The 237,058-nt window shown below is 41.7% G+C and overlaps 1 protein-coding gene and 2 long non-coding RNA genes across 8 annotated transcripts; 2 read left to right on the top strand and 1 right to left on the bottom strand.

Annotated features, from left to right (window-relative positions):
• Positions 1 to 11,098: 11,098 nt before the first annotated feature.
• DCLK1 (doublecortin like kinase 1) lies at positions 11,099 to 211,390 on the bottom strand. 6 transcript variants are annotated; one of them, XM_081909355.1, is made up of 18 exons: positions 211,018 to 211,388; positions 202,740 to 203,129; positions 191,755 to 192,101; positions 112,695 to 112,794; positions 88,597 to 88,713; positions 80,924 to 81,018; positions 56,834 to 56,918; positions 54,820 to 54,928; positions 49,948 to 50,005; positions 48,657 to 48,776; positions 43,056 to 43,202; positions 37,521 to 37,654; positions 36,964 to 37,041; positions 36,306 to 36,402; positions 34,875 to 34,955; positions 33,858 to 33,971; positions 23,547 to 23,620; positions 11,099 to 12,251 (listed from the first exon to the last, which is right to left on the bottom strand). In XM_081909355.1, the coding sequence occupies exons 2-18, from the start codon at positions 203,113 to 203,115 to the stop codon at positions 12,194 to 12,196; spliced, it is 2,190 nt and encodes a 729-aa protein (XP_081765481.1). In that variant the 5' UTR covers positions 203,116 to 203,129; positions 211,018 to 211,388; the 3' UTR covers positions 11,099 to 12,193. The 6 variants fall into 6 exon arrangements, with proteins under 6 accessions (XP_081765481.1, XP_081765479.1, XP_081765480.1 ...); XM_081909353.1 differs by lacking the exon at positions 23,547 to 23,620 and having other exon boundaries at positions 211,018 to 211,087; positions 211,279 to 211,293; XM_081909354.1 differs by lacking the exon at positions 23,547 to 23,620 and having other exon boundaries at positions 54,820 to 54,925; positions 211,018 to 211,389.
• Positions 138,685 to 147,025, top strand: LOC309369014. The gene is made up of 3 exons (XR_014168010.1): positions 138,685 to 138,854; positions 139,290 to 139,335; positions 146,961 to 147,025. It is a non-coding gene; the product is annotated as an uncharacterized lncRNA (long non-coding RNA).
• On the top strand, positions 156,919 to 175,864 carry LOC309369016. Its single transcript, XR_014168012.1, has 4 exons — positions 156,919 to 157,599; positions 173,530 to 173,585; positions 175,368 to 175,439; positions 175,559 to 175,864. It is a non-coding gene; the product is annotated as an uncharacterized lncRNA (long non-coding RNA).
• Positions 211,391 to 237,058: the final 25,668 nt, after the last annotated feature.

Raw genomic sequence — 237,058 nt, 5'->3', positions numbered from 1 at the left:
CAGAATGGAAAAGTCTATTAGGTCCATAATAAAATAAAAAATAAGTTAGAGAGACTGTTATCTTGAACCTTGGACTGTCTTCCATTTTCTCTCTCCCCCCCTGAGAACATAACCAGATATCAGTGTTGATAGTTAGTGATAAATTACCCTTTGGGGGGTTATTCTGCCACTCTCACATCACATTGCAGTGGAAATGAATTACCTTTTAAAACCACTCATTCATTCAACAGATTTTGCTTCTCAGATTCTGATATGAAAATGGTACTCACACAGGGATATTATGCAGCCTTGATTTAATTAAGAGTTGCAACATATAAATGACTTTTATACCACAGTAAAAGCGGGGAAAGACCTACAATCACAATTGTTCATCCTCCAAGTGGAGAGTGTGTTTCTCCGTCCCTGGACACAAACGCCACTGCAGAGAAATTAATCACACATTTCTGAAAGACAAAAAACAAAAGACAAGAAACTGACCTGTTGCTTCCTGTGTTCTTGGAATGGTAATATTGAAACCCTCTTCAGTATCAAGAAAAAGAAAAAAAAAAAGAGATTATGGATGTGCCCATCTATTGCAAGATGGCTCGTGATGGATAGCTCAGTCAGTAGAGCATGAGTCTCTTAATTATCAGGACCATGTCTTCAAGTACAAGAAAGTCGAGTCCGATTAAACAACAGGAAAAGCTTTCTGAGTATAGAAGTTCTTTGACTCCCTTGGAAGGTGGTGGACCCTCCTTCCTGTGGAGGTTTTGAAGCAGAGGTTAGACGACCATCTATTATGGATGATTTAGTTGACATTCCTGCATTGCAGGAGGCTGGACAACATGAGCCTTGGGGACTCATAATGCTATGATTCTGTTAGTCCTCTTTTTAAAAGGGATGTCTGGTTTAAAGAGATCAATGATGAGAACCTGGACGATGGACTGAGCAAGCAAACAAGTCACCTACTCACAGTCTGCCCCATTTTGATGTGATATATATTTATTTCAGTTTAAATTATTGTCAATTAATGTGTAATCACAGCTTAGCAAACATGCAAATTTAATGCACTACTGCAATGTGCTCTATGTGGGGCTACCTTTGAAGGTGACCCAGAAACTGCAATTAATCCATAATGCGGCAGCAAGACTGGTGACTGGGAGCGGCCGCCAAGATCATACAACACTGGTCCTGAAAGACTTTCATTGGCTCCCAGTATGTTTCCAAGCACAATTCAAAGTGTTGGTGCTAAGTGTTTAAAGCCCTAAATGGGCTCTGCCCAGTATACCTGAAGAATAGTCTCCACCCCCAATGTTTGATCATGTTTTTAATATTCAATTGGGAGCCTCCCAGAGTGGCTGGGGAAACCCAGCCAGATGGGCTGGGGAACAAACAATAAATTATTATTATTAATATTATTATTACTACTACTATTATTATTACAGTGGTACCTCTGGTTAGGGATTTAATTCATTTTCAGGTGACGTGCACACCCTAAAAAACACGCGGCACAATAGAGTGCTTCTGCGCATGCATGAGCGGCGAAACCATTTGCTGTGGCCGTAACCCGAAGATTCCGTAACCTGGAGGTTATGCAACACAAGGTACCACTGTATTATTATTATTATTATTATTATTATTATTATTATTATTATTATTATGTGTCTTTTCCTTATTTTAGTAATGTGCAAATGCACATGACATGAGAGCTTCCTCTGCACATTTGTACAGTGGTACCTCCGGTTGTACACGGGATCCGTTCCGGAGCTCCAGTCGGATCCCGAGGAATTTGCAACCAGAGGTGCTGTTTTTGTGCATGTGCGTGGCGTGTTTCTGTGCCTGCACATGGTGCATAGAGTGCTTCTGTGCATGCACATGGTGCATAGAGTGCTTCTGTGCATGCATGAGGCACGTAGAGCACTTCTGCGCATGTGCACGCAGTGAAACCCGGAAAAATACTTCCGGGTTTGCTACGTTCGCAACCAGAGGTGTGCGTATCCAGAGGTAACACTGTATATGTACTGGCCCATTTCATGCAGCTTTCCTGCACAGAAGGAAGAATCATAGGAGTCACACCCTCATGTTCCGTGTTAGGAGACAGGATCAGTAGTAGCTCCACCAGCTTATGGAGGACCTTGCCAAGGTTGCAAACAGGATCAAGTCTTTTGGCCCCCAACCTCTTAAGACAACTCCTTACGACAAGCTAATTGAACTATTTAGCACATCAGTGCTGAAATGGAAAACAGAAAAACACCTGGATACAATCCTCCCCTCTGCTTTGGAATGGCTTGCACATTGGAAATCTAATGGGTGGTGAGGATGTGGCCTCAGTTCTAACACATGTGCAACATAACATTTGGCGTGTGCATGTGTCCATGTCCCACATTACACTGGAGGTGTGTTGGGCGCATGAACATAGGTGTGCTGCTCCGCTACATGTACAGTACTGTCCAACTTCAGTCCATGAACTGGCCCTTTTGAATCAGAAAACCAGTTGTGCCAATGACATAGCTGTGGCTGATACTTATTTGATTCCCATCTGCGGACGGCAGCCCAGTAACACAAAGGGAGCAATGCTTCCCAAAACATGTGTTCCAAAGTTCAAGCATTCTTCAGATGCATTCACATTTTCTCAATAAATGGGTCTTCAAAGCTTTCCATTGTCAGTTTTATGTAAGAGCCAAGCCATTTGTTGTTATTATTTTTAAAAAATTGCTTTTGCAGTGCTACATCACCCACACTGTTTCTCTGCTGTTGTATTTGCAGAGCATAAATGTCAGAAAGACCAAGCTGATTTGCCTCAAATTTCATGAAAAGAACCACTCTGGGCTGAGGCATTGCATGCCAGACATTTGCCTGTGGCACATTTTTACACTATTAAAAAGAACCCCGGCAACCTTTGAGAATAGGAGTTTATAATGGAAATACCAAGAGGACCTGAGCAGCAATAAATTTGAAGGAAAGCCCCAGCAGGCCATCTAAAGAAAATACAACAGAGAAACATACTGCAGGCCAGCAAAAACAACAGTGCTTTAATGTACTTGACCTGTGGTCATACAGTAGCATTGTGACCATCCTGATCCAATTTTTCTTTAACCACAGAAGCTTCTTGCTTTCCTTTAAATGGATTTCCAACCTAACTTTCATCTGCCGGAGTCTTTCATAACAAGAGTCTTTTACTGAATACGGAACCACCATGTGTTTTTTTTCAGTAGCTTTATTGATTTGGCTTTGCATGTTGTATTATGTGCCACATTGAAATTAGATGGCTACTCGCAGCGCAGTAACATTGCCGATGATTTGAGTCTTACTTTCCCCTCTAACAGTCTGAAGCAAATTTATGTATTGGTTAATCAGTAACAAATTTCTGCTACAATGTCAAGGAAAGGGGGGGGGAATAATTAAATATGAAGCCTGGACAGTCTTCATCTACACAGATGATATACACAATGCATGTAATGATATACTGTAGCTTTTTCCTAAATAGTAGCAATACCCAACCAAAAAAAAAAAATTGTTTTTCAGGATTCTCTTGAAAAATACAATGTTATCAGGTTACCAGGCTACAATCGTATGCATATTTACTTGTGAGGAACCCCAGAGAACATTATGAACCTCACTTCAGTGTAAACATGCTCATCTTCAGGCTGCCACCTATGCCACCATGTGTTTTAAGTACTTAAAAAAAAGATAAAGATATCTGGAGTCACTTGTGGTATTAATCAGATTTATAACTACAGACTTACACTGCATTAATGATGCATATTATTTGTGAAAAATCATAACTAAAAATAAGATCAATTTGGTTATAGAAATCCTCAAACACCACGACGCAAGTTAATTTTGAACTTGAAAGATTCCAAGAACGTTCCAAACAAAACAAAATGAAATGAAACAAAGAAAGTACGTAGAAACATTGGCTAAAAGAGCAAAGCAGTTTGAAAACACCAAGTCTGATTGGCATGCCTTGTGCTTTTGTGTTAACCCTCTGAGTACAGGTAAGCAATGTTTATTTGTTTTTATTTTAAAAAAAGAGCTAGCAAATTTGTATTTGGTAAATGGATTGCTGATTTATATCAGTAATATTCAACCTGATTTGGGACAACTCAGAATGCAATGGACATTGAGAGCCCTTATTGTAGGAAGGGCTTTTCTTTTTTACTCGGCCCAGTATACTTGAAGGAGCATCTCCACCCCCATTGTTCAGTGCTGAGGGCCTTCTGGCAGTTCCCTCACTGCGAGAAGTGAAGTTACAGGGAACCAGGAAGATGGCCTTCTCGGTAGTGGCGCCCGCCCTGTGGAACGCCCTCCCATCAGATGTCAAGGAAATAAACAACTATCTGACTTTTAGAAGACATCCGAAGGCAGCCCTGTTTAGGGAAGTTTTTAATGTTTGAAGTTTTATTCTGTTTTTAATGTTCTGTTGAAAGCCACCCAGAGTGCCTGGGGAAACCCAGCCAGATGGGCAGGGTAAAAATAATAAATTATTATTATTAAATTACTTTGGTTATGATATTGTGTCATGTAACAATGTGTGTAAAGTTGACATGTTACACACATTCAGCTCAGACCTGTTTTCCTTGATATTTTATTTAGCCACCAACATGACTTGCTATTTAGAGCTGTGCTAGGAATGTGAAGTCGAGTGCCGCTCATTGTTAGCTTCAGTATAACACACACATTTCTCTTGATCACTCAACATTCAGCACATTGTTGGTTGTGTGAATGGCCTCCATTGAAAAATATTGCATTTGAAGCTATATGAAACCTCTGTCACATATGCAATTAATCACCTGGGTTTGTTTCCTGAGTAAGTAAACTGAACTTGGGTCACACTAAAATCAGCTGGACAGATTAGTCATGATTTGAGCTAATCTACATTGATTTCTGTGAGAGCAAAGGTCAGCTAGCTTCATCAGGATCCAACCTTGAAGTTTCTGTGATCAAGTAAGAAACATGGATATAGGACTTCAGAAAGTAAATCTCAAGTGGCAACATGGTTTCTAGTTAATCCAATATATTAACTAAAATCCCTTATCAATTAATTGTTGTTGAATTTCGTCATGTTATGAACAGACTGTACAAAAATGCTAAAGTTAAAATGGCGACTTACATACTTGTGTAACAAAACCCAGACATCAGACATGAAAACTTTTCAACTGATTTACAGCACAAATTTCATACTTCAGGTAATCATTTGCACTTTAAAAATTCAGTTTTGGTGTTGAACATTTCAGCAGCCTGCATTGAGAACGTTAGAACCACTTGATTTAGGGATTTTGAAAATTCAAAGCACATCCTATTAGGATCGAGGAATGACTTCTAAAAGGTTTTAGAGAGTTGGTGCTGATAAAACATAAGCCAACAATCAAACATTTGTGGGGGTTTGGCAGTGGACATGAGGGGGATGGGACTTTATGCATCTAATTGGTATAATATGGCACAAGGATGAAAGAGATTCAGACATCTTTTTTTAATGCTATTCCTGGATTCCAAAATAAAAACAGAGGTGATGGAAAGACTCTGTATGGATTTCACATGATACAGCACAACTGTAATGTGAAGCATTTTTAGGCCTGGCTTTCTCTCTGCGCACTTCCTCTAATCAAGATGAATGAATCTCTTTGCTTTCAAAGTGTCATCCTCCTCCCAAAAGTCAAGAATTGTATGTTATTAATGGACACTTTAAGTCACATGATTGCATTTATTATATCAGGAAGAATATTATGTGACTTGTCATAACAACACTCATGGAGCACTGTGGACTAAACCTACTGCCCATAAATCAGTATGACCTTCAATCATCAATCTGCATAAAGTCTAATTTGTTTCATAGGGTTGGTCACCCAAGTTATAATTGATTTCCTAAATCTTGTTGACCGGTCTAAATAGCAGGTAGTGATAAAATGCTGGTGGGTAGATCCCTTTGTATTATAACTATGGCAGTCAACTAATTTTTAACCAATCATATGCATTTAAATATATTTGCATAAATATTGAAATACTGAAGGAAGTGTAAGATAACTTACAAAAGCTATCATTCAGAAAAAGACCATCTTTGATACTTTAATTTCTTCAATTCCCATTCAATTACTTCTTTTTTATTCCGTGCTCCAAATTGTTGTTACACAAATGCACCTGAGCAAAAATAGCCTTGAAAATAAGGAATTTTGAATTTAATTTGCAGCCCCACCAATTTAAACCTGCTTTTGGCAGTCAAAATCCCCCCCCCTCCTTCGCCGGATCAAAGACTTAGTAGCACAACCCTATATTTGCCTGCTCAGAGGTAAGGCCGAGAGTTAAATAGTACTTATTCCTGGGGTAGTGGATACAGTCTATATTCACATCTCTGTGAGTCCCACGACACAATGGGCTTTACCTCTGAGTAGACATGAACATTAAAGCATCACTGCCATAAGAACATAAGAACAAATTTTGCGTTGAAGTGTATAACCACAGCATGTTCTTAAAGAAAAGCTTAGTAAATAATGACAATCCTGCAGGAAGCAAAGATGTGTGCTAATGCTGTCATTTAGGGTTTTGTAAGCTCTATTTACCTTCCAGACCAGTGGCATAGCAAGCCCAGGTGGTACCTGGTGCAGAATTTTTTTTGTCACCCCCCCCCCCACATTGACAGCTTGGGGTAGGCTTGTGAGTCGCAGGTGGGCGCCAAATGTCCGCCCCTTCCTACACCTCTGCGCCACCATACCCACTCATACCCATACCGACTCCCAAGTACGCCGAGTCGCCAGAGGAAGGGGGGGGAGCTATGCCACTTTGCAGGGGTGCTGGCAAAGCTGCGTCCTTGCAGGAGCCACGGCTCCGGTCCATCCCCCTCCCTCCTTCCCCGGTTTGCTGTAAAGCAGCAAAGCGGGAGCTGCTTACAACAAGCCAGGGAGGGAGGGAGGCTGGGAGGGGGGCCCCTGGCTCGCCGTAAGTGGCTCCTGTTGGCGGAGGAGGGATCCCACCACCGTCCGTCCGGCGCTTCAGCGGCACCGGTGGCAAATCACTACATACAGCGCATGTGCAGCGGTGCTATGCATAGTGCATATGTGCGACACCGTGCATGGGTTGTACGTAGCAGTTTGCCACCCGAGAGCCATACGGACGGTAGTGTGATCCTCTGCTTGCGGCTGCAGCAGCGACAGAGGCATCCCACCGCTGTCTGTATGGCACTTGGGCAGCAAACCACTATGTACAGTGCATGCATTCAACACCGCACATGCGCTGTATGTAGCGGTTTGCTGCCAGAACTGCTCAAACACCATACAGTCGGTGGCTGGATCCTCTGCTCACGGCTGCAGCCGCAAACAGAGGATCCTCCACATGCAGCTGTGGCGGTGCGATAGCTGCTTGTGCCGCCGCGCCTGGGCCGGCAGGGCAAGCACCCCATGGGGTGCCTTCTTGTCACCCTCTCAGACATGGAACCCGGGGCGACCCGCTCCCCCGCCCCCCACTTTGTGACGCCACTGTTACAGACACCCTAAGGTATGGAAGTAACAGTGAACAGAAAAATTGCAAAGCTTCATAGCTGGCAGGTTGCTCTTCATTTCCCCATCTCACTGATGTTATGATGGCCCAAGTTGAATATGGATATCGGAAAAGCTACTGATGCTGTACGGATGAACTTTCCCCACTAGTAGGCAACATTCCCAAATGGTCTCTGATTAAGTCATACTCAGATAAATGGACTTAAGTTAGTCACAACTAATTTATCTAATTTACTCTGAGCATGACTTGGGCTGTATACACACCACACATTTAAAGCACTTCAAACAGTCAGGGTGTTTTCCAAAGTATTCTGGGAGCTGCAGTTTGTTAAGGGTGCTGAAAATTGTTAGGAGACCCCTATTCACTCCCATAGTTGCCATTCCCAGAGTGCCTTGTGAAGAGTGATTGCTAAATCCCTCTGAGAACTGTGGCTCTGGGAAGGGACTGGGGTCACCTCTCAGCACCCTCAGAACATAAAAGAGCCTGCTGGATCAGGCCAATGGACCATCTTGTCCAGCATCCTGTTCTCACAATGCCTGTAGGAAACCAGCAAGCAGGATTGGAGCACAAGAGCATTTCCTCCTCCTGTGGTTTCCTTAACAAGCAACAGTTTCCAGAATTCTTAGGAGGAAGCCATGATTGGTCAAAGTGGCATCACAGTGCTTTACAAGTATGGTGTGAATGCGGCCTTAGTTGGATACAACTTGTGTTTGGCAGAACTGGGATACTGAGACCATCAGCTTCAAAGATGAAACTCATCGCCAACACTGACGTTGCAATTTAAGAAGGATCCTTTTCCTGTTTCCATCTCACCACTCTAGATTAAAACAAGGCTTTTGTCTCATTTGAATAAAAGCATATGCTGATATCTCAATGCAAAACATAAAAGGGACAGTACCAGAACACAGATCCTGCCCCCGCTTCTGTGTTTGAAACCAGCCTCCTTTAAGTGGGGAGCAAAGAGGAAAGGCCAATGAAATTGACAAGTGTGTACACTACCCTGAAATTATGATATTTTTTTCTTGGACCAATTATTTGCTGGTGAGTGAGGAAAGTTTCAAGCTTTTCATAGCTGCTGGTTTCTCATTTCTCACAAGAACTTGCATAAAGTGCACACTGCATACGGAATTCTCCTATTTTAGAAAAGGTTTCGCCATCTCTTTTTTAATAGCTATATAGAAAGAACCCTGATGATAATTATTTGCAAGATTGTGCAAGAAGGTTAATAAGCTGGTGCTGGATGCACTTTAAACATGCATTTAGGTACTTGCATGTACCTGGCTTTAGTTTATAATAGCTTGTAAAGAGGTAATGTGACATGGAAATCCCAATCAATCCATTATGGGCTTACGCACCACTTTTTAAACTGCTACACATCCTCATTATGTGCAACGTAATAGTGCAGCATCAGTTGTTTTATGGATCTTTGTGTTACGCCATCCCTGTTTAATCTCAGATTCACCTTTTATAGCCAGTTGCTATGAGCCACTGTGGCAATCTAAAACAGGGGTCGGCAACCTAAGGCCCATGGGCCACAAGCAGCCCATGGGGGTTGTTTAACCGGCCCATGGACCCCTGCTGCCCACTTGGCCGGCTCCTGTGCTAAACTGTGCTAAACTGGCACGGAGTAGAGCGGGGACCACCTTCCACGACGCAGGAAGCTCCTGCAGCCAATGGGAAGCTGTGCACGCCTCCTCCGCACTGGAAGGAGTACCGGAAACAGCGTTTGCACATGTGTATGTGCATGCACGCACCCTCCGGCCCACCGCAGCGTCTGCGGGACCGTGAACTGGCCCAAGCCACAAAAACTTTGCTGACCACAGGATCTGCTACAGTGGACCATCACAAGAGTCCATCAGATAGGCTTGTGGGCAGTTCTACCCTGTATCATCCTCTTTACACTTGCCTCCTCCGTGAGGATTTCCAGATGCTCACAAGGAGCAGAATTTCCTTTGCCTTGCCTTAGGGCTCAGAGGAGTCATGGAGACTGGCACAAAGCTGCGCCATTCTTTACAGTAGGACTGGGGATTACCAGTATAGTGTAGGGTTGCCATATTTCAAAAAGTGAAAAGCAGGACAGGAATTTTTAAGGATTTTTCTGGACATTTTTTCGATTTCCGCCCAGACACTTCTTCTGATTGCAGTATTCTGAATATGTCTGGGAAATTCCGGAAGTATGGCAACCCTATTATAGTGGCGGCTGAGGAGCTTTGAATTGGCTCAACAGTGTGGATTGTTGCAGCCAAATATGGTGAGTGGGATTGTGCTGTCCACCCATCAAAATTATGGGGGAAATTCTACTTGTTGAAAACACACGAAGCCCAGTTAAAATAATAATTTTAAAAATACAGAGCTCCAAAAAGATGAGAGCATTCTAGATGGCTGGTTTGTAGCTGTCCAAATGAGTAATCACCTCCCACCAAAAGTTCTGTAGTTTGTTCAGTGCTTGATAATGTGAACAAGTGTAATAAAGACGTAATATAAGCAAGACATCAGAGTGGCTTTTTCCATACATTATCGAAACAATAATGCTTTTGCTATAACGACTGCCCTATGGGGAAAATGTATAAACTACAGAACTTGGGGCTGGTCCTGGCACAAAGGTGAGCCATGCATTGAGGAAGGAGATGAACCTCAGTCCATTCACAAAAATAATAGTGAATGAATACTGAGCTTATATGCCTTTGTGATTGGCCCTGCTTATTGGCCCTTCATTGGTATTGTTGGATGTCTAGCATTGGCACTTATTCTGAAAAGCACTGCATCTTATTAGAGGTCATGCAATGGAGGACCAGGCAAGTACTGTCCTGAGGCTAAATTATATACCGGTACCCTACCAGGAACATAACCTATGTGCTCAGGCCATGAATAAATTGCTATCAGTGATGATACTAAGAAGCAACTTGGCAGAGATGGCTCCAGTTGGTTTTATATCAATTATGCTTTTATAATGAACAAAATGTGTTCACTTAAGTACCTTTTATTCCACTGGTTGAAATCCTTTCTCCATTTAAGCTGCTTAAATGACATTACCTTTGTCAGTATTTAAATAGCCCAAGTGAACAGGATTGCTGATCTCCCCATCTCAGGTGTTTTATATCTCAAAGCAAAATTTCTATAACCTCTAGATATGAATTTTACCATCCTGCATTTCTTCTAAAGCCTCCTGAATAACACTTTGAGAATCATGCCTTAAAAACCAAGGGTTTTTTTAATTCAACTAGGGTGACTGGTGAATGAACAGAGACCATTTTTACAAACATTATTACATTTTGGAACCAACGTTATTTTAAAAACCAAATGATTCTTGTAGGTTAATTATGTTTTCAAAGCACTGATGAAACATTTACTTTTGGATTTTTTGTCCCATTTGCTGTCTGTCTCTCTCTCACACACTCGCAGACTAAATTCTGGTAAATATATTTGTACAAAGACATTAGGTGAGTAAGTGCTAGCCACTTTATTTTTAAAACAAAGGTTATTTATGTTTGGAATTTCAAATCTCTTCTTTAATTTACATTGTCTGTAGAATAATTTCCTCTGTTAAACATCCCCCCCATCCAGTCATTGTAAATAGCACCCCTCACCATATAAATAACACCACAATAACGCCCAGAGGAACAATCCATGGCATGAAAAAAACCAAAACTGATTGTGTTTATTGCCTGCTCCCAAACATGCCTTCTGCATGTACCTGTGTCTTTAAAAAGAATGTACAGAAAGGAGGACTTTGTGCACAGCAGAGTACGGATGATGGGGAATTCATTCCACTATAGACTCCCATGAAACTGTGTTGCAGCCAGCAACCAGAGAACTACAAACAGCACCCTAAACAGATTGTTCTTAGACAGCTCTACTGCCTGTGACATTATTTCAACAAGTAATCATGGCAGAACACACCTAGAAATGGTTAGAATTTCTAGGTTCAATGTGCTAAAAGGAGGGTGCTTTGTTCAGCAAAACATGAGAACAAACAAAACTATCATTGATCTCTCCAACAAGTCAGATGCCCAGTGGTTTGCTTTGTAAAGGTCCCAGTAGCTGCTGGGTGACTATTTGTACCCCTGGCATAAGAGCATAAAAACCAGACTCTACAAAAATCACAATGCAGATCCTGTAATTACGTAGCACTTTGGCTAAACCACCAATTTGAGTGCTGCAGGAAAATGTGTTGATGATAAAGCCCTCTTTGGGGCAAGTCAAGATTATTTAAGATTATGCACTCAGAGGGTTAACATATGCTTAAGTCATATATTGTAGCTTGACTGATGAAAACATTCATTGCTTCTATCCCCTTTGAAAATTATATATATATATATTTATATATATATGTATTAGAAAAAAAGCAAAATAGTCTTAACCCTTTGAGGATCATATTTAGCAGCAAGTCACAATCTAGACAGAGAACAAAGATGATTTCAGTCATTTAGGAAATTATTATTACAAAGATACTGTAAGCACCCTTTCTGTGGTTCCTTCTTTAAGCAACTGATACAGACAAAAAAAGAAGGAGAAGAAATCAAATGAAACAGTTGCACACAGGTTTGGAGGATTTTTGTTTGTTTGTTTTCAGAATCTCAAAGGGTTAAGCCAAGACTTTCAGCAAAAGTGTTTTATTAAAAGGGTGAATTAGGTGAGCGAACAGTCTCAGATGAACTGGGTGAATAGTCTTCCGATTCGGAGTTGAGATCAGGTGGTGCTTGTTGTGCCTTGCAGCGCCCCCTCACATCCGGGTTGCGTCTTCGTCGGAAAACCTGCCCCTCCTTATCAAGAGCGGTGGTCTGGCAGGGGCATAAAATGAGAATAAATGAAATTAGGCTGTGTATGAAATGCCATATCTGGCTACCATATGTTCTCCATCCCACCCTTTCTTTTCCCCAGGACTGGGCCTAAAATCAGTCCGGGTCAAATCAAAAACTCTTCCTCCATCCACCCTTCTGTTTCAGCCAGTTTTTGCTGGATTTAACTCATAACACAGATAAATTCACACAAAAGGGCATGACCCAAACTATTAAGAGGCAGCGTGACATCGTCAAGCATATACAGTGTGTGTGTGTGTGTGTGTGTGTGCACATGCCATATGTTAAACTTCTGGATGCTATTAATTTCTTGGAGTAAAGGGTTCAGGTTTCAAGGAGAATGCAGACTGACCCTACAATTATTCCCTTTCCAAAGTAAGCCTCTATCCTGACAGGAAAGGTTAAAAGGTGATTTGATTTGTACAAAGGGGGCAAATATTTGCCAACATTAAAAAACAGTGAAGGTGTCAAAAAAAAACCCCAGTCAAACCCAACCCTACATTCTTACAAAACTGTGAGACTAAAGTCAAAGAAAGGGAGAGGAAAGCCAACTTCTAAACAGAATAACCACACACTCATTAGCAAGAAGAGATGTTATTTTACACGTCCAGGGAGCTGGTGTTACCTATATTTATAGTATGTACATCTGTGTCTATATTGCATATTCCCAAATATATCTATATGCAAAGCTGGATTTCCCCTAAACTATGAAGGGCAGAATAGTCAGTGCTCTGCCCAGTTGTTGTTAATCCTTAGATCAGCCTTTCTCAACCTGTGGGTCCCCAGATGTTGTTGAACTACAACTCCCATCACTCTAGCCAGCAAGGCCAGAGCTCAGGGATGATGGGAGTTGTAGTCCAACAACATCTGGGGACCCACAGGTTGAGAACCGCTGGCTTAGATGAAAACGAGAACAACACAACCAGAAGAAGTATGAGGTGTACATGGAGACAGAACCTAGCCTGGGGAGAACCATCCTGCAGATTGGTTTAATCTATTGCTAAAGAGAGAAACAATGTTCACAAAGTGACAAAGTGGTTTGTTTCTTTGGCAACAGGGAAGGCTGCAAGAGAAGTGTCAAGCCAACCCTGAAAGCCATGCACATTTATTGCCACCAGCTCCGCAAATACATTTTGGGTGTATTTATCCAACTCAACAGTTCCTCTAGCACAAATACTTTTGGCTCCCTCTCCCCAACCCTCCCCCCCCCATATGTCTGGGGCTTCCTCCAACTACCCAGAAGAGATTTAGGTGGCACACAGGGAGAGGAAGTTGTGCAGCCCAAAGTGCTTGAGCTGGTGGAACTGTTTTCTTGGATGCCACCCACTGCTCCTGGGATTTCCAAGTTGGCATTAATTTTCAAATTTAACACAAAACATCAAATATGGTGCTTAATTTTCAGAGAGCCTCTAAGTTTTGTTGATTTGGGAGGAACTGTCTACGGTGAATTGACTGCACATGCCAAAAGGATAAAAACTTGGCCTCTAAACTGCAGATATATCCCCTTGGGAGCACGGGAGGCTAAAAACTACCGGATTGTCTAGAAACCAAATGAATGCAAGTGTTAAGTAGGAAATGTTGGAACGACTTCTCTTTATCATGATGGGCTCTTTTAAAAAATAATGCAATCAAGAGGTTATTCTACTTCAAAGGATGTATCATTTTCTCTTGGGACGTGCATAACTGTTTTTCTTCTGGAAAATTTACCAGTTAACTGTAATCCTGGTTAGAGAACGGAGATATATTTATAGACTGGGCATTTCTGAGAACAAGATGAAAACTAAATCCATCAGGTTAGGGCAGAATAGCATTATAGCAATCCATGCTCTAAAATAATGCAATCAGGGCTTGAAAATGATGTAATAAAGGCAGAAGACCGAGAGGGTTTCTATAGCAAATGGATTCAGTTAGGCTGAATTGTTCCACTAATAGTTTCATAGTTAGAATCTTTAGAGCAGTAATACAAAGTGGAGGAAAAATCATATTTGGGTTTTAAACAACAGCAATAATTTTAAATAAGAATGCTAAAATTCAATTGCGATGGTTTGCCAAAGGTTCTTTGTTTACTGCTGATCCTTTGGTAAAGGTCTGACCAGTTTTCAAGGCCCCGTGAGATGCTTGGCCTTAAAACCAACTTTATTATTATATTTTAATATGAAGCAGAAGACAATCCAGATCATATTCACGTTACAAATATAGCATTTACAGTATATAGTTCTCCGAAAGCAATGGAGGGAATGGCATATATTACCATTCAATGACATACAGATTTGCATTTTAAAGTATTTTTTATGCTCCAAAGGCGTTTATTTAAAGGTTTGACCCACATCACATAATTTTTATATTAATCCCAGACTCAAGATGAAATTCTTCCCTTGGTATTCAAGTTTGATTTAAAATATGAAGGCTGCAATTTAGCCTCCAGCGGCGTTCTGCAAGTCTTACTAAAGTCAGTTGCCCTGATCTAGGTAGGGCCATGCAGAAAAACAGATGCAGACTTCTGCAGATGTATCTAGCTGTCTGTCGAAGTTAGGAAGTTGTCTTATACTGAATTATAGCATTCATTCATCTAGCTCATCTAGTCTACACTCCAGTGTTCGATCCTAACCCTGCCTATCGCTGCCAGGAAGTGAACCTGGGACTTACTGGAATACAACGCATGCGCTCTGCAACTGAGCTATGGCCCTTTCCTATAGTATAGCACAAATAGGCGCTCTGCTTGTAGCCTTCAAACAGCTACATCCACCCAAACCACACCACCTCTCAGAGGTCACGTGCATTATGCACACAAGTTTAAATGTGCCTAAGTTGTGGGCTTGCTGTATATAAGCGTTTGGAACAATACAATAAACCTCAGGCGTTCATGAGCACACTATGATGGGAATGACATTTCTCAGCTGGAGGGAAGTAGCATTCTGAGTTCCAAGGGAAAAGTCTATATTGGTAGCAACCTAGTAAAATTGCATGATTCTTACAGAGGATAGATAGGCAGCTACCTACTGCGTATTTGATTAGCAAATTGTCTTTAACAGGTCGGTGCTAATGAACTCTGAAGCATCCTTCAGGAAGCACCAAGGTCTGCAACACCACTCAGACATTATGCTGCCATGGTAGACTTTGCCATAACCAACGTCATTCTGAAAGTTTTCATTGGAGCCCACAACTTGGCCTACTGCCCTGGCTCTGGAAGACACACCCTCCACCCCCAATTGTAGCAACTGTGAAATACTTGGCACATTTTAGCTGTTGCGTAATGATTTCTCTTGGGGACGCGGGTGGCGCTGTGGGTAAAACCTCAGTGCCTAGGACTTGCTGATTGCAAGGTCAGCGGTTCGAATCCCCACGGCGGGGTGAGTTCCTGTCGTTCGGTTCCAGCTCCTGCCCACCTAGCAGTTCAAAAGCACCCCTAAGTGCAAGTAGATAAATAGGTACCGCTTTATAGCGGGAAGGTAAACAGCGTTTCCGTGTGCTGCGCTGGTGCTGGCTCGCCAGAGCAGCTTCGCCACGCTGGCCACGTGACCCAGAAGTGTCTCCGGACAGCCTTGGCTCCCGGCCTCTTGAGCGAGATGAGCGCGCAACCCTAGAGTCAGACACGACTGGCCCGTATGGGCAGGGGTACCTTTACCTTTACCTTTAATGATTTGTCTACTAGCTCAGTAATCACTGGAGGGAAAATACTCACTTTTTATGGGCATGGTGACTCCCCCCCCCACCTTTCCGTTGCTTTTGTTTTACTGCTAGCCATGCACATACAAACATATTCGTTTCATTAATAAAAGAATACGTGCGTATGTTTTCCCTCTTAGTGCATGCATTATTCATATTAGCTACAGGGCTGCAGTGAGGGCAGTGCCAGCGAGATATGCAGCTGTTCGTGCATTAATCTAAGAAAGGTTCCCCCGCCACTTCTCTCCCTCTTTTATTCTGTAGGATGCCTTTACAGTTTGCTTGCCATTTTGGATATGTTCTGTTCACTTTGCTGAACTAGGCCTATATTATGTACTGTTGCAACATTTGCTCAGAATACTTTAAAAGCTCCCACAATCACACCATTCTATTCCACTTCCATTAGCACCCAATGGACAATGCTTAACAGTAAAGGTAAAGGAACCCCTGACCATTAGGTCCAGTCGTGACCGACTCTGGGGTTGTGGCGCTCATCTCACTTTATTGGCCGAGGGAGCCGGCATACAGCTTCCAGGTCATGTGGCCAGCATGACTAAGCCACTTCTGGCGAACCAGAAACGGAAACGCCGTTTACCTTCCCGCCGGAGTGGTTCCTATTTATCTACTTGCACTTTGACGTGCTTTCGAACTGCTAGGTGGGCAGGAGCTGGGACAGAGCAACGGGAGCTCACCCTGTCGCGGGGATTTGAACCGCCGACCTTCTCATCGGCAAGTCCTAGGCTCTGTGGTTTAACCCACAGTGCCACCCGAGTAGCATCTCCAAATTGCCTGGCATTTAATAACCTATCAGCACTGCTGGAATCTTTAAAAGGAGGAACATCAGAGCCCGTCTGACCTGTGTGAAGAGCAAGTAGCTCTCCCAAGAGATGCCTTGTGGGTGGCAATGAGAGAATGGGGAAAGGCAGGTTTAATTCCTAGCATCTTTAGGTAGGGCTGGGAAGTGTAGACAATACTGAGCTAGATGGATCAATGATCTGACTCAGCATAAGGCACATTCCCCACATTCCTAGTGGTCCTTTTCTGTGGTTGTCCTCCAACTATAGACTATTCTCTCACCAACACTGCCATCTTTTTTGGCTCCAGAAGATTTGTTTCTTTCTTCAGGCATTTGGACATGATGGCCTGGCTATGGGTGAATATTAAGTACTCATTCTTTTTTGAAATGGTGGCAGGTCTTTTATGCTTTCGGATTATTATTCTAAAAACATACTGCGGTATTTTTGCATTATATTCTTTTAGTTGATATTGCTTCCCCACCCCCTTCCACTTTTTGCACTCCACCCAATACCGGATGGCAGGGTTGAGCGGCTATGCTGCTTACCTGACCTCCTGGCAAGTGCGTCATTCCTGATTCGTGAGAGGGAGAGTGGGAGGAACAAGGTAATAGGGAGGTTGATGCTGTACAAAGATGACAGCTGGAGCACCGTAATGCCTCTGTCACTGCCCGCCACCTTGCCCCTTCCACTCTTCCTTCTGGTAAGCAGCAGCGACCCATCTTCTGGGAGGTCAGGTAAGGGCTGCCATCTCACTCCATTGTCCACTACTGACTCCGTCTTAAGACTGTTACATAAAGCAGACTTTGGAACACCATAGAGAGTCTCTTCTCCCTCTCTATAACTCAGTTTGGCAAACCATTCTGTCCAAAAAAGAGTTATGAAGAACTCAAAATGTTGTTCACTGCTTTGTGATATTTTAGTAAGTTCTACAGTGGTACCTCAGGTTACATACACTTCCGGTTACATACGCTTCAGGTTACAGACTCCGCTAACCCAGAAATAGTACCTCGGGTTAAGAACTTTGCTTCAGGATGAGAACAGAAATCGTGCTCCGGCGGCGCAGCGGTAGTGGGAGGCCCCATTAGCTAAAGTGGTGCTTCAGGTTAAGAACAGTTTCAGGTTAAGAACAGACCTCCGGGACAAATTAAGTACGTAACCAGAGGTACCACTGTATTATTATTAACTTTATTATTAATATATCCCACCTTTTCCTCTAACAGGACCAGTGCTATTTTTCTAGAAAAAGAGGTGCCAGAACTCACTATGAACTCTTCCCTCATTCTCTTCGAATGGCAATGGTGCCCATCTGAGAGGTGCCAGAACTAAGTTCCAGTGAGTTCTGACTGAAAAAAAGGCCTGAACAGGACTCAAGGAACCCCTAAATTCTGAGTCATCTAGGCCCTTCTCTTGGTCCTGCCATCTTCACAGGCACACTTGGTGGGGATGTAGGAGAGGGCCTTCTCGGTGGCTGCTCCCAGACTCTGGAACTACCTCCATGGAGAAGCTAGACTGACTCCCTCCTTGTTGTCCTTCCACCAGCAAGTGAAAACTTTATCGTTTCAACATGCTTTTGGGAATGGACAGCTTTTAATGAAAGAGCTGGTGCCGTGCTGTTTTTATTGTAATTATTTGTATGGCTTTAATAGATTTTATAGGTTTTACATTGTTTTACTCCTAACAATGCTTAATTGTTTTTAAATTATTGTTTTCCCTATGCTTTTAGCACTTTTATATGTAAGCTGCCTTGAGTCCCATCAGGGGAAAACACGGCAGTATAAATAAATACATAATCATTAATATTACATTCTCTTGCTGATAAAATCACTTCGACTTGGCCAAACCTGCCCACTGCTGCCTTAGCAGATTGTGAGCCAGAACTGTCAGAAGTTCCAGCTTGACCCAATTGCATTGGATCACTTTTGCCTTGGATCATATGAAGATGCGGCAATATCCTGTAATATTTGAATAAGGCAGTCGTCAGGTTTCTCCTCAACAGCCCCTCAGAGCAGGAATGACCTGGCAAACTTTAGAAAGTCTAAATACACAATGTCTACTGGAGAACTCTTATCCATATGCTTGTTGACACTCTCAAAGAACTCCAAAAGATTAGGTAGGGCTTATCCTTGTGGGAAACAGTTCCTCTTCAGCTAGACTTGTTCTTCTATATGCTTGATTATTAAAATATATATATATATCCACTAGTTCTCCTGAAACAGATATTAAGCTATAATTGGCTTCTATTTTCCTGGATCTCCCCCGGATCCCTGTTTAAAAATTGTTACTACTTTGGCCACTTTCAAGTTCTCACATACAGAAGTTGATCTTATGGGATAAGTTACATATTTTTGTCTGAAGGCCAGCAAATTCCCCTTGGAAACTTGCTCTATGTGGGGATGCCCTAGTAGAGAACTCAGAAGCTCCTGTTGGTCTAATATTTAATTCCAGCTGCATAGGAGCATATACTACTATTTCCACATACGAAGCTGCCTTATATTGAGTCAAGGCCATTGGTCCATCTGGCTCAGGAATGTCTAAACTCACTGGCTGTGGCTCTCGAGGATTCCAGACAGGGAGTTCCCCCCAAGTCCTACCTGCAGAATGAACCTAGGACCTCCTGCATGCAGAGCATCTGCCTGAACTGACTAATTAGCTTCAGAGCTCAATTAAAGGTGCTGTATCCTTAAGCTCTTGACAACCTGGGACCTGCATAATTACAGGACTGTCTTTCTTCATATGCACTCCCCAGCTAATTAACATTAGGTGACCTGCTCCACATTTCATCACTCTGCCAGGCCAAGTTGATCTCAGCAATATCCCACCCACCCCCTTTTTTTTGCAATGCAATGCAGCTGAAGTCATGGAATACCTTTGCTGAAACACATCCCTGTAGGACCTTCTTATTTAGGAAGGATATGGGGAACGGTTGTTATTATTATTTTATTGTATCCCACCCTCCCCCGCTTCCCCCCAAAAGGAGCCCAGTTGAGCTAGGCACTTAACTACAGAAATTTGGGTTGTAGTGGTGGCCTCTTGTGCCTTCAAACCATACCGTGGAATGGATAGGAGTTGTAGCACCAAAACATCGGGAGGGCAGCAAGCTGGGGAAAGCTGGTATAAATGATAAGCTTTCCTGAGTCAACTTAGCACCAACCCCATCGCCATTATTCACACGTGATGGGGGAACTCCAAAATACTGTTTAATGTTCAATTATGTTTTTGTAAATGCTGGAAGCTGTCCAGAGTGGCTGGGGCATCCTAGTTGGATGGGCAGGGTACAGATTATTATTATTATTATTATTAGTAGTAGTAGTAGTAGTAGTAGTAGTAGTAATTTGAACAAGTTGTTTTTGGATTTCACAGGCCACATGCTATCCACTCAACAACACTGGCTCCCATGAAAAGAATCTGCCGTAATTACCATTTGCAGTCTCAACGAAGGATTCATTATGAATTAATCAATGCAACTGCCATTGTCATTACAGGATGGCGATAGCTTTCTATACATTGCTTCCCATATTACGTTCATGAGACTTTAAGCAAGGTCAGTGAGCAGGACATACTGCAAGCTATCCAATCTTAAAGGGAAAAGTCGCGGCTAGCCTGCAGTTGCCTCTCTTATTCTTGTCCACCAAAATCAAATCACTAGAAGGTGGCTATCGGAACCAGGTCAAAGTGTTTTTTAAAATTCAGATGTTAAATATGTTAAGAGTAAGGTTGTTCAAGGCTGGCTAAATATTGATATAACTTGCTCAGTGAGGTGTGGGAAATACAATGGAAATGTGAAGGGTTACAAAAACCCTGTCAGTTCTTTCTCTCAAGAGGACAATGTTTTCCCTTCGTTGTCTCTCTTATTTTTCTTCGTGTTTAAGCTTTCTTACTTTTATCTTTCTGCATCCTGAAAAGGGCAATTGGGTGTCCCAGCAGAAAATCATTTCCACGCCTGATAAAGTGTTACAAACACATGGTATGGCTCTCCCAACATTGAATCAGTTTAGACTGACATACCATGTTTAAATTCTCTCCACATTGAAAAACAACAAGAACCCTCTCTACCCGTAGAAATCAAGCACACGGGGGCAGGAGGAGGACATTAGCCCGGGGTAGCAAATGTAGCGCTCTCCATGTATTATGGAATACAAATCCCATTATCCCTTGGCTGGGGGGGGGGTGTGCTAGTCCACAACATCTATGAAGAGTAGGGAATTTTTAATTCCTCCACCTGTATTCTGGTGTAATCCCAAGAGAGCATTTCTAGATGTGCAATTTAGCTTTGATTTTGATCTTCCAAGCAGTAGATGTGTATACATTCTGGTGCATATATCTAATTCCCCCTGGCACAGAGAACCATTTAAACAGGGGGAGTCACTCAAAATAAATGGGGAGAGGCCCTTCAGGCAGGAAATATTTTGCAGCCAAAGCGGGTCACTGGACTGTAATGTGGGTTATGTTTGGGACTTAAGGGGTCCTTATAGCAGGATGTCAACAACATTTTTTTAATATTAACTATCAAGCACTTTGCCCATTTTACAGATGGACAATGTTTTGTTTGCACTACTTGAAAAGCAGCTATCACAGTCGTATGCTGTAATCTTACCATGCCCTGTTTAACATATATTCACTGGTGTTTAATATATATTTGTATATGCCCTGTTTAATATATATTTGTATGCAGAATGTGTATTTGCCTTTGTGTATTTGCACAGTTATGTCTTCCAGAATCCTAGGGGTAAAATGTTGCATTAATTATCAATATAGCTCCTACCTTCTTAAGTACTAGAATCTTTCCAAAATTTTATCCACTCTTAAAATGAGCTTATACCGATGCCTTATTAAGTCTTCATTTACTCTTTGACTTCATGCGAAAATTCAACCATGTTGTCCTTCATACTATAAAGCAGAGGTAAATCTGTCCATATAATACAAAGACATTTTGATGCTTATATTAGGATGTCATAGCAGTAGCCTGCATAGACAATGCTGGTATATACCCAATAATTTTATCTGGTATTAGCAGCAGTTCCTTGTAAACATGTGAACATTTGTTAGTCTTGGGTCATCAGGAAAATGCGCATTATTTGTTTCAAACATTGTCCATCGGAAAGGTTAAAATACTGATCAAAGGCTTAGAATACTTAAACAAATATGCCATTTTAAACATCAGTGGAATGGCTTTCAGTAAGAAAGACCACTGTGCATCTCCTCTACTGCAAAGTACCCACTCTGATGATTATTTAAGAAACAACATCTGTATGTGTGTATATATATATATATATATATATGCAGGTTTTGGTGTCCTCGGGTGTCTTCCCGTGTAAAAGTTGGGGTGTCTAGGCGACGTTTCGACGAGGTCTTACTCGTCATCTTCAGGCTGGTGCTTTCGGCTTCTTGTTACTGGAACAGAGCAGGATCTCAGTGTTTGAGTTCCTATAAATACTGTTGAGGGGGTGTGGTGTATAGCCTCCAATGTTCTGGGCAGAGAGGAAGTTCCCAGGCTAGTGTGCCTTTTCTTCTTTTGTTCCTTAATTACTTGAGGGATATCTTGAGTGATTTCTTGAGTGATATCCTGAGTACCACTTAGGTGGGTCATTAGGTGTGGATTAGTTGCTAAAGTCTTTGTGTCTTGACCTCTTGAACTTTGTGAGAGAATACTATTTCTTCTGGCCCGGTCTGCTGTACTTTGATCCATGCATTTTAGTTAAATTCTAGAAAGGGGGATACTGAATGTATTGTAAATGCTTGCGATGACTGCTGCCACCATTATGATAATGAAGGTAAAATATCACACACACACACACACACACACACACACACACGTGTGTAATATACAGTTTTGAAATCCTAATCTTTTGAGGTAAAATGCATTTGACAATTCTCTGGCAATCCACCGCTGCATCTTAAAAAAAATAAAAATAATAATAATAATCACAAGCAGACCTGAGGAATATAAATATTAAAATCTAATAAACAGCCGCTGGATAGATGAAGAAGTGATTAATTTAGGAAAGGCATAGCATCTGTTTCTGTAGCAAGATTAGACGTTTTAAAAAGAAAACACATCGCAAGTAACTACCCCGTTCTCCATAGACATAATCACAATCCTATCAACTTTGTACATCACAGGATAGTACCGAAGAGGAGGGGGATCCATGCAATATACTCTTTTTTTTAATCTGTTGTTTAAAAAAAAGTATAACAAAATGTGCATACTTTAAAACACAAGCTTACCAGCACATATACAATGCATTTTATTTCGTTGAACTGGGGGGAAAGCTTCTAAATACTATGTTATGTCAATGCATTGTTGAATCTATAAGGCAAAGGTAGTGGTTGGGGGTGGGTGGGATTTAAAATGACAGTATATAATTTCACATCTCATAGAGAAAAGGAATATAAATCTATACACGTAGGTACTGGTGTCCTGTTGCCATATCGTGGGTCTAAAACAGAAAGGAGCACAGGACAGTAGATGCCTTAAAACCATAAATGTGAAAGAAAACATCGCTTGAGCATATCCATTTTATTTTATTTTTTCTGTATACACTGTCCTTTTAACTATAGGGATAACTTGAATACTGAGCATGTGCAATGAAGAAAAAGCTTGCAATGTCAGTGTGAATAATGGGGTGAGGAAGGGGAATGAGGGGTGTGGCATCTCAATCAAAGGTTAAAATGAAACTGATAAAAGCAGCATATGGACTGGATAACGAATTAAAAATAAAATATAAAATGTTTATCCACTGAAGGAACTGGTTAATGGAGACTGCCAGCACGTTGCCATGGAAACACTGACTGTTGGAGCTGTACCATCTCATACCTTATCCAATACATTCCTGGTTGTTGGTAGTAGTCCAAAGAACCTGATCTCTTGATGGTAAAACCGTGGTCCAGCTGAGCAGAGAAAAACGGGGCAACTCAGTGGGTCGACATTGTGCTAGAGCATTAAGACCTCCAGACCAACACTGTCCCTTACTTAGTGCATATTTAATGTTCACTTTCACAAGATAGTACTCTAACATCCTTTTAAAAAATAAAAATCTATGCACTGGAAATGGGAAAATAAGAAAATGAAAAAAGAAATAAATGAAAGAAAAAAAGAAAAAAATTAGCCCTAAAAAATCTACCTGGCTGACTTAAGACTCTCGTTTAAAGTGAGATAGGAGAATGCATTTATTTCAACTTCTGACAATTAGTCTGTTTATATAGCAACAAAATTAGGCTGCCCCTTGGGTTTCACATACGTATATATCCCTCTCCCCACCCCCTGTTTGATGGCAAAGGGTGTGTGGTGTTGCTGCTTTTTTAAAAATAATAATAATAGCAAATCGTAGCCATTCCTAGCACCAGAAGAAACCAGACTACACAATGATCAAGTTATGCTTCTTCATATTTGTCGAAATGTGCAAAGATGAAAGAAACACATTTTGACATTCCCATCAATCTTTGTATGTCAGGTTTTTTGTTTGTTTTTTTAAAAAAAGATCTTGTAGACAAGGGATACTCAGGAGTCCTGAATAACTGTATATTCCTGTACCATACACATGAGGCAAAAGGAGTAAATAAATGGTTGCACTGTAAAATCTTTACTAACTTGTACTGAAATCCAAGTTGTAAGCTTAATTTAATATTTTTGTAGGGCGAAGTATATTGGTACATGTGTAGGGGGTGGGGGGGAAGCACATGTTCCATTTATTTCTTCAGTTGTACGGAGGCTGGGTTAGCAAAAAAAAAAATAGAGGTGTTATTTTTCTAACTTTTCCACAGCGAATTGATACGTAAGTGGGTCACTACTTAACAGGTAATTAAATGTTGTTTTAGTCCTTCAGAGAGAGAGAGATAAAGGCACACTGTGCAGTTTAATACTGGAGAATGCTATAATGCTAGAATTGTTACATGGAAATCTATTAAATCTATATTTATTTTTGTTTCCCTCATTAGACGTATAATGTGGTGACATAATGCTGAATGTTTAGAATTCATATTACAAGAGGCAGTTTGAAACATTTCCAGATTCTTACTTATTGAAGCACACACCCTGACTCTGAATCCACACAAGGCATAAATTAATATGTTGCTTTGTTTATTTTGTTTCATTAACCCGTGCTTAGTCTTATGCAAAATATTTTAAAACATCCAAAATGATTGAACATTTCCTGCTGAAAATATGAGCCCCTTATTATGCGTGCGTTATATCCTAGACTGATCTATGATTGCCACCTACTGGCACACTTATGTGATGCACTTGCCATACACAATAGCCAACCTTCCAGGGGGTTTCAAATCAAAATATTGCATTACTATTTGAATTTCTGAATTATTGTAATGGGGAGACACATTTGACCACACATCTCTTTCTCTCACTCACACACCCCTTTTCTCTGTTTGCTAAATACAGTGCTGCTGTTACTTTAAATAAAATAGGCTAAAGGAACAGATTGCAAATAGGACCTGGAGGAAAGCTGAAAACCAAATAATATTTGAGGAGTGACACCTAAACAACAGCTTGTTCTCCATGCTGACCCCGGCTTCTAATGAGTGGTGCACCTACAAGCTGCCTCCACCCCCCCCCCATTTTATCTCTCTCAGCTGAACCCATGGAAATAGATTTGCACAGAGAAATTTAAGGCAAATGGCCAGTGAACAGCTGGAAACAGAAGGAAGTCCTGCAGACCCATCCACAATTAGAGACATTGGGATTTCTAAGCCAGCCTTTGCTCTTCTGGAGACTTCCAGGTGTTTTGGACTACAATATCCATGAGCTTGACTGGTTGCCAAAGGCTGTTTTAAGCTGCCAAACTATCTACTTGCTCTCAAGTAATCATCTCGGAGGGAGTGCACCTGGGTAAAGCTGGTAAGAGGGTTTAACCTTCCAAGATTACTTGCAGGCCTCAGAAGAAGCCATGAAAAATGAAGAGGAAGGCAGAGATAAAAGGAACGGGTGGGGGTTCTCTACCTTGTCTCCCTGATGAGCCGGGGCTTCCTTGGTCTGCCATAAAGACAGAGGAAGTGGAGCCAACACTCCAGAAAGAAGCAGGAAGCCAATGCCCAAAGCTCTGAAGAGTTTGGGACGCTCTGCCAAACCCTGATGAAAATCAAAAGCGGAAAGTATCTGCACTAAATACCACCACCATGCAGACACAACTGCTTAAGTTCTTGCAAACAGCCTGCTAGGGCCAGTCTCTCAATTCTGCCTGCACTTTACCCCAAGGGTAAAATAATAATAATTATTATTAATTTATTAATTATAGCTTGCGTTGGGGAAGGGGGAAGATCTAATCTCTTGAAAACTGGGGTGGGGTGGGGCGATCCCTGGCTCCTCCTCCTCCTCCTCCGATAGAAGTTTGTAAAACTAGGCTGACAGTGCCTTTTGTCATTGATGACTATGCCCTCGTGAATCCTGGCAACACATGATGCTGTCAGCATAGCTTTACTTACTTCTGTCCTAGTAGGAGAAGGGAGCCACCCACCACATGTGGCATCAACCTAATCCAAAAAATGAGGGTCCCACACCTTTTGCAGAGCACATTGCAGGCACTGGTCCATTTAGCAATTTTTGGGTGGTGAAAAGAAACACTCAAAGGGCCCCCCTGATTATCAGGGTAAAGGCTTGTACTCTTTGCCCCTCACTATTATGCACATCATCATTCTCTGCACAATTCTCTAGATGGGATTGTTTTTTTGGGAATAGAGGTGGAAGCTGCAGTTTCATTTCACTGCAGTTCTCAGGAAAATACTTCAACATTTCAGTGCAGAGTTCTAATAAACACATTTTTGTCTGCTCATTTGACTAATGTACACTTTGCGCAAGCAATTTCTCCCAATATAATGCATGCTTGGACATTATTTTCACTAATATATTCATTTTTATCCACACTTTCCCCCTATTCATGCATTTTTTTTTGGAAACATTCTTTGGCTGGATAACCAGATTGCATAATCGGGATAAGTGTGAATTTCATAGGACGGCTGTGTTTTGGTTCTCACATTGTTTTGCATAGAATATGTGGATATGCTTGATTCAGCTTTAAATGTAAACTGAGTCCGATTCCTCCCCTATCCCTAGCTGGGATGGGCTGGGTGGACTGCTGAGGCTGGCTTTCATGTGTACACTGGCTTAAGGGCCCGCAGGCTGATGTACACGTTAGAAAGCTCCAAAATAAATGGTTCTTGAAACACATTGATTTCATTTTGAGAATGAAGGATTGTAAGCTTTAATGGGTGAATTAATCAACTCCAGCTTGTTTGGCTAATTAACTAGAGAGGGTTAATTTGAATCAGCAGGGGCTCAGGGGATGTGTGTGCTCATTTTGGAGACCATGTTGGTTTTGGCAATAGGAAAGAAATATTAAAGGTAGCCTTTCTTTCCAAGAATGAATAAGTCTTAGTCCTTGCTTGTAACATTGTATGTTACTTTGGGCTACAATATCTCAGAAAAGAAAGAAAGAGAGCAACCTTTGAGGTTTCTGTAACATGTAAACTATTTAAATGTGATGAATTAATCAGTTAAAAGACAAATAATTAGTCCACTAAAATTTCTTCACTTGCTGACAGCTGCACTAACAACTCATTAAGGCTGCAGACACGCCTCACTTAGACACAAGAACCTTTACTGAAGCTACTAAGTTGTTTCTGCAGTGGTATATTTTAAGACTGACTCGTAGCTTAAGATGAGGGAAGAGGGTGACACAGCAGCAAAACAAGCTAATGCTCTTCTAGGCTGCATCAACAGAAGTATAGTGTCACTGTCAAGGGAAGGAATAGCAATAGAACCACTCTACTCTGCCTTGGTCAGACCACACCTGGAGTACTGTGTCCACAATTTAAGAAGGATGTTAACAAGATGGAACATGTGCAGAGGAGGGCAACCAGGATGATTAAGGGTCTGGAAACCAAGCCTTATGAGGAATGGTTGAAGGAGCTGGGTATGTTTAGCCTTGAAAAGAGACTGAGAAGAGAGATGATAGCCATCTTCAAATATCTCAAGGGCTGTCACATGGAAGAGGGAACAAGCTTGTTTTCTCCTGCTCTGGAGGCTAGGACCCAAACCAATGGTTTCACGTACAAGAAAGGAGAGTCCAACTAAACAACAGGAATAACTTTCTGAGAGCAGAAGCTCTCTGACAGTGGAACGGACTCTCTCAGAAGTTGGTGGACTCTCCTTCCTTGGGGGTTTTGACAAAGAGGTTGGATGGCCATCTGCCATGGATGCTTTAGCTAGGATTCCTGCATTGTAGGGTCCCTTCCAACTCTACAATTCTATGATGCTATAGCATCCGAGCCTTCTCCTAAACATACTTGCCTCAAGCCACACAGAACTCTCACAAGAGCCAGTGATAGGCATCAACTTGGATAGCTTTAAACCACGGAGAAGGATCATTGACTACTACCCATGATAGATAGGCACTGTCTTTGGTATCAGAGGTGGCAGTTCTCTCAATATCAGTGCAAGAAATCACAGCTGTTTGCCCTTAGGTTCTGCTTGTGGGCTTCCCATGGGCTTCTGGTTGACCACAGTGAGAAGAGGATGCTGAACGACATGGACCTTTGGTCTGATCCTGCAGGTTCTTCTGATGCTCTTAGAGCTCTACACACTAAGAGGCTTCCTCATTCATGTCATACTAACTGATGTACCATGGGAGTATGTGTATGTGTAAAAACATTCATAGAGTAAGAGAAGGAAATGTCCAATTTATGAAGATCTGCACATATCAGAGGCTGCCAGGGAACTAAGAATTCTTGGATCTTTGCACTGTTGCCTTGTGTGGCGAGCCACCACATGTGCAAACAGGTTGAAGGGTTCTCTGAGGAAGCTCCTGGAGGTGACTAGGCCCACCCTGTCCATTGGCTTTCCCTAACCCTCTAATCATTTCAGGTCTGGCTGGAAATTTGTGGCTAGCTGAAGTACAAGGTATGGTTCCTGGGGCTTCCAATTCTTGGCATCTCTGGGCCTAGAACTGGCAGAACTTCCTCGGTGTTTCCACCATTGTTTCTTGCAATGGGATTTAAATATATCTAATGTAGTAGGTCCTATGGAACAAGCCTGTGTATCTTTACTGAGAAGGAAATACCCCCAAGTTCAAATAAGTGTACATAGGATTGCAGCCTTAGTCAAACAACAGGTTTTTTTTGAGAGGGGTGGTTCATAGTAGCATGATGCAACTTAAATATGGAAAGACAAATTCATGCAGTTTGCAGCTCATGCTCTGCAGAGAGTTCGGCCTTTCCAATTGGCCACTGTCAAAATGTCATTTACATTTTATTTGGTGTTCCTGGTAATACATTTGAAGCCCTAATCCCCTCATACTTCCAATTTTACTGAATCAGTCTGCAATCAGAGTAATTTTCCAGGCAGGACGCCATTTTTTTCATCCTACTTTCACCTTTCTCCCTCTTGCAAAGCTCAAGCTGAGATTTGCTTCCACGGCTAAACCTAGGAGCTTTGTTAAACTAAGCAGAATGTTATCATTAGCCTATTTTCTTCTGCTTACTCAAGGATGACAACACACACACACAACTGTGTCTCCACACACATACACACACGACTCAACATGTTAGCACTCATAACTTTAACTCAAATTGAATTATACTTGGCCAGTACATTAAATTGTGTGTTTATCTATTTAAAAATTAAAAATCACTTGTGTGTATTAATTTGCAAATGGAAAAATGTTGCTAGTCAAATCTGTGGGGCAACACCATTTTACCACAACTTCTTCAAGACATCTGTATTCAGTTAAGCCATAATTGTCGGCTCTCCTCAGTGAACGGAGACTCTGGCAGGCAGCAGTGAAGCCACTAGTTTGAAACACTCAAAGAAAACAGTGACAAGTTGATAGAAAGCCTATTTATAGTCCTGAAGCAATTACTTGTATTTTTAAAAGCATTTTTCAGGCTTAGGAGGGTAAACAACATAGAGAAGAAAGGAGCATTCATTGACATAGCTTACTCTCTTGTGTAGCTATAAAATCACAACTACAACCCGCAGAGAGAATACTATATGTTTGTTTTACGTAACGCTATCAATAACAAAAGATTAGCACTGCCATGGCTGCAGGTCTCTTGTACAAAATTCATACTTCTCAGGTCTGAAAGACACTATTTGGCAACATATTTTATTTATAGGAGATTTTCTAACCAGACCTTCATCATATGATCCCAGGGCTGGCTACAACACACCAAATTAGGAAAACACTACAGTAAAACCAATTCAACACAACTTACGGAAGCAGACAAAAGTGCAGCATCATTTAAAAATGCATTGTAAAACTACCACTGATACCAAACATTTATTTGCATGAAAAAGCTAAGTGCCCTACATATTAACACCGCAAGTTATCATCAGAGTTCATCACCCTTTTTTTCTTTCAAAGTTTCAAATGGCAAATGGTAAAGATTGGGAACCTGTGGTCCTTCAGAGTTTGCTGGACTCCAGCTCCCACCAGTCCCAGCCATTGATCATGGATGATGGGAGCTGTAATCCAGTTACATCTGGATGCCCCCTGGTTCATTAACCCTGGCGTATGGGTACAAGAGATACGTGACTACCACCACTTTGCAAGAAATGTCAATTACCTCTCATTTTCAATGTGTTACCCTCACTGGGCAAAATGCTTCTTGTTCATCAATTGAGAGGCACGATCAAAATGTGTCTTTACCAAAGCCACAAGGAAAGGCAAATTTAAACACTGTAACTAATATCCTTCGTCGTGAACACCTGTTCACTTCTAGCTTATTCATTCTGGTTTACTGCAAGCAGTGCTAGCTGATGCCCATTGGGACTGATAGGGTTGAAGGCAGGAAGACCAACAGTAGGAGGTGCCAAAGCCAATATCAAATCCTACTGATTCTAGTTTTGTCTTCATCATCTACCTCCTTGCTGAGCTCTCCAAGGGCAACTCTTGAATCCGACAGCCTGGGCCGCACCCTTGACTGCATGAGTAAGAAGAAAAGGCTGGACCAGCCTCAACTGGCTTCAAGAGGAGCCCTCCTTTCAATAAGAGCAGAGGTGGGTTCTGTGCTACATATGCATCCAGCGCACAAGGATGATCCAATGTAAGCTACAGCCCTTCCCTGTAATCATATTCAGTTGCTGCTGAGCTTCACAAACCTTCCTGGTTTCCCCATTTAAAAGCCATCTAAGTCTGTGACATCACCACTTTCTGTATGCTTCACTGCAGCCACTGCCTGTAAGGCTAAACTGGACACACACGTACACAAACCTTGTAAGCATTTGCATGCTGTATTCATCCACTCATGTTTACTGTACGTTCAAACTATTTTAACAAAAAAGGGAGCCAATTAACTTAAGATTTCTTAACACTAAATTCTGGCACTTGTAGAGTATCTAAGCTAAGAATTATACCAAATGCTATCTTATAATTGATTTAAAGCTTATCTGCCACTGCCTTTTAATTTGAGCAGCTGGCCTTGCAAAAACTGGATTTAGGCAGCATGCCTGTACTTAGTTTCCTGGGAGGAAAGGTGACCTCAATGGGACTTACTTTTGAGTTGCAGGCAACTCTGATTTTATTGCTGCTGAGACTGTGCCCTGGAACGTGTGGGTTTATTAGCATTATCTTGCCGGTTAGCTTTTAGAGGTGCCTCACACCACAGAAATCAAATCTCTCTATATTCAGAAGAGAGCATTCCATGAAGGACCCCTATATTATGAAATACCCTCCCAGAAGAGGCAAAGCACACAGTGTGCTGTGAAAACCTTTCTTATTCTGCAAGCATTTATGGAATGTTGATTGTACCAGGTCACTTTTAACACTCTACTGTTTTATTTATGGTGTGTGTTATTCCGTATTTTATTTTGTTGCAAATTCTTTAGAGGTCTACTATCACAGGGGGAATAATAAATATTTTTAAAGAAGCAAACAAGCACACATTTATATATGCATGGTGGAAATTTGTTCTCTGCGTTTTTGGAAAAGTTAGATGAAGTGGCAGGACTTGTGTGCACATTCATGATAAATCACAGTGGTGAATTACTAGCAGGAAAACGCCAGTCTCCAGTACTAAACAGGCAGGGTGCCAATATTCAGTTAATATAGCGCTAAAAACCAAAACAAAGATCCGCATGTCATTCTATTTCTATGCCGTTTTCGGTGAGAAGCTGCATTGCAGTGTCTTTCCTCAATTAAAATATCAGAACTACTTAAAGCAATCAGTTTCCAGTGCAATTGGTGCAAATTAAACAAAAAATAAACATAAGCATAATAAAGGCGGCGAAGGATGGGTGAAAAAGGAGCTGGCAAAGCATTTTGAAAGAGCTTTTGAAAAGCTATGAAATCCCTCGTGTAGAGGACCTGAGCAAGTGCTTCTCATGTACAAGCGTGCTGGCAGCCCAATTGAAAAGGTTTTCAGCTGGGCAGTTGAGAACATACCTGACATTTCATATGACGAATGCACATAATGGGATGTTTTAGTTGTGGGAAACAGCTACTGTCGCTTTGGTTTTAATGGAACATTTTAAAAAAGCAAACGCTGACTGTATTTTTAGCCAATGAGATGAATAAAAACAGTGACCAAACCTAAGGAAAGCATGAGGGAAAGATTACCTTCCATTTTTGAGGCAGGGATTATTTATTCAATTTTTACAGCTAAAGAAATAAAATCATTGGTGGGGTGGTAGGCGATGAGGGGAAGGACAAACACTTGCAAAACCGAATAACTCTGGAGCAAGCATCCAGAAAAGATGGGCTGAGTCAATTTAATTCATGCCGACTTAAAATCCACCCCAAAAGGGCCAAGCCAAAAAAACTCCCCAAAACCATGAAAGTGGGAGAGCTACACAAAAAGGAGCTCCACTGTACTTTATCCAAGCTGGGAACAAATGTCAATTAATCTGATATGGTCAATGGTTATTATGTTCGATGCATCATTCCGATGGCTCTTTCTGGAGCATGATAAGTAGGCACATTTATGAAAGGAAGCTTAAAAAGCACAAGCAGACGTAAAGAAAGAAGATGGGCATGTTAAAAAACAAACAAACCCAGTGACCGCTCAGTGATATTAATTTATGGAAACCCAATGACTTCTGTGCATGTTTGTGGGAAATAGATACAGTAAATGATAACTCTGTTAGCTACTGTTGGCCTTTCTGTATTTATGGTTGGAAGAAGAGGAAGCGAGGAAGCCTGGTACACTTTCATCTGTGCTATTATGTGCAACTGAGATTTTAACAGGGCCTCTGCAGAGAATTGCAAAAAACCAAAACAAAAAACCATGTGTGCTACCAGAAGCTTTGTACGGAGTTCTGTTTAAATCTCCAGCCAGTTTGATTCCTGTCTGGAGGGAACTTCTAGCCAGCTTGTGTCCAAAGAGTGATATGTATACTGAATAAAATCTATGGGCACATAGATTTGTATCTTATAATGAAAATGGAAGTTTCATCTCTTGGGTGTCTTTAAAAAAAATGAGAGATTCATTTAGGTTATTAAAATGCTCCTATAATTCTATCAGACTGTGATGGAAAAATTAGGGCCTAGTCCTAAAACCATATTAGGCATTCCAATATCAGTATCTTGAGTTGTGGGGTGGGGACATTGTACGGCTGCCAATCATGCACATAGAATGCTCCATGGGACAGCTGTATACATGCCACAGCATGTAGGGCGTTAGGAGCCAATGCAGTGGGCTGCATATTGCTAATCCGTGCAGTATTTCAGTGCCAGTCGGTGTAGGCAAAAATTGCTACTCCAGAAGCAGTTGTATTTCTTAACACTTAATGATTTCTATGTGCCTGGTGTAAGGAATTCCTGCTTCGAATCGGGGTTTTTTGCCTTTGCTACAGGTAAATATTATAACAGTCCAATCCAGGAAACAATTTTAAAGTAAATGATCACAAGCTTAAATGCCACATTTGTGAATGCACATTGGATTTTCTCCATTAAGGGACTGATTTTCAGAAATATATAGGATAGTGTGTGCTGCCTAATACCCTTGGGTGATGATATGGCTCTCAAGATGAAGAAATTGGAAGATGATGGGATAATTGAAGTTTTATTTTATACTGACTTAAAGGCATAACTATCTGCTGAGTTTTGGGTGCCATCTCCTCAGCACAGACCCAATATACAGACGCTGAGGGAGAAAAGTTAAGGATTGTATTGCAGATGCTTACTGCTATAACGGAAACTCCAGCAGCTGTGCTGTTGGGCTTGGGGCCTGTGTTGAAATGCTTTTTGATCTTTCCAGCTACAGACAACTGATGCTCATTTTCTGGAAGGCCATCATCCTGCAAAGCAAAAACAAGCATTTGTGAATTATGATCTACGAGGAGCTAAATGACAATTCAGGAGACATTTTCTAGACCACTACCATATTGTTTTTAACAATAGATTAATTTTTACGACCTATTAGTTTTTAACTGTTTTATTTGGGAATCTGCAATTTACAAGATCTAAAAGTGCTTGGAGGCAGCTGATTAACTTTCTAATATCATGAAGTTATGTGCTGAAGGTTGCCAATTGTTACACCCTTCTAGTTTTGTACACTATTCATGAATTACCCAGTTGGCTAATTCAACATGCCTGAAGTTGACACAATAACAGTCTACATAGACTAGAGTTGGCCTAGGAGTAAGGCCTTAAAAGACCAACTTGCTGGGTACTTCTGTGCACTAGTAAGATAGTTCTGAAGAATCCCCCAAAAGAATAATTTCAGGGTATGTGTAATTAATAAACAGGATACAAAGACAGATTGCTCATGGTGGATTGCCACAGTCACTCTTACAAATGCGTTGTATTTTTTTCGTCATCCACAAGTCAGTAATATTCATCCTTCCCCCTCAATGTGCTGTATGAAACATAGACTCATATTCTCGTAAATAATGGCTGAAGTCTTTAAAAAAGCCCTTTAAAATAGATTTGCCCCACTCTTTCAGGTATTTTACATCAACAACTGACCAGCATCTTAATACTTAAAGCTTTGTGCTTTAAGTAAAAGGTAAAGGACCCCTGGATGGTTAAGTCCAGTCAAAGGCGAAAGTTGCTTTCGAACTGCTAGGTTGGCAGCTACTTGTGGCATGTGTCATATTTCTAAAACAGCAATTCAAAAGACTTCACAAGCAAATTATTATTTTTTTTTAAAAAAAGATAGCAATGTTAAAATAAAGCTGATAGCCTTTAGATTTACTTACATTAACCCATGGGTGTTCAAGGACTTGCAATGCCGAAAATCGCTGGTCTATATCTACCTGTAGCATCATAGTAATAAGTTCCTGTGAAATGGAAAGTTCCATAGTTTAACTATATGCTGTATGAAGAAGCATTCCTTTTACCTGTCCTGTATATTTCAATATTCAGCTTTGTTGGGTGTGCACAGGTTCTAGTGCTAGGAAACAGGGGAGGAAATTTTCTCCATGCCACGCATAATGCTATAAACTACTATCATGCTACCTCTCGCTTGCCTTTTCTCTAAACAAAAACATTGCAAATACTGAAACCTTTCTTCATAAGGGAGTCTGTCTTTTCCCTCAGTCATTTTGGTTGGCCTTTTCTGAATGTTTTCCAAGTTTACGATACCCTTTTTGAGGTGAGGTGACCAGCACTGTACACAGTATTCCAAATGCGGCTGCACCATAGATTTGTATATCGTGTCCTCCCTAAAAGAGGGCACATGTTACAGTGAGACCTGGAGACTGACCCCTTGTGTTGTGGGTGGGTTTGATTTGGTTAGCCACAACACCCGATTGGTAGGTCCATCGATGTTGGGTTCAATCTGACCAATAGGGCGCAGTTCAAATGGATTGAGGGACCCATATACATGAACATGACCCAGAGCTTCCTCTTTCGGCTCGTGCATTCGGAACACCCGCCCACCTCTCCCTATTTTTAGGGCATTGTGCTTTGACCTTGCTATGCTGTCGTGTGTCGTCTGTCGTTGGGACAGGGGCACAGCAGGAATTTCTCCACTTGGCTGATTGGCTGTTGCTGTTTGGGTTTCACCTGCCGTGTAGCAAATAGTCACAACTTGTAAGGTTGCGGATAGGCTCTGGTTCAGGTGATAGGGATGGGGGAGCGGTCTCGCCTTCCCTACGTGAAGGGTGTTCCATTAAAGGAATCCAGGGACTCAACTGGTTTGGTCAACCCCTGAGAGGGGGTTGTGTCCGTACCTGAGTCCAGGGGGGGCATCTGGGTGGTGAACAGAGTCTGTACCCGGCTTTTCACCTTCCCAGGTGTTCACCCTTGGCTGACCTATGCTGGGGCCCTGGGTCAGCGCTGCCTGCAAGAGTGCAGGGAGCTAGTCGAACCAGAGCCTATACAACCACTCACCTTTGGTAATCAATAAAGTTGTGGCCTAAATTCTGCCAAAAACCAAAACTAAAATTTGAGTCATGTGTGAATTTATTTAGGGGGGAGGTCTCTGGGTCTGAACACGCAAAACAGCATTATGATATCGGCAGTTTTGTTTTTCATTCCTTTCTGCAGCACATTGGGTTAGCATCTTCATCTGCACTAGTTAAAACTTTTTGATCTGCACCAGTTGAAACTTTACAATAGGCTCCCTGAGAAGGCTTGTAAAGAGAGCTGTCAGTAAGATATGAAAAGAGCAAAGCAGCACAATTTACCTTTGCAGAGTCAGAAACATTATCCCAGTAGGGAGATGGAAAGTCTACTTGTCCCATCAAAATCTGATCAAAAAGGACTTCCTGATCTTCTCCACTTCTACACAGTAAGGAAACAAAAGTGTTAAGTTTCCACCACATGGAAAAAGATAAAGTAAATACATGAAACAGCAAGACTCTGCTCTTAAAGCCCAGTGCTTGAGGAAAAATGTGTTTCTCCCATTTTGCAGAGTCTACCAAACAGCATGTATTCAAAATGTGAAAGAAAGAAAGCTCCTAAGAAACAGTTGCCTTTGTTAATTCATCAGACTATATCTGAAAATTGCAAGGCTCTGCACTTCTACTTTTAGTAAACATATATTTGATATACATTTTATACCATTCTAAAAGGGCACAGCATAATATTTAAATTCTGGGAAGAACATCATTTTTATTTCGTTTGTTTTTTACCAGCAATGAATTGCATAAATAAAAATAAACCAATGATATCATCATCTCACCTACCATGATACTGTTTAGGTAAATTACATTGCCTCACACAGCAGGGGAGGAGAAGGGTGGGGAGAGCAGCTAGCATTGTACCCAGAGAGAAAAAACACTTGGGTTTCCAATAGCACAGAAGTGCATTGTTAAAAGGGGAATAGAACAGCATTGCCCATACCCACGGAATGGAGGAAAACCACACAGCAGGATGTAAGTAATCACACCAGCTGCCCAGATGTCCACCTTCAGGCCATATCTACAAGTGACAAGAGATTATGATTAATATTATAAAGAATGTGTGATCAATAGTGCAAAATAAAAGCAAAGAGAAAATGATACCATGGCAAAGACCATCATTAAATTACATGGCGTTGTCTTAGTAATAGCTATATTTCACGTGGCATTTTAGAAAATGAAGTGCAAGAATTAAATCTAAAATATTAAAATTCCAGTACAGTGTGATTTATATTCAAATGGACATCCACTATTCAAGAGAAGAATATGGATCTCTTTCACTAGATGATAGTCGCTCTGCACACCAGGCACTAACTGAAACAGGATATAAAATGAAGGAAGAGAGATTGTAAACAGCAGTAATCAGCAACTATCATTACTACTATCTTAGAAACTTGATAAATGTTTGATTGTTGCCTTGGCCCTAACCTGTCAATGTTCTTCTCAAGATTTAATTTACAAATTACTAATACATACCAAATATGTTACAAACCATCTTACCCAGTTTCTGCAATGATTTCTGGAGCTACATAAGTAGGTGTCCCACAGACGGTGTAAAGAGGTCCATCAACGATAGTGGCCAGTCCAAAATCTCCCAGCTTCAGTGACTTGCTCCCATCTTGGTGCTCATAAACCTAAACAAACAGTCTTCCGATTCAGTGTGTTCCCTCTAGCAAGAATCTCCCTTTCCCTTAACAGTCAGTCTTCTATTCCATTGTGCTTGTGGCAGTGAAGGCCCTTGTCCCCCGTCCCCAAGCGTGCCTGAACACAGCAGATGTGCGGAAGTGAGAGCCAGAGGTGAACAGAGAGTGATAAAGGGGTTGGTGTGAACTTAGCTTTCACTTAATAAACATGAAACAGTAGCCAGAAGCTTTAAATTGAACAAACAGCACAGTATCCTTACTGTAGCAATGTAAAACAGGTTGCTAGAGTTGCTATAGAGACAATCTATTGCCACGCAGGTGGTACAGTCCTCCAGTATTCATAATTAATATTAATTTAATAAGAGCAGTTTAGTTCACTCTATGAGGCAGAAGGATTTTTGAAGGTCACTTCCAGCTTGGCCATCACTTTTCTATCAAATATTGTCCATGGCTAAGAATGAGGTATAGGCCAAGCAGGTTTCTCCCTACTACTTATGGATATCTGCTTTTGGCTGAGTATTGGATTTCATGCCATTAGGCACCTCCAGATCCATGATTCTACATTTCAATGGCCATTGACCACAGAGGGAAAATGTATGAGATTTGTTTTTATTAATAAAATTGCCTCCTGTCTCAAATTTTCTACAATACCTCTTTACCCTTTAGATTGTGAGCTAGGCAGCCACCAAAGCCTATTACAAATTGCGTGGCAAAGAGAATGTTTTTCTTATTTGTGAAATGCAAACTACGTGTAAATTGCATGGCAATAGAAACACACCATAGCATCAAATACATATTCTGAGAATATGTTTTGCATTCAGAGGCCTATTCCACCCCCTTCAACTGGGTTTCAGTGAGCTCATGAAACTGGAATTTTGTCTTCGAAAAGGAGCAGCAAACAGAAATTCTCAGCACACACTGGCTGTGACAAAGCCAGAAAGAATATGGGTAGGGAAAGAGGATATTTAAAAATGGAACTGCTCTATTATTAAAAATGTGAGTTGCTAGGCACATCTGGTTTATGAATCTTTAAGAAAGTGTTTGCTGAAGTGGCAGCAATAAATTATATTTCAATGACATTTTTAATTAGGGATTGTGCACTAGGCTTTATAAAGACTTTGTGACTAGGGCATAGAATGCAGAGCTACCTCAGTGTCTGAATTTACGCTAGGCAGAATACAACATTTATTTTTAATAAACAACCCCAGGCATATTTTTCAGTGTTTCTATTGTGGGGCAGGGCTGGGGAAGTTATTTTGCAAAGTGTTCAGGAACTTAAAACATTAAGTTTGTTGAATGTCTATTAAAAGAACCAATTTATCATTTCACCAGGATTTTTTTAACTAAAAAAAAATCCAGGGATGCGGTTTTTTAAAAATATATATATATATAACTTCTCCCTGGAGCTTTTTACAAGTAGGGGTTTATTTTCTTTTTTAAAACCCAACCCTTCAGTTCATTTCTGAAAACAAGTAAACAAGCAGTGGGCACGGGGACATGCTCCCTCTGCCCTGGTAAGTAAGATTAAAGACAAAAATAAGGCTTCAATGTAAAGCGGTAATATTTTAATTGTCTGCCCTGCGAAGAGCAAAGAATGTAGATGATCATTTAAAGCTCATCTTACTAAGAAAGTAAGCTCTTTACAAGTTCTATTTTCCTTTAAGCCCTGAAGGGCAATTAAAGAGATGTGGATTAGTGCAAATTACCCACTATGTAGTGCTTTCACTGTTTTAACTAAGCAATAAAACTGTGTAATTGTACAACACTAATTGAATCCAGCCACACATAATTGTGTGCTACCATATGTATCCCATTACTCTAAAGACTGTCCATATTTCCTAAGCTGCTCTTGTGATCACTGCAGATGGCAACAGTCAGAGAAGTTGTTCTCCTGGGCTTATTATATGGCTATAAAGCTATCCCATGATTTGACAAAATAATCATGTTAAATAGGAGCAATTATGAAAAAATGCTCCAATTAAAATGGAAAAGGCATGCCTTCCAGATGAAGGGAATGTAGAGGTGAAGTATTACAGCCTTTTCATATGACTAAGGCTTTTAGCTTGGCTTGCTAAAATGGTAAAAGAGCCAGTTGATTAATAGCACATGTATTGGAACTGGATATGAATACCGTGCATGGTAAAATCAGCAAAATAGGTGTGGCATAATTTAGTAACCCTTTTACACCCACATGTGTCAACCTCTGCCTTTATCCAAATCAAAATCATCCATATTACAAGTGAGCAAGATGTTCAGGCATTGTGTTGTTATGATTTTGGAGTGTTAAGATGGGTGCCAGACCCTTCTAACTCCTGGATCCACCAAGTGTTAGAATAGGCTAAACGGGATGCGGGTGGCGCTGTGGGTTAAACCACAGAGCCTAGGACTTGCTGATCAGAAGGTCGGCAGTTCGAATCCCCGGGACGGGGTGAGCTCCCGTTGCTCGGTCCCTGCTCCTGCCAGCCTAGCAGTTCGAAAGCATCTCAAAGTGCAAGTAGATAAATGGGTACCACTCCAATGGAAAGGTAAACAGCATTTCCGTGCGCTGCTCTGGTTCACCAGAAGCAGCTTAATCATGCTGGCCACATGACCCGGAGGCTGTACGCCGGCTCCCTTGGCCAATAAAGCAAGATGAGCGTCACAACCCCAGAGTCGGTCATGACTGGACCTAATGGTCAGGGGTCCCTTTACCTTTAAAGGCCAGGCTAGCCTCCTGGTGAGGTGATAACCTTGGTAATTTGCCATTAAGAAGGATTAAGGGGCTCAGTCCAAGATGTTAAATGGGTGATGCCACCTCCCTCAGCAGAAAAGGCAGAGTTTAAAGTAGAGATTTGGGGAGTGATGTGACCTAGATGTAAAGCAACAAGCTGGAGAGTGTGAGGGCAATGTTTGAGAAGCAATACCATCTTGGGGTGTTTATTCTGTGAATCGCAATAGGACCGAACTGGTGTGTAGCTCAGATTAAGCTATTTTCCCCAAAACCCAGTCAGAAAAACAGCTTAGCTTCATCTAAGCCAAACTGATGGGTGCCAAGGACAGAATGTTCAGCCAACAATTTTGCCCATGTTTGGTACCTACCCCAATTCAGTGAAATGGGAGGGGACACACCGCCAGGCCAAAGATCAAGATGTTACTATTAATATAGTACACATTTTTTGTATGAAGTAAAGGCTTGGGATGAGATTTCATGGACATACCAGTATGTGTGAACTAGTCCTATATCTAGATATAGATATCTAAATGTGTGATCCTAAGAGAACTTCTATGGAAGTTAAGTCTTAAATCAGTGTACCCTATTTCTATGCAATGTGCTTAGGACTAGCGTGTGTCCAAGGATATTATTTTAGCTAGTATCCATATTGCATCTGGATAGCACAATTCAGTTAGTGCAAAAAAAGCATACTAGCATTTGGTATGCAATACTAAAAACAATATGCCCCAGGCATCTTGAAGCTGCAAAGGCAATCTTGCCAGTGATAGCTGCTTAGAAATAATCACATCTCAACAAACTCCCATGTGCTTTTGTGCAGTTTAAACTGATGAAAGCAACATACACAGACATGTCCTTTGAGTGCAATTGTCTTAGTAGGAAAATGTATTGACTAGTAATCAGTGTGGAATGTGCACAATAGCGCAGGACTATTGTGAGTGCTCTGGACTGCAAAATACACGAAAACATGGTTATAAAAAAAATACCTAGCATAATTGCTCATGGTAGGTCAGTAAATGCTATTTTAAGAGGGAAAACAACCAAGAGGGCGAGGGAGAACTTCAGTCTACTGCTGTCAAACTTGAGAAAAGTTTGAATACAAAAGCATTGTAAGCGTTTCCCCATGAGACCATCTCTGGCGTTCTCAGAAACAAGAGTCTAATGAATCTTGACATGTGATTGCACTAGCTTACATACACAGCAGTGCACCAATACTAACATTCAGACTTCAATATGGCAAAGAATACACTGCATTGTTGAAAAGTGGTGTGTGTGTGTATGTAATATTAGTTCCACAGTGCAACTGAGCCTAACGGCAATTATTCACAAGGAACAGGCCAGCAGGGTGAGTGGATGGTTGGGTTCTATTTGTTGTTAACGTTGAACCCAATACTATTATGCTGGGCCCTACAAAATCAGGACAGATCTGTGTATAAAGATCAGCCACCCACACATTTGATTTGGCTCTCAGCCTCTCTCCTAAACAGTAACACACTTTCCTATCAGCCCAGGTAAACAAGAAAGGCAGCAGCAGCAAAATTATACAAAAGATAATTGTCACACTGGGGCGCTGTGGGTTAAACCACAGAGCCTAGGACTTGCCAATCAGAAGGTCGGTGGTTCGAATGAGCTCCCATTGCTTGGTCCCTGCTCCTGCCAACCTAGCAGTTCGAAAGTACGTCAAAGTGCAAGTAGATAAATGGGTACCACTCCAATGGGAAGGTAAACAGCATTTCCGTGCGCTGCTCTGGTTCACCAGAAGCAGCTTAGTCATGCTGGCCACATGACCCGGAAGCTGTACGCCGGCTCCCTCGGCCAATAAAGTGAGATGAGCGCCGCAACCCCAGAGTTGGCCACGACTGGACCTCTCAGAGTGGTTTAGCAATCAATCCCTCTTTGTGGCGAACTTTGGCAACTGAAACTCTTTGAAGGGAATAGGAATCTCCAAACATCGCACAGAACCCTAGAGCAGATTGGGGTGGGTGGGTGCAAGGGGCTTCAAAGGGAAGGGTGAAACAGCAAACCCTGGCAATTTCCCCTTTCTCCTGAAGAAGACTCTGCTGGATCAAAGATCAGCAGACTGGGACACAACTGGATACAACTCATAGATTCTATAGAAGCAGCAATACTTTTCTCAGGTCTCCTCACCAAAGGGTTCTAGTTTGCAGGAAGGTCCTAACATAGCTTTTGGTATGAGGGTAGAAGAGAGACAAAGCTGGTAGAAGCAAGATGAAGTTGGTTTGCAGCCTGGTATACTTGGGTTCAGAGCATAGCTGATGGTTGGGGAATAAGAAATAGGCTTGTTGGGGTGGGTTCTGAGGTACAATGGACCAACTGGGGGCAGTACCAAGGCTACCAGAGCAGTTGATGAGTTGCAAATGATTAAACATCTGAAGGCAGCCCTATTTAGGGAAGCTTTTAATGTTTAATAGCTCAATTCACCAATAGCATGATCCTAGCAATATTGCATATAGCTCAATCCCTGTATCTCTAAAATAGAAGTAAACCATTTGTGTCCCACAAGTAAAGCATGAATCTTCTGTAGACAGTGCAATATTTGCTAGACTTGAAATGCTTCTTAGGGTGAGCATTTTTATCTAGAGATACGTATTTCATTGAAGCTGTGAGGCAGGCTACCAACATCAGCCATATGAACAGAAATCTCCAGAAGGTTGAACTTACCAGCAGATTCTCAGGTTTGATATCCCTGTGGACGATGTTCAAGCTATGAAGATATTTAATGGCACTGGCCAGATTGTACAGCATCCCACTAGCGTCCCGCTCTGTATATTTGTTTGTGGAAGTAATGGCATCAAAAAGGTCTCCGCCCTGGAATAAAACAATTGTCATGTTTGAACAGCATTCCGCTAAGGACAAAGAGGATTCCAGAAACATACTGTAATGGAAAGCATAATCATATTCTTTGAGAACAGCACAGAGGACCCATATAAAAAGAGAGGTCTAATATCCGTGGTGGAAATTTTGTCTATTAGTCTGCACATGATGGAAGAATTCAGTCTGACTGTAGCAGTAGGTCATTGTCAAGATCCTGGGACTCACCTCCCCCCCCCCCCGGCTGTAGATAAGCAGGACAAAGTGAAAAGAGTCCCTTACCATTTAAAGAGTCTTTAATGATTGCAGCAAAAGAACAACGCATCCATTCTCGGAAGGAAGGTGTTCCCAATTAAGGATTCCACCAAGCCCAAAAAAGCGGCTTTCTGGGTAGAACTCATGGTGCAAAATTGCATGAAATCAGGATGCCCAAAATGGCCAGCATCCTCTTGTGAGAAAACAAGAAGGTGGCATCCCAAAAGATGGCACCCCAGTTTTTGCCTTTGGAGGGTATCACAAAAATGTGAAATGAAGAGTTTTCACCCTAACATGCATCACTTTACACTTACACTGAATTGCATTTGCCATTTTACTACTAATTCACTCACTTTGCAGGAGGTCCTTTTAGTGCTTTTTGCAATCCCTTTTTGTTTTAATGACCGTGAACAATTTAGTATCATCAGCAAACCTGCCCACCTCACTGCTCCCCCCCTAACTCTAGATTGTTTATGAATGTAAGAAAAGCTTCACTGGATCAGGTTTTGAGTCCACATATTCCCATGTCCTGCTTTTAACCTTCCTATTCCCATTACATATCTATATTTGTTTTATATTGATTTAACTGCTGTGGTTTACCCAGAGAACCCTGGGAATTGTAGTTCGGTGAGGCTGTTGAGAATACTCCAGCAGAGGTCATTAGCAGCCTCACAGCACTACATTTCCTAGAACTCCCTCAAGAGAGAGAATACTATGAAACAAACTTGTAGTGGGGAAGAGAGAGGCCCCCTTATTGAGCACGAAAAGGCTTCATTTCATGACAGGCATATAATAAATAAATTAGACCCTTGTCATACAGGCTGTACAAATTTAGAATGCATTTTTGTTCCTTTGAGGCACATCTCATATGTCTACATTAATATCCTGGTTTAATCCATGGTGTGCATCACAGTCTAAGTCCCCCCCCCCCCCCGTTGGCCTTCTCCTTTCTCTCCCTACCCCCCAAACAACAAAATCCTGCCTCTGCCTTGGAAAACACCCTAATCTGCTGTTTGTATGCAGAGGAAAGTCTGGATAGCTGCCTGCAGTTAACCAAGATAGGTGCTCATAGCACTTCCGTAGGTTCTCTTCCTATTTGCAGAGCTGTGGGGATGGCTTTCTGCCAAAGTAATAAATAAAGGGACTGAGTTGTGTCAGCTTACACAAGGAAAATACATTTTCACTTCTGCACTCGAGGAAAGATTAAAACAAAGGAATAGTAATAGTAGTTCAGGGAGCTAAGGTGTTAAACTCTTTCCTAAAACAAGAATGTTGAGTTGTTTTAAAATAAGTCTTATTTAATGTTGGAAATCTAGAACAAAACCCAATTTTTAATCAACACTTGCAATCTTAAATTACCAGTGCTTTAATGGTTTCATTCCATCTTATTTATGAGATCCTATCAAATAAGATACATCTTGTGGGTGTTTCACAATGAAGGGATATCGCATACAAATGACTTCACCAAAACTCCCCAAAACTGCTTTAAAAAACCCACCAACAACCTCATGAAAACATTTTTTTTTACAGATTATTTCTTCATTTGAAGAAAATTTTGTGAAAAATGACAAACATTTATTTTATAATAAAACTACCATCATTTGATTATCAGCTGTCAGGAAGTACCACAGGGAAGTGGAACAGCACACACTTTGTATCCAAATGGTCAAATGTTCAAACACCAATAAAAAAATACCTATCTCTCTAAGGCCTTATTTAGAGCGTCACTGCTATTTGCAGCAGAAAATACTGCGCAAGTTGGCTCAAGAGCAAACTTTATGTTCACTGATGGTGGGAAATTTAAACCCCTCACCACTTTCTATTCTGGCCTCAGATAACCCAAACTCAGTGGCAAGTTAGCAAGGAAAGAGAGACTGTCATGGAACCTAATGCTCATAGTTTCTCTTTGGTTTTCGTCTGATGTCCATTACGAAATACAGTTGACTCGCAACTTTTATGCATTTAACTTGCATGAATTCAGCTTTATGCACTTGGCCAAAAAAGGGGGCAGGTGTCTGGGGAAAACTGTGGCAAGAATTGGAAGAATTTGAGGACACCCCTGCTTGTATGGTTGTAAGAAGAATTTAAGATTTGTACAGCGCACCTGAAGGAGGTCCCCATTTCAATTCTGCACACATTGTGCAGTCCAGGTGTCAGTATATGATAGATTTCCTTAAGGTACCTAAGGGATAATGTTGGTTGGGGCAAATGGTTAACACTATGGATAACCTTTGGGGCATGTGGAGTCGCCATGGTGATTTGTCCCCTGCCAAAAGCAGCTTGCTCTCAAACAGTCCTTCAAATTACATCTGTAGCTGGAGAGCAAAAGTCCACCCACTCAGGAGACCCTCATGCTCCAAGAGAATGACTCATAGGATGGGCTTTGCCCCTCACTAGCAACAGTAATTTCCCCAAGAGTAATTCTTCAAAGAGGAGGGAGGATTTTGTGTGTGGAGGAAAGAACATTTATTTTGAACACGTGCAAAATATCTCAGTTTGCAAATATTTGAATGAAATACAAATATGTAATGTTTAAACTGAATGGGCGATCATCCCCCTTTTGGATAAAGACCTTAAATAATTAGCTTTACAGTCAACTTTCTTGGACAGCACAGAATTCCACCTTTTCCTTCACGTAAGGGATCATGCCAATTTCTGCTTTACTAACTGACATAACAGGTCGCCTGCTGCCATCAAGGCACTGTAGAAGATGGACCCAGGATCCTTAATGTTTTATCATCCCCCCTTCTGCATTTTCCTGGAATCAAGACAGACTAACAGAAGCATCTGAATGTATTTTTTAAAAGAAAAAAAAAGGAAAATTCAACCCTTATCACCTATGAACATAAGGCACTGAAATCCCAAAGTACAGTAACCAATTATTTATTTACTAGCTAGCAACATAAATGCTGTAACATTCCTTTTCTCATGTGAAATTGAAATTAGATCCTTGAACAGCAGGAGGAAACCCTATAATAAATCATGCTTGTTAAAATAGCTAAACCAGTGCTGGGCTTGAATAATAATTTGGTCTCACTATGTGCAATGGCAGCTCGCCAGCGACCACGTCCTTTCTCCTTTCCACCAGCGCTGCTTGCAACATGCTTTTATTTGTATTTATGAAGTGCTTTCCTCACACTCAAGGCCTTTTACGCAGCAGCGAGTGACGTGCCTGCCATGAAATGAAAACGTGTCTGCAGCAGCCACCACTTATATCAAACTTGTGGCTGCCAATTAATGCAAAATGGTAGTAGCCAGAAACTGGCGCTCCACCACATCAAGCCTTTTCCTCCCAAATATCTTTCCCATCTGTGAACTTGATTTAAACTTGGGTCTTCAAAAGCCAATCCACAGCAGATGGTTACACAATTGTAAAGGGCATGCTGTGCAAGGGATAAGGCCAGCCGTTGTTGAATCAACAGCTCACATCTTCCCAAATGCGCTTGCTTCAGTACTTAGAGAATAAATCACAGCAAGGTTTGTTCAACTGTCAAACTTAATGAATAAGAGAAGGTGTCACACCTTATTTAGAATGAACTTGTCACACACAGTTTGCGACAGCTCTCACAATATCTTATTGTAGCAAAGATCCTATTACATGGAGAAATTTCAGTTTCGTTTGCAGCCATGAAAACCTGCTACACCTAACCCCACACAAATTATTCAGTTACGAATCCAGCTTTTTCTACAGCAGGTAAGTGGGAGAACTTTGCAGGCAAAACCCCTGGCATTTACAGCCTTGGGTAGCAAGTTCGGGAAAGATCCCTGCATAATTCAGGGTCATCCAAAGACGATCAAGAGTGAGAATGTGAGAATACAAAGGAGCCACTTCTTCAGAGGGTGCACGGTTAAACTATGGAATTCATTATCCCAAGGTTCTTATAACCAACTTAGACTGCTTTAAAAGAGGATTAACCTTACCCTCCATAAATTTGTCTACTGTTGGCTACTGATCATGATGTCTGTATGCTACCTCCAGGATCAGAGGATCCATGACTCTAAATACCAGACACTGGGGAGCAACAATGGGAAGGGGTTAATGCACTCATGTCCTGCTTGTGGGCTTCCCATAAGCATCTGCTGGGTCACTGTGAAAACAGGATTCTGGTTCAGGTAGATCTTTAGTATCTCTCTAGAACAGCATAACTCTTATGAGACTTTGCTTTGCTTCCAGTTGACAATCCTGGGCTTGATAGACCAGAGATCTCTTGAGAACAGCCCCAAATCAGACCTAAGATCTATCTAGCTCAGCAACTTGTTTCTTGTCGTATTTATTTATTTGACTCATATATTCATCCCATCATGATCACCAAAGCTCAGTAACAAGGCTGGTTGACACACCTCCAAAGGGAAGGAGTTGCACAAGTGGGATGCCACCACAGAGGAAGCCATGTGTCAAGTTACCACACAAAGGGCTGCATCCAGAGGGCCTCCTCTGCAGATCACAAATTTCAGGAGCTGAGCAGATGTCTCTATGAAATCCATAATCAGAGCATGAAGGCCACAGACCTCCCCTGTCAATGCTGCCCTGCAACTAATATTGATTAGCTTACTGCTTTTGAACATGCAGGTTCTCCATTTTCATCATGATGGATAGCCACTTGCCTTACTCTCCATAAATGGTCTAACCCCCTTTTAAAGCCAGGGGAAAGAAGTTTCATATGATTTTCCCATGCATGTCCATAAGAAGTGGGTTAGCTCTCTGTTCTTCCACCCCACCTCATCCAGATCAATCAATAATATGGAAGCAGGGATTCACTCACTGATCCCTATCAGAATCTGATCACCACGCTTGGATATCCCTATCTATCTGTGGCATATGTCCTGCAAGTAAGGCTAACTCACGAATCCACCAGAAGTAACAAGGTTGGAAACCTGGTTTATCATGTTTATACAGTGAAAACTATCTATATATTTCAAAAACCTTAGAACAGAATAGCAAAAAAGACAAAAACCAAAACAGTATGTTGCTGTCTAGAGAGCACCTCTAGTTCATTCCTCCATTCTGCCTGCCTGTCTCTACAGGGCTAAACTCTTCTATAGATTCTTCCCTTTAACAGCTGCTGTGTTCAGGGGGTAAATAAAGTCATAAACCCTTCCTGTGCATCAGCAGCTATCCAGCCCTTTAATTTGAAGCCTAGTGAATGGTTGGTAATCTGTGAAATAGCAGGTGATCTTTCTCTCCTATATACATACCTTTACAAGCTCCATGACAAGGTACAACTCAGTGGGCATATCCATTTCCTCAATCAGAAGAACAATATTGGGATGCTTGACCCTTCTTAAAATGGCCACTTCATTCTGGATCATATGCTCCTGCCACAAAACAAAAGAAAACCACATGTAGAAAGACAACAGAAGAAATCCATCCATCTGCTTCAGTTCCCCACATTGTGTTTCATGCAGAATGTGTGGGATAAATATCAGCCTTATAAAACCAGAATGCTTAGCTCAACTTAATGCATGAAGGGGTTAAGACCATAGAGTAATCAATCCTCCCAGACTTAGTTAGGTCACACTCCCTCACATAGAAAGGGTTACAAAAAGCCTTTGTTCACTTCCCCCCTACCCACCATGAAACCAACCACAAAGGAAATCTGGGCTGATTGCTCCAAGTCATCTTGTGTTTCTATACAAATAATTTAGAAACATTTACCAATTTTGAAACTAAGTTTTTCTGTCTGTGTTTTCTTGCTGTGTCTTGTCCCTTGGCACACCCCTTAATCTGTTCTGGGGGTCCCCTGGACAGGACAGGACAACCATCGGCAGGATCAGAAGAGGGGGAAAGTTTCACTAACCAAGTGGAAATCCTTACAATGACAGGACATTAGTTGGATGCCACCCACAATAAATATAAAAGAAAACACATTTTTTATTATTTTTATATAGATTATTGTTGTTGTTATTTGTACTGTGTATGTTCAATTGTCGGGGAGCTTATTTGGTTGTAAGCATTGACAATTTCAATTTTAAAAGAGGCAAAAATGAATAAATACATGAAAGTAAAACACAAAACCATAATATATAGATAAAATAGAAACAGAAGGCAAGTGCCAATAAGACTACCAATATGGCACCAGGCAAGATTCTCTGTTCCATAATTGGATGCCACAACGGAAAAAGCCCTCTCCCTGGCAGGTTACCCAAATCACTTCATTCAGTGGGGACACCTGGAGCAGGGCTACTAAAAAAGGGGATACAGTGGTACCTCGGGTTACATACGCTTCAAGTTACAGACTCCGCTAACCCAGAAATAGTACCTCAGGTTAAGAACTTTGCTTCAGGATGAGAACAGAAATCGTGCTCTGGCGGCGTGGCAGCAGCGGGAGGCCCCATTAGCTAAAGTGGTGTTTCAGGTTAAGAACAGTTTCAGGTTAAGAACAGACCTCCGGAACGAATTAAGTACTTAACCTGAGGTACCACTGTACTAAAGTTAGAGTAGGTGAACATGGAAGAAAGAGATACAATGGGGAGCTTCTGTACTTACTTTTCCTCTACATTTACTTTTTTTGATGATTTTCAGAGCATATTCTCTACCAGTTGACCTAGAGAGAGACAGAAAGAGAAAGCAACAGAGAATAGGAAGATGAAATAATGGTTTCTGTTTTCAGTTCAAACTGCCTTCAACAAGTAAAGTACCAACTACTGCTCCTTTTTGTTTCCATTGAAAGCAGTGGAGAAAGAATACAGGAAGGAAGGGTTAAGCTCCATCTCCCAGAGGCTGCTCTCCATCACCAGATCTCTTGCATCACATCTAACTTGGCCCTAAGGCTCTGCTGCAATAGTATTGGCTCTATTTTATTGGGGTGGTTATGTGTGTGCTCATTTCTGTGATACTATGTTTATTGGAAAACACTTTTCCTCTCTCCAGATAAAATAAAAGAAAGGAAAGGAAATTATGAAGGACCTAAAATGCACGAGGTGCTCACTGGAAGGACAGATCCTGAAGCTTAAGCTTCAATACTTTGGCCACCTTATGAGAAGAGAAGACTCCCTGGAAAAGACCCTGATGTTGGGAAAGATGGAGGGCACAAGGAGAAGGGGACGACAGAGGACGAGATGGTTGGACAGTGTTCTTGAAGCTACCAGCATGAGTTTGACCAAACTGCGGGAGGCAGTGGAAGACAGGAGTGCCTGGCGTGCTCTGGTCCATGGGGTCACGAAGAGCCGGACATGACTAAGCAACTAAACAACAACAACAACAAAAATGCATGAGACACATATGCATATGGAGCAGTGAGCAAAGAAGGAATGACCACTGGGAGGCATGCAGAGAAATGAAATGCGGTGGTGCATCTGCAGCAGCACAACCAGATGCCAATTCTATGATTCTTTGGCTCTCCCACAATGGTCTCTATAGCCACAGATATGCTGCAAGCTTCCAACAGTTTTGCTTCACCCCCAAATGCACACTCCTTCACCGTCTCCCGAGACAGATGGATGCCAAGTATCCTTTATGAAAGCAATGTATTCCCATACGTGGGAAACCAAGTATCCCCCTGAATGTAGAGTTTACATTCTCATGTTTTGTTTTGCTGCAAAAGGGCAGATGAATAGGACAGATTATTAATATTAGCAGAGACAGATTATAGAGACAGCATGTAAAGAATGATAAACGATGTAGTCATATTATTTTGAAGTAACAGCCATATGGTGCTTTTTAGATTTAACAAAAATGGTTTTATACAGCACAAATACAGAAGCTCATATAGGGGGCTTACACTATTCACCATTCCTTCAGACCTGCCTTTCCAGAGTACCACCTGCAGTTGACGTTTGACTGATGGTGACACCAGCACTGCAGCCCAGTTAACGCCACACGAGAAGCCCAAAGTTGGCCTAGCAGGCTGCCAGAAAGCAATTCCCAGTCTCTGATTTCTAATTTGTTCCTCCTAAATCCTGCTGTTGCTACTCAGAAGTGAAGCTAAAGTTTGGCTTAGTGTGTCTTCCAAACCAGGGCTTGTGGTCAAGCTCCCTCTCTGTCTCCATGGGACATGTGTGGTGCCCTCTCTCCCTGTCTGCCTTAGCTGATTGGTGAGGACATAATGGGCGCCAGGGAAATTCTCCTCCCTCTCTACTCCCTGTCTGCCTGCCGTGGCCTCCCCAAATCTGTTCCTGAGGGTTGGGGGAACGTCTAGAACAGATTTAGGAGGCATGCAGGGAGAAGATGGGGGGAGGAGAAGTTCTTGCACTAGTGAGCCTATTTAATTGGACACTGTCCTTTTAATCCAGCAGGTTTTCCCCCCACCTCAGTACCCAATGTTTTATTTATTATCAGTTGACTTTCATTGAATTTATTGTTTCATACATTAGTGAGATTTTTAAACTGCTTTAAGGCACTAGAAGGGCAAGGCCAAAATTTCCACATAAACAAACAAACAAACAAACAAACAAACAAACAAACAAACAAACTATTAAGCTTGCAAAGCAACCCAAAAAGGGAAATATGATGAGCGAATGTTATAAAGCTACCATTTGATTGCTGTTAGAAGCCACCTTTAGGTTTGACAAGGTGAAGCAGAACGGTTTAATTGAATAAGAAACATACAGTATTCTGCCATCTAACAGGAGTGAAATGAAAACTTCAAAGTTGAAAACCTCAAAGATGAAATTATAGATTTAAAGTGAAGGCTTGGCAACAAACGAACAGATGTACTTTGCCCTATTCAGGTTGTTCAAAAACTGAAGCTGTTAGAAAATGGCTCATGTGTGTGTAATTAGCCATCCTTCAGTTTTCCCCACTAGAGGGCTTCTTAGCAGAGCTACGAGAAATAAAGAAGCATCAATAAGCCATCTTTATATGCACAAACTTATTCTGAAGAGTTTCACATAAATATACGATAAAGGCTTTATTGCTTCAAGAAACATTTAAGGCCTATGAACCAAACACTGTGGTTGCCCCCCGTTCACACAAAAAACAACTTATTGAGCTTGGCTGAGCATAACTTAACTACATGCTGGAAAGATTAGCTCTTATTATGAAGCGAATTTATATGTGATCAATCCAACAAGCTTGCGACAGCTTGACTGCTTTTAGGTTTGACTCACCTTTTACAACAGAATAGAATAATAATAATAATACTGAGAGTTATAAACTTTTAGCTTAACATGTTTTATCACCAACAGTGATGGAAAACCTAGGAAATGCTAGGAACACCTCACAGAATCAGATATTCAATAAATAAAGCACAACTTGTGTACCATTTACAGTGAAAAATACAAGAAAGACTACAGCAATATCAAGGTTGTAAAAAACAGATAAAGTTCCCTGAATAAGTTAGCTTCCCTTTTCCTTTTTTTTTTAAAAAAAAGACTCTAGCTATAAGAAATAAGAGGCAAGCAGTATTACATGCTCACTAAGCAGGAATATAGTTAAATACCTTTAAAAATATTATGCTATCTGAATTTATGTACTGCCAATTCTTCTATGATTCCATTCCCTCTTACGTCCCTCACCACAAATATTTGACTCTAGGCCTTATAATATTTATTACTAAACTAACCTAAGAGATTCCAAGCATGGTTGCTTTTTACCAAAGCACAAAACACACAATTTTGCATTTCAGAGCAGGTGCATGACAAAAAACAAAGAGACTTTTCTCCAAATCAGGCATAGGTATTTGTTTAATCGGAAAGAAAAAAATAAATACAAAAGAGCCCTGATTGTATTTAAATCAGATTTAACGATTTCAAATAAAGTTTCTCTCTTTTTCATTTGGAATTATCTTGCTTGAACCCAAAGTTTTGCATTGCAATCTGTAGTCTCTATTGACTTGCATAAGAGGAAAGGAATGCTGTCCTCTTAAAAAATGCCTGGTGGCAAGACAAAACCCACCTTATGCTAAAAACCTTTGCTGGGGCTTTCTCCAGCTTTTATAATTTTAAAATCAAATTAACTAAATGCAGATTAACAAAATACAAACGAAGGTTTTACAAAAGAAATAAATTGAGAATCTTTTTAAAATCTGCCCCCAAAAGAGATTTTCCAGTGTACATCCTTTGTGTATCTTCAACCTATTGATTACTGTGATTATTCAACATCAACTTCGTTGGACTGGTCATGTTGTGAGGATGCATGATTAACATCTTCCAAAGCAACTACTCTATTCCGAACTTAAAAATGGAAAGCGTAATGCTGGTGGTCAACAAAAGAGGTTTAAAGACACTCTCAAGGCAAACCTAAAAAATGTAGTATAAACACCAACAATTGGGAAACACTTGCCTGCAAGTGCTCCAGTTGGAGAACAGCCTTTACCAAAGGTGTCATGGGCTTTGAAGACACTTGAACTCAGGACGCAAGGGAGAAATGTGCTAAGAGGAAGGCACACCTGGCAAATCCACACTGTGATCAGCTCCTGCCCAGAAACCAATGTCCCCACTGTGGAAGGACGTGTGGATCCAGAATTGGCCTCCACAGTCACTTATGGACTCATTGTTAAAACCGTGTTTATGGAAGACAATATTACTTGGCTACGAGTGATAAGAAGAAGAAGAAGAAGAAGAAGAAGAAGAAGAAGAAGAAGAAGAAGAAGAAGAAGCTGGGCTAGGACTATGATGAATCAAGATCAATCTCCTCCATGAAGCTCACTGGGTGACCTTGGGTCAGTCACTTGCTCTCAGTCTACCTTACAGGACCATTGTGAGGATAAAAATGGGAGGGTTTATCATGTATGTTGCCTTGAGTTCCTCTTCTGCAGCTGCCTTAGTGATGCCTATGGGAGCTGTCCACGGTCCTGTTCCCATCCTTTCTGCTTCAACTGGGCATTGCCTGCTTCCCCTATGAATTTCTGTGGGCCTCCTTCATAGGCATTCGTGTACAATGAATGTGGAACTGGATACTGCTATCCTACAAAGTGGCCACCAGGCAGAGTCAACAGTGCTGGGCTAGATGTACAAAAAAAGGAAGTATCATAAGTTTTTGTGATATGTGCACAGAACACTCTTTTAGGTTTTGGCCGGAAAGAAGAATTGAGGCCTGTGGCTCCAGATCTAAATAATGAAAAACTCTCACCTGAGTTGTCAGAAGAGAAATGCAGGCATTTGTTTTCCAATTGCAAAGGAAATGATTTCTAATGTGTTATTTTAGTACAATGGGAAAAGTTTCACAATCTCCTAGAAGGAGTGTGTTGAGCACAGTCAAGGAAAAAGCCGCAGGGATGGGATAAATCAAAGTATTAAATTTATAGATTGTGCCTGCAAAACACTTATTTCCAGGCATAGCTGGCGTAATTTTCCCATTGTGTACACATGGATCTGAGACATTCCTTTGTTCCATATGTGCTGGAAATGAAGATGTGATCGAAGAGAAGCCTGACATTAGTGAGTGCTTTAACAGTAATAGGTAGGAAATCTTTCTCACCTTTCTATACACTCCTTTACAATGGCAAAATTTCCATCTCCTATAGTCCGGCCAACTTTATATCTCTCTGCTATAGAGGCTGGAACCTGGAAGCCTTCTTCCAACACTTCTGAAAAGAATCAGTACATTTTTATTGGTAGAGAAGGTAACACAGATATGACACATAATACATATTTTACCTTATGGTTTAAGACAACTGGAAACCATTCAGAATCAGCATTCTCATTTGCTCATCAGAGAAACCGTGCCATTGATATTGCATACACTCAACACGTTTCACCAGGCTAAGTATGAAAACTTGTAGGCACCAGACCCAGTTTTACACATTTACAAACAATTCTCTGGCATGTATGAACCTTTTTAAAAAAATTATACAAAACAGATGTTTCAGTGATCTGCTCAAAAATAGTTCAATCTCAGGTGGAGACTGCATTAGTTCAACACATCACAATTAAATCTATCTACAAAAGAAGTCTAACACTCGAGCACTTCTTTTATTACATCCTGTAATCGGAGACCGCCATAAACTCACTCATGTGATAAGTGCTATTTTCTCCTCTGTATTAAATATTTAGTTTTAAAATAAGTGTTCTCAATAATGTCACCAACATATACAACCTGGGCACCAGATGCTTTAAAATCACAGTAAGTCAAAACAGTGAAGGAAAGGGTTTTCTAGTTATTGTATTTTAGTAGCCATTAGAGTGCCATTACTCTTCAAACAGTACTCAAAAGCACAGTTTGCAAGTGTCTAATAACGTTTTAAAAAGCTAGAGCCATAAACCTTCACTTACATGTAAAGTGTTTGGACCAGTTAAATACTGGCAATAGTTACGTATTTCAAATACTACCACTTCAGTTTCTAGCAACTACCAGAAAGAAAGAAAGAAAGAAAGAAAGAAAGAAAGAAAGAAAGAAAGAAAGAAAGAAAGAAAGAAAGAAAGAAAGAAGGAAGGAAGGAAAAGCACTTAAATATATGCATCTTAAAGCAATGACAGCAGAGCTGATTCCAGGTTTGAAGCAGCCCTTGGCAGTGCCTGTTTGTGAGTCCCCTCCTCCAGCAATGGACCTTGGTGAGTTTACCTGGCACTGGTGGCCATTTTAAGTTATCACAACGCCTCAGAGCAACACTACATCAGGGACATTATGGGAAATGGAAAAGGCGGCTAAACATAAAAGGGAGTGCAGGGCAGGCATCAGCAATGGGCTTTGCCAGGGAGCTGGGCACCAGCAGCTGCTCAAGGATGCTGAGGGCTGACACTGGCCCTGAATGAAAGTGTGACCAGCTTGCATAGCAAACATTCCCTTTTCTATTTTGGCTTACAACTTACAACTTTGATGCATGTGTTTTATCCATAATAAATTTACAATAAGTAACAAAATAAGGGATGTGGGTGGCGCTGTGGGTTAAACCACATAGCCTAGGGCTTGCCAATCAGAAGGTCAGCAGTTTGAATCCCTGTGACGGGGTGAGCTCCCGTTGCTCTATGATTCCATGATTCTATTAAGCAGAGGCTTGACAACCATATGTCAGGAGTGTTCTGATGGTGTTTCCTGTTTGGCAGGGGGTTGGACTCGATGGCCCTTGGGGTCTCTTCCAACTCTATGATTCTATGCTCAGTCCCAGCTCCTGCCCACCTAGCAGTTCGAAAGCACATCAAAGTACAAGTAGATAAATAGGTACTGCTCCGGAAGGAAGGTAAACGGCGTTTCCGTGCGCTGCTCTGGTTCGCCAGAAGCAGCTTAGTCATGCTGGCCACTTGACCTGGAAGCTGTATGCGGGCTCCCTTGGCCAATAAAGCGAGATGAGCGCCGCAAACCCAGAGTTGGCCACGACTGGACCTAAAGGTCAGGGGTCCCTTTACCTTTAAGTAACAAAATAACTGATAAAACAAAGTAATCAGCTAGTATAAAATGCTGACAATGACTGTAAGATGGGAGGCATATTTTGTGTGCTGGTGTGGCATATTAACACACAGACACACAAACACACACACACACACAAACACATTACCTTCACCAGGTCCATCATTTTCATCCATGGAGCTGCAGACTTTGGTAGATGCTAGTGAGGTAGAGGAGCCACTGTGCTGAGAGCTCTAGAAATATAGAATTGGGTTCAAGGGGAGACACATGGGTGGGAAAGGATTGTTAAATTGTGGTTTCATTGAAGCTAGCTAATACGACGAAATATCTATGCTCTCTACCTGCAAAAATGATTTTTTTCAAAAAAAAAATGTACCTTTTGTATCATGTTCTTTGAAGGGACAATCTGTTTCATTATTCACTGCTGAGCTTCTAAAAAAAAAAAGCCTTCTACTCAGAAAGCCTAGCCTAACTTCTAAAACGCGTACATTCTTTCATTAACTATGTTGGAAACTACTGAAAGCTCCTCTCCCCCTTCCCATCCCCTTCAAATAATTTAGAATATTTCTGCTAATATAATCACTCTTCCTTGCCATTTGCCTCATGCCACACCTGTAGCTCATTAGAAGTATCTGCACGGGGAAGCTCCTCAGTGGTCTAGGCAAATTTTGCTCAAACGAGAAACGCAACAGAATTTTGTATTAATTTTTGGAAACCCCCTATTTCTAGACTAATTTGACCATGTTGAATTTTTTTAAAAAAACCTGCTCTTCCCAAACTGCTATCTCAAGAAGAAGCCCAGGATGTGAGGTGGCATCTGAGCTGTGGTCTTGAACACACGCTTTCTGTTTCCATGGCTGTACAGAAGCTTGAAAGAAACTAGGGGTGTCAGGTACCTATTAAATCAATAGAATACATATCAAAAGCACCCCACAATATTAAGTCAAAAAATTATGCTGCAGTCCATATAGCACTATCAAAAGATAATGCTTTGAAACTGTCTTGTTTTGTTAAATGTTTGGATGACTGGCATTCTAGAAACACAGAGGAACCTTTTAAATATTCCATGTGACTTACAAAGTGTTGTCTCGGCTGAAAGCATATGGCTAGCAGTAATTCTTTCAAAAAATGTTATATTCATGTTATATTCATGGGTTTCTGGGAAATTGTTTGCTTCTAATGAAAGAGTGGACGCAGTGGGAAGCTGTTTTGTTGGGGAGGCTTGGGAGCCAAAGGACCATCAAAAGAGAGCTACCAAGCCTTCATGGGGAGTGTCTAGAAATAGGGAAAGGGTGGGGTGTTTTAACTGTGCTTCACTCAGAGGTCACATTCCAGAAGGGGTGATTGGTCCTGTGCCCTGAGCCATTTATGCAGCCAGCCAATGAGAGGAGAACTGATGATGCAAAAGTCTTCAGTATTTTAGACAAGGATTCAAAGCCTAGGCATGGGGTGGACAACAGACCAAAGTAAACGAGAACTTGCTGAGATTCCTGAGCCCCATCCCCTGTTGCTATCCTTGGATGATTATATACAGATTTGCAATTTATGCAGCAAGGGCATATTTAGATTTGTGAAATGCTAAATGTGCTGGTTGGGGAGTGGGGAGACTTACCTCAAAGTATCAAAGTGCAAAGAGGATGGAAAACCTACAGCAAAGCTCCATGACCCCATTCAGGAAAGATAACAAGTACCACAAAACAGTCTCTCAGTTGAAAAACATGAAGTGAAATCTTTGCCAGTATTTATTTTTTGTTGCTATTGCTCCCATATTTTTAAAAAAGATACTGCAATCCAATGCTCTAATTACATAGTGATCTCTAGTTGGGGGAAAAAATGTAATACAGCCGCAGCAATAATTTATTTAGGTCACCACTTTTTAAAAAAAAATGGATCTCATGTATTTTAATTGGTAGTTTTAATTGGAAGATTTCAGCAGATAAGCACCTCTCCAACATTTTGAATACCATTTCAGAAGGATTTAACCCAATGCTCTGCATTCTGAGTAAAACATTAACATCTAAGCAATATTTTGTCTTGGACTTTTAAATAATGGAATTTAATTATAAAGCTTATTATAAAGCTGCCTTGGTTCCAAAGCTGTGGGATTCTTATTTGCATAGGTGAGTGCATTAATAACATGCAGAATGAGAATCAATTAAATTTAAGAAAATATTTGAGTTTTTGAAGCCGGTGCCTATTACAGAAGAGGCAGGAGTTTTGTGAATAGTAGGGAGGAGCAGCCAATTAATGCTGCAAATTGGGGTGATTTGGGGATTGCCCCTCCTCTGAAATGAAGCATGATGTCAATAAACCTTTCCCACCCCACCCCGGTTTGGACTGGGGCACTCCCCTCTAAACTCTGTGTTACCTGGGAACTTTGTTTTTCTGCCTTTCTGTGATCTACCCAGTTCTGTTTTCTTATATAGTATCCTTGTTCCTCCATCTAAGGGCTTTGCAAAAAGTGAGACTGTCTAAAATGTTATATGTGGCACACCAAAGAGATTTGGATTATTTTGCTTGTTAGAGCACATCAATGGAGGTGTGGGGTGTTTTTGTTTGGTTGTTGTTTTACCAAAAAAGTCATTACATGTTTGTTTGTTTTTTTAAATCCTATGTTGCTCTGCTTTAACAACACCAAAAAATGTTCCTTTCAGATAACTTAGGTCTTAGGGCCTATCAGAGATCTGTAAGGGCCTATCAGGAGATTGGCAAACCCTACTGGAGAACACAAACTAACACCATGAACAAAAGTCAGTATGAAGCTGCAGTTCTTTAGCAAGAATACACACCACTCAGTTACCTTTTAATTATTTTACCACTTCCCCTTCATAAAGGACTATGTTGGAAAGTCAATGCTTTCCCCCCCTCTCCAACAAAAATCCCTTTTATTTATTTGTCTGCAATTTGGCAGGCTTAATCTACTCTGGAGAGCCTCCTGTGCCTGAAAAAAAATTCATCCACTTCAGTGAAAAGAGCTTAAAATTGTAGCCATTTTTAAATTCTTGATTATATAGTCCATGGAGAACACAAAGGTTCATTTTACACAGAATGACTTGTAACACAGATTGAAGTGGACAAGGGTACACAGCAACTCAGAAATAGATCATAATTTTTATAAACTCACAGAAAGATACAAGGTGAATGTTAGAGCCCGAGCACATCCATAGTAAACGACACACTTTGTTTTAACCATTTCTATTCTTACTACCAATATTACTGGTAGTGGTATTGACGCTATTACTACACTCTTACATATCCATAAAACAGTCCTCAAGTTTTTGAAAGCAACAGTAATATACTAAATTAATAAAGGAAGATATGATATTAATATACTATATTAATAAAGATTTTATTGTTATATTATTAGACATGTTTATGCATTTTCTAATTTGTTACTTGCCTTAATTTTTTTTAAAAAATATTTCAATGATTGCCTTACTCGTCTAATTTGAAGGCTACAGACATGAAAGTTATAAATAAGCAGGAAATCCCAAATCACCCTAATTATCTGAGAATATATTTTATTCTCTTTTTTGCCCCTGGTATTTTAACATTACAAAGAATCTTTGCTATGGAAGCATGATGGCTCTTATTAACATGATATTTTAGCACATCCTATATTACTATTTCGGGGGGCAGGATTCAATAAATTAACTGAATACTGTCAAACACTTTCTCTTAGTTGTCAAATTTTAAACACACTGCACTTAATACACAGAAAACCTGGATTACATCTCGCAATTTAAATTGGGAAATATGATTTTCTGTCCAGCATGTAATTAATGTGTTTTTAATATATTTTAATATATCATTAACTGAAGCACAATATCCTGTCTTACATAATAATGCTTTATTGAATGGCGACTAATTGATCAAGGGCATTCAGTCTAGCAAGAGGTATCAGCTAATGGAAGAAGAGGGATGAAATTTCGGCTGATTCCCTTCCTCCTCCAGAACAGATTTTCCAGGGAGTGTTGGGGCCTCTTCTTCCATTAGCAGATGCCTCATTCAGAGCAAAAACATAAGGAGTACCAAATTCATCAGATTATTTTATATATTCCGTATAGCAGCCCTTTCACTTTTTAATATTTGCACAATAAGACTTAATGACGAATAACCCATGTATTTTCCTTACGCACAAAAACAAACAAGCTATAGGTTATTGGTGTACACAAAGTGATCCACATTTCATTTCCTGACAGCATAAGGCAGATAATGCCAGCTAAAATCCAACAGATATAGTTCAAGATTAGTTAAGGCAACTAGTTGGAATGCATGGTAGTATTTATTGTTTGGTGCTGCAAGACAACCTTTAACAGGAAACTCCTGCAATTTTTATCCTAGCAGGCCTTTCTCCCATATAAATGGTTGAAATTTGGCTTGCACGCCACTCAAAAGTTGAGTTGAAACTGCTATCGAAAGGGAAAGGAACAAAAATAAGCAATACAGACAAAAGATACATTTTAACAATATGATGCTAATCTCCCAAGTCATCATTCAGCCAGATATGACCGTATTTCAAAAATGTTTTGATGACTTCTTACAGAGAAGTCTGGTATTTCTTTTCAAAAAAACACTCCTTTGAATAAGACACCAAATATACCAGTATTTGCAATATCTTACCTTCTTGTTGTTCCCAAGTAATGGACTAATATTTGTGACCACATTGGAAAGATAAGTGGAAGTATTTATGCCTATTATTTCATATCTATGTACAGTTAATCTGCATCCAAAAACCTCAATAATATTTAGAATCAATTTAACAATTTGTGTAAAAGATTGCATTTTGTGGGTTCATGAGATAGCATCACCTGCATTTTATATCATTAACTGTGCAAATACCATGGATATCATGACTTGATTGTACACATACAGCCAAAATTTAAGTTGAAGACATAAAAAGTAGTGAAGACAAAAGACACCCTTGCCTCATTCCTCTAATTTCAATGATTTTGATAAATATTATTAGAAAAGGGTAATAGTTATGTTTTCTGCTTTCAGGTGACTTTTTAAAATTTAATTCAACTCAGAATCCCACAGCCTAGTTTTGTTTATGTAACCCTGAGTTATTTTCCCTGAACTTTCTCAGCTTTTCCCCCAAAATAGGAATTTCTTGCGTCATCAACATGTCAGTCAAATTTCTTCTACTGATACAATCATTTACATGAGCTGCTTAGTCTTAATGTTTAGAGCCTCTGCTTAATTACAGGCATTCATTATTACTTCTACTTCTCTTTGGACTACTTGTTCGACCAATAAGTCTTTCATTAAAATGCTGTTTTGTGTATAAAAATCTTTAAATAACTTGGAAACATCACACACAATGTTAGGATTCCATCCAAGCTGAAGGAGCTAAAAAATACATGGTCATCCAAAATTCTGCACAGATTTCTGCTTTTGAGAGTTGCATTCTAGAGGCACGCACCCTTCTTCCAGACTGGCTTGACAAGATGCTGCCAACATGGCCATTCTTAGGGCCAAAGTGGATGTTATCTTGGTATTGGCGAAATACCAAAGAATGTGGTGATAGCACAGGGAATATTTGCAGGTTGAGCAGGAAACTTGGCCCTATCTGTGAACATGGATTCTTCTGCTATTCCCCCATCTCCAACACCACCCCTCTTTTGTCCAACCAGGTTGTCTTTAGTTTTAGCAACTGACTGGGGAAAATATATTTGAAAAATGAGAGGGGAGGCACTTATAGGTGAATGTACAGGTTGGGGAAGGAGTTAAGCACTTTCTCCCACATTCTAATTTCTCCTGAAAAATACAAATCCCATCCTTCCATCATGTTATGGCTTATAATCAGTTTGCCTATCAGGATATATAAAGAGGAATCTTCATGAAATCTGTTGACTGCTGCTGGTTGTGTCACTTTGAGTAGCTTTTCTTGCTTGAGCACACCAAGTGAGGATTTCCTTTTTCTTTTTCTCCTTTTGGATTTTATGCCTTGAATAGAAAGCCCCACATTATATTGCAAACTGCTTCTCACAGAGAAAGAGAGAAAGAGGGAGAATATTTCTCTCTATTGGGATTTTTAGGTGTGTCTGTTTGCGGATAGGTCATTACGGACCCCAAAGCTTAGGAGATGCTGAACATCTAAAAAGATTTCAGTCAATGACTATTTTGGTCGAAATGCTTAAGAATCCTAAGTGATGCAGCTGCACTGTGGACCCTCTGGCTCAGCACAGCTGTAGATCACATTAGGATCACTACAAAGAGAGAATTCCATACCAAAGAACCTCTATGGAACCTAAAGCGTTTAATATAAATGGCCTGTCTTAATTTTAATTCAGTCTGCACCATGTGAAATGTCATCACCCCTAAACAAATTTTAAGAGGGAACTCTTGCCTCAGTTTCTGGCCACCTGGCTGTTTTTATGGCACACCTACATTAAAAGAAAGTGGCTGCATAAAAGCAGGATTGGGTCTTTAGTGTAATAAGCACTTCACATCCAGCTCAGGTTCGTATAACAGATGGTCAACATACCACCATTTCTCTATGATGGGAAAGGGAAGATCAGTGCTATAAAGTTTCAACCACATCTTACTGGAAGATTTGTTCGGCAGCTCATTTGTAAACATTTAAAATGGGGACGCCCAGTGACATTCTTCAAATTCAGGGAGCAAAGTATCACAATGAATACAAATGCTCAAAGCATGTGTATTATTTCATTCTGAAGATTTCCCCCTTCTACATATATTTGGGCTTTACTTGGACTTTTTAGGGAGGCATTTACAGTGGTTCCTTAGCATCAGGAAGCCAAGGAAGAAAAGTTGTAAAAATGTCTATCTAGGAATCTGCCTTTTGCAGATTTCTCCATGATTTTTTTTTAAGCAGGGCAGTAAAAATTAATGCTAGATGATCTTTTCCAGTCTTTAAGCCATTTTATTTGTACTTACGCAACCCAAAAAGTTATATTACAATCAAAGCTGCAGAGGAAAGATACATGTAATTGTATCTCCTCTTTATTTTTCTTCTTTACCTGTTAAAATGTGTAGTAACAGCTCCAAAAGGGCAGCTGAAATCAGGAAAAGAGGGATAAAACTCACCTATGCCTCCATGCTGCTGGGTGAGATAAACTGATTCAGTTTGCATTTAAAGGCGAACCAACCTAATTTGCAGTTTGCAAAACAATATGCAAACCAAAACACAACCATCCTTCAAAATTTGAACTTCTCTGAATTTTGCATATTGTGTGAGTTTATCACCCAACCTCTCCCCTCTACACTCTCCCCCTACCTCTGGATACCGTATTATCTTACAGTGAACGTAACCAAAATACTTTATAATCTGAAAAACAAACAAAAAGAGACATTGCACGTTCTTTGGTAATTCATTAAAATCTTTAATCAATTTTTTTAAAAGCAATTCTCCAGCCAGAGTGTATGTACAAAAATGCATATACCAGGGTAATGTGCATTTATTATTGGAAATAACTTATCAAAGTGTTGGTGCTGACCTCTAAAGCCCTAAACAGCCTCAGCCCAGTAACCCTGAAGGAGGGTCTTCATCCCCATTGTTCAGCCCGGACACTGAGGTCCTCCTCTGAGGGTCTTTTGGCAGTTCCCTCACTGCGAGAAGTGAAGTTACAGGGAACTAAGCAGAGGACCTTCTCAGTAGTGGTGTCCTCCCTGTGGAATGCCCTCCCATCAGTTTTCAGGGAGATAAAGAACTAAACAACTATAGAAGACATCTATAGTCCTGTATTGGGAAGTTTTTAATGTCTGATGTTTTGTTATGTTTTAAAATGTGCTGTAAGCTGCCTAGAGTGGCTGTGGAAACCCAGCCAGATGGGCAAGATATAAACAATAAAATTATTGTTATGCTTTCATTAAAGTTATAATTAGGCAAAATTGCTTTGCAAAAGTGTGTATATTAGGCAAACTAGCATACAAAAATATGCATATTAGCAGAAATTTACCCTAAAATGCTAACGAGTCCTTATGACTTGTTTGTTGCTTTAAAATGCACACTGATGTGGGCATGTGGAGAACTGAACTTAAGATGGGGGGGGATGAGAAACTGAGAGAAATTGAAATTGCTAGATTTGCCAATCCCAACCTGTGTGTTCTTTGAAGTTAAAAATCATCATTATAATGAGACTCCTGTTTCACATCTCTTTTCCTCCCTCTTCAACATTTTAAGATGCATGCAAATGACTAATGAGCTAAACTTTATTCTCATATATTGTCAGTGAGCCCCAGCAGCTATTGGTGGAGTTTCTTTGAACATTCTAAATTCTCAGGATGAAAAGGATCATCAACAGAATGCTAATAACAGTGGCGTTTTTGTGAAGGCAGTGGAATACCACTGAGGATGGCGGGGGGGGGACTTCATGAAGGCATGGGGACAAGAAAACTGTTAAAGAGAGACAGAATGGGCAAGGGAAATGTAGACTAGGGAGCAATGAAGCTGAAGAAGTGGAGGGGCTGAATTTTATATTGAATTAAAAACTAGGCAAAGATTTGGTTGAAAGTCTCTAACGCAGTTTTATTTTGACAAAAGCACCCAGTACAAGAATGAGCATGAAATAGTTGCTATCCTATTACCAAACCTGGTCTGCACAAAGCAGAGACAATTCTAACTAGCAAGGGTTGATGATCGGCTGCTAGGTTTTCACTGGAAAAAATAGTAAGTGCATGCAACTCAAGTTATTCTGAAGAAGCATGTTGCCCATCACTACGAAATGCCTTTTTCAGATTTCAGTCTTTTTAGACTCAACAAGCATGTAAAAGGTAACATAAAAAGAGAGCTTCTAAAGGCAAGCCGATAAGAGGGCTAGAACATTTAAGTGTATACCAAACCAATTTCTCATTCCATACTTCCAAGTCCATACATCGTCACCTCTAAAAAATAGGTAGTTATGGCTTGGTGAATTTCCTGTCCAGGTAATCCATTAGAATTTTTCTCTTCTCTTAGCACCCACAATTTACATTTTTGAAAAGCCACTGCCTGCATTTATGTTTAGAACAACCCATTAAGCTCTATGGTTCCCGCAGTTCAGTGACACCCCCCCCCATGTGTATGTTATAGCAGAGATTCTTTGTCTGGTTTCCCCATTTTCAAAAGAAGCTCACTGAATATTTAGAATAGATTTTCCCATTTATTTATTACATGACTTACAGCTTAAAATCCAGCAAAGGCAATCTGTATGGCAAGGTCAAATACAAAAACACACATACAATGCACTGCATTGATGGTACAAAATGAAGGCAGTTTACTTGATTTATTAGAAAACGAAAACTATTTTCTGCTGCAGCTACTTTAAAAAACGTTTCACTGGTTTTGCTGATTATCAGTTACTTTGGAGAAAACAGAGGAAAAACAAACGAAACCAGAAAAGTATTTTCAAGAAAATAGTATAAAATTGTAAACTTATTTTATCAACTAGCATTTACAATACAGCAGTTTTCTTTCATTGGACAATATAAACCAAATAGAGATTATTATACAAGGTAAAGAACAATTATCCCTATATAATATCACAACACACCAGATGAGATGAGTACAAAATTGGTTCAGTACTTGCTTGTCCATACCTTGCTGCACAGCGATTATTTAAACAAATGCAAACAAAAATGCACAAATACATACACCAAAAGGCATACAAATATGCACATGCACACTGTGTGTGTCTGTGTGCATGTGCAGAAAGAAAGAATACAATCCTGGATCACAAAGGGCTAGTTCTCATTAGTAAAGCCTTCCACATGATCATACACACAGGTATGCAACCACACTGAAAAAAAGAAATCATGAACCAGCTGTACACGTGGTAAACTGGCAGCCAACTCCTCAATTTCAGCAGCTGGGTGGGGGGGAAGTACAGCTTAGATCATAAAGTTCATTATGTGCAATGCATGGTTCAGACTAATCTTTCTCCATGTAGTCAGATACCTGCTTTTATTACTGTACATAAATCTGGCATATTTGGCATATGGACCATACCACAGAAAACACCAGTGTCGTGCACCCACTTTTTCTCATATGAGGCTGGATCTACAAGTGACAAAGGTCTCTGGAAAGTACAGGCTTTGTATTGTAAACTGGGAGTCATCGTTAAGATTCAGTATTACATGCACACATATATACAAGGCTTATTTATATTTCCATTCATCTCTGTATTTGGTTTACAACTGTATATGCCATACCATACCAATAACAGAGGGTTGAAGTAATTTAAACTTTGAGATGCAACTTTTGACATTGTGATGTGGAATATAAGCTCGCAGATCTATAATTCAATTATGTAGAATGTGATTTTAATTACAATGTGAACACTGCTGCCTTAGTATTGCTACTTGCTCATCCGTTGGTGGAAGAGGATCTCTGGATGTGACTCCAATGTTCTCTCATACATACAAGCCCTTGGACGATTAACTTAAACAAGGAAAAACAGTTGCCTGGCATTTCAAAGCTTCTTTCCACATGCAGGAATGGAACAATAGATCTTCAGCTATTTATTTCCCAAAGCCAAAAGCCTATCACCTATTTTAACTATTCATTTTAAACACAGATTTTTTTTAAAACAACAACAACACAGGAGTAAAGGCTTTCAAAAATTATTTGACTTAACTTTAATGTTTGAACTCCCTGTTCCCCATAAAACCTAAACTGAGAGATAGAGGAAACTTTGGGAAAACTAGCAAAACAAACCTCCAGTGTCTGTGAAATATCCAGCTTAATTAATTGTTAGCTTGTTACATTAACACACTTAACAATCTTGTGGTTTTGTAAAACAAACTACCAGATTCTGGTCACTGGAACTGCAGCATGTGGACAGGACAGCCTTCCCTCCTCAGCCATAATCTTGGTAAAAACTGTGCCCCACATCCTGCAGGGCAAATAATATAATTGTTTCTGCATTTGCATTTTGGAATTTCTACCCACAGAAAACTGGACTTACAGGACTACTGTTAAATGGTAATACTTTCCAGGCACTGAGGAATTTTCATTTCACAAGTGAATAGAATCTCCCATGAACAATACTCAAATTACAATGTTACATCCCTTAGAAGAGTTCATACAGGAAAGCCTGCTATGGTACGCACCATCTAATAATTTTAAGAACATGTATCTGCCTCCACAGCCCAAACAAAGCTATGCAATATAAGGCTTGTGGCAATATTTTACAGTAATAGGAGAAACAATATTGAAATATTTCAAACACCCAAGCCCCAAAAGAAAACCCCCAAACTTATGTCATTACATTTCCTTCCTTCTAGATAAGTGGTGCCAACACATTAGGAACCTATTTTGATCTCCCATGAAATAAAGTACTAGAATATAACTGGAAAAGGAAACATACCCAACTAATCTTATTCCCTTTGCCTGTTTCAGGTACAATATCTAATGGTTTGGAAAGTAGCTGACATTATAGGTTTCTTTTGAAATGAACGGACTCTAATAACCTCCCCCTGTAAATATCAATATGTATCCCAGGTTTTCAGGGTTGAATAACTCCAATAGCACAAAGAAAGCACATGTAGTACATCTTTCCCCCATAATCACGTACTTAACATGTGATAGTGTTGTACTGTCCTTTGCATTGTGACATACTAAAACACAACTCACAGGGTTTTAACCACTGAAGTTGTTGCACTAATGCAAAATCTTCCACTTGCTCAATGGAACTTCCCCTCCCCCTGTCCATGAGCCCCCAATCTGCCCCAGGGGGGAACCGCCAGAAAAGATTTGCGAGGGAGCTACGGGGAGAAGAGGGAAGAGAAATTCCATTGCACAATTCTAAGAGCTCACACTGATGGAACAACTTTGGTGCACACAACCCATAATACCATACATCAGCATTGTCTGGTCATTTTTGTTGCATGTTTGAATAAAAAACCACTTAAGATATTTAAATGAAAAGACAGAAGCATGGCCCTTAAAACCTGAGCTTGCCTTCCTGTGTGTAGTACTAATACATTTCCTTATGGTGCCCAGTGTTTGTTAAGCTGATGCTGACTATGTTTCTATAGGAATGAAAAAAAGCCAACATTAAATCATAAATTATTATGTGAAATGTTAACGGTAGATGTCTCATTAAAAAAGTTACCCAATGTGTAAGCTACAGTATCTAGAAGTAACAATCATTAAATTAAAAGCAAGCAATCAGTGTTGCAAGACCATAATGATTTGCAATAAAAGCACTGAGTTCTTGCTCTCAAAACAAGGCAGTAGAGCATAAACAGTGTTGTAAATATCTGCTTAAGGACCAATTCAGAAGAAATTTCTCCTAAGAAATTTCAGGATCCCCTACTAAAAGAGAGATAACACACAAGCTCAAGGGAACTCTTGTACTTCTCACATTCTAATCAATGAGGCTTACATAGGAAAAACATCCCACTGGATCATGCCCATCAACATAATTAGTTTAACACATACATACATTCACACATACATAATTTCGCTGCTCTGAGTTCAGCATATTCATTTTTTTAACAAGTCCCCATAAAAAGGAAAATGAGAAATTAGACCCAAATACTTCAATCACCATAGAGATTTCTATTTTTAACTGAGGGGGGGGGGGAAAGCTCTGTGCTCACTTTTGTTAAGTGTCTTAAGCCTGCAAAACATGTTCCTATATTTACACCTAACAAACAGGCAAAAAGTCCAAAGCAAAAACAAAAACACATTTCCTAGGGAAAAACCTAAATTTGCAAAAGTGTTTGTGTAGTGTAAATGATATTATAAGCTGCTTAATCTCAAGGGTGGACTTATAGAAGATTGAGTGGAACTCTGTTTGGGTGCCCAAAATGCCACTCCTGAGGGTCAATGGACACCCCTGGAATGGTGTGGAATGGGGTCAGGGGTTTGGAGCAGGGCAAGGAAATGAAAGGAATTCAACAGGGCTCCCTTGCGCAGGATTCAACAAGTGGACGTTCCAAGCTATGACAACTCTTTCTTCTTCTTCAAAATTTGTCAACTTCATCAGTTTATACAGCACACATTTTTTTATAACGAGGGCAAATTTATTACAGAGCTACGAAAGCTCAAAAAGGGCAAGCAGTATGAGCAAAGTGCATCTGGACTGCACTTTATTTTCATAACAATTTCTACCAGTTGCCGACAGCTCTACAGGCAAGGGCTCCTTTTCCAATAAAAAATGGAAACATCAAGTGTTGAGCAGTAGTAAAGATATGGGCTTATATCCAGTGCTACTGTGAGTGGAAAGGATGTGCATGGAAGTTCTTCTACTGATATCTGCTCCTCCAGCAACCCTCATACCCACACCATAGGCATTTATTTACTGAGGGTTTCTTCACCCTCAGGAGAAACTTTTCAGTGAGGAAGGAAGATGTATGTAGCAGTGAGAAGATGCTCAGGCTGCCCCTTGCATACGTATCCCTTCTGCTCTCTATCATGGTGAGTGTTTTGGAAAATAATAGCACCTTTGGACATTATATTTACCCTATCCAAGTTTCATCTCAAAATGTTTACACAATTTGTTATAACCTAGTCTAAGAGCCCTTGTACAGAAATCAAGTCGCACAAGCACATAACACCATTAAAGTTAATATATTATATATGTATATAGGGACAAACGCCGGTGTTTTAATATTAAAATACGCAAAACGCTTTTGTGCAATTCACTAATGTCGGTTAGCAGCTAACTACATTCTCAGGAAAGTGTTAAACCTTCACCCAATCACAAACCATTATGCACTGTTCCATTTTCTGGGTTTTTTTTACACAGAGTCTCCTACTGAATCCAAATCATCCGAAGAGAGAGGGCGATACAGGTCCTGTAAGATGAAGTGCAGTATAGATTTGTTTACTGTGCTTGATTTGCTGCACTGCAACTTTACTTCTTAATTTTTTAAACTAGCGCCAGAGACGAAGACCGAAATAAATAAATAAATATAAATAAATAAAATTCAGCATTCCTGTGATTTAAAACAGGCTTAAAAACAAACTACAGCAGTAATATATATATATATATATATATATATATATATATATATATATATGAGAGATAATTTATATTCTGACATTTTACCCTTTGATAATTTTGACATCTACTTAGTGATGGTTTCTTTAAAGCATGACAGTATGCTAAGAATCCTGATAATGCCATAAAGAATGCCTTTACATTCCTATTGTTTGTTTCATCTCGCAGTATGTGAGAGAACGGAAGCAGTTTGGTAGAATGGCAGCATAAGGGGGGCGGGGAATAGCTGTGCTTTTACTGACGGTCGCCAAGCAACCAGTTCATATGAGCAAAGAGAAACAGAGCATGTGTATAAGTGAGCCTGTGTGCGTGTTAAGACTATCTCCATTCGTTTTCTACTTCTACTGCTAGGATCCTCTGACTGATCAAATAATCTACAAATGCCAGAGATGTGGGAGTATAATAGATGGCCTCGTTCAATCTACACAGCACAACACATGTCTCACAGATATACAGTACAGAAAAATAAAGAGAAAATGTTCAGGAAGAAGAAAGGGATAGAATGATAGCAGCTTTGTTTCAAGGTGAATTACATGGAGGCGTTTGTTTAGTGGAGATGGAGATAATACAGTGTTAATATGACTTGCCATGCCTCCCATGCATCATTGTAGATTGAACAACACTAGAGTGTGATAAAAGGCAATGCGCCAGTGGCATGGGAATGGGCACAAAGGAAGACTCCACAGGAAAAGGATGAGAGAAAAATTAACACAACAGGTGCAATACTGTAGAAGGACACATGAGGAAGCCTTAGACCAACTCTCGCCAACCTGGTGTCCTCCAGTTGTTGGACAACAGCCCCAGCTGCCAGAACGATGGGAGTTGCAGCCCAACAACACCAGGTTGGAAAAGGCTCCCTTAGACCAAGGGCTCACCAAGTCAAACATCCTGTTTCCACTGGTGGCCTGTTAAGGGACATTGCCAGTCTTACAATAAACAAGCACACATGGAATTTTAAACACAGACAGAAACAAATATAAAATGGTATAAAACTGATTCTGACTCCATCGATGAGGTTATATACAGGGGTAGCCAATATGTTGCTGGGCTGTAATTCCCATCAATCCTGCCTACTAGCAATGGTGTCTGGGGTTGATGGGATTTGGAGTTCAACAACAACTGGAGAGCACAGTGGCATAACACAGTTTGCTGGTGCCCAGGATGGGGCAAGTTTTGTGCTGCCCTGGTAGACTGGGCAGCCTGGCAGGGCTGGGCCATCACCGAGGAAGCTGCCTCTGCAGATCACTCATGCACCAGAGCCCAGGGGAGGAGAGGCACGGTAATGTTGTTACTGCAGCTCCTCCTCTCCGCAGCTTCCGCCTCCAGGTCCGGAATTGGTGCTGGGCCAATGCCAAGCAAGTGGCTTCCACAATTCCCTAGTGTGTGTTACACCCTCCCCCTCCCCCTTCAACTTGGCTGGCATGTGGGCGTCCTTTCAATGGCCAGGAAGAGAAGGAGCTGCCGCCACCCCAGCCCCGAAAGTCTGGGCTGAGCACAGTGTACCTCCCTGCAGCTCTGGCCTAAATAAGGGAGCTTGTTGGGGGCACCTTGCTGTGCCCCCTCAAAACTGTGTGCCCAGGGCCACGGTCCTTCTGCCCCCCTTCTGCCTCTGAGAGAGCACCAGATTGGCTATCCCTGGGAGATATATAAAGGAATGACTAACAACTTACCCAAGGAAATGGTCTGTGCTTATCTTCTTTCACTTTCTTTCCTATTTTCCTCTCACACCCTTTTATCATTTGATATCTTAATTTTTTTAGCCTGCACCAACTCTCCAGACAATGTTTTAAAACTATCATCCATAAAATTCTACTGCAAACTGCCACAGGCGATTAAAGAAGCAGATATGGGAAGGGTAAATAGAGGACAAAAGAAACTCCATACAAGATAACAGAGAATAAAAGGCCAAATCATGAAATAAGCTGAAGGTGCTGCCTCATGACATCAACATGAAGAAAGCTTTAGACAACCAGAGGAAAGAGCTAAGGTAATAAATCCCAGGGGGATGTGGACAAGTCCTGTAATCTTGTCATCTTGTCATATTCTTCCCTATGTCCCAAAGACTTATATCGTTTTGATTGTTCCGGCAACAAATACTGGAGAGGGGAAATATTTTGGTGTAACAGCTGAAAATTTTCCTCAGAAATCTCTTTTATAACTTCCTCAGCCTTTCTGCCGTTTGGCTTTGTGAGCCTAACTTTATACATTTATTATTGAATGTAAGCCGCTCAGAGAACTTTATGTTATAGTGTGGGAGCTTCTAATGCTCAGGTTCACATAGCAACTTATCGGAGAGCAAGTCCTAGGCTCTGTGGTTTAACCCACAGCGCCACCCGCATCCCATAGTGCCACCTGCGTCCCACTCAGCATTTTCCCCGATTAAGCAGTCTATAAATTTGTCTTAGGGATGCGGGTGGCGCTGTGGGTTAAACCACAGAGCCTAGGACTTGCCGATCAGAAGGTCGGTGGTTCGAATCTCCGCGACGGGATGAGCTCCCGTTGCTCGGTCCCTGCTCCTGTCAACCTAGCAGTTTGAAAGCACATCAAAGTGCAAGTAGATAAATAGGTACCACTCCGGCGGGAAGGTAAACGGCGTTTCCATGCGCTGCTCTGGTTTTGCCAGAAGCAGCTTAGTCATGCTGGCCACATGACCCGGAAGCTGTATGCCGGCTCCCTTGGCCAATAAAGCAAGATGAGCGGCGTAACCCCAGAGTCGGCCACAACTGGACCTAATGGTCAGGGGTCCCTTTACCTTTAAATTTATCTTAATTAATAACTTGGCACTCTGTTGCACTGCCCCACACTTCAAACTAACTTCTGTGCCATAAGTTGATACCACACAAATAACTTATCTGGAAGGGATTGTTTCTCTACACAGCAGGTGCAAGTAAACTTAATTTATTTTAAGACTGAGCTTTGGAGTGGAATTTAGACAACAACAGAGGAGATGATAATGGAGGCTGCACAACACAGTAACAGTACTCCATTGTTATCTGCACTCCATCTGTACTCAGGGTCATCTTAAATTGGAGGAATTCATGGATATCCAAGCTATATATAGGCCCCAGATCCCTCTTGAAGCTGGTCCAACCACCAGTTCATAATATACTTAGAATGGGTTCTTAAATCTAGTTGTGCTGGAGCCATCTCCTTCCTGATTCACTGAATTAACATAATGCAAGCCCAGACCAAGCAGAAGGAGTTGTCCTCACCACAGCTCTTCCAGACATCAGCACCAAGAAGCCACCACATGAGCTTCTCATGTTACCTTGTAGTACAGGAAGAAGCTGAACTGCTGTGGCTTGCTGCCATGGTGATGAGGTCAAGTGACTCCACGATGTCAAGTGCCTCACCCACAAATCACTGCAAACTTCATTTACCAGCAAGCACTTCCTAAACCCTAGGTCAGAGGGAGATGAGGGAGCAGACAGGGAGGAGGAAGCTAAAAAGGCAACAGGGCTTAGTGAGCAGGAAGAGGCTGGGACAGAGAACAGTCCAGGCTCAGAGGCAGAAGAGGATGCTGGAGAGGAGGGGAGGCAGGAGGCAATGATGAGGCAGGCTGTTGAAGACACCGGGGAGCCTCCCCCTCCTGCTGCGACCTCTTCCCCTCCCCCTAGTCTCCCCAAGCACACAGAGAAATGAAGAGCAATGATTAGTCTGCTGGGGAAGGACCCAGGGGAGGAGCCTTAGAGACCTGTGGGGAGGCAAGGACCTTCAGTCCTTGCAACTGCCTCGTTGGGACAAGGCATACTGGGAAGAACTGCTGTGATCACTAGGCCTGCACTGTTTTGGTTTCTTGAGTGAAGAGTTAACTTCACTGACACTGGTGTTTTTTTTGCCCTGCACTCTTCTAGAGCAAATCTCATGCCTAAAGAATTTTACTGTAATGCTTAATAAAGGATGACAGAATGAAACAGAATGAAAAAAGAATGGAAGGCAAGTATGCTGACAATGGAATATTACAAATCTTTAAAAAATAATTTCAAATTGTTGCTAATGCCTCATACACTGAATTGTATTTTATTCATCGTTACAATACATTCATATTAGCCACACACATAAAGTACCAAGGGCCCAATCCAATACCACCACACCCAGTGCTTCATCAGAAAAACAAAAGCTGTGTTCAGATGACAACAGTATAACATCAGTGGGAGTGGAATTGCACTTACAAGCCCCAGCCCTTCACACTGATCATGCCTTCTGAACAGAGCTGACATACATACAACCTGCATAAACACAAGCTCTGTTCAGGATCAATGTTTGGACACCAGAGATCAGATGCACTGGGAGCGATCTCCTTAAATTATATTTATGCACACTGAATTGTCATTTGAAGAGAGATAGAAATGTGTGCCAAGTTTGTATCTGCTCTGGTACTATTGCCTACATTAAATGGTTTAAAATAGGTGCAACATTGATGTGCACTTATCTAAAGATCTCTATTGTTAACAGCATTTTATTAGGTGCCTGGAGGTCACATCAATAAAAGAGATCCATCCAGTAAAACAGGGTGGGGATACTTTATTCTGTCAAGGACCACATTCCCCCAGGTGTAGTCAGCTAGCTCTGGACAGGGCCAGAGCCAAAAGTTGGCAGGCACCCACTTTTCTGTCACTCTTTCTGATACCACCTTTCCCCATTTCCCCCTCCTTGCCGCTCACGTGAAATTAGGCTGAGAGTCTTATGCAATAAAAGGGCAAATCAATGTGCCTGAATTATATCAAGCAGCCCTTCTGGAAGTTCATAGGAAAAGAGAGAGAGCTCTAAAATTTAACTAGTTATCCTTTCCTTAGGCCAATCAGACATGGATATCATTTATAGGAATAAAACCAGTGTGGGGATGTAGGTGCTTTTGTTTTGGTTATGGGTGGTACTCACTGGTCACCTCTTTTTTTTTTTTTTTTTTTTTTGCTACCCATGGCAGCCATTTTGTATTTGCACCCATGACATTTTTGTCAATATATAACTACCGGCACCTCATTTCCACCACAAAAAGTGAAAAGAACTATAGATCTGTGAGGATATAAGCAGGCTTTATTCATTCTAACAATAATTATGCCATTAATGATGAAAGTGCTTTACAAAGTAAGAACAAAAAGACAAGATCCTGCTCTGAAGACCATGCCACCTAAAATTCAACACAAAAGGGGGGGGCAGAAGATGTGAAGAAAGAAAAGTTTAAAAGTGTATAACTTTGTGTTAATTACAGATAGGTAGCCGTGTTGGTCTGCCATAGTCAAAACAAAAAAAATTCCTTCCAGTAGCACCTTAAAGACCAACTAAGTTAGTTCTTGGTATGAGCTTTCGTGTGCATGCACACTTGTAACTTGAAGTGTGCATGCACACGAAAGCTCATACCAATAACTAACTTAGTTGGTCTTTAAGGTGCTACTGGAAGGAATTTTTTTTGTTTTAACTTTGTGTTAAGTTCAGCTACTCATACTCAGGGTTTAGTTTCAGTATTGAATGAGGACTACGAGATCATGCTCTTTGGGACTGAAAGGAATATAGAAAGGGAGATAGAAAGGACAAACGTTTATGACAAGAAGTTTCAGATTTACCTCCACCTATCTGCCCAGCCACCAAATGTATCAAAGAGTTCCACCATCCATGTCCTGAAGCCAAAAAGGCCAGTTCAAATTTAAGGAAGGCGGTTAAAAAACCCCCACACTATCACAAAATGTTTATGTGAGCAGATGGGGGAAAGAACAAAAAGTTAGTTGAAGTCATTTCTGCTTTTATAATGGTACTTTATTGAACTCATTCTGATTCATTCTCTCTGATTCACTCTGATGTTTCTTTACGCTCCCCAGACTGTACAGAGAAGAAAGAGATAAAAGGGTGCTTCCATTTATGAGCTGGTCCAAAGATACTGCAAAGAGATTTACCCCTCCCGTTCACGAATAGCTAATTAATCAGTAATTGTCTTTAATTTTAGAGTGACAGCACCTTCCATCTTCTTTGAAGGAAGGAGTGCATCAAATATAAACATGTTGAAGAGGCAGGTCTAAAAGGAACAACATAATTATTATACTAACTGTATCATTCACCTCAAAATCATGGTAAATTTATTAAGTACTTCATCAAAAGCTAGAGTCTAGGAGATAAGTTGAAGCCAGTTCCCTGACTGAAAAGCCACAAACTACGATTGCAAACATTGAAGTCTATAAGATTATGGCCTCAATCAGATGTAATGGCTTAGTGATGTGTGAATCAGCCACAGACATCAGCTCCACTCCTCTCCTCTCCTCCTCTTGGCATCCCAATGAGGTGGAGATAAGAACATAAGAGGCGGCTTGCTGGATCCAACCAAAAGCTTATCTAGCCTAGCATTCTGTTCTCGCATTCTGTTCTCCTTTTGGAGGTCTACATGCAGGACATGAGATCAACAGCACATCACTTTGTGATTCCCGGCAGTTGCTAATTCAGAGGTATATTGCCTTTGATACTCAAGGTGATATAGCCATTATGACTAGTAGCCTCCATGAATTATCCTCTATGAATCTATCTTACCCTCCTTTAAATCTATCCAAGTTGGTGGCCAATACTACCTCTTGGGGTGAAAAATTCCATTCTTTAACTATGTGCTGCGTACTGCCTTTTGCCTGTCCTTAAACTGTTTTTTAATCAACCAGTTTAGCATTACGTTTGATTGTGGACAAGTTGTGGTTAGACTTAACTATCGTTAGGGAAGCAAACCAACATGAAACCATGTTCCCTAATTAACAAATTCTGCATTGCAAAGGGCAGGGGTGTCAACTTGAATAAAATATAATGGGGCCCAGGTAAGCCCTGCCCCACATAATCAATCACGTGACACAGTGCGCACACACCATTTGAATGGGAATGCTCATCAACTTTGTGCAGGCCCAGACCCACGGCCCCTAAGAGTTGGCTCCTATGGCAAGGGGTTGGACTAGATGACCCTCTTGGTCTCTTTCCAACTCTATGGTTCTATGATTCTATGATCCCACTTGCCTCTAGTCCATGGGTAGGCAAACTAAAGCCCAGATCCAGCCCAATCGCCTTCTAAATCTGGCCTGTGGACGGTCTGGGAATCAACATGTTTTTACATGAGTAGAATGTGTCCTTTTATTTAAAATGCATCTCTGGGTTATTTTTGGGGCCTGCCTGGTGTTTTTACATGAGTAGAATGTGTGCTTTTATTTAAAATGCACCTCTGGGTTATTTGTGGGGCATAGGAATTTCTTCATCCCCACCAATATAGTCCGTCCCTCCAAAAGGTCTGAGGGACAGTGGACCGGCCCCCTGCTGAAAAAGTTTGCTGACCCCTGCTCTAGTCTATACTGTAGTTGAGTGCTGGTATCAGGCTCTTAATGGGGCTTTTTTTAATCCGAGGGTGCCCATTTTCTTTATCCTTACCACAGCTACCACTTCCATTCATTTGCCTCTTCTCCTGGCCCAATTCACATCACTTCCCAGAGGGGAAAAAACAAGATATATCCTGCTGCTGCTCCTTATTCCTCCCCCAGCATATTTGTTCAACATTGATAGTAGGCAGCAAGAAGACAGCCAAGGAACACGTTCAGGAGGTTCCAAGGACTGGAACTGACGTCCCCTACTGATGAACAGGCCTCAACAGGTGCCTGATTAAACCCCGATGCCTTCTCCAGTAGTTGCTAATCATAGCTATATCATTCTCTCACAACCAACCTGTAAGCTAAGCTATTTATTATATTTATTTCTCACCTTTTTGTCTAGGGAGCTCAAGGTGACCCACACAGCATTGCCAAGTGATGTCCCATCTAGATATTGACCAGACACAATCCTACTTAGCTTTGGCAAGATTTCTACATCATGTGCCTTCAAGACCATGCCCTGGATTATTAAATTAGTTCAGCCAAAACACAGAGAAATGATGGGCCTAACCATATTAGTAAACAGAAATGAGAGACATGAGTGTGCTGTCTTAAGGAAGACTTTTTTTAGGTTTCAGAGAAGTAAAGGAGATACCTCTTCCAACTAGTTAGCGTCAATCGTTGAGATGCCCACAACTTTGACCTGCCCTATAATAATCAATATAATCAAAGGTGTTTTGTACTAATATGTTACAAGCATGAAAATAACTGCTACAATGATTTCAGAATGTTTATTGGTTTATGCACATTGACATAGGAGACTAGATAGATTTTTCTAAAGTCTAATAATGGTGATGTTCTCATGATGAACACGGGAATGAGTAAAAGCAAGCCTTGGGCTCAAATGGTCTCCCTCTTCTTTGTGACCAGGATAAAGGCTATGACCAGTGGTTCCCAATTAGCTAATTGCTGAGGACCCCCTATTTTTCAAAAGCCAAGCCACGGACCACCTACTTTTGAAAGTTTTGATAACTCTATGGTAGTTACCTCTGCAAAGCAATTTTTTGAACAAAATGTGGGGTAGCCCCTAATAAGCAAAGGATTTTAGGTATACTAAAAACAAGAAAGACCATAAATTTGTGTTTATTACCATGCAAAAATGACAAAAAATTAGTTGGAGGCAGGCAAGGGATGAGGCCACAGACCCTCTGGGTGCGTTCAGCGGACCCCCAACTGGGAACCACTGGCTTTGACAGTAATAACTTTCTGTTTCTCTTGAACTTGGTTTCTCACTGAGTATGAAAGTTAGATTGTAGTTTATACTACATATGGTTAAGTTAAACAAGCCAGCTTCATAACCTATGGTTTGAGGATGGCTAATTTTGAATCTGAGAATTAGTGATTTAGGATAGTATTCAGCTTAGTCCTATTTAGAGTAGATGCCTGAAATTAATGAACCCAAGTTAGTTGTGTCCAGGAACATCAATGGATCTACTCTGAGCAGAGCAAGCACTGAATATCACCCTTAACAATGATCCTCACTTTGTATGCAAAGACAGACCAAGTTTAAGGGAGATGCTGCCAATTTCCCTCCTGACCAGATGAAAGGAAGTGAGGGAAGGGGAGAGCATGTAAGTCCAAGGCTCACTTGGCCTTGTTCCATTTCAGGCATGGTGTGCTAAACCATTGTTTAGTGTGTTGTGCAAATGCAACCAGAGTGTGCAGGTGTATTTTTTCGAATACTTTTTGTGCATTGATAAATTGTTCTTTCATTATTCTTCACTACTCTTGGCTTGAGGGGGACATACTTTTGTCTCTTTTTGCACCATAGGGTTCATTGTTTTGAATGAAGGGTGGAAAGGGCATTATTCTTTCAACAGAGAAACGCTTTGCAATATATCATTAAAAATGTAACATCACAAAAGGAGTACATTTCCTTAGAGAGAGCTCTTTCACAAATGCCAAGAAGGGCAGTTGTTTCAGTTCAACTGTTGTTCCAGTTTATACAACGGCTTCTAAACAAGAACTGTAGACAAGCTATTTTGACCAGGCATGCTACACCTATAAGAACAGTGGTTTTCAAACAGTCATCCCAGAGCCCTGGAGTTTCTTCTAAGCTTATCAGGGGTGGAGTAATGGACTGCCAAATGCCCAAAAGACAGATTGTCCTTCATTACCCTGCAAAATTCAGCTACAAGAAACTGTTGGGTGGTTTCCAGGTTGAATTCAGTTCACGTGGGACAGCAGAGAGGCCCAACAGATTTGGCCAGAACACTGCAGAAACATGTTTTTCTGCAATGTCCCATGGATCTGTGATCTACCTGCAGGGGTTCCTGGGATGCTTACAAAATTTCACCTCCCCAATTTTCTCTCTAGGGTTCCAGGTCTTGGGTGTGTTTCTGATACCAATGCATTAGTTATCTGCGATTACTTTGGATTAGATTTCTGGACCTTGTAAAGACAACTACACATGTACAGCTCTTGCCCCAGCTTTCAGTTCCTTCCATTTTCCCCACAATACTGTTTTTTCTTACTGTTATGCTATGCACATGAACAATTGTACAAATTGAAACAATACTCTCAGAGTTCTAGGCAAACATTCATATATATGAGAGCATATGCTCAAAAATATTGCACCCAGTGTTTCAATGCACACAATTGTTTCTGCTTATCAGTGCAGGGTGGGGGAACAGTATTAATGGGAACAAATGAGAGGCTCCAAAATGAGCAAATACATCAGGTCCTGAGACAATTAATGAAATTTTCCAGAGAATGGGATATGGAAATAGGGCAGAGCAGAAGGCCAAGCAAAGCATTGGGTTGGGGTGGGGAATTCCCTATCCCAAGGGATTTCTCAGCAGATCCCTAAATGAATAAAGTTTGAAAACCACTGCAACAGATTAAGCTATTTAGTATCAAGGTATTCTCTTGGACACTCTTAATAACCGCAAGTTTCCTTACCCTCTGTTTCCGCAGGCTTCCTGGGCTGGTGGGAGAAGGGCTTGGAGACTTCCCAGAGCGGGGAGTAGAAAGCTGGCTACCAGGAGTTCCATTAACTAGAAGGACAAACAAATAGATTAGATATGTGCATCGTTGGAACAAAAAACTATGCAACGTGCAACAAACATGATTCATATTAACCACTTATTTCTTATATTATAAGCATTAAATAAAGTAGCTCTCAAGCAAACACACTCCACATTACGATTCAATACTAGCCTGCCTTACATTGTGCTTAGATGAGTGATCAACTAATTGGTATTCATTGTGTGGCCTCAACACCGATGAAATTAAAATTATTGTACTCAACTGTGGAGTGCTTGTACATGCAAAAAGATGCAGAGCCATATGCTTTCCCCACCCTGCTGCTGCCTGCATAAAATCTCTTCCACTCCTTGCTTTATATATGTTTCTTAATCTATTAGAAATTTAAGATCACTGCTATATTATAGACAATATCAAAACAGTGTTGGTACTGATAGGTCACTACCTTGCAGAAGTGTCTACATAGCACCTTTGACCCAAGCTTTATGGGTTCTGCCACTTCTAACAATGTTGCCCAATACACCTCAGTTACTCTCCTCTAAATATGAATGGCTCTTTTAAACGGTGGAAACACTTGTTACGAGTAGCCTTTTCTATTTCCATAAAATCTGCTGTAAAACAAAGAGCAAAAACCTGGCAGAGACAGAAGGCACAGCACAGAGCACCTAAGCAAAGGATGCCAACCATGTAGTGAAAAATCACATAGACAGAAAGAGAAATGCTACGGAATAAAATGTCTCCTCAGACATACCACTGCTAGGTTACAATCCATATTCATCAGCAACAGGAAAGGGGGTGGGTAGCGGCAACTACCAGGCATCCGAACTCTCCACCTTGTATTAATATTTACATGTCAGGATAGTAATAAGGCATTTAACTTACCTTCTATGAGTTCTAACATGGACACAGACTTAGTGTTTAATCAGATAATGCCAAGCAGGAAAACGTTTGCCTTTGTACTACACCCAAGCAGCAGCAGAAATGGGAAGCGCTGGGATTAGTTAAGGATAGCCAAAGCTGCTCACAGCGAGAGCTGAATGAGATGCAGGATTCATAAGCCGAAGCCTTTTCTGCGTAAGGCTGACGTCTTCTGAGCAGCAGTGGGAGGTGCAGGTGCTGTCTTAGGGGCTACATCAAAGGTGTCAATGAAGCACAATGCCGCGACTTCAGAATGCTGAGCAACTGCAGCCCCCACTCTGATCGGCGAAGCCCCAAAGCCTTAACCATCTTACATGCTGCACACTGAATCATAATGAGGTACCTTTGGGGGCAATATACTAAATGACTCATGCGAAAATCACAATGACAATAACTCTTGTAAAGCCACAGCTGACTGGCAGTCTCGCAACTGCTAAACCCATCAGAGAAAACTGGATTTTTAGAGGTTTGTGGGGTGGAGAAGGCATTCCCGCCCCCATCTGCCATATATTCAGAGTGATAAACACCGGTCCCGAGATGCTAGTGCGCGATACATTATTTCTTCAGCTGAGACAAGAAAAGGGATTGGCATGGTAACTAATGGTTACAAATTCTGCTATATGTTAGCGCTCATCCTTGAAAGCCTATTTCTTCCCATGCATTGGCTGTGGTGTGGGAAAGGCATGTAGTTAACAGACAATGTCAGCTAGAATGATGAGGAAAGGTTTAACCTGTGCTTTGGGAAGTCTCTTGGTTTTCACAAGCATGAAAACAGGATTTTGAGTGAATGGATGCCAAGGACAAAGGATTGTGAATCAGCACTCATTCATCAGTGGTATTAAATGGAGTGGAGGAGTACACCTACACGTGGATTTTTAAGAGGCAGGCTAGTCTTGTAAAGGATGAAAGATAGAAGCTTTCCAGCCAGCAAAACATTACTACCAAGATTATAGAAACCCTGGGCTTGTACATAATTTCTCTTTCTTTAAGTTCATCTGGTGCCACACATACATGTTACACATAGAAAACCTCTAACACTCCTTTGAGGATCCTGAATGAGACTACAATATGCCTTTGAAGACAGTTACAGTATCATGCCACCCAGGGTGCAGCATAAGACCAATTCATACAGGTTCTTTCTCCATCATCTCCAGTTTCAAATATTCTCAGGTAGCAAGACTGGGAAACATCTTAGTGCCCAGAGAGTGCCACCAAATAACAGTTTGGGGCTAGGTGAACTAAAGGTACCCATGTAGTATACTACGGATTATATGGTGGATTCCCTTCCTTTCTCACCCAGCCTGATATCGCCACTTTACTAAAAAGCAATGGAATGAGGTATTGGAAAATGAGTTTTATGGTTATCATTCCATCAGGAAAACCAGCACAGAGACCAATCCCTCACCTCCAGTTTTCAAGGACCTGTAAGCTAAGGAAAGCCATATTTATTAGGTAATGCCAACACTCTCAGTGGTGCTCTGAGACAACTAAGAACTAGTACATGTCTTTTTCAATAAGTATTTTAGCACTGCATCCTACAGAACCTTATAGTTCCATAGTAGTTTGTAGGTGCAAAATGCACACAGATTTTGCATTCTGACAATGTTTTTGCGTTCAGTTTCCTTCACAGATATTCCACTTGGGTTAAAAGGGGTGTGTGTGTGTTGGAAACAGGCATCAGCAATGGTCAGCCTTCAGGCGAAACACCCCGCCGACTCCTCCACTGTCAGATACTGATTGCCACTCCAGTTTCCAAACTGCAGGCAAAGAGAAGTGTAGAGAAAGTGGCATTTGTTGGAACTGAATTTGTTGGTAGTACATTTTCCCCAGCCTGGTGTCCCTAGATGTCATGGACTACAACTCCCAACAATCCAAGCCAGCATGGCACGATATGAAGGCTGCCTTGCGGAGGCACCTGAGGCCACATATCTACACTGACTTCTCAGTGTAGTTATTTGGGATAGGTAGTTACTAGCCTGGAGACAAAGCCTTCTTGCTTGCCTTACCAGTTATGCTGAAGTCTTACTCACTGAGGATGACAGTTAATACTTAAAGCCAAAATAAAATCCTTTGTATTGATTTATGCTCATTCTGGGTCTCTGACATTTTCAGACCAAAGAGCAACTTAAATGGAGGATGTAGGAACATGACAGTCTGCTTACTAAATTTCCTTGTATTGTAGGGTTTTAATTTAAAGTTGTAACCATTTATGTCACAACACACTAAGTTGGAAACTATGGCTCTAAAACAGTGACACCTCAACCTTCACAGCAGGGCCCAACAATACATATTTAAAAGCACATATTTATGTCCTAGGATAATCTGCCAGTTTTCTTAGAAAAAAGCAGCGGCAGCACATTGTACTAAAATTATATTGCTTTTTAACAACTGCTAGTTAGAGGGGAGAACACTTTGTACTTCTGCTAAAACATGCCTGTTCAGTTGCTGTTGCTTATTTACTAAAATGGGTTGCCAGACACAATAGAGACAAAAGGTGGGGGCCAAGGTGCTAAGGGGAATAAAGTGAAATGTGTTTAAGCAAAATAATAATAATAATAATTCAAGAATTGTTTTTTTTTAAAGTATAATAATGAAAGCGAAGTGCACAACAAGTGTTTACCACACCTATCAGCCAATCACCCATTCCCACCACCCTTCTGAATAATACCCCTCCCCACCCTCTCACTATATGTAAGGGTCTGGTGACTTCTATTTCAGTGTATCTGAAGAAGTGTGCATGCACACAAAAGCTCATACCAAGAACAAATTTAGTTGGTCTCTAAGGTGCTACTGGAAGGATTTTTTATTTTTATTTTGCACAACAACCAGTACCTTAAATGACACAGACGACATCCTTGTACCTAGCTATGTATGCCAAGAGTATTCTGCAACATGTTTTGTTTTGTGTGTGATGTTACAGCAAAAGAACCACAAGACAGCTTGTGTAGCTCACAGCTAAGCCTATGTTCTGAGCTGATCAGGACCAATCTAGACATTCAGATTTTGTAACATGGCAGACAGGTTATGCATAGGCAGATTTAAGGGTGTGTGAATGGTTTGGTCACACTGTGCTCTGAGCCTCGGGGGCACCACAGGAGATGTCGCAACTATGATTTAGAATGGAGCGTGAGAAGTGGGGCGGGGGCTCTGAACTTGGCATTGCACAGGGTGCCATTGAAATCTGAGACCCCCCCCCCAAGGTCCACCACTAGGTTATGAGAATGTACCATCTAAGAATACAGGTGATGGTGGAGGATGAATGTTTGAATGGTCCCCAACCGTAAAGTGCTCCTGATTTTAGAAAGCCAATATCTGGGCTCAGATCCATATAAAAATTGGGGAACCTGAGATGTCTCCATAGCCAGGGGTTGGTACAAAGTAGAGGATGTATGATGAGCTCGATGGACACACTGGTCTGACTCAGCCAGGAAGCTTCCTCTGCCGCAGATCAGACTAAATACCCATCTAATGCAGTATTGTTTACTGTCACTGGGAGTTGCCCTCAGAAATCTTAGAAAAGGTGTTCACCATCACCTGCTAAGTCACCCTTTTAACTGGATATTATTATTTATTAAATTTGTTGTCACTTTTAACCCAGAGTGACTTTCAACAAACTAACCAAACAAAACCCGCACAGGTACATTTAAACCAAGGGGATAAAAAGGTAAAGGTACCCCTGCCCGTACGGGCCAGTCTTGACAGACTCTAGGGTTGCGTGCTCATCTCGCTCTAGAGGCCGTGAGCCGGCGCCGTCCGAAGACACTTCCGGGTCACGTGGCCAGCGTGACGAAGCTGCTCCGGCGAACCGGCACCAGAGCAGCACACGGAACGCCGTTTACCTTCCCGCTATAAAGCGGTACCTATTTATCTACCTGCACTTAGGGGTGCTTCAAACTGCTAGGTGGGCAGGAGCTGGGACCGAACGACGGGAGCTCACCCCGCCGCAGGGATTCGAACCGCTGACCATGCGATCGGCAAGTCCTAGGCACTGAGGTTTTACCCACAGCGCCACCTGCGTCCCTTTTAAACCAAGGGGATAGGGAATACATTAAAAACATCCTGGCCACTTCTAAAAGGCCACAGATAGTTAAAGGGCAAAAGAGATGGTGGTGGTGATAATGTCTAGAACTGCAAAGCATGCATTCTTCCACTGAATAACGGTCTCTTCTTGGGGGACAGGCATCTGACAAACTCCCTCAGTAGAGATGGAAGTGGGCAACATGACTGATGCTGAGGAGATACAGCCTTGATCATTCCCTGTATAAATCAGATGTGAATTCAGGGATTCTTTATGAGTGGTAGCATATATCATGAATCTGCAGTGAGGATTCTTGATGTTGGGGTTCCTGAAGCAACTTATTCCCAGTTCTGGGTATAAATTAAACAAAACTGGAAACAAAACTGTACTTTATTTAACTTTATCCCACTCAGTGAGGGGTAATCCCTTCACTAGCAAAGGCACAATACCATAGTGCAAGAAATATATGGGTCCAGGTACAGCTCATGACAAAATTCAATTAAAAGCACCGGGATTGATTAGTTTAAGTCATTGGTTTCACTGGGACTTGGCCATGATGATTTTTTGTGGGATCAAGGACAGAATGTGGAAACTGGTGAAAACAAACCACTATCAGGAGAAACAGCTGGAGATTCTGTTTTACAGATCAGCCAATCCACTGCAGCAGAAGGAAATCAACTGAACAAACTAATAATAGTTTTATAGCCCTGTTTAAAATCTATGCTATACACTTGTTGTTGTTTAGTCGTTTAGTCATGTCCGACTCTTCGTGACCCCATGGACCAGAGCACGCCAGGCACTCCTGTCTTCCACTGCCTCCCACAGTTTGGTCAAAGCTATACACTTAACCATATTTAAATTTAATCATCCACCCACATTAAAAATATGAAAACTATTGCAATCAGTTCAATGTATTCCATGACAACTCGCATCTTGCAATCATATAAACTAATGGCTATATGTTGTTATATACTGTAATAAATATTTCACAGTGATTACTTTTAAGACAATGCAGGATACCATTTAAAAATAAATCCATTTGGTTCTGGCCTTACCATGGAGCTATCACACAAAGCAGTTGCTTTGCACAAAATTTCTTTCATTTATCCCCTCCCTCTTTATACCATTAAAAATGGTCTCTAGTCCAGAGCCAGAAGGGAGAGAAGAGTACACCATTTATTTATGGTATTTATATATCACCCAATTAATTATGTCCTCAAGACACAGTACAGATTTTGACATGGTTCAGTTTTGACTGACGTGAAAATGTCCAAAAACAGCAGTGGTGAAAATTATTCTTGACATCTCTAGGACAGCTACAAGTATTGTATCAAGTGTCAGGGGACTACATCCCAGCCTATTCAAATATACAAGGAAGGTGTGGAAAGCTTTGTGATTTGTAGACCATTTGGCAACAAAACTGTAGTCAAGTAAATCGCTCAGCTTCCCAAGGAACTGCAGCCTATTGAACCTTGACTAATGAATTTGGCTCTACCTAGTGCCATTTTTTAAAAAGAAAAATAGGTGCCGGAGCTCACCATGAACTTCTCCCTTGTTCTCTTAGAATGGCAATGGTGCCCCACCTGCAGGAAGACTTATACTAGGCTAAGGGAAGAGTCTGAATGGGAAGTTGATCTTAAGGCAATGGTGCACAGTTAACTCACTGTCCCAACCTATATACAAACACAAGCAGTGTATAAGGAGAAAATGGGGAAAACAGAGGGCTTTTTCTCTAGACCTGTGTTTTGAGAAATGTGTTTAGGATGGCATGAAAATAAATGTATGCTTTTAAAAGAATAATCACAACTTAAATGTGAGGAGTGCCAGTTCTATGAAGATGTATATTTTGTTCATTTCTGTTTTCATGGTTACACACAGTTTTAAGACTGGCATGGCCAATAATCAAATTTATAAGAACATAAGAAAAGCTTTTTGGATCATGCGAGTGGCCCATTTAGTCCAGCATCCTGTCAGTGCATAAAACTGACAGGTAAACAACAATAATTGTAACAAGCCCAGAAATCAACAACAGAAATGACAGTCCATACAGCAGCAACAAAAATATATTATACTATGTAATATTCTGAATATGCAAGGAAATTACCTTCCCACACCAAAACCAGTCATATGTTAACAAAAATAGAGACACTGGCCTGGTCTGAGTGATGTTTTATGGCCTACATAGCCAGCAATGGGCATCAGGACCAAGTGCTTCCTTTCTGTCTTGCATTAAACCTGAGTTCTCAGTTACGTCCAGATCAGGGAACTCTAGTTAAATGCAGTTAAATACAAACAACCATTATAAAAACAATTCAGAAGTAAAACCTACATAACCAAAATAATTTATTACGACTGAATAAAAAGTACATATAAATGAACACTGATATGAAATCTTTAACAGGCTCTGATATTTTAAGTTACATTATTCCAGTTTTTAATATCAGTTAAATCTGAGTTCCCCACTTCAGATGTAACAAGAAACTGTGGTTTAATACAACCCAGAAATGAAGCGGTGTTCAAGGTGAGAAGGAGCACTGCCAATTCCCAGCTTTATGAACCACAGTTTATGAAGCCTGGAGCAACTATGCTAAGCAGGCCCTTGAAAGTTTGCCTTCAATAGTGTATTTATGTAAAGTTACACAGATTCCTTTACCTGAGCTGGTGGATGCTGGAGATTTGCTGCGTCTAGACGGACCAGGACTCTTGGTAGTGCTCCTACGTGGTGTTGAAGCTATTTTGGTATAGGAAGTGGATTTCACTACCCGACATTCTGAAAGACAAAGAAACACCATTCAATTAGCAAATTGTGGGCAGAACGTGCATGATTATTTGCCTTTAAATTCCTTCATAAAGAAATATACACAAGTATCCTAGTCTCCAGTGAATAATTAACTGTTAAATCAAGAATAGACAACAGGATGACCTCCACATGTTCATGAACTCCAACTCCCTTCATTCCTGAACACTGGCTATATTGGCTGGGTCTGATAGGAGTTGTAGTCCAGCAACTACTGGAGGGCAACACGATGGCTACCCATGTTAAACAATGACTCCTTGTACATCATATCATGGTGCAGCTTGCTTTTAAAATATACTCCCCCATTGCCAACTCTCTGCATTGTAATCTTGTGTCAGTGGATGATACTAAATGTCTGTCATACCTAGATAATGTTGGGAATCTGAGGTGAGATACTCATGCAGTGGAAGTTGTCCCCAGTTCCAGTCACTACACAGAGGCAGCTTAAGGTCCAAAAGGGCCTTATCTTCTGCTGCAGAAGATAAGGCTCAATAAAACAATTCCTGATATTGTTACATCCAACTTGTAGACTTTTGCAGATATAAACATGCAAGTACAAAGTATCTCTGTTGTTCTGGCAATTCAAGATAGAACACAGACAGACTGACTCACTTCACAAGACTGACCCCGACACACACAGCACAAGACCCCAGACAGATGAGCTGACATGCCTTCATCACTTATATAGTCGGCACTGGGCCATTACCATAACAACTCGATCGGCTGACACTACACCTGTTGGCTTTGCTCATCCATGGAGTGACTTATGCTCATGAAGAAAATCATTTCCCTATGATGCCACTTTTAACAGTCATGGATTCCCCCAAAGAATTCATGGAACTGTGGTTTGTTAAAGGTGCTGAGACTTGTTAGGAGACCCCTCTTCCACTCAGAGAGCTACAATTCCCAGCAGTCAGTTCTGATTTTTGAGAAAGTGTTTAGGCCACATAAGATGATGCAGGTTCCTATCTGCAAATCAGTCATGAGTGGCTTGAAGAAAAGTGAAACAGGTTTGCTGCCCTTACATAATTCTCTGGTGAACTGCAGCTTACAGCAAAGCACACAGAATTTATCACGGGCAGAAGGAAACACTCTAGTTCTACCTAAGAGAAATCAGGAAAATCAATGTGTCTATGAAACTGCCATCCCATGCGAGACTAAGATGTTCAGGTTAGAATTTACGTATGCATACACAGCTCTGTGTTATGCCTGAAAATGGCTCTTGGACTGAGAATTTGAGAAATGAAGTGTCCATTAAGGCCAACATATTGCAGTCATGGTGAAAATTAAAAATAAATCAGCAGACAAATCAGGTAAAACAGCAAGAAGAAAAAGAAATGTGGGTATTTGGCAAGATGGTATTTAAATTAAACGTTGTGTACTGCCAAGGGAACCTTAGGTTTGAAGGGTGGGTTTTAATATACTGATGATGATGATGATGATGATGATGATGATGATATGGAAATATATATGTATGCTAGCCTTCAGTGGAGGATCTACCGGTCTGGGCTTACTAGGCACTCTGGTTGAAGTTTCACGAGTTCAATTTTTGAAAGCTCAACTCCATCTTGGAGGGCATCTCCAGCTTAACCTCTGAAGGTTGCTGCTATGACTTATCATCTCCAACTGACCAGCATTCTCTGCTTTGATCAGGACACCTCCTGGGTGAGAAAACCATCAAAGCTATCCACTCCTGGTGCTGAATCAAGGACCGCTTTATCTGTGACCTGTGCTCTGACTGACTGAAAGAGTGCCAGCCATTGCTCAGTCCAACATGGGTAGGAACCCCTTAAATATGGGCTGTGGTATGAAGCCCTGTCTCCATCACACCACGGATTCCTTCACCTCAGGGTCCATCATCCATCAACAATCATAACCCCCCCTGCAGTACCTATGCTATATTACTCATGAGGAGACCAGAAGACTGCCTATAAGTAATTAAAGCAGCTAAAGAGCTCCTTTATTTTCCAGTCTGCTTTGTCCATTTGTGATACTCATATACGCTTCACCTAGATAAATCAGCACACAACGATCATGATCAGACCAAGATAGAGCTTTATTCCTGTCCGCAATTGAAGGCAACTGTATTATGACTTGATTGTGCAAAACTGTATTTAAGTTGCACCTCAGCTCATGGAGAAATGGAGTTCCTTTTATGTATCAAAAGCACTAAATTCCCTACTGATTAGGACACCCAGGCCTGTGTTCTAGAATCTAGATAATAAACAGATGCTGACCTAAAATAATTGTGTGGCTTCCTGTCTCACCTACCAGAGGCGAACTCTTCTCTGCTCCTGTGGGGTGTACTTTGACACCACGCATGTGGTAGCTAGATCTCAAAGGCTCCAGAATGCCTTTGTTTTGCTAAGTGGCTTGTTAAACAAAATTACCTATAAAATTATGAGCAGATGGTGCATCACTCCAGTGCATACTTGATGCATCTGCAAAAAGGATAAGTAGTTCTGTTCGAAAGGTATAACTTTGCTTGTAGAAGGGTCCTAACATTCCTCTGTTTGAGATACTGTTAATAAGGTGGATGGAAAGAAGTAGGTTTCTGCAGTTGTGAATATATTTCAATTAGCATGTTATATTAGTAGCAAAGCTATCTGTGGCCAAAAACTAGAAAAACGCACAATTGCATATTGGACAAATAAACACTATGAGTCACAGAAATCAAGCAAACTATAGCTGAACAGCTCCAAAAAGTGTTTGGAAAGCTGACTTCCCTTTTTTAACTTTCTGACCAGTTATCTGTCAGTTTGCATTTTTTGGTGAAGAAAGTATTGCTCTGATGTGTAGAGATCTTTCCTATTCTAATTTATTCAAGAGGGTTCTGGAAGCTTCTTTGTGTGATGTAAGCTAGTGCAAGCTGGAAGTTTCCAGCCCACAAATTAAGTTTCTATTCTGCCTAGAAAACAGGCAGGAGGTTCCTGATGTTTGGGTTATTCCTTCAGAGAAGCTGAACAGCTGGTTTGGACTGGTTCTGTTATCTTTTCCCCTTAAGCTCATGCTGACTATAATAACAGGCCAGAAGGAGCCTGAGTTTCACTTTCTATCTTTCTTTCCTTCTGGTGTGGTGTTCTGTACAAAGTATACTTAGTGTTCAGGTTTTAGTCTTATTATAAGTTATTGTAAGTTTAGGTTAAGTCAGCTACAACTGGATTTCTTATGGGCAGTGCCAATTTGTGACCATTATGCTCATTTACCTTCAGTAACAGTAGTAAACTCTGCTGGAAGGAGTTTTGCTCTGGATCAATATTGAGTAGAATTCTTAACATTATTTACTATATATTTTTGATAGTTGTTTGTCTGTTCACTATGCATCTGAACACCATGTGCATTTGGATATCATGACCAATTTTTGCATGATGGCTCCTGAAATCAAGGAACAGGTTTTCATCTACGTTTATTTAGATACAGTGGCAATTTTTTTGATGAAGGTGGTGGACTGACCCTTTCAAAGCTGCACTGATTTCCTTGAGCTCCCAAGCAATGTTGGGCATGAAAATGGTAGCAGACAATCAAGGTCAAGACTGGATAAACATTAAATAAGATATATGCTTAGATCCAATTTCTTGAGACTGCATAGCAAGTACAGTTATTATTGTGGGGAATTATAAGCAGTGTTGTCAGGTGGTCTGTTTGGGAATCTGAACCTCAAGCAATACTTCAGATAGCAGTTGTACCAGAGGAAAAGAAACTCTAACCTTAACTTCCTGCAGTCACCAACCAATCAGTTGGCCCTCACACATAAAATACGTTAAAAGGATGCAGGGTCCCCTCCTCTTCTCCTGAACCATCTTTTTTCAATAAATCACAGTTTCCAGTCTACTGCCCACCTGCCCCAGCAGCATTGCTGACAACGATGCATATGGACAAATTGAAGAGAGAAGGAAGTCTCCACCCTCACACTCTGATAAGGTGCACAGTGGTCAGGAATAGGGGAATGAGTAGAACACCCTTCTGCTCCGGATTGGAGCAACAATAGTTGAGCAAAGTTTAGACTGAAGGGGACAGGAAGGTTCATAGTACTTGAAGAGCAAGATTTAATTACATGCTAGCGAAATTTAAAATACAAAGGACTTACAGAAAAACTTGAAGTAATACAGATGCTAAATAATAATCAGTCTATTGATCCAACCGCATGAAATAAAAAACAAATGAATCAGGCTGCAAAACAGTAGTTTCCTGCATTATCTCATAATGCTGACCTTGTAAAGGACCCAAGTTCAAACGTGTTAGATCACTGAAGGCTTTTCCCTATAAAATAAAGGTGATAAAAAATACATAGCAAAGGCAGCAGACAGAAAATATGCCAATATGGTGCCAGTGCTAGCAAAAAATAATGAAAACAGAAGAAAAAGAAGAATGCACTTCAACACTGCAAGGTTTTTGAAAAACCTTTAAAATGTAGAGTAATTTCTAAAATGCTTAAAATCCAACTAACCTTGCTCTCTGCATTGCCCTCATCTGAAATCTTTCAGCCCTGTAGTATCTCTCTAACAGACTATATAATGTAAAGTAAGCAGAATCAAACTATGGTGGAGGAAGTTAGAAGTGAACAGCCCTAGCAGATTTAGATCCCCCGCCTTTCTAGAAGTGTTATCTGAGTTACCAGTGGAACCAAATGCTTATTTGTAAACCAGATCATACCTTGTCACAGAACATTTGCTCTGCTAAAGCCTAATCCTCAACCATCTTTTTTCTTTCCTTTTTCTGTTTTGTGAAGTTGTTTGTGTGGCAGGGATTAATTTTTGGAATCTCCCCAAGGTTATTAAAAACCTATTTCTGAAAGATGGAGACTTTCTCTTGGTTCTGAAAATGTCTGTAGTACAAAGATAAGCCATACAGAGGATCAAAAATGTCTCTGGTTGCTGGAAAGTCATTTTATTCAAAGTATTGGGATGCCATCTCTGATATTGTTGAGATGGCATCAATATCAATTTTGCAGCATTTGCAGACCCTGAAGGGCAATAAAAATAAACTATTATGGCAACAACTTTTTACTTTTTAATTGTGAAGAGTAATTGGTTGGGAACAAAAGAGATCCCCACCATTCTAGGTTTTTTGTTTGTTTTTTAAGCATGCTTTTAATTAAAATATGGTTTCTTAGCAAACTGTTGTTTAATTCTTTGTAATAAGGCTGTCAGCTTTTGACATAAAATATTCTTGGACATGAGAAGGAACCTGGAAGTCAAGGATGCCGGGTCAAAATTTGGAGTTCAGAACACTTCCAGGCTAGAATCCAACGTTAAAGTTCTTTACCCACCCATATTGTCCTGCTTTAAAACAACAACAACAACAACAACCACCACCACCTAAAGGGTGGGGGCGCTGGCCTTGTTCCTTGCTTTTCTGGGCATTGATCCACAAGCAAGAAAAAAAATCAGACTGGTTTGCACTCCCCCCTCCCCCCGCCTCAACTGCTGACGCCATACTATTGCTGTCCTTACTACCAACCTTCCAAAAGCAACATAAGACTTGAAAGAACACATTTTATTGACCTGCAAGAGGAACGGAAGCCATAAATGACTCACAGCCCAATTCTGTTCCTTTATTTCTGCAAACATTGCATTGAAGTTGGACTGCTGAGAGTAGAGAGGAAGCAGGGTCACTGCCACTTCACGTACATGAACCCTGTGTGCCATTTCCATGGGGGTTATCACTCAAATCAGGCCGACTCTGCTTCACTTGTCTCTCAAAGGATGCTGGCTTACCCCCATTTAGCCAAACATAACAACATTATGAGCCTGAATTCAGCAGTGTTTGTTTATTACTATGGGCTTCAAATTATCTATCAGTGCTAGTGGAAGTGGTCAACTCATGCACACATCTGCTCTGCTCATACTTGCTTCATTTTGTGGGTTCATTTTCTCTCCCCCCCCCCCCAATAATGTAAGCCAGTAAGGTGAGGGAGAAAGCAGCAATTGCTACTTTACCTTGGCTGGACAGGGAGCCAGAAGTTCAGGCAAACAGAGCAAGAAAAAACCTAGGCAAGGCAGGGATTCAAGGACGACAAGGCTATCCATGGCTGCTAGCCAAAATAGCTATAGTCTACCTGGTGTTTCTGGGTGCTCTGGCTTCCATCACAGTGTCCTGTTGTGCTAGAAGCAGTTTAGTTATGCTGGCCACATAACCTGGAAAGCTGCATGCGGACAAATGCCAGCTCCCTTGGCCTGAAAGCGAGATGAGCACCGCACCCCACAGTCACCTTTCACTGGACTTAACCATCCAGGGGTCTTTTACTTTTAAAAAACCCAAAAGCCTTTAGTCTACCTTCATTGTTAGAGACATCATTTCCCTGAATATCAGTTGCTGGGAATTGCAGATGGGGAGAGTGCTGTTGCACTCATGTCCAGCGTGCAGACTTCCCACATGCAGCTGGTCGGCCACTATGAGAACAGAACACTGAACCTAGCTATGCCAGTTACACCAGGCTTGTCCTATGTTGTTCTTAAGGATTTGAGTTTCAAACAGCACCCTGGAGAGCTGCGTAGAACTTGAGTGTTCTTTCAGCACCAGGCAGACTGAGTCTTAAATACAGTGGTACCTCTGGTTGTGAACGGGATCCATTCTGGAGGCCCGTTCACAACCTGAAAGGAATGCAGCCAGTGCCTGCACGTCTGCGGGCCGTGATTTGCCACTTTTGCGCATGCGCATGACATCATTTTGCATGTCTCCACATGCATGAGCAGTACTTCCGGTACTTCCGGGTTGCCAGGGGACGCAACCTGAAAATACTCAACCTGAAGCAAACGTGACATGAGGTATGACTGTACAAGCGCAGTACCATTTTAGGGGGCTAGTTTTGTGTCTGTAGTTAAAGAGGCCTAGTTTTGACATTACTGACTCTGGAGGATATGGGGAGACTGTAATTCTGCTAGGGATGGAGATCTCCATGTCGGAGGAGGGCAATGTGACCTTCTTGGGCTGAAAAGGTACTGGCAGAACGGGTTCCTTGCACACATGCATTTCTGGAGCTGGCTCTGCAGACCTCTATCCCAGTGCAGTCCCTCTTATGAATCCCTGGTCTCACCCCCCCCCCAAAAAAGATGGGGAGGCATGACAGCTACTGAAGTAATCACAAGCAGCGCCCAGTTTAGGTTAGTGATGTCATTGGCCCACATCTGCAAGTTGCACTGCTACTCACTCCCCAACAGGGCACCTAAAAGGTAAAGGTACCCTTGACTGTTAGGTCCAGTCATGACCGACTCTGGGGTTGCGGTGCTCATCTCACTTTATTGGCCGAGGGAGCCGGTGTACAGCTTCCGGGTCATGTGGCCACCATGACTAAGCCACTTCTGGTGAACCAGAGCAGCGCATGGAAATGCCATTTACCTTCCCGCTGCAGCGGTACCTATTTATCTCTTGCACTTTGAGGTGCTTTTGAACTGCTAGGTTGGCAGAAGCAGGGACTGAGCAACGGGAGCTCACCCCGTCATGGGGATTCGAACTGCCAACCTTCTGATCAGCAAGCCCAAGAGGCTCAGTGGTTTAACCCACAGTGCCACCCGCGTCCCACACAGGGCACCTGCACAAATGCTATATGTATTCTTCCTTAATAAGTGCCAGGTCACACTGCACAGCAGCAGTGGCTATTTACGTATTATGGGTAAGCAAACACACACAAACAGTTATCAAATTCAGGAACAAAGGCTGGACATGATTCCTGATAACATGAGAACTACAACTATTTTATATACTGTGTTCGTGAAGGATCATGACTGCACAGCTCTATTGCATGTTAGTATGCGTAACAATGTGGATTTGTGCTATGGCAGGGAGCCATGCTACACACACAAGCCCACAGAGCCTCTGGGAAGGTGAACATCATAGCACTCAGCAAATAACATTCTGTGAATAGCTCAGTCAGTCGAGCATGAGACTCTCAATCTCAGGGTCATGGGTCCAAGCCAAATGATTCCTGCATTTCAGGGGGTTGGACTAGATGATCCTCAGGATTCCCTTCCAACTCTATGATGCTAGGATCTTGTGGATAGCAGTGCACAGTACTTGACAACAGGTGCTCCCTGCCCCACAGGGCTCCTGCAGTAACAGGCATTTCTTTCCTGAAGCTACGGCATAGCAGCAGGGAATCATGAGCAATCGTATATTATTATGCTATATATACGAAGTGCAACAATTAGTCATCGCACTAAAACATTTTTAGTCAGAAAGAACCTTACGTCCCAGTGTCTGCTTAATAGCTGCATGCTTCATACTTTAAGGATGATGAGAGGGGAAATGGCATGTCAAAATCCTAAACATACTCGTTAGGGTAAGTAATGAGGGTAAAGAGTGCTTTCTATTGGATTATTTCAAATAGTTGTGCCTGATGTGTGTAGCCCATTTATTTCCAGGGGAGTTTTCAGGAGAAGCTACTAATTTATTTCAGGAGAAGCTATTTATTTCCATGGGAGTTTTCAGGAGAAGCTACTAAAGCAGATTTCAACAAACCACTCTTCAGTGCCAGACAGAAGAAGCATTAGGTGAAAGCTTGTTCGTATATCCCATCTGTGCTAATCAGCTAGAGCAAGCAGAAAAGTCCATGTTAAAACAAGGCTGAGGGAATGAATGGTGGAGATTGAGTCTCTCATTTGATCTGCAACCCTTGAAGGAACTGATAAATGTTAGAATAGAAAGTGTTTTTGCTATCACAAGGAACTAATTTCAAATAAAGATTTTTTTATTTTATTTTTTAACAAAGAGGGACTGAGAAAATGAAACAGAGAGGAAGGATACTTCTCTTCTTTGCTTGCATGGGCTTCGTATTTCAGGCCACCAGTTTAACGAATAAAGTTTCTTTGTAAAACTGTTTGTATTGCAAACAGTCAGTGAACTATTGTTACTTTAAGCAACAGTAGGGTCTGCATAGTTGTGTTCACAATGCAGAACACCTTCTAATGCAGGAAGAGTCATAAGTTACAATATCAGCCATGATACTGAATGAGAAGATTCGCTTTAAAACGGATAATGTCTTTCTGTAAGAAAAACTGGAGCTAAGCTTCAGGGGGGAAAGTTGGCAAAAGTCAGTGTTCCCTTTGAAGCTGGCGACCTTCCACAAAATGAGTCATTGCCATCAGCAAAGCATGTTATGCCTGGCAGAGTAGTTCACAAATTTACTAGCTACGCAAGATGTCTTTTTGTGAATTAAATGGATACTTTTGCAGCAAGAAGTGATGCTTGACCAAGAAAACTCTTGGCTCAACCCTTTTATTGCACTTTAAAGCTTAAAAAAAATCATAGGAATTATACTTAGGTTTCTATACGTTATATTAAAAGAGAGCAAGACCGTACTTTGGAAATATGAGTATGGATTTATGTTAGGTGAACTAATGAAAATTGTGATATTCCCCATCCTTTTTGCTATTCCAATGCCCTTGCCACAAGCATTATTCTAGAGCTGAAACTAATTTGGGGGAATTCATTTCAAGCTTAATGCCCCCATGCCCACCTAGCATATTTAGTTACTCATATTGTTTGATGGATATTATATGCTTTTGAACAGTTGCAGAATAATAAATAAGACAATGTCCCAAAATTCTACCAAGCTTAATTTCCCCTCTTCCTCCAAATAACAAAGGAAATTATGGGTTGTATCCAATTAAATTCTACCCAAAGTAGATCCACTGACATTAATACACCTAAATGAGTCACGTTCCTTTATTTCAGTGGGTCTACTCTGAGCATAACTAGCATTGGATATATCTAGCTAGCTAGTGATATATCTGTTTTGCTACAGAATAACACTCCTTATTTTCCTTCTGTTTCTTTTTCCTTTCTATTTGTCCTTTAGTCATTGTTCGTTCTTAAGCATTTCATTTTTGATTCCTTTTCATTAGTGTGGCTTATTGGTATTGGATTAAATAATACAAATTGCCTTTGCCTACTTTATTTTTCTTTTGTCACAACTTTGGCAGAAGTAACAGTGTGAATCTGGAAAATGAAACCGTTAATTTGTGAGGATGGGAAGGTGTCCAGAAAGTTCATATCAGGTGAGCTTGGGGACAGTATGACAGCTCTTGGGGGAGCGTACACCCTACAGAGCCAAAGACGCCTAAAATTTTGCTGGCCATTTCATGCCTGCCTCTTCAAGAAGAAAAAGTTCTCTACATCCATAAATTCCAATTCTGATTTAACCTTGATGGTGCCAGGTGGGCCCTGCGGCTGGCAACCAGTTTCCCTTTCAGCTTTCTAATTCTTCAGTAAGTAGATTCAGGTAGCCATTTTTAACCCACTATGCAGGAATGGTCCATCGGTCCAAGGTGTTGCACTGCCTGAGGTGAAGGACAAGATGGTGCCCACTTCCCATTCCACATACTGCACTGGAAGTTGAATCTCACATCAACAGTGGTGGTGGAAGAGCAACCTCCATTGCACCTGAGGCAGAAAACTAGTTTAGGAAGTTAGGACAGGCCGCATAATGTGCACAATTCTGTCCTCCAACAGAGAGGAAGAGCCTGGGGGATTAGGAAGAAAAGTCCAGAGGTTGCTACCCTTAGCATCTGATGCCTGAGGCAGTTGCTTCACGTTGCCTAACGGTAGGGTCAGCTCTGCCAGTATAAGGTGACTTTATTCAGTCCATTTGTATGCCGGTCTTCCAAAATGGTTCAATAAATAGTGATGGTGACTTCACCAGCATGAGCCCGGAATACTCACATTAGATGTCTTCTTTTGAAATGGCATACCTTATAATTTGCATTGAGTGGTAATAATTTCCTTTTCAGTATATGGTTCTTTTAAGTAGTTGTGGTTAAGTATCTCACTAAAAGGGGATAGATGTGATGTGCATGTATTCAATTGTATATGTATTGCTGTTTATTGTAACTATTATTACTATTAAAATTAAAATTTGTATACTACCCTTCATCCATACATCTCGGGGTGGTTCACAGCATAAAAATGCAAGATTAAAAAAATACAATAAAAACAAGAACAAAACAAAACAAAACAATAACCACCCTGCCATACTGTTAAAAGGCCATAGATTGTTTAATCAACCAAAGGCCTGGTTGAAGAGGAACGTTTTCGCCTGGTGCCTAAAGGTGTGTGATGAAGGCGCCAGGAAAACCTTCCCATGTGAGAGCATTCCACAAATGAGGAGCCACTGCAGAGAAGGCTCATTCTTGTGTTGCCACCCGCTGGACCTCTCATGGAGGAGACATGTGAAGAAGAGCCTCGGAAGATGATCACAGGGTCCAGGTAGGTTCATATGGAGAGAGGTACTCCTTGAGGTATTGCAGTCCTGTGCCATTTAAGGCTTTATAGATCAAAACCAGCACTTGGAATTGGGCTTGGATACTAATTGTCATCCAGTGCAATTGGGTCAGGATTGGTGTAATATGCTTAAAACGTCTTGCCCCAATGAGCAACCTGGCCGTCTAATTCTACACCAGCTGAAGTTTCTGAACTGTCTTCAGAGGCAGCCCTATGTATAACGCATTGCAGTAATCTAACCTAGAGGTTACCAGGGCATAGACAACAGTAGTTAGGCTGTCCCTGTCCAGATCAGGGCGCAGCTGGGCTACCGGTGGAAGTTGATGGAAGGCACTCCGCACAACTGAGGCCACCTGAAGCCTCAAGTGACAGCAAAGGATCTGACTTCTCAAACAGAAATGGAAACAAGAACAGTTCTAATGGCATAATGCAATTATGCAACTACTTAACTCCAAAAGCAAAATTGATTTGTTTGTATTAATTAATTAATTAATTAATGTTCAAAATGCAGCCAAATCTAGGGACAGCCACTGCTAAATGATTATAGAAGACATACATCTTTTTAAGAGTGTACAAGTTGTCTTTGTCTTGCTGCCAACAAATAGCCAGCGGGAAATCCCAGCCAGAAAGCTTCCACAGCTAATAACAGGCAGCCTAAAAAGTAAGACATCACCACAATCCACAGTTTCCTCTAATCACTGCTTTAATATGATGGAAGATTGCTGCTTTGTTATCAGATGATGTTTTCATTTATTCGTTTTAATTACTTCATACCATAACTATCTCAAATTTTGCTGCAATGCAGGAGGAAATGAAGGAAAGGAACAAAGCTATAAAACAGACTGCATATACATCTGTTTCCAGATGGGACTCATTGTGCTTCGGCACATAGTAAAAGTGGAGAAAGGCTTCTTCTGCAAATGAGTGACAAAAAAAAATTGGGGGGGTGGGGGGTGGGAAGCAGCAGGTCTTAAAAAAAAATCCATATTGTGAATACAAGGAGTTTGATTTATCTTCATTACATGCTGAGAATTTTTCAATCCAAAATCCTCGTACGAGATGAGCTGCATGTACAGTGACGGAGGGCGGGGGGGGGGGGGGGAAAGGAACTTGACAAATCAATGCAATCCAAAGCTCCCCCCCAACCTCCAGCCCCCCCCATGGGAAGGGAAGCCACAGGCCAAAAGGGTAAAATAATCTCCTTGTACCCCCATGGCTGCAATCTTACATTTTGCTGCCAGGTTCTCAGAATCAATCACAACATCCACAGGAGCAAAGGAGAGGCTTGGGTGCACAAAATGGATAGAGCAGGCGGTTGGGTTTTTGTTTTGCTTTGAAAGGAAGGACTTCACTTCGCCATAAAGATGACATAACTCCATTTTCTCCTTAGTATGGAGGTTTGTGTTGATGTTGGAAATGTGTCCAGACTTCATCATGCTATACCCACTCCCAGCAGCATTTCGAAGAAGAAGAAGAGGAGGAGGAGGAGGAGAAGGGGTTTGGATTTGATATCCCGCTTTATCACTACCCGAAGGAGTCTCAAAGTGGCTAACATTCTCCTTTCCCTTCCTCCCCCACAACAAACACTCTGTGAGGTGAGTGGGGCTGAGAGACTTCAGAGAAGTGTGACTAGCCCAAGGTCACCCAGCAGCTGCATGTGGAGGAGCGGGGAAGCGAACCCGGTTCACCAGATTACGAGACTACCGCTCTTAACCACTACACCACACTGTTTTAGAGTAATTCAGTAGAGCATGCCTGCAGCTCATTCGCCCAACATTACAAATGAACAGACATAGTCAAGCTTCTGAAGATCTCGAAGTGTTTCAGAACTCTGGATCATAGTTAAACTGCTGTGACTTAAGATAACAGAAGTTATTTTTCTAAGGCCCCTAGACTAGCAGTTTTTCACTTGGTTGCTATGGGAGACAAAAAGCTTGAAGATTAGCAACTGAATTAAAAGTGTTATAGTATCCAACCTTGTCTCCCCCACCCCTTTGCTGAGTCCAGCACAAAGAAAGCAAAAATGAAGTAAAAAATGTGTGTGAATTTAACCCAAGAACCCCCAATATAGCACCCATGGGTGCACCTGCACCTGCAAATGTCTTCACTGGTGCTCACAAGGCCCCTTTCCCTCTGTGAAAATAGCAATGAAAGAAGCAGTCTATTGAAGCCAATAGGACAGTGATATGTGTGGCGCCCATGGCAGTTTCTCCAGTTTAAAAATGGAAGGGTCCCAGTAGGCAGACAGAGAAGCCTGGAGGGTCACATGTTGGAGCCTAGGCTTCAGGTGCACCAATTAGGACACAAAACGCTCTATATACCTCTTTCAGAATTTCAATCTTAAGTGGCAAAAAAGTGGTTTCTTCCTTTTCCTGATGCCCTACGAGCAACGGGATAGTGCACACTTCAAAATCTAGAACAAGAAACATTCCAACCAAGGCTGCAAGCCAAGATCTTAGCCGAGGTAGGCAATGTTCAATTAACAAAATTGCTCTGCATGAAAAAAAAAAAGAATAGCAATGAGTTTATTTAATTCTAGCTTCATTAAGGAGAAAGGAGGCAAAAATCAATATAATTCTGATTTAAGAAGCATTTTTTTCTCTTGCAGAGTAGCACACATAAATTCTCAGGTGCAAGTCCTTGTCTTTTCTTAACTGCAGAAGAGTCATTCCTATTTAAGAGCATAAAACCTTTAAAAATATTCAGTGCTTTTGTTAATGGGAGCAGGGACTAGATTAGTACCGTAAAGGTTAACCTTTCCAATAAAATAAGCTGCAATACATAGTTTTCATTCTTCATTTTATTCACTTTTGAAACTGGGGTGGCTAACCTGCAACTCCAGATGTTGTTAACCCCTGTCCACATCACCATCTCTTTTCAGAAATGATGGAGTAAAAGAACAGGGACATAAGACCTTAACAGGAGCCTTCTGGGTCAGGCCAAGGACCTATCTAGCTGAGCACTGTGTGCTCACAGTCACTGCCATTCAGATGCATTTTGTCTCTGACAGAGCACAGCCATAATGGCTAATAGCCATTGATAGCCCTCTCCTCCACTAATTTTTCTAATCCTCCTTAACAATACCTTTTAAGTTGGTGCCATCACTGCTTCTTGTGAGAGCAGATAGTTTAGCTATGCATGTAGGAACAATTACTTTCCTTAGTCCTGAATCTTCCACAAGTTCTAGTGTTATGCGAGAGGGATGAAATCTTTACTTTCTTCACCTTCTTCACCTCCTGCATATTTTTATACACCTCTATTATGTCTCCTCTTACTTGCCTTTTCTCTAAACTAAAAAGTCCCAAAAGTTGTAACCTTTCCTCATAGCGGAGTTGCTCCTTCCCCTTGATTATTCCGGCTGCCCTTTTCTGAACATTTTCTGGCCCTAAAATATCCTTTTATGAGGTGAAGCAACCAGAACTGTTGTCCAAATGTGGTCACACTATAGATTAGTATAATGGCATTATGACATCTAGAACACAATTTAGTTTAAAAGCATTCAAACCATCACCTCAATCCATCAAGACAGGTGACATGCAAAAGTAGGCTTGATCATTCATATCGCCACTTAGGTCAGGAACTGAGTGCAAAAAATGTTTCTGGAGTGGGATATGCACATTTAGCTTGACAGCACTGGCGTCATGCACAGCATCAAACAAATAGTCAAGGAGGAAGTCCAAGGTCCTACTCAGCTGACAGAACAGGAGCAGGGCTGGCTAACCACATTTTGAAGTAAAGTGAAGGAATACACATTACCATCTAGAATAAGACTGTTATAGCCAGTGTCTAAAATTACGTAACTGCAGCACTCTTAGATGGTCTAATTTTTGACAATGATAGTCTGTGCCCAGAATGAGGGACTCCATTCTGGTCTTAGAAAGACAACAGGAGAAGCCTCTGTCAGATGAAGAATGTTCTATAAAACTATCTATGCAGCACAGGATCATCACCCTCTGGTATGCATTTTGTCTCCAAATTTGATCCTTGACTTTTTGGTCAATTGCTAACCTGGAAGATCATGCCCTTAGACTCCTGATAGGGAAGGAGCTGACAGGAATTGCCTTCAGATGCACATTTATTTATTTTTTGATTTAAAAGTTAAACATGCATAACAACAGAACTATTACTGAAGAATGTTTAATCTTGTTGTATTGTTAGAATGTGGTGACATTATTATTGACAAGCACTGGGTTCTGCAAACATTCAGTGCGTTTTTTGTGCAGAGTGCCGGATGTTGTCATTCAAGTTCATCCAGTAAACTTTGGGGTTTAATCTGCTGCAGACTGAAGCTGGGGCATTTAAGTTATCCAGTTAAGAATGATTACAGATTATCTGTTTAGTTTATTGCTAAACTGTAGTTAGTTAAAAATGGAAGCGGAAGCTTCCAACCCCTTTGCAGCTGCACCAGAGGAGGGAAGGGATGAGGGATAGCTGACGACTCTCAGGCTCATTCACATAACTCTAAACCACAGTTTACTGTTACATTTGAATGAGGCCAGTGTGTGTGGTTACAGCTTTTCAGTTTTGAAAACCCTCTTGCAGATGAAACCCAAGTTTCTTTCGGAAACAGCATTTTGAGGCCAGGGTGAGCAAAGGGTTCCTCTAGCGGCAGATTTCTGAAAAACATGTGTTTCTATTTCTAAATGTTATCACTGACTTTGAGCCAAATAAATATACAGCAATCAAAATGACTATAAAATTAAATTAGAGCCACATTAATTCTTGCCTAGGGAAACCAACTTGTCAAGATATTACAGAGAAATGAAGTTGGTATAAAGTAGCCATAAAAGGTGGTTTCCCCTTAAATTCTATTGCCGATTAGTCAGCTACTAAAAGGAGTATCTGTTGTATCTGCTTCACCTTCCCCAACTATAAAGAACAGCTTTATGTATTATATATCTATACATTAGGATAATGCCTATTCTGTTCTGGCATAGGGAATCTTTTTCCCAGCTCAAGGGCCACATTCTGTCCTACACAAAATTCTGGGAGTCACATGTCAGTGGTGGGTGGAGCAAAAAATGAGTCTCTTATCTTACTGCATTCTGACCAACAAAAGTCAGATGTGCAACACATTTCATCCTCCATCTAGGCCTGAGGAATGGGAAGTGGCCTGAGGAGAGTCCTGAGGACTGGAGAGAGAAGCATGGACCCATGAACCAAAGCTTGATACATGAGCCTGAACCAGACTCATGCCCTTACCAGACCTGGGATGGTTGGCATACTAAGTACGAGCAGAAAAGAATACAACCAGTTGTACTCCTAGCAAAAGCCAATTAAATAGTGTGGTGCCCTTGGCCTCATCTCAACCCAAAAGTGTTGACCCCCAAAAGGAGGTCATCTCTCTTTCAGCTGGCCTTATAAAGTCTTTGGGCTGGTCAAGGCACCACCCACCCAGCTCTTGGAACAGCCTCCTCTAAGCTACAGGTCTTATGAGTCAATGACTCAGCAACAAAGAGCTGAGAACAACTCCCCCAGTCCTGCAAGCAGCTACGTCTACAAGTCCAACTGGGAAAGACTCATAGAGATACAGGGGCAGTCTCTTTTATAAAAATTATATAAGTGTCCCTGCTTGGTCTTGTCCTCCATACTGAGATGTGTTAGTATTTTCTTGACAACAGGAGTTCAGGACTAAGGCAGGACTCCTTAACAAATTCCATCTAACAAATTATTATTATTATTATTATCTATTTTAATAGTGTTGCATGCCACCCTAATCTCTGAGCAGGGCGAGATTCCAGGGATTCCTGGTGTAGACCCAGGGTTCGGTTTCCGTGGAATGAGGGAGAGCGGAGACTGTGGTGTCTTTATTGTATATGGCTTATCTACACATATATACAACCTGAGCCTACGAAGAAATCAGGCATGGCTCTGCCGCATAGGCTTCAGTCTGCAGCCTGTGTCCAGCTTCTACCTGTCACACACCAACTCTGCCTTTTTCTTTCTAAGTACCGACAAGTTGAGGGAGTTGGGCCCACCCATTTGCCATCTGGCACAGAGCCATACTTAGAGGGTCATTACCTCAACAAGAAGCTAGTCTGGCTATTCCACAAATTGAATCCATGCTGGATCCAGAAATTAGAAATGGGCTCAGCCATATAGCCTACCGCCGCCCCCCAACTCATAGCAATAGTTTTGGCAATGTTTTTCACTGTTTTACTGATCTTTTAAAACTAATTAATGTTGTTAGCTGCTTCAGGCATGATTCACAGACAGATGGAATATGAATTATTTTCTAAATACTGTCTTCAGGATATTTTTAAGAAACAAAAAACAAACCTGAAGTGTTTGCGGTTTTGCAAAATAGTAACAAGCGTGTCCTCAACCAAGCCAGCTCAGGCCGCCTTCAGAATCAGGTACATCATGTTTCCCCCTAGTGTGGTTTCCAGCTCATGAAATTAAGTACTGTTCTTATTACCAGCGCAGTGAGAGATTAGTCATCCTGGCAAAAGGTCAAGACAAAGATGGCATCCCAAGTGCCATTTCAAAACTAAAATGAGTACAATAAATCAAAATGAAGCATCGGGGTGGGGTGGAGTCGATGTGTTCAATTGGTAGTATGAAATTTTAATATGGTTGTGGTTTGTAAGTTATCCCAAGAATAACAGTCTTTCAATCCTGCCTCACAGTAAAGATCTTTTTCATTCTGTTATGCACAGATGTACAGTATGATGCACACTGAAAGAGGCTTGCTGGGCGGGCATGAGGATGGCATCATTGGCAAAGGTTAAAAATATAAGTATCCAAAACACAAAGCAACTGCCAATTGCCTGCAGCAAGAGCCCAAAGAAACAGCAAAACTATTGGGTAGCCATTCCAATTCACTTTGTTTTAAGGAAGATGCAAGGCCTCATAATTCAACTTGCTTCACACCAAAATCTCATCAGTGTGAACCACATAGGTAACTATGCAGTCCTTAAGAAGGACTTGGGTGATTCAGAAAAGCCTTCCAGACTGAAAAGCTCTTAAGAATTACGGTGAGAGAAGATGACAGGGTGGGATCAGAAATATATTCAGCACAGTTACATCATGAACTGCAATAAATCCACATTGTCTAGTTATTAAAAGTGCATGATTTGGCAGAGCATGGTGCAAAAATATAAGCCACAAGTGACATGACTGAAATGCAGTAGAGTAGACAGTGATAACAGGGGTGACCTTGTTTGTTTTGCAACCCGAGGTGAAATGGGAAGGTGCCATTTCCCTCCCCAACCAAGCACCCCCACTTCTGCTGCCTTTGGAATGCCCCCCTCTCGCCAAACCTGGAGAGAGCTGGGGTGCTCCACAAGGCTCCTACTCGTCTTCTGCCCCGGGGCCTATCTAGCCTAGCTCTCCTCTTACTCAGTAGCCAATCAGATGTATATGGAAAGTCCTCCAGTAGGGCATGAAGGCATTCTTTTCCTTTGAGATTCCCACCAGCTGGTTTTCAGAGGCATACTGCCTCCAGCCTTGAAGATGGTATACATCTATCACGAGCAGTCATTGATGGCCTTGTCCTCCGTCAAGGATCTAATAAGGAGGTTCGAGATTTTAAACTCAGTTTAATCCCAGTTTTCTTCAGGCCACCTGGCATGTAAATGGGTACCTGACTTAGTGAGCTGGGGAGGGATGGGAAATCAGATACAGCTGCATAGCCTCCACCTTGGGCATCTTGAATTAAAAAGGAGAGGTTCAGTCTTTCAAGTAACTTATTTTTACACCACACTTGAAGAAAGCCCATCCATTCAAAGGCTGTAGAGTACAGAACAGGTTTAGGAACAAGGCGGAGATGCACAGCAAGCTGTTCCCTAGAGTCTCTCAAAAGTAACTCAAGTGCCAATGTGGTGAGAGCATTCTGTCACAGGTTCCAGCTGTCTCATGTGGCCACTTCCATGTGGAAACATTTCCAGTAACCTGCCACACAGCAGCTGCAATGTAAGAATTGTCCTTCAGCTTCCCTTTTCAAAGTAAGGAGTGGGGGAGAGACTCTATAAGGTCAAACAATTGGAGTGATTGGAGTGATTCAGCAGCTTTCTTTGTCTCCCCAACCCAAGCATCCCCAAACTCGGCCCTCCAGCCTTTTTGGGACTACAACTCCCATCATCCCTAGCTAACAGTGGTCAGGGATGATGGGAATTGTAGTCCCAAAACAGCTAGAGGGCCGAGTTTAGGGGTGCCTACCCCAACCTCTTCTAAGTGCTCAAGACTCCTAAACTTCTTATCCTGACAGAATAGGCAATAATGCTTTAAAAAAATCACCCTATTATTTTACCAAGTATGGACACCAAGAAAATGAATTGCTTTCCAATTATCCCCCACTTTTTTTTTGTCTCCTAACAAGCCTCCAGTAGGTTTTCCTAGGACCAACTGCCACCTCTCTCATGTTAGCTGAAAGTCCACAGATATCATTGAAGTTTTCTCTTTCTGCACAAAAGAGGTATTATACCTCTTAACAAACTCACTAAGTTCTAAGATATTGTTTTAATCACCACCCTATGACCTCATCCTCTTAGCACCATGGTAACAGGAAAAAATTACCAGTAATTAGTCAGCCTTAGATTATTCAAAGCATAATATCTGCTTTAAGAGTATCATGCAGTAAGTAGTTCCATGTAGGAAGGCTTTAGCTCATGGGCGGAGTGCAGATGTTGCCAGACTACAGCTTCCATAATCTCTGACCATTGGCTAAACTTTTTGGGGCTGATGGGATTAGGAGCCCAACAACGCCTTGGGGGCCACTGGTTCCAAATCACTGCTCTAGATGGTTGCTGGAGACTCTTATTCTCCAGTTGTGACATGTCCCTGTATTTCTTAAGACTTATTCTTAGCTGAACAGGGTACTAACTAAAGGGGTCCCTCAGTCCCCAGTTTCAGAGGTGGACGTGATTTTGGAGCCATGTAACTTGAACCCTCCAGTACATTGTGTCAAGCTTTCCACCCTCTGAGCATTTTGCAGCAACATTAACATGTGCTTTCCTAACTTACTGATCTCCCTTTGTAGCCACTGGTATTCCTAGGCTCTAGGTACCCAGGGTGAAATCCACAGGTTTCCTTTTAACAGAGAAATCCAAGAGACTGTTGAGTGTTAGTGCTGTGGTCTGTGTCTATGGCAGAGCATTCAAGTTGGAATGAGACCCTTGTCCAACCCCCTACAACGCATTGTCTGTGGCCTCTGCAGTTCACGGCATTGTTTTCGCCTGATTTCTGTCTTTATCTGTTTTTACATTGCTTTGTTTAATTTTGAAACTGCAATTGTATTTTAATTGTTTTAAATCTGTGATCCAGAGGACATTGCTGATTGAGCATGATACAAATGTCAATAAATAAATAAATAAACTAAAGACAGGAAAAGCACAGCCATGCCACAAAACAGGGTAAAGATTTATCAGTAGTTTGATTGTACGCCATTGCATTGGAACACAATGCCATATCTTAGTTCAGAAAACAAAATCCTCTAGGTTCCACTCTTCCCTCCCTAAACCAATTCCATTAGTCCCTGGCTTTATGAAATGTTCATCAATTTATTTCAGGTTATTACACTATTTCAGAACTAATCAGTTTTGAGGCATTTTTCCAATGAGGTTTTCTTCTCTCCTCTCAGCTAGCATACTGTGACTTTTTTTTAATAAGATTTTTCCCCCTTTTAAAAAAGAACGTAATGAATATTAAGGGTGAATATATTATCCTCAAATGCCCCCAAGAAAGTTTGGCACTTTCTGAAAGCTAATGAATTATGGATTTTGAATAATTAGGTTCTATTTAGAAGAGAGGCCACCATTGTAACAAGATGTATGTGGACACTTTCAGGAAGAATAATATGTGCTTATCCAGAGCTTCTGGTACATAAAATGTATGTCTAAGTAAGTAGTATGCTGAGCCACTTGCTTTGACATGACACACAAACACAAAAGGGGAGCCTCTTATTCAGGACAAAATTTCATTCATTTAATGGATTGTCCTATACACCCACATTCAAACCAAAGAATGAAGCTGAGAGATGAGCCATTCATTTTCACAATAGAGTTCATAAACTCATGACAAGGACAAGATGGAATTTCAGTGAATGGGATCACTGAGACATGTCCCCATATGCAACTTGTTTGAACCCTGTTTTTCCTCCAATGAAATCTGACAGCTCTTAATCATGGGGAGCATAATAAAGCAAAATATGATTAAGAAAAGACACAGAAAATGCCCATAGCTCAGGAATAAAGCAAAAGGTTCCAGGTTCAGTCCCTGGCATATCTAAGGTATGGCTGAAAAGGACCCCAGTCTGATACCCTTGAAAGTCACTGCCAGGGAAGAGGCACTTGCCGCCCCTGTTGGCTATTTGCAGTTTAGTAGAGCTGCGGGAGGCAGTGGAGGACAGAAGTGCCTGGCGTGCTCTGGTCCATGAGGTCACGAAGAGTCGGACATGACTAAACAACAAAAAGTGCTGCAGAGAGCTTGCTGGGGAGACCATGCATTAAAAAGGGACTAAAAAATAACTTAAACAAGGTTTTAATAACAAAAACAAAAGCTTTTACACTAAATACATCAACAAACAAACCAGACCCAACCACCAACCCATCCCTCAGGGTAATGGGAGAGCTAGGTGCTGCTCCTTATATACTACACCCAATTGCTGACACAGCTTAATCAATACAACTCAGCAGCACCTGCTATGTTTCACAGCTATAAAGCTGGGTCCCATTATTTTGCTCTGACCCTTGCTCTGGCCCCTTAAAGACATGCACATCGGGTGGAACAATGATGAACCTTTACATTTAAAGAAGCCATTCAACAGCCCCTCTCACACTGTTGCACTATAAATCCCATCATTCCCAACCATTGGCTGTGCTGCGTTGGGCAGATGGCATTGGGAGTCAATCATCCCATGGAGAGCCCAGGTTCGCCAGCACTGATGTAGACGACACAGAAAAATAAAATTTATGTTCTTGTTGAGCAACAATAGTGTATTAAAAACTAAATTGTAACAACTGTTATAATACAGAAATCAGAAAAAGGAAACCTCCAACCATGCAAATTTCCAACAAAGCAAAAGGCAATGAATAAAGAGTTCTTGGAACCTAAATGTTTCATTATGCCACTTTTGGGAGATTTTGATCGTGACTTAAAAGACTTTCCAAGCGACGACAAAATTGTAGTGCCAGAGTGTGTAGTGTATAAGCTCACAAAGGGGAAAGGGTTGACTGCTCTGACCCTGTTGCTATATGTGGAGAGGAGCCTAATTTGCCTGTCTGCTTAACTGTTTATCTTGATGCTTTGTCACTGAGATACTTCTCCAGCTGTTTTGTGTTTATGCCCACGAATAGATATTTTCGTTTTGGATAGGTATCGTTATAGGTTGGGTAGGTCCCATCCAGGCCTCCAATCCTGTATCTGTGAGACAAAACCTGTGGAATGAGCCAAACCAATACTGCCATTTACATGTCTAAAGAGGTTGCACTGTTGCAGCAGAAACAAATGGATGGGCCTTTTCCTACCTCACCTGGCTGGATGCCACTTAATTCTAGGAGGGACGACAACAGGCCAAGGGGGACTGTGTGTGTGAGAGGGGGGGGTGCGGGTGCCAGAAGCTGGAGACACAGAGGCTTACTTTGCTTTGTGCTGGACCCAAAGCTGTGGCTTGGGGCTTCCCTTGACACCTAGTGGGGAGGCCAGATCTGTTGGAGTGTTAATGCTGAGAGCCTCTCCAGCCTAAGTTCAGGTTGTATATATGTGTAAACAATACTATATGTCCTTGAGACACCACAGTTTCCATTGACCTTCATTCCAAGGAAACCAGACTTTGGTTAAGGGCTGGAACCCCTGGAATCTCTCGCCACTCAGAGACTGGGGGCATGTGCAGCAGTACTGACTCATAAAGATGTAGGCTTCCCATAGGCATCTGCCTGGCCAATGTGAGAAAATGGATGCTGCGCTAGATAAGCTTTTGGTCTGATCCAGCACTGGAAATCTTATAAGATTCCAGTGTTTAGCTAACTTCCAGTGATGCTGTGAGGAAATGTTTTTCAGTCTAATACCTTCCCGCAGAATCTTTCAGAGCAGGAATTAACCACCCTCAGCACATCCCACCACCAAATTTCTATATGAGCTGCTACCCTTGATGTGTCTTGAGATGGGGAGGGGGAGTATTGAGCAGTGACTCATGCCTAAGCTTATTCAGCATCAGCCTCTTCCTGGTTCATCATGTTCTCATTTGTTACACTCCACTCAGAACACAAGTTTTTGACACCTGAGATTATGACAGAACTCTTCAGACCTACTCCTTGAGGACAGGCACAATCTGAGAGATTTCCCAGATGCCCCACCACAGAAATTTCTCCACTGTGAAAGTGTCTTCTCCTGATGTGGGGAGAAGAACAAGCCAGCTGGCAGTGTCTGCCTCTCAGAGCCCAGCCAAAAAGCTGCTTAACACATTGGCCAGTGTTCCATAAATCACAACAGATGGGAACAGTTACCATTTCCCCTTTCTCTGCCTCACCATCAAGACATATACTGTTCAAGGTTACAGAAACCTGACAGTTAAGCGTGACATTTCTAGCCTTAATAGGTTATAGTTTGCAAAAGGAAAGGATTTTGAAAACATGAAGTGACTGTTTTTGTATCAAACTCTGAGTTAACAGTTTCATTTAGCCCACTTGGCCCAGGTAATAAAAACCATTCACAAATGCACAACTTGGAAATTTAAAACATTTCTTAATTTAAAAAAAATATAGATAGTGATACATCTATGAAAAATGTTGTTTTCTTACCGCTTTCATCTAGCAAGAAGTCATCCTGATAACGAAACTTTTCAGGGCCACATGCAATGAATATGTCATCTTCGCCAAAAAAATCCTGAAGGCACATCACCTGCAATAAGAAAAAAGAAGAACAAAATTGACATCAGCTATCTCACAAATGAGAACATCTAGTAAAATGGTTTAAATGCAGAAGAGATTTCATTGCAGGAGTACTCCAAATCACTGGCTAGGGAAACTTTTTAAAATACAAAAGATTTTTATGGAAAACACTGGTATACTTTACCATGTTGCATGAAAATTTTGCTGTATAACTTTCATGTTTTGGCAATCTGTATACAGTATCTCTGGTAGGTTTCAGTTTACTTTGCTTTGCTGTTGGCAAAGATTATTGTGATAATTTTAACAAGATTTATTAGATAACCTTAGGGACGCGGGTGGCGCTGTGGGTAAAACCTCAGTGCCTAGGACTTGCCAATCTCATGGTCGGCGGTTCGAATCCCCGTGGTGGGGTGCGCTCCCGTCGTTCGGTCCCAGCGCCTGCCAACCTAGCAGTTCGAAAGCACCCCCGGGTGCAAGCAGATAAATAGGGACCGCTTACCAGCGGGAAGGTAAACGGCGTTCCGTGTGCTGCGCTGGCTCGCCAGATGCAGCTTGTCACGCTGGCCACGTGACCCGGAAGTGTCTGTGGACAGCACTGGCTCCCGGCCTATAGAGTGAGATGAGCGCACAACCCTAGAGTCTGTCAAGACTGGCCCGTATGGGCATGGGTACCTTTACCTTTATTAGATAACCAGTAACTGGAGTTATGGGAAGCTTGTAGGACCCAAGCAAACAAACAGAAACAAATTCTGTGATCTGAGCACTGGGATTTCCAAACCTGCTGTTTTTAGAAACAAGCTACCACTGCCACCTGACCAGCTTCTCCTCAAAATCTGCAGCTGAATAACTGTAATGTCCTTTTTGTGTGGCTACCTTTCCTGATTGACAAACCTCAGCTTGTGAAAAATGCAGCTACCTGGATGTTAACGTGAGACCGAAAGTCAGACTGTTTAACACTGTTACACTATTACTCCAGGCCATGGGTCAGCAACCTTTTTCAGCTGTGGGCCGGCCCACCATCCCTCAGACCATGTGGTGGGCGGGACTATTTTTTTTGAGGGAGGGGGAATGAAATAATTCCTATGCCCCACAAATAACCCAGGCAGGGCCCACAAATCACACAGAGATGCATTTTAAATGAAAGGACACATTCTACTCATGTAAAAACACACTGATTCCCGGACCGTCCATGGGCCAGATTGAGAAGGCAACTGGGCTGCATCCAGCCCTTGGACCTTAGATTGCCTACCCCTGCTCCAGGCACAATTCAGAATGCTGGTGCTGACCTTTGAAATTATTATTATTTGAATAAGGGACCTGGATACTACATAAGTCACATGCTCCTACCATAATGCCCAGTGTGGAAATATAATTTCCTAAGGCACAACCTTGCCCATCTAAAATGGAAACAAATGGCTTGGTGAGTGCAGTTATATGCAACAATGTCTGTTGTGATGGCTCCCCCCCACCAATTGCTTAGTTTCTTTCCCTCTTTTTCTAATACTAATACTATTTCACAACTGCCAGGTACGTAGAAGACAAGATCTCCTTTAGGCTTTTGATTCTGCTTTGACAGTTTGCCACAACAGATTAGAAATATGCTTCTGCTGAAACTAAAAATAACAAGAACACCTGAGTATGAAATGCAGATAAGATGTGCCATATGCAAACATGGAACAACCACAACCAGCAATTGTTTTATTTGATGTAGGAACTGCTCAATATTTCAAAAATGTAAGCACTGTACAGTGCAACAATGCTAAATAATATAATTACAATAAAAATACAATGTAAAAAAACAGTAAAAGAGTAGTAGGTAAAGTCAGTGAACACAGAGCTTCAGGTTAGGGCCCCGGGTTAACACACAAATAATAATGGCCTTTAATTTTATTGATTTATCATATTTATTATATTTATCTTTTCCCTGAAGAGCTTAAGGTGCCATATATAGTCTCCACCCCCTTATTAATCTCACAAAAAACCCACTGTGGTAGGTTTAGCTGAGAATGAGTGACTAGCCCAGGGCCATGCAGAAGGCTGGAACAGACTATATCCTGTCCTTGCGGTTATTTAGCCTGATCTGATAATCAAAAACGAAACCTTAGTTATTCAGAAGTATTTCCCCCTCATTTTAACTACTTCAACTTCAATATTTCTCACTGATTATGAACAGGCAGAAGATTGGAATGGGTAAAAGGCTATACTAGGTCAGATTATTGTTACTGAAGCCCAGATTTGGGGGGAAAAAATCTCTGTACAAAAAGCACCATGCGAACAGAATAACAAGTAGTAACCTGTTTCCACATCTTTCCCTGACATCCAATTTAAATGCTAAAGCAAGAATATTAAAGAATATCTCTCTATATGAGTGGTGTGCAAGTCAACAATGATGATTTAAACACTGTTCAGTAGCATGCATTAAACTACATGGTGGAGGACAAACAGACACAGCGTCCAGAAACACAGTATTTTACAGTCAACGTAAGAGGAAAAAGAGCTAGTTTAATCCGGAATGTTAATGACTGCCTAAATGTCCTGATGTCCCATAAGACTTAATTTAACACTGTGTGTGTGTGTGTGTGTGTGTGTGTTGGGGGGAGGGGTAATAAGTAAATCAATCTCACAGCAAAGCTTGCAAATCTGTTATCTGGACTCAGTGTGAGTCCCCAATCCTCTTGAGCAGATTTGGAGGGTGTGCAGAAGGATGCAGGGAAAAGGGGAGGAGGAGTTCCTTTACACAAGTCTGTTGTGTGAGTGGAACAGTAGCACTGGATAATAATGCAGAATCAACAAGAGCAGCCGTCACATCTACCAGTAGTATAGGAACGCTTCTTCTGCCTGTTACCACTGGTGCTGAACAACTTTTGACTGGCAGCTTCAAGCCGCCTCCTGCTCTCTCTTCTTAATGGTCCCTTATTATCTTCCTCTTCCTCCGACAACAGAAACCCCAATCTCAGCAGAGGTCTTGGAGGAACAGGAGGCTGCGTAGCCTGCCTGCTATTTCAGGGCAGGCCTGTCATCTCCCCCAATTCCACAAACTTCTCTGGTCTGTGCCAGAATGCATGTTAGGCCACATACATCAATAGTTTTGACTTCACTTATAGTGACTGTTAAGTTGTGGGTGAACATATCAGACGACACAGCGATTCTTCAGACAGCTCTTGTTTATTCACAGGCCAGAACAGAACTGAACTGAAGGGTTCAGCCAACCTGCTTAAATAGAGCTCAACTACAATGCAACAGTAACCACTTTCTGTAACTATCCAATCACTGAATGTCACTTTCAATTCCTTATTTGCATATGCAGACCTGATGAAAACTATCTACAGTATCCCCCTGCTGGCCCAGGGTGAGAACTTCAGTATATAACAATGACTCTCTTCTTTTCATGGAAATGACTGATAAAAAGTTCCACAACTTCCTCTGATCTAGATCTCCTACTACATCTTCTACTATATTCTTGAACATTTGCCAGCCTCTTAAAAGACCTAGGACAGAAACATCACCTACACTTGGATTAACTTCAATATATATTTCGTAGCAATTTGTTTAATTCAGCCATAAGCAATATCATTTCATTGTGGAGCATCATCCTGCAGAAAAGCCCTGGTGGCAACTGGGGTTTTTTTTTTTACATATCCAGAATGGTTTCTTATTCCTGAAGCTTTTCATTGAATATGACTCAAGGCAGCCAGATGTATTGACAGTGTCTTCAAAATGGAATGTGTGTTGTTTTTGAAACATTTCAAATGCACTTTTTAAAAACAATAGCTGGTTTAACTTTGATGGCAACAACCTTAAGATGAGCTGTGTAACGATAAAAGTGATTAGCAAAATATTAACACTTGAAAAATTACAGAGTCAAGGGTTTGAATCATTCCCTCAAATTCAGCTAATTACACATCCCTCTCTTTATTGTCTTTGGCTCGAAGTCTTTCACTCACACCTATTTTGTTAATCTGTCATTACGCACACTGCATTCTATGGGGATTACAGAACATTTACAAGAATAAAATTAATGTGCCACAGACAAATATGTATGTCCTCTTTTCGTTTCCGGTCCGAGTTATGAGACAGGGATTTAATCAAAGGCATTAAAAGTTATCTGCTGTTTATACTTTTTTTGTTTTTGTTAAAAAAATAATAATTCTGCAGAGAACTCATCCTTTTTTGTTGTTGGCAGGACATCTCCATGGTGACAGCTGCATCATCAAGCTAGGAGAGGTCTTTCATCAAAGCAAAGGTTTTGCATTTATAAAGGAGGGGAGGAAATGAGATTGTATTTACAAGAGTGCACTCTGCAAACGAACGGGAGGCTCCACGCAGTTAAAAAATGACAGAAGCCCCATTGCACTTGTGGGCTCAATCAGATCCATGTGTCACTTCTGGGCTTAACCTCGCAGAAACAGCACACAGTTGTGTAGCATGCACAATTCCGCTGCAGCATGAGGCAGACTCCAAAGGCACACTGTGAAGTGCGCTGGGCGGAGGGCAAACAAAATGGGGAATATAATGACGAGCATCTAAAAGGCTTCCCTTGCTTCAGCTCAGCCTTCATAGCAGAGTGATCCCAGGCCAGGGTGCAACTGCACCAGGATTGTTAAAAACAAAAAGCAAGGGCAGATTAAAGGACACAGACAATAAGCACCAAACCAAATGGGTACAGTGGCCTAGTTGCAATAATATATGTACCCTAAAAGGCATCTGAAGACCAGGTGTGTTCATGTGCGTTGCTGTATTTGTGCACTGTGTATTCATCTTGTTTATTGGTCTATGACTGCTTTTTATTAATATTTTGGAAGGGGTCCTAACATTTGCTACCTCTCTGAAAAACGCGCATGATAGCCAAGCACTTTGGAAATGGAGAGGAAAATCTGTTCAGAAAGAGAACAAAACAGTTGCTACTGTAATTGGCTTCCTCCCCTCCCTAAAATGATGCCTATTAATGTAAATAGCACCATGCCAAATTATTAAAAAGAATGTAATTGTTGCATCAAAAAGTATTTACCAGCTATGCAAGGGAGGGGGGGTGTTAAGGGAGGAAACCCCCAAATTCCCCAGAAAATTTCAGCTCCAACAAACCACCATTCTTCTTATTTTAATGTAATGTTACATACAAATTAAATTTGTATTTGAGTTCTGTGGATGAATTCAAGAGTTTGCAAATTCAGAGTTTGCTTGGTTCTTACGTTGGCTCATTGGCCTGTTCTTCAAGAAAAGGCAGGGCTACATAGCTGAACAGAAAATGCAAAGAAGTCGTCGTCTTGCTTTGTTTTAGAACAGGAAATGCATAACACGGGAGAATCAGAAGGTTTACAGAATCAAGAGTGGGAGTCAGAGAGGTCTATGCAGTGCTTATGCATCACTTATGCAACAGGAGTTTCCCTTCCTTACCTCACTTTCCCTGTGTGTTCCCAAAATCTGCTCCAGATGGTCCCCCAATCCTCTGGGGCAGATTTTGAAATTCTATGGCACAAGCAGGAGCCTGTTTCTCAAGCAGAACGGCAGTGTTGGGTACAATCTGGTGGTTCAGAAGCAGGACAATTATCTCTCTGCACAAGATACATATTGCAATCAAGTCTTCTCTTGTTTCCCTTTATTGCTGTTTTTTCTTCCTTTCTCCATCCTCCCTCTGTACCTTAGTTTGCAAGTGTCCCAAGGCAATTGCACCAACTCACCACACTCTTGGATAGTTTTTGTTTCATTTTAAAGTTCCTATGCTAGGTTTCCATCATTAATTTTTATTTATACATCCATGGTGCAAGCTTCTTGGGACCAGCACTGGTCCGTTTTGCATGTCTAGATTTTTCTTTGCCAGTATTACAAAGAGCAATGTGTTGCTGATGCTGGATGAGAGCCAATACTTGCCTGGGACCACCTATTGAGTTTACGTCTGAGAGAAGATCTGAGCCAATGATTTCCTAGTGTACAGCTCACATTCCTAACCGCATCTTAAGCAATGTCATACTGCCAAATTCATTGTTTCGTTCGGCTAATTGTTTTGGCATGAGAAAAGACTAGATGTCATGTATCTAGGGATAACAGAGGCCTAAAAGATCACACAGGAGGGAGGATCATGCTAACGTCCCACTTCTCTGAAGGATGGATAAGTTATTTCTAGCACGTTCCAGCAAACTGTGTGTGCAATGACGATGCCCTGGGAAATATCACACAGGCACAAATACTCCGTATGGGATCAGTCCACCTCATGAATGGAATTCTAATGTTTTCTCAGCTGTGATGTCTTGACTAACACAAATGATTTTGGGAGGTAGCCACAGAGCTAAGGCCTCATCTGCACTATATATTTAAAGCTGTATCATACCACTTTAAACAGTCATGGCTTTCCCCCAAAGAATCCTGGGAAGTGTAGTCCGTTAAGGGTGTCCAGCGTGGTTTCACAATCAATCCCTTTTCCTAAGGAACTCTGCGAATTGTAGCTGTGTGAGGGGAACAGCAGTCTCCTATCACTTCTCAATACCCTTAACAAACTACACTTCCTATGATCCTTTGGGGGAAGCTGTTTAAAGTGGTATGATACTGCTTTAATTGTATAGTGCAGATGGTGGTCTAAGGGTTTTTAGGATATTAATTTATGCTTTAGTATATCCATACAGCAGAGACCTTTCTTTTCTCGTTCTCCTCTACCCTCAATAAATATTTTGCTAAGCCTAGGAGATACTGTTGACCCACAGCCCCTCTTCATTTCAACAGAATTGTACAAATTCTAGTGCAAACAGCAATAAAATAAATAAAGGCCTGCTGAGGCACTTTGAGGATTGCCCCCACAAAAGATACTTCCTTTTATAATCCCACAAACATTTGCTTAGGCTCTTTCTATCATCATTAAAGGGAAAGGCAAATAACCATCATAAAAATCTTACAATTAAACCGCTAAATGCTTCCTCCCAATTGCGAGCCATTTGGTCATGTCCATCACAAAGTTCCTCTGCATGATGGGGAAACTGAAACCAGGCTAAACACTATAAAGTATGCTCATTTTATTGCAATCCAATACCCAAGCAACCTGGCAATTCATCAGCATATGGCTGTGTGACTGAGATTTCACACACCTAAACAATAAAAGGGGAAGGAAGAACACAATACCGCACTGCTATGAGATGGTATTTCAATGCAATCTGTTCTTAAGAAGGGATTAGTTATAAGAGAGCAAAGCATCCTAGGCTGGGCTCGACTAATGTTTCTGAATAGGTGACATCAATAGTCTCTTGCATTTAGAAGGGCTTTCCTCTGCCAGATTTGCACTTTGCTTTGCTTTGAAGTACAGTGCAAGACTGCCATTTGGTGGCCAGACATTCAAAGTGATAAGGTATAGTAGTCTACTCAGGACATCAAATGTATCAGTAACTCTTAATAAAACAACTTCTATTCACAGAATTGTGATGAACTAACAAAATACTTAAGCTAATATTTCAAAATAACCCTCATCCATAAGGTTTACATAAGACCCGCTTATTTGATGCCCTGTAATAGTCTAGAAGTTCAAAAACATAATTACATCCACTCTCATTTGAAAAGTGTGAGAACATCACACTAATTTCTGAGAACCACGGTCTTTTGCTTTTTTTTGTTTTGTAATGGCATTCCTAGAAACTTCCATTTTTTAAAAAAACAGTATTTAATCATTACAGCAACAAACACTACATCTTTTTGATGTACGCTATGGCTCAGTTTGCGCATAATGCTAAGCCAAATCATGGCTTAGCATAAGCACATGTTTGTGCATGTTTGCCCAAAAGGAGATGGTAGCCATTTTGTTTGTTCTCCAGGATCCTGATCCTGTCACAGGACTGTGAACAACACTATAGTTTTGTTAGCATGTCATCCAAACACAGGGTTGTGGTTGTCTCCACCAGAAAACCATGACTTGTAAACAAAGAACAAACCTTGATTAGAGCTCATGGTTTGTATGGAGGAAGACAAACCATGAGCCCAGGTTTAGATGACACACTAACCCAAACCATGGCTTAGTATTGAGTAGTGTGGCAGCATCAACACAGTGCCCACACTGTCCTCTCCAGGAACCCATGCATTTACATTAAGGCATGATTTGGCTTAGCATTGCACACAAATTGGAGTCACATCAGTTAAGAGGCTCCATTTTGGAAGCAGATTCTTTTCTGTTTTTTTACAAATGTTTATTGTAATCCAGATAGCTTGAGACAGTAGCCATTTTTCAGTTGTTAAAAGCATGTATGGGGGCAGCATTGGAGCAACAGGCTGTATCCAGAAAGAGACATGTTTCAAAGTCTGAAGTAGAGTGGTACCTCGGGTTAAATACTTAATTCGTTCCGGAGGTCCGTACTTAACCTGAAACTGTTCTTAACCTGAAGCACCACTTTAGCTAATGGGGCCTCCTGCTGCTGCCGCGCCGCCGGAGCACGATTTCTGTTCTCATCCTGAAGCAAAGTTCTTAAACCTGAAGCATTATTTCTGGGTTAGCAGAGTCTGTAACCTGAAGCGTATGTAACCTGAAGCGTATGTAACCGAGGTACCACTGTAATCAGACAAAAAGAAGGAGAATGAGAAGGAGGAGGCGGCGGGTAGAAGAAGAAGAGAACTGCTGTCACAATTCCACTGAACTTGCATGTGTCATCTGCACTTCATGGTGGATGTGTGTATTTTAGTTTTATTCCTCCTTATAGCAGAAACGCACTGAAATATTCAGCAAGGTGGGCTCTGCAACATTTAATGGCAACTGATTATCCAAAAGCTAGATTTCGGGCAAAAGCAGTTTTAAACATGGACAGCACTAGGGTAGAAAACTCATGTGATATCTTAGATGCATGCAAATGCATTTTGAACGAAAATTAATCTTCTTCCCCTGGAATAAAATGTTAATTGCATAATATGAACCTCACTGCAAAAGCCAGGATCTGACATTTTAATATTAGTTAATTTTTAGGGAGAATATTATATTGCTAACACTTTTGTAAATTTCATCTCTTTAAAGCTCAGGCAATAATGAAGAGTCTAACACACTGTCTGGAATTCTAACCATTCCAAAGTCTCCCTGTCCAAGTTCAGAATCAGAATGCAACAATACCATACAGAAACGTGGGTGCATTAACAGAAATAGGGCAAAAAAACGGAACACAGATGTCAAGTTTCAACAAGTCATTCCACACCATCTACAGCTGGAACTAGTACAAAAGCAACACACATGTGGTGATAATGTAAGCATTTGATGGAATGATAAGGGCAGTAAAAGCAGCTTAAAGTGTAAACCCCTGAACCTTAAGACACCTTCTTCAAATTCCAAAAGTGAATGTATAATAATAATTCAGGCCTTTTGTAGTTTAGGAAAATGAAAACGGAGACATCTGCAATCTTGGGAAGGGTGAGGAAGGGAGAGGTCAGACATACTCCTTTACTGCTCTGTTCCCTGATCTAAACTGAGGCTGTGCTGCCCCCTTGTCAAGGGAAAAAGCATAAAAGCAGGCAAATGCACACTGCAAAATCTGACAGGGATTTCTCCAATGTCATGTTCCACCTATATTTTCCTCAAGGCACCAAGAGTCATTTTACTCTATAAAATTTAGCAAGCAAAATCAGGTTTGCACACAATTGTACATCTCCCTCTTCCTTGATAGTAATAAGCAAATTTATTTAAAACACACCATTTGAAGGCTCTGTTTACTATAAGTGCTGGAGTAGTTTGTCCCCACCCCCACCCCCAAAATGCACCCCAATGACAGCTTCAATAGTTGTTTTAGTTTTATAATGGATTCTGGATTCAATGGTGTCTCTATCCACCAATATTAAATGGATCTGCGAAAGGCTCTTGGTTGAGGTGCCAATAAATACTATGGGAGATGATGAGGGTGGCAGACAAGACCCATTCAGGAGCAATGCAGTAATACCAGAGGCATCTCAGCTCTAATGAGTCCACCGGGCACCACTGAAGATGTGCAGTGGCACCCTGAGTATTCTGATTGCAAGAAAGCAGATAATAAATCTTGAGAAAGAAATACATTATGGCTTTCCAAATTTGACATTATTAGTTTTATTAATACTGCTTGCATTCATCATCTTTGAAACTGTGAAGAGTGATAAGGTCCTGCTAACCTACAAGAGGGGGAGAAAAGGAGAGCTTCAGCGGTGCGAGTTACAAATGAAACATGTCTGCAACTGATACTTGCTGTAATTACTTACAAAGCTTGAAGGCTGTTTTAGGAACAAGTTTGGTCAGACAGAAGCAATTTTTTTTTTATTTCTCTGTTTTAAAAATGGAAGGGGATACTACCACAAATTAACAGAAGTTGAGTTTCAGTGATTCATTAATGTTCTCCCTATTGCTATAATGATGGATACAGGGTCAACCTGCACAATTTTAAAGAATTTGTCATTGCCTGGGCATGTTGTACTCAAGAATACAAGAGGGATAAGAAAAATAAAATAATGGGGAGGGGGGAGGGGGAGAAAATAAATAAATATCTATGTTGAATGTAATGTTAAATTGCTAAAAGATGTTTATTTATTTTTGAACACATCATTGTAGTATTGTTGCACTGTAAGAACTAAATAAAATAAAATAAAAGGCACATCCACAAAAAGAGGAGAGAGAGAGAGAGAGAGAAAATAACGGGAGGCTTAACATGGTGTCAACCTTGACCCAGAATTAAATTCAGTGGTGTTTTCAGCTTCATTTTTATGGATTATTGTTTGAACGAGCCAAAATGAAAAGCATTACATGAGACTGCATCATGATCCAGAGATCATGAAATGCAATGGTACCACTCTATTCTTCTTTGGTCAGACATCACCTGAAGTACTTACTGTGCCCAGTTCTGGATATCACAGTTTAAAGAGCATATCAGTAAACTGGGGCATGTCCAAAAAAATAATAATGGCAAGAGTGGGAAAGGACCTGAAGATCAGGTCCTCTGGGGAAAGTTTCAATCAACTGAGCATTTTTAGCCTAGAGAAGAGATGATATGATGGCCATCTTCAAATTTTTGTTGCATAGATAGATTCTGTTTTATGCTGTTCCTAAGGGTAAGGCCTAAGGGACGCGGGTGGCGCTGTGGATTAAACCACAGAGCCTAGGACTTGCCGATCAGAAGGTCGGTGGTTCGAATCCCCACGATGGAGTGAGCTCCTGTTGCACGGTCCCTGCTCCTGCCCACCTAGCAGTTTGAAAGCACATCCAAGTGCAAGTAGATAAATAGGTACCGCTCCAGCGGGAAGGTAAACGGTGTTTCCGTGCGCTGCTCTGGTTCGCCAAAAGCGGCTTAGTCATGCTGGCCACATGACCCGGAAGCTGAACGCCGGCTCCCTCGGCCAGTAAAGCGAGATGAGCGCCGCAACCCCAGAGTTGGCCACGACTGGACCTAATGGTCAGGGGTCCCTTTACCTTTACTAAGGGTAAGGCCAGACTCAACAAGTTCAAATTAGAAGAAAGGGGATTTCAACAAAGCACTAGGAAGAACTTCCTGCTGCCATGAGCTGTGAAATTTAGAAGGCGTGTCAAGGTGTTGGCAGTCTGACCAGAAGTGATGTCATGAGGACTGAGTGCTGAGGAAATAGCATCAAAAGCCTGATAGGCGACAAAGATGATGTGTGGGTCTCAGTCACCAAGAAAGAGAAAGGTAAACAGGAGCTGATAAACCGACATACGGGAAAGGAAATGGGAGTGAACGAGGCAACAGCAGAGAGAATGAGGGTGAATGGAAGACTGTTAGAGATTATGGTGAAAGAAAGTAGTCCAGGAGCCTGGCATGAAGGACAGAGTGAACATGGGGGAAGCTGTAATGGAGGGCAGAAAGGGAGTATGACTCTGTATGAAGCAGAAGAGGAGGAGGAACAAGCAAACAACCAAGTAGCAACAGCCAGAACCTGGTAAAGTAACAAGGTAAAGGTAAATGACCCTGGATGGTTAAGTCCTGTCAAAGGAGACTATGCGGTGCGGTGCTCATCTCGCTTTTCAGGTAGGGGGAGCCGGCGTTTGTCCATAGACAACTTTCCTGGTCATGTGACTAAACCACTTCTGGTGCAATGGAGCACTGTGACAGAAGCCAGAGCGCACAGAAACGCTGTTTACCTTCCTGCCACAGTGGCACCAATTTATCTACTTGCACTTGTATGCTTTCAAACTGCTAGGTCGGCAGAAGCTGGGACAGAGCAACAGGAGCTGACTCTGTCGTGCATATGAGACATTGTGGAGCTCTGAAGGCACTTGGGACTTGCACGGAAATAAGGTAGAATTATAAACCTGCTTTGCTCTTATTTTCCTTTGGCCAGGGTAATGGAGAAAACTCTCCAAAGGTTAGCTCGACATTAATGCAACTCTTTGGAGATTTGTTCATCAGTATCTGTCAGGAAAGCACAAGTTTGGCACAAATACTGCAAAAAAATAATAAAAAAATAAACCCTATGACTGAACGTTTTCCTCTGTCACAGTATTCCACATATTACCTGTTTGGTGTTACAGTTTTGAAACTTTGTTAATTGCCAGGAAGAGAATAAGTGTGTATTGGGCGAGTGTCTGGCTGTACCTATATTCAATGCTGTCTTATGTAGCAAGGATAGGTGAATCTGTCAAATCTCAGTTTCTTATTTTTTCAGTCGTAAGTTCAGTTCTTCACATTTACATTAGTGTGATGTTCCCCGCCCCCAGTCATCCTGAAGATTCATCAGCATTCTAGTGTGAATTTCTCCTAATATATAAGTCTCTGGATGCATGTGGGCCTAATAGACACATTTTTGCAAAGCAACTTTCTCTGATATAATGCATTTTGTGTTATTTTCACTAACGCATGCATTTTTAGACACCTTTTGCTTTGGCATGTACATTTTGTAGCCATTACTAGGCTAAAGGACTATACTGCAAAATTCAAAGAAGCATGAAATTTGAAGTGTGGCTGTGTTTTAAACTCATATATTGTTTCAGAAAGCAGAGATTTTGTTCGTGTGCCTTTAAATGCAAACCCAATCTAATTTTATCCCTCATCCTTAGTAAGGTGTCATGGTAAGCTTCAAAAGATAAGACAGGCACTGCCTCTGTGATATGATCTCATCGGCTCTTAGATGGTTTCCGAATCCCTTCCTTTAATCACAGTGTTATCAGTGCTCAAGTGGGAAGGCATACATTTCTTGATGTGAATTTATTTTATGCCTAAAGAAGTCAATTTCATTTAGGACAGCTAATATTTTGTTTTCTGCAAATCTGTTGTCACACAATTCCATGGAGAAATCTCAGCAGTGGTTATTTCAGGAGGCGGAGGCACGCCTATGAATGGCATTTCTGGCAAGTTGTAATATTCTATTTGCACACACGGTGGAGCTGCAAGCCAACAAAACAAAACCTGCTTTTAGACAGCTACATGCAAGCAGAGAAATATTTTATCTCTCAAATGGAATACTTCTGCAAATGGGCAGTGCATTCCATTAAAATGCCCTCATACACCATTATTATTCATCTTTGACAGCAATGATGCAAGAATTCCAAGAATATTAACATCTACCAATACAATACATACCATCCACCATACATTTCAGGAAGTTGTCCTTTATGTGTTTGGACACTTGTTAGAATACTGTAATCAAATGTTGCACGATGGCTCCTGAGATGAAGCAGCAGGTTTTTGCCTATGTTTGGATATGACTGGATGCCATTTTGAATCAAGAAGCTGGACTGAACCTTTCAAAATTGCACAGATTTTAACCATGGATTTCAAAACTACATGGATTTTTGTTGTTTCAGCAATGCCAGTACAAGGTAGCTAGTAAAATATATCTTTATCTAGATTGAGATTGATACAGATAGATAGATAGATGATAGATAAATGATAGATAGATATAAAGATATAAATTCATTCACTAGCAAATAGAAAGGGATATAATCTGCAAGCATTTTACTGTCAAGGAACGGCCCAAGAGTCCTCTAACTTTATCCTCCAGGGGAGAGCTAAACCTTTCTGTCAGCAATCTGCAGACTGCTGCTGATAACTGCTGAAACTATTTACGGTTTGCTATTAAACAATGTACTGACAGATTTTTGTATGAGGGCACACATAACTTCAGACGTGAGATGATGTTCAGAGTTGGCAACCGGAAATGGGTGAAATTCAAGCAAACTCCACAAACCAAGAGAGTCAACTACTGTTGCATTTCTGCTTTCACTCTATGCTTCAGTCTTGTGTTGGGATTCCCAACGTGGCACCTGTGGGCACCATGGCACCCTCAGACATACTCCACAGCACATGCAAAGGCCTCTTGCCCCTCCATATTGGTTGATGGTTATTTTTTTTGGTTGCTTGATTGGGAGATAGTTGCCTGTTTGGAAGGGAGGGTTGCCTGCCTCTTTTATCTGTTTTCATCAGTTTTGGGAGGTGTAAGTGTAGGTTGTTGGTTGGAGAAGATTCTGAGCATCCCTTTTCTTCTGCAAAACCTGTGTCTTGAGGTATTTCCTAAACTTCTAATTGCATCCCTGCGCCCAGAAAGATTATGGATCCCTTACATATTATAATAATAATGCCTAATCAAAACTAGGCTCCAATTTTACTTATAAGAAAGATGACTGCTTTGCAATTCCAGCGACACTACACGGTGAATATGCAATGTATTTAGCACAGGAGTGCACAACCCCAATTACTAGAAGCCTACTTTGATGTTTTTTCACTAATTCAAGAAGGCTGTTGCTATGTTAATCACATATAAGTGCTGCCTTCCAGTTAACCCCTTTCTCTGTTATCAACCTTTATCTCTGTCCACTCCACCATATGCTCTCTTGCTCCTCTCTGCATCGTAACAGCTCTCTCTGAAGCCCTGTTTTCTCTTTCCTCCAAGTGCACACTCTCTTCTCCATGAGCACTCCCACCTCTATTTGCCACCCTCTTTTTTGTTTCCTCACCCGCTCTTCTTTCCACAGCCTCACCTCTTTATCCCCCTTTGTCAACTCTGCATCCCACAATAACTTTTGGAGCATTTTGTGCTTATATGCTGCTCCTGTTTTGACCGCTCTTCTCAAAAACTGTTGTTGCTGTTGGGTTTCTTTTTAAAAAAATAAATAAATAGTAACATTGGTGCTTTAGGGTTGCTGCTGTTAATAAGGCAGATGCAACATATATTGCTTTTTAATATTGCATGTTGTTTTCTATCTTGAGTTCATTTTGAGGAATTAAAGGGCAGGATATCATTAAAGATAAATAAAGGACAGTGGTACCTCGGGTTAAGTACTTAATTCGTTCCAGAGGTCCGTTCTTAACCTGAAACTGTTCTTAACCTGAAGCACCACTTTAGCTAATGGGGGCTCCTGCTGCCGCTGCACCACCAGAGCACGATTTCTGTTCTCATCCTGAAGCAAAGTTCTTAACCCAAGGTAATATTTCTGGGTTAGCAGAGTATGTAACCTGAAGCGTATGTAACCTGAAGCATATGTAATCCGAGGTGCCACTGTGGTACGGCAAGGCGGTACTCCATATAGATGGGGTGTGATGCTTAGAGTTGCTCTGAATGGATGCCAAATCTTAAACAACAACAACATGGAACTGCTTGTGATCACTCCTCTACAACTATCTCCTCCTCCCACATGGACAAACTGACCAACCTATCTGGAACATCTCATCCCTTGCTTTTTCCTGTAAGACTAGATGCAGTCCTTAACAGTAGTCAGCTGGTTTACCACACCTATCAGCCAATCACCCATTCCCACCACCCTTCTGAGTAATACCCCTCCCCACCCTCTCACTATATAGAAGGGTCTGGTGAATTCTGTTTCAGTGTATCTGAAGAAGTGTGCATGCACACGAAAGCTCATACCGATAACAGACTTAGTTGGTCTCTAAGGTGCTACTGGAAGGAATTTTTTTATTTTGTTTCGACTATCTGGAACAGTGTAGTGTAGTGTTTAGAATGTCTGACTAGGACATGCGAGAGCAGGGTTCAAATTCCCACTTGGCTATGAAGCTCATTGAGCGACCTTGGGCTAGTCATTGCCTCTTAGCCTAACCTACCTCACAGAGTTGCTGTGGGGATTAAATGAGAAGAGGGTGAACCACGTATCCCACCTTGAGCCCCTTGGAGAAAAAGGTAGGCTGTAAATGCAACCAATCCATCAGCAATGAACTGCCTCACTTCTCCAGTTGGCAAGCCATTTCTCTCTCCACAAATCCCTTCTCCAAATCTATTATCTTCTTTAGCAGTGCCTTTTCTGGACCATCTGCCACTTTGTCTGCAACTGTGCTGCTTCCTGAGCCTCCCTCATCCCATCTTTTACTGCTTCTTTATCAATCCTTGTTGTTCCTATCAAGTCAGGCAAACCTCATGTGGCCTAAAGCCCAGTGGCAGGGAGACTGTTAGTCCTATAGCCTTACAGTTGAGGCCAACACACACTTGCTGCTGAATATCTAGTGTTTATTCACTACATTTCTATCCCTCTGCCCAAAGCTCTTAAAAAAGCTCGCAAAAATAGCAGATAAACCTTAGCAAATGCAGTTCCTTCAATCAATAAAACCTATGCATGGCTTTATGTTATATAAAAATGGACTGGTTTGGGTTATGGCTTTAGAGAAGTTCTGTTTTTCTGGTTTTCAGTCCAGGTTTCTATTGTTTGATGGGCTTAAAGCAAAACATTTAGATGTGGGGAAACCCAATTCAAATGGCTGCTCAGCTATGAAGTCCACTGAAGCAGTGTGGGGCAGAGAGGCTTGTGTACATCTCCCTCTTTCAGCCTAATTCCCCCTTATCAAGACTCCTACAAGGCTAAATATTTGGTGTGGGCTCCGTAGAGGAAGGATATTATAGGAATATAAAACTGTTATCTTCTGATATAGATATCTCTGTTTAAACTGCGGCTTAGGAATAACAATGCCATATATGCTACCTCAAAGCCCCAACAATATTGTGTATTAGACAGAGATGCATTATTTGCATTTTAATACATTTTTATTTGCATTGTGATTTTAAAGTGTTGTAGCGTGCGTGGTGCATGCACTAGAAGGGTGGGAAAGAAATGTTTATGTGCATAAAAACACACACAAATAAATTAAGCTAACAGCTAAAATAAGAGAAACTAATGATAATTTTTTTTTTAGAAGAATGGAAGCCTTTTTCGGATTATTTGAAGAAATATGATAATCCTCAAGCAGGTTTTGAACTATGAGCAGCAGAACAATTAAAGATTATTGCGTTATGACTATGTTAAGAAAGAAGGAGGGCAGAGTGTAGCAAAGGGGGGATAAGAAAAACATCATGGAAAATGGGAAGTTGGTAATATCAAAGCATGTTTTTAAATATGTATTGGAATTTTATGTGCAACTTTTGGAAACTTAATAAAAATGTGGGGTTTTGGGTTTTTTTTTAAACCCAAATAAATTAAAGAACCGGCCATCTCTAACCAATTGGGGGAAAGATGAATTCTTCATGTACTTGTATGCCCATAAAACATTTAGTGCTGTAATTATTAATGTGTTCCAGCTTTCCATAACCAGATGCCCTCCAGATGTTGTTGGACGGCAACTTTTGTCATTGCTGATCACTGGCCATGCTAATTGTAGACCAAACAACATCTGAAGGGCAACAGGTTGAAGAAGACTGGCATATTGGATTATATTGATCAGGCCCTATTCAGTATCCTGCTCCATAGTTGCCTTCAGAATGCCTGGAAGAGACAGCTGTTTCTTGATTACATGGGAAGGAAATGTTTATGAGGGGTATGGAGTTATTTTGCACCCTCTTTCAAGTTGTAGAGAGAGCACACACCCCAGGCAGATTGAGAACAGGCTTCAATTGGCCTGAAAGTTTAGGTAGGTCTGATGTTGACAAAAAAAGAAGAAAAAGGGAGGAGAAGAAGAAGAAGAAGAAGAAGAAGAAGAAGAAGAAGAAGAAGAAGAAGAAGAAGAAGGGAGGCTTAGAACTTTTATTTATAATAAAAGGTTTGTTGTTTAATGGCAAAGGGCTGTAGACTAGTCTGAATGCTTCTTCTGTCAACAGTTGCCAAGGCTCCAGATCTCAACACGAACTGAAGAAATAACTATTTACTTAGCACAAGGTTCAGCTGGGACTGAGAACTGGGAAATGTATGGGCAACAAGATATTATGCATCTAATCAGTTAGAAAGGCTGCAATCAGATTTCCCAAAATAAGGCCCAGCTCAATGAGAAGCTGGAAAGGAAGCCAGCAAAATCAACTCAAGATTCTCCTTCTAATAAGTATTGCCTGCTGAATCAGCCAGAACAAGGTTCTTCAGATACCTGTTCCCAAAATATGTAAGAGAACAGAACAAGCCCTTGTTTTTCTGTGGTGGAGTGTCTATTTGACAGCTATCATCATCAACTTAGATTTATTAATTGCCTTCTAAACCTCTGTTTCAATGTGATTTCCAGTGTGGCTTGCAAACCAACCTACCCCAACTCCAAAACAGACAATAATCAAATATAAATTTACTACACATTTGAAGATATTTGAAAGCCTAAATAAAGTACAAGCCACACCCATCTCCCATCCTCCTTGCAAACTGATGCTGCTTTATCCATGACAAGTCTGTTGTTATTGTTGTTGTTGTTTAGTCGTTTAGTCATGTCCGACTCTTCGTGACCCCATGGACCAGAGCACGCCAGGCATTCCTGTCTTCCACTGCCTCCTGCAGTTTGGTCAAATTCATGTTTGCAGCTTCGAGAACACTGTCCAACCATCTCACCCTCTGTCGTCCCCTTCTCCTTGTGCCCTCAGTCTTTCCCAACATCAGGGTCTTTTCCAGGGAGTATTCTCTTCTCGTGAGGTGGCCAAAGTACTGGAGCCTCAACTTCACGATCTGTCCTTCCAGTGAGCACTCAGGGCTGATTTCCTTCAGAATGGAGAGGTTTGATCTTCTTGCAGTCCATGGGACTCTCAAGAGTCTCCTCCAGCGCCATAATTCAAAAGCATCAATTCTTCGGCAATCAGCCTTCTTTATGGTCCAGCTCTCACTTCCATACATCACTACTGGGAAAACCATAGCTTTAACTATACGGACCTTTGTTGACAAGGTGTTGTCTCTGCTTTTTAAGATGCTGTCTAGGTTTGTCATTGCTTTTCTCCCAAGAAGCAGGCGTCTTTTAATTTTGTGACTGTTGTCACCATCTGCAGTGATCATGGAGCCCGAGAAAGTAAAATCCCTCACTGCCTCCATTTCTTCCCTTTATATTTGCCTTCCCCTTCTATGACAAGTCTATGTTTGCTTAATTCTTTCTCCTATACTGGAGAGCCAAAAGGCACAGCAATTGGTTGCTTTCTTGCTACTGTGTTAAACTGCAGTATCTTTACAAATAGCTGTTTCCATGGAGATGGCAAACGAATATTACCCATGCTGCAATGAGCTACTGATTTCATCTTTAACCATTAGCTGTCAAGCCACAGCTCATTCATTATTCATTTGCTGTAAGGAAATGGCTAAAACCCAGAACACTGGAGCAGATTAAAATCTGTTCATGCAGGCTTGCAAGGGATGGGGGGGGGGGACACACCACAAGTTAACTACTACGCAAGAGTCACCGAGTCTGAGTAATCCTTCTTTTTGAAGATTTTTCTAAGCCTCTTGTGCATCATCCGTTCAGTTTAAGGAAAGCACACACAATGTTAAGTTGAACTGATCTGGATGAATACATAGGCTGATTCTAAAAGAGCCTGTTTCTGAATGTCAATGTTCTTATGCCACAATTAAAATTGGATGCATTTTAAAGGGTTTGGCACAATACAGGAACACAGTATATTTCTGACCTGTGAACAAGCCTGTAAGTATGTATCTTCACTTTGACTTCTTATTTCCAATATAAAATGACAGGTGCTTTGGGACATGCTACAGATTTGGAAACAGAAAATCAGCAGCAAAACATGTATTAAAAATGAATATGTCTACAAGTATTATCAAAACGGAAATGAATACATCCATTGATTTGTTTGTTTGTTTTAATTTTTTTTTTGGTAAAATTCCACTTCAGTTCTCTTCAGCCAAGTGAATAACTTCTGCCTCTCAGGTAAATCACCAGTTTTTAAGGCTTCAGAGTTTCCTGATACAGGTTTTAGGAAACATCTCAGTCTTGGGTTATGATATGTGTGTGTTGTGCAAGAGAAGTCTTGTTTTGACTAAACTGACAGATTCTCATTTACCACTCATGTGTAGGTGGTGATAAGTTTAGTAAAGTGTCCAATTCCCTCCCCCCTGTTGGGATTTATAGTGCTTTCTTTTGGGAGTTACCATAGCCCTGGAAACTTTCACATCACCAAAGGGAACAGAAGGAACTTTATCAAAATGTTTTTGCATTTGGAAGAACCTATAAAAGTGGGAAGGGCAGCATGGGTCCAATGAAGCAGTGGCCCTTGGGGCTTTGAAAGTCTCCCTTCCTCTCTCACTATGACAATGAACTTCTGCAATGGAGAGCCTTTGCATTTGTGAAGGCTCCTTGCACAGCTGAGAGCCCTGATCTTGCAAGGTTCTGAACGACTTGGGAGGGAGCCACAGGGAATGCATAAAGCTCTCTGCTGCAGATGTTAACTCTAATCATGTGATCTTAGGATGAAGGGCAGTATCTAAATTTAATAAATAATCATGATGAGCCAGGAGAGTCATATGACCTTGGGGTGGAGCTAAATGTACAGGTTCACAGCCCATGTTGCCTCTTCCCATTTTCAAATGCCTGAATGGAGCTTTCTTCTCATTTGAAATAAATGTGTGCTCAGCCTTTATTTCTGCTAGGCTACACAGCCAGACACACACCATCGCCATCACTAAATGAGATCATATTATGTACCTTCATTTGAATTATTGCCAATTAAGAAATGATCTGTGACACGCTTAATTGGTTCAATGCCGAGGTGGAAGGTTTTTGTCAGGTAATGAGGAGAAGAGGAATTATATAAGGTGACAACACAGTGGAGAATCATCTTGCCCTTCTCAGAAGCAGAAGCAATTTTATAGATTAAATTAAATATTTCACGTATTTTGTACTTTTGTGGGAATTATTAGGGATGATACATAGCCTAAACACAGCCATTTATTCTTTAACTGAAGGATTTAAAGCCTTATAACCCAATGTCTCAGAGAGGAAGGAAAGAGTGGGAGGTTTTTTTGTTTGTGAATTACAATTCTTTGCCAGCTCCCAGCTCCCTAGCCATCACAACACCTGTGATGCAATTATTGGCAAGTGAGATATTTATGCACCCTTGCCTTCCTTACGATTCAGCGCTTGATGCTGCACCTCATGCCCCTCTTGGTTATTAAAGGGAAGTAGCTATTACCTTTTCATTCATCGTGATGACTGTTAAAGATGCAACAGCCAGCTTTGAATGAAGAGATGTGCAGCTGTTCCCAACAAAACCAATCTTTTGACATCTCCCATTTTAAACCTTTTCATGACAGAGATGCAACTGAAGAAAAATTTCAGCTCAAAATGCCACTTGGAGAAAATTTAAGTCAGCTTTCCAAAGGCAATATAAAGCCTTATGATACAATGATTACACTAGTTCAAGTACAGTTAGCTATTCTGCTCATGCAGGACCTCTGCCCATTAACCCCAAAGCACTAGGCTTAATAAAAATGGCAAGGAGCACAATGGGGAATACAGCCAGGACATATTGAAATTTCACTGCTACAATGGGTTCAGCTGCCCAAAGCTTTTCTATGCAATACCTACAAGCAGAGGCCAGGGGTCCCCCTTCTTCCTCCTAGCTGTGGAATTAAGCTTAGCTTCTTTCCAAATTCACTCCTCAAAGGACACACACATGCCCTTTGAATTCAGGACCAAATTATCTTCTACTTTCTTATTTAAAGTACCTTGAAGCTGAATTTGATTAAACATTTGGTACTTACAACAAAACTGTTTCAAGGGTGGGGAAGAGGTGGCTTCATGGTGGTTGCAAGACCAGCTATTGAGCACACTTTCGGTGCCAATAGGATGGAAAGATGGAAATCAATTCAGGATTAAAAGACTATACTGATCAAAATAAGGTGAGTGCATTTCTACACTTGCCACTCAAATTATGAATATCTGAGCATGCCCTTGAGTACATTGTATTCTTTATATTTAATATTCAAAAAATCAAAGTCTTTCCACATGTACTTTCTCTGCCACTGCACTAAATGTAATGTACTGGATCTCACTGCTTCAGTCGACTACCCTCTGTGTAGAATGTCTTTATACCAACCTTTACTTACCTGGTGTCCTCCTGAAGCTTTGAATTATAGCTCTCATCATCCCTCACCATTGACTGTGCTGGCTGGGAATGATGGGGAGTTGCAGTCCAAGACTTCTGAAGGCCTACCAGGTTGGTGAAGGCTATATGATACCATCACTTCTTACACTATGGAATAGCTTATGTATAAGATAGCTTGGAAACAGTCCTGGAATTTGTTGAATAGAGATGAATGTATGTGAGTTCTTACTACTCTGACCAGGTGAGTGACAAGCGAGACATACTGCCTTGTGCTCATGATGCCCTTCTATACATGATAAACTGCCTGTTCTCAAAACCATCAGTGGTCACCATCCTGAAACATCTCTTACCAGAGAAGTGAATAAAAGGTTAGAGTAATGCCAAAAACTGTTGACATTTTTTCAGTACTTCTTGTGAGCTCTGGGTGTTCGAACAGGAAGCTTTTCTTTTTTAAAAAATAAATAAATCATTTTTTATTAATTTTCCAATAAAAAACCATCCAATTAATATATCCAATCATAATCGGCTGGGGTCCGATCATATGGGAGTCAGCCGTTTCCCACTGCCAGAAGCAGGAAGCGCTTTTCAAAACATTCTACACAATCAATATCTTTCACCATAGTAGAAATGTAGGATAAGGTTTGGAGTTCACTGGTAATTATCAAAAATTTCTAAGTATAACATAATGTTATGCACAGGGGATTCGTGGGAAGAAAATGGTGTGTGAAGGGTAGTCTATTATATGATTGTGAGAAAAATGAAGTACCTTAACGCCTTGGAGAAGAAATGGAAGGACTTTCAGAGTATGTAAACTGCTGCATACCCTAACCTGCCAAGTTTTTTAAAAAAGGCTATTGCATATTGCTGTTTAGGATTCTATTAGACAGGAAATGCCACGGATGTCCTGAACAGTGTGTCAGCAACTAAGAGTTTCCCAGATTGCCCCCTCCCTTACACCACCAAGTGAAAGAAGCAACTGTGGTTATGCATACAGAAGGTGGGCTGGGAATCAACCAAGTGCAGCTGACAGCACTCAGCACAATCCCTGCAGAGTATGGCTCAGCAAGGGAGACATTAACAGCAGAGTGCATCCTGTCACTGGCAAGACTTTGCCAGTTCTTCAGCCGCAGCAAAGCAAAATTTGCCAAAGCATTGCTTGTACAGGTCTTGCACGCAGGGTTCCTTGTGATTAAGGCCGGTTTAAAGAACTGAGGACAGAGAGAAACTTTTTAAATTATGGACTAAGTCACACATTTGGGCCCCATGAGAGCCAAGGGTGGTGTGCGGCATCATAAAAATGCAATAATCACAGAACATTAATTGAAACCTTTTCAAAATTACATTTCTGAAAACCTTAACATACTGACACTGCCGATCCCTAGGGCATTCACATCCCAATGCCCTGTGTAAATAAATATATCCCATTTGTGAGATTTGCCCTATTTCTGGATTACTTTGTGAATAGCTTCCCCACAAAACCCATGCAGAAATTGGCAGTTAAATTAGCATTCTCCCTCAAAATTAGTGGTGGGAAGAAATTCAACTCAGTTCACATTTAAAGGTCAACTTATCTGATTCACACTTCTACATGGCAAGAGCTGAATCCCTAGTGTTTTCTCTCTTCAGTCACAAGACCAGCACATCAATATTATTTCATCCTTATGTCATGAGTCCCACAGTGCTGCTGGTCTTGGGCTGATAGAAAAGGAAGAATAAACATATATTGGGGGGGGGGCTAAATTGTGGGAGCCTGGGTTGGAGGAGGTGGGGGGATCTTCTATTTCCACCAGTTGTTGTGGAAGGGGAAGCAGAGCTTTGATCAGTTGGGATGGGAGGCTGACCAGGAGATGGTCGAGACTGAACAGGATGGTCTTGTCACCTAGAATCAGACGCTGCCTTCATTGATGGGAGCAGAGCCACCTGCACCAAAGGAGTGAGGACTTGCAATCTCAATATTCCCACAAAGCTATGACGTCTCGTGAATGAGCGTACAACGCCTTATCTTTAAAAGTTTGGTGGGAGATGTGCTGAAACAGGCTGGGGCATCTTCACAACTTCCATCCAGTTCTGAACTTCTTGCCCTATTCCTGAATCGTAACTCCTGAGTGCTGTGTCTGCTGTTGCTGAGCCTGTATGGTTACTTGTGGTGAATAAAGATCTGTTCTTTGCTTCCAAATAAGAAGAGCCTCTATCTGCATGTGCTGGGAGGGAGCTAGGACATTAAGTTTTAAACATATACATCCAGCCAGGGCTGGATTTAGGTTTGATGAGGCCCTAAGCTACTGAAGGTAATGGGGCCCTTTATATGTCCAGCTGTCCTTTGTCAACAACAAACTGTTGCTGTTTTTTGTGTTGAATATATGATATATGGTAATTTATGGACGTAATAGGTATCTAAAGCCATTTGTACATAACAAAATGTGTATTTTATCAAAGTAATTGTTGAACTGAAATAAAATTATGAAGAAGTATATTAAAAACACTGTTGCTATATGTAAGTTTTATTTTATTTGTTTCTTATATTTTGGAAATATATATCCATTTTTTTCTTTACATTTTTTTGGAACCCCCAAGAGAGTGGGGTCCTATGACATAGCTTGTTTAGCTTATACGTAAATCCGGCACTGCATCCACTGCATAAACACTGTTGGGTGAAACAAGGAAAGGCCAAGATAGGTCCTGTCAAGAAGATGTCTAACATTACCAAACTATACAGACTAATAATAAAAAAAAATTAAATGATGGTATTTGGTGGCGGGAGGAAATTTCGAGATTATGAGAATCCACTGCTTCGGACCAAAACTCCAAATGTAGTATTAATAGCTGGCCAAAAGCACAACTCAACAGAGGCAGTGTTCATTTTTTTCAAACTGCAGAGCAACAACCCACCCTACATCATTTCCCAGAAGCTAACAGGTTGTAAATGTAAGAGCATCTGAAGGACAAGTGGCGGATTCTGTCTATCCAGAGATGTCAGAATTGAATCTGAACAAAACATACTGCCTGTTATTGGCCGATATCACACCAGGAGCAGAACCACTGAGTGAAGTGGATTCTCGTGATGGGCCCATTCCTACAAGGTCACCACATGAATTTACTGCTGAGCGATATTTGAAATGCAGACTCATAGGCTTAACTAAAAGGGGCACCTTTCTAGACAGGGTGGATCTACTGGTTAAAGAGTACCGGACTAGGATCAGGGACTGCATCCAAATCACCACTCAGTCATAAAGCTCACTGGGTGATCTTGGGTCAAGCAACATAACCTACCTCACAGGGCTGTTGTCTGCATAAAAAGGACGGAGAGGAGAACCGTGTGCACTGGCCTTGAGCTCCTTACAGGCAGGATTAAAAACAATGTAATAAATAAATAAAATGCATCCCACTGTAAGCCACTTAATCAATTTTAGTCCTATAGTAAGCTTAAGCACATGGGACAAAGATGAAAGTCCTCCATAATTGCATGATATCATGGTTTTATTTTTGTATTTTTATTTCATTGAGAACAGACAGACTCCATGTTCTTTCATTCTGCCACATCTCCTCCTCAGCGCCCAATATCTGCAGTCATTTAAAAAGAGGTGCAGAGAGGCAGAAGACCTGCTGTTCGTTGTCTTGCAGCAGTGCATTTTCTTGGACTGTCACAGGACCCACTTTATCAGTGGTTTATATATAGCCCACCCTTCCCATTCCATTCCTCCCCTCCTTCCCACATATCCTCCTTGTCAGAAAGACAGTTGGAAGCAACAGTCTGCAACAATGGCAGGTGTTCTTCCCACACATTCTCTCCAGAAAAGATTGCCCTGACTACTGCAGCAGCCTTCATTAGCGATTTATAAGTAGTAACTGCATATAGGAGATAGTTATCTCAGTCTGATTAAAGCAGGCAGGACGTCATGTCCTCCGAGGCAGCACCGGGTAAGACTGGGGGAGGAATAGTCACCACCTTTCGAACAGGAGCTTATTTCACTTCAGTTCTGAGCAATCTTCTGTGCTTCTGTTCCGAGGTGAAGTCTCTTGAACAGTGTCTCCCAATTAGCTAAGTACTCCAGAACCCCTCTTTTTCAAATGCCAATCTATGGGCACCCTAATTTTGAAAATGTTGATCTCTCTATGGTAGTTTTTGTTATGTGTGTGGTGCCACAGACCCCCAATTGGGGACCACTGCTCTGGAACATAAAGCCAAAGAATATTTCAGATATTATGAGTGAGTAAAAAGAAATGTGAATGTTGCTTCCGATCTTGCAACATGCATACATACAGGAACATAGGAAGCTGCCTTATACAGAGCTTTGATCCATCTAGCTCAGTATTGTTTACACTGACTGACAAAGGCTCTCTCTGGGATTTCAGAGAGGAATCATTCCCAGCCTTCCTCATCGAAGGGGAGAATACAAAGGTCAGTAAGAGCACCTTACTGTACATTGTTACTCCTACATTCAAAACTGCCGTACAAAATCATTGGGTCTGCCTTACCAAGGATTCTGGATCATAGCTGTCAACTTTTCCCTTTTCTTGCAAGGAAGCCTATTCGGAATAAGGGGATTTCCCTTTAAAAAAGGGAAACATTGACAGCTATGTTCTGGATAGGCAGCAACTCTTGCACACACAGGCAATGTTCTCCAGCCCATGACTTGTGGTCTTTTTAAACCAAAGGTGAAAGATAGAAGTTCCTGAAGTAAAGCATGTGCTCAGTTCATTATCATAAACCTGTAACCTTCTCCTTAAAAGCGTGTTTTTGCTCTCCAGTACTTATAAGGGGTGCTACTGAATCATGGGATTCTATTGGTTAGTGGGTGAACTGATTCAAATAAAGCTTAGCAAAAATGGCAAGAAGAAATCTTTGTTGGAGTCAGCTGTTTCTATCCCATGCTACATCCCAAAACAGATATGCCCAATTCCAGGAATGAACTCAACTATGCGAAAGTTGCCTTCCACTCTGCAGTTGTTCCAGAAATTCTTGAGGCTTAAAGAGCAACTGGGGGAAAATTATCTACCAGGTAGAACAATTTTTGTGTGTACGTGTGAGAGAGAGACTATTAGCAAGATTAAATAAGTATCTCTAGATTAACTGCTAACTGTGTATTGATGAGAGTGGGAAACCTCATTGTAGTCATGCAGAGTAGCTGTCATCACCCACAGCTGGGGACATAATTATAGGAGAATTTCCAATATGAAAACAAAATGCAAGTACAACATAAAAGGAAAGCATACAACTGAACACAAAAGGCCAATCCAGTTGGTCCCTTATGTAATATGCAGCTGTCTCTTGGGAGTGTAACTCTCTGCTCACAGGAGGGTTGCTGACAGAGAGAGGGGGGTCAACAACAGGGAATTTGTCTAAGCAAAAAAGTTCCTCTAAGCACAGTTCAAAAAGAAATAATGCAAAGTATGGCTGGGTCAGGAGGGACGCGGGTGGCGTTGTGGGTTAAACCACAGAGTCTAGGACTTGCCGATCAGAAGGTCGGCGGTTCGAATCCCCGTTATGGGGTGAGCTCCCGTTGCTTGATCCCTGCTCCTGCCAACCTAGCAGTTCAAAAGCACGTTAAAGTACAAGTAGATAAATAGGTACCGCTCTGGCGGGAAGGTAAACGGTGTTTCCGTGTGCTGCTCTGGTTTGCCAGAAGCACCTTAGTCATGCTGGCCACATGACCCGGAAGCTGTACGCCGGCTTCCTTGGCTAATAAAGTGAGATGAGCGCCGTAACCCTGGAATCGGCCACGACTGGACCTAATGTTCAGGGGTCCCTTTACCTTTACCTATGGCTGGGTCAGGGTGCCAGAAAATATAAAAATTGTTGCAGTATAGGTTAACTTTCCAAGTTCAGCCTGCATTTTTATTCTTATGAAGCACTTAGTTTCTAAAGCATTGTACATAGGAATATTTTATTTATTGTAACAGTCTGTTGATGGGCACAAAAGCTTTAGATCACAATCAAGTCAAATGGAGGTTGCTATCTGCAGCTTCCAAGTTTCCTACATCATGTCACATTCAATTACACTCCGCCATCAAGGGAAAACCATTATAGAACAGAGCTCAGCAGGCAAAAGAAGCTCACTCTGATGATAATTGGGATAGAACTTTGCAGGCATTTTCTTTTCAAAACTTCCCCAGGTTCCAGCAGTGCCAATTACTATGCAGAGAAAGTTTCCAGTGGCAATTAGAAGTGTCATATGAAAGTGCCTTGTATTGAGGTCAGGCCATTGGCTCTCCTGGCCTCGTGCTGTGTGCTCTGAAATAGCCACTGCCAGCAAGGTCTTCCTGGTGTTTTCCATCTCCTCCTGGCTGGTCCTTTGGCCTGAGAGAGTGGATTGAACCTGGGTCCTTCTACATGCCAGGTCTGTGTTCTACCACTAAGCTGTGGCCCCTGACATGAAAGGATAGCCTCTTGGCTCTCCCCCATGCAGAGGAGGCCTTGGACAGTTAAGCACATCCAGAGTACTATTCAAATGTGAATTATTATTGTCCCATGATAAGCTGTAATATGGCCTTCTTGGCCAATCAAGTGCCAGCATAACAAAACCCTGGACTGGTTCCCAAATACAGAAGTACCTCCATAGCTGGGATTCTTAGCACCTTCTGCACAAAAGGCATTTAACCCTGTGCTTGCTTCTGGACCTTACCAAGAGGTAACTGAGATCCCTGAACAACGAATTGGCAAAAGGGTGATTGCACGCATTTCAACAGCCATCACATCTACTTTTGTAATGGAAAGTGTACAAAAAAGCGACAAATCAACAAAGAAAGAGTCACCACATAAAGAAAGAGTCTGATTAATAAATGGTGTAGCATCTGCAACACAGAGAAGTATGTTACCTGCTTGGTAATAAAATGGGTAGGGGGAGAACCATCTATGCCACATTAAGGAGGAAAAGGGGGTGATAATGATAGACCTCATTTAAAATAAAAATAAAAATGAATGGTATTACAGTGGTACCTCGGGTTACATACGCTTCAGGTTGCATATGCTTCAGGTTACAGAGTCCGCTAACCCAGAAATAGTACCTCAGGTTAAGAACTTTGCTTCAGGAAGGGAACAGATATCGCACGGTGGCAGCAGGAGGCCCCATTAGCTAAAGTGGTGCTTCAGATTAAGAACAGTTGCAGGTTAAGAACGGACCTCCGGAACGAATTAAGTTCTTAACCTGAGGTACCACTGTAGTAGCATTCTGTTCTATAGAAGATGTGTTTGCAACTGTTATATATTTGTAGTTCCCCACCTATGATAGCCATCAAAGTGGATGGCTTTAAAAGAGGGTTAAACAAATCCATGGAGGGAGAGTTATTATGGCTATGTAGCATCTCCAGGACTGAAGGCAGGATGTCTCTGAAAAGCAGGTGCTGGGAACCACAAGTGAGGAGAGTGTTGTTTTGCCTGTGAGCTTTCCATAGGCATCTGTTGACCTTTGGTCTTATCCAGCAGACTCTTCTGACATTAAGGAGAGCGTGAAAAATAATAATCCAAAAACAGAATACCGTACTAATTGTCTTCACATAAGCAGCATTCCTCTACCCACTTACTCAGGAGCAAAGCCCCATTGAACTCAAAGGGACTTGCTTCTGAATACACATGTATAGGATCATGCCATCTGGAAGTGAATGTTTACATGGCTCTCCCCTGCCTGAATGTAGTCTGGGCAGTGATCAGGGAGAGAGTTTTTCCCAAGCAAGTGAAATCACTTTTTAAGGTGAAGCCTTATTTCATTGTTAACTGCTAGAGGCAGACACATAAAAAGCAGATGATCAAAAATGTGGAAAATGTGAGATGAATTAATTAGACACTATGAACACTCATCCAAGAGCTTTTTTGAGAATCTGTTTCCTTCTCATTCCTTATCCTGCATCCACCATTTCATTCAGACTACAGCAAATGAAATGCATTTATTTTTAGACCAGCATTTTCATGATGGCTGTGACATTTCAGCGTGCATTGCACTCGTTTGCCCTTTTGGTTGTCTGGCTTGCCAGTCACCTCAGAGCACAGACTCCTTGGGGAATCTCTTCAGAATCAGGCCATGTCTCAACTGCTATTTTTTTTTCAAATCCCACCTTCCACTACACTGAACAATGTTCTCTTCCATCCTCTCCCAAGGACTCAGCTTCTACTTTCTTTGCTTGACTAAGTTCCTGAAAGAATTTTTGGGCCAGTGAACACATAGCTAAGCAGCTAACATCCAAAAAGAGATGAACCATGCATGGAAGGAAATTGAGCTCTGAACGCAACTCATTTTAATCTGTAATCCCCTATCACTGAGCATCATGTTCAACTGTTGCATTATGAGGAAACATTTTATCTGTTTTTTTAGCACTATGGATTCTTTCATTGTTGCAGGCCATGATTCCTCTGTGTGCCCCACACTGTGCCCCCTTGGAAGACTGATTAAATACAATATTTCAGAATAAAAAAGTGGGTGTTTTTTTTAGTTTAGGGAAAGATGTCATATATCATAATGCATAATGTGAATATATACAAATCATAAAACACATCTATAGTTTTGAAAAAACCCCAATGAAAATTATCAAGTGGATGGAGCAACTCCCTTATGAAGAAAGGTTTGGGGCATTTTAGTTTAGAAAAAAGTCAAGTAAACAGTTGTATAAAACTATGCAGTGTGTGGAGAAAGTTTTCTTCCCTCTCTCTACTGAAACTCACAAACATTCAATGTAGCTGAATGTTAAAAGATTCAGGACAAACAAAAGTACTTCTTCACGTGGTATATCACAGCCACTAACTTGGGTGGCTTTAAAAGAGACTTAGATCATTTCTTGGACAATAAGGCGTTCAATGGCTGTTTGCTGCAATACCTATATTCCACCTCCACCTCCACCTCCCTATATTCAGAAGTAATGCAGTTCAACTGCAGGAGGGGCTCGCTTACTTGCTGACTTCCCATAGGGATTTGGTTGGCCACTGTGAAAACAGGGTGCTGGACTAGATGGACAGCTGTTCTGACCTAGAAGGCTCTTATGTTCTTAAAACAACTCGGGCTTTTAGATAATACAATTTCTCCCTTTTCCTCCGCATTTGCTTGTACCTCAGTAGAGGCAATCATACGGTCCAAGCGTCTGAACCTTTCCTTCTTTGTTGCTCAATAATACAACATTCAAGCAAGTGTTTATGTGGAACTTTTAGTTTAATTCTCCTGTGCTTGGGGGCTGTTGTGTGGAAGCAACAACAGCTTGCTTTGCAAATCTGCTATGCAAGAGCTATAATTCAATATACATTCTCTCTCTTTCCTCTCACCCTCCCACAACCATACTATCTGTGGAGGAAGTCCTGCTCAGAGACCCATCTGGAAAAGAACAATAGATGGAGTCTGCAGAATGATCGGCCAATGGAGGGTCACCAAATGAGCATTGCTTGTAGCTTTTCACAAGCGACACAAGGCACATCTGCTCTGCCACGTATTTTGAAACAGAGGTTTTTTATGGCAGATGGTTTATGTGTCCTGTGCCATTTTCACTGCCAGGATTTACAACTGCGTTAGTGTTTTTAGACTTTTATGTAAAGCTCTATGTCTCTTGAACTTGGAAAGGGAAAGGCGGGATTAAAAAATTAAGCACAATATTAAATAATGTTTGCTCAGTCGCTTCCCCATCTTACACTTTAATAATCATTGTGAAGGAGGAGTTGTGGAGGAGGAAGTGTTGCCTCTAACATTCAAGCAATGGCATGCTTCTCTGCAACTGCAGCCACATAAGCTTTCTATTTAAGGATTGTACAGTTGCCCTTGTGGGAGACCCAAACTCGTACACTATGGCCAGAATACTTATACACATCTATTAGCAAGAAAGAGCTTACTGCACCCATTGCATATTTCAGCTCTGACTCTGAAGTCAAAACTAGTAGACCCCCTGAGGTCAAGTGGAATAAGAGTAGGTTTGTCTGCAAAACAGCCAGCAATCTTGTCACAGTGGGCAGACAGAGCCTCACAACATCAAAGCAAAGATTAGCCTGGATCCCCCTGGCTAGTTGCCAGACAGAGTACTTCTCCCAAATTGTGATTTGCAGAGGCATCAGCTGGGGGGGGGAGATATATATATTTTCTCCCACCTGCGGTCATGGTAAAAAAAAAAAGATGACATTTTTAAAAAAGATAAACCATCCAACACTTTGATTCAGCATCTTAGTTAAAGGCCAGAAATAAAAGTTGTCATGTAGGAGGCACATTCCTTGGCTGCTTCTATTTTCCCATTACCCATTCCATCTTATTCTTATGGTCATTATGTAGACAGCTTCTGCTAAAGACAGGAACATAGGAAGATGTATTACGCCGGGTCAAACCATTGTTCTATCTAGCTCTCTATTAATGCGTGTATGATTCCTGCCACTGTTTGTACCATCAAGAGAACTGTATGTGTGATATTAGGTAGCTTAAATACTTTTAAGGGCTGTGTACACAGGCTAAAAAAAATTGGCAAAGTTCTCCGTAAGTGATCCGTTCATATCTCTGGCAAGAGTAATCTGTCCCTTCGTAACTCAGCCTGCTGGGTAGGGAGGGAGAAGAGAGGGAGACAGGCCATTGCTGTCATATGGGCCCCGACAGATTCCTCAAAGGGGATGCAGCCCCCAACATTAAAAACATCCCCACTCCTGCACTGAACGATAGTCTTGTTGTTTGAATGAGTCAGACCAAGCCATTCACAGTGAATCATGATTTCAAGTTGGCTTACCATTTGGACAACACAACAAGCTGGAGTTAGGCAAACACTTCTTAACTTATCCTAATAGCCTCACAAGGTGTGGGGGGAGGAATTTCACAAGCCCAACATTTTCTGAGGCTTACTAGATTTGTTCCCACTATACTATGGTTAAATATAGGGCTGCCATACACCTGGAATTTCCTGGACATACCCTGAATACTGCAGTCAGAAGCAGTGTCTGGGTGGACATCAGCATAATGTCCGGGAAAATCGGGAGATATGACAACAACTTTGCCAAAAAGGCATAACAACTTATGTGTCTGGATTTTCACTTATTGAAATATGGCAGCCCTAGTTAGCTGTGAACATGGCCACAAAATTCTTATCAACCTTAGTATTTTGAGAGACTGCATTTTATCTTCCAATACTGAGTTTAATTTGGTATTTTACCACTAGAATTATGTATTTAAGAAAGCAGGTGTTAAAAGGCTAGCCACTGTACTACCTGGATGTGGTAGGGACCTATATCTTGTGTCTCATGTCTTCTTTTAATTTAATTGCTGCATCTTGTTTTATCTTTTATCCAGCTTTGACAACAAACCCCAACAACTATATTCATAGATCCATTATGCCTCTTCATTAGGTGATAGCACAAAATCATCAAACACAGCAGCTGCAGGCAGCAGCTAGAATTCAGGAACTAATATAATTATATTGCCATCATTAAATATTTTGCTGCGGTCAACACCATGTAGCTAATACAACATTACAGCTGGCTTCATGCTGCCATGACACTTCAACTAAACTAATACCCTCTAATCTTTGACAACTTCCTAATCTACCATCTTACTTATCTGTATAATTTGGAAAGCTGTCTGTCCACCCATCTGCTCTCTCTGTGTTTCGATGCCACTTGAAATATTGTTGCCCCATTTGGCATGAAGGCTCCTGATACTGAGGAACAAGTGTTTTTGTCTATGTTTGAATGCTGGACATTTTTTTTAGAACACAGATAGCAAGCCAAACCACACCAAACTGTGCCGATTTGGATGCCTCTGAAGATCTTATCACCCAGTCTGGTACGACGGCTCCAAATTGCACCGATTTGGACAAATATCCTCATTCCAGTTTGGTATGATGGTTCTTGAGATTGAGAAATAGGTTTTGGTCTTTGTTTGGATCCTATCAGATGCCATTTTTAATTAAGATGGTGGGCTTGAACTTTCAAAACTAACTTGGAAGGAAATTAATAAGTCTGTGCAGTGCTTTTTTCAGGGAGTACTCAAGGGTACACAGTACCAGCACCTCATTATTTTTTGTTTAAAAGTGTGGCACTTACTGTAACAACTTCATGGTGAGTACTGGCACCTATTTTTCTAGGGGGGAAAGCACTGGGTCTGTACAACATATTGGGCCAAAGCTGAAACTGCAGAAGTCCCATTGTGGCAACTTATGTCAATGGAAAGAAGTCCCATTGTGGCAACTTATGTCAATGGAAACTTATTGTCTGTACTAAGTGCATTGTTTACATTTGTGGAAATCCATAAGTTGGCTCAGGGAAGTCCCAATGTTATTAGTATATTCCATATTTGTATTTCCCACCACCATCTATTACAGCTCTTTTGTGCCTGCTTCTTCATATCTATCACTTCTAAGAATAGCTGTAAACTCATGAGGATGCATTGCCCTGGTGGTGCATCACATAAAATGCTACAGTTTAGATTCTAGGGTAATGACAAGACACAGCTCTACAACACCATAGGACATTCAGTGAAATGATTCAGTACAAATGAACTCAAGTTCTTCCAGCTAAATTGGAATTTACACACACACACACACACAAACATACATACATGATTGCTCACCAAGTCAACATAAAACCCTTCTCAGGATCTAGAGATAATGTTTTGCTTCCACATATATTTCTTTTCTTATTTATAATTATTTGTCACTCTTTTTTAACATCTGGGGAAAACCTGCAACTCAAAAAAAAAAAACAACAATCAAGAATTGGTATGTCTTTCAAGGCCTTTGGTATATTTCAGCACACACAAACGCACAAATTATTCTGACAGCGCTGCAAGCCATTTCTTTGAAATGAAATGTAGAAGCATTTTATTTGAGAGGAACCTTTAAATTAAGGTGACCTTCAAAACAGAAACAAAAAGAGATGGGGGGGATGCCTAGTGAATGAACTATTGAGAAGACTCTTTAGTATCCCTCAAGACTGTGACCTCCCATCCTTATGGGTAGAACGTTTTACTTGTGCCACTCTTGTTTAGCGCATACTTCAAATGCTACATCACTTATGCCCATGAAAGAACTGCAAGTGCACCATGAAAACACCACCACCAAATGATTCTAATAACTAAAGTCTCTCTGCCAGTCCAGGGAAATCCAAGGAGGATGCCTCCTGGGTGTTTGAATGACTAACTGTTCTGGCACTGCTGTCCCCTTTCAGTCTCAGCTGTGGCTGAAATATTCATTTGATCACTCTCAAATGGAGGGACAAGAAAATTACCCACCTTCCAATAAGTCCACCTGTTGCTGAGTCCATGTGCAGTTACCCAGCATGGTCAACCACTACATTTCAAGCAGCAGCTTCTCGGTGAAGTACCATCAGGCCATGGACTTCCTGTTCCAGCTAAGCCTTGCATGAGCCCCACACGTGTTAATGTGATCTTGTATCATTTATTATTGTTTGGTTCTCACTTCCGGCTTGTGCCTCAGCCCTATCTCCTCTATTTTGATCCTGACTACCAGCTAGTCCCACGACCTCTGGCTCCCAGCTCCCACTAGACTGCTGCCTATGGTTCAGCCCTGAGACTGAGTCACTGGGCAGATTGTCAAGGCTATAAGAGGTAGGAGGCATGCTCAGATCAAGTGACTCATGAACATGACTTGGATCCTCCAAGAGTGTCATGGACTGATTGGACGCAAAGGAATGGTGCGAGGAACCAGCTGGGGAACCCCCCAAGAAGAGAAGGCTCAGGACACAGGGAGTGGTGGTGGGACAATGATGAGTGAGAAGGAGGGAGAAGATTGGGAAGAGATATTGGAAGCTGAGGAGGCAACAGAGCTTAGTGAGCTGGGGGAGTCTGTGGCAGAGAGAAGTCCAGAGGCAGAGGCTGAAGAAGGAGAGTGGGAGGCCAAGAGGCAGAGATGAGTCAGGCTGGTGCAGAGTTATGGGTGCCTCAACCTCCTGCTGTGACAAACTTCCCCTCCCTGCTTGTCTCCCAGATCCAGAAGAGGCATGAAAAGGGTGTAGGAGAGGTTGGCTTCATGCAGGCACAGTCTCTGATTGCTTGTAAAAAGCCCTGGAGAGAAGGGAACTTAAATAGCTGTGGAGAGGCAGGAACTTTGAGTCTCAGCAAATGATCCATTGGGGCCAGACCTACCAAGAATCTGCTGCTGTGCTCATTAGGCCTGACACTCCACCAAGTCTGTGCAGATTATGTTCTTGCTAATAAGAGTTAACAGTGCTGGCTCACTCCTGTCAAAGAGTTACTTTTGCAATGCAAACATTGGGCTGGATTGGAAGTTGCACTGCCTTAGACCACTTTCCTGTGTATGGTGAAGAAAGCCCTCTTCTTCCCACCTTCTGCACTATCAGAACATGTAGGCTTAATGGTATGTGCCTTTAAAGTCCACCCCAGAACTGGCTGGGATGAACAGAGGTGCCCTGGGCCTTAAAGTAGTCTTTGGACATCACAAGATAAACATAAACCAATCTGGCACTGAGAAGCATGCAATGACACTTGTGGGTAACACTTACAAAGTGTTAGTCCTTGCCAGTAAACACAACATAAGTTTGATCGAGGTGCTTTACTCCCGCAGAATATTTAAAAACACTCAGAAGGGGACAGAAAACTCCCAGATGTATTAGTTGGTCAAGAGAAAACACATCACGCAACCTCTATAGGCTAAGAGATGGTTTGTCTGCATTATCACATACAAAACTCATTTGCAGAGCTACTCTTGCCTCCATTCAAATTAGTCTGATAGATGATTTCGAGCCCTTTCAGCAGCGATGCAGACAAGCAATTATTCTAGAGGCACTCTCTCTTCTCAGTTTGCACAAAGTGTAATTAACTAGCCTACAGAAGAAAGCAACAGGTCATAAAGATCAATATCCCTAGGTAGATGCCAGTGGAGGAAAAGGCACACCTAGCTGAGAATTAGAAACTAGCAAGAGCAATAAATGGGAGCAGCTCTAAAAATAATTAGAATAAATACTACTGTCTAGACATGCAAGGAGCACACAGAAAAGACTAAAGTGAAAAATATGCACATATTCTGAAGCATGCTAAGTACATTTTTTTTTTACCCAAGTTTTGGGAATTCTGATTGACCGATTGTTTTGATGCTGTTTTAATAAATTATGACATTCTTCTTAAATGACCAGTGGAGTCCATTTCAGCAATGGGTCGACTTAGTGTGGGATAACTAGCCTCATATAACCAACACGCTTAAGTCTAATTAATGCATGAAGGGGTTAAGACCACAGAATAAGCTGCTCTGCCAGCCTTAGCCTTTGTTCCCCTTCAGCCTACCTGATGAACTCAGTGTGTGAGGAGGCTAAGCTGGTTGCTCCAGCTTAGCCGCATGGCTCTAACAAGCCTCTCTTGAGTTTCTATAACAATAATTTAGGAACTTTCACCACCAAAACCAAGCCAATTTTTACTGCCTGAATGCTGTACAGGAAATCATATGAATCTGACCTTTGGAGAGTTTGTAAGTAAACCATTTTTAACTTAACAAATATGTGTTCTTTTTCCATGCTAGGGTAAGAGGGGAGTATTCCACTTTTTACTTTGCTACATATTTTGTGGTTTTAAATCTCTGCTGGGGTTCTCTCACCAAAGAGTACTTGCCCTAACCTTGGATCTTGGAATCCAGAGAATTCTCATTTTTATACCTAGATTTTCCCTTGCCAACAACACGTAGAAGGTTTTGTAACCCTTAAAAATATTCTTTTAAATTGTCTGGAGTGCAATGGACCATTGTGGTGATCTCTGGGATGGGTAGAGAATAGAAGTGGCACAACTGCCCAGGTTTACATAGGAAGGCATTGTCAGAGTCTGGATTTTAACACTGCATCCCCCAGGGTACTCAATGTGGTGCTTTCCATATGCTGTTGGACAGCAACTTCCATCAGCACCAGAAAGCATGGCCAATGATCAGGGATGAAGGGAGTTTTTGTGCAACAACTTTTAGTAAGCACCATACTGACTACAGGGGAAAGGGGGCCATGGATCAATGGCAAAGCACCTGCTTGGCATGCAGAACACACCAGGATCAATCCCCAGCAGCTCCAGGTAAGACTGGGAGAGACCCCTGTCTGAAGCCCTTATGAGGAGAAACACACATTTGTTGGGCTGGTTTGAATGTCACGATAAACCATGGATTACAGTGATGGGTATGAGCCACAAAAGCATCATTGCCACATACCTCCTTCCATCTCCTCTCCTCTCCTCTCCTGATGCTGGCAAAAGAGAAGCATGGATGCTTTCACTTTAAGTTTTTTTAAAAATTAACTGCAGTTTGTCATTTCTTCCAAACCCAACTACAGTGAAGCTCAGCTATGGTTTGTTTGAAATGGGCCAAGTGCAAATCATGGTTTGCATCACTTCTCCAGCAGAGGCCACTCTGATCAGCTGGTACTTGGATGTTTTATCTGGAAATTCCGATGACTGGACCTGGCAACAGCTATGTGCAAAGTACGTGCTCTACCTCCCTATATGTTCAAGGCCTCTGCTCTTTCCAGCAGGACAATCAACCATCGCAGGTTAATTGTTGTAATGCATGCAAGGCAAAAGAACCAAAATCTCTGAATCAATGTCACTGAATCAATGCCACTTGAAAATGTTGACTATTCAGAGGTATGGCAACCCTGGAATCCTGAGCCTGTTTGTTTCCATGGTGACACACTTCTATTTCAGTGAAACGGCACAATGGTGCTTGGCAATTAAAAGGGCATCTGTAAATAGGATGTTTTCTGATCTGGCACTTAAAACATTTCATAATGGGTGGGGACAAAGCAAAGTTACCTATGAAAAATGATTGCAGATTAAACAACTCTGATACACGTTAATTTTGGAAGAGGAAGTAAGCAATCAAAGAGAAAGAATTACTTTTATTCCCCACTGATAGTTCACCTTCAAAATGTTAATGGGAGCTGGGGAGGGGGAAATGTGTGACTGACTCATATCTCCCTGGAAGCATGAAAGACTCTTCAGTCTGTTATTAGTGATGCGCAATCTGTAACATTCTGAAAACACCCTGGCATGGCGCATGGGGGGGGGGGGACGGTCTTTCCTTATCAAAAAGGATATATGCTGCAGCAGATTCAGAAGAAAAGAATGATTGCGACTGGTGAACAGACAGAGATTGCATCAGTAACTCATCCAATATTGATTTTATGAACTCTTCTCACTTTCATTACATACTGATAAAACCATGAGGCAGCTATTCCATTCACGGATTCTGTATTAAATCAGCTACTATTCCAATGGAAAGAGCCTTCCATTCCATTCCATTCCTTTTTTTGTTTTTTTGGCTTTTCTTCCCATTTTGAAATCAAATTTAAAAACAGTTCTCAAGGTCTGCAGAGTTCTTTAGGATCCTGTTTTGGTCCTATCAAACTAGTCCCCCAGTTTCTGAAGAACACGTCAGGCAGTGCCTCTCACACCATTATGATTAGCCCTCATCACGGAATGTGGGTAGAATATTATTTTGCATCCTCTTACCCTGTAATCCAGACATTTTCCACTCTACAGCTGGCTGGGGGAAAGCTAGTCTTCATTGTGCTGGTTATTACTACAGTTTCTCAAAACTCTAAATTCTAACAAAACTAGCATAGTTTGTTCAGTACTACAGTAGTGGGCCACAGGTGATGCTGTTAATTGTAAGGTCAGCAGTTCGGATCCCTGTGACAGGGTGAGCTTCTGTCGCTTTGTCCTGCCAACCTAGCAGTTCAAAAGCATGCCAGCACAAGTAGATAAATAGGTACTGCTGAAGCAGGAAGGTAAATGGCGTTTATGTGCGCTGCTCTGTCTGTCATGGTGTCTGTTGCACCAGAAGCAGTTTAATCATGCTGGCCACATGACCTGGAAAACTGTCTGCGGACAAACGCTGGCTCCCTCGGCCTGAAAGCAGAGATGAGCGCCACACCCCATGGTTGAATTCAGCTGGACTCAACCATCCAGGGGTCCTTTACTTTTACCTTTTACAGTATGAATAGTACAGTTCCCTTGAACACACTAATACCTCAAGAAGCTCAAGACTGGAAGACTATGGAAAAGATCACCAGCTTTGATCCTAATCATCGGGTTATTCTTATAGCACTTCAGAGTTTCCAAACTTTATTACCCCAGCCTAGACACTTTCCCATGGATTAAAAACTCCCTTTACACACTGAAGGTTAATATAAGAGACGTTTAAGCTGAACACTTCTCCCTGCCAAACTAGCTTTCTATGGTATAAGGAAAGCTTCTCCACCCCTCACTCCGATATGAAAGGCAGCACTCAGTCATGTATCCACAATCTGAAATTGTAACATCAAGGTCAATAGTAGGAAGCACCTTAATACTTAATTCTGCTGAATGTATAAAATGGTACTTAGAATGCAGAAAAATGGGGAATGGGAAGATTAAAAATCAATGGCCACAATTCAACACAGAATTTTGGTGCACTGAGAGAAACAAATTTAAAGAACACTCAGCTCTGTTTTGGATTGCGGCCCTGAATGTTTTACAGAAAAGAAAAATCACACTAACTCAGTCTTGACGCTTATAGGAAGCAAGTGGTATCAGATTATTCAGATAAATCACAGTGGGGAACCACTGAATTTTTTTATCCCTGAATGTTACTTTCTCAAATTGTGTAAATATAGAAAACTATACAGTAAAATCTGCTTGTCGCTCAAATACATCTCCCTCTACAATATGGATCAAAAAGAATATTATTTATTGTTCCTTACTTCACTAGCTTGAATACTGAGGCCGACACTGCCTAAAGAAGAATTCATCTGCAGAGACAGCAAGAGTAGCTGAAAGGAATATTAAACACCAGATATTATCCAAAGACCTTCAATACTGCTAGCTCTCAGCATATTCCACATGCTTCTTATTTTATCTGAAATGCAGGGCTGTGTTATGAAACAACTGCTCATTCTAGTTTATATTTCTCCTGTTCATTATCCACATAGCATTATAATTTTCACACTGGGAAATAATCTGAGAAGACTCTTTGCTCTGATAATGTTACCTTGGTGTTGCTTCCCTTGACCTATTTTTTGAGCATTTATCCTGATTCATCCTGTTTTGTTTTCTGGGGGTTAATACATCTTTTCCATAATCATCTGTTCATCCCACACTTACTTTCCGATCTACAAAATGTTAGTTTCTGTTTCAATTTTTTTAAAAAAATTCAAATTTTGTTGCACTGGGGCAAAAGAGTGCTCTAATCATTTTAACTGCACAGACCTAAATTTCTTCCTTTAAAATACGGACAGTCAGAAGTTCTCCTGAGTAAAAACTTCCACCGTAAGCCAAGTGATAAGGGCCAAAGCACATAATAAGCCTTTTCTAATCCTTACAGATGGGCAATATCATATTATCTGTTTGTTAAACTTGCATCCTGCAATTTCACCAATGGTTCCCAGCAAAGCTAATTTCAGTAATAGTACAAAATCTAAATGTTGCCTGGTACACATCTAACCCATGCAGAAAAAGTTATGCATAGATTATAACACAGAGTAGAAAACTGTGTGTGTTTGTGGGAGGGGAGAGAGCTGAAATCACATCTAGTTATCCATCTGGCCAAGGAACTTATGTACTTCTTGTTGTCGTTTAGTTGTTTAGTCGTGTCTGACTCTTCATGATCCCATGGACCAGAGCACGCCAGGCATTCCTGTCTTCCATTGCCTCCCACAGTTTGGTCAAACTCATGCTGGTAGCTTTGAGAACATCTCATCCTCTGTCGTCCCCTTCTCCTTGTGCCCTCAGTCTTTCCCAACATCAGGGTCTTTTCCAGGGAGTCTTCTCTTCTCATGAGGTGGCCAAAGTATTGGAGCCTCAACTTCACAATCTGTCCTTCCAGTGAGCACTCAGGGCTCATTTCCTTAAGAATGGACAGGTTTGATCTTCTTGCAGTCCATGGTACTCTCAAGAGTCTCTTCCAGCACCATAATTCAAAAGCATCTTTATGGTCCAGCTCTCACTTCCATACATCACTATTGGGAAAACCATAGCTTGAACTATACAGACCTTTGTTGGCAAGGTGATGTCTCTGCCATGGTTCAATTCCATGGTGGCAAAGTGACTTTTGGCAGAAAGAGCCACTGTTCTGCAATAGACCATCTAGTCCACATGCAGAATGTCATAAGCTCAATCCTCAACACCTCTAGGTACGACTGGGAGAGAGACTCTTATCTGAAACCATGGAGAGCTACTGCCAGTCAGTATAGACAATATTGGACCAGTAGTCTAACTTACTATAAAGGCACCTTCCTTTGTTCCTAAATATTTCTAGCAACGGTATTTCTAGGAAAAGGCTAAAGGGAAACTAGGTTTTTTTTTAAAAAAAGAGCAAGCTGGTAACATGATGTGCAAGACCTCTCTCTCGCTCTTAGTATAAAGAACAAAACCTCTGTTGGTGAATTCAAAAGTTAGTCTGAAATGGAGACTGACATGATGAAGCAACCTCAGGAGGATTTCTTTTTTGGGTGCATTCTGAAACTTCAACAGTCACGTGGCAAGGTAACAAGTCTGCCAGGTGCAGCCTGCTTTTAGAAGGTAAGGTGATGTACCTATTGGCATGCCAGAACATTCAAAATAATGGTCATCCTGCCAGCTGGACCCAAAGAGCCTCAGGCTTCTTTACATCAATCACTACCACAGCAGCTGGGCTGCTGTTGGTAGATAGTAGCATCAGTAGCATCACCATTTGTTCTTCCCCCATCTTCCACTACAATCCCTGCCTTCTCTGCTGTCATCGTCCTCCCACTACTGCCTCTCAGGAGGCTATTCATTTGGAGGTGGCTTCAGAGACCACCTCACCACCACCACCACTTTGCCACAACAATGGCAAATGGTGTCTAATGTTTAACAGTCTCTGTTAAAAGCACTGTAGGAAAGCATCAGCAGCTCAGGTGCTCTTTCAAGGTCATCTCAAACACAATGCCTTATTCTGAGAAAGGGTCTCGTCTTCAGAGGGAGGAGTGGGGAGCCCCTAGATCTCTGGCAGTGGTCCAACAGAACCCTAAATTGCTTCTCTGAGGCATAGTGGGCATGCAGGCTAGCAGCAACAGCCACAACCACAGCAGCAGCGGGTCACTAGCAGACAATAGCTGTGGCAGGCACTCTTCTGCCTCTCTCCTCTCGATTTCCTGCCAGAGTAATGCGGCTCACCATAGCTCATTGCAAAGCTCATTACTTGGCCAACCCTGACAAACAGAAATGGGAATCCACTCTGCTTCCCAGCTATACAACATTAGATACCAAGAGTTCTAGAATGATGCAACATTTGTCATAATAAGAATAAGAAACTCACCAGGGGAGGTGGGTACTTGTCAAATCAGAGGCCAAATTTAGCCAGAATGCAACATTACATTTGGAGGTCAAGACTGAATGTTATCAAGATCCTGGGTCACATCCAGTGCCGCAGTTGCTTGATAGCGCCACAGACTTCCACTCGTGCGATGGAACTTCCCTTTCCTCTCCTCTCCCCCAGAGCCCTCCATGCACCCTCAAAATCTACTCCAGTGTTGGAGGAACGCCTGGACACATTTGCACGGGCACACACAAGAAAGGGGACTTTGTAACTGCAGCACTGGATACAACCCACCTTACAGCAGCTCAACACCTTACGTGGCAAGACCTTTTACTTTCCAGAGATGACTCAAGACATTTTGCCGCCTAATGCAAATGACCAAGTGGCATCCAGCCCTTTCACATGCATAGGCTGACCCAGCAGCCTGTTGCATCTTATTCCCGAATGGCTGAAAGGACAGCATCCTCCACTGCAGCTAAAGGTAGCCAATTAGCTGAAGGGTCTCTAGGCAGGTTGAATAGCACACTTGCTGTCCTCAGACGTCCATCTCACTCTGTCTAATGGTATGGCCTGTCAGGCGTGTTTCCTGCAGATCCACTCTATGTGGATGATATACCTGAAAATACATGCATTTAGGAATCATGTCTGAGTTGGTTAATACAGATATGCATACTTACATATGAAAACCACATTTTTACACATTTGCTGCAGGAAACACTATAGCAAGCATGTCTAGAGCTGCTAGGAGATGTTTTCAGAGATGCTTCAGAAAAACAGATAGCAGGAATGGGGGGTTTTCATCATGGAATCTGCGCAACATGTTGCTAAAGGAATAATCACTGGTCCTGACAGTAAGTCAAGGAAGTCAAGGAAGCAAATACTTTAGAGAAGCCCTTTATTCCTTTTCCATTGCTGAACTACAACTGCTGCAGGAGGCCATGCATTCATATCTGTACATGCATGTATGAAATCTGACATAGTCCCCACAACCTCCTACCTGTTATTTGCCTTCAGAATGCAAGGATGCCCTAAATGGGTCCTTTTTGTTGCCATTTCAGAACCCCACCCGCCTTTGTACTGAATTAGGTAAAAGCTCAGCATTTCCAGAGCTGATGCCACAGCAAGTCAATGATAATAAAGGTTGATATGATTCCATGAATCTTTAAGCAACTGCCTGGAACTAGTCTTCCATGCTTGATGCACTCTGCCTACCTTTTGTAAGATGCCAGATAATTTTAGCTCATGTTGTTTGACCCTTTTTGTTTTTCCTGGAGGCAAAGAATGCACACGTGTTCTCACTACATTATGAATCTGCTCTTTTTAATTATGTAAACTTGGCGGGAGGTTAAGACTCCTCATTTGTTTCAATTTACAGCTACCTATCACAGAGGAAGTTGATTCACAGGAAAGAAATCAAAGCTCTTCTTCTTGAAAGCTGATGATCTCCAACGGGCTAGGGACAAAGGTGAGAGCTGTTTCCTAGTTCTGCTGGATCTCTCAGCAGCTGTTGATACAGTCGACCATAACATCCTTCTGGACCATCTAGAGGAGCTGGGAGCTGGGGGCACTGTTATGCGGTGGTTCCACTCCTTCCTCCTGGGCCGTGTCCAGAAAGTGGTGGTGGGGGATGAGTGTTCAGACCCCTGGGCCCTCACTTGTGGGGTACCTCAGGGTTTTGTCCTCTCCCCCATGCTTTTTAACATCTACATGAAGCCGCTGGGAGAGATCATCAGGGGGTTTGGGCTGGGTGTCCATCAATATGCAGATGATACCCAGCTCTACCTCTTTTTTAAATCAGAACCAGTGAAGGTCCTGTGTGAGTGCCTGGAGGCGATTGGAGGATGGATGGCGGCTAATGGATTGAGGTTGAATCCTGACAAGACAGAAGTACTATTCTTGGGGGACAGGGGGTGGGCTGGTGTGGAGGACTCACTGGTCCTGAATGGGGTAACTGTGCCCCTGAAGGACCAGGTGCGCAGCCTGGGAGTCATTTTGGACTCACAGCTGTCCATGGAGGCACAGGTCAATTCTGTAGCGAGGGCAGCTGTCTACCAGCTCCATCTGGTATGCAGGCTGAGACCCTACCTGCCCGTGGACTGTGTTGCCAGAGTGGTGCATGCTCTAGTTATCTCCCGCTTGGACTACTGCAATGCACTCTACGTGGGGCTACCTTTGAAGGTGACCCAGAAACTACAACTAATCCAGAATGCAGCAGCTAGATTGGTGACTGGGGGCAGCCACCGAGACCATATAACTCCAGTCCTGAAAGACCTACATTGGCTCCCAGTACATTTCCGAGCACAATTCAAAGTGTTGGTGTTGACCTTTAAAGCCCTAAATGGCCTTGGCCCAGTATACCTGAAGGAGCGTCTCCACTCCCATCGTTCTGCCTGGACACTGAGGTCCAGCGCTGAGGGCCTTCTGGCGGTTCCCTCACTGCAAGAAACAAAGCTGCAGGGAATGGGGCAGAGTGCCTTCTCAGTAGTGGTGCCCACCCTGTGGAACACCCTCCCATCAGATGTCAAAGAGATAAACAACTACCTGACATTCAGAAGACATCTGAATGTATTGCTCTTATATCAGAGGAGTTTTCAGTCACGAATTCTCACCTGCATATTAAAACGACACAGCCAAGGCACTGATTTACTATCTCATCTGTTGTTTGTGAAACTTGGCCTTAGCCACCGAGACTTGACCATCAAACTTAACAGCCCTGAAATATCTCCAATCATTGTGGAAAATTAACACTCAAATGCCTGAAAAGAAATATATATCTGCGAGATGTCAAAGGGATAACAGTTTCAGCACCAGACAAGCTTCCCTGGAGATGAGAGGCCACTGGTGAAAATCGAAACCAGGTATTCCAAATCATAAGACTAAACAACATTACAATAATAAGTAGAAAAGAACATTCTTTTTAAGCTCATGCTTCTGTTATGCAATGGATACCAATTTCCCCTGGCTTTAAAAACACTTCTATATGATGGCAGGAGACGTTGCCTTGGAAACTAGTGTGATCATAAAGCAATAGGCCACAGCTTCTCAAATGTTACCATGTGTGGTGGCGGCGGCGGGGGAATTGCACATCACAAAAATATCTGCTAAATATTTCCATATAAAGTGTTCTGACCACATATGTTCAAATTAAATTCTTAAGTTAGTGTTGCCAGACGTGTGTGTGTGTAAAATGTGTGTTTTCTGTTTTTTAGCATCATCCAGCTGAATTGTTGCAGACACACTGCCAAATGACAGGCTTAAAAGAGAGTGAGGAGGTTATTTTAAAAAATAGTGAAAGAGGAAATTAGGTGCTCTTGTCTTTTCTTTGTATGAAGATAAAGGGCTGTGCAGGACTTCCCCTTCTCTTCCCACTGTGTGGCTCCAAAATATGTTCTAGGGCCCCCCCCAAACCTCTGAAACAGTTTTTGAGGATGTGGAGGGGCTGTAGGGGAGGAGGAGGAGGGGGGAGTTCCATTCTGTGCGGAAGTCTGCTGCACAAGCAAAATGGCTGTGTTGGCCATTTTACCAATTTGCAGCTTGCTCTAAAAAGATTCAGCTAGATTACAGTAAGGACAACAAGTGTCAAATACTGAAGGGTTGAAATAAGAGATTTTGTACAGTGTAGCAAACCTAAAGTACAGTATATGCAGTTAAAAAGATGTTCTGCAAAGAACAGGTTGGATCTATATTTTGTCATTTTTTAGAGTAAGCTCACTGAAAGCAATGGACCTACACCAAGAATGGCTAAGTACTGCCTAAACACCCTGTACATGTTTGCTACAGTGTTTGCTATGTATTCCAGTTCAGGACTGGGGTAGTGAAAAGGTCTTTGTTGAAGGAATATAACTTATTTATAGCTAGCTGGAATGAGTACTACTTTGTATGGGACTTTTGGGAAAGATGTGCAGAATTTGGACCTTTTCACAGATTGGCCTGGACTCAAGAGTGAGCAGTTCCCAGGTCCAGAAGTTGGGGACTTCACCAGTTCTAGACAAACTTGCACTCCCTCTGAAGGAAGAGATACATAGTTTGAAGGTGCACTTAGATCCAACTTCATCACTGGAGGTCTAGGTAACTTCCATGGCAAGGAGCACCTATTATCAACTTAGGATGCTACACTAACTATACCCTTTCCTGAGCAGATATAACTTGATCACCATGATGCATGCATTAATAACCTCAGTATTGGTTTCCGATAATGCACTTGAGGCTGGAGTGGAAATTAAAGCTGGTGCAGCAAACCAGGTTGCTGAGTGGAGCACCTGGATGAACACATATTACACTGTGTGCTGACAGAACTATACTGGCTGTCCATCAGCCACCAGGTCATTTCACTCTTATTAGTTCCATATAAAGCCTTGAACAACTTGCACATGCACCTGTATAGACCCATAAAGATTACTTGATCATCAGGGAAATTTTACTCACAGCATCACACCCTACAGAGTATCAAGGGGCAGTGACCAAGGCATTTTCTGACATTGCCCCTGCATTATGCTATGCCCCTTTCCCCTTGCCATATGTGAAGAATCATCCATCTGTTGCTTCAGACATCTTGTAAAGAGATAGCCTTTTGCCCAGCTTTCCCTGACCCATAAGATTAGAATCTGTTATTACTGAATTCCTGTTTGCATCTGTTTTCAGAATACTGTTTTACTAGTTCTTGTGCTGTGTCTGTTTTCAGGATACTGCTTCACTGTTTTTTTGGCATATTTTTTGTATATACTTATTTGATACTTTAAAGCTGCTTTGAAATGTTTTAAATGATTATATAATGTACAAATGGAAGAAGAAAATTCATAGATGGAAAGTTTTCAATCTTTTCTTTTCCCTGTACCCCTAAAAAAAAAGTCTCCAGAGACTGAACAATGTGGATTGGGCACAGGAGGCCTCTTGGGGAAGCACAAACTAGCCCAAAACTGTTCAGACAAAAAACCTGTATCAAGAGCAAGAGTCTGCCAGACTTAACCATCTTTCCAGTTGATACTGTAGTTCAGTGACCCTGAAACAGGAGACTGCCTCTTCTTATGAAGCAATGCAAAGAGTAGTCTAGGTGAAGAATAAAAGGTAATGGTAAAGGTACCCCTGCCCGTACGGGCCAGTCGTGTCCAACTCTAGGGTTGTGCACCCATCTCACTTAAGAGGCTGGGGGCCAGCACTGTCCGGTCATGTGGCCAGCGTGACGAAGCTGCATCTGGTGAGCCAGCACCAGCGCCGCACACGGAAACGCCATTTACCTTCCCGCTATAAAGCGGTACCTATTTATCTACTTGCACTTAAGACTGCTTTCGAACTGCTAGGTGGGCAGGAGCTGGGACGGAAAAGACGGGAGCTCACCCCGCCGCGGGGATTCGAACCGCCGACCATACGATCGGCAAGTCCTAGGCACTGAGGTTTTACCCACAGCGCCACCCACGTCCCTAGGTGAAGACTAAAGTACCTGCTAAAGACATAGATTTTGAAAGAGGGCTCTAGAAACATTAAAGCATGGGTAGGCAAACTAAGGTCCAGTGGCCGGATCCAGCCCAATCGCCTTCTAAATCTGGCCTGTGGATGGTCTGGGAATCAGCGTGTTTTTACATGAGTAGAATGTGTCCTTTTTTAAAAAATGCATCTCTGGGTGATTTATGGGGCATAGGAAGTCGTTCATATATTTTCCCCAAAATATAGTCCGCCCCCCCAAGGTCTGAGGGACAGTAGACCGGCCCCCTGCTGAAAAAGTTTGCTGACCCCTGCCATACAGGATTTGCCAAGACGACACCTTGAAAGGAATATAGAATACATATATTTCAAATAAATATATTTGAAAATGACAAAGTTTTGCAAGAGGCTAATGATTACCGTGAGCCACTTTGACAGCTGACCCAGAGGAAGCAGAGTGGGCCCAGTCAGAGAGTAATCAGCAGGCATTTGAGAAGATTAGGATATAAGATAAGATAAGGACACAGCAGTCCAGAGCCTTCGACTGAAGCACTCAAGTACGGGGACCAGCTGGCATTGCAGTGTGACACATCGGAGACAAAGGTAGCAGCTGCCTGGTTAGAGGAGTCTCAGACAGCACCAACTGTATTTACCGACAGTCAGAAACAGAAAGGGAAGATGCACCAATTGAGGGTGAACCATTGGTCACCCTCTTTGGGATGGGACCATTCAATCAACTCACATTTGACCAGACTGAATAACATGCCAAAGCCATTACTGTTGGCTGAAGTCAGCAACTTGTGATTGTTCCCTCCATCTGTGTCTTTGCCAGTATCAATGAGTTGTCTCCCATCTGCTTCCATAGTTCTCCCACTCAGTTCTATCTGCACTAATGGTGAAGCTTTACCTTGCAACACATTTACTTTCCTGGTAACGGTCCTCTGGAAGCACATTTTGCCATCTGGAATTTTTGGAATACAAAGATGTGAGGTGTTTTCAAAATGAATCAAATAATTTTGCAGCACCAGTCCAAGACACTTTGTTGTCTAAGCTGTAACAGCAAATGGTGTTTGTAGCACCCAAGGCCAGTCTAGTTAATTTTGTACCTGAGCCAGGAAATCCCACAAGACAAAAGATACAATGTTAATAAAGAAATAAAATTATTTACAATTTGCTACCCTTGGATGCAAGAAGATCAAACCTATCCATTCTTAAGGAAATCAGCCCTGAGTGCTCACTGGAAGGACAGATCGTGAAGCTGAGGCTCCAATACTTTGGCCACCTCATGAGAAGATAAGACTCCCTGGAAAAGACCCTGATGTTGGGAAAGATGGAGGGCACAAGTAGAAGGGAACAACAGAGGACGAGAGGGTAGGTCTGGATATCTGGTGGTTTATAATCTTCCTTTTAACTAATTTTCTCGAAGAAGTTTATGGCACCAGGGTCACCCTCTCCCAAGAAATGGGTGCATCCAAGGTTCTTGAAGATTGAGACATGGTAAAGCAAGAAAACTGTAGCAAGCAGCTGACATCATTGGCAGTAATGTATTATTAAAATATCAGTAAATGCAAGAGCAGCAACAAATGTTCACTGGCTGATCTCACTCTGTTGGGCTGCTAGTCAAATGCAGGAAATTTTCAAAGCTTTCAGTTCCTAATGAGTCTCTAGGGTTCTCTATGAATGAGTTTTCAAAAGTATGTGCAGGAGGTGCAAAGAGGAGGGAATCAAGGGAGTTTTAAAGGACCGGTGGTGATATCAAGCAGTCTGGACCATCTAGGGAATACGGTAATGCCTTAATCATACACAACTCAGAAGTACTTTACTGGTAACAAAGAAGGTCTCACTTCTTGGCCATTCTACTCTATGTTCACCCAGAACTGGACAATGGCTACTATGGAGGAATGTGTTTGCATTTTGCATTTTCTGTTTTTAATATTGTGATTTTATGTTGGGAACTGCCCTGAGATCTATGGGTATAGGGTGGTACACAAATTTTAAAAATAAATAAATAAATATGTTCACACAGCAATTACATGAGGAAGAGTATCTTAATAGGTCAAGTTCTGGAATTGCTTCTAATACCTGTTTTGTTGTTTTGGAGTTGCTTCTGATACCTGTTTTGTTGTTTCTCTGGGAAAAAGCACTACAGCTTAAGAAAAGTAGTTTCATGTGTACAATTTAAGAGCAGAATTTCTACCCTTTTGTTTTCACATCTCTGTGCTTGACAATCAGAATGTGGGAGGGAATCTATGGATTGTCAGTTTAGCAACAAGTTATTCTGGAACCTGATCTTAGAAATAATGAGTTCTACTTAGCCACTTCTTCCATTACATAAATAAAATGCTAGCATAGTATTAATTGAATGCTTTTCCAGGTGCCCAGTTGTTTTAATGATTTGCTTTCATTTTACTGTGCAGCATTTTAAAACTCTATGCTGCCTAAAGCCTTAATAGTAGAATATGCTAGAAATCTAAATAAAAAAATACTCTTCTATTACTCATTATTTAAAAATAAAATTGTGTAAAATGAATATAAACCAGATTGTTCTAAAAGACGTTCAGGTTGGATCAAATAGGATTTGGATGATTTTTCTAGCACCACCACATATAAGATTTCATTAAAAATGACACCGCATGAGACTAGCATAATGCAACTTGAATCTTTGCAATCATTTATAGGTTCTTTGATGCCACTGGAAATTTCTCCTTCTTCTCAGTCAAGGGATTCTTAAAGCAGGTTGTGAAAACAAGTCATGCACACAAGTGGTTGACTCATCTCAAAATTTATATTCCCGACTGCCACTGCAAATCCTCCTTCCCCAAATCCAAGATTGGATTACTGTGCCTTCTCATCCCTCTGCATGCAATCAGCCCTCCAAGGAAATACCTCCATGATCTGCCCAGTTCACATGTTTGCACATTTCCCAGAGGATGGAGAACTTATGGCTTTCCTGTTTAGGGAAGTTTTTAATGTTTGAAGTTTTATTCTGTTTTTAATGTTCCATTGAATGCCGCCCAGAGTGGCCAGGGAAACCCAGCCAGATGGGCGGGGTGGAAATAATAAATTATTATAATATTATTATTCCAGATGTTGTGGACTACAAATCCCATCATCCCTGACCATGCTGGTCAGGACAGATGGGTACTGAAGTTCAACATCATCTTGGAGGGCCACAAGTTCTAGCAATAGAGGATCTACCACTGAAAGTCACAGGAAGATCACTCCTTCTTCAATGTTCAAATCACTCCAAGATCCCCACCTCAAAACAGAACCTTTCCTTTTCTTTTTTTAAGCTTGCTGAAATGTGCAGTTATCCTTTTTCTAGGATGACTGATGAAAGGGGAGGAATATTCAGTACCCATATAAAATAAAGTCTACAGAATTATCCTCAAAGCCTGGGCAGCCAGTTTTGTTCCAAGAGAAAAGGGGAATAGTATTTTCCATTCTCAGCCTCCACCTCCTTCTCTACCATATTGCAAAGCAACAGACTTTGAGGGTCATACCATGTCCATCTACTGGAACAGACAAACCTCACTAACACCACTTAATCCCTCAAAGCTCGTTTCCCAAAATCTTTATTAAGGGATACACCAAGGCCATCTGAATGCATGTCACGATAAAATGCACTGTCTAACTTAATTCTTCTATCTTACGGGAAAAGCCAGATCATTGAATAATCAGATTTAGCTATCAGTACAGCAGAGGATCTAAGGTTTTAAACCAATTTAAAGCCTGCAAATACCATATGCCAGCTGACAAAATAAAGCAGCATAATTGATTCTAATACTCACCCGCTATAAACACCACCATGACAAAGAGAAATGGTTGTATCAAGTCTTAACACAATGGCAACAGGTCGCCTGTGCTTCAGGCCTTATGCCTGGAATGACAAATAACAGTCAACACAGCCATCCTGCTATCAAATCCTTCCTAAAGGATTTTAACCCATTTAAGTCTCCCACACACCCTTTTAAAAAATGACACAAAATGTTTTATTAATTCCACTTTCAACTACAGGGCAATATATTGCTCTTGAGAATGACTATGCGGCATACCTGTTGAATACTATATAGTAGTCCCATCAGTTACAAATCTGCTGATGAGAGACTGGTACTATTTTACAAGGCCTGGCTCAAGTAAAATTGCCCCTACCTTCCTTCATTCTACTTGCACATGAGCAGGTTGTTGTGTTTAAAAAAGAACACCTATAAGCAACCTAAATACAAAGGCAACCTTGAACGCCATACAGGTTTTGGTGTCCAATGCATTTTTGCATTGCTTGTTGATGATGTGTTTTTCTGTATGCACTCCATTGCCATAATTTTCCATATATACAATGACTGTAGCTACCTTCTATTTTTTTTTAAAATAATTTTTATTAAGGTTTTCCAAATTAAAACAAATAAAATCCAATTCATAAACTTTTTCCAATATCCAGGACTTCCCCTCCCCACCCCCTCTTGTGTTCCAAATCTTCCAAAAAAGCAATAATATTCAACAAATTCTTATTCCCAAAATACACTCATCATCAATAACTCAATTTATCCAAATTTCCATCCCCTAAGGTCGACCTATTCCCTTCCACGAGTTCCCCCCTTTCAAATATAGTACAGATGAAAATAGAGTAAAAACAAACAATAATTTTACAACCTTTGGATTCCAAATTTCCCTCCCCTCTTTCCCTGTTGCGTTCCTCCTATCCCTCCACTTCTAATGTCTTCCTGATGAACCCACATTTCACTAAACCCACATCCCTCTGGTTCTTTACCGGTCTTTTTTTTTTTTTAAATTACAGATGTCCAATCATAGAAGGAGTCTATCAAAGGGGGCCCATTTCTTCTATCCAGATTTTTATATCCAGGAGTATAAACTCCAATTTTATATCCACCTTCTATTTACCTCTTCTCTTAGGGCAACCCCCTCAAAAAAAAGGCAGGTCCAGTTTGCACATAACGCTTGACATCAACAAATCATTGTGCATACTCTGGAGAGAAGAGCACGGTCATTTTGCTTCTCCTCTAGTCCTGCTGTTACTGCTTTACTGTAGGTTAAGCTATGGTTTGGCTTACAATTAAACCGCAATCCCAGGTTCAGATACAGCTCCCCCAGACAAACCACAAGTAGTAAGCCACAAAACAAACCTTGACTACAGGGTCATAGAGACAGGGTCATAGAGATGTAGCTCAATGGTACAACATATGCTTTGCATGCAAAAGGTTCCAAGTTCAATCCCTGGCATCTTAAAGTGGGGCTGGAAAATACCCATTGTCTGAAATCCTGGAGGGCCTTACCAGTCAATGCAAAGTACACTGAATTAGATGGATGAACTGTCTGACTTGGCACAAAGCAGCTTCCTATAATGATTATAATTCTGACCACATGCACATTAGCTAGCCTGACACTGAACTACTGTACACATGGCTATTTTGTTAAGCTACTGGATGATAGCAATATATATGTGTGTGTTTTGTTGAGAAGACCGCAGGACACAAAGATTCAGACCACACAGGAAACCTGGCATAGACTCAGCAGAGACTACTTAAAATAAAAACCCATTGCTGGTTAATTACAGTGAAACCTGGAACCGGAAGGTGAAGAAAGAGCAAATGGTTACATTTTCAGTTCAATGAGCTTTACAATTTGTTTCATTATACAGTCATACCTCAGGATAAATGTGCTTCAAGTTAAGTATTTTCGGGTTGCACTCCACAGCGACCCGGAAGTAAAGGAGCGCGTTACTTCCAGGTTTCGCCGTGTGCGCATGCGCAGACGGTCAAAATGACGTCATGCGTGGAAGCAGCGAAATGCAACCCACGGATGCAGGTTGCGTTCGCTTCAGGATGCGAACGGGGCTCCGGAATGGATCCTGTCCACATCCCAAGGTACCACTGTATTTGAGATGCTACCTCAAGGGATTCCTCCCATTTTTTGGCTGGCTGAAGGTGGGGGATTACAAAATGAATAGCAAAAAAGTATATGGCTTAGCACATGCATAAAAAGAATATGGCTTAGCACATGCATAAAACCATTTTCATGCCTACTACTCTATAAGTTAAGCGATACAGGACTCTTGATAAAGTACTCTGCTTTATGCTGTCCATCTCCAAAACTATTGCCTGCATGTATGTTCCCTAGACTTCATGCCAAATAGTTGGGAGAAGCTGTATAGCTCAATAGCAGCTGTCAGGTTTTGTAATGCACAGTAGATTTAATCCTAGGCCTTTCCAGATGTAAGAACTCAGAGAGCAAGGCTGGAAAGACCATGAGAAACCATCAGAGTCAGCCATCCAGGGCTAGATGGTTGGTTCAAAGTAGTACAATGCAGCTCCTTCTAAAACCTTGCTTTCCACAAGCAGCCTTGAATTCAGTGACTTAGTAAACCTATCAGATGCTTACCAAATGCATCAACATGCAAAACTATCCTGGGAGACACGACACAGGTACAAGCGTGTCAAGAACATTTTTGGAATTCATTTTTAAAAACCCAGCCATCCCCATCTTAATTCAAATCTCTCTGAATCTACACAATTAAAGCCTTTAATTAGGAGACAGTTTTCGCAGGAGAGAGAAGTAGCTTTTTATAGAACTAAATAACTTTATGATGAGCACATCTGCATTGGAAAGGTCAGCTATTAATTTTGTGGGAGCTGCTTGTCATTCTATCACCTGGAAGAATAGCTTTGAAGAATCCAAGACTTAATTATAGCAACAATTCAGTCTCCCTCCTTTTGTGGGCTCGTAAATTTAGGCAAGTGCAACAGTCTACAGAGCATACTGTTTGAAGATGTCTATTGGCTAACTCAATGAAACACTCCATCAGTGCTTCCAATATGCTTTTTTCATGAGCACGAAGCACTTCCAGTGTTTACAGATTAGACATCCTTAACAGGAATTTTGTTTGATTTAAATTGATTTCGCTGTGTCCATTCACAATGAGCACGGTCTGAAGTGAAGATAATGACATTAGCATGACTTGGGCCTTGACAATTATATTAGTCACCATGAACAGAAACTAAATATTCAGAGAACAGAAAAGGCTTCAAGGGAATTTATTCTCTCCTTATGAGTAAGCCTTCATAGACCATTTCCAGGAGAACACATCATTTATTTAGGAGGCATAAGGTCACATTGACACAAACAGAAGGAAAAAAAAAGTGGAGGGGGAGAATTCTCTCTATGAAAGCCAGATATATAAAATGGAATGTTTACCCATTCACTACTAGGACAGATGAAAGTGCCTTACACCAGGCCACACTACCTATCTAGCCAGTGTTTCTGTTTTGAATAACAGAAGTTCTCAAGGGTCTCAGGTAGAGGAAATAACAAATGGAGAGAGTGTTCTTGCATCTGGGTCCTGCTTATGGGCTTCTGATAGACATCTGGCTAATCAGGATGTGGAAGAGGATGCAGATGGGGCTTCTGACCTGGTCCAGCAGGACTTTTTTTAGGTATCCTCATCATGAAGTAGTTTGTGAGTACCTGATGCTAAAGTGAAGCTAAGCAGGTGTGGATCTGGTCAATCCCTTGGATGGAAAATAACTGCAATACTCATATAAAGAGTAGAACAGACATAACATAAAGCCATTTTAAAGGCATGCAGATCAGCAGCAGTCACACAAGAATTGTGATGCAGTCAACTGGTGGCTGGTAATTCAGAAGTAGAAACCTCATTTTCAAACTGACTGTACATTACTGATATTTTATGGCACTCTTCAGAGTATTTTCTTTTCAAAGTGGGAATACACACTTGTAGCAATCAAAAATACATCTAAGAATTTCCTTGATTCTATTTATGTGCTGGCAGATTTACAAATGCATATTTAACAGAATCACGTTAAACACACTATGCTCTAAATAATGCATACTGAGTCAGTGATCAAAGTCTTTTTATTATAAAAGTTGGAGAAATATATGTAATTTTAGTATTACACTGAATTCAATTTTACGCTAATAGATTCTGCCTTATTTTTATTTATTTAGCTCATTTATATACCACTCCATGTATCAAAGAAATCTCTGAGAATCCACATTTTAAAACAGCACCAACCAATTAGATATGAATTCACTAACAGTAAGCAGCATATACAAATACCAGCACTATATATTCACATTGTTGCAGGAGTTAGAAAAGCACAGAGTCTAGGTCTTTAACGCAGTAAGTCAAATAAGATGAGCAAATGAAGTGGCCTTCTACTGGATGGTACTCGGTTTTAGAGAAAACCCTTTCTTGAATACATTGCTCTTGAATAAATGAAAATAATTGTTCTAATGTGCTGCCTACTTCCACAGCTTTAACCACCATTAGGCACATTTCAGTGGAAGAATTTCCCACAAGGGAGTTCTGAAAAGATCATAACACAAACACATTTTGCCCTTGCTCATCACAACTGCACCATTCAGAGCTTAGCATTTGAGATAGTTTTGCTATTCCCTTATTCCAACCTCGCCCCTCTACCCACTTAAAAAGCAACAACTTGCATTCTGTTCATCGACTTCTTAAGTGAAAAGTTTTCTACTATTTTGTTTTAATTGTCTTGTCTCCTCCCCTAATTGAGCCATAGGTTCTTCCAGGTGGGTCTTTATCAGTGGGATTGCTGTTGTTCATGCATGTTTGCTTCTTCTTTTTTTGGCAGTGTCCAATATCATTGGCATCAAAATGACATTTCCCATTTTTTCACCATTTAATATGAATTTCCCCTATTCCCACTCACAGAGCTACAGTTCCCACAGTTCCCTTTGAAGAAAGACTGTTAACTCATTCTGAGAAATGGAGGGGAATGGGGGGGTCTCCAAACAACTCTCAGCACCATTAAATGGCAGTTCCTGAGATTCTTTAACTGTTTAAAGTGCTATGGCACTGCTTTAAAAGTATAGTGCAGGTGAAGACTATGAAGATTCCTCCACTTGTCCCCTGCTTATCTGTAGGGCTGCTCCAAGCTCTCCTAGTTAGTCTCAGCAATATGAAAATACAGACACCCATCCAATATGGCAGTGCTGCTAAATAAATAAAATAAAATTATTTTGAGAGTTATAATAGCATCAGTAGGGTATGATCCCTTTTATCAACCTACAGAGAAACCAGGGCTTCAAGTAAAGTATCCATGCCAAACCTAGATCCAATACCAGACTAAAATACACCTGAATCATGCTGCTGGCAAACTCATTCCCCTGGGTGCCAATTCTTATGTAGCCAAATCTGTTTCTGAAATTGCTTAACACCATTTAATCTACAACTTCGACAGTGCCTAAAAAGAAAGAAGCTATTCATAGAATCATAGAATCATAGAGTTGGAAGAGACCACAAGGGCCATTGAGTCCAACCCCCTGCCAAGCAGGAAACACCATCAGAGCACTCCTGACATATGGTTGTCAAGCCTCTGCTTAAAGACCTGCAAAGAAGGAGACTCCACCACACTCCTTGGCAGCAAATTCCACTGTCGAACAGCTCTTACTGTCAGGAAGTTCTTCCTAATGTTTAGGTGGAATCTTCTTTCTTGTAGTTTGGATCCATTGCTCCGTGTCCGCTTCTTTGGAGCAGCAGAAAACAACCTTTCTCCCTCCTCTATGTGACATCCTTTTATATATTTGAACATGGCTATCATATCACCCCTTAACCTCCTCTTCTCCAGGCTAAACATGCCCAGCTCCCTTAGCCATTCCTCATAAGGCATCGTTTCCAGGCCTGGAGATTCAATAGGGATGGGAAAGGAAAAATAAGTCTAGGATGGGACTTTGTGCATAATAAACATTTTGTTAAGGCAGCCTGGCTCTTTCCCACTCACTAATCTTGAATATAAATGTGCACAATAAAACATAGCTGCTGTCTTAGCCAATTACTTTGAAAATCTGAGCAACGCTTAAACATATGATGCTTAAGTGTATACTTTAGCATTTCCTCTTCAAAGGACTCCAATTATGCTCTCCACAGAGAATTTCCCCCTTTTACTGTAGTTAACAGGGGCAAGTCAGTGCTAAGTCAGCTTCCAGGAAGGATACAGGTTCACAGATATGGTAGATTAAAAGTGTTTCTTAATCGAGGAAAGGGCTGCCAGGGCCGCCCCAGCAACAAGTCACAGTGAAATATGTGCTTCTGGTGGCAGACCAGGAGGGGTGGCAAATTGCACCCCATCAGCCACACATAGTGAGGTCACAACTATTGGGCCTGCTCAACTGTTGGTCAACTCTCAGCTGCAGCTGCGACTGCTACTGGTGTGCCAGTGTGGCATAGCAGTTAAGAGCGTTGGACTGGGAGAGCAGGGTTCAAATCCCATGAAACTGCCTAGGTGACGTTGGACCAGTCATAATCTCTCAGTCTAACCTACCTCACTGGGCTGTTGTGAGTATAAAATGGGAAGGAAGAGAATGACATGCGCCACCTTGAGCTTCTTGGAGGAAATGTGGGATACAGAGGGAATAAATATATAAATCCCACTAGTGCAGCCAGGCCACCCACCTCAAAGCATAACACTGCAGGGTGAGAATGGCCCCCCAAATCCTGGGAAGTGGGGGAAGGGAAGGGAAGGGAAGGAGGGGGCTGCCAAGGAGATAGCTAGGGAGCTGCAACAGAAGGTGGCAGCGCAATATATATAATCATAGAATTATATAGTTGGAAGGGACCAAGGGGGTTGCCTAGTCCAGCCCCCTGCAATGCAGAAATCTTCTGCCCAACACGGGGCTCAAACCCATAAGCCTAAGATTAAGAGACTTATGCTTTACCAACTGAGCTATCCCAGCTGTAGTGTTGTACTAGGACAGGGACAGGCTTTGTGACCAGTGTGTCACTTTCCATTTTATGTTAGTGTAAAATCAATTATAAAATTCTTATTTATTTTTTTAAATATCACTTAAGCTGTTTGCACTATAAAACAAACAAAATCATTAAAATGAAACAGCGATGTCAAAACAGGTAAACACGCATAAAAAAATAATGAAACAAAAATGCAAGGGAGCCAAACATATAACAGGAACCAGGCTTACAGGTCAGTGGAAGCATGGGCAAAAAGATAAGTCTTAACAGAACATCTGAGGCAACTGGTGGCAGTCGCATGAGGCAGATTGAAGGAGTGGCAACAGTATTATGGGAAACAGAAGTGGGGACACACAAAAAGAGGTGGGGTGGCAACACATGCCATGCCCACAGATGCCAATGAAATTCAGAGCAACATGGCAATATACCCATCAAGAAGCCACAGTTCCGTAATGCAGTATAAAAGGAACATTAGAAACCAGGACTGAAGTGCTAGCATCTGGGAGTCAGGAGAGGGGGGATATTGGTTTGTTCTTGTTCTTTTTTGTTATGTATTTTGTGTATATTTATGTTGTGGACTGCCCTGAGATCTACAGATGAAGGGCAGTATACAAATATAAAAAATAATAATTATAAATAATAATTATAATCAGGTGGATTAACACAATTCCCACATCTAAATATGCCCAAGTATTTACACAATGCAGTTTTTGACTAAATGTTGTTTTCTTTTAAGTTGGCGCAAGTAACAAGTTTTCTGCACGAACTCTAGAACCTCTGGCATGAGCATTCTTGACCTCCTCTGTTGCTTTTCCAGGAGATTTTCCCACAACTGTTGCAGTGTACATTTCCTTATAAAGAAATGATGACTAAGCAAGTGCTGGATTACTTGACTGGCATAGTACAATGGACCCTTGTATGCTTCTTTCTTGGTTGTGAAAGGGAAAAACCAATGCCACCACAGTCCAGTAACTCACTTAACATCTCTTAAACTACATTCTATAATGTTTCACAGTGATTACCCTGCCCTTCTCTCAGCAGTCCATTGAGGCACAAACCAGCATTGCCTAATTCATAAAGGCCAAATTAAAAGAACTAAGATAGAAGTTATGAGAAGATACAGTCAAGATCACATAGAGTTGTGTTTTTTCATGTTAGTAAATGGCGACAGAGAGGGGGATGAGTCTATTTTGAAATGTTTAATTCTTACCCGTTGCCCCATTTTTTCAGATTAAAATCTCCCTATGAAGTTGGCAATCTCTGGAAGCTAGCTTTCTACAAAAGCTGTAAGTGCTCTGGATGCAGACAGGGATATGACACCCAACTAGGGATTCAAAGAAGCACATCACAGGATGCAGGAGACAAGAAAAGTAAATGATTTTTGTGAGAAGTCTCACAAACTGTACGAGAAAGGTTGGAAGGAACAATCAGAAATACAGTGGTACCTCAGGTTACAGATGCTTCAGGTTACAGACTCCGCTAACCCAGAAATAGTACCTTGGGTTAAGAACTTCGGTTCAGAATGAGTACAGAAATTGTGCGGCAGCAGAGGGAGGCCTCATTAGGTAAAGTGGTACCTCAGGTTAAGAACAGTTTCAGGTTAAGAACGGACCTCTGGAACAAATTAAGTTCTTAACCCGAGGTACCACTGTATATTAGAAGAGAAGAGATATTGGTATACGTATAGAGGGGGAATAAACCAACCTTGAATTAACAATAGAAGGACAACAGTACAAATGACATCAAAATTCTGGCAGTTAAACTGTTGGGACAGAGGTGAGAGGAAATTACCAAAAAGGAGAGAGGGGGCAACACAGAAATTTGCAGTAACCAAGGCATGATCTGGCTATAGCAGAGAGGATGAAAACTGAATGTATCTATATATTCTTCTCTATATAATAAAAATCTAAGGCTGTCATCATGCAGCTCCCATCTGGTACCATGTGCTGTCTTCAACATGAAGTTCCAGATTTATTGTAGTAATTTAGAATAGCTATTTTATTAACAAGCCCACCCTCATATATGTATGACATGCATCAACTGAACTTAGCCTTCTCCAGCTGAACAAACCAACTGGCAGACCTGTTCTTAAATTTCCACTCTTCTCAAAGTTACATATTGTCACAGGTATCTGTTCAAAAAAAGGCTGCTGAATAGGAGGCAGGAGGAGACACAGAATGGAGGGGGGGAGTCCATGTGCAAGGGGGAGGTGAAAAAGGGAGGAGGAGGAGGGTGGAGAAAAGGGTTGAAGATAAGAATTGGTGGTGGTTACCAAAAAAGAGAGGAAGGAATAGGAGGCCTGAGAATGGGGGTAAAGATGAGAGTGGAGATACAAAAGGGGTTACGCAATAGGAGGAGATGATGGCATAATGCAGGGCTGCAAACCAGAAGACAGAAGTAGCTCCAGAAATGGGGTTAGGAAGGAGAAATGGGAGCTTAGTAATTGCATGGGGTAGGAAGGGGGGCCTCTAGGGCAGCCTTTCTCAACTGGGTTGTCAGATGTTGTTGGTCCACAGCTCCCATCATCTCTGACCACTGATTAGGAATGAAGGGGGTTGCAGTCCAATAGCATCTGATACCTCAGGGTTGAGAAAGGCTGCTCTAGGGTGTTAATGCGGAGTGATGGGGGTGAGCAGATTAAGTGCAGCCCGTAGTCTAACAAAGTCCTCAGGACATGACTGCAGGACATCAGTACAGACAGTGTACCAAGGCAGATATGTACGCATACCAAAAGATTTATTCTTCTCCAAAGAAAGACAGCTTCATCCTCATTGTTTCACATAGATGGACACCCATTCAAAATGGCTTCTTCAGCTAAACTGCTTCAGTAGCAATAAAATACTGACATTTTATTTCAGCCAGTCAATTGAAAACACACACACACCTGCTCTTCATGAGTTATGCTCTCATATAGGTTCATTTTTATTATTCCAATACAAAATGGCAGAAATTGATTTTAAATTTTGACTTCCTTTGCCAGAAGTACACTAGAATTAAGTTAAATCACTGAAAATACATAGTGACATGCATGGCCCACAGCTGCTAATTTTACATTTCTGTTTACTAAGATGACCCGGATTATAGCTTCTCCTTCCAACCCCCTGCAAGTTTATTATAAGGAATATGTCAATGAGAAAGAGGTAAATTTCATGGTAATCCCAAATGATGTAAGCAAGCCAACACTTTATTCCAAGATAGCGCATTATACTTGATAAATGCTAATTATTTATTTTAAATATCACATTTTGTTTATTTTCAGGCTGCCAAATACAGGAACCTCATCTGAAAGGAACATGGAAAAACCTTCCACTGTTATTTTTGTAAAGTGTCAACTGGCAATGCTTAATCAGCCCCAAGTAATTTTGCCTCGTTTAGAGCAACAATCCTTTCCTCTGCTTACTTCCAAAATAAAACAGGCCAATTAATTCAATGGCTAGGAAGCATGCTAGCTTTGACACCATCTCACAGTAAAATCTGAGCTATGCTTGTTATAAGCTATGTATTAACACTGCAAAATAAAAATAAAAATGCTATACCACTTCAGCATTGTCTCAGAAATGAGATTCTCTCAACCTCCTCTTCTGCATATACACAGCCATTTTTGGCTGCAAAATTTATTTCTATTGTATAACTACTGCTTATTATGCAAGTTATATAGATTTGCAGCGTGATTAATTTGCGGCATGTTACATTTTTTAAGGAAGGGTGGTGATTTGGAAGCAGTTTTTTAAAAAATTAAAAAATAAGGTTTGTTAATATGAGGACCTTATCCGAAGCAATATGAAAATCTTCCACTGTCTACCAATGCCAGGAATCAAATCCTTGGGTAGCAGCAGCAACCTTGCAGTTCTTTGTGCTAAAGAAGCTAGTTCCTTAGCAACCAATGAAGACAACTGTGTTGCCAAGGAAATGTGAAAGACATTTATAAAAAGTATGAAAGAAAGCAACAGCAGAAGCCACAAGCACACCCTTCTAGTCATTTTTGTACCACACACGACAAAACATTTCTCTTCTTAAATAGGGCTAATGCTGGGTCTATGGAAAGTTGCTTTACCTTACTGTGGGTTTCTTTGTTTTGACAAATGTCTATACAAATACAGAACTTTCGGCCTATGCCACCATCTCTCAAGTAGTAGTGGAATTCCCAAAAGTACTTTAGGCAAAAGGTTACGTCTCAGTAGTAAATCACATGCTTTGTGTACAAGAGGTACAGGATTTCCTTTCTGGGCAGCCAATATTGAGTACAGTGGTACCATGGTTCTCGAACTTAATCCGTTCCGGGAGTCTGTTCGACTCCCAAAACCATTCGAAAACCAAGGCACGGATTAAGATTGGTTGCAGGAGCTTCCTGCACTCAATTGGAAGCCGCAGAAGCCATGTCGGATGTTTGGCTTCCCAAAAACGTTCGCAAACTGGAACACTCACTTCTGGGTTTATGGCGTTCAGGAGCCAATTTGTTTGGAACTAAGCCATTCAACTACCAAGGTACCACTGTATTGGCCCTCTTCTATGTGATAGCCCCTCTGATGTTTGAAGAAAGCAATCACACGCACTCTCTAGTCTTCTATTCTTCAGGCTAGAAATACCAGTTCCTCCAATCTTTCCTCGCTGGAATTATTTTCAATATCCCTGGTAATTTCCCCAGTCCTCCTAAACCTGTTCCAATTTATCAACATCCACCTTAAAGTGCAGTACCCAGAACAGGACACAATACACCTGATTAGATCTGGCTACTTGGAAACTACTATTATTTTATTGCAGCCTATATCATGCTAGCCATGTTTGCAAGCTGGCCACAACCTCCTCCCCCCAACTGGCTGTAGCCATTTACTCTATAATCACCACAATAACTGATATGGCAAAAGAAACAGTTGATATAATTGTGCTGTTCCTTCCTGGAGATGTCCAAGATGAAACAAAACAGCCACAAAGGTAAGGGATTCCCGAAGCACTCTAAAGTTCAGACTTCAGGCAAGTTGGTAAAAGCAGCAATATCAAGCTGACATAGTAAAATTGTCTTTTAATTGACCTCCATCTCTTAGCAATTACCATGTCAGAATTGCTTTCAACAAGCATGTCCAAGCCATAAACTCCTGCTGACGCTGGGAATATAACCCTCCAGGGGAGAACAAATCACATACATTTGAGTTTTCATGCTTTGGAGCTGACTAAACATTTCTACCAATGTTGAGAAATGGGAACATAGGACTGCGCTGCCTTAGTCTGCAGCTCTGTATTGTTTGCACTGACTGACAATAGCTTTCTGGGGTTTCAGACAGGGCTCTCTCCCAGCCTTACCTGGGGGTGCAAGGGTCCAAAACTTCTACATGCAAACCAGATGCTCTACCACTGGGCTACAATGTTTCTCCTGAAATTCTTCTGCCTGAAGATGATAGGCATTTCCTAGATTAAGTAGCCTTTATTATAGTTCAAGGTCCAGATAAGACAGTGTTGATTACAGCTATACAACATGGAACAAAACCTCCATTGTGGACAAGATTGCATTTGTCCAGATGAGATTTACAGTTTAGGGGTGCTATAGGACGCAAGATTGATAACATGAAAATAGATTTGGGAGTGGGACACCATTACTGTTGGTTTCTGCTTTCTTCTCTGTGCAGCGAAGTGCTTGTCACGAGACAGGTTGTTTACATTCCACAGTAAATGCACTGTTGGGTTTCTCACGGGAAAGGAGACTGGATATGACGTACACTGGTTTCCTGTTTTTCACTGTTCTTTGCAGTTTCAGTTAGAGATTCTCTCCGTGCTTTAGAGGAGAGAGGATGCCTTTCTCTGCTCCGGCAGAGGGAAGATGTTTTTCTGTAACTTACCAGCTTTGAAATGTACATAAAGCAATATAGAGCATGTTGGCACGTACTTTTCATCATTCCGCTGTGCACTGGACACTGCTTATCTCCAACATTTGGTTCCGGGCCCAGAAAAACGCAGTGTTTTGAGAATGGACTCCAGAAGTCGGGCTCCTGGCAAAGGAACAAAGGAGCAAAGAAACGGAGTGCCGGCAGAGGGTCGGATCGCACGGTATCTGCTCTGCGCGTCAAAATGATTGATGTGAGGTATGTGCTACTGCTCCGGGCAGCCTGCCAGCTTCTAATTAATGGCTTTAAGGCTGGACTTTGAACTTTTAAAGCCGTTTTCCACGGCACAAGCGTAGTGGCTTGGATGGCTGGGAAAGTGAAAGTAACTTTGAACTTGCCTTTGGAATGAGGTTTGAAGCAGCAGTAAAGCAGCTTGATTTAAAGCAGCAGAGATGACGCAGAAGGCTAATGCCAGAGTCATGATGGCCCTTCAGGATGCTTGTGGGATTCCTAAGCTCAATAAGAAAAACTATGCGGACTGGGTTTTGTATGCAGAGGCAATTTTGCAGAAAGAGGGTCTGTTTGAGGTGATTACAGACAACCCCCCAGCTCCAATTACAGATGCATGGGAAGCTAAGGATTCCAAAGCAAGGGGAACTCTTACGTTGATAGTATCCCCAGAAGAGCTCTGTCTACTGCGTGATAAGACCTCAGCCAGAGAAATTTGGGATGCTTTGAGAGAGGCTCACTTGAGGACAGAAGCTGGATCCACTATGTTTTACTTTAACAAGCTGCATAATATGGCTCTTGCTGAAGGTGGAGATGTGCGTATACATCTGATGGAGATGCAGAATCTGAGACATGAGCTGCAACAGAGAGGACTCAACTTTCCAGAGGCTGTGTATTCCTTCATGATACTACAATCTTTGGGTTCAGGTTGGGAGTCTGTTGCAACCCAGATTGCTGTACAGCCAACTGCTCAGCTGACAGTAGCCTGTGATACTGCCATGATTCAGAATGAAGCGGATCGCCGGGGTGCTAGCTGCATCAACAAGGGGGAGTCTTCACAGACGTCATCCCATAGTGCAGTGGAACCACCAGATGGCGCCAAAGCTTTGAAGGCAGTGAAATGCTACTCGTGTGGACGTCTAGGCCATATGAAGAGGGAATGCAAATATCCCAGGGCCAAGACAGAGCAGCGCAGCGAAAGCTCATCGCGTGGAAATGGCCGAGGCAAAGGCAAAGGTCCGGTGTCCAGGACAACGCAGCACAAGGCAATGGTCTCACGCTTCACTCCAAAAGTTGCAGAGGTCCAGAAGACGTCTAGATCTTTCTTCGTTGTTGATTCAGCGGCGACCCACCACATGTGCAACGATAAGAGTCTGTTCGTGTCTTTTACACCGCAGGAAGGTGCGATTCACCAGGCGGATGACCACACAATTCCCAGTAAAGGCTACGGAACTGTTGTTCTTCACAGTTTGGACTTATCGATACAGAATGTGCTTTATGTGCCAGATGCCAAACATAATCTGCTTAGCGTTGGACAGCTGAATGAGCGGAACATTGACGTTTCCTTCAAGAACAAGAAGTGCATCATCACAAAGAAAAATGATTATGTATTGCATGCTGAATATGTTGATCGCTTGTTTGTTTTGTATTATGATGATGTTGTGCAGGATGACACTTGTTGCATTGCAGGTTCTAACAAAAGTTTGCATGCAGAATGTATTCACGATTTTCATCGAAAATTTGGTCATTTGCATTTTGAGGCAGTATCTAAAATGCCTGCCTTGGTTGAAGGTATGACTATTAAACCCTGCAGGTACCACATGAAGTGCAAGGCATGCGCAGCAAACAAGGTGAAAATGGCTGCGAAAGGTAAGGTGTCTAGTAGGCAAGCTACAGAACCATACCAGGTTGTTCATGCTGATTTGGTTGGACCACTAGCGCCCTCTTTGGGTGGAAATAGGTACTTCATGGTTCTCATTGATGCATTTTCCAGGTATATTTATGTGTACAATCTCAAGCAGAAATCAGAGGCTTTTCCTAGGTTCAAGGAATTCTGTGCTTGGTTGGGAAATGTGCATGGTAAGAAAATAAAGATTCTTTTCACTGACTGGGGGGGAGAATTCACTTCTCAGCAGTTTGAAGCTTTTCTGACTGAGAAAGGAATTCAACACGATTTGTCTAGTCCTCGCTCGCCATGGCAGAATGGACTTGCGGAACGGGCAAATCAGACATTGCTTCAAGGGTTAAAAACCTTGCTGCATGATGCAAATCTTCCAGAGAGTTATTGGGCTGAATCTCTCTCGTGTTTTGTTTACAGTTACAATCGCAGGTTATCTTCAGCGATTGGTTGTACCCCCTATGAGAAGATGTTTGGCAAGAAGCCATACATCAAACACATGAAAATTTTTGGTTCTGACATGTGGGTTCACTCACCACAAAACTCCAAGTTAGACAAGCGTGGATTGCATGGTATCTTTCTAGGTTATCAGAAAGGGTCTTACAGAATAATGATGACTGACTCTAAGGAAATTAAGCTCACAAGAAGTGTTGAGTACAATGCCAAGTGGGGGGAGAATGTGGGAATTTTCCAATGTTATCCTGATGACAGTGATGAGACTGAGGATAGTCAAAAGCAGCCGCAACAACCCACACCCACTGATGAAGGTTCTGATTCTGAGTCTGACACTGAATCGGGTGATTCAGAGGATTTCAAGAGTGCGAAAGCCTCTATGCGACCCTCTGAAAGCTCTGATCAAGAATTGGAGGAACCATTGTTCACAATAGGTCGTTTTTCTCCTAAGAAGGAAGAGGAGAATGTTGAAGACTTAAGGCTAATTCGTAGGTCACAGAGAGCCACAAAAGGCAGACCTCCAAAGAGATTTGCTGATGAGTTTGCTAAGATAGCAGTAACAGCTGTTAAAAGCTCCAAGAAGGTATTTGAACCTTCAAGTTTCCAAGAAATCCAGGATTTGGATTCAAATGAAGCTGAGCCATGGTTAAATGCCATGAAGGCTGAGCTTGATTCCTTGGAAAGGAACAAAACATGGGACCTAGTTCCAGTAGTTCCAGGAATGAAACTGCTTGGAAGCAAATGGGTCTTCAAAGCGAAGACTGATCAAAATGGCAAGATAGTCAGACACAAAGCCAGATTGGTAGCCAGAGGTTTTGCACAGGTACCAGGTGAAGACTATCACGAGACCTACTCACCCACAGTGAGGTATGAAAGCATTAGGCTGATGCTCAAGCTAGCTGCAGAAGAAAATCTACACATTAGTCACCATGATGTGAATACAGCTTTTCTGTACGGATCTCTAGATGAATCACTTTATATGCTTCCACCTGATGGCGTACAGGTAAAACAGGGATTTGTTTGTGCTCTGAAGAAGTCCCTTTATGGTCTCAAACAAAGTGCACGGTGTTGGCACACAAAACTCACTGAAGTATTATTTTCTCTAGGTTTTCAGCAAGGGAAAGCTGATCCATGTGTATTTGTCAAAGAGGAGGGGCAAAAGAAACTGTATTGTTTGTTTTATGTTGATGATCTTTTATTCTTTTGGAAAGAAGTCACAATGTACAATAACGCCCTAGCTCAACTGAAAGAGAACTTTGACATGAAAGATCTTGGTGAGGTAAACAATTACCTGTCTCTGGAAATAGAGAGAGATCAAGATGGTAACATTCTAGTACACCAGTCACGGAAAATTGCTGATGTGTTAAGCAAACTAAACCTGATGGATGCTAACCCTGTAGACACACCGATGATAACAGGTTATCAGGTAGATGACACTGAAGAAGCATTTTCTGACACTACACTGTACAGAAGTGTGCTAGGTAAGCTAAACTTCATTGCCAGATGTTCAAGACCAGACATTGCTGTTAGCTGTAATTTGCTAAGCAGACAAGTCAACAATCCTACTGTTAAGGATTGGAAAGCTCTGAAACGCATAGCGCGGTATTTGAAAGGCACTATGCATTACAGACTGAGATTTAACAATCAGAAGTCTGGTGGTCTTGAGATATTTGCAGATGCAAGTTTTGGAAGTGACACTACAGACAGGAAAAGTACGTCTGGAGTTTGCTATAAGTACAATCAGGGTCTATTTGATTGGTCATGCAAGAAGCAAACAACAGTTAGCTTAAGTACTTGTGAAGCTGAACTGAATGCACTGTCTTATTCACTTAAAGATTGTGAATGGTTGTTACAATTGTGCAAAGACATGAAAATTCCTGTCAAATGTCCAATCCAGGTTTACCAGGACAACAAAGCATGTTTGGCTTTGCTGAATTCTGAAGGTTGTAAGCAAAGCACGAAGCACTTGCAATTGAAGTTGCAACATGCTAGGGAACGTATTCAGAAGGGACTCGTAACGGTGTCCTATATGCCAGGTAATGAAATTCCTGCTGATGTATTGTCCAAGATTGTATCAAGGGATCAACACTGTACCTATGTGCAGAAGTTGGGTTTGTACTGATATTGTACGAACACGCTGCCCAGAGATGTTCACAGAAAGGGGGAGGATGTTGGTTTCTGCTTTCTTCTCTGTGCAGCGAAGTGCTTGTCACGAGACAGGTTGTTTACATTCCACAGTAAATGCACTGTTGGGTTTCTCACGGGAAAGGAGACTGGATATGACGTACACTGGTTTCCTGTTTTTCACTGTTCTTTGCAGTTTCAGTTAGAGATTCTCTCCGTGCTTTAGAGGAGAGAGGATGCCTTTCTCTGCTCCGGCAGAGGGAAGATGTTTTTCTGTAACTTACCAGCTTTGAAATGTAAATAAAGCAATATAGAGCATGTTGGCACGTACTTTTCATCATTCCGCTGTGCACTGGACACTGCTTATCTCCAACAATTACAACATCCCCAAAGGCCTCGTCCACAAACCCCTCTGCCTCTCCTAGCTTTTCTAGGTCTGTTACCTTGGTCTCAAGGGAACAAACTTGTTTTCAGAGAGACAGGAGCTCATTGCATTGAGGACACACCCATGACTTCTGTCCAAAAGGCAGCTAGTCGTACATGGGACAAGCAGAGCAAAACACTGGGAAGTCCCATTATTCCTGGATGCCCATGCTGCAGCTGTTATTGGATTCAACTGCTCTGCAGCAACACCCACTACTGGAAGAGTGAGACCCGGACACTGTCATTTATGCACTGGTGATGTGTGTAGTGATATCTGAAAGCGCTTCAGAAACTTCAGCTGGTACAAAATCCTACTGCTTGCACCTTGGTGGGATCGTGTCCACACAGGTATTGTCTGTTCTGAACCAGCTACACCAGCTGAGAGTTCATTTCTGAGCCCATTCAAAGCCCTAAATGGCCAGGGAGGCCCTGATTTAGGTGCCATGTGGCATAGAGGTTAGGTTTAGAAGTAAGGCCTTTTCCATCACACTCCCAGTATTATGGCATGCACCCATGCTTGCTTTTTCTAATTAATCAAGACTCTTCTTGCAAAGGGTATTTGACTATTGGTTCAATTCTGTAGGTGGTTTTCTATAGAGACCCCTTTAGCCAAAAGGCAGGCTGCATGTTCTCTATTTATTTTTTTAAAAAAAGAAAACTTACATGTATTAGACATCACTTGGAAAAATCATTCCCTCTCCAAATAGTGGCATTATTTCTTTTTTTAAAAGAATAAATTGCTCTGAAAACTAACTATGGGCTATTAAAAAGCTGCAAACATGATTAAGAACAGTATCTTACAGCCTCTTTGCCAATTAACATTACATTTTCCAGTCAGATGCTGGCTCCTGTGAATGATCCCGAGAGACACATAAAATATTACAAGCGTATTTCTTCCCCAGCAAGTGAACTGTAATAGTCTAGCTACACAGGACAGTAAGCTCAAAAAAATACTTACCTAGCTGACAGAAAGTCTGCATACTAAACTTCAAGGAATGGAGGTAACACCTATAGCTACAGCTATAGATTTGCTTCTAAAAGGAGTAGTCTCCTGGCAAATACACTAGTCATCCGGTGCTGTGTTCTAAAGCAACTGTCCACTTACTGTTGTTGGAGACCTGCTGAATATGTCCTGAATATGGCTGCCATGTGCTGATACGATGCTGCAACTGACAAGGAAGCTGCAGAACCATGGACAGTTCCAAGTGAGCCATTTGCTCAAAGGAAGGTTGGGAACATTTTATCCTCTGCGTCCAGACTACTTCCTCCAGGCTCTACTCCCTCGAGAGAACTTCAGAGCCTTAAAGGTCCAACCCTCTGCCCTGAAGACAGGTTCTCCTCCTTGTTCCATAGCCTCCCTTCTGGTGCACTCCCAGCACTGCTGGACTAGTGATGTGCAGTGGGAGGTATTTTGTTCTTCAGACTCAGGGAAAGGTGTCCACGAGGGTTCAGGCTGCGGGCCCATAGGGCCTGGTAGGTTCTTCTGGAAGTTCTTGTCCAAGTTCCTCAGGCACAATGGTCTCCCTGTCTTCTGCATTCAGCTCTCAGCCCTGACCCTGACCTGGCTTCCCACTGGATACTCCTGCAGCTGCCAACTTTGCATTCAGATCACTGCTGGGTCGCGGCAAGGGACAGAGTTTCCCATGCCTCGTAACTTCTTGATTGGACCACTGCAATACATTTACATGACACTGTCCCTGAAGATTTCTCAGAACCCTCCGTTAGTAACCTAGCAACTGTATTTTCAGTTGGTATAAGGAACATGTTTCACCAGTATTCCCTGCAAGTAAATCAGGCAAGATTGTTTTAAATGTGCTGGTTGTAATCTACAAAGACCTGAATGGCTTACGACAAGGGTGGGGAACCTCAGCTCCAGGGGTTAAATGTGGTCTTTCAGGGCTCTTTCTCACACCTTCAGGACTAGGCCATGCCCTGTGCCAGGTCAATTCTGCTCCACACTCTTTTTCGGGACTTTTATCTGGCTGGAATGTGGCATGCTTAACTATGAGCATGCCACTGGCTTGCCCGATTGGAGAGTGGTGTGTGTATAAACCTCTGGTTTATATTAAAGTCACATCCACTTATCCACCCACTTGTCTCTAGCCCTATCAACCACTAGGCATGTAGCTCCTGAAAGATTCCCCCCAAAGGAAGTGAGACTCTCCATCTGAAAAAGGTTCCACTACTGGTCTAGGACTTAGTTATTTTCATTTATTTGGCTATGTAGGCCCACCACCACCCTTCAATGCATCATGAAGGCTGCTGCCATTGGAGCCTACTTGTACACTGCATTGTTCAGCAGCTTTCATGTGTGTCACCCTACCACCTGAAGTTAGAGAGCAAAGAAGGGTCTTCCATATCACCCTACCATCTGAAGGACAGCAAGCAGGGAGAGGGCTCTCTCAATCACAATATGTCACATACAGAATGATCTCTGTGGGAAAACTCCTCTGGCACCAGCATCAGTGTCCTTCTGAAGCTGGGTAGAAACTTTTGGTTGTATCCAGAGTAGCACTAAGATAGAGTCTTCTTGTCCCACGGGTGAATTATTTTGCTCCAGTGGAACATTATGAAACAAGAGAACACATAAGCAGGTTGCTGATAACTTCTTTGTGCCATAGACTGCACAGTCTGTTGCACAATGAGTTTTTGCTAGCACAAATGTTGTGTTGGATTCTTCTGTTGCACATCCAGTAGTACAAGAGCACTTGCGCCAGCTGCCAGAGAACAATGGACACAGCCCTTTATTTGATCAGACATTCCATTACGTTTTGCAGCTGGTTTAAATTTATCATCCGATAGCTCTCTGCTGGATGTTGTCAATGCTACTGATTTTATGGCTGATGCTTTTACGATTTTTGTACCGTGTTTATTCTGAGTTTTATTTCTTATATTGATCTTCAGTTATATCCTACCCTGGCCCTGAAGGACAGCCAATAACTTGAATGATTGACTGGTGACAGAAAGAAATAAGGACATTGCTATTGCAGCTGGAGATCACATAAATGGAATGAGATATTTCTACGGTGAGGATCCGGACCAGATGTGTTTGTAAAGTGATCAATGGTGCCTTCTATCCTTTTAATCAAAGACTTGACTTACTGGTCCATTATTTTCCTCTGGGTCCTTCCAGTCTATCAGCTTTAAGAAAAATGATTGCTTAACCCAAGTCAAAAGATAATTAAGAATAGTTCAAACTGAGGTTTGACTCTCACTTGATGAGTAAATATCCTTATATCGTTAAGCCCTAAAGCCTTAAAGGAATTCTGAATACTTGAAGCTTCCAAGATGCAGCACTTAACAGAGAAAGAGCAAATCCTCCATATCAAGAGAGAGAGTTGGGAAGGCCAACTCACTCTAAGGAGTTTATACTGAACTCTGCTTTCAAAGTCTTATTCTCCTCCACCAGTCTTGAAAATGCTGTGACCTACTGCCACATTCTCCATAGTTGTGAACTTCCCCCTCCCTGCCAATTTCATACTCCCTCTTTACGCCCTTTTTCCTGTGCATGAAGGACTGTGGGCTACTGTAAAACCACAGTCCTCAAGGAATATTTCCTCCAGTATCGGAACTTCAAGGACTCGTTCCCGCTGAAAATCCTGATTAAAAGTCTCAGAAGCCAAAATTTCATCAAGGAGGGAAAATATCCCTGTAGCAAATGCATTAACCTTCAAAGAGGCTTTGTGGGGTTCTGTAGTAGAAGCAAACCGGGGGGGGGGGGGAATTGTACCATATGTAAAAAATAATAATCATAATAAATTCAATCAATCAATAAGTTTAGCCAAAGGCCAGGACAATCGGAATAAATTATGTAGGTGGTGGGAGAGGAATACACAGATACAAAAGATCTCATACCACACATTAGTTTTAGAGCAAATATGAAAAAGTGTAATTTAGAATTCATCTCCTTTTACTAATATTGGAGCAGGCCCATTTTAAGGGGAAGTACTGGGGGCAAATGCACCAGGGCTCACAAATGGAAGGGGCCCATCAACACTGACACTGCTGCCAATGTTTTTACCCTCAGAGTCTCCCTAACGTGGGCTCCATAGACCTAACTAGAGAATATAAAACATACAGCAAATCAGAATGTGTATCAGAAGAAATGCTAGTTGCATCCTGTTGACCCAATATATCCATGACTACTAGTTACAGGTATGGTTGTTGTTTGGTTGGTTGTTTGGTTGGTTTATTAACCACCCTTCACCATGTGGTGAAATCCCAGTTAGGGGAAAAGATTGGATATTATAAATATAAGGAGGTCCCAGGGCAGGTTACTGCCAGCCAGCCCCAAAGATTCAATTCCAGTTGTGGATCTTTTAGGTACAGTATTTTTTATCTGGATTGGAGAGAGAGTGGCAGAGAGGACATTTACGTTATTTTCACTTACGTGATTTTCACTTATACACACAGTTTGCCAAAACATAACCCCTCACATAAGTGGGGAGTTGTGTGTGTGTGTGGTATCAGGCCAGGTAAAGAGGTGTGTCTTCAGCATATGATGAACAAAGGAGCCACCAAACACACCTCCACAGGGATTGTGGAAGCCGTTAATGGTGTATTTGTTCACATAAACTTACCATCTACTCCTGAACCTTTAGATTCCATCAAGATAGTCTAGTGGAATCTCATGAGCACATGAGAGAGGCACAGGACAAGGTCAAACACAGGTTAGCCAATAACACTTCAGCAAAGTTGGAAAATTTAAGAATATCATACTGTTGAAAGTATTGCCTGGGGAGAGAGGTGGGGTGAATATGTTGTTCTCAGTAAGATTGGAAATGAGCAATAAAAGGTTACATTGACTTCCATGTGACCTGCAGCAAAGAGGGGGGTGGCAATATTTCAATACTTAAACTGAAAAGTTTTAACTCAAATCTCTGTTTCACAAGGAGATTGATTGTACTAGAAGAGCTTTATCCTCTGATCCTCAAAAAACAAAATTACATGTTCCAGTCAATAAGGCTTTAAGGTTTTTAAAGTCCGATCTAAGAAATCTCCAATTAAGGCTTAGCCACTCAGAGCAGGGAATTTGGAATTTTCTGGATGCCCTGCAAGAGCCACAGATGGGAATTTATCCACAAGCACAAGTGGAACAAACTTTTGGATTTACCATGGATTTCCTCCCTTTAATCACACTCAGCAAGGAACTTAGTAAGCGACAAAAAAGTAAATAAATCCACCCTTCTACTTCAAATGCCACCAAGAGGAAAAGGGCTCTGGCAATGTAAATGGAACATCAATTGCTTAAGTCAGATGGAAATCAATGGTTTCCCTTATACACACATACACACACGCAGAGCTGACCAACAGGTTATTCCCGCTGAGTGCAAAATCGCTGAGTGATGTTTCTGCTTGCTAAGCAGCTTTGTTTACTCACCAGACATAGTGGTCTCTGTTCAAGACAAAGGGGTGCAACACTCCCACCTCCCTTTGCCTGCTAAGGTTAGGCAGCAGACCCAGCCACTTCAACAGAATACAATTAGCAAGAGAGGAAGACATGCATCAGGAGAATTGTCTTGCAGCAGCTCAAGTAGACACAAAGTTTCCAAAGCTCTTACAGATCAAATGCAGTCACCACATTGATCCAAAGTCATCCCTTTGGAATTACTGAAGCCTGCTGTCTTGCCTGCAAATAAACTCTGGTTAGTTCTCCCTCGGTGAGAAATGAGAAAATGCAGACTACTTCCAATGCACGGTCATTAGGCAATTGGGGCCCTAATCACAGTGCTTATGCTGGAGTTGATGGGAAATGCTGCAGAAATCCCAGTGGAGGTTATGGAGAACATTGCAGGAAGCTCTTGGAGTTCCCTTCTGGTTTAGTGCTAACCACTGACCATCATAGAATCATAGAGTTGGAAGGGAGCAACATGGGAAGCATCCATGTGGGTGTGCCCTGAAGAGTTGTGTTCTGAACTTTTGAAGTGGAAAATAGATGTGTCAATTTTATTTTTAGACATTAATAATAATAATAATAATAATAATAATAATAATAATAATAATAATTTATTTATACCCGCCCATCTGGCTGGGCTTCCCAAGCCACTCTGGGCGGCTTCCAAAAGAATATTAAAATACTATAATACATCAAACATTAAAAGCTTCCCGAAACAGGGCTGCCTTCAGATGTCTTCTAAAAGCCTGGTAGTTGTTGTTCTCTTTGACATCTGGTGGGAGGGTGTTCCACAGGGAAGGCGCCACTACCGAGAAGGCCCTCTGCCTGGTTCCCTGTAACTTGGCTTCTCGCAGTGAGGGAACTGCCAGAAGGCCCTCGGTGCTGGACCTCAGTGTCTGGGTAGAATGATGGGGGTGGAGACGCTCCTTCAGATTTAGGAAGTCAGTTGCTGCAACTATCTAAATCTCAGTTAAGTTAGGGTAATAAAGAACTGGAATTTGCCATTTCAGTTGAGTGGAGTCCGGGAATCCATATCTGAAGCAAATCATCACAACCCCTTCATCTATGAAACTCTTGAGGGTGGGGTAGCTTCTATGTCAGAGTTGTTGGTCATGTTGCTGATTGTTGCCGCTTCACAAGACTAGGCTCTTCTGGGGCACTGCCATGCAGAATTGTTATTTTTTTGTGGTCTCCACATTGGGGGCGGGCAATGTGCTTGGATTGGTCCTCAGCCCCCATGCCAGTTATTCATAATATATATGACAAACCAAACCAATAGCAGTTTGGACAAAGACAACCCTCAATAACAGTCATATAATTATCATATTATTACATATGGAATTTCCAACCCATATTAGCCAGAGAGGTTTTCAGTAACCTGCAACTCATTAATGCTCAATGAGGAGAGAGAAAACCTTATAAATTCAGCACTGCATATACTACATTTGTTCTGATATCAGCAAACTATTAAATCTGTATCCCACCCTTTCAGCCAAAAATCCAACTAAATTTTACTCAGAGTAGACCCACTGAAATCAATGAACACGACTGAGTTAGGTTTATTAATTGCAATGGGTCTATTCTGAGTTAAACTTAGTTGAATTCCACCCTAGAGTGGCTAATATGTTTCATGACACTGTGTCTGCCCTGGCATTAATCTGAGAAACCATCAGTACCACTGCTGGAGATCAGTGATGCACCAGATCTTATGACAATGCTTACATCATCATCATCATCATCATCATCACCACCACCACCACCACTACCACCATTATAAAATATTATTAAATTTGTACACTCTAGTAGGGAATATAAGGAGCCGCCATCACTGTAATTGGTTTGATTGGACTATGTGTGATCCAGAGGTGCTAGCCAGTTGCCAAAGTGATTTGATAAAAATAACTTATGGGGTGGGGAACACAGAAGGGTTAGATCTGTGTTCCCCACAGATGGTTCTTGACCTATCTAAAATCTTGGTACAAGCCCAAAACAAAAAAGGCAGGGGGAACCATTCCCTACCAACAGTCTACATTTCCTGTTATCCCAAGTGAAAAGTCTGTTGTGAACTGAAGCATGGAGCCCCAACCAATCAAAGAGACAATGCCAGCAGTTGATTCAGTCTTTACTCCCAAGTCTGCGTCTAGGATCTTTCTGTACTACAGGAATATTCTTCTCTCTCTCTGTGTGTGTGTGTGTGTGTGAAAGAGAGAGAGAGAGAGAGAGAGAGAGAGAGAGAGAGAGAGAGAGAAGGAAAGAAAAAAACTACATTTTTCCCTACCTGGGAATATGGCACAGCTGAAGAAAGGAAAGGCAAACGTGTTCAGAACTGTAGAATGAAAAGGAGCCCAGTACAAGAAGTAGCAGGGGGACTTTTCCCCAAAAAGCAGTAACATTCATACTGGTGATAATGTCTACACTTGCTGTTGTCTTATAGATCACATAATATAGCATAAAACACTTTAGAAAATATTTTATGGTTGCTGCTTAAGCAGTTCTTGAAATATGTTGAGCTTTTATTGCATTGTATAACACATTGTATAACACAGTGTTTTTCAACCACTGTTCCGCGGCACACTAGTGTGCCGCAAGATGTTGCCTGGTGTGCCGTGGGAAAAATTGAAAAATGTGAAAGATTTTTTTTAAAAAAGTCAAATTTTCGCCCACTAGGTGGGCACCGGACTGTGTCCACCCTATTTTCCATCTGTCCTGGGTGGGGATCAGATCGGATGGGATCGGATGAGAGCGGACAGGCGGTCTGCTCTCATCCGATTCCCCATAGAGAGCAGCGGGGCTCTGACATCTCCCTCTCCGCACTGTGCGGAGACGGAGCTGTCATCCGCCGGCTCAGCAGGGATCAGCGGATCGATCACCGCTGAGCAGAGAACGGTCCGCAACGTTTTTGTTTGCTATTAAAGAAAAAAAGATTAAACATTTTCTAATGGTGGTGTGCCTCGTGATTTTTTTCATGAAACAAGTGTGCCTTTGCCCAAAAAAGGTTGAAAAACACTGGTATAACACACCAACATGTTTTATAACTTGATTTTTTATAACAAGGTATGAAATTGTATGCTTTAGAAATGTAATATTTTGTTATTTATGTATCTGAATTCTGAAAATAACTGTAACTAAATTTAAAGACCTGTAACTAAATTTAAATAGCTACTTTGTGAGGTATAGAATTTTGCAAGGTGTTAAATATGGCTTAGGTCCTTATTACATCAAGGCTGCAAGATCTTTGGCCAGAGAAAAGGGAGTTTACATCAAAAGAGCCACCAGATCTAGCTAGACTTTTGTGAGGTTGTTGTTGTTTAATAAGGTAGCTTAAGCTATTCTCTTACCTGTTTCCCATCCAGTGTGTACAGGCGCTTAACTACTCCGGAATCCAGTTTGATGGCATCAGTGATATCAGTGAGAACCTGCTCAAATGAATGTGCTGTCTTCTTGTTAAGCAGAATCCGGACTGCTTTACGGGGCTTCACACCACTCCTGATGATTGTGACCAGTTTAGGCCTAATGAAATCCTTGTTCTCCTTCTGGTCTGAAGGGCTTCCTTTGGCCGAGGCAAGAGAGGCCACTGTGCGGGCAGCGGAGGTGGTTTTCACATTCACTGACCAATTGGGATTTACATTCTTTGTGTACTCCAGCTTCTTGAAGGGCTCTATCGAACCACACACATAGCTCTCTCCTAAGAAAAAGAAGGTGCAGATCATTAGTTCAGATGTCATTTCCTATTGCAACATTTATGTCTTTTAGAGTGAGTACTCTCCATTTTACTTCTGACAACCTAAGCAGAAAATGTAGGCATACAACTGTTGCAGAGGGTGGGGTGATTAATAAAATCAATCCTCCTGCCAGACTGGGAATATTCCCTCACTCACACAGTTTAGGATATTCCACCATTCTTCAGCAGAGTTTCTTTTCTTTCAGCAAAGTAAGCAGCTCACATATATGTCAAACAAAGCTTTAATAATAAAGAAAACTGTAACACAATAACATACTGTCTGAGAGAAACTAAAACAACTTGAGGTAAGAAACAAAAATGACAGTTGGTCTCTCTAATGGAACTTAACTGAACACACAAAGGGAGGGGCCGATTCCGGAGCACAACACAAACGCCACCAGATGCCAGATATTCTACTATTCAAATTAGGCCCCCGTTTTTCCCCTAACAACTACTACTATCTATGTCTCAGAGGCATTCCCTTTTTATAATAAATAAATAAACTACCCTGATTGTTCTGTGCATTTATCAGTCATTGCTTTGGGGCAGGGGGGTCTTTGGGCCAAAAAGTAGTATATAAAACCTTAACATAAACCACAGCTTATCATGCTGTGTGAATGCAGCCAATGTTATCTGAGAAGCCATAATTGGTTCCTTTAATTGTTACTCTTAAAATATAAAACTAATTTTAAAGGAGAGAAAGGAAAGCACTGCAAGCCAAGTCTTAAGCTAAATAAAGACTAGTATGAACAAACAGAAGGCACTGCTGCCTTGGGCTTGTTTGTTTTTTAGTGTCTGTCCTAATATATGCAAAGATAAACAATAATACATATTTTATAATGGTAATATACACTTGCACACACCTTCCTGTTGAAACAATGGTGTAAGTTGTTAATGTTTAGGAGCTGGCTCCCATGAAGAATTTTTTAATTATTAGTTATTATTTATTTGTTTGCATGTCTATCCCACCTTTTTCTTCAAGGAGCTCAAGGTGGCATACATGATTCTCTCCCTTCTCATTTTAACCCCACAACAACCCTGTGAGGTAGGTTAGGCAGGAACTGGCCCAAGTCCACCCAGTGAGCCTCTCTTCACCACACTAGATCCAAGAGTTTCAATATTGCAGTGCGATATGAGAAGAAAAGCAACAGCATTGGTATCTCTTCCAAACCCTACCAAAGAAATACGGCAAGCAAAATAAACCTTACGAGCAGGAAATACTTTTCTAATTAATATAGGATTGACAGAAAACTTCCCCCCTATTTTTTTTAGTTCTAACAGAGAGCTCTATTTTTGGAAGGCAATGTTAAGCTCCTTTTAATATCCAGTTTATTCTGGTGAAAGCCTTGAACAACATGAAGGCCAAGTGATGAACTGTAGTAATGATCCAAGAATGATCAAACGGGACATATTCTCTCTTATCTGTGTTTCTATCCAGCATTTTTAGCCCCAACAATTCAATTGCCACAAGGTCAAAAACCATATAAGTGCTCCCTTCTTTGTATGCAAAATGAGTCATCCACAGATTTCATTGATTTGGAAATGCCATTTCTTGTTTTTGTCAGTAGTGCTTTCTTAAAAGTGCTTTACCAATACTTTTAGTGTACTGATGCAGGGGAGGAGAACTCATTTTGACCCATTGTATTTTATGTACCATCAGACAGTTCTTTCTTTTTTTTTACTGGTCAATGACAAATACAGTGGTACCTCTGGTTATGAACTTAATTCGTTCTGGAGGTCCGTTCTTAACCTGAAACCGTTCTTAACCTGAGGTATCAGTTTAGCTAATGGGGCCTCCTGCTGCTGCCATGCCACTGGTGTGCGATTTCTGTTCTCATCCTGAGGTAAAGTTCTTAACCCAAGGTACTACTTCTGGGTTAGTGGAGTCTGTAACCCAAAGTGTGTGAAACCCGAGGTTTGTAACCAAAGGTACCACTGTAGGCCTGAGATGGAAATACTTTTTGCAACAGCCTAGTTAGCATTGTTGAAGTGACCCAGTGGCAGTATTCAAAAGCTACTAAAAAAGGAGTGCCAATATATTTTGAATCAACAAATTATCCCCATTAGGTTTGTGCAGTTATTTAAACTAGTGAGTGTTCTTACAGTCTAATTCTACTGTGGTTCCACTGGTACCAAGTGCTGGTTTGGTCCCCTATGCTGGCAGCCACTACCTCTAAAGAAAACAGATAAAAGCCACACCAGAAACTGAGTCTAAATGGAAGCTAGTCCTTCTGTAAAGCATTGGATAAAAGACAGTCAATGGGTCTCCTTTGGGAAGAACTTTCATAATTTTTAGAGCCATCACTAAGAATGCTTCATTGCACACCCTTTCCTGATCTTAACTGACACATGGATGATGTTTCCAGTAGGCCATCCCCTGTCAGTTTTAAAGGGCTCACGTAAGTAGTGTTTTCCCCTAAGGTATGCAGGACCCGAGTTGTTTAGGGCATTCAGAAATCATCAATGTCACTTTGAATTGTGCCTAGGAGCAAACTATAGGAGCCATATTTTGCAGCATGTAAATGCTTCACTTCCAAGCAAGGTCTGCTAGATATCAAAGCAAAAATATCCTGTCATCTAAATGACAACGCAGGAGAAGAAAAATCTCAATTGATAAGAAAAGTCTGGCAAGAAAGTAGGCTGAATAATTGTACTACTAGTCAACTGTTGCACAGAAGATTCTCCCAAGGTGGGAGGAAACAAACAAACCATTTAACAGTTGCTAATCAAGTGTCATGTTTTGATTAGAATATTAATAGCTCGTAGAGATTTAGAAGACTCTATCTACCTTTCACTCATGAGAGACATACAAATAAGATAAAGATACATCACAGCAGAAAATTCACCCAATAGGAAGAATGAGCTTACAAATAATGTTCAGACACAAGCTGTAGCTTCAGAACATACTGGGCTTGCTATTTTTCATGTTTTCATGTTTGAGATCAAATTATTAATGGTGAAATCCAATGGCATCTGCTTCCTGGCAGAACAGACAGCATTGGTGGAGTGGATTCTCCTTCCCGTTGCAGTCCTGCAGACCAGATTTTGGATGGAGAGAAGGGAAAGTCCATTCATGCAGAATTAAGATCTCCCGCTAAGTGTATTCACTCCCTTAAATTTGGTATTCATTTGACTGACAAGTTCAATTGTCTTTTTAAAGTTGGAATTCTTATTCTTCAGTGAGCAGAGACTGGAATTTTATTACAAGAGGTTGCTTTTTTCCCCCCACACAGTGGGTTGCCATTAGCATAGAGTGCAGCCATCAAGAGATGCTGCTTATTGTTTCCGACTCAACATTCAGCCAGTCTGTCTAGGTTAAAGGAAAAAATAACTCTGAACACCTGCAACAGCACTCTCCCGAGAACCATTAATTAATAATTACATCTATAGGACTAACAGTGGGGCATGCTCACCAACCATGGAAGAGCACACACTTCCAAACCGTTTCAGCAGTATCTCTAAGTAGCTGTCCAATAGGTTCACTCTAGTTTGGAAGGAATCGGATACCATTAGAAAGATTTCAGTGGTCTCTTGTGCTTTTTATACAGCAATGATGTGGCAGCCCTTAGATTGCTCCATTGATCAATATTTAATGGAACATCACTCCTTTCTGCTCTCTAAAGAAGGTTTTTTTTTTGTCCTCTTTGCTTCGCATCTATTATATTTTCTGTCAATCAAAAGGTTTCCTTGGGGAACAAGCAAGGAGGATAGTTCCCACCCAAGTAAGAGCAGCAACTGGAACATGTCTAATACAAGAGTTTGGCTGCTCAGAATAAGAAGCTCTCTCTTAACCTAAGAAGTCAACCAGATCGAAAGAAAAGGAAAAGGGAAAGAAAGAAAAGAAGAAGGGATACAAAACTTTTGAAAATCACATCTTCCGGAAATCGCTATGGGAAGTTTGGGACAGATATAAAAACATACTGGAAGGGGGGGTGCCACATTGGTTATCACCACTAGAGGTTATGGGGGTCAAAAAAGTTAATATGAGAAGCGATTGGATTACCTATGGAGACTTAGTAGAGAAAGAAGGAGGAAAGTGGAGATTAAAACCATATGAACAAGTCAAAGAGCATGTTTTTGATTGGCTGCACTACCATCAAATAAATGAAATGTTCAAAAGGGATGTGAAAGAAAAGGGGTATAAAGAAAAAGATTCGAGATACCAAACAGAGATAGTGAACAGCGACTCCAAAACAATTTCCAAAATGTACAAAATCTTGCTGGAATGGCACACAATAGATGAGGAAGTGAAAGTAGTAATGATTCAGTGGGCCAAAGATTTAGGATACAATATAGACTTCGACGACTGGCAGAAAATATGGAATGAGAATTTGAAATTTACGGCATGTACCACACTAAAAGAAAATGTAATGAAGATGGTTTACAGGTGGTACATGACACCAGCAAAATTGGCAAAAATGTATAAAACCTGTAACAAATGCTGGAGGTGTAAGGAGAAGGAGGGTACGTTCATACATATGTGGTGGGACTGTAAAAAAGTAAGGGGGTTCTGGGAAGCTATATACAACGAACTAAAGAAAATACTAAAATACAGTTTTGCTAAAAAGCCAGAAACCTTCCTTCTAGGTATAACAAGAACGGATATAAGTAGGAGAGATCTTAAACTGTTTCAATATGCTACTGTCGCAGCAAGGACACTGCTAGCACAAAGGTGGAAACAAGAAACGGTTCCGACTTTAGAGGAATGGAGGTCAAAACTAATAGATTACGCAGAGTTAGACAAATTAACGGGGAAAATTAGATACAAAAAGGACCAGAATTTTATTGAGGACTGGGGGAAATTTACAGAGTATTTGGAAAGTATATGTGAGGATAGTACAACGCTAGCGTGTTTTAAAGAGGCTTTGTGAAAGTAGAAGGAGTATTGTCAAAAGGCAAGCAAAGATAGAAACATAATACTTAATGGCAATATAAAATTAAGGAATGTGAAGAGAGGATTGGGAATACGAAAGATTGTCAGAAAGGTTGGGGGAGGTCCAAGTAAGGCTAAATATGTGATATATAAATGGATTTGTTTATTGCTTTTTATGGAAAACTTTAATAAAAATTTATACACGAAGAAGTCAACCAGATCGAATAATGCGCTAGACCTCGTTATGACAGCCAGAAGAATATAAAAGACCTTTCAAAATTTACAAATGAATAGCTATTTCAAATTTGTTGCACGGGATCCAGATTACCCTTCTTTGAAATCAATGTCAAAGATGGCACAGTTTCCCAGCATTCAACCTATCAACATATTATAACAGCTGGGAAAATTTAGAATACGGTTATACACTTCCTGGATAATGCCTATAACATCACTTATGACAAATCCTCTAATGCCAGTACCTATTATCTTTAACAACACTGCTCAGCCTGCAAAATGGGAACTTGCAAAACCAAATAGTTTCAAGGCACAATAAAAGGAGCCTCTTTTAAGCTTCACTTCAGCATAGCATTCAGATATTGGCCTAATGCATATGTTACTTGAACTGGTGCAGCCAGGGCCAGCCCACCCATGAGCCAAGGTGTGCTGACAAGGGGCAGAACAGATCCTGATTTTATTTATTTCATAAAATTTATACCCCACTTGATTGGAAAAGGGGGGGGGGGCTCAAAGCACTTTACAAAAATGCAGACCTTAATTCCCCCTTGTTCCTGATATAGATCTTCATTTACCCCTTCTTCCCGAACAGGCAGGAGGACACCATTTTGTGGTTTGCCTCAGGCTCCAAAATGTCTTGGGCAGCACTAAAATGCCTTGGGTACAGCTGCCATTCCAATTGTGGCTATTTCTGCACACTCCAGGAATATACCATCATAGGATTCTTTATGGGGGGGGTGTAATCTGGATATCATCTGTGGGTCCCTTTCAAATAGTGCTTTTATATCTGTAAAGTGGGGTTCTTCAGAAAGAAGAGCTGCTAAAGGGGTCACATTAGCCTCAGTTAAGTTAATATCTCTAGTCAAATATGTGAAGTATCTCTTGCATGACTAAGGAGTACAGGGAACTGATAACCACAGAAGCTACGAGCTGGAGATGCTTCCAGAAGGCAGGGACCTTCCCCAGCTGGAGGAGATGTTATCAGCAAGTGTAAGAGAAGAATAGACCTGAGCTAGTCCCATCTGGGGCTGGGAAGAAAGAGGCTTGGCCTGCTCTCTGTCCTGAATCCAAAGCTTATGGCATTTGCAGGGGGCTTTCTAGAAATCCAATCGGGGAGCAAGATCAGTTGGGAGCATTAAGACTGCAAAGCCTTTTATCATATGCTCTGTTCATGCTATCTGTGTAAATAAAACTGTAGTATCACAAAGACACCAATGTCTACAGTGACCTTCATTCCAAGGAACTCAAGCCTGAGGTACATGCTGGCACCTCTGAAATCTACCACTGCTCAGAGACTTGGTCGAACATAACAATATAAAGCATCTGTCCTTAAGGTTTCACTGTATGAAACCTTAACACTCCAGTGTTGCCCAGAATCAGTGCTGGAGGGTACTTGCAATCTCTCGCCACGGCAGGATTCCCTAGCTTGAAATCATTCCTAAAAGTTGGTCCAGTGTCAAAACAATAATACAGTAAAAGCTCAGAGAGAGGGGGGGGGGAGAGAGAGAGAGAGAGAGAACCATTCTCCACTGCCTAATATTTCTGAAGGGTTTCATCCCAGAGACAACTTTACCACAGTCAAAGAAGCACTGGTCAGATCCAGCATTCGGGTTATATGGGCCGGATACCTAACATCCCATTCAGACAGGTAAATCATTCCTCTCACCTCCAGGCAGAACTTGGGGTGAAGAAAAGAGATTGTGTGTATTGCTTTAGGTAACAGAGGAAGCATCTTAAAAAGCAGAGACATCACCTTGCCGACAAAGGTCCGTATACTTAAAGCTATGGTTTTCCCAGTAGTGATGTATGGAAGTGAGAGCTGGAGCATAAAGAAGGCTGATCGCCGAAGAATTAATGCTTTTGAATTATGGTGCTGGAGGAGACTCTTGAGAGTCCCATGGACTGCAAGAAGATCAAACCTGTCCATTCTGAAGGAAATCAGCCCTGAGTGCTCACTGGAAGGACAGATCATGAAGCTGAGGCTCCAATACTTTGGCCACCTCATGAGAAGAGAAGACTCCCTGGAAAAGACCCTGATGTTGCAAAAGATTGAGGGCACAAGGAGAAGGGGACAACAGAGGACGAGATGGTTGGATAGTGTTCTCGAAGCTACTAGCATGAGTTTGACCAAACTGCAGGAGGCAGTGGAAGACAGGAGTGCCTGGTGTGCTCTGGTCCACGGGGTCATGAAGAGTCGGACATGACTAAACAACTAAACAACAACATTTCTGAAGGGTTTCGGCCCAAAGACAACTTCACTACAGTCAAAGAAGCACTGGTCAGATCCAGCATTCGGGTTATATGGGCTGGATACCTAACATCCCATTCAGACAGGTAAATCATTCCTCTCACCTCCAGGCAGAGCTTGGGGCAAAGAAAAGAGAGATTGAGTGTATTGCTTTAGGTAACAGGGGAAGAGAGCCACTAAGGAAAAGTTAGAATCAGAGTTGTAGAGTTGGAAGAGACCCCAAAGGTCATCTAAGTCCAGACCCCTGCAATGCAGGAATCACAGTTGACATTGCTGAAGGAGGCTTGGCCATTTCAAAAAGCCAGGCTCTTCTCCCTGTTCTTTGAAAACTGTCGGCTTCAGCCTTTCGGGTTCCTTTCGGGTAGGCCAGAAGATTGATTTCCAGTAAAGCGGAACTCACTCCTTCAAATTCCAGTAGACAACTGGAAAATGGGGCTAAAGCTAACTCTTTAGGACAGTTTCTCTTTGCAAATGCAGAATGAAACACAGAGTTGACAGCTGGCCACGGCTCAGTGTAAGAGCTCTGTATGCACAAGGTCCCAGGCGTCTCCTGTTAAGGTAGTCTTAGGATGTAACTAGGAAAAGAAGCCCTTGCTGTAAACCTTGCAAAGTAGACAATACTGGACAAAGATAGGAAGAACAGTCTGAAACAGTATAAGGCAACTTTATTATTTGCTAATTCTCAACATTAGTTACAGATGAATAAATGTGTTTTCAGAGCTGGCTTGTTTATGGCACACTTATTTTTCAAGGTGATGGCTGACCAAGCACTGTTGTGGATCAGTTTCACATTATATTCTAATTTGATTACCATACCCTGTTGCACTCAGTTCTCTCCTCTGAACACCAAGATTTTTAATAGATTTTGGCAGCCAGTCAGTACTAACAGAAAAAAATTCCATAGCAGGCGATGTTAATTTCAAAAATTAATTTAATTTTTTAAAAAGCAACTATGAGGTCTAGTCCCATTAAATCTAATTGCATGATTAAATGTTAGAAGGTTGAAACTCCACTGAACTTTTGATATTTTAAAAATAATAATTAAAAGGACAATCTGCAATATCCAAACAATTTTCTACGACCAATTGCATGTTTAATTATTTTGCAGCAGTTTTTCTTCACTTTCCTCATTATTTATAATCCCCCCTTGGGTCTAACAGGGTTCTTCAAGACAGCTTACAATAAAAAATTGTATGCCATATTATTAAAAAAACTAGAATGTTCAGTAATTTCGGTGAGTTACTGAAGTTATGGACAGTCTGTTACACCATTCAGCTGACTGTGCTTGTTTCAGTTAATCCATGCATGAAATACCTGAATGTTTCAGCATCATGAGAGTGAAGGACTTACGTTTGGCTTTCAGTGCTACACAAGTCAGACTTGAGGTGTTTGATCATTGGCTAAGTATAGAAAACACCTTAAGAATAACCAAAATAAATTGAAGCCTGCGAAAGAGAAACACGAGGACCAGAAACGTAGATAAGAATGATGTTGATATAGGATTTTCCCTGAAGCCCATTTGATTGTGTCCAGAGATGCAGGCATAATAATCAGCCAGAGCAACTGTTACATCTTCTTTGAATTTTAGAGAGAATCATAAGATCGATGCAAGTTTTCAGACATTGGTTTTGCTTTGTGACTTTAAGTATAAGTATTGGTTTTATCACACTGTAAGAAGCCAGTAGCTTAAATTGAATAAGGTTCTATCAAAGGGAAAGGGTCAAGACAGCAGGATCTTTGAGTCGAATCTATTTACAAAAACCACTGTCAACTGCTTGTTCCAGAAAACTTGGATAATCTGATTTGCTGCTTGACAGTTGCTAGTGCATTTCTTACCCTACAAATAAACCACTGTACACACATTGCCCTTTTGGGGGGAAAGCCTGTATTTGCACAATTTGCATTCTGCCACTTTCTATAGCGACTTGGAAAGTTGACTCGCACTTGAAGATTGACGCCAAGGAGTTGTCCAGCAACATCTTGGCAGTAGTTCTCCATGGGGGAAATGCCAATTATGCCTGGCCTATAACTGCTAAATCTAAATCTCAACTTTTTACTAATTTGAGATATTCTAAAACACACAAGCTTTAGAATAAAGCCTATGCATACCCCCTGCATTTCAGCAGACTAATGTGAAAGACAGGACAATGTATTAGGCTGCCGGAAGATCTTAACCAATAAGAGAATATTTTAGGACACGTCCAGGATAAAGCAGTTTGTAGGGAAACAGCATACCAGACATCTAGATCTGGTATTTGGATATTTAAATTCAGTATGTACACCAGCTCTTTCTTCTGTCTTTTCATTTAAATTTCTCCTCTGATCAGATTTAAGAGACAGTTTTGTTCCCACTTGTTCCCTCTATTGCTGATTTTCAGGCATGAGTGTGGATCCAAAGTGGTACACACAGAGAGAGTGACTTAGAAAAACCTGAAGATTTGCAAAAAAAAAAGAAAAAAAAAAGGTGGGGGGGATCGTTATGAAAACAAAACTCCTAACTGGAGGAAACCTACAAATTAACTCAAGGAGGATTGAGCAAATACAGAGGCCACAGACTGTTATAATGGGTATGTGAAAGTGGAAAAATCATAGTGCACTGTAGCTGACTGGAACAGAGATAAGGCATATACTATACTGTAACAGGGTTTACTCATTGGTCCCACTAATTGGACTGTCTTGCCAGAGTGGTGCATGCTCTAGTTATCTCCCGCTTGGACTACTGCAATGTGCTCTATGTGGGGCTACCTTTGAAGGTGACCGGGAAATTCCAACAAATCCAAAATGCGGCAGCTAGAGTGGTGACTGGGAGCAGCTGCCAAGACCACATAACACCAGTCCTGAAAGACCTACATTGGCTCTCAGTATGTTTCAGAGCACAATTCAAAGTGTTGGTGCTGACCTTTAAGACCTTAAATGGCCTCGGCCCAGTATATTTGAAGGAGCCTCTCCACCCCCATCGTTCTGCACAGACACTTAGGTCCAGCGCCAAGGGCATTCTGGTGGTTCCCTCACTGCGAGAAGTGAGGTTACAGGGAACCAGGTAGAGGGCCTTTTCGGTGGTGGTGTCAAGGAAATAAACAACTATCTGACTTTTAAAAGACAAGGCAACCCTGTTTAAGGAAGTTTTTAGTGTTTGAGGTTTTATTCTGTTTTTAGTGTCCTGTTGGGAGCCGCCCAGAGTGGGCAGGATATAAATAATAAATTATATGATGATGATGATGATGATGATGATGATGATTATACTGACCTTCCACCAGCTGGTCTAAGGTGGTAATCTTCCTGACTCCATCAATGGTATAGATTGTTCTCACACCCTGGGGCAGATTGACATTATCAGAGAGAGTCCGAGTCAGATCAGCCAGCAGGGCCTCGAAAGATCTAAACCGGTCAGGAGAGATGGCGTATACAATCCCTTTGAAATAGCGGTCCCCGTTGCGATAGAAACGGACTTTCTTGGCTTTCTTCTCGGAGCTGAGGGTCTGTAGGGTGCGGGTGCGGTAGAAGCTGCAGTGGGCACTGTGGGTCGGGCTAGGCAGGCCGTTCACCCGCGACCCTCGGCTGTAGCGCTGTGCTTTGTCGCGCTCGTCAAAGTGTTCCAGCTCCATATCTCTCCCAAAGGACATCTTGGAAAGTTAATCTGGAAGGGGCGAGAGAGCAGAAGTGGCAGAGACTGATCAATATGCACTGTAATTATGCAGCAACCATATTAAAACACCGAGGATTTAGGGCTTTGCTACAACCAACCTGAATTTGGCCAACTCTTCCCGCAATGCGAGAATATTTATACACTGCTTAACGGGAATTAAAGAAAAACTCTGAAAGTGGCTTGTAGAAAATGTTATAAAATATTCATTAAAAGCAGCCATAAAAAACAGACTTTTTTAAAAAGCAGACATAATAAAATTATCAGAATATAGATAAAAGCCAATTGATTTTTTTAAAAAAAATAAGATAAAATAAATGCATATAATTAAAATTCATGTCTGAGTAGGCTTGCCTAATCAAAAAATGTTTTTAGCAGGCATCAGAAACAATAAGTGCAAAATATCAATGGGCAGGGAGTTCCAGAGACTGCCACATTATTATTACCACTAATATTATTATTATAACTGAAATTATATACTGCCTTCCACTTCAAGACATAATACCAAGCCAATAGCAAAATAATAAGAATAAAACCAATTGGAAAAATACAGCTACCCATAATTAAGATACACAGTAAAATGATAGTCTTCTCGCAAGTAAGGAACGGACATTATGTGTGGCCCTTGTCAGAGGATTTAGCTTACTATAGAAAGGCATGGGCCACCAGGCACCAGCTAAGCAGGGGAATGGAACAGGCTATTTTACATTAGATAGCACATAAAAACAGGGTGGAGGGTCATTCTTTATTCATTATTGGCTTAACAACCAATCTTGCATTTTTATTAAAATAAATAAAATGTTTGCTCTGTCTCCCAAGCACATACACACACACAAAAAGGTGCCTGTCTGCTCCTCAGTGAGCCTTGAGTTACTTTCTGTTGTATTACCAGCAGTAGCTGAGATTCTTGCTAAATGAGACTATCAAGCCTACTAGAAAGGACTTAAGCACGACTCTGCTCAGCACAATCAAGATACAGATTTTACTCAGGTGCTGCTGCGACTCTAGACTTATTCTCCAATTTAATGGACTTGTGGATTTGCCACAATTTCCCCAGACTTTAATGGAGAACCTAATCACCAAGAAAGTGAGTCTTTCAAGATCTAGTGCATTCAATTCTGGACTGGGGCACAATCCAGCAGTGCGGTTTTCCACTAAAACATATGCAGGACCAACAAAAGCATGTTCAAGAGTAGATAGCTGGCAGTGCAGTCCTATGCATGTCTACTCAGAAGGAAACTCTGTCGAGACATACTCCCAGGGGTAAAGCAAGGGGACCCTTTGGCCCTCCAGATATTCATTTGCCCTGGACATTGGCCATTCCTGCTAAGGCTGATAAGAGCTGCAGTTCAGTAACCTCTAGAGAGGTTTCCCACTCCTGCTCTAGATTTTGTTGGTCAGTATGACCACTGATCAGGTATGATGGGAGTTGTAGTCCAGCAACATCTGAAAGGCCATAGGTCCCCCACCCCAGTATACAGAATTACAGCCTTATCTGGTAATCTATAGTAAAGGGTAAAGGGGACCCCTGACCATTAGGTCCAGTCGTGACCGACTCTGGGGTTGCGCGCTCATCTCGCTCTGTAGGCCGAGGGAGCCGGATTTGTCCGCAGACAGCTTCCGGGTCATGTGGCCAGCATGATGACTAAGCCGCTTCTGGCAAACCAGAGCAGCACACGGAAACGCCGTTTACCTTCCCACCGGAGTGGTACCTATTTATCTACTTGCACTTTGACGTGCTTTCAAACTGCTAGGTTGGCAGGAGCAGGGACAGAGCAATGGGAGCTCACTCCGTCGCGGAGATTCGAACTGCCGACCTTCTGATCGGCAAGTCCTAGGCTCTGTGGTTTAACCCACAGTGCTATAGGCAGAGGTTAATTATTATTTTTGAAATTGTCTTAGGGCAGAGTTTGCCAACTTGGTGCCCTCCAGATGTTTTGGACTACAACTCCCATCGTCCCTAGCCTGCGCATAAATTTGGCAAAGGCTGTCTTAGATCAAGGGTTGCTTCTGTTTGTTGCCATCTAGGTTCACTGACTGTTCAAAATGTTTTCATGGAAAACAGCCTGTGGGTCAGAGACAACTCTGCCTAGACCAGTTCACAGTTGCCATGCATTTGCAGATCCCCAGCCTGTTAGCTATCTCCATTCTTATCTCACTAAATGAAAATTTATTCCCATCTCAACCTGCATGTATCCTGAGGTCATCTTTGAAGGTACTCCTACAGATGTTCCTTTTATCTGGAGCAAGGTGGGTAGTGACTGTCTTCTCAATTGTGATGCCCCACTTATAAACTCCCTTCATTGCTCTGCCCAATTTTGCCTCTAGCTCCATCAGGCCAGGGACCCATCTAGTCAAGCATCCTGTTCTCAGTGGCCAACCAGATGCCTACCAGAAACCTCATCAGGAGGGCCTCGGTGCAACAGCTCTCTCTCTCTCCACCTGTGATTCTCAGCATCTGGTATTGAGAAGCATCCTGCCTCCAACCATGGTAGGAGAACATAGCCATCATGGTTGGAAGCCAGTGACAGCCTTACCCTTCGTGAATCTGCATAATCATCTTTCACAGCTCTGCCCACCACTGGTATATGGTTCCCAGAAGGCTGCCAAGTAAGGAATGTTGCCTTTGGGAAGAAAATAGTTCCCCATCCCTGATTTAAACCAAAGACAGTCATAGAAGAATGGTAGCCTGTATAAGGCTCACAGTATATAAAGCCCCCGCCCCATTTCCTTGAAAATGCAGGCAAACATATGAAGGGAGTGGAGACTACCCCAAAAAAGCATTGTTATCCTATACCAAGTTAGGTTATTGGGCTACCTCATTCATCATTATCTAGATCAGAGGTTTTCCCCCTGGGACCACTTGAAAATGGCCTTGGCAGACCACTTAACCATTTTTCTGCCTGTTGTACTGACTGTAATGTGCTGTGCAAGAAGCAGTATGATTTTTAATTATACTTTTATTGCTTCTTTTATTTCTCATATTGTATTTTATTACCATTTGAGTTCTGTGGACTTCAACTTCTAATGCAACAAAATACAATATAAGAAATAAAAGAAGCAATAAAAATGCATTCAAAATCCATATGAATAGTTAATGCAGACATGCCAGAGACCACCTGAATGAATCTTGCAGACCACTGGCAGTCCATGGGCCACAGTCCAAGAACACTTGTAATAGATGCTGTCTAGATCAGGGCAATCTAACTGGCAGCAGCTCCCTAGGATTTCAGACAGGGATCTTTCCCGCTCCTACATGGAGATACCAGGGATTAAACCTGGGAACTTTTTCATGGAAGGTTGGTGCTCCAGCACTGAGCTGCAGCTCTTCTCCATAGGGAGGTACAGGCCCCAGGGTAAAGCCCTGGCAAAGCAAATGTATGTCCTACAGGGTTTCACTTGCCTATTCCTCCCAGGGTACAGAAATAATACTAGAGCAATGTTTCAGTCTTCAGAAGGGAGAGCCATAGGGACAAATTCCCACTCAGCCATGAGCCTCATTGGAGGGTTTATCCAAAGCAGTGCTACATGAACAAACACCGTCCAACTTTTTCAGACCCAAAACCTGAACGTGCATCTTCCAGGATGCACTCCTGGGTGAGTGATGTGACCAGTGCCTCACTCTCAGTCCAGAAAAGGCACTTTTTCAGGACAAGAGAACAGTATGAGAATATGTGAGATCATGGTGCCCAAAATGGCCACCATGACCTCACATGAAAAAACAGGATGTCCTATTTTTTCCCGGGGCACTTGGCAGTTATGTGAACGTTCCAAGGATTTCTACTTGCACAGGAGAACATTCTCCACCTCTCTTTCCCAGGAGTGCCCCCTAAATCTGTCCTGGGCTCTTCCACAATCCCCTGACGCAAATTAGGAAGGGTGTGGGGTACATGCAGGAAGAAAGTTCCATTGTGTAAGCAGAAAGACTTGTGCTAACAGGACACATTGGTGAACCCCACTCTTGACAAGCTTGGGCCAGTCACTACTTCTCAACCTAATCTACTCCACAAGGGTTTATGAGGACAAAATGGGGAAGCAGGAGAACCATGCACTTTGAGCAGGACATATAAATGTAATATTTAAATAAGCCTAACATACTAGGAAGTAAGGTCCAACTATATATGCAACAGTATCAGATGATAAACTTTTCCTGGACTGTACCAATTCAGACAGCAAGTGGGAATGTTGTGTCACCTTTATGGAAAAATAATAGCACCATCTACCAATATACCATACAATGGTAAAGCCTGGGATTGGGGGAATTCTCGGCTTTGATTTCCCCCCGTTTCTCATTGTTCTACTCATTAATTCTGTTCTCCATATTTCCACATCAGTCTTTGAAAATCCCATAAGAATCCACCAGTATTTCAGGGCTAATTTCTCCTAACATACATATTTTGTATGCATTTTTGCCTAATATACACATTTTTGCTAATCAATTTATCCTAATCTAACACATTTTGTATGTTATTTCCACTCAAATATGCATGTTCATGCATACTTTACCCTAACATACACATTTTTGTATACATTACTTGTTTGGAGAACTGTAGTACAAAATTCAGGGAAGTGCAAATTTCAAAGTATGGCTGTGTTTCATTTTCATATATTGTTTTTAAAAGTGCAAATGTAGGCAGGTTTGCTTTAAGTGCAAACTGAACTGAATTTCTTGCCCATCTCTAGCAAAGCCTAAGTTAAATCCTTCTCCCTGGTGCACTGCATTTTTGACATATAAGGAGGCCTCATTGACATTAGGGGGTGGGGATGCATTCAGAAAGGTTCCTCATTTGCAGCCTGAAGTTGTATAATCCAGAAAAATCTTAGCATTTGATTCTACTGCATGAGTACATTGGGCCTATGTATCATGGGACTTACTTCTGAGTAGACAAGCGCAGGATTAAGCTGGAGGATACAAAAAGAAGAACCAGAAGTCCCTATCTATAATAACAGGACTATAAATGAGCTAATCTTTTATGTTTAAACCTTCAAAAATACTAGCCATCACTGGTATTTTTCCCCTTGAAATGAGAAGGAATTATAAGCATTTGGATTAGCATAAACTGCTGCCCAGTTGACAGCTTCAGAATCATAAAATGAATTGACTGATGTCAAAACATACAGGACAATTAAAAATGATGTCAGAAAATCTGTCCAAAATGAAACAAACATGTTCCTAATACAGTACATATATTAAAACATTGCAACCATTTTATTATACAACCGTCTTTCCCCCAGGATCTATTTAAGGCATTTTGAGAATGCCATCTTCCCATCTATGTAAAGCCTTGCTTGTTAAATAAATAAATCCAGGAATCAAACATTTTGTTTACAGCTGTAGCCTACACTTGTAGCTCTTTTAAAAAGTTGCAAAAATAAAGCACAGCAAAATGTATTTATAGCACAAATATACAAACCTAATTTAAAAGTGTCTTATCCATCACATTGATTTCCCATAAAGAAAGGAAAATAGCACAACCGGGCAGGCTATATCACTAATCATTAGGTGACAGCTATTTATTGGGGGTGGGAGTGGTAGGGAGAGGAGAAAAGCAATCAGTAGTTTGGGAACCTTAATGTGTTTCTTTGAAAGACCCTCAGATTTCAACAGGACCTGGTTCCACATCATTGTGCTCAAGGCTACAGGCTTTCGATGTACCAAAGACATACCAGTAGTGCCCTGGGCCCACGTTTAAAACTAGATTGGCATGCACCCCAGCTCAACTTTTAGCATACAGGTAAATAAAGAACACAGGTGTAGGGCTGCTAGATCAAATCAGAGCCCTGTCCAAGCCACGTTGATTCATTATTCACAAGAGTGGGGGCTCTACATGCTGAAGGAGGGGGTCCCACTGGTCCTACTCCACCCCAACATCCATGGATGTTTCCATTAGGAATGGAAGCCTATGCATGCAAGGATCTATGAAAGCAGGCTTGCCAACTATAGACAACCACACTGAATGTGCATCTCAGAGTGATCCTTAAACGTGTGCTGGTGGGCTTCAAATTTGAACATATGCCTCCTGAACAGGTGGTGCTCTTATTCCAGACTTCTTATAGCTCACGGTTCACATCTGCTTAGCATGAACATCCCATGTTATGGAGATTATCCACCTTAGAATTTGCAAGTTATGGAACATATTTGTTTACCAAAAAAATAGAGCTACAAGTTTGAAATCCTGTCTAATCACAGATGATGATAACATCTACTCATAGCCATGATGTGGCATTTGAAAGCATGATAGAGGACCAGTTTAGGCCCAAGATCAGACGCCAGCATTTTCAAAGCAAACTCCAAATTTTAAACTCCAAAGTGCAGATTTATACAAAACAGCCTGGTACCATCCTAGTATTATACATGAAAGGCCACAGAAGAATAGCCTTGCATCTGAACGTGTGAGCCTGACTGCATAGGGGAAACACAGTGGTGGGAACTAGCAGAATCCTGCAGAAGATTAAACGCAAATTTTAAAAAAATTACAGAAAAAAATTGAAGAATGTTTAGGAGATGCTCTGACCCAGCATGAATAATTTTACTTCAATAGGAAGCTTTAAAGAGGAAATGTGATGCCTTTCAATCACAGCATGGCCATGTCACACCAACTACTGCCACCCCCGCCCCAAATTCTGTGTGTCATCATGAGGAATAGGCCACAGCTCTCAAGCCACTTAATCCAGAGAAGGTCCATAGACACACACACACAGAGCTCAGAATAAACGGTTTAAGGGCGACAGCCTAACAATTAAAATTTGTAGGCAATAAATCACTTTGCAGACCCTAATTGCAGGCTGTTGTATAATGGAACACGCCCAGCTAAGACCTTCATGCCCCTACCATGCACACCACATTCATCGAGTGCAGGAAGGCGGCACTGCAAATGCGGGTGGAGAGTTCCACAAAGCAATCAAACACAGCCCCAAATACATGCCACAAATCAATATACAAATCATTCAGAGAAGACTGAACAATAGGCTCCGTTTGGCCAGTCATTAGGAAAAGCCATCATCCTCAGTTACATAATGGGCTTTTTTATATATATATATAAAAAAGGCATCCTTTAAAATGTGGCTCAAGTGATTAATATAGAATAATAAGCCACGTGGAACACCTCAATGCACAGATGATAATGGGCTTCAAAAGAGAATCACCCTGCCCATATATTTGTCTATTTCCTTTCTTCATTTTCTCTCTCTCTCCAAAAGAAAAGAGGTGACACCATCTGCCCCCATGTTAGCAGATGGGGCACGTTGTCCCTGTCTCCGCCTGCACGTTTCCCCCCCCCCCAAAAAAAACTGTAGCTATCAATGCATGAAATAAAGGTGTCTCCCCAGCATGCTCAAAGCAAGTGGACAGACATATCAGGATTCTTTTTTTTAAAATGTAGAATGCAGAATTTCCCCTAGTGCCTGTGGCCAAATGAGGCAAGAGAAAGCCCAAAGGAGCCGGTTAAGGGGGGGGGGGCGTTTTGCCTCTGCTTCCACACAATGACAGGCGCCTTCTCCCCTAGACAGAGAGGGAACCTCCTCCTCCTACCCATCTCAGCTGTAGCCAAGCAGCCCAAAATGGTGCAAAAAAAATCGCAGAGCTCCCCAATTTGGCAAAGCAGGAAAGGGGTTGCTTAGGGGGAAGAGAGAGAGAGACAGAGCCCCGGAGCAGCCCCCTACCTAACCCAAGCCGCATCCTTCCAAGATGCTCATCCCAAGACAATGGGGAGAGGTGTGTGCTGGGGAGGAGGGGAGGCACACACGCTTTTGACAGCCAGGACCTTTCTTTTTTTTGCATTACAGGGACAGAGTCGGCGGGGGGGGGGAGGCAAGCGAAAATGCCTCCCCCTCCCCGAGAAAGGCGGGCGGGCGAGGAGCTGCTCCTTTGCGCAGCGCTTACCTGTGCCTTGCAAATCGCGCAGCGTCCCTTCTCGCCTTCCCCACAAGCGCAGGCAGTTGCGCGGGCTGGCAGGCTGGCTTGGCGCAAAGGGGGTGGGTACCACCGGCGTCTCTCAGCAGACAAAGCCCAGCTCGGCGGCCACGAGCAGCAGCAGCAGCGCCGTCCTGCTCTCGCACGGAGCTTGGCGGCTGCCTGAGGGAAGGGCTCGGCTGGCTTTGTGGCTGCTCCCCTCCCGGGCACCCTTCCTGCTGCCTCGCGGGCTGGCTGGCTGGCTGGCTAACGCGGCGGCTGAGTCGCTCCTGCAACCGCTTCGCCTTTCTTCTCTCTTCAGCAGCTTACGGGGCTCATTTGCATTCTTAGCCCGGCCCTCCTGGAAATGCGGCTCTTCGGGCTGGGCGAAGCGCGAGCGCGGCCTCTGCCCAGAGGGCGGCGCTGTTCCCGCCGACACCGCCCTGCCCCGCCCTCCGCCGCCGGGGATGGTTGCGGTCCGGGAGGCTGCAGAAGGCGCCGGAAGGGAGGAAGATATAGCCCGCCTCTGTCCCACAGGCTCAAAGAGGAAGTTAGACTCCGTCTGGAACGTGGGAAGCATAGGAGTCACCTCCTAGGGGCCGAGGCCCCTTCGCCCCCCCCAGCAAAATATTTGATGGGGCTGGTCCCCCCAAAGTTGATGGGCTATTCAAATAGTGTGGGTGCGCCCCATTATGTGACCAGTTGTGTGGGGTGGGGCTTACCTGCCCCCCCAGTGTCTTATTCTTTGGGACGAGACACTAAATAGTGTCTCTGGGCAGGGGTGCCCACTTGAATAAAATGTTTTTTTGTGGGGGGGACTTGCCTCACAAAATCACAATACGCGGCACACACACCATTTGAATGGCAATGCCCATCAATTTGGAGAGAGGGTGACCCTCTCCAGTATTTTATGGGGAGTGGGGCGAAGGGCTCTAGGAGTTGCCACCTATGCCTCTTGAGCATGCGAAGAGAGGCAACGGCTTTTTTAAAAGTCCCTCCCTCTCTCTTCTATGGAGAAGTTTTGTTTTCCTCTCTATCCCTATCTCTTTTCAAAGGTGATCCTGCAATAATAGGAATGGTGTGTGGGAACAAATGCAGCGCACCTTTTCCTGACCAACCCACAGAATCTGCCAGGGTGGTGTAGGAGCATCCTATAGGGAAGAACAGGATACTGTCTACAGGTTTAGTCCTTTTGCTCTGGATTAAATACTGTCACCTTCCCATGCTAATTAGCCTCTCGTAAACGGCGTTTCGGTGCATTGCTCTGGTTCTCCAGAAGTGGCTTAGTCATGCTGGCCACATGACCTGGAAGCTGTACGCCGGCTCCCTTGGCCAATAAAGTGAGATGAGCACCGCAACCCCAGAGTCGGTCACGACTGGACCTAATGGTCAGGGGTCCCTTTACCTTTTTTATCTCCTAACAGCACAGTTGGCCAAAAACATATTCTCGCCTGAGGCAATGTACAAGATGGCATCCTCCCTCTCTGCTCCACATACAGAAACTGGTTAAACAGAGTCCTGCTTCACAGGTGTCAAGAGGGTGCCTTCCACAGCAGGTTACACAGGACAGACTATGGGCAACAGGCTGTGTGGCTGGTAGAGGGTGGTAGGGGTTATTTGCTAGCTGAACAGCTGCCTTACTGGTTAAATCAGTGGTGGTGTGGATGACCACCCCATGACAAATTCCACCTACTCTACAGAGGAGTCTCTTTATATCATTGTTAGATGGTCAACCGACTCACAAACTATAGAGCGCCATCAATGGGATTGGCTAGTGGATGAATGAGTGAATGATGGAAATGATTCAGCTCCTCTGGATTGTACGAAACAAGTGGGGCCTGCAACAAATAGTTGTGGTGCAAGCTCCTTTCTAAAAGTGCTATCTAGCCAGCCGTTGCTCCCAGCAGACGTGAATTCCTCTCCTCCTACACCCCACATATCACAGTTTTCTGTTCCAACTGACACACTACATTCCACTGCTCACTCCTCATTGGGCTATTTTTCAAGGGGTTGCCCAACTGGGTGTGTTTTTTGTTTGTTTGTTTTTCACTTATACAAATCACAGGGTTTTCACAAGCATGGGACCTTCTGGATGCAAAACGTGCTTTCCCTGAGCCAGGGCCCTTTCCAAACCACACCCCCATGCCACCAGGAGGAAATGGTTCCTACCCCTTTATCCCAGAATTCAAATGGTGGCACTGTGGGTTAAACCACAGAGCCTAGGGCTTGCTGATTGGAAGGTGGGCAGTTCGAATCCCCGCGACGGGGTGGGCTTCCGTTGCTTGGTCCCTGCTCCTGCCAACCTAGCAGTTTGAAAGCACGTCTAAGTGCAAGTAGATAAATAGGTACTGCTCTGGCGGGAAGGTAAACAGCGTTTACGTGCGCTGCTCTGGTTTGCCAGAAGCGGCTTAGTCATGCTGGCCACATGACCTGGAAACTGTATGCTGGCTCCCTTGGCGAGATGAGCGGCGTAACCCCAGAGTCAGTCACGACTGGACCTAATGGTCAGGGGGCCCTTAAAAAAAACCAAAAACAAACCTGATATTTGTAGCACACAGGAGGGACTTGTTCAGCCTACAATCTTCTAATAAACTGTACAAGCTGACCTCATGGCAACAACATCCAGCCTAATATATGTCCTTGTTTTGGTTTTTATTCTTCCTCATCTGCACCCCCTATCTTGTTGCAGCACCTAGACTGATGAAGAGCTCTTTGGAACCTGGAAGATTGCCACAATTTTGTGACATTTTAGTAGGTCCTGAATCTGATAAAGGTATTGGTCAACTGTGGATTTTGGAGGGGCCCCCCCTTATAGCTATCTTTGCTTTTTATATAATAAACATTTTCTGTAATGTACATCTAAGGTATTTCATACCAGGCATAGCTACAGTCTAAATTTATATCAGTTGTGTGATACCCAGTATCAGTGCCGGATTTGCGTATAAGCTAAACAAGCTACAGCTTAGGACCCCACTCTCTTGCCCCACCCCCAAATTTCACTATTAACATACTTCTTCTTAACTGTATTTTAGTTCAATCATTACTTTGATAAAATACATATTTTGTTATGTGCAAATGGCTTTAGATACCTATTAGGTCCATGAATATATGCTATATATATATATATATATATAAAACAAACAGTGACATAAACACAAAAATCAGTGACCATTTTTTGTTGACAAAGGACAGCTGGACCTTCATTACCTTCAGTAGCTTAGGGCCTCATCAAACCTAAATCCGGCCCTGCACAGTATCACGTCTTTCCCAAAGAATCTTGGTAATTCTAGTCTGACACAGTACAGAAACTCATCTGTTAGAGGGTCTCAGCCTTCTTGCAGAAATACAATTTCCAAGTGTCCCCAGGGAAGAGGAAATGACCATTGAACTACTTGGTGTCTATCTTGTAGATATGCTTCTTTATCAGTGTGTGCCTGAACCATCTGTTTGGGAGAGTTAGGCCTTAGCTCAATGGTAAACCACATGCAAAAGAACCCTGGTTCAACTCCTGACATCTGGTTGGGCTCAGAAGGCTGTTTGAAACCATGAAGATCTGCTGCCAGCTGAATGGGTTGCGATACACAAAAGCAGGTCTTTTCAGCTCATACTGGCATGTTTGCATGGGAAATGGCCACAGTAACCGAACCAGTCTCCACATAAGAGGGATTAGTATTTGTACAAGTTATCCGCACTGTTCCAATTTCCAGAGATGAACACCAGCCAGGCAAGCAAGGAGTAAGGATTTAACACACCAATGTGTGTGGATGGCAGGGGACAGATGTTCATAGCATGTGAATTTGTCCGTCAAAAGTGGCTGGATTTGTCTTTGATTATAAGAATTTTTAGAAAATTAAAATAAAGACCACATTAAGGCTAAGGCTTTGATCTTATGGGAGATCTGATAACTTGGTGGTAGACCACAAGCTTTGCACAAAGCAGGTCCCAGATCCAACCTTGGGCATCACTGGTTAAAAGGATCAGGTAGCAGATGATGTGAATAAGCCTCCACCTAGGACCCCAGGAAGCCACTTCCGGTCAGACACAAGATGAGCTGGAGAATAGACTGATCTCTTACAAGGTAGTTTCCTGTGTTCACATTTGTAGGTTTATCACTTGATTTTTCGACAACGGATGACTGGCAATTGAACATGTGAACCCTGGAAAACATGGGCGATGCAAATAAGCCCTACATCTTACCCGGGTTTGCTCAGGGCCAAGAACATTTCTTATTTTTGTTCTGACTATAGGTAGACCTTAAATGTGCATAGCTGGTGGCTTTCCACATTAAAATGCATCCAAGCATAAGTGCTTGAAGGATCAAGACTTTGCTTGTAAGGATTTTGAGAGAAAACACCATGAATTATATATGTGGGCGTGCTCTCCATAAGTGATGCAGTACACGTCTGTTTGTACTTGGGTGCTGAAAATGCAGCTAAAATTTGTATGTGTAGCTGGCTAGCAGGGCCTGTACCACCTTTGTTTTGGCTGTCTGCTCTTTTAACAGCTGCTGAATAAGTGAGCATTGTTTTATGCCGCAGACAGCTACTCTGTGTCCAAAACATGGTGCTAAAGCTTTGTCAGCATCGCTTTCCCCCCCAGTTCTGCTGGCAGTGTTTGGGCTTGTCTGTCATCCTTATAGATTGTTCTTTTTCTCTCTCCCTCTCTTTCTTTTCATTGTAACAGTCTAAAAGAAGAATTACAGCATTATAAAAGGACAACCTAAGTAACCCGCATTCCCTGAGAACCGGGAAGATTATTGGCTTGCTTTTGGAGGCAATGTTTTTGAGTGTCAGGAAGAATGAGCAATAGTTGCAGAAGAAGAAGAAGGAAAGAATGAAGGAACATGCATAGCCAACCTGGGGGGAAATTCAGCAACTCTTAGCTAGCTTATATGGTCAGATCTACATATTCATATATATTCAGGCTTGAAAATAGCGCTCTATTCATGGTGGATGCAGACCCCAGGCTAAAAGGAATCTCCCACCCTTAAGGTAAATGCTTCCTCCAGCACCGCTGAGAACATTTCCAAACATTTCCTGCAAATGCTGGTCACCTGTTAGGTGGCTGAAAAAGAGAAGAAAGTGCTTCAGAAAGTCAAACACACAAGTGTTCTCTCTCTCATATGCCCACAGGTGGTTAGTGCTGTTAGTAAGGGAAGTGGGTGGTGTTGTGGTCTAACCCGAGCCTCCTGGGCTTGCTGATCAGAAGGTCGGCATGACGGAGTGAGCTCCTGTTGCTCTGTCCCAGCTCCTGCCAACCTAGCAGTTTGAAAGCATGCCAGTGCAAGTAAATAAATAGGTACCACTGTGGTGGGGAGGTAAACGGCGTTTCCATGCGCTCTGGTACTCATCATGGTTCTCCATGGGTCAATAGCCGGAAAGCTGTCTGTGGACAAACGCCGGCTCCCTCAGCCTGAAAAGCAAAATGAGTGCCGCACCCCATAGTTGCCTTTGACTAGACTTAACCATCCAGGGGTCTTTTACCTTTTACCTTGACTAAACATCTCATAAGCAGTAGATGTCAATGTATGAACAGTGCATACATGTCCTCTACTCAACTTCACCTGCCTTTTGCCTTCACTTGGAGAGATTTGCCTGCTGAAATCAGTTTTTACTTGAGGATCTTCCTTGCTTTATCTAGGTGTCAGCGCAAGAGGTGTGTCCCCATGTCCACCCAACAGTCAGTTCGCATATGATGAAATTTGCTCCAACGTGCACAGATAACACCTCCCACAAATGACTTGCTTGCAAGAGTAATGTAGGCTGCTGTGAAGCATCTCTACAGAAGACATAAACGCAGTTCCCTTTAGCAAACTTTCACCACCCACCATGGGACACAGTGAAAGCTACCAAAATGGTCTCTTTTTTGCTTTCCCAAAGCTGTGCAGCTCACACAAAGCGTCCATTCAATCTAAGTGGCATGTTTGAACATCTCAGAGACAAGCCATATTGCATACAAAAACTTACAGGCTGTGAATATCTTCATTGACAAATAACTAATCTGTTCTGAAATCTCTGAAGGTTTGTTGCTCAGATGTCAGAAGTTTGTGCCAAGGGGAAATAGACCTTGAATTGCATATTCTAAGGTCTGTGAACATTAGTTAAATGTAGCGATTTCTATTCTTAGAGGCTACAGACCATACATTTTCAAAGGGCATCTCTTTTTTATTGTTCAAATTGGGACCGTAGGGTGTTTTCGGAGTCTTTGATGAAAATGGACAGATGACACGCTGTGACTCAGTCACATGGCTCAGCCATCTTCCACTAAACCACATAAGGAGGAGTATACAGTTCTTCTATGATAAATCAGATATGCAAACAATGGCAGTAGTTGTCTCCCAGAAACTGAACGCTTGCTTTTGCCTGGCATGTGTCTTACAGGTCATATACAGTGTCTATGAAACAAGCCCTCTATTGATATACTGTCCACGTTAGGACAGAAACAAATGGGAGGAGGTTAACACTTCTGCTGTAATCCAGAATTTCAGTTAGGTAGATGCAGTTAATTAGTGTAGCTGTGGTATAGTTGAAGTTCACAATAGTTTAATCTCCATTAATATGTTAGGCGTGTAATAATTTGATAGCCATATCCAAATTAATATTTCTCCCACATACTTGTCTGCTTCATGGGGGGGGGGGAGGCATCAACCCCTTTGTCAGAAATCAGTAATCACATTTTTCAGGATGGATGAAACTGCATTATAACAAATCACACAAAGGAAAGGCCCTTAAAGGAAAATAGAGCTGTTAGCATAGAAAGACAACATACATTTGATTGAAACAAATTATGCAAATCTGATTCAAGGTTCCGTTTCAGAGATGGCAAGCAGTTTAATGGATAATGTTTGTGCAATCGACAGTAAAGAATCATAAGCTTGAGAACTGGCTTTCAGATATCCTGGTCTAGCATTGCAAAAGACAAGTAAACTGCCTCAGAAGTAAAAATAGTGTTTTCAAAGGAAATAAGACAGATTCAAGGAAGCTAAGGCTATCAATGGCTGCATGTCCTGATGGTTGTCTATTACTTCCAGCATCATAAGATGCCTCTGAATCCCAGTGGCTGGAGGAGGAAGAGAGCAGGAGAGGAATATTGCTTTCATGGCAAGACTGTGAACTTCCCATAGGAAACTGCTTGGCCAGTTTGGGAACCAGAATATTGGAATTAATAGGCCTTTTGTTTCATCCAGTCAGGTTGTTCTTATGTTCTTATTACAAGATGACTCTCTCTCTCTCTCTCTCTCTCTCTCTCTCTCTCTCTCTCTCTCTCTCTCTCTCTCTCTGCCAGCTATAAACATATATTTTCACACTTTAACATTAAACTAGTATAAGGGTAAAATAAAAATTTTAACCACCTATGACTTAATTAGGAGTCTATTAATGCAGGGAAGACTCTTCAAAAGCTACTTCTGGGAGGGAAAAGCAGTGACACAGGTCATTTTAGGGGAGCAAGGATTTAAGCCCTGCTGTATAAGGACTTCAATATATATGACAAAAAGCTAGAGGAGTGAATGAGGCAGTGTGAATTTTCTTTGGGTGTGGAGTACCCATTACTCCTCACTACCCTGCCACCCTGGGCTTCTTCAAGAGGAAGGACAGGATATAAACTGCATGAATTTGTGAGCAAATAAATACCCCCGCCCCCCAGAAGCATCCCCGAGTTAACCAAATAAGAGGTTAAGAAAGTGCTGAGGAAAGGTTGGGAAGGAAGGTCGTAAATTAAGCAGATACAACCAGTCACACCTCTGCTTGCCGGTCTCTAACCAGATGCTTTCTTTGAAGTCTGACTACATACAGAAAGCTGAATGAAGCGTCTCAGCACCAGCAGCAATGGACAGAGCCCAGCTGCAGTAGCAGCAAACAGCAGCACAGAAGCAAAGAAGGCCCAGCGTTGAGAAGTAGGAGCCAAGTTTGACAGCCAGGATTCCTGAAACTGCTGAGCTGTGAACAGTGTCTGCAGCAGCGGGGTGGAGAGTTGAAAGACAGAAGCTGGGAAATCGGCTTGCGGATTTGCAACGGTTGGAGAACAATAGCAGACGCAGTAACAGCCACTAAGAAACTTCAATCAGCTTAGAAAGTGGGCAAGGCAAGAAAAGAGAGGTAGTATTTTTGCAACTGGGCTTCACAGGTCATCATGAAGGTTAAAAGCTAAACTGTTAATAATGCATTTGATTTATTACTTGCATTGATATCCCCCTTTTCCTTCAAGGAGTCCCAGGGCCAGCTGTACCATTAGGCAGAGTGAGGCAGCAAACAGTCCCTTCTATTACTCATGTACAGTAAAAGTAGCCAGAGGAACATGTTCTGTTTTTGGAACAGTGTTTAATCACGGGCAGCATGATGAGTTAGAGAGTCTGCTCTGGCTGGAGTTCTTGAGCACTTGGCACTTCTGTAAAGGTTTTGTGAACCAACGCCTAGTAGAACAAATTTAATTCAAATTTTCCAGGGCTAATCTATTACCCAACATAAGCCCTTTATGTGCTCCCTCTGGATGTTGCAGAAATTGCTGGATTGTAGAAGAGAGATTTCCTTTGTTAAGGGGATTTTCTGCCCTAGCCATTATGAGAAACTAAGAACAGAACAACACATCAGACCATTTGGTTTAGCAAAAACACAAACGCTTAGCGAAACCACTTATAATGATTGACTTGTCCCAGTAGCAGTCTAAATTAAGTTGCTTTGCATCAAACTTTTTATTGCCCAAGAAAAATTGTATTAAAGAATTTGTACGGTATATTTTGCTTTCCAATAATCTTTGAATTAGTCCTATGAAGCTGACTTTTATGGATTACTTCCTTAGGCAAATACATTCTCTGCTTCAATAACTTTTTTTTTAAAAGGAACAGATTTGTTCTGTAATAGTAGATGCTCAATGAAACAGAAATACTTCCTTCATTTTAAAGAATTATAATAGGGGCCTCCAAACCAGACTTGTGGTACTGGTTAAAGAGGTGGGGAAGAGGCAATATTAGGCTTGTTTACATCACATGTTACACTGAATATGTGTCCACACTGCTTCTACTCATGTACAAATGTTCATGTGAAATGCTCTGTGCACCTCAACTATTATATACACAGGAATCCAGCCAGGAGCGGCCATTGGGGAGAGTCACCACTGCACACCTGGCCTCCTGGCTGTGGCACTGACTAGGATAGAGCGGGGAGGAAGTGGAGCCTAAGCGATGTTCCTACTGGCACACCCACCAAGTGTTGACCTCCTCACACCTTGTCCCTCTCCATCCCAGGAAGCAGTGATGCCTCTTCTGGCATCCCAGCTGTGTTTCCCATCACTGTCTACTCCAAACACAGAGTGTACACTCATTGGGTACTATGTGTAAATGACTGTACAAGCGTGCAGCTCAACTATTTGTGTACACAGATTGTATACTCACTGAATGCAACATGTGAACACTCCTATTAGCAGGACAGTGTGTCCTTCAACTAAATATTAGTTGAAGAAAAGCAGCTAGGCCATAGCAACTTGGAAGCTAGCAGGTCTGTTGCCCATCCAGGCTAGCATTGTCCACTTTGACTGACAGCGAGTCTCCCGGGTCTCCTGAAGAAAGAGGACCTTTGCATCACTCACTACCAGAGCATTTAAACTGACGATGCAATGAATTAAAACTGGAGCCTTCAGTGCAGAAAGCAGATGCTCCACCACTGAGCTATGGGTTCATCTCCATAATGAAGAAAAGATCAGTGCGGTAATATTGATCATTTCTCTGCCTCTGTGCTATTTAAATGATCTCCCTATATAAAATCCCTTGCTTGTTCAAACTGCAGCTCATTTCTTAAGTCAATATTTTAAAGGGGGGTGGAATGTTGTGCTTACTCATTATATCACGGCGGGGCATATATTTTATTTGCTTATGTGCAAAGTTCAAATTTCAACTATTGCAATTTAATTACAATGTATTGTTTGCCGTCAGTGGACCATAAATAAATTATGTTCGGATTACAATCTATCAAAACAGTGGATGAGTTTTGAATTTAAGCAGCAGTTTGCCATGGAGTATGGAGAGACATGCCTGAAACTTTTTTTTAAAGCCCAGTTTTTGTAAAATATTTGTTGTACAATTCTTTGGTGTGCAATTATTTTTATTTCCCCCATTTATAAGGGTTTGGAGTAGTACTCGTGTCTGTTAATCAGCAGGAAAAATGTGCAAACACAAAGGCTGTGTACACACTCCTGTTTACTCCACATCCAATGCACTCCCAACACTGGTTTGGGATGTTGTGTACACACGATGTTAGCCACAATCCATATCTACCATACAGGGACGGTCTGGCCTGTTTTGCCAGCAGTGACGTGTACACACAGCCAATGTTTCTCTGCTCCTGCCTTCACCCATCATTGACATTTATGGACTTGCAAGCATTCTGCAACAATGGAGGAAAGGAGCATTGCACACAAAAAATATAAACAGAAGAAAGGGGTTCTCTGGGTTGCAGCTGATATCAAGAGCTGTAATTGAGGGTTTTTCAAATTCCTGTAATCATGCTGACGAACTGGTTTGCTTTGAACAGGGACTCAACTTCTAGCATTCCTGCACATACACCGCAAACATCAGTTGGAGTACATAAAGTATTGGGTGTACACTGTACACCACACACACAATGAACTTTCAAATCTGTTTGCTGCATCTGCAAGATGGACACACACACACACACACACACACAATCTGCTGGCAAATTAATTACTGGCAAATTAATAGTGTGATAGGAGATGAAGCCCAGAGTAAGAATTGCCTAGAGTAATAAAAGCATTTCAAATGATTTCACTTATCTTCTGGGTCTGACCCAATAGCCTGAAATTTAACTATTTGAACTTGCAAATTAATGTATTATCTAAGTGAGATGAAATCTGACAAAAACATTGTAAGTAATGATTTAACCTTATCATATACATGCATTTCAGTCATGGATATTTGGATAAATGAAGTCCTTTCAGTATTTTCTAAAAAAGAAAACCCTAACTTCATAACTTTACACTAACTAAACGATCAATAAATTGCTATTTTATTCTTTCTGTACTGGTCAAACACACAAATGCCAGTGTCTTTGGTCACTGAGTAGGGGGGAAAGTGAAATTGTTTATCAAAACCACAAAAAAGCTTACATGATGCAAAGGGAGTAAAACAAAATCAGGAGTATGAATTTTTTTGTAAAAGAAAAGAATTCTGATACTCCGCCTATCTATTTATAGACATATGCAAAACACTTGCTCCAGAGTATCATCCAACTCATCTACTTTCCATATATACCCATCTTTTTTCTGTCTTGAAACCCAGATATCAAAAGTTCATTTTCTTTTTGGCTCAAAAAGTCTGCAAGGGGTTTCCAATCATTAATAAATGTCAATAATGATTATTCTGTAATTATTATTAATAATTATTTCATTTCTATACTGCTTTATAAGAAAAATATCAAAGTGGTTAACAGCATATTAAAACATCAATACACAATCCAGAATCAAACATTTCTGAAGAAAGTCAAATACAGAGTATACAGTCTAAGCAACATAACTAACAGAAAACTAAAAGATTATCTTAAAAATTTCAAAAATAAAACATTACAAATGAGGTCAACTACAGAATACATATTTAACACAAAGTTAACAAAAAATAAACATTTTTTTAAAAAATTGCTAAGTGAAGTCAAATATAAAATGCACCTTTAAAGCAGTGTAATTAACAAGAGAATAAAATATTATCATAAGCACGACACAGCTGTTTGGCAGGCACAAAAAGATGGAGCAAAAGAATCCAGGTTAGGGTTTGTTGTGAGGCACAGCAATGTCCCTCTGGTCTCACCAGGTGCCTTTTTAGTAGGGCTGGGCGAGTCTGGGTCCCGCCCCCCAGGCCAGGTGGAAAAAGGCCTTGCAGGGAGCGGCCTTCACAACTCACAGCCGGGTGAATTAAACACATCAACTTCACCATCTCAGCCAAATCCAATAATTTCAATAACCGTTATTCCATAGTAGGTGATAGTAAGTCCTTCCATCTTTGTGCATATAACAATCTCGCTACTGTGAACCTATATCAAAATAATCTTCCATAATCTTTTTCTACTTTTGAATCTATTAGACCTAGCAGGTAGAGTTCTGGCTTCAGCTGAGTATCAATTTTCAATGTGCATTTGCATCCAATATTTTGCAGCTTTTTTGCACATCCAGCAAGCATGGACGTCCCTTCATGTTCCTGACACTTCCAACAGACGTTTGGAATGTTTTTTATACAATCTGAGTAACTTCTCAGGAATTAGATGCCAATGGTACATTGTTTTGTAAAAATCCCCTTTTAATCATAACACAGTGGGTATTTTGGCCCTTTGGTCAACATGTGTTCCCATTGTTCTATTTGTATATTATAATCAATATATTTTGCCCCTTTAAGCATGCATTCTTTAACTTGTTCCTCTTCCATTTCAAATTTCAACAAGAGTTTATACATGCTCACCATCACTACCCAATTGCATCTCAAAATCCACCTTTGTTCCATACCCCAAGTCTTCTTATCCAACTTAAATCTCTCTACTAGTTGTAAATAAATAAAAAAAACTCACTGAAAGTTGTGGTGCTCTGTTGTTATTCATTGTTCCCTTGTTTTAATTTTATCATTTCCTTGATGATAAAATTTGCCTGTCACCTCTTTTCTGAAGAAAGCTTCTTGCGGTGAAATCCATCGTGGTATCTTTGTGCATAATCTAGGTTTATATCTATTCCAGATTCTTAGTACGGCAGATCTAATAAAATGATTCTTAAATTCCATTTAAGTTGGGCAAAAAGATTCCTGTATTGCAAGGGGTTGGACCAGATGACCCTAGGGGTCCCTTCCAACTCTACAATTCTATGATGCTACAGCTTAAATAGTGGATTCCTTAAGAACTGGGTGCCGTTCTGGATTGTGCCTCCATTGTAGCGCAGAAGTGGATGCATCAATGGTAATGTCATTGCAAGGAAGCCAGAGAGCTGACATGTTTCTAGAGCTGTGATGTGCCAGAGGAATAAGAGCAGAAATGTGGGGCCAAAGGAGACTGCTTTCAAAAGTTACATCAACAGCATTTTCTGAAGCATAGTGTGTAAGAAAACTGCCATGAATTAAGGATAAAATGTACAAATTAATCTTCATAATTCCAAAGGATTCACACTGATGCCAGGAAAGACATGCAAGACCCAGGCTAACTACAGCTTTCTACAGAAGACTATAGGCATGATGACCATAGCTAACTTCTCTGGCCTTCACGAAATTAGCTAATCCCTTTTCTCTTAGGCCAGAGATGAGGGAAGCGCAGCCCCCCCAGTTGTTGTTGGTCAACAACTTCCATCATGTCTGACAATTGGCCATGCTGGCTGGGGCTGATGGGAGTTCCTCATTTCTGTTTTAGGCTTATACTTGAAAGTGGGTGGCGCTGTGGGTTAAACCACAGAGCCTAGGACTTACCAATCAGAAGGTTGGCGGTTCGAATCCCCTTAATGGGGTGAGCTCCCGTTGCTTGGTCCCTGTTCCTGCCAACCTAGCAGTTCGAAAGCATGAAGTTCAAGTAGATAAATAGGTACCGCTCTGGCGGGAAGGTAAATGGCATTTCCGTGCACTGCTCTGGTTTGCCAGAAGCGGGTTAGTCATGCTGGCCACATGACCCAGAAGCTGTACGCTGGCTCCCTTGGCCAATAAAGCGAGATGAGCGCCGCAACCCCAGTCGGCCACAACTGGACCTAATGGTCAGAGGTCCCTTTACCTTTACCTTATACTGTCTTTTTCGCCCTATAGGACGCACCGTCCCATAAGGTGACCTAGTTTTTTGGGGGGGAAATAAAGGGGGGAAATTATTTTCCCCCCCGAGCTTCCCCCGACCCCAGCCCACAGAACAGGCAACTCTCCGCAAGCCGTGGGAGCCCGGTGCCGGGCTCCCGCGCCTTGCGGAGAGCTGTGCAAAGCCTGCATTCGCCCCATGGGACGCACACACATTTCCCCTTCATTTTTGGAGGGGAAAAAGTGCGTCTTATAGGGCGAAAAATACGGTACTTGAAAGTAGATAGTAAGATAGAAAGTAAGTAGTTAACTCTTAGCTCTTTTCAGTTAGTTTGTCATTCTTCTGTGTACTTATGTGCATTAGCCCAGAGGCCTTTCAGCATATTTCAGAAATCTGAATAATAAAAAATACAGCGTAATGGAGTCAAATTTGGTGCAAGAAGTTACTCACATTCTAGTATACCAATGTGATTGTATCAAATCAAGATAGGCACAAGCCAGGCTACTGTATCAAAGTAAATGAAACTTGGCACGGCCTGTATTAAAAGCAGCAAGCTCCAAATTAAAAAGACTTATGGGCAGCCTGCTGTAACTTTATACAGTAATTGAAGCAATGACAGCTTGCTGCAGCTGTCACTTGAGATTTTTCAGCAGCAATCTGAAGAATCTAAGAGGATTTCCTTCATACTAATATACATAGGATTGGGCTGTTAGGCGGTCATTCCCCACCTCCTAAAAATCTGGCAATTTATCCCATAAAACCATGACTGTGCCTTTCATTCCCACTTCCCTTTTATATCAGACATGTTAAATGGGAACATAAGCAATGCAGAGAAAACATAATTGTACTTCATCAGTATGTAGTGCATTAAAAAGTAAATACTGCTGAAAATATTGCCAGCTTGGAAAGAGGAAGGCAATAGAAAGCTTACTGCAGAAAAACAAGACGTTGGCCATCCAAAACTGAAAATGTTATTCTACTTTCCCATCCAAACATTCTGAATTTATTGACATATTTATGGCACTTGCTATTTCATTGGATTATCTTAATTTTTTACCTTTCCTAAAATCATACAGGGTGATATCCCACTGTAGTGTCCTGCTTGGGCCATGGACTTCCATTCATGCAAATGAGATTTCCCCTTCTACCACCATGGTCTCCCAACCCTCTGCTCTGAAGGGTTGTGGGAGACAAACAAGAATAAATCCATTGAACAGCACCTATGTTGGAAGCAGCACTTGTGCTGGGTTGCCTCAAGATCCATTATTCCTTCTCAGTGGAGCACATTTCATCACGGGACAGCATGAGCATGCTGTTGTTGTTGTTTAGTCGTTTAGTCATGTCCGACTCTTCGTGACCCCATGGACCAGAGCACGCCAGGCACTCCTGTCTTCCACTGCCTCCCGCAGTTTGGTCAGGCTCATGTTTGTAGCTTCAAGAACACTATCCAACCATCTCGTCCTCTGTCGTCCCCTTCTCCTTGTGCCCTCCATCTTTTCCAACATCAGGGTCTTTTCCAGGGAGTCTTCTCTTCTCATGAGGTGGCCAAAGTACTGGAGCCTCAACTTCACGATCTGTCCTTCCAGTGAGCACTCAGGGCTGATTTCCTTAAGAATGGATAGGTTTGATCTTCTTGCAGTCCATGGGACTCTCAAGAGTCTCCTCCAGCACCATAATTCAAAAGCATCAATTCTTTGGCGATCAGCCTTCTTGATGGTCCAGCTCTTACTTCCATACATCACTACTGGGAAACCTTTGTTGGCAAAGCATGAGCATATATCACTCAAACTCAAAAGGACAGTTGTCCTACAACTCAAGAACCTTGCAGATGGCCGCTCTCCCCTACTTTAATTCGGACTGGATTCTCTTCACAAAGCACTGCTGTAATTCCTCATTACATTAGTGTCAAATGGTAAGCTGACCTCAGCAACACAAAACTAGTTACATAAGTAGGGAAGAAGAAGGGGTTGCCCAGAGCTTGCTAGCTGCTTTGCTTTCTCCTTTGCTCACGGGCTTCTTTTCTTCAGGAGTAGCATCCCAATCTGTGAAAGGATTAATTTGTTAACCCAGCCTTGTCAAGAGGCACTGTCCCTCCAGGGATGCCAAACAGCAATCACTCTGAAGTGCCAGAGTTTTATTGCAACGTGTTAAGATAAATGATAGATAATCCTCATGATAGGAAACAGAGCACAGGCGCAGGGCTGTCAGAAGGAAGACACACACACCCTTCAGAAGTACCTTAGGAATAATTAAAGAGTGCTCAGAGACACCATCAGAAGAGCACATCTGTCAAGATCTTCATACACTCAGGGACTTTATAACTGCTTGTTTAGTCATGCAAGCAAAACAGCTCCAGCTTATACAAGACACACTTAAAAGTTATGTCTGTACTGACGCCCCTCTCACAATCCTTACCTTTCCATTTCTTCCTTGTCTCCTCATTTCAAAGCTTTGCATGCTTAGAAATTCATATGCATTTCCTTCTACTGGGATTATGAGCTCAGGGTTTTATGTGTGCAGTTGTACCCACAAATCCAAACATTTTGATGCATTTGAACAACAAAAAAGGGTGTGCTGGGAAGAAATCCCTGAACAGGACCAAGAAACACTGGAATAGACACAAATTGTGAATGGTCAGAAGTTACGGACTGCCATATTTCCCCAATTATGCTCGTTACATCTGATACAAATACCAAGATTATTAAGTCTGTTGACCAAAGGATGCTGTTTCACTGTTATTGCCTTTCATGGGGCAAGAAGCTCAATCTACTCTACAAACCAATTCAGCTAGAAGTTGTGATGCACATGAGGGTGCTTTTTTAAACTTGTCTGCAGGACTGCTGCATCTACTCTTTCTGTTAAAAGATAAATTTAACTGTGCTTTTGTTCAGCAGAAAGGCAAACATCTGTCTCTTTGGGTGCCAACAAACTTGGGGGTGGGGTGTAGGAAGTGAAGGATGGTGAAATATATCTGAAGCATATTAATTTGCACTCAAAGCCATCATCACATCAAGCATGAATTGCATATTGCTTTAAGGTACTTCACATGCTATGGTAGAAGCAGGATGCCATTAAAACTTTAGTGTGTATATTTGTTTCTACCTCATAATGTGATCTGGCATCATGCCTTTTTATATCACATCCCTGCCTTGGGATTCATTGCAGCTCCCAGTGGTACACTATGTAAACACAGCAGGAAAGGAAGAGTACGTGTAGTTACTTCACAAGCTGGCATCTTGGAGTGGCAGTCATCTACCATTACTGCTGAGCAGAAAGAGTCTGTCTTAGAGTGGTAAAACTTCAGTTAGGTAGCAGAGCTAAAGGTACCCTCACCCATAACTGTTCTACATGGGGGTTTTTTGTAGGAGAAAGTAACTGAAGTTGGCCTGGGATGAAAGGTGAACTCTGTTGCCAGCAGTTACCACTTGATGCTACCTTGCAAACTGTAGAGCAAGAACCTTCTCAATGCCAGCTTTCTCCCTAGATTAAGATCACATTAAAAAAGAAAGAAGAACATTGCATGGCAAAAGCTTTTCTGTTTGCAGAGGGGAAACTGGTTGACATACTCTCTTATAATTGGTGCCACACAACTCATTTCTGCATTCTGCTGTAAGAGGAATAAGCTGCAATCATAACATTACATCTACTAAGATGTAAGCCCTACTGACATTGAGAACGCAACACAAGAAGGGACCTTTTCTGTGGTGTCTCCCTGTTTGTGTGATGCTCTTCCCAGGGAGACTCACCTGGCACTTTCATTACATATCTTTAGGCACTGGGCAAAAACGTTCCTCTTCAACCAGCCCTTTGGGTGATTGAACATTCTGGTCTTCCAAATGTGTTTGTGGGAGGGGAGGGAGTTATAGGTTTCTGCTTGTTCTTTTTATTATGTATTTTGTGTTCTCATTTTGTATTTTTATGATGTGAACTGCCCTGTGATCTTCTGATGAAGGACGGTAGGCAAATTTAATAAATAATAATAGCCATGCATGTAAAAATTCTGCTTGCCCCCCCCCCCAAAAAAATCAGTCTACTTTGCCAATTTAGAAGAAATACTAAACCTGAAGCCAAATTTTAGGCCAACCTTTAAAATCCAGTTCTAAGACACAACAAAAAGATTGCTTCTAGCTTCATGACCTTCCAAGACGTCCAAGTAAGTACAGAGGCAAATCCCTTCTACTGTTTGCTCCCCTTCCTTTCCCGCCATACATGCGGATCAATTTATTTTTGCTCTTGTTCTCTCAGTGCATAAAGAATTTGTACTCGAATGTTAAATGTCAAAATCTTCTTTGACTGTGAACTACAATTAAAAAAGCACTACAATAGCGCACACGGATTTAACCCAAGCACAAAAGAAAGCCACATAGATGCAAGAGCACAATGTCTTATATTCTAAAAAAACCCCAAAGCACTCAGTAAATAACTATCTCTCCGCACCGCACCCCGCCTCCTCCTCCAGTTCTGCCGCTAACAGAATGGAGGGAGGGGCCAGATGGGTGGCTTGGCTGACATTCTCATCAAGAAAGCTGTGGCAGAAGGCTCTGGAGCTAAAAGCTGCTTTAAGTGGGCGGATTGCTGCACCCACATTAAGAGACAGGGATCGGGAGACGGCCCTGTGATTGCATAAAGCTATTTAAAATTACGTATTATCTGTTCTGTGGACAACCCCCCCCCCCAAAAAAAAACCCCACAGAAATACACCCCTGCCTGCAACAAGGAAACAAGAGTTAAAAATAAGCTCAGGAAGTGGCGCTCTGTGGATTCATCAGATCATCATTTCTTAAACCATAGCTTTACAATGCAGTCCTGTCCATGTTTGCTTGGAAGACTACATTCAGCGGGGCTCATTTGAAAGCGGACACTTACAGAGCCCATGTTTCTTGTGGCATACATGGAATGGGCAGCCCTTTCCACAGGTAAAAAGGGTGCACATACACCCCATCAGCCCAAAATCTGCTCTGGAGGGTTGGGGAAAACCCAGAACAGATTTAGGGCGAATGCAAGGGAAAGAGACGGGGGTGATTGTGTCATGGTGCAACAAAAATATGTGCTCAGTGCTACATTGAATACAGCTCATCTTCTGGTGGGATCCCGCCTTTCTCAGGCATAGAGGGTCAGCTGGGAGTCCTATCAGAGTCAAGCCCCTGCTAAGTTGATAAAATACAAGAAAGGTAAAATGTTGGCCTGAGTGTCTTCACTAGCCTGGGGATCATTAAGCTCAGGGACAACCCAATCATTGGGCAGATGCTGGAGGTAGGAAAGGAGTGAAGTGCTTGACCACAGATCTACCCGGTAAGTATGCCACATAGCTGAGGGAGTACAGGCCAGGCAAGCCACAGTTGATTGGATAGTTCACTCCTCCTGCTCTGTCAGGCCAAGTCAATTGAGATATTATCATTGCTCTCCGTTCCAAAAGGCCTGGAGGAAGATTTTCAGTGTTGGCAGCAGCCACACGTCGGGGAAAGGAATGTTTTTCTTCAAGGGCACCACCACAGAGAAGGCCCTATCCTAAGCCCAAGCACCCTGGATTTCATTCAGCAAAAGTATTTTTGTCTGTCTGTCTGTCTGTCTGTCTGTCTGTCTCTCTCTCTCTCTCTCTCTCTCTCTGTGTGTGTGTGTGTCTGATATACCACCCTTCACTGATAAAGTATTAAGGCATTGTACACCAATACAAACATAAAGGCAGGACAATAAATTATAGGTCAAATGTAATAGTAAAAATGATCCGATAACCCTAGGATACAATAGAAGGCAGAATTGTCACTTCCATACAAATCCAAATGGACAATCAATATGCCACACTCAACAGATTTATCCATCCATTCCTACAGACGGGTTAAATTTACAAGTAGGTACAGTTATACAGTACCAAAAAAGAGGACATGAATTTGCTTCAAGGCTTTCACTTCTTAAGGTTATTTATCTTTCAAATCAGACTTTGAAACAGCCCTTCAAATGTATGACACCTTCATACAGAGTTCCTGATTGTACAAACACCTGGTCTATGCAATTTTTCTCCCAACTCAATGTGTGTGGCTTGGGAGGGGGAAGGCCTCCAGTATAAACTGGGCCAATATGTGTGGTAAGAGGGGACAAACTACTCCACCAGTTTTATTCCTGTCTGAATGCATGAGCCAGGGAGGCAACTCTCTCTCCCCCCCCCCCAGCCCTAGTGTTACCACTTTAATTTTCATGGAAACTTGACACCTTATCTTGACCTTGGGAAAGAAAGGCAACTCTAGCCAGCTCTTCCTTCCCATGGAGATACAAACAAATGCTAATTAATACAAAGCATGAATAGATGCCTTTCATCAGAGATGCCAATATTGTTAAAGAAAATGATTTAATACTTAATTAGCTGAGGAGCTCCTTGTACTTGCACAGTGGCAGGCGAAGGCTTAGAAGAAAAAGGCAGCGGACGAGTAGCTTCTCCAGGAATGTGGCCAGATTGGGAACCTCATTTGCTACAATGGTGGCAGCAGCAGCTGTTTTCTGAAATAATTCCTACTAAGCCTTGGTTGCAGCATCCACAGCAGCACTGCTTCTCATCGATATGACAATTAGCTCTGTCTGTTTTAAAAATAACTCAAAGTATAAATAACTCATGGGTGGCCCACCCATTGGAGGTTTTTAAGCAGAGGTTGGGGATTCGAACCCCACGTTGGTAAAAAGATTTCTGCATTGCAGGGGGTTGGGCTAGATGACCCATGTGGTCCCTTCCAACTAAACAATTCTATGATTCTATGTCTACACTCCCTTATAATTGTGCATAGAATTTCTGCCGTCATCAGGAACAAGCTTGTTTGACCATTTTTATCTTTTCCCCAATATATCTTATGATTTTCTAACAAGTGCAAAAAATAAAAAGTGTCTTGTCTATTTTGATTTCAGGATTTCCACAATTAGCACCCTCCATGAAGTTTATGCATGGCAAATTCCTTTTGTTTTTAACCTTTGTTGCCTTGTACTTCCTCAGTAGGGAAAGTCAGGCTACTTAGCTGGGACACCACATATATATTTCTGCCAGGCAATTAACAGTTGCACAGCTGCAAGAGGTTTAGCACCAGACAGCTGCGGGAAAAGAAACCACATGCCTCATACTTTATTGCAGTATTTTGAAAACTCGTAAGAGCATCATAACAAAACAGAAAATTTTATTTATTTATATATATATATATATATATATATATATATATATATATATATATATATATCATTTCCAGATGCACTTGCTTCAAAAGGCAGCTTCTGACTATAGCCTTTTAATTTTCAAGTGCCAATTTAAGCCAAAATCATGCAGAGAGAAATGTGGGTTTGCCACCGAGAATAAGGCCAATAGGCAAGCCCAGCCAACTGCAGCTCCTCAGTCAGCATCTCTGTGTATGATACATGTGCTTGTCAACTTGACATTTTACAGATAAATCTTTGGCGGGGATACATGTTTGAAATAGTGCCATCTTACTCTGGGGTACAGGCTTAGGCCAATTATGAAGAAAGGGCTCTGGAGTGCACAGACACATGGTTTTGGTTGAGTTATGAAATTCCTGCATCTAAAAGTTCGCTTTAATGGCTATATTTGGGAAATGTTTTCTGCAGCACTTTCCCCCCAAGAATGTCATGTGGAACTGCCACATCTAGATACCAAGTGTGAATGATTAGGCATGGCATCATTTTTTTCCAAGAAATGAAAGACTATCTGATATTGTTGGTCTTTCTGGTAGTTTAAATTATGCTTATGACTTGTGAAAAAGCAATTTTAAAAATTGGGGAGGGGGAAGAATCACATAAAATGTAGCTTGTGAGGGAAAAGGCTGTAGCTTACTGGAAAAGCATTTGTTTTGCCCACAGAATGTCCCAGGTTCAAGCACCAGCCTATCAAGGTAGGACTAGGAAAGACTCTCTGCCTGAAAGCCCAGAGAGCCATTGCCAGTCAGAGAATTATAGAATTGTAGAGCTGAAAAGGATCCCAAGGGTCATCTAGTCCAGCCCCTGCAATTCAGGAATCTTTTGCCCAATGTGGGTTCGAACCCACGACTTTGAGATTAAGAGTCTCATGCTCTACCAACTGAGCTATCCCAGCAGACAGCATCCCAAGCAGACACATTCTCTCTCTCCATCCACCCACCCTCAGTTCATCTCTATCACTTTTCCCCAGGATCCTCACCCAAACCCACATGCAGACTCTGTCTCTCCTGTCTCGCAAATCACACAGCTCCCCCTCCATCTGTGGCTGCAGCATCTTTTGACCCCATATGTCTCCTCTGGGATGTTCTGTTTTCTGTCCCCACCACACCTACACTCATGAAAACTGGAGATTTTTGGGGCCCCATCTCTACACCGTCAATGGAGGTGCAGGTCAATTCTGTGTCCAGGGCAGCTGTCTACCAGCTCCATCTGGTATGCAGGCTGAGACCCTACCTGCCCACAGACTGTCTTCACCAGAGTGATGCATGCTCTAGTTATCTCCTGCTTGGACTACTGCAATGTGTTCTACATGAGGCTACCTACGAAGGTCACTCAGAAACTACAACTAATACAGAATGCAGCAGCTAGACTGGTGACTGGGAGTGGTCGCCGAGACCATATAACACCAGTCCTGAAAGACCTATATTGGCTCCCAGTACGTTTTTGAGCACAATTCAAAGTGTTGGTGCTGACCTTTAAAGCCCTAAATAGCCTCGGCCCAGTATACCTCCACCCTATCATCAGCCCAGACACTGAGGTCCAGCTATGAGGGCCTTCTGGCGGTTCCCTCACTGCGAGAAGTGAGGTTACAGGAAACCAGGCGGAGGGCCTTCAAGGCAGTGGTGCCCGCCCTGTGGAACGCCCTCCCATCAGATGTCATGGAAATAAACAACTACCTGACTTTTAGAAAACATCTGAAGGCAACCCTGTTTAGGGAAGTTGTTAATGTCTGTTTTGTTGTGTTTTTAATAATTCTGTTGGAAGCTGCCCAGATTGACTGGGGAAACCTGGCCAGATGGGCAGGGTATAAGTAATAAATTAATTATTATTATTATTATTATTATTATTATTATTATTATTATTATTATTATTGCTGCTGCTGCTGCTGCTGCTGCTACTACATAGCTTTATGGTTTGGCAAGTTTACGGAATGGGGATTCTGCGTTTTACATTATTTGACCGTTGAATTTTATTGTGTTGTTTTATTCTTTTAACTGGAAGCTTAAGGGTCACTCGTAAATAGTCTAAATAACCTGCCTGACACCAAGCCTTCAAGATAAAAATCCATTTTTCTTTTTAGATCTAGTGCTGTTGTCTGCTCTGCACCTTGATTTACAGTGCTATCTTATGTGTCTTTTCTCAGGAGTTAACATCTGATGAAGTGGAGTCTGGTCCATGAAACCATCTGCGATAATAAGTATGATGTGCCAATGAGATTGTTCCATCAGCCACAGCATTTCTGCTTCTCTGATGGAACCACCTTCCCTCTTCTTCCCCTGCAGTTTTGTGGTATCTCCTGTCCTTCAGGGGCAGATGTGGGGAAGACACATGTGGGGGGGGGAACCCCATTATTCTAAGCAGGAGTCTTTGAGCTGGCTTCTGCTACTGGAATGGGGTAGTTAAATCTGGCCCACATCCTTAAGATGTTTATGGTGCTAGTGTAAAGTCAGGAGAAGGCTTTATGAACAGGAGGACAGAAGAACAGCTGTGAATTCCTACTACTGGATACTACGGCACTACAAAGATATTTGACCGTGTACAAAAGAAGTACAGGTTGCTCTGAACCCAAGTGTAAAATGGCAGGGGCCAACATTTCCCATACAGTTTATGCCATTATCACTTGTTTTCCTGCACAGAAGCAGTGACATCATGCTCTGCCTGTAGGAGTTTAATTGCAGCCTCACTTTAATGCTATCCGTAATAAGAGCCAACCCTGTTAATGTTGCCCCTAACAAGACAAACAATTACAACACAGTAATAAATACTCTTTCATCAAAGCTCTTAAAATGCTCGGACAGCCCATCCATTAGATTTGCACTTCTGTGTGCCTTTTAAGGTTAACCTTGGAGTTGAGGTTTAAATGCCTGGTCTTCAATCTTTCAGAGGCTGCTAAAGTTTAACATTAAATAATATTAGTGTTCGTAAAGAAAAATACATGCCTGAGAAGACACAAGCCAAAACAAATCCTTCATAGCTCTGCTTTGCAAAGGTGATTCATGAGCCTCTTGCTAGGACTTGCTGACATACACAATGGACAGCCATACCTGTGTTCAAAGTAGCAGGGATGCGGGTGGTGCTGTGGTCTAAACCACTGAGCCTCTTGTCGGCGGTTCGAATCCGCGCAACAGGGTTGCTCTGTCCCAGCTTCTACCTACCTAGCAGTCTGAAAGCATACCAATGCAAGTAGATAAATAGGTACTGCCAGGGCTTTTTTTTCTAGAAAAAGAGGTGCTGGAACTTGTTCAACTGCCGCACTGCACTACCACCACCCGCCTCTGCCACACTGCCCCAATAACCAGGCTGCCCCCTGCCACCTCTGCCATGTAGGCGTACCACCCTCAGCCTTTGTTGTGCAGCCCTGAGCACTGTGCCCGGGAAGAGTGCATTTTTTGTGGGGGTATCCTGCTACTTCCACCTATAGGGCACAACATACTATTTTCCTGCAGTACTTCAAGTGTGCTATTGAGAGCAGAACTGCTGCAACTTTAGTAAGCAGTGAACTTGGAATTCCATCCATAACTTCACTGAACATGATTATTCAAGGAGATGGGGACCATGGTTTAACACAGCCTTCCCCAGTGTAGGGGTTCCATATGTTGCTGGACTAAAACCGCCATCATCCCTTGGCCATGTTGACTAAGGATGTTGAGGAATGTATTCTTGAGATGGCTGGTTTGCCATGTACTGGTGCCATCATCTTGGCAATGGGGCCACTGCCACAAAACTCCTCCCATTGCACTCTGGCCTGCTTAGGAACCCCTACACTGGGGAAGACTGTGTTGCAGTGCTCATCAGCTGTGTATTGGGCTGGAAAAAAGGCTGCTGTACATTCTGGGTTTTCAAGGTGCTTGCATCTCCTAGGACAGTGTTGTGCAGGGTTGAAACTCTGGACAATACTGCGGACATCAAAGTTATCTCTCTCAGCAGTTTCATACATTTATTAAGCATCATCAGTGAAAACACTGAGCTTTGCAGAACATCAAAGCCCAATACTAACAAGGAAGGCCTCACTTCCCTGGGGGCTACTCTTCAAGTGAGAATGGAGAAAAGGGAAAAGAACTACAAGAAAGTAAGTCTTACCTGATGTTCTAAATAGTTCAGGGAAAAGATGTGTTCCACAGTATCAAAAATCACTAAGTTATCCAACCAGATAAGCAGGGAAGCCTGTACTCTGTCCATCCCCAGAACCAGATTATTCATCATGGCTGCATTTCTTTCTAAAACATGTCCCCAAAAGCAAATTTAAAAGTGTGAAACATGCTCCCTCCAAGAACCTCTGGGGTTGCTCTACTACCCAGTCCACCAACCTTCTCAAAAAAGGAAAGTTGTGCTACTGCCTACAACAGGCTAGTTCCTCCTCGTTCAAATATGCCTTTCTTTTCATTTTTTAAGACAAGTTCATTTCTTTTTAAACAGGCAGGATCTATCTTTTTACAATGAGGCATTATAACAAGCTCCTCTTGGTTGGGCTTCACAGCCACGATGGGCAAGGATCTAAAGCACATGAATTTATCTTCACACCATCTATCAGCTGTAACTCAGTGGAAAGAACACATGCTCTGCATGCAGGAAGTTGCAGGTTCAATTCCTGGTATCTTGAGTTAAAGCTGGAAAAGAGCCTTGCCTGAAATTCTGGCAAGAGCTGCTGCTAGAATAGAAAATGCCGAGCTAGATGGACCAATGGGTCTGACGAGGCTGAGGAAAGAATAGAGCAAAATTGTCACTGCACAGAACAGATGAGTCACCATTCTTATTAGTCTCCGAACCAGCTGGGAAACCTCAGCAGGATGCTATTCAGAAGAAAGATTATCTTCACAGCCGTCATCCGTTACACCTGAGTGGTGGCAGCAAAACAATGCTAGAGGCCATTCTGCAATGCTTGTTCCAAATTGCGGGAAAGTTATCAGTATTTTAATCATAGGCTATATTTTAGGTGCATGCTGTTGTGAGCAAATCATCCTTCTCCTCTGTTTTCCTGATTAAAGCTTTGTCCTGTTCTGATCCCAAGGAGGAACCCATGTGAGAAAGAAAGGCTGGTTGTTGCAGCATCAAGGAGAATTTGTTGGGAGCAGCTTGCTCCTGTGAGGGCTGGAGGTAAA

Source organism: Podarcis melisellensis (assembly GCF_964234715.1).
Source record: "Podarcis melisellensis genome assembly, chromosome: 4".
Lineage (NCBI taxonomy): Eukaryota > Metazoa > Chordata > Lepidosauria > Squamata > Lacertidae > Podarcis > Podarcis melisellensis.
This window is presented reverse-complemented; position numbering and strand designations above follow the sequence as displayed.

What these genes read in the sequence shown, in the direction of transcription:
- DCLK1 (XM_081909352.1), bottom strand. Translation starts at nt 203,115, where the DNA reads ATGTCCTTTGGGAGAGATATGGAGCTGGAACACTTTGACGAGCGCGAC. An exon ending in ACACACTGGATGGGAAACAG is followed by an intron (nt 112,795 to 191,754) that starts GTAAGAGAATAG and finishes TTCTTATTGCAG; the next exon opens with GTGATGTGCCTTCAGGATTT. An exon ending in GAAATCATTGCAGAAACTGG is followed by an intron (nt 37,042 to 37,520) that starts GTAAGATGGTTT and finishes TGTCACTTGTAG; the next exon opens with ATATGGCCTGAAGGTGGACA.